Source organism: Onychomys torridus, chromosome X (genome assembly GCF_903995425.1).
Source record: "Onychomys torridus chromosome X, mOncTor1.1, whole genome shotgun sequence".
In the NCBI taxonomy this organism is placed as follows: Eukaryota; Metazoa; Chordata; class Mammalia; order Rodentia; family Cricetidae; genus Onychomys; species Onychomys torridus.
Genome location: NC_050466.1, coordinates 130,189,939 through 130,415,290, shown reverse-complemented (window position 1 = coordinate 130,415,290; position 225,352 = coordinate 130,189,939). Strand labels below are relative to the sequence as shown.

The following is a 225,352-nucleotide window of genomic DNA, read 5'->3' as shown; positions in this document are numbered from 1 at the left end:
CAGCTAACAGCTGTCTATAACTCCAAGATCTGACACCCTCACATAGACATACATGCACGCAAAGCACCAATGCAAAAAAAAAAAAAAAGAATATATACTTAGCAGACAGTGAGCATCCACAAATCCAAAAGCTAAGAATGTCATCAGATAGTTTCTGAAACCTATGCAGAATTTCCTTCACCTCACTACGTATGGTCCCTATCAAAGGATTTAGTAAACGCTTTGACTTATGACTTTTTTTTTTTTTTGGAGCTGAGGATCGAACCCAGGCAAGCACTCTACCACTGAGCTAAATCCCCAACCCAACTTATGACTTTCTTTGTTCTGTAACTACTAAAATGTCATTTAAACACCTCCACAAAAGAAAATATCTTTCTGGGCAACGCAACCTGAATCCTGGCCGTGGTAACTCATATTTGACACAAGAGTGAACTGTCTCTTGTTGCCTCTGACACACACACACACACACACACACACACACACACACACACACACACACACACACACACACAGGAAAAATATGTTTGTGTGTGTGTTCTGTAGTGGGTAGCCATTCCAGCCTTGGCCTGGAAGTTCCAACCCCCATTGAGGCTTCAGTAATGGTCACGCCCACAAGGCGGGGCTGAGGGAGGAAGCTGAAGACCCAGGATCAAGAGGAGAGGGATCTCTTGGTGCCTGGACCCTGGACGCTGGAAGTAGACGGAGCAGAGTTCTCCAGAGAACACCGCCGGACTGCGCCATACCTTTGCCAGACCCTACAACCTACCTATCCCTTCATTTGTAACCTCCCTTTTAACTACGTGGAGTGGCCTTGATAATTTCACCAATAGTGTTCTGCTGTTAAAATGTGCATTCTAGTTCTCTGACTGGGAGCACCTTTTACCTCAACCCCTCACCTCTGAAAACATGCCTGCTCCAAGTTCATTCCCACCAGCTCCTTGGTGAGGAACACCTTCTTAGCTACTGTACTTATTGCTACCTCCTTCAGTGGCACTGAACTGACCAGAGACGGTGATAAGTGAGAACCTTGGCAGCTTGACCATCCCACATCCCTTGACCTCATTTCTCTGGATCCAACGCTTCCAGAGTGGAGCCATTTCAAAGGACATCCACTCAGCAGCCAAGTCCATTGTGGGCTGGGACATCGGCAGCTGAGTGGCTGGCTCTGGGGCTGGAATTGGATCTGTATTTGAGAATCTGTATCATTGGTTTATGCTGGGAACCCTTTTCTGAAACAACAGCTGTTGTGTTACCATCTGGGGTTTCGATTGGGTTTGTTTTCTCTATCACTTAAAGAAGTAAAAAGTAGGAAACATCTCAAGCTCGACGGGTAACCTCTAGGAAATTCTCAAATACAGCAGGCCAAAGCCTGGTGAAGAGCTTTGATTAGGGGTGAGGAAGCACACATTTACAGCCAGCACACAGAGCCAGGCAGATGAGCTTTTTTTTTTTTTTTTTTTTTTTTTTTTTTTTTTTTTTTTGGTGTTGGTGTTGTTCACATATTTGAAGGGATCTTTCTCCCCTAATTTAGGGTTGGTCACCCCATCTTACAGGGAAGCAGCCCCGACTGGAAAAAAAAGCTTGTTTTAATTAATCGCTTGCTTTTTTTTTTAAGATTTATATATTACGTATACAGCATGTATGACTGCAGGCCAGAAGAGGGAAGCAGATCTCATTACAGATGGTTGTGAGCCACCATGTGGTTGCTGGGAATTGAACTCAGGACCTCTGGAAGAGCAGTCAGTGCTCCTAACCTCTGAGCATCTCTCCAGCCCTAATCACTTGCTTTAATTAATTTGGCCATGATTTGGGTCAGTGGTCTTTCTCCTCCTATCTTTAGTATAAACAATTCTGTTTCCTGTACTTCCCAGGAAGTCTGGGGAAAGTAGTTGTTTCAGAGAAGACAATACAAAACAAATGTGTTTTGCTGCTGTTGGCAGCAATGTTCTATATAGGTGATATGATGCTATTTGAAATGTAGCATTAAATTTTAAAAATTACATTTGTTGTGGGGCTGGAGAGATGGCTCAGCAGTTAAGAGCACTGGCTGTTCTTCCAGAGGACCCAGGTTCAATTCCCAGCACCCACATGGCAGTTCACAACTGTCTGTAACTCCAGGTCCAGGGGATCCGACACCCTCACACAGACATGCATGCAGGCAAAATACCAATGCACATAAAATTAAGATAAAAAAGAGAAGAGAACATCCTCCAAAAAAGTTACATTTATTTATTGTATTGAGCTTGTGTACTTGTTCATGCAATAAAGGATGTGGAGGGGAATGGGGAAACTGCAGGAGTCTGTTCTCTAATTCCATCATGTGGGGCTTAGGGCTCTAACTCAGGTCATCAGGCATGGCAGCAATTGCCCTTATTCATTGAGCCTCTTACAGGCCCTCAACTTGTAGGTTCTCTCTCTCCCTCCCTCCTCCTCCCCCTCCCTTCCCCTCTCCCGATTTCTTCCTCCCTCTTTCTTTTGGCTACCCTTCCTAAGTCCTCAGCTCCAGGTTCAACTTTTTTTTTTTTTTTTTTTTTTTTTTTTTGGATCTGAGGCTTGAACCCAGGGCCTTGCGCTTGCTAGGCAAGCTCTCTACCATTGAGCTAAATCCCCAACACTGAAAATCTTAAAGTTGAACCCTGGGGATTGGGACTTTAGCTCAGTGGTAGAGCCCTGGGTTCGGTCCTCAGCTCTGGGGGGAAAAAAAAAAACAAGATTTACTGTGCTAAGTGGCATCATCTACCACTGATACAATTTTCAACTGTTCTGGTCTTGCTGCCAGGTCAGCAGAAAACGAATCTGCGTTCTGAGAATCGGCTTTTGGCTCATTTTGCCTGGTGAGATCTGCCGCGCGATTGGGCTTCCTGAGAGCCACGTGATCTAAACGGATGATGGCGGGCGCTGGAGAAGACGTGCGAGTGCTCTTCGGAGCTGCTGTCCGCGCGGCCCTGGATGCTTGGCCAGCTTTGCAGGTGAGTGAGGCCACGGCGGGGGTCACAATTAGGGCTGGGGCAAAATAGGAGCTGGCCAGGCAAGGCGTCAGAGCCTCGGCTGGGCGGTGTAGGCGGCAGACTCCCAGGCCAGGGCTGGCCACGCCACGCCACTTCACTCCGGTTTCCATGCTGTCATGGTTGGCTTGGGCCTGTGTTCACAGATCGCTGTGGAGAATGGCTTCGGGGGCGTGCACAGCCAGGAGAAGGCCGAATGGCTGGGGGGTGCAGTGGAGGATTACTTCATCGCCAATGGTGAGTGAGTGTGAGACGTTGCTGTCTGTCGGTCGGGTTTGGGGAGCGGCGGAGCCTCATCCTAGAGAGCCCCCGCTTTCTCTCTCTTCTTTAAAAAAAAAATATTTTTTTTTTTTATTTTTTCGAGACAGGGTTTCTCTGTGTAACAGCCCAGGCTGCCCTGAAACTCGCTGTATAGACTAGGCTGGCCTCGAACTCAGACTTCAGCCTGCCTCTCGAGTGCTGGGATTAAAGGCATGCGCCACCACCGCCTCCGCGCTTCTCTTGGAATTAGAATAGTGCGTTTCGGGTGCTTTGCAGGCAGTAACACTATAGTGCTATGATCTTGGACAACACATTTTACCTTCCAGAGAGTCTCTTAGTTCCTAAAATGGTTATGAAAAGATCTGACTAATAGAACTGCGCGAGCCATATCCTAAAATTGCTGGGTCGGGGAGGAAAAGATGGCTCCGTGGGCAAAGGCCAACAAACAATGATCCGAATCTGATAGATGAGACCACATGGAAAGAGAGAACTGAGTCACTTAAGATGTCCTCTGACTCCCCTACTCAAGTAAACATAATTTTAAGATTGTTGGGTGAGACGTGTAGCCCAGTGGTAGAGCACTTTCCTAGCATGCTCATGTTTCTGAGTTCCACCTCTAGTACCACCAAAACTAAAAGCAGTGCCCCTAATAAAAGGCACCCAGGCCCTGTGGTATAGTCCTATAATCTGTTACTCCTGAGGCAAAAGGACCTCAAGTTCAAGACTAGCCTGAACAACATTACCATGACCTTGTCTCATAATAAAAAATAAAGAGTTGGGAATGTAGCTCTATGGAAGTGCTTACCTACTACATGTGAGACTCTAGGTTCAATCCCCCACTACCATGAATAAATGAATGAAAGAAGCAAATACAATAGTATTAAATTCACATCCAAAGCCTAGCATATGGGCCATGTTTGTAATTCTAGCACTAAGGAGACTGAGGTAGGAGAACTCCTCTGAGTTGGAAGCCAGCCTTGGCTACATAGTCAGAACATGTCCTTAAAAGGAAGGGGCTGTAGAGATGCTGGGCTTCCTGCTCTTGCAGAGGACAGTTAGGTTCCCTGTCTGGTAGCTCTTACAACCACCTGTAACTCCAGCTCCAGATGCAGTCTTCTTCATTTGCACACATGTACACATAACTAACAAGTAAAACACAGCTGAAAAGATGGCTCAGCATTTAAGAGTATTTGTTTTTACAGATGACTTGAGTGAGTCTACATGGTAACTCATAACTGTCTGTAATTCCAGTTCCAGGTGATCTGACACCATCTTCTGTCCTCTGTGGGCACCAGGCATGTACATAGAGAGTGCAGACATACATGCAAGCAAAACACCATATACATAAAATAAATAAGCAAAAATCCTCTTCCAAAGTATTTCAGTGTGTCATAAGAATTAAGCATTTTATACACTTTTAGAAGTAAATTTTTACAATCTGGAGTTTTAAATGTCTTAATGGGCATTTCTTGATTGAGACCAGCACCATTTCAAGTGCTTGTGCTTGGTAACCACATATGGCTACTTCTGCAGCAAAGATGTACGCCCTTCGTTTTGTCTTTGTGAGGATAAGAGAACACGAAGACCCAGTAGGAGTATTACATTCGGTAGTTTCAAGGGTGTATCTCGTGACTTCAGATAAGAAAGTGGATAGTTAAAATACTGGATGGTAAGTGTCATGATAAAGAGGTGCTTAGAGTTCTTGAGTTATCTGAGCCCGAGGAGAAGCCCTTTTTTGGTTTTTCAAGACAGGATTTCTTTGTGTGGCCCTGGCTGTCCTAGAAAGAACTGGCTCTGTAGAACAGGCTGGCAGCCCCCCCCCCCTTTTTCAGCCTTTAGTAATTGGGGTGGGTCTTAATGAAAAGGGGTGAAGTAGGTAGAAACATAAAGCACACTCAGAGGAGTTAAGTGTTGTAATTTGAAAGCCCCCCCCATGTAGTAAGGGGATGGAAGAGTGGTAGAGTATGTGTGTGTGTGCATGTACAAAGACAACCCTTACCCTAAAGGGTAAGAGATGGGAGGACTTATGTGCCTTTGATTATATTCTTTAGGCCATTGTTTGTAAAATCCAAGCTATAGAAGACTTGTCCAGTTAGATGTTCAATGCAGAAAAAGTTTCTCCAGTCAAATTACATAAGCTTTTCCTCCCAGCTGATACTGTATTAATATTGGTGGTGGTGGTGGTGGTGGTGGTGGTGGTGGTGGTGGTGGTGGTGGTAATTGGGAATAGTATCTCCTTTTATAGTCCAGCTGTTGTGGAATTTACGTTCCTCCTGCTTTATTTTCCTGGGAGTACAGGGATCATTAGTGTGTGTTATCAATACTGGCTTTGTTTTCCATTAGCTTTCTATGGAAATCCTTGTTAAAACTCAGCAAATTGGGGTTGGGGATTTAGCTCAGTGGTAGAGCGCTTGCCTAGCAAGCGCAACGCCCTGGGTTTGATCCTCAGCTCCACATACAAACAAAAAAACAAAACAAAAAACAACTCAGCAAATTGGGCTGGGGATTATAGCTCAATTGGTAGAGTACTTGCATGACATATAAGAGCCACATTAATCAGGCATGGTGATTCATGCTTGTAATCTTAGCACTGAGCAGGTGAAGGCAGGGGATCACCAATTATCAGGAGTTCTAGGCTAGCCTTGTACTACACAGTTTGATGCTAGCCTGGGCTACATGATACCTGTAACAAAAACAAAACAACTCCTTAAACTCAGAATATTTCTCAAAGACAAACTTCACAATAGGTAATAAAATTCATGAGCAGGTTCTAAAATAAATAATAGGATGGTGTTTGCTAGAAAATCAGAAAGTAGTTAGTGTAGATTACGAGAAAGAAACATTCATGAGAAGGCCATTTGGGTCTAGAACATAAGCTCTAAAATAGGGCAGTGGCAATGGTCAAGAAAAAGAGAATACTTGTCCATAGAGGGGTTTGAGGAAAGAGACAAATTTGTGGTAAGTGGCAGGGTAGATTAGGAAACTTCCTTTGGATAGAGGGACCTTGGAGGATGAGATACTGGTTTGGAAGGCAGGATAATGTAGCTTTGGAAATGGGGACTTGAGGCACCTGTTTAACATCTGGATACATAATTAGCCTGAGTGGAAGAGAAATTTGGAGGCTATTAGATTTCAATGGCTTGTAAAAGCACAAGCGTGGAAGAGTTATGTCTCAGAAAAGAAGGCATGTTGGGAAGAGAAAGCTCATCTTTCATTCAGAAAGGACAGAGCATGGACCAACCCGTAAGATAACTGGGGTCTGGTGAACAGGGCTTAGCCAGAGTCACAAAGTTTGAAGGTGGTGGTTAAGGTTATGATTTCATTTTTAAAAGTAGTGCATCCAGCTGAGGGTGTAGTTCATTGGTTGAGTGTTTTGCCCAGCATGTGCCAGACCCTGGGGTTGATTCCCCAGCACCAAAAAACCAATGAGTACCATATCCATTTCTTCTTACCCACTACCCCTGAGTCTCTGGACTCCTGTATTAGTGGAGCCACAGCTGTGAAGAGTGCCTGTACTTCAATATTTCTGCTCTGAAATGATGCAAATTAATATTAGAGATCTCATCTCCCTTGTGCCAAACATTGTGTTTGTTGGATGAGTCCTCCTAACAGACCCTCCAGGGGGCCCTATTACCCTCTCTTTAGAAATGAGAAATTGGAGGCTCTGAGGCTATTTGAAGGTCACCTTAAGCTGAGGTCATTTAGAATAGGTGTTTTGGTGAATAAAGGCTCACTGCACCTTTACCTCTCTGGCAGATATAGCAGATGTGTATTGAAGAATGGTGGGCAGGGCTGATGAAGCTGATCTTTGTCTAAGGGTCCTGTCCTTCCCTGTTTAGCTGACTTGGAGCTGGAAGAGGTGGAAGGTTTCCTTGGCGAGCTGATGACCAATGAGTTTGATACAGTTGTGGAAGATGGGAGCCTGCCCCAGGTGAGCACATGGGAACGGCTGTCAGCCCCGCCCACTCGCTCTTCTCCCTGCTGTTTGGGACATGACTCTTGTTGTAACCATTCTTTTCTTGAGGCATAGACAAGATTCCCTATTGCATTTTCAAGTATTACCTTTATTTCTCTTGAGATCATTCTCAACCAACGATTTTCCCCACATGCCACAAGCTGGGCCAGATCAAGTTCCATTCCTGTTCTGCTGAACACTGATTACCCTGGTGAGATTATTTTTCATTTGCATCTTCTCTCCCTTTTTCTTTTTTTGAGACAGTTTTTTTTTTCTCTCCAGCCTAGGCAGCCTGAAATACTATGTAACCCAGGCCAACCTCAAATTCATAGCAGTCATCCTGCCTCGGCCTCCCAAAAGGACTGGGTTTATAGGTGTGCGATTCTAATACCTTCTCTCCCAGGAAACCCTCACTCAAGGCTTCACACCCTCACCCAAGCTCTCGATTTGCGGTTGCTCCACTGGACTTTGTTGTTGCTTTATTTTTTGAGACAGGGTCTCACTATGTTGCCCTGGCTTGCCTAGAACTCACTCTGTAGCCCAGGCTGGCCTTGACCTCACAGAGATCCGTCTGGCTCTGCCTCCCGAGTGCTGGGATTAAAGGCGTGCAGCACCATTCTCAGCTGTTATTTTATTTTGACAATGTCTACCTCAAACTCACAATCCTGCCTCAGGGGCCTCCCAGTTATATGCATCCACCACTGTTCCCAGCTGCTTGGATGAACTTCTTAGGGAGAAAAGAGCCCCATTTTTTTCTGGAAAATTCCAATCCCCTCTAATCTGCTGTAGACAGAGGCTGGTTTTATGATAGATTGTCTGAAAACTCCAAGCTGTTTGGATGTTTCCTTGGTAGGTGAGTCAGCAGCTACAGACCATGTTCCACCACTTCCAGAAGGGTGATGGGGCTGCTCTGCAGGAGATGACCGCTCAGATCAACCAAAAAAAGTGCAAGGTCACGGCTACTCCACTTAAGACAGCCGAAAAAACTGATGTGGCTGAAGATGATGTGGACAGTGTGGAAGAAATGGAGGTGAAAGAGGTGCCTGTGTGTGGTGTGCAGGGTAGGGGTGGGGTGTTGCAAATGTTAAGTTTTTAGAAGAGTAGCTAGGTTCCCAGGGAAGTGAATGATGGTTGTAGGTGGTGGTGGTGTTATCAAAAAAGATAGTTCATATAGTCATGGGAAAGTTGAGAGCAGAGCATGGGTAATGACTTAGTGCTCTGTTCTCTCTTATATTTTCCCTCTAGGTGACAGCTACAAATGATGGGGCCACAACAGATGTGGTCTGCCCCCAGCCTCAGCCTTCTGATCCAGACCCCCAGACTATCAAGGAAGAGGATATAGTAGAAGACGGATGGACCATTGTCCGGAGAAAGAAATGAGTAGGGCAGGAATGACTTGGGCCCTTGTTAAGTGTTATGAGAGTTATAGGGGCGGTTTTAGAGGGCTATACACCTCTGACCTGATAACCATATTCCTACCTTGTTCCCCTGTCCTTCCCTCCAGGGGAAGAAAAGCCCTAGGATCCTTGGTTGTGTTTATGGGACCTATTCCAGCCCCTTGAACCTTAGGTACCATATGAGAGAGAAGACCAGGTTTCCCAGCATAGTGCCTCCTAGGTGCGGTGAATGTGACCATGGACGATGAGTCTGGCTGTGTTGGAGTAGAAGCCAGACTTGTGGACAGCAGGCAGGTAAATTTGTGGAAAGGATGAGAATTCCACAGTGGTGGGAGCCTGGCTGGATTGGGAATAGTGAGATAAACATGCAGTTGGAGAGAGTAGATGTAAGTGTGGTACCTCCCCGATGTCCCTACCCCAGCCTCCCACAGAGCAACTCTTGCCCTGCCCAGAACTTGCATCCTCCTGCTCCCACCCTGAATACTCTTGAGAGTTGGAAGGACTTGACTAAGTGGTGAACTTGGGAAAGTTGGGCTGTTTTAAGTCCAGGGATGAGGCTTAAGACCTTAATAACATAACACCTTCTTGTTTAATCCATGATCTAACCTTGGAATCAGCCTTCTGAGAGCTGAGCTTCAGAGTTCAGTGAAAGTAGTTTCTGCACCCCACCCACCCACCCCCAGTAGCCTTGGACTTTGGACAAACGGACGGACCATATCAGTGTTCTGAAAGTTACTGTAAGCCTGAAATAAACTGTATTTTTCTTTAAAAAACAGTATCCATTGTCCTTCCCCACCCCCACCCCCCATTCCCGTCCTGCCCAGTGGCCCTGCCATGGGTCTGGACGATAAAATCCTGGATTGCTTTGGGGCTAGGTAGAAGCTATAAGCCATGGGAAAGGCAAGAAGGGTCTAGTCACCGCCCCATGTAAAGTCATACATGTGAAGACACTGGCTGAGGAGGCAAGGGTGGGTGGGGTTCCAGGGTCAGTAACAGAGCTGGCACTTGAATCCAGGTCTCCTGCCTCTGGTGCTTTTGTGGGGAACTGGGTGGAAGTAGGATCTGTGGGGTAATGGGAGGAAACAGCCTAATTCAAGTGAGTCTAGCAATTAGCTCCTGCCCTCCCTGGGGACAGGGATTTAAAAAATTAACATCAATGTAGGAATAGTTTTTAAAAAGCCCACATTTTGTGAAAAGATGAATTAAAAAACCCAAGACCCAGCATTCGGGATTGAAAGTGCCCGTGATGGGAATTCAAGTATTGACTGCATTGGGAGTGGGCTGGAGCCCCCAATTGAACATGGGCAGCTGGAGTGTGGGGCAGGAGTTTCTAGTTCCCCCCAAACCCTCTAGGACTTGTCTCGGGTCTGGGAGGCTTCATGAGGTTCAGCAGTGGCTCCTGTGGCTGCCACTGGTGTCTCCTCCATCTCCCTGTCCTCAGACAGTGTGGGCCCTGGGCAGAATGTGTCCCCACGGCCCGCCCTGCCGAGCACAGCCATCCAGCGCCGCTGGAGTTCTTCCGTCTCTGGGCTGAAGTACCAGCTTAGGTGGCTCTGTGTGATCTTGAAGACGTGCCTCCTGTCAGGCCGCTCCCCTGCCTCTGGAGGCCCCACCTCAAAGCCAATGAGGGGCAGGCTGCGCTGGGCTTTCACATCCTGGGGAGGAGGGACAGAGCTAGCGTCATCTAGGGGCTGGACCGTGCCCTCTGCCCAGTGAAACAACTTCACTTCATTTCCTCTGCTGAAGACCCTTGCCTTCACTGTAATAATAGGAAGATGTCTGAACTAGGACTAGAAGGCAGGCTGGTCTGCCAAATGCCCAAACCAACTGCTAGTCTTTACTATTACAGATTCAGTTCTCTTGATGGTTTCTTCTGTGTGCACATTCTTAAAGTCAGACCTAGAAGTACCTGTCTCCACTTCTGTTTTCTCCGCAAAGCTAGACTTCCCACATTACCCTCATTTCCCCTCCATACCTCGGCCTCCAAACACTCGTCTCTACATACTCTGTCACAAAAGGATGGGTGTTTAGATTTTTCCCTTTGCTAGGCTCACCCTGTCCCCAAAGGACAAGGCATACAAGGGAAGGACAGCCTGGCTTTGTGAGATGGTTGGAAAAACCTGAAGGAATGGGATGCACACCTGAGGGGCTCCATAGATGTACAGCACCAAGGGTTCATTCTCAGGAACCACAAACCATGCCTTGTGCCATCCTTTCCCACCCTTCTCCATGTAGTGCAGGAAGCTGCAGATGACGCTGTTCTCAGCAGCCACCGAGGCCTGTTTCTGTGATCAGAGACACAGGGTACATCAGTGATGACAGAACGCTTCTTCTCTTGGCTTAAACGGGCCGTAGTGTATGTATGGATCATGTCTTAGACAAAGGTAGTAGAGCTAGGTTTGGCTGCCGTCTCTAACAGCTAGTGGAAGAGGTGTGCAGACCTCAGTGGGAACACTGAAATGTTGGTCAGGCACTCTCGTCTAAGTGACACTCACAGCTCACCTTTTTTCATCTTTCATTATACACTCATTGCCTGCTCTCAGAAAGTCCTCCTTCTAACATTGTGATTAAAGGAATGAGTGGGTGGTTAGCACCATCTGTCCCACAATCCTAACAATAGATGAAAATGCAGGACTGGTGAGAAGAGCACAGAGGGTGTTTATGAGATTTGGATTAGCACAAACAAGGCATTTAAAATAGTCCTGGTGCAGAGTATGCTCCCTTACATTTGGGATACCTTGATTTCTTTAAGAAACAATCACCCCAAATTGTACTAGAAAGATAGGAAGCATCAGTATTAACAGTGGCAGCTTCTGGGTAAAGGGATATGTCTTTTTTATGTTGTATTACTTATCCTATTTCATAATTTTAAAAAAAGGCAATTGGTTCTTTAAAAAAATGCTGGGGCTGGAGAGATGGCTCAGAGGTTAAGAGCACTGGCTGTTCTTCCAGAGGTCCTGAGTTCAATTCCCAGCACCCACATGGTGGTCCACAACCATCCATGAGATCTGGCGCCCTCTTCTGGCCTGCAAGCATGCATGTAGGCAGAATGCTGTATCCATAACAAACAAACAAACAAACAAATAAATCTTTAAAAAAATCTTATAGGCTGAAGCAGGAGAATAGGAAATTCAAAGCCAGCCTGGACTATGCAGTAAGACTTTGTCTCCGATAAAACAAAACCTAGCAGTTTTTCTGCCTTGCAACCTAGCCAAATACCCTCTCCAGGTTTTACTTTTTCCTCATATGTAAATTAAACATTGGAGTATGGGTTGATTAGTTACTGTCAGGGTGAAATGTGTGAAGTACTTTAATAAAAATGACTCTTTCAACCCTTATACTCATTTTCCTTGTCTCAAGCCTGGATCACCTGATTAGTGAGTACACACAGCACCCTATTATCTAAGAGATGTTCAGACCTCAACCACACCTGCTCAGTAACTGGGGCACACTTTGGGGATTGTGGTTAGGAACTCTTACCTCTAGGATGGACCTCCTGCGCTGGGGTGTATGCTGGCTACAGGCTGGACTGCTCCCAGGTGCTCCATGCAAGGCCACATAGCAATCAGTGCACACACGGTTGGAACGGTTGTTATCATAGATGAGGCGGGCCCGGAACTCAGAGCATTTTCCACAAACCACCTGGGGCAGCAAGTGGGCAAGAACAGCCTAATTGCCTTGGGCCTTTCCATTCAGTGTATCTTATCAACTACCACAGCCAACTTGCAGCCTCCTCCTACTCGGAGGGTACCCAATCAGAAGTGGGCTTTTAGGCTGTCAGCCTGCCCCCACTTTAGCTCTGCCCTGCCTCCCAACACTCACATGCCCACAGGCCTTGCAGTGATGCCTGCGCTTGGTGATGGAATTGAAGGGCTCCTGGCAGCGCATGCACATGGTGACTTCCTTTTCCCGGATAGGCGTAGGTGCCCTCTTCCCAAGGTCCACGTTCTGGGGGAGGGGGAGGTCTTGGTCACAGACAGCTCCTCAGCCCAGCCCTCCTTGCCTCTTCTCCAAGGCTTGAATCACGGGGTTGGGGAGCACACATACAGAAGGTCTGGCTCTGCCCCTACCACACTGTTATTGGAGGGAAGTCATTTTTACTTTCTGGGGTACAATCTGCAGCCCTACCAACAGAAGACTACTTCTAGGGGCCTGCACTGCTCTCTAGTCCCTATTTTCTGAGAAAAAGATCACCTCAAGGGGAGGTGGGAACATGCAGCCTCAAAGGGATCCCAGTACTGGGAGCAGGGGAGAGTAGATCTCTTACTGGAGAGTTAGGGGGAGTATCCTCATCATCCCTGTTTGTAGAATTCAACAGTTTGAAAGTCTCCAGGGTCTGTTCATGCTTCAGGAGGGTGGAGTTGATGGCCTGGTGAAGAGGTGTGAGAAATGAGAGGTCAGATCACAGCACAAGACACCTATCTCCACCCTTACACCCTCATGTGTCTTAGCCTAGAGTTCTAGACCCAGCTCTGCCCTTGACACACTCAAGACTGAGAAAATCCCTCTCTAAATCCAGGTCTCCATCTGGTAATTATAAAATGTGGAAAGGGGAGTGGTGGCTGGCAAAGCTCAGACTGCCTTCCTGACGGCTGGTTAGGTGCAAGCGTTTAGAAAGCCTGATTCAGAGGAGCTGGCTTTTTAAAAGAATGCTTCTAGCTGACCTCAGGACTTCAGCTTGCTTCTCTGTAAGAGGGCAACAATAGCATCTGCTGGAAGGCTGGTGTCCAAGCCCATTCTGTTTAGTTTTAAGGGAAGGTATATCAGCCCCTAACAGACCAGTTAATACCCTTCCAGACCCCTACCACAAAACCATGGGTGTTACCTGGACCCAGTCTTTCTTCTCCTCCTCAGTCCTTGTAGGGGAGAAAAGAAAGGTGTTGGGTTAGGCAGGTCAACAAATCAATTGGAATGGTGTTTTAGAATTACAGGACCTAGGTTTCACTCCACTTCTTCACTTAAGATTATGTAACCACTCATGAACTTTAGACCAATAGCTGTGGAGCCTCCATGGGACTGGACTAGACCCTCTGCATAAGCGAGACCATTGTATAGCTTGATCTGCTTAAGGGGCCCCCTGGCAATAGGATCAGGATCCATCCCTGGTGCATGAGCTGGCTTTCTGGAGCCCATTACCTTGGTGAGACACTTTGCACAGTCTTGATGCAGGGGGAAGGGCTTGGACCTGCCTCAACTGAATGTCAGGCTCTGCTGACTCCCCATGGGAGGCCTTACCTTGGAGGAGGAGGGAATGGAGGGGAAGTCTGGGGAGTGGGCAGGAGGGGGGAAGAGGGGGACCTGTGGTTGGTATGTAAAATGAATAAAAAAATAAAAATTACAAAAAAAAAAATTTAAAAATAAAAAAAAATTGTGTAACCTTGGACAAGTCACATAACATTATAACATTTTTTTAAAATTCAACAATGTCTTCCAAATCCCAGTACTAGGAACTTGGGCCTCAGAGAAGTCCCTACCCTCAAGGAGCTCCTGGTGTACTAGAGGAGTCACATAGGGACCACACAGGGGGATCTGTGCTGAGACTAGATGAAACAAAGACTGAGGAGTCCAGAGAAGGGGACCTGCCTCAGCCCGAGTTTCAGTGGGGTTCCAAAGGGAGGTGCTAGGCCTCAGACAAAGGGTAATGGTGAAGCATATGTGAGAGAATGGAACACACACAAAACTGTATCAATGACTGCTAGCATGTACACTTTGCAAAGGGCAGCGTTTTCTTTCCTTCCATGAAGACAGTGCTTCTTACTCTGTTCTGAGCATCACTAACATGGTAGGTAAAGTGCCCAGCATGACGTCTGCTACAAGACATGCTTGGACTTCCTCTGCTCTTCTTCCCTGGTTCTTCCTCGGCCTTGTGTTCTCCAAGGCCTCTGCCCTGGTGCAACCTTATCAACCACCCAATAGGAATAGGACCCTTCACTCTCTGCTCTCTCTCATCTGGACTCTTTCTTTCCTTCCACATCTTTATTGAGAAGCTTTAAATGTATTCTAATATGAAAATCTGACTGCATCATCAAGACCACTGTATAAAAAAGGACGTGAAAAAGTTAGGATGTGAGTCAGTATTGAGGGATGTGGGGATGTAAGTTAGTGGCTGAATGCTTACCGAACATGTGAGGTCCTACCTCCAGCCCATGGGCGCGCGCACGCACATGCGCGCGCGCGCGCACACACACACACACACACACACACACACACACACACCCTAATGAATGCTCATTGCAATCAAATGTTTGTCAAAACTCATCTGTGGTACACTTAAGACCTGTGCATTTCACTATAAAGAATCTGCCAAGAAAAGGGGGTGGTGGTGGTACTGAAACACATACTAAACTAGTTCATGTACATGCCAAACTCTTGAGGAGGGTGATATATGGTAAAGCCTGCAACTTATTTTGAAATGTATTAAAAAGTCATTGAGCCAGGCAGTCGTGGTGCACACCTTTAATCCCAGCACTAGGGAGGCAGAGGCAGGCCGATCTCTGTGAGTTTGAGGCCAGCCTGGGCTACAGAGCGAGTTCCAGGACCGGCTCCAAAGCTACACAGAGAAACCCTGTCTCAAAAATAAACAAACAAACAAGCAAAAACAAAAACAAAACCCAAAAAGTCATTAAAAGGGCTCAGTGGTTCAGGGCATGTAATTTTGCAGAGTTCAGTTTCTAGAAGCTACCCTGAGTACTTCCTACTTCATGTAACGCCAATGCCAAGGTGATCCAGTGCCTCTGATCTCTATGGGCAATTGCACTAACATGCACAAACCCATACACAGATACACACTCATACAGAGATAAAAATAATGTTTTAAAGTCATTGGATATTCAGTTTTCTCAGCACCATCTGTTGAAGAAGCTGTCTGTTCTACAACGTATGTTTTTGGCATCTTTGTCAACAATCAAGTGGCTAAGTAAAGCATGATGGCATGTCTGTTAACCCAGCACTTAGAGAAGGGTCAGGAGTTCAAGGCTGTCTTATGCTATATAAGACCCTGTCTCAAAAAAACAAAAAGTAAGCAAATTAGTTGGCTATGGCTGTGTGTGTTTATTTCTAGGTCCTATATTCTATTCCATTAATCTACATGTCTGTTTTTGTGTTAGCACCGTGTTACTAATTATGGCTCTGTAGTATAAGTTGAAATTGGGTATGGTGATATTTCAGATATTGACCCAGCTCCCAGGTATATACTACATATATGCCCATCTATGTTTATTATAGCACTATTCACAACAGCCATTATGAAATCTGCTCTGAGTTGTGTCAACTGACAAATAGATAAGAAAATGTGTACACGTGAATGAGTGTGTGTGGGGGGGGCAAGGGGTATTATGGGTGGAAGGATGGGAAGAAGCAAAGGGAGGGTCTGAATGGAAAGTATGGTCAGAGTACAGGATATTCATACTTGTATGAAAAATGTCTTGCCAGGCGGTGGTGGTGCACGCCTTTAATCCCCAGCACTGGGGAGGCTGAGTCAGGCGGATCTCTGTGAGTTCAAGGCCAGCCTGGGCTACAGAGTGAGTTCCAGGACAGCCAGGGTTACACAGAGAAACCCTGTCTCGAAAAACAAAAGGGTCTTTATGAAACTTATCACTATGCACAATTGACATATACCAATAAAATGATAGCTATGTGAGGAGCTAAATACAGTACCATCTTAACCCTTGTCAACTAAATGGTGGGTTTATTAGTGTTCCCTGTGATTCTCTGAACTTTCCTGTATTTTGGAAAATGTTCATGATAAAATGGCTCAGTGGGTAAAGTGTTTGCTGTGCAAGCATCAAGACCCAAGTTCGGATCCCCAGCACCAACACAAAAGCTAGAAATTGTGCTAAATATCTGTGACTCCAGCACAGAGAGGTTTATTTTGACTATATTCATATAAAGATTCCGGTTTTTTTATAGTTTCAACTTGTAATTTCTTGAGAGTGAACACATTTTGCTTTTGGTTTTTAAGAATTATGGTGGAATTTGCGGCCATACATAAAGTATATAAGGATGAGGTTCGTACTTGTTAGACCCATTTGGCCGACTAAGGCAGAAGGACCATTTGAACTCAGGAGTTCCAAGGACGGCCCCGGGGGAAAAAGTACCAAACCAAACCAAAAAGGATCTATCTGTATGTGAAAGGGGAGAGATTCTGGGGATGGAACCCAGGTCCTTATGCATGCTAAGTAAGTTCTCTGTTCCCATCCCTAGTTATGGGCTCTTAAATCAGTGGTTCTAAGTCATGGTACACACATCAAATCACCTGAGGAGCTTTGTTCAGAACACACGCCGACCAATTAAATCAGAATCTTTGGGGATGGAACCCAGGCATCAGCATTTTTAAAGCTCTCAGCTGATACCAAGATGAGAACCAGCTAAGCTATGTCTTAAGAATATGGTGCTTATTTACTATTCTTTGTATATTTGAAATCAATCCCCAGCCTCAATTTTCAGACAAGGTCTCACATTGTAGCCCAGTCTGGCCTTGAACGTCTGGCAATCTCCCTGCCTCAGCCTCTCAAGTGGTGGGATTATAGGCAGAAGCCACCACACCGGACTGAAATTTTTCATTTAATAAAATTATAAGTGGCTGGAGAGATGGCTCAGCAGTTACGAGCACTTGCTATTCTTCTAGAGGACCCAATTCCCTGCACCTACTTCACAACCATATGTAACTCCAGTTCCAGGGTATCTGACACCATCTTCTGGACTCCTCACACACCAGGCATGCACATATTGCCAGACATACATACAGGCAAAGCACGCATAAACATTTAAAATTTTTAATAAATACAACAATCAACTAACTTAAATAATTAATGGAACCAAGTGTGGTAGTGCACACTTTTAATCTCAGCACTCTGGAGGCAGAGGCAAGTGGATCTCTCTGAGTTTGAGGCCAGCCTGGTCTACATAAGCAAGCCTGCCAGCCTACACATAGTAAAACCCTATCTCAAGAAAAAAAATTAGTTGGCTGGAGATGGCTCAGTGTGTACTGCTCTTGCAGAGAACCCATGTTCAGGTCTCAGCACCCATGTCCTGAGTTTACAACTGTCAGTTCCAGTGGACCTGATGCTTCTTGAAGACTTCAGAGTCACCTGCATTCACATGCACATACCCCTGCAGACACATGCGCAACGTCTTACAATAATTAAAGTAAACCCTTCAAAAGTTTGAAGAGCCAGCTAGTGGCAGCGCACGCCTTTAATCCCAGTACTCAGGAGGCAGAGGCAGGTGGATCTTTGTGAATTCGAAGCCAGCCTGATCTACAAAGCAAGTTCCAGAACAGCCAAGGCTACAGAGAAATCCTGTCACGAAAAAAATAAAACAAAACAACAAAAAGTTTTAAGAAACTTGGTATGTGGCTCACACCAGTAATCTGAGCACTGCAGAGACTAAGCCAGGAGGATTGAGTTCAAGGCCAACCTGGGCTAATTACAGATAGTAAATATGACTATATGTAACCTCTCCACGTCATCCTATTGAGACTAGGAGGAAAAGAAACACTGCTTGGTAGGACCCTCTGTACCCAGCATTATTGTGATGCCCCTAATTCTAGGCAGATACCATGTCTCTGTGGTGTGTCTCTTTCTAGATGGTCCTGTTTTGTGTCTTGGGGAGGGTGTTGCTCCTTCCTGCTTCCCCCACTGCAGGCCTCAGGGAGGTTCAAGGAACTTCAAGGCCCAACTACTATGTTTCTTTACCCTTCTCCCTTCTTCCTCCATGCAATCATCAGTCACCTCTCACTTCCACGTAGCCTATCAGAGAAGGACCATGTACTGATGTGCATTCACCTTCCAGCCCCGATCACAACCTTGTTACACACTTTCACCTGTCCGAAAGCAGTATGGACAGTGGTTAGGAGCCCTTGTGACAAGCTGAGGTGGCCTAAGCTCCAATTTCAGCTCCGATCCTTGCTAGCTACTTAGCTAGAGCAAGGTACCTCAATTTCTTCAGCTTTAAAATGGGCTGATAGTAGCCGGGTGTAGTGATAGCCATTTGCAATTCTTTTATTCATGATAGGGTTAAGTAACCCACTCTACACTGCTTGTTCATTCACCAAAATGCTTTCTTGACAGAAGTACCACCTTTTCCCATACCATGCGTCTAAGTGTGTAGTCTTCAGGATCCCACACACACATAGCTGAAGAACAAGTAAGTCCACATCTTTGGAGAAAGGTGTTCTCTCTTTCTCGGGAAAGATCTCTAGGCTGGGAATATGTCAGCCTATCTGAAGTAAAGAGTGAGGTACCTGGCCTGGAGTTCCAGAGAACGCTGCTTTCCTGACACCAGGAAGGTCCGAGGCATGTTGAGGTTGGAGCTTTCCTTTAGCTGAATGGAAGAGGGAAGGATCATGGTGAAGCTTACAGAACTCCCAGGGCCCTGCACATATGCACACACAGACTGGGGTCAAAGTAGACAAGTTCTTCCCAATGCCAACGCCCAACCCACATTTCCACTTCTCACTTCATGGTGCTCACCTCCATGCCATCTACATCAATGCGTGCCCGCACGCTAAACTTCTGGCCAAGGAGCCGCAGCCTGGGCACGCAGTAGAGGAGGCGGTCGTTGAACTAGGAAGGAAAAGATTTGGGATGCATGTGTAGGGGCTTAGTGTGGATGGTGAGTCCCCCCCCACACACACACTTGTACAACTGCTAAGGATCTAAGGCAACAAAAAGAGGAAAGATTTCAAATTGGATACAGCAATAATGAAGAAAGAAAAAGGAAGTTACGAGGAAATGTCATGGGAGTCACTTCCTAGTGGGTTATCTTGACCAAGTCACATCTAAATTGCAGTTCCATAATCCAAAAACAAACAAACAAAAATTCTAGCTCACATAGTGAGAATACAATGGAAGAAAGGACAGCTGGCTAGAGGTCTATTCTTGAATGACTACTGGGTCATCTGTGTATTAAGGGAGGACATGGCCACCCACGAGCCCATGCCTGGCACTTACTAATATGAGGTATCGATCTTGAGTGCTCCCGTTCTTTGCTGACAGCTTGAGGATGTGGCCTTCTTTTATGAGCTCTTTGGTGGGGCTGACAATGTCCTCCTCACCCCCTAGCAGCTCATAGACCTTCAGCAGCTTGTGCATTCGTTCCTGGCAGTGAGCGAAAAGTAAAGCCTGGGGTGTCATCAAGTCACAAGCTCCAACACACCCCCACCCCAGGGCAGAGTACCACAGAGGATGGCCAAGGAAGGGCAGGGCTAGAAGAGCCACTTACCATTTTTCGGATGGCAGCATTAGAGTGTTCTGCTGCTGTGGCTATCAGCTCCAAAGACTCTATGGCACAGAGAAATGTGGTCAGATGGGAGTTGGGCAGAGAGGAAGCTCTGGGGGACTTCTCTCCTCCATGAATATCTCGCCCCTTCCCAGCAAATGCCAGTCTCAAAAGATGTTCATGGTCACATCATTTCAAATCAGAAACTGTCCAGACTAACATCACAGTAGCAGAAATGTGGGATAGCTGGCAGCCAATAAGATGTAAGCTTGGTAAAATGATTATGATCCTTAACTGGCAGGAAACCTGGTTGTGTTTAGACAGTTGTTTCTGGCTATTGGGACTATGGATAGTTCTTGTTTGTTTTGTTTGCTTGGTGTTTTTGACTTTGATATTGTTTTGAGACAGAATCTTGCCATATTCCCCTGGGTGATCTCAAACCAAACCAAAACAACCACAGCAACAAAAGATTAAAAATCAAGAGGGCCGGGGTGCAGCTCAGTTGGTGGAGTGTCTGCCTAGCATGTGCAAGGCCCTGGGGTCCATCCCTAGCATCACCTAAACTGGATGTGATTGATGGTGTATTCCTATAATCCTAGCACTCAGGAGGGAGAGGTAGTAGGATCAGAAATTCAAGGTCATCCTTAGGTACAGAGCAAGTTTGAGGTAAGCCTACGATACATAAAACCCTATCTCAAACACGGCATGCGTGTGTGCGTGCGCACGTGCAAACACACACACACACACACACACACACACACACACATACACACGAAGACAATGATGATGATAAAGATAAGAAGGCGGCAGCGACAGCAGCAGCAGCAGCAGAAGAACAAAGGAGTTAGGAATGTGCCTTGGTGTAGAGCACGTGCCTTGATGTAGAGCACGTGCCTTGTATGTTAGTGGCCCTGCATTCAATTCTAGTGCACCAGTAAGGGAAGAAGGAAAAGATTCTATGGTTTGTCTTCCTGATTCTGATGACAGGCACACGTTCTATGCACAAATACACTTTCACTGCAGTGGTGTTTTAACAATACCTAAATGTCCAACTATAGGCACTCAATTACATAATTTACAACACACTCATATAATAGAATATCAGCCTTTCTCAGTAATACTTATGTAGGGTTTTTATTAATATGTGAAATGCTTAAAAAATTCTTTAAATGTTTTAAGAAAAGGACACAAACTTGAATATTACAAAATGATCTAATTCTTGAAAATACATACATGTAAAAAAATGTATGCCTAAACATTCATCATGGGGCTAAGGTCATGGGTGGCTTCTTAGCCCCCTATTTCTGTCTTCTTTTCTGTAATTTCCCTATTTCCCACCATGACCAGGTGTTATGAAAAAAATGAAATTAATCTCCATAAGCCTCCACATATTAAACAAACCCTGCCTCTGCTTACAGTCTGGCTGCAGCTTCACGGCCCCCACTCTACACAGTGGATTCCTTACTCAGAATGTATGCCTGGACTGAAGAAGCACATGTCCACATGGATGGCAGGCCAAAACCTGTTTCCTAAGATGAGCGCATTCTGGTACTCCAGCAGATCTGTGGCCACTGCTCCAGCTCAGGTCTCCATATGCCTTTCAGGTGCTGGGCCTTCCTCCAACTCTTCCTTAATTCTGGTGGCCAGAAGGAGCTTCCCTGCACACAGTTTACTGTTTCCCCTCTGTTTAAATCTGCCAATGTTTCACTCTGTGCCAGCACAGCAAAGACCCGGCCCTTTTGTCTAGCATTCAAAGCCCTTGGTTACTGGCTTCTATTGACCGCCAAGGCTTCCTCCACATGCACCTCCCTAAACATGTCCTGTCTTGCTTCATCTGGCCAACTGCCAGTCTTCTGGGTTCAGCTCACTGTGTCTAGCAGCCTTCTCTAAGTTCCAAGGATGAGTTAGGACACTGTCCTTGACCCTCTGTCTCACTAGTCATCCCGTGCTCATCACTCACTGTATCTGAATTCCCCAGTACACAAGAAGCTTCCTAGGACAGGGCCGAGTTCCCACTGGCTTCCTCAGGGATTCCAAACAGATGCTTGGTATAAATTAGCTCCTCCAATAGAAAGAACCTCAGAAGACAGGTGGTACTATGCCCCATTTAGCTGAGGACAAAACCAAGACTCAGAGAGGTGGTTATCTAACTGGAAGGTGGCAGGTGCCATGAGACCTACTTTGTCTCCTACATATGCTGCATCTTTCATACCCCAGTAGAACCCAAAGGGACAATAAGAGTGGCAAGTTAGGGGCACGTAAACTTAGGCCTGCTACATGGCTGGGCTCAGACTGGAGGCTGTGTTTGCTGTCAGGACCTGTCTGGTGGTGTACCATGCAGGAAACAGATCAACCTAACCAGGAATCCATGTGTACAGTCTCTGTTGTACATGTGTACAGTTTGTTATGAGGATGTTAGTCTGAAGTTAAAAGCTTTAGTGGGGCCTAGGCTGGGCTTGGAAGCCTGGGGTCTCAGTCTACAAGTTCAGTCTTGGGCTTAGTGTAAGTAGGTAGTTGAGGGCAGCAGTCCCAAGCAGGCAGTTTGGGAATTGGGTCCAGGTTCTCAAGTTTAGTCTGGGACACAAAAGTAGGGGAGTCAATCAGCAGAACCAGAAAGACAATTCAGTGGGGCTCAGCTTATGGATTTTACTTTGAAACATAAAATATAGGGAGCTGGGGAGCACAGTGGACAGATCTTAGCTGGCTCAGTCAGAGGTCCTCACTTAAAACAGCTCCAAAAACCATCATACGAAGCTTGTGTGTGTGTGTGTGTGTGTGTGTACGCGCGCGCACATGTGCGCGCACGGGGAGGGCTCACATTTGCAGTCAATATAGGGAACACTGAGATCTGTTCTAGAGACTCAGATAGGGTTGAGGCTGCACAGAACAGGAAACTGAAGTCAATAAATTCAACCTGGTGGCTAATGCAGTATGGATGACATTAGCTATCAAAAATGGCTACTGTTTATTGAGTCTCTGCCATGTGCCGGGTACTGTGCCCCAAATTTTAACTTGATCGTCTCGTTTAGCACTTCAAATCAATTCTGTGAGGTAGGCAACAATATTGTGAGAAAATGTAAGTGAAGCTTGCTGGAAAACACACAGGGTTTGATGTTGTATTATTTGGTTTGGTTTGGGTGTTTGTTTTTGTTTTCAAGACAGGTTTCTCAGTGTAGTCCTGGCTATCTTGGAATTCACTCTGTAGCCCAAGCTGGCCTCGAACCTGCCTACCTCTGCCTCCAAGTGCTGGGACTAAAACTGTGTGCTGCCCTATCCAGCTGGGTTTAGGTTTTTTTTTTTTTTTGGAAGTACTGGAGGTTTAACCTGAGGCCTCACACATGCTAGGCTAGTGCTCCCCGGCTAAGTACATCCTGCCCCTACTTTTTTCCTTACTGAGTCTAAGCTCTCCAGGTTGGCTTTGGATTTACCTTGTAGCCCAGGTAGTCAATCCTCCTGCCTTGGCTTCCACAGTAGCTAAGATTACAAACATTTGCCAACACAGTACCTGGCCTAGAAGGCACTTTTTGTTTGTTTGTTTTGTTTTGTTTTTGTTCTTTTGCTTTTTGAGACAGGATTTCTCTGTGTAACAGCTCTGGCTGTCTTGGAACTCATTTTGTAGACCAAGCTGGTCTTGAACTCACAACACCTGCCTCCTGAGTGCTGGGATTAAAGGCGTAAACCATCACTGCCCAGCTGGAAAACACTTTCTTGAGGATCAGGATTTTTTTTTTTAAATAATTTATTTATTTTTATTTTATGTGCACTGGTGTTTTGTCTGCATGTATGTCTGTGTGAGGGTGTCAGATCTTGGAGTTACAAACTATTATGAACTGCCATGTAGGTGCTGGGAATTGAACCCAGGCCCTCTGGAAGAGCAGTAGGTGCTCTTAACCACTAAGCCATATTTCTAGCCCTGAAGTTTAGGATTTATGGCTTACTATGGCACCTCAGTGGTACTCTTATTTGGGAGAAGAATATGGCACTTAGTATGCAGCTGTCTGTTTGCAAAGCTTAGTTACCAAACTTTCTAGAGATCTAGCTATATTCAGAGGTCCAGGCTGGGTAGCAAAGTGCCCTCAGTAAAGGGTTCAGAAAGTGTGCATAGCACAGGACCCAACTGCTCCCCATCCCTGTGCATGCACACTTTCTGTTTTCCTGCTCCCTTCCAGCTGCTTCTTCATCTCCTTTGCTGATCCCACCTTCCTGAGCTTTGAAGCTTGGCCTCCCATTTCCCCTCAATTTATATTTCACTCCCTTTGCCAAGTCCCACTTGTACCATGGCTCTGAATACTAGCTGTGGACTGATGACATTCAAACCCTTCCCTGGAATTCTAGACTCATCTGTCTAACCCGACAGCTCACTGAGCAGCCTAAGTTCTCAAGAACTACCATTCAGACAGCTCTCATGACGCAGCCTAAGTTGGCCTCAAACTCACGAGCCTCCTGCCTCTGCCACCCAGCTGCATCAGCACCCCCAGCAAGAACCATTCTTGTTTTAAATGATTCATTTTTTCATTGTGTGTGCATGTGTGTAGGGAAGTGCCCATGGAGTCCAGAAGAGGGCATCTGAGCCCACTGGCACTAGAGTTACCGGTGCTTGTCAGCTGCTTGGGTGTGGGCGCTGGAAACTAAACTTGGGTATATAAGGCAGTGCATGCTCTTAACTGCAGAGCTCTCTCTCTCTCCATGGTATCCTAGACTTCTCAGCCACTTCCAAATAGACTCCACACCGACTGGAACCACTTCTCATTACTTCAGCTGCTACTGCCTTCATCCAAACCAGCTTCTGCCACTCGAGACTATTGCAAAGCCCTTTTACTAGATTTCCTGGCTCCCTCTTCTACTCTTCAGTTAGTCCTAACCATGACCTTCCCATGACTATCCATTACACTCGGAAGAAATCAATCACCTCATCTCAGCCTCCAAAGCTTTGCTCCACCAACCTCTCTTCTATCATTCTGCCCTCCCTTGTCATGCTCAGGTCACGATGGCCTCCTTGTTGCCATAGAGATACACCTACCTCTACCAGCTTGCCCATCTCCCTCTGCTTTGGGAACCATTGGGAACTCTACATTTGCTACTACAGCTGCCTAGAACATTCTCCTCCCTTTGGCCCGTGGCAACTTTCTCGTTATTCAGGTTTTGGTTCCGCCATCTTCCCTGCATAGAAGTGACCCATTTAAAGTAGACTGCCTAGGTGCTGTTACATCACTCTCTTCTCCAAGTCACACTTAGCACTGGGCAGATATCTTCCTGTGTACCTGTCATATTTATTTACTGGGTCTCCCTGAGTCAAGGGCCTCATTTATTTGGCTCAGTTCCCTGTGCCTAGAACAGTGCACAAACACTTAGCTGTTATGTTAACGATGAAGAAATGGAAGTATGGGCTTAAGGAAGAACAAATGGGTTGGACTCCAGAGTTCTAACTGGGCTCTGGCTCTGTACATGGCATGAATATGGAAGGAATCTAAACCGAATGCTTTTCTAGTGGTTCAGTGAATGGAGACCTAGAGATCCAAACCTGAGAGACACAAAACATGGGGACACGAAGTCTGGAACAATCAGTACTAGAAAGGCAATTATCAGGCTTCTGGCCAGGCTTGAAATTCTTTAGGGAGGCTCATTCTTGGGACTGGCCAGTGGGCCTCGAGTGGAGCTCTAACTCTGGAGGATGGAAAATCAGAAGTCTGACTATATGGGGTTTTTACTCAGGAGCTCACCCATGGAGAATTAGTGAAACGGGCCTAGCCCTGAAGATTTAAGCTCTCTTTCATTTTACACTCCAATATAACTTTATCCAGAGTTGACTACTGAGTTCAGCCTAAGAAATGCATGGCCTCCTGAGAGGATCATACTGGGCATGCCCCTTAGACTGTATAGTTCCAGCCAGAAGTTCCTAACTGGGTTCTTTCTAGGAAATAGGGCAGGGTAATGAACTTGGAGGTTCATCCTGAAATCTCACCACAGAGCCTCAATGTAGGCCCTTCAGTTTAGAGAGCCTATTCTGGGATTTTAATTACACAACGTTGGAAAACCAACCCTGTGAATGAAATGTGGAGTCCTGCCTCGGATGGCTGGCCTAGAGCTACCAGTATGGGGAAAGCAGAGAAGGCCCAGGGGCACACACTCACTCTGGGCATCCTTGCTGTCCGGGGAGCCATGAGGCAGCTTTAACAGATAGTCCTTGAGAAGAAGCTCATAGCGGGGGATCCGCTGCACAGGCTCCAGCATGTGGTGCTGCAAGGTCAGGTTGCCACAGGCTTCCTCCTTCTACAACAGAACCAGAAAAGCTCAGGTCTGCTAAAAGACCTCCCCCAGGTCCCTGGAGACCTTTCCTCCTGTAGCAGGTTTCATCCAGTGTCAACTCTTACCTGCACTTCATGGATTATGACTTTAAACTGGGTAGAGCGCTCTGTCCACGTGTTGACCAGCTCTACAGCCCGGTCGAAGTTTTTCACGTACTCGCCATACATCTTGAGAAAAGGTGCCAACTTCTGAAGGATGTCACCAATGCGTGGATAGCGGTCCCTAGAGTAGAAGCAGGGGCTGACATGGTCCTGCTGATCCTCCCACAAGTCTCCAGCCTCAGGAAAAAGCCATTTTCCAACTGGCTTACTTCTTTGGAAATGCTGCTTATATGGTAGGCCAAGGAGGCTGAGAGACTCAGCTTGATTCTTGGCCGCAGCCTGGGAAACACCTGGCCCAACTGTCCTGCTGAAGCACCAGAAACTATACCACCCCAGAACACCCACTCTTGCCATTCTGTAAGGGCCATTCACACACTGATCGTTGATTGATTCGTGCCCAGTCTTGAGCTGTGTCGTGCCAGGGACACAGTGCTGAGCCATACCCAGTCAAGCCCTGAGAACTTTACTGTCTTGGAAGGTAGGAAAAGTAACTAGGTTTTGCTGAACTCTTGTTGGCCACAGTGTGATGTGAGAGACCAAGTGGATTTCAGGTCACAGGATGGTAAGGGAGATATGGGAACTAGGTTTTATGCTAGCCCTCTGCAGCCACAGCTTTGTAAGAGAGGCACACCTTATCCTGTGAGTGTAGGGAACATGGAGGCAATTTTAAGCAGGTAGTTTGGTTGTTGTTTGGAAAGACCATTCCAGCAGGTGGTGGAGACACTATAGTCTAGATAGGGTCCCTGACCCTGCCCCTCTCCTGGTCACTTGCTTCTCCTGGAATCACTCTCTTACTATTAGGTCGGCTTCGGCCATCTGCCTACATCCCCAGTCTCCCATTCTCACCTTTACCATGGCACCGATAAGAACACCAGCTCAGGCCAGACGTGGTGGTGCACGCCTTTGATACTAGCACTTGGGAGACAGAGGCAGGCAGATCTTTGTGAGATCTAGGCCAGCCTGATCTACAGAGTGAGACCCTGTCTCAAAACAGAACAAAAGAACAGCAGCTCATCATCTTCAAACATTTACATGCCAGAAATTTTTATAATCTCTGAACATGTATTAACACATTTAATTCTTAAAATAAACCTACAAGGTAGGCCATTATTATCATCCCCATTTTAAAGACAAGGAAGGCTTAAGTATAGCTCACTTGCCTAGCACGTGCAAGGCAGTGGTGGTGCACACCTTTAATCCCAGCACTGGGGAGGCAGGGGCAGGCAGATCTCTGTGAGTTCGAGGCCAGCCTGGGCTACAATGTGAGTTCCAAGAAAGGTGCAAAGCTACACAGAGAAACCCTGTCTCTGTGAAAAACAAAACAAAAACAAAAACAAAAAATGAATAAAGACAGAGAAGCCGAGGTACAGCACCTTAAGAAACTTGCTTAAATTTAGCAAGCAGCAGAAGCAGAAGTTGAACCTAACCATTTTAGCTCTTTTTATTTATTTGTTTATTTGTTTCAATACAGGGTTTCTCTGTGTAGCCCCAGCTGTCCTGGAGCTCACTATGTAGACCAGGCTGGCCTTGAACTTAGAGATCCACCTGCCCCTATCTTCCCAAGTGCTGGGACTTAAGGGCTTACGCCTTCATGCATAGCTCATTTTAGCTCTTAAACTCACTTTTTGCTGCTGTTGTTGTTTTGTTTTGTTTTTGAGTTGTAGTCTCACTGTGTAGCCTAGGCTGGCCTCAAATTCATTGATCTGCCACAGACTCTATAGAGCTGGGATTACAGGCAAACAATACCATAACAGCTAAATCTCAACACTCTTTTTTTGTCTTAAATTTGATGATGATGATGATGAGTGGGTATGTGGTGTGTGTGTGTGTGTGTGTGTGTGTGTGTGTGTGACAGAAAGAGGGGGAATGTGGGCACACTCAGCATATGTGGGTGTCAAAGGACAACTTTCTGGAGTCATTTCTTTCCCTCCATCTTTCTGTGGGTTCAAGGGATTGGCCTGAGCTGCCAGCAGCAGCACCTCTACCAATGGAGGCATCTCCTGAGTCTTCTTGTACTCTCAAGGACTCTGCTATTCCGCTGGAGCATTCTAGGTCCTGCTCTATGCTCCACATTAGATTGTGAGGACCTAGAAGGCAGACATGGGGCCTTTTTTTTTTTTTTTGGCAGAAAAGAAGGCAGATAAGAACGAACTTATTTTCAACAGGTGGCGGTGGCACATGCCTTTAATCCTAGCAATTGGGAGGCAGAGACAGGTGGATCTCTGAGTTTGAGGCCAGCCTGTCTACACAGTGAGTTCCAGGACAGTCAGGATTACACACAGAGAAACCCTGTATAGAAACACACCCCCACACCACCAAAAAATAAAAAATTTTTTTAAAAAAGGATGAACTTATTTTCATGATACCAGGGATGGACTCCAGGGCCTTTCATATTCTATGCAAGAATTCTGCTACTAAGCTACATCCCCAGCCCAGGACTGAAATCCCATGTATACATCTGGACTTAGCATACAAGTTGATGCAGAATAAGCAGACTGGCTCTGGAGCCCCTCACCATTCCTCCATGCGCTTCTCTAGCTCAGGCAGCAGGAACTGCTGGTGGAAGCAGTAGATGGAGCAGATGTTAGAGAAGATGCCATGGACAACATCAGCAGGGAAGGAACTGCGGTTCCGAGCTTCTTCCAGCAGCCGGGCACAGAACACCTGGGGAGCAAGGCAGGCGAGCTCAGCCCAACTGAGACCAGAGGTCAGCGGGGAAAAGGCAGCTTGCAGGTAAGGGCGGTATTTGTGGGCAGCTCTGTGCATTTCTGAGATCAGTACTGGTCTAGAGACTGAGAAGAATGGGAATGGAGAGAACTGTATGCCACCAAGACTAGGACCTGGAGCAAGGTCAGAGGCCGATCCCGGTTCAGAGAGAAAGCTGGAATTAGACCCCTTTATTTTAACAAATATTTATGAGTGTCTACTGTGTAAAAGCACTGTCCTGAAGGCTAGGGTGGACCAGAGGGAAAAAAGATCCCTACCCTCAGGGATTCTAGTGGATACAGGGTCAAGAAGAGATCAAGAGTCAGAATGAGGTCCATGAGGAGGGGTAAATTGTAGATGTGAGGAAGAGTGAGCAGTGTCAGAGTCCTGGGGCTGGTACACATCTGTTAAGAGTCAGGAGTGAGAATTAAACTTGTAAACATAATCAGAACTGGCTGCAAGGTCAGCCGGAGACCTTACCACTCTGGATTCTGGTCCTAATGGTAGAACTAGGCTCAGGTCCTATCATTTCTTCTGTGGAACCTACCTACCACATCCTAGGGCCCTGGGACCCCAGAGGGGCCATTTACCTGATCCAGGAGATGGAGCCTGGAAACATAGGCCTTCTCGGTTTGTAGGAGCTCGTTGGCAATATGGAATACCTTCTGTTGCACAGTCAGCTGGAAAGGAGAAGTGACCCTTGAAACATCATCTCCACCCCAACCCTGGCTCCTTCTATCCATTTTTCTCCCCTCCACTCACTTATCAGGTATTGTTGTGTATCTCAGGGTACCCTCAAACTCTTGGACTGAAGTGACCCTCCTACATCAGTTTCCCCAGTAGCTGGACTACAGGCAATGTCATCATGCCTGGCTCCCCAGAGAGGGCACATGATGCTCAGACCTTAGTGCCACCCTGAGATAACCCCAATCTGATTCATAAAGCTTCCTGGAGCTTCATCCTTCACTCCCAGTCAGTCATAAAGCTTGCCCCTCAATTCCAAAGACATGAATTCCCTCATGCAGACACTCATATACCCACTCATCTGCTTTCTCTACTCATTGAGCACAGTATGGTGGTTAAACATGAGAACTAGGAAGTCCAACGTCCTGGGTTCAAATCCTAGTCTACCATTCACTTGCATGCATGAGTTGTCTAATTTCTGTATTTAAGAGTCCCATTATAAAGACAGATAGTAATAGAGCCTATGTCTGTTTGTGATGGAGACAATTTCATTTATTTTAATTTAATTACTGCAATTAATTGGGGATTAAACTTGGGACCTCATGCATGCTAGGCAAATGCTCTACACTAAGCCGCACTCCCAATCCCAAAAGATTTCCTATAAATAAAAACAGAACAGACTGCAGATTACAGTCTCTAAATATCAGCTATTTATTCCCTCATTGAGTTCTCTGTCAGCAAAGGCTTGCTGAGTATGTGGGGTGTGAGAAAGACACAGAAATATAAAAATGGCTAAGACTATGCCTGTCAGCTCACTCTGTTTGCAGGCTCTTCACTTGCTGAGTGTCGTTTCATCTCAGCACTTCCTGACCCCACACGAGCTTGGTTCTGGCCAAGCAGGTATTCTGGCTGAGACCTTGCTTGAGTGCAAGGATACCTTGTGAAGAAACATTAGGTAGACAGGGCATGGGAAGAATTCCTAACCCCCAAGGGCTCCAGGCCCCACTGGGGCTCTGGCTCTCTGCCCCTTCTCCAGTTGCTGAGAAGTCTCTCCAGCATGAGAGAGAGTTTCTGTCATACAAACAAGGAAATTGAGGCTTGTAGTGAGGAGTGGAAAGAGACATGCCCAGTGTCACACAGCTACGGGGTCACAAAAACCCTGAGGCCCATTAGTGCTTCTCTGATGAAAGTGAAACCACCTTCCTAACAGGCATTTAGGATGAGGCCTGGCCACTTTGGTGGTCACAGTCATCTGGGAGAGGAGCAGGGTTTTTCTACTGGTGTTCCATACTGGGAAACCAGGAGTGCTAGCTAAGTAGACTAAATGGAAGCAATGCCCTGTTTTGAGAAATGCCAGCCTGGGGGAAGGGCCAAGCACAAATGCCAGGCTCTTTCTTGCTTTCTCTGCATGGTCCTCCCTCTTGGGCAACATAGGTCAGTACCTCCACAGACTCCTGTCTCTCCAGTGGGGGCACTGGAATTTCTCTTTCCTTCTCTTCCTCCTCTTCCTCCTCCTCGTCTTCCTCTTCCAGGTCACTGTCAACCTCTTGGGAGCCAGGCCGGTGGGGGTCGGCCAAAGCAACTGGCATACTAGCCAGGGCAGGAGGCCCAGGACAGAGGCTGTGGCTGGGGGGCCCGTCATCACTGACGAAGCAGGTCTCTTCACTGTTGGATGGCGAGCTGATGCTGTCAATGCCGCTGTCCCGGTTAGGTACCTTCTCACCATCCCGGGGCCCAGGAGCCAGCAGGAACAGGCAGCGAGAAGCCTCACCCTCAGGGAGCTGGGACACTGTTGGCTGCGGGGGTGGCTGTGGCAACATGGCTGGCTCTGGGGGAACTGGGCAGGGGCCAGGGGCTGGCCTATCCGAGGCGACAATCACAGGCTCTCTGAGGTGGGTGATGGACACACATGGAGGCAGGGTATGAGCTTGACCGAGAGCCCTCTCCTACAACTCTCCCTTCCTGCCCCAGATCCACCCTTCCCTCACAGGGTCCTCTAGGGATCAGACTCACCTTTCAAACTTCTCAATCAATGACGACACTGCTGCAGAACTGGTGCTGGCCTCAGCTCGGGGGGCAAGACCCTTAGCCACTCTAGGGTCTGCAGGCAGAGGGCGCGATGGTGGCGGAGGAATGGGCTCAGGTGGAGGAAGCATCCGGGACATCTGCAAGTAGCTGGGCTTTGGGGGAACTGGAATGGTGGATGGGGAAGAAAGGGAGCTATCACTGAACTGGTTGTAGAGGTGGTTATCATAGCCAGGCTATACCTAATTTCACAGACCCCAGAATTTTCTCTTCTGTGCTAGAGATCAAACCCATGACCTTGTGCATGCCAGGTAAACACTCTTCCATCGAGCTACATCCCTCTTTTGAGACAGTCCTGTTATACAGCCCGGCTTGCCTGGTACTAATGGCACTAATAACATAGCCCTGACTGACCTTAAACTCACAACGATCCTGTCTCAACCTCCTGAGTGCTGGGAGTAGTGGCAGGTGCTGCCACCATGGCTTTTTTTTTTTTAACCTGAGGTAGGCACAGAGCAGGACTGAGGTGAAATCCCAATAGGATATGTAAGTCACAGGCAACACCTTTCTGGCCATTAGATTTGTATCACTCGCCGCCCCTTGAGATAAGGGCACTTCCCTATTCTTCTGCCACCATTAATTTCTCCTTTCCTTTTATACACCTCTCGGGTACATTTCTCTGCTCTTAATGGAAGCACTTACCCTGTGGCTTTGGGCCTGGTGCCCGCTTCAGTGGTGAAGGACGCGGGCCGGGGGTTTCAGTGGGAGGGCCTGGATCTGAACGGAGTCGTTGGGGGCCTTCTGGATGAGGCTCAAGACTCTGGCCAGGATCAAGGGACAAACTTTTAACCAGGATCCGGTTTCCCTGGTGCAGTCCTGTAGAAAGAAAGAAACTGGTTGTGATGTGATTGATTTTACCCTAAGGGGAGATAGGAAGTAGCATATCTTAGCAGGTATCTAGGGCTAGGCGCCTCTGAGCCCCTTACTGGCCACAGTTTTTCTCCCAGGCCTTGGACAGAGAACCAGGCCCAAGGTGGAGACTGGCTGTTTTCATCAAGAAATAATTGTTCCCTGTGATTAGCATATTGACTCCATGCATGTCCGTCGATAATTAAGGACTCAACCAGACTCAGGAGTTGAACTGGGTTAGGAGCACAAGTAAATACCCCAAAGTGTGTGTGCGCCTATAGCTCTTGTTTATATAGCCAGTCTTCATTCTATTCATTACTTTATTAGTTTTGGGTTTTTGGTTCTGTTTTTCTTTTGTTTGTTTGTTTTTTGGTTTTCGAGACAGGGTTTCTCTGTGTAGTTTTGTGCCTTTCCTGGAACTCGCTTTGTAGACCAGGCTGGCCTTGAACTCACAGAGATCCGCCTGCCTCTGCCTCCCGAGTGCTGGGATTCAAGGCATGCGCCACCACCGCCTGGCTATTTTGTTTGTTTTTGAGACAGGGTCTCACTGTGTAGCCCAGGCTGGACTCACACTCACGACAACCTTGCTTTGACTTCCCAAGTGCCAGAATCATAGGCATAAACTACCATTCTAGTCTTCTTCATCCCATTTCTTTTTTTTTTTAAGAGTTATTTATTTATTTATTTATTACGTATACAGGAGAGGGCACCAGATCTCATTATAGATGGCTGTGAGCCACCATGTGGTTGCTGGGAATTGAACTCGGGACCTCTGGAAGAGCAGTCAGTGCTCTTAACCTCTGAGCCATCTCTCCAGCCCTCATCCCATTTCTTAAAGCCCTGAGAATATCTGAACTTTCTTGTCTACAGTTTTGTAGAACCAAGTGTCTTTAAAATGATGAAATTGGGAACTAAGGAAATTGCTCAGTGATGGAACACTTGCTTAGCATTTACAAGGCCTGGGTTCCAATCCCAGGTTCACACATACACACTGGTAAAACTATATTTCATAAGCAAACGTTTTGCTTCTTAAAATCTCAGGGTCTTACCAATTTTTTTACCTTCCTCTACTTCCCCATCCACCTCCCCTCCCCCCACACCCCCCACCAGTATCCAGAATGCAGGTACAAGAATGGCTTTAAAGGAGCAAGTAGCTCCTTTTCTGACTTTCTCCTTCCTTAGCATAAGGACCTCTAAAAACCCTAGTTTGGGGCCCTAGAGGATATGATGATCACACTTACAGGAAAGATTTAGGCTTGGGGAACAGTGATGGACCCCCCCCCACACACACACACAATCCACATGTCCCAAGTGAAAGAGTACAGGATTTGTGTGGTTGTGGCTGGGTAGGAGGCTGTGGGAGTTGTCTCTGAGCAAACAGAGAAGTCAGGTAGGGCTAGAGATGAATGGGAAAGTCTTGGATGCCAGGACGAAGAGCTGCTCATCTGTTCTGTAGTGAAGGGGGTCAAAAAGCCCCATGTAAGGAGAGATGCATGCAATTAGGGGTGAGGACAAGGGAGTGAGTAGTACTAGTCAAGAGCTCCTGGAGCACCGGGCACAGTAGTACATGCCTATGAGCTCAGCACTTGGGAAGCTGAAGCAGAAGGATGGTGAGTTCCTGGGCTACATACTGAAAACCCAACTGAAACCAAGCAAACCAAGAAGAGGTTCCACAGCTCGAACTAGCACACAGGGTGAGATACATTGTGCCATGATTTACAGTGTCACAGCCACATGGCGTCTCATCTCCAGGATTTTCCCCTATGTCACAGTCCAGTCTCATAAGTGGGTCCACTAAGTCACAAAAGCACATGGAATTTACAGTACTTTATGTAACTGGCAGGTCACACAAATTCAAACACCCAAACACATGTCCTCACCCTCCTGAATGCCTGGGCATACATATACAAATTTCATAGACTAGCAGCTACAATTCCATATATGATCACACAGCCTTATGGAATCATCAATAATAAGGTCAAGCACAGTCACAAAGACATATAATGAAGATACAATGGCAGTCCTATCATCTTACACCAAATCTCTTAACCACATGCAGTCATATAACTTTATATATTACTCAAGCACAGTTTCACCAAGTTACAAAGGTATATTACATTACAGGATCATGGAGTTTCAAATATATCATTAACATGTCTTTGAACACCTACATAGTTACAAACAAATATCATAACCACATAGGATCCATTATACCAGGTCAGAAAAAAGCTACACACAACAGCAAAACAGAATAAGGTCATAAGCCACTACATACCCAGAAACATGGACACAAAGCAGATACATTTCATAATTTACTAGGTCACATTCTTTGTTGTTGTTGTTGTTGTTGTTGTTGTTTTGACAGGGTTTCTCTGTGTAGCTTTGGAGCCTGTCCTGGATCTCGCTCTGTAGACCAGGCTGGCCTCGAACTCACAGAGATCTCCTGGCTCGCCTCTGGAGTGCTGGGATTAAAGGTGTGTGCCACCACCTGGGGACATAAGGGCAGAAGCCCCACAAGAGCCCTGCTGCCCACCTGCTGGCCTGGCGGGGAGGGCTTGCCCAGGGCAGCTCACCTGCTTAGAGGTGTTAAGATCTGGGAAGCAGATGGAGAGCTCTTGGGACCCTGGGCTAGGTCACATTCTTGCAACAAACATGTCCATGGTATCTGAGGGTCTTAGCTCAGGCATATACACAAATATAGTCACAAAACACAGGACACTTGTCTCTTTCTGCTCTAAACAAACTGTCACATGCTGTCTTCACACACTGAACCATCCATACCCTCCCTTATAAGGTCACACAGGCAGACAGAGTCACAGGGGATTTTAGGTCTCTTAGTGTTGGAGGGAACCAAGGGATTCTATAGCAGCTTGCCGGAGCTCCTGACCTTATCCCAGCTACAGTCTGGCCAGGTAGTCATGGAACCTTCCCAGTCTGAGGGAACACGTGCTCTAGATCCTGGTCCCAGTGGGTTTCTTCTACCTTGTACCTGGCTTTGGGTGAAGTTTCCTCCTGTGCCTTCCCACCTGAGCAGGCAGGGCCCAGCCTGTGCCTTTAGAAGGGTGTTCTTCTCCTCACCTCTGGCCCAGTAGAGCGGCTTATCCTGCCCAGCTCAGCACATCTTGCTTGGCCCTGCCCTGTCCTCTCTCTGGGCACAGGGTTGAGGAGGATGAATCACCTGGAGGGTGGCACAAGTGTAGAGACAGTTGCCAAGACACATGGCCAGAGAAAGTGATGATGGTGGCCAGAGAGCTACTGAACAAAGCCAAACTCACTGCCATGTTGTGGGATATAAGATCACACTGTGTGAAAGGCGCCTTCTGATTGGGTTAATAAAGAGCTGAATGGCCAATAGCTAGGCAGAAGAAAATAGGCAGGATTTCAGGGGAGAGAGAGGAAGGGGAGATGAATCTAGGCGCACAGGAGATACCAGCCAAACTCTGAAGAAGTCAGATGTGCCATCTGGAGGAAAGGTAAAGAGCCACATGGCAGAATGTAGATTTAAAACAGGGGTTAATTAAGTTCTAAGAGCTAGTTGGAAAGAGCCTAAGCTAAAGGCCAAGCTTTCATAATTAATAAGAAGTCTCCGTGTTGTTATTTGTGAGCTGACAGCCCAAAGAAAAGTCCAACAACAATGCCACAAAGACCTCCACAGATAGACACAGGTGCCAGGGTCCCAAGGGCTCTCCATCTGCTTCCCAGATCTTAACACCTCTAAGCAGGTGAGTTGCCCTGGGCAAGCCCTCCCCGCCAGGCCAGCAGGTGGGCAGCAGGGCTCTTGTGGGGCTTCTGCCCTTATGTCCCCTGCTGCTTCTCAGAGTGGGGTGGCCTATCATCCTCCATGGCTCTGCCCTGGCCCATTCTCTCCTCTCATTACCCACCTGACCCTCACATGGGAGCTACTCAGGCTGCCTCTCCAGTTTTGCCTCCTTGTAAGCAGTCCTATAGAATAGACAGCTGGATGAAATTCAGACTCAGGGATACCCTGGAGTCCCAGATGAGGGAGGCAGAGATTTTCTGTCCAATTTCTTGTGCAGAGATGAAGACAAAGAAAGACATGGTGACCAGCCCAAGGTCACACAACAAGTAATAGATGACTTTCAGGAAGACTGCTTCTGGGCTGGGTTCTTTTCCTAACCATGCTCTCTAAAGCCATAGGGGACATGAAGAGGACCCTAGTACTATAGAAAAGCAGTGTGGCTACTGAAAGGGATATCCCTAACCCTGTCCACAGGACAGCAGGGTTTCAGTTCGGAATCTGGGTATGACCAAGGTGAGGTCCCACGGAAGGCAAAAAGATTCAAGATCCCTGTCTCCCCCTTCTTCTCAGTTTCTCCCATTTTCCCTCAGTGAGCTTTGTCCCAGGCATGCTCTTCCTTGGTGGCATCTTCTTCACAACCTACTGGCAGAATATTCCGTAACTCCCTTCTACCCATCTTCACTAGATCTCTGTGGCCCTTTATGGCCCTGTTGAACTCTCTGGCTTCCCTCAGTTTGGTTAAGTAAGCTAACTGTATTTCACAGCTGCTAGACTCTGTGCCGAGACTTGAGAAAAATCTCATTCCTGCCCTCAGGGGAGCTGCTAGAGTAGGACCACTTCCTCCTTTCTAAAAACCACAGTGTTTCCTACTTCCCCATCCATCCCACCCACCTAGATCCTAAATCGGTTTTCTCCAGACTATTTTTCTTTCGGTTGGTAATAGACACCATTTGCTAACACACATATACCCACATCCACACCCCCATTAAGGCTCTCTATCAGCGCTGCTCCTTCCACCTCTGGTTCTACCAGAGTCCCCGCTTTTTCTCACTCACACATAAAGTCATCATAAATCTTACAACACCTCATATACCATCTGCCAACTATGTACAGCCATCGAAGGCCCAGAGAGAGCCACAGAGCCACCCCATGTATCCTATCGGTGTGCAGTGTGCTCAGCACAACATGCATTACACAACCACTGCTGTACTCCCACATGTCTTAGCAATGACAGGAAGCACATACCCTGAGCATCCTAGGAGTTGCCCACATACTCCCAAGTTCAGCTGTGAAAGTGGGGTATACACTCTTACTTTACGTCTTACAGCCTCTAGACCCTCAACTGGCTATAAGGGCAATGATTTTTGGTTTTGTTTTTTTTTTGTGTGCGTGCACATACATACGTACATACGTACGTACGTACGTACGTGTGTGTGTGTGTGTGTGTGTGTGTGTGTGTGTGTTATAACCTAGCACACACTAGCAAAGAGCTTTACCATTGATATCCAGCTCAAGAAATAGCAATATTGACCCTTACCCTTCAAGTTATACAACAAAAGTATAATAATAACAACAGGATGGTACTGGCATTGAGAACTCACATAAAAGCCCACGCTCCTACAGATACCTGAACTTTTGACAAAGAGGCCAACAATACACACTGGAGAAAAGACAGAAGAGTCAACCTGGATAGATGCATGGAGAAGAATGAAACTGGGTCCTTATCTGCTGGCAGGAGTGTGGGGAAAGGGGAATGCTTATTCACTGATGGTGGGAGAGCAAACTGGTGAGGCCATTATGGAAATCCTTGTGGAGGTTCCTCAAAAACCTAGAAACAGATCAACCATATGATACAGCTATATCACTCTCAGATATATACCCAAAGGATTCGATATTTTACTGTAGAGATACTTGCTCATCCATGCTCATTGCTGCTCTATTCACAACAGCCAGGAAATGAAAGCTGCCTAGATGTCCATCAACTGATGAGTGGATAAAGAAAATGTAGTACATTTACACAATGGAATGTTGTTAAAAAAAGTGAAGATCATGGGTAAATGAATGGAGCTAGAAATAAACATTCTGAATAAGATAACCCAGAACCCAAAAGACAAACACCGAATGCTTTCTCTTACTTCTGAGTGTTAGCTTTGAATATTCAGATATGTGTGTTTCTCTTGGAATATCTGTGGTGGTCAGGAAATTAGTAAGAGGCCATGGCAGGGGGCTTTCAATGGGAGACAGAACTCAGTGATAAAAAGGGCTAAAGGGAGTAATGGAAGATGAAGGGTTAAATTAGGATTGGGGATGGAATTGTAGGGCATAGGAGGGAATAATTGGACATGATATTAAACTGATTCCTAAATCCTTGTCAATGTACCCACAGATTACTGTACTTATCAACCCTCATCAGAGAAGTATATATATTTGAGACAGGGTTACTCTGCGTTACAGCCCCGGCTGTCCTGGACCTGCTCTGTAAACCAGACTGGCCTTGAACTCAGAGAGATCCACCTGGCTCTGCCTCCCAGTGTTGGGATTAAAGGCGTGAGTCACCACCACCCTGTCAAAGCTTCTGTTTTTAATAGATGGTGATTAACACAGAGACCCACAACTTGTCAAGGTGCAGAGAATAAGACAGGAATGAGATGGATGGATAGATAGATAGATGGATGGGTTGTGATATATCTCCTAAGGCTCAGGGACCATTGTAAAAGAGGGGGCAAAAATATTTTAAGAGCCAGAGATGAGCTGGTTGGTGATGAGGTGGATAGCTGCTAGGAAAGGGAGAGACTGATTTCTTTTAGAGTATAGTCACTGGTAGATCAACCATATTCCAGTGGAAGGCCACATAGCCAAGAATATATGGGCAGCACAAATTGGACTTGATGGGGTTAATCAAAAAGGACAGAAAGCTGGGTGGATAGGGAAGGGGTTGGCTCTGGGAGGAGTCAGGGGAGAGGGGTGAGTATGATCAAAACACATTGCATGAAATCTGCAAAGAACAGAAAAAATAACAAAATATTCAAAATGCTGCTTTTGATTTGGGCATGTGCCTGTTTGGCAGGTGCTCTTAGGACATGTTTCTGCGTTTATATGGCAGAGCAGGTCTACCTTCTAGCTGAATTTGAAGACAAAGACTCCTCCTCTGGCCCATTCTCACTGGAACCTGACCCTGCTTCTCCTGCATCTCTTTCTGGAAAGTTCAGCTGCCAACTCTCCCTCCTTCTCTGGCCAGCAGCATCCTGTCTCCCTCTCCCAGCTGTAGCATTGGCTTAATCTCAAGACAACCATTAGAGCTGCAGGCTGGGCCTTGGCTGTTAACTCTCTGATAACCTGGGACAAATAACTCCACAGCTCGGGACTCATTTTCCCATATGCAAACTGGGGACACTAGGTGTGTGCTGGTCCTTGTGAGAAACTGGTGAGAACTAGGGAGAGCAATAAGTCCCAGCACTTGGGGCTCCTCAGGGATGATGCAAACTCCTCTTAGTAGCTCCCCAAATTTTGTCTTTCCCAGCTAAGAGGTGCTGCCCCGGGGACAGCTGGGATTTCTGAGGTCGGAGCTGGGTAGAGAAAGAGAACAGAGGAAGTGGAGAAGACAGAGCAGTGACGAAAAGGAAAGCACTCTTCGGGCGAGCAGGTCTGCAGGAGAAGGAAGAGTCCCAGCTGGCGGGGGGGGGGGGGGGGGGGGGGGGGGCTGAAGCCATAGCTGCCCCAACCCTTCCCAGCCGCCTCCTGAACATGAATGGGCTCCAGCTCCCCTGTCAGCCCACCTTCAGGGTAGCACTGCATCCAGCCGGTGCTTGACCTAGCAGATGTTCCCTCAGAAAAATGCAAGCACACGGCTCTGTGAAATATGTTCTTTACAGCAACAACCCCAAGGGGAGTCCAGCAGTTCCTTCTCAGAAGTCTACTCGTCTCCTGACTATAAGGGTACTGTATAAAATGGGGTAATTTCGACAGTGCAAAGATACTTTTAGAAAGTGGGAGCTGTCTGCCAAGCAAGGAACTTCCCAAGGACTGCACCCTCCTGCAAAACAGGTTTCTGTAAAAGGTCTCTTTGATTTTTAGTTTTGATTTGTTTTTATGAGACAGGGTCCCAGGCTGGTTTAGAACTCATCTGGGCTGGGCGGTGGTGGTACACACCTTTAGTCCCAGCACTTGGGAGGCAGAGCCAGATAGATCTCTGTGAGTTCGAGGCCAGCCTGGTCTACAGAGTGAGATCAGGACAGGCACCAAAACTACACAGAGAAACCCTGTCTCGAAAAATCAAAAAACAAAAATTAGAACTCATTTGGTACCCTAGACTGACCTCAAACTCATGATAATTCCCCTGCCTCAGCCTCCCAAACACTGTGTTTACAGTTGTATATTGCTGTCCTCCTTCAACTTTTTTATTTGTTTTTGGAACAGGGTCTCGTGTAGCCCCCAGGCTGGCCTGAAACTTAAACAAGAACAAAGCTGAACTCATGGTCACCCTGCTTCTACCGCCTTGTTTTTAAGGTTCCTCTGTAAAAAGGAAGAATTTTGGTAAAATCGAAGCGATTTCTTCTAAGTGAGGGATATTGTGTAAGTGAGGAGAGTTCTACAGAAACTTGTTATAAAGCAGATGGCCTGTCAGTAAGTGAAAAACTGACAAGGGATAAAGCTTTTTTTCTTGTAAAGGGTTTTCTATAAAGGGTGCACCCTTGTGTGAAGTAAGGAGCTTTCTGTAGAAGAAGACAGGATAAAGTAATAGAGAACAGTGAGAACTAGGTAAACTATAGGGCACAGGCCTCACAATGCAACAGACACCGTCCATCCTCTCCATCTTCACAGGAACAGTGCCCTGTGTTTCAGAGCTTCCAATATTTCAAGAGTTTTTTATGGAATCCCCTCGTGAGCAGGCTGCCAGGTGGTGGTGGCACACCCCTTTAATCCCAGCACTCAGGAGGCAGCAGCAGGCGGATCTCTGTGAGTTCAAGACCAGCCTGGTCCATAGAGTGAGTTCCAGGACAGCCAGGCCTACACAGAGAAACCCTGTCTCGACAAACCAAAAAAAAGTGAGCAGGCCAATTGAAACAAAAATATTGAAAAAGGGCAACTTGTGGATTCTCATGTCAAGTAGTTATTTTGGTCTCTTATACCTGTGGTGTTTACCTTTTAAAATTTGTTAATCTATTGTTGCTGTTGTTGTTGTTATTATTATTATTATCATTATTGAGGGGTCAGAGGACAACTTTGTGAATTTAGTTCTCTCCTTCCCCCTTTACATGGGTTCTGGGGTGAACTCAGGTCAACAGGCTTTCAAGGCAAGTGTCTTTACCCACTAAAACACCTTGCCAGTCCTGCTGTTGACCCTTGGGCAGCAGCCTTAGAGGCTCCTTGTCACAACACTTGAAAGGGCCTAGCCTCTTCTGGACCTAGAATGTCAAGGAAGCTATTTCATATAATATTTGTCAGGCAGTCCCTGAATTGAAATCTGCTTTTGAGGACTGAAGAATATATAGAATTCTCTAGAACTTAAGCTGTCATTTTTTAAAAAGATAGGGTCTCTAGTCTAGACTGACCTCAAAAATCCCTATGTAGTCCAGAATGACCTTCAACTTAGGATCTCTGTCTCCATCTACAGAGTACATGTCTGACGTTGCAGCAGGGACCTCTTCTTCCTCAGCCTCCTCAGCCTCTTCCTCCTTTTCTTGTTCTTCTTCTGGCAAGGACTCACTTTGTAGCTGAGGCTAGCCTGGAACTCACTACGTAGTCCAGGCTGGCCTTGGACTCCTAGGGATCCTCTTGTCTCCACCTCCAGAGTGCTGGGATTACAGATACACAGCAGTGCATGGCGTTCATGCGGTGCTGGGGGGACCCGACACAGGGCTTTGTGCATGCTAATCAAGTACACTGAGCAAGCACACTACCAACGGAGCTACACTAAGCTGCTATCTAATACATGCTATGAGGTATGGAAATTCAAATGCTTAGTGAGCATTTATTCTAGGTCGGGCATCATGTTGACATTTTCCTGTGCCATGCTCCTAATAACTATGAGCTATTAATTCCATTGTATACAAAAAGAGGCAGATACAGCCAGGTGTGGTGGTGACACACGCCTTTAATCCCAGCACTCAGAGAGGCAGGCGGATCTCTCAGTTCAAGGCCAGCCTGATCTATATAATGAGTCCCAGGACAGCCAGGGCTACACAGTGAGAATGTGTCGTAATTTAAAAATAAATGACAGGAAAGGAAAAGGAAGGAAGAAAGGAAGGAGTGAGTGAGGGAGGACAGGAAGGAAGGAAATGAAAGGGAGGCATAAAGCAGCAAAGAAACTGACTTGAAGCTCCACAGCTGGAGTAACTAAGCTGCAGCTGGATCTTCGGTGTGTCTGTGTGTAGTCACAGAGCACGGTTCGTGGGGCTTTGCTGAGCTGGGGAAGAAATCATACTTGGAAGGAGGAAGGAGACAACTTTATAAAGGAGGTGGTTTTAAGATGAGCTGCCCCCAACAGGGTGGGGTTTTGTTGTATCCACAGATGGACTCAGGATGGTCCTTCAGACAAGAGAAAAGTGAACAAAAGTGTCGATGCCTGGAAAGGTGTACTGATGAGGAAAGCAGATGAGTAAAGGATAGAGTGTGCTGGGTGTGCAAGAAGGTTCCAGAATAGGAAGGACTGGCAGGAAATGCCAAAAGATGCAGGCAGGCACCCCTATCTGCTACCCCAGCCATAACTCTTAGAACACTGACTCAGGGGAGCACAGTGGCAGATACACAAACAGCTAAAACAGGCAGAGCCATACGGAGAAGCAGCTAGAAACTTCCAGGGCTAAGACTGAGCCAAATGACATAATCTACAGCACACAGCACACAGTGCTGCAAAGACACACGTGCACATATACAGATGTACACACAAACTTGGACACACGCATCCAGAAAGAACAGTAAGACAGAAAACAACCCGGGGAGACAAAGACTGTCAAGAGGACAGGCACACAAGCATGCGCGCGACAGACAGACACAGACACAGACCACACACACACACACACACACACACACACACACACACACACACACACACACACGGGGGGGGGGGGGGGGCGGACTGACCACTGCCACCAAAGAGCACATGTGGCCCATCCCTTTTCTATCTGCTTGATTGCTATTAAGGCCTGGCCACCTCCTCTGCTCTCCTCTGGACAGCGGGGCTAGCTCCACCCCTGGGAGGAGCTGGGGACTTCAGAGGACAGGAAGGGAAGGGAGTGGAGCTGCAGCTGGGAGCACTGGGGACAGTAATTACCCAGTGCTGGGGCTGCCACGCTGGCTGGAATTACCCTCCCAATGAGGACAAAGCCACTAGAGGGATGATCCCTCTGACCTCTGTCTTGACCCCAGGGTTGTCCCCCTAAAACCAATGCATCCACCCTCCAACCCACTAGAAGCCTGGTCCAATCTGAGAACTGCATACACAGAGAAATTAGGAGAGGAAAAGCTATAAAAAGAAAACTGGGCATGGTGGTACATGGCAGTAATCCTAGCACTTGGGAGACAAGAGTCAGAAGGACCAAGGGTTCAAGGCCAGCCTAACTACATAGTAAGTTTAAGGCCAGCCTGGATTACGCGAAACCCTGTCTCAAAAACCAAACAAACAAACCTCAATAAAGAAAGATTCTGGGACAAAGACAAGGAAGCAGGAGGCAGGAAACCTTCAGAAACCCAGATAGATATAAGAGGAAAGACAGAAAATGGGACATGTCAGAAGGGAGATGGACACAAGGTGGTCTGCATGGGGCATGGAAGTCACGGAGGGATGCAGGCAAAATGGCAGGCCAGAGCCATCTGTTGAACATGGCTACAATGGGCCTCTGGGCTTTGCCGGTGGCATTTAATCCATACGATAGCCCTAAGAGGAGGGAATTACAAGGCATTTTATAGTTAAGAAAACTGAGGCACGGAGAAGCAGGACCACAGAAAACTTTCCAAGGCAGCAGATGTGGGTCTGGGACGGGGCCTCTCCCCATCACTGGAAGAGACAAGCATGGCTCAAAGATCCCGGAAGGAATTCTCCAGAGAGAGAAAGTCCCCAAGACTGGGAAACTCACCCTAAAAGACGCACAGTGAGAGAGAGCAAGAGCTAGAGAGAGCTAGAGAGAGCTAGAGAGAGAGAGAGAGAGAGAGAGAGAGAGAGAGAGAGAGAGAGAGAGAGCGAGAGAGAGAGAGAGAGAGAGAGAGAGCTAGAGAGAGAGAGAGACTTCCACCTTCCCTAACTCCCTCCCTTGCTGCCCTGCAGTGTGAGAGGGGTTGTACCTACACCTGGAATATATTAGGTAGGGAGGCCCGGGCTGGGGGAGCCAGGAAGAAGCTGGAGGGGGGCAGAGAAGGTGAAGGCAAAGCAAAGGAGGCAGCGTGGGCGGGCGGCTGCGGCGGCGCTGGCAGCACTGGCCTTACGGGCTAGCGGGCTAGCGGAAGGGTTTCTATACCAGCAGCTGCAGCTCCCAGGGGCCAGCCCTGCCAGTCCCGCCTTCCCCACTTTTCCAGAGCAGACTTTTGCTCAGCGACTTAAGCCTTTCCCTTTCAGGGCCACTGGGAAGCATAAGGCAGGAAGTGGGGCAGACAGCCTGAAAGGGAGAAGGCAGCAGGATAGTGCGCTTCTGGCAGCTCAAGTCACACACCTGTGACTTACATCCTGTCCTTACTTGGGGGCCCAGGAAGATCCATCTGGTGCCTATTGCACACTGTTCTAGATGAAGTCTTCCCGTCGGGGCTCCTAAGAACCAGGGTATCCTAAGAACAATAAACATCCCTACCCCGGCCAACAGTTAGCTCCTCCTCTTGCCTTTCCCATTCCAGGAACAGCAAGCACCCCCATTCACCCAAGCGGTCCAAGTCGCAGACTGACCTTTCCCCACCACTCCTTAACTCACACAAGCAGCCATCTCCCAAGCCCTGCAGACAGGGCCCTTCAGGAGCTCTACAATCCATACACTGTCCGCTTCCAGTCCGTTTCCCTCCGTCCTCAGGGCCTCACTCTCCATAGTCCAGCCAGGCTTCTTCTAGCCTCAGGGTGAACTCTGAACTCCAGAAAATGGGAACAAGAAAGGCCTAAGCTCATGAACACTGCCCCACACCCATCCTTGAGCCACAATGGTCCCTTGTCTATTCCTCGAAAGTGCTTTCTTCCGCCTGGGGCTTTGGCACATGCCCTTCTGCAGCCTGAACTCTTTTCCCAGGTCTTCTCTTCTCACCTCTGGACATGGAATTATCCTTCAGGTCTGAACATTAATGTGTCACCTGCCTCCTCTCCGTGTGTCCCTGAAACACCTGTGCTGGGAATAACTTGCAGCATTATCTTTCCTGCTAGATGTGAGCTCCGTGAGGACGGGGACACATCTCAGCACATATCAAAGCTGAGCACACTGTAGGCAGTCAACGGACATATTAAGGAAACAGCCTCCTTTCCTCACCTTTCTCTCTTAAAGGTTCACCAAGTATTTATGGTTGTCATATGATGCCCTGGGCAAATGGGATAAGCAATATTAGAGATGGGGAAGCTAAAGCTGTGAGATGGGAAGTGAGGCCGGGGAGCATAAGGGACCAATGGCAGATCCAGGATTGCTGAGGTTCCTGTCGGTGGATGCCCTAGAACCTTGACTCCAGGTATTCTGGAGGTATAATACCTTCCAGGTTGAAGGAACTGGATACCAGAGCCCTGGAGGGCTAGATTTGTGGCTCCAGGGGGGTCTGTTCTCTCTGCATTAAGGAACTTAAATCCAAGAGGCTAGCCAATGACAGGCTATGCTTCCTGCCCTCATTCCAGACAGGTCCGAGCCCCACCCAGCCAGCGTCTGGCCAGCACCACATCTGCCTAAGGCATTTAGCTAACTGGCTGCAGAAAGCCACTGCTTATGTCTGTGTAGGGTACTGTTAGCTGTCACTCACTCTGCAGGGAGGAGGGAGCCCTCACTGGGCCCTCCTTGGACAGGACATCTGAAAGGAAGGAGTGGGGTGCCATGCAGCTACACTGGAAACTTTCAATTCCTTGAATCTGAGGAAGCCCTTCTGCCCACCTACCCAGTCTTGATATTTTGTTGTTTAATTGAAAAGCTCAAGCTGACTGGGAACAGAATCTAAGATGTTTCCCAAACCTAGGCTCTCCAAAAATCCTGCAAACCTCACCACCTAGCTCACCACTGTTCCTAGCCTGAGACCCCTGTTTTCCTACAAGAAACCGAACCAAACCAAACCTCCTGAGGCCTCTCAGAAGCCCTCACCATGGAAAACAAGGAAGGAGCCACGCAAACACTTTGCTGGTAACATTTGAGCTGCCTTTCAGGAGTTCTTTGCAAAAGCCAGCTATTCTCAATGTGTGTGCAATAGGCCTCAGCTCCACGCAAATTGCATTTTTTTTTCTTTTTAAATCCTGATGTGATCAGACACCAGCCAGCCTGGGAATTGAACCCGGGTCCTCTGGAACATCAGTCAGTGTTCTTAACTGCTGAGCCATGTCTCTTCCCCCATGCAAATGTTTCTAAAGCTGCCACACACAAAGAGACGTATTAGAATGTGGCTTTCCTGACCTCAGCATCTGTCTTCAAGGATGCAACAGAACCTCAGACTCACACCCTGCCTAAGAGCCACCTTGTGGTCTACGGTACATGTTGGTGGTGAACACTCCCAAACATCTCTCACATAGAAATCTTTCTGGAGATTTATAACCCTAAATCCAAATGTCTGCTGACCATCACTACCTAGCTATCCTCAAACTTGGCAAGTCTCAAACACAACCCATCACTTTCCCCTAAACTGGCTCCTTCTCTTGTGTAGCTGGCTCCACTATCATCCACTAGGTCACTATAGCTGGTTTCAGAAAACTACCCAAAACCATCCTGGATTTTTCCTCCTTCCTTGACCTCTACAGCCATTACCAAGGATTGTCCATGTTGGAACTTAAATGTTCTTCTAATCCACCTGCTATAACTTTAACCTACGCTACCATCACCTTTCACAAAATACATGATACTCACAAGTTTGTCCCCTCCACAAGCTTCCACTTTTTCTTTTTTTGAGACAGGGTTTCTTTAGGTGGCTTTGGCTGTCCTGGAATTGGCTCTGTAGACCAGACTGGCCTAGAACTCACAGTCCCAGAGTACGCCACCACCGCCTGGCTCAATGCTTCCTAAATTGGTCTATTATCCTTGCACAGGGCCATGTTATTCTTTTCTGTATCATTCCAATTTTAGCATACATGCTGAAGCAAGCACACACTTCTATTCTTAATCCCTTCCATCCATTTTCCATGTGCACTTAATGAAACTTTGAAACACCAGCCCCTAAGCACATCACTTCCCCATGAATAAGCCCTTGACCAGCCTGCTTACCCTCAGGACAAAGTCCCTTTGCTAGCCTTATTCCTCCACTCTTCCCCAGTACCAGGCCTCCAATCAGTGCCTCATGTTTGCACATCTTTGCTGACACCAGACCTTCTAGCTGAACTGACCTCCATGTTTTCTAGGTCTATGAGCCTTAGTAGACATACTTCTAAGTCCCTCCCCTTGGAATAGGATGGAGCCTTGCACGGGGCACTGCTGATGCCAAATTTCCTATGCCCAAAGTTCCAGAACCTCAACTGTCTTCCAACTTAAAACAGTCAAATGTCAGCCATCACAAAAGCAGGAGAGAAAGGTAAACTGAGTCACCCAGTGTCTGTGTACATGGAGACAAGGGAGTAACTCACTTTCTTAAAACCCATGTGAGTTGAAGGGCATTCATATATGACTCTAGGAAGAAGACTTCAGAGACAATGCTCACTCGCTATAGGACCATGGCTGAATCACCGCCTCTCTGAGTCTCCATTGACTCAATCGGAAAAATAAGCCTGGCTTCTTTCTACCCCTAGGCTATACACCAAAATCATCTGGGAATCTTTTGTTGCTGTTGTTGAGACAGGGTCTCACTATGTAGTCCTGGCTGGCCTGGAACCCAGAGATCCTTCTGCCTCTGCCTGGGATTAAAGGTGTGCACCATTACACTTGTCCCTTGTTTGGGAATCTTTTTTGAAACCAGATTCCTGGATTCTAACTGCAAGACTCTGGAGCCCTGAGAATGACATTTATTCTTCAAGGTCAACAAAGAATTCTACTGCTTACTGAGTAAAACAAAACAGCTGATCCCAGCATAGGGGAGGCAGAGGCAGACAGATCTCTGTGAGTTCGAGGCCAGCCTGGTCTACAGAGCGAGTTCCAAAGCAGACAAGGCTGTTACACCGTGTCTCGAAAAACCAAAAACCAAACCAAACCAAACCAACCAACAAACAAAATGGCCCTAACATCAAGTCCAACTCCCTTGATTGAGCTAGGGTCAGGCCCCAAGCTCTCTCCAACCCCCAGCACTAGGAAGATACTGTAGGCCTCAGTTTTGAGGCTTCAGTAGGATCCTTCCAGATCCCTCTGCATAACCCTACCCTGGGAAGCCCTTCCCTAACCCTCTCCCCAACCTCTCCGGTACCTCACTGGGTTATCCCAGTGACCCAAGGAAGCCTTGGGCTTTATTAGCCTAGAAAATGAGCATAACACTCTCCACCAGAAACTAGACAGAACAAAAAGAGAGGACCCAGAGGTAATTCAGAGCTCTTCAAATGGATAAGACATAATTATTATTTTCACACCACCCACCCCCTGCTGCTCTGGGATGTGCCAATGGGCCCAAAGGCTGGTGATTCTATAATAAAAGCCTCAGGAGCACGAAGGAGGATGTCAGCAGGCACATGAATAGCTTAACATGGGACTAAAATGTCTCCAGCCCTTTCACTGAAGTTCAGGTCTCTGTCTCTCTCTGTGTATCTCTGTGTGTCTCTCTCTCCCTCCTTCCTGCTCTCCCTCTTATACACACCCCCTCCAACCACCAATCCTGCCCATTTGGGGCCAATTACAGGCAAGTCCTGTGGAGAGAGAAGCAAGTCACTTGTGCCTACCCCTGGGCTGGCTGTGCAGAGGGGGAGGCGGGCCTCTCACAACCCATGCTACTGTGAATCATATGGCTCAGTGCCTGCCTTGTCAGGACTTGAGAAATTCCTCGGCCTCTTCTTCAGAAGGCTTTTCTCTCTTCATACTTTATTCTTTTTTTTTTTTTTTTAATGTGGAGCTGAGGATCGAACCCAGTGCTAGGCAAGTGTTCTACCACTGAGCTAAATCCCCAACCCCCATACTTTATTCTTAAGTCCTCAGTGGCGGAGGGCTTTGCAAACCAGAATCTTACAGATTCCTATATACCATTCTCTAGATGAGGGGAACAGAGGCACCGAGAACTAAAACCATTCATCCAGGGTCATACAGGAAGTTAGGAATGGCTAGATGGGAGAGCAAGTCTTTCCCTGACACCGTTTTTAGCCCCAATCTTTACCTTTTATTAAAATAAAAGACACCTAGCTGGGCGGTGGTGGTGCACGCCTTTAATCCCAGCACTTGGGAGGCAGAGCCAGGCGGATCTCTGTGAGTTCAAGGCCAGCCTGGGCTACAAAGCAGTTCCAGGACAGCCAGGGCTGTTACACAGAGAAACCTCTTTGTCCTAAAAATTTACATATATATATATATGACACCTGCCGGGCAGTGGTAGTGCATACCTTTAGTCCCAGCACTTGGGAGGCAGAGGCAGGCAGATCTCTGTGAGTTCAAGGCCAGCCTGGGCTACAGAATGAGTTCCAGGACAGCCAGGGCTACAGAGAAGCCCTGTTTCAAAAATCCAAGTTAAAAAAAAGCTAAAAAATAAAAGATGCTCATTATGCTATTATAGAGGCAAGGACTTAACTGGGGAAAAGGATCCTGAAAACACTGTGTTGATTTGGGGAGAAGAGGAGAATAGTTTTGGAAGGGTGCTCTGCTTTGGAATTTGGAAGAACTGGTAGAGTAGAAAAGCTAGCTCAGTATCAACTTCATGTTGACTAGAGAGGGCAGAGGCCAAGGGTCAAGACCTTCCTAGCTACTGACTCCCAGACCAAGAGTATTTGCTGAGTGGGAACTCAGTGTCCTCTTAGGCAATAGTTACAGAGGGTCCACTGTGTGTTTCCTTACCATCTATTCAGACGTTTGTTGAAGAAGTATTTATTGAGTCCCTGCCATGTACTAGGTACTACACTAGTCCCTTAGGTATACAGTACAGAACAGAACAGACACAAACCCCTTGCCCTCAATGAGCTCCCCTTCTGGTGGCATAAGAACAGCAATAACCAAGTAGACACATATAAGAGGGTACTTTCAGCCGGTATTAAATGTAAGGGTAGACACACACTGGCAGCTGTGACGGAGAGTCAGAAGAGGGGCCCTACTTAAAAGTGGTCAGGGAAGGTCTCTCAGAGGGGACATTTGAGCTGAGCCCAGAAAGATGAGGAGCAAGCCAGGTGGAGGGCTGAGGGAAGGGCTAGCAGGCACAAGGCAGAGCAAATGCAAAAGCTCTGCAGTGGGTGAGTTGTGGGTGTTCAGGGTGTTGAAGGGAGGAGCTAAAATAAAGTCAGTATGCATGAGTAGCCCCCTCTCTGCAGCATGTGTCCAGGGCAGTTTGGAAAGCCAGCAGAAGCAACAAGCAGAGCATTAAAAGGGTTGTCAGCTGGCTATCTGCAGCTCACAATGCGGGGGGCCAGGGGGAGTGTTGAAATCTCCCAGAGGTCCTATAACTCTCCAAACAACAGACAGCAGTGAGGGGCACATCCTGCCCATGTTTTATGCTTCACTAATTGTTACCTGGTACTGAGCCACAGTCCTAGGGACCTGTGGAAGCTGAGATAGGAGCTCTGGAAACAGCTAGCCACTCAGCACCTCCTTCAGTCGCAGTGAAGATAGGGCAGATATGCACTGCTCTTCCTTCAAGGCTCCTAGACTCAGGCCCACGTGAGAATATCCTAGAGGCTCTCTGTTAGGCTGCTCAGATACTCAGGGCTATGAAACGGCCCATCCAGGTCTGTGGCCCCAGCCTGACCTAGAGTTGTTCCACCACTGCAAACCCAAGCAACCATCCTGATTATCTTTCCAAACAATCTGCTCGCCCTGCAGCTCTCCCTTCTGACCTTTCTGTTCTTGTCCTACCTACCTGCCCTTCAGTCCTTTCTTCCATCTCCACCTTTCTCTCTCATCAATCAGTACCTCCTGTTTCTTCCTCCCCTTGTACTCTGGCCACACACCTAGCAAGAGCACAATCTAGGGTCAGTCCACCATCTCCCTCTCTCTTTTCCTCATACTTCAGGGCTAGTAGAGAGGGAAATCACTTAAGTAGAAAGCTTGCCATTACTCTCCAGCTTCAGTTTGGGGAAGCAGAAAAGACCACGGATTCCATAATGACAGTGTGACCTTGGACAAGTTACTTCTCAGAGCCTCTATCTGCACCCCTAAAAATGTGGTTGATGATATCCATTTCAGATGGCTCCTGAAGCTGAAACAAGGATCCTCGTAAAAGTACCCAGTTCAGTGCCATGCACAAATGTAGGCACTTAGCTACTGGGAGACTTTTCTCCTATTCCCCCAACCACATCCCCATTGCTGCCTTGAAATCCTGCCCCCTTTCCTTGGGAGAGCTTCCTCTCCTGTTAGCCTCAGCATTTGGAAGAGAAAGGAGTCTTATGGATTGAGGGCGCAAGGGACAGACAAGAGCAAGGAGCAAAAGGCTGAAAGAACAGGACTGAAGGCTGCCGGAGGGGGAGGAATAGCGTTTGAGGGGACCCAAGGGGCTAGGGTGAGCATGTCGGCCCCAAGCCCTGGAACAAGACCCCGTTCCCAGTACCAGGCCCGTGGCCCAGGTTCCCATGCTGTCTGGATCACTCACCAGGCCGAGGCTGCGAGCCCTCCAGGTGGTAGGAGAAGCGCAGGGCCCGATGGTGCTGTGGACTAGGGCCGCAGGGCAAGACCCGGGAGCTTGGGGGAGCTCCCAGGCTGGCATCTGAGGGTCCGACAAACTGCGGATCCAAAGGGCCTCCAAGAGCCGAGCCAGAGCCCCTGCGCACCGGCAGTCCGGGTTCCAAGGCTCCAGGGTCCGAGTCGGCACAGGCCAGTGGAGCGGCGCCAGGGGTATTCGCCGCCGCCAAGCGTTCGGGATCCGAAGGCCCAGGGCCCCCCGGGACTCGGTGGCCATGCATGGTCCGGGCCTGGGCGCGGGGCCCGGGCTCCCCGCTTGGCTCCAGTTCCTGGGGCGGAGGCGCGGGCGGAGAAGGCCCGGCGCCCGGCGGAGCAGCGGCCTCAGGCTCGGGGGGCGGGGCTGCGGGCTCAGCCCCACTGCGGAGACTGGAGCCCCCGACCCGGGCTCCGGCCAGCAGCCGTGGCGGCAGCAGCAGCAGCCGCGGCCACTGCTGTTGCCGCGCCAGGCATCGCCGGCCCTGGCCCCAAGCGGGGAGTGGGCTCGGCGGGGCCGGGGGCCCGCGGGGGAGCGCTGTCTATGCGGCTGGGCGAGGGTCGGGGGCTGCGCTAGGCGCGGGCTCTGCTGATGGACCGCCAGTCACTTCCGTGGCCGGGGGCGAGCGGCCAGCTGGATCCCAGCGCGGGGGTCTCTCCTTTCGCCCGGAATGAGAATCGACCCGGGTTCTCTGGGCTGGTCGGGAAGGGTTCTTCCTCCCGCCGCAGCGGAGGCTGGGGGCGGAGGAGAGGGGAGGGGAGAGAGGAGAGGAAGGAGGGAAGAGAGGACGGCCGTGGCCGGGAGGCGCGCGTGTGCGCCGCGCTCTCCGACTATGAGGCTTGCCTTCGGGCAGTCCTCCAGAACGATGCTCCAGCAGTGCGGGCAGAGGAACGGGCCGGACCGGGCTCCCCCGCCTTCGGCCTGGGTCTCCACCGCGGCAGGCGGGAAGAGCCCTGGGAACCGGGGGGGATGGGGAGGCGCGAGCCGTTGCTGAGACAGCCGCAGCCACCGCGGCGCTGGGACCCAGTTACTAGAGTCCCGCCCCCTCGTCGGGATTTGAGCTTGGCCACGCCCCCTCGCTAGGGCCAGTTTCACCTCTAGCAGGAGCTTAAGGCCCTCCTTCTGCTGGCCCTGAACTTCCCTTCAGCTTTCTTTCCCATCCTTCCCTGGTCCCACAGAGGCAAATCTCCCGGCTCAATTTCCAAAATCTACCCTTCCGTCGCATCTCATGTCTTCTTCCGCTCTCCCATCACTCTCTTTCCCAGAAGCCTTTCCACGTATTTCAGAGTTAAGCTAGGCTTGGCTCATAGTGATCCTTCGCTACTCTTCTTTTCCTCAGGCCAGATCTCTAGGTCCTTTACTTTCCCAGTCTTTTGGCCTTAGTTCCTTGTTTTGTCCGTTATTCGACTGGCAGCAACCCAATCCTGAATCGGTCCAACTGTTTGCCTTTCCCCCTCCCCCCATACTTGTGCCCAGGCAGCTGAACACTACTCGATAATACTACAATTTTCTAATTTGTGTCAGGATAAACCCTCAGTTTCCAGCTTCTACAAGTCCCTCCGAACTGACCTGTCGCTCCATTAGTAGTCAACTTTTTCTTCCAATTTCCCCACCATTCCCTAGTTAACTCTCACCAACAGTGGCCATTTCAAGTCTAGTCTCCCCAACATCTTGATTTGTCCCCCAGTACTTAGCCCCTTTTGAGCCAATTATAGGCAAGTCCTGTGGAGAGAGAAGCAAGTCACTTGTGCCTTACCTCTTACTATATGGAATAAACAGAAGACACCAGAGAAGAGGTCTTGAATTCTTACCGCTGAACCTCTGGATTTGTCCCATGTTCCTTCTCAACGACTTTAAATACACTCAGGTATCTTTCATCTAAAAAAACAATCACCAAAAATGTTCTTTCTACATATGACTCAAGACTTGCTCACACTCAAGTGCCTCATTTCCTACCTCCCACTTACCTTTAACCTTGCTCCAATTCACCTTGACTCCTTCCCCCAAACTGCTTTCTTTATCAAGGTCTGCCATAGCTTATGTCACGAAATCCAAAAGAATCTTTTCAGAGGTCATCCTACTTGGCTTTGGGGTAGCATTTGGGTAGTGACCACTCCTTCCCCCTGAAATTACTTCCCAATGACACAACACGATGTTTATTTTTCTCCTTTCTTCCTTTTCAAGTTCTTCCTTGTCTCTTGGGCTCTCTGGTCTTTTCCCTTAATATTTCATTTGCTCCCCTGGTTTGGGTTATCAGTTCTTTGCTGATGACTCTAAAATACTTCACATCCAGACAAAGTAGAAACCCTAACTATACCCTGGCTCTTCTCTCTCTCTCTCTCTTCAACACTCCTCCCCCCCCAGCCCCCCATGCAAAAGTGCTGTCACTTACAGGACTATCTCCAAAGTCTATTTATACCGTCTCTTGATTTCCATTGCCACTGCCCCCGGTTTAGGCCAGCAGAGTTTCTAATGTGCACTACCCTTCACGGTTTCCCTGTTTCACTCTTTTCTTTTCATCTCTGGGCAGCAAACCCAGGGTCTCGTGCAAGCTAGGCAAAATGCACTCACTTGTAAGGCAAGTGGGTCCTGGAATCGATTCGCTATACTGTATGCAGAGAATGTATTGAAAGGGAAAGTGGGGAGAGAGAGAGCCAGGCCTGGGGGACGGAGCAGAGAGGGAACAGAGAGAGGAAACACAGGAAGAGAGTGCAAAGAGGAGACACAGAAAGACAGCAGTCTGTATTTTTTTTAAAGATTTATTTATTCATGTATTTTATGTATATGACTGCTCTATTTGCATGTATGCCTGCATGACAGGAAGAGGGGGTCATCAGAGAGAAGAGGGCCCCAGATCTCATTACAGATGGTTGGGAGCCACCATGTGGGTGCTGGGAATTGAACTCAGGACCTCTGGAAGAGCAGCCAGTGCTCTTAACCACTGAGCCATCTCTCCAGCCCTCACCCCCTTTTTGAGACAAGGTCTCATTATGTGTCCCAGGCAAGCCTTGAACTTGTGATCCTTCTGCGGCCTGAAAGCTGAGATTAAAGGCCTGTGCCACCACACCTGGCCAGTCTCTATCTTTTGAAATTAAATCACATCATTCACATATTTGGAGTCTTTCAAGCCCCCATGGGTTCAAAAGAACGTTAACTTTCCTAAACATGGGAGGTTCAGTGGAGCTCTTTGTGAGCTGGCTTTCCACCAGCCTTTCTAAACCCACTGCTTGAGTCAAAGTTGAAACAATTCTAAGACTGTTGCTGGGCCTATTGAGCCTCGGGAGGTTTGGGGTTCTGTTTTGTTTTGTTTTTCCTTTTAAAAATATTCTCTGCTGATTTCCTACGTGCACATAGGCTCTGAAGGCTCTGGGTTGCTATGTTTTGCTGGTCTGGTTTTTGGAGACAGCCTCACCCTGCAGTCCAGGCTGACCTGGAGCTTGCATCAATCTTCTTGCTCCAGGCTCCTGGGTGTTAGATCATAGCTGAGGTTTTGCACGTTATGTTGCTTTTGCACGGAACTCTCTTCACCTTTCCCTAATTCCACTTCATTTACCTAAGTTTCAGCTGACTCCAAGAATGTCTTCTGAGCATGTAGTCTGGGCTCCATGTGAGGCTCTAGCTATGCAGCAGTCCGAATCACAAACCAGACAGTGTTGAACAAACCCCACCCTCACAATGAACAGTCCAGTACTGGCGATGATAGGATATAAATGAACACAAGGTTACAGCACATAAACACGGACAATTGTAAACCGCAAAAGGCTATGAATGAACAGAACAGAGAGGCAGGAAAAGAAGATGGGGATTGCTGGTGTTTAGCTTTAGGGGTCTGGTCAAGCTTGAAACTGAAGGTAAGACTGAAAGAATGGAAATCAGCGAATGAAGGAAGGAGGTGATAATGTCCCAGTAAGTAGAAAGTTCAGTAAGTAGAAAGACCCTTGGGAGAACTGGCATTCACTGATTCAACCAACCTCAAGTCAAACAGGCTTGGGAAAAGGCTCGGTGTGGTGGCACATGACTATAATCCTAGTCCTTGGGAGGCAGAGGTAGGCAGATCTGTGAGTTTAAGTCCAGCCTGGTCTACAGAGCAAGTTCCAGGACAGCCAGGGCTACACAGAGAAAGTCTGTATTAAAAAAAAAAGAAGCACCACCAGCCAGTGATGGCGCACGCCTTTGATTCCAGCACTCGGGAGGCAGGGGCAGGCGGATCTTGTGAGTTCGAGGCCAGCCTGGTCAACAGAGTAAGATCCAGGACAGGCTCCAGAACTACACAGAGAAACCATAAAGTGACCCTCCCAAAGCATATAGGATGATATGTATAATTTAGTTACAAATGCTATGACAGTTTTGCTTTTTGAGGATGGATCCATGCTATGTTGCACAAAGTGCCATTTTACTATAAGGGACTTGAATATCTTCAGTTTGCTATTCGTTGGGTGGGTGTCCTCTAATCAATTTCCCAAGGATGTCAATGGAGAGCTTTAGTTAGGAGCCATAGGAAGGCTGGAGTGTAGTGAGTCAAAGGTCAAAGTAGACAGGAGTGAATTATGAGGGCTTCTTAGACCATGGTAAGGACAATGAATCCCATTCTAAAAACAATGCAAATGTATGAAAGTAGTAATTTTATTTTTAATTAATTTTTTGGGTTTTTTTTTTTCCGAGACAGGGTTTCTCTGTGTAGTTTTGGTGCCTGTCCTGGATCTATCTCACTCTGTAGACCAGGCTGGCCTCAAACTCACAGAGATCTGCCTGGCTCTGACTGCCTAGTGCTGGGACTAAAGGCGTGTGCCACCACCGCCCAGCATTTTTAATTAATTTTTAAAACTGTTTCTTAATTATTTTTATTTTATGTGCATTGGTGTTTTGCCTGCATGTATGTCTGATGAGAATGTCGGATTCCCTAGAAGGGAGTTACAGACAGTTGTGAGCTGCCATGTGGATGCTGGGACTTAAACCTGGGTCCTATACAAGAGCAGCCAGTGCTCTTAACCACTGAGCCATCTCCTTAGGCTCTAATTAATTGTAATAGTAGTAGTAGTAGTGCTGTGTGTGGTGGGGCATACTCTATAGTACGTATATGCAGGTCAGAGGACAGCTTGTGAGAGTCGCTCTCCTACCTTTATTGTGAGTTCTAGGGATCAAACTGAGTTCATCATCAGGCTTATGTAAAGCATGTACTTTTACCAACTGAGCCATCCCTGGTCCATGAAGTCATCATTTTAGTTGTGGATCAAACTCGGGAGAATACTAAAGCCAATTTGAGAAATGAGTAGAAAATATAATGCAGCCAGCCAGGCATGGTGGCACAGGCCTGTAATCTCGACTTTTGGGGAAGCCGAGTTAGAGTGATCACAAGTTCAATGCCTGCCTGGGTTATGTTCAGTTCAAGGCCAACTTGTACCATTTAGTGAAATCTTGTCTCAAAATAAAAAAAGTAAAAATAGGGGTTGGGGATTTAGCTCAGTGGTAGAGCATTTGCCTAGCAAGCACAAGGCCCTGGGTTCGATCCTCAGCTCAAAAAAAGTAAAAATAGATGGTAGTTGATGCCTAGTATGTACAAGGCCTGTTCAATCCCCAGTACCAAGAAACAAACAAAAGCCCAAAGACAATGAAGTAGTATATCATAGTTTTTTATTGAAAAAATAATTTTTACTATTTACCTTCATTTATTACTTTGTTTTGTTGACACAGGGTCTTACTCTGTAGCCCTGGCTGGCCTAGAATTCACTATGTAGACCAGGCTGGAATTAAACTCAAATAGATCTAACTTGCCTCTGCCTCCCTTGTGCTGGGATTAAACCCATGTGCCACCATACTCAGCTGGGTTTTATTATTATTATTACCATTATTATTATTATTTGGAATTTGAAATAAAACAGAAAGAGGAACAGGTTTTCGAGGGGAGATCAGTAGTTTAGCTGTGGTAGGGGCAGGCAGATCTCTCAGTTTGAGGCCGGCCTCAAACTCGTCTACAGAGTGAGTTCGGGAGAGCTAGAGTTGGCACAAGAGAAACCCTACCTCAAAAAAAAAATCTAAAAAAAGGCAAAAACTTTTTACAAAAAAAAAAAAAATGTAAACCAGGAGCCTGGAGAGATGGCTCAGCAGTTATGAGTGCTTACTGCTCTTTCAGGGGATCTGAGTTCAGTTCCCAGCTCTCAATTCAATTCTCTTGGACAGCTCACAGCTGCCTGTAATTCTGGTTCTAGAAGATCCAATACCTCCAGCCTCCATGAGCACCTTCACTCATGTGGCACACACAATGACACACTCACACAACACTTCTCTGCTATCCAGAGACAGGTAGATCAGTTGAGCTGGAGAGTTCCAGGCCAGCTTGGACAGCAGAGTAAAGCCCTATCTCAAAAATGGGAAGTGAACCTAGGCACCAAGAGTTTGAGAACTGTCCCCTAGAGTATTCCTTGCACATACATACTGAGAGTACATAATAAGGTTCACAAAAGCCTATTTGTAACAGCAAGAAACTGGAAAGGCAAGTACAAAATGAATACAGTGAGACACTTTTATATATTAGAATACAGAAAGGAAATAAAAAAAAAATGAAGTGTAGCTACATGTACCAACATTGGCAAGATTGGAAATCTAATGCTGATTTTAAAAGTTACCGGAAATATATTTAAAGAAATACATGCAAATTAAACCATTCATGAATGCAGCAATATGTTCTAAATGCATACAGAAGAGGAAGGAAAAAGGAAAATTCCAGGACAGTAGTTACCTTTCAAGTAGGAGAGAGACATGCAATCGGGGAAGGTTCCAAAGGGGGTTTTGTCATTAGTAAACAATCTGGTTTTGAAGTTTGGTGGGAAGGATAATTGCTTTATTGTGTATTCAAACTGTACATGTAATAGTATTCTAAACTTATAACGTATATCATGAAAAACAAATGTAGCTTCAGCTGGCCTGGAATTCACTTCACTATGTACAAAATCAGGCTGGCCTTGAATTTATAGAGATCTGTCTGCTTTTGCCTTAAAAGTGCTGGGATTAAAGGTGTGTGCTACCACACCCAGTTTAATATGCATTATATTTTACAAACAGGACTGATGGACTACAGTGTTTGTTGGTGAGAAGTTTGACACAGAACTCTCACTGGGGTCAAAGAAACAGAACCCCTTCCCTCCTTTTCACTGAGAAACTAGGCTGTGAAAGAAAACAGAGTCAAGAAACAGGGTCATATTAGGAGATGGGTAAATAATTTTTCTTCTGTGTCTGACAGGGTCTCACCATGTAGATCAGGATAGCCTTGATTTCATAATCCCCCAACCTCAGCCTCCTGAATGTTCCAACACGTCCAACCCAAGAATGATCTATCTATCTCTATCTATCTCTATCTATCTATCTATCTATCTATCTATCTATCTATCTATCTATCTATCTATATTTGGGACAGGGTCTCACTATGTAACCTTGGCTATCCAGGAACTCAATGTAGACAAGGCTAGCCTTGAACTTGCTTCTGCCTGCTCTGCCTGCTTCTGCCTCCTGAGTGTTAGGATTAAAAGCATGAGCCATCATGCAGAGCCAGAGTGATGTTTTTCTAAGACAAGGAGATGCCAGGTTGTTTTGTGCTGGGAATGATCCAGTAGAAAGAAAGAAATGGGACTAGGGATGTAGCTCACGTGGGAGAGTATTTGCCTAGTATGCACAATGCCCTGGGTTCAAACCCCAGCACTGCATAAACTGGGTGTGTGGCACATGCCTGTAATCTGCACTAAGGAGGCAGAGACAGTTCAGGGTTGTGCTCGGCTACATAGGGAGATTGAGGCCAGCCCAGACTGACTACATGACACCCAGTAGGGGGGGGTGTGTGGGAGAAAGGGTTGAGGCTGGGATCTGAGGCACTGGGCTTGACATGGGAGGTGGGGAGAGCTGAGTGAGATTTGGGGCACTGGGCCTAAGAAAGGAGAACCCACCCTCTGTCTTTCTTGCCCTACTTGACAGTCCCTGAAAAGGATAAACATGTAAATTGATGGAGTTAGCAGGTGCCTGTAAGCTGGCCTGCTTTCTGAGTTCTAACTCAGCCTTGAGGCAGATACTAAGATCCTAACTCTCCTTGTAGGACACTGCATTCTCTCTCTCTCTCTCTCTCTCTCTCTCTCTCTCTCTCTCTCTCTCTCTCTCTGTCTCTCTCTCTCTCTCTCTGTCTCTCTGTCTCTCTCTCTGTCTCTCCACCCCAACTTTGCAGCGACTCTCAGACTTTTACTGCTGAGCCTGACTGCTTTCCTGGCTTCTAGCTTCAAAAGCATAACTGTGTCTCTTTATCTTTTTTTTCATCTCCCTCCTCCTGGGCAGCTGTAGATATCTTCAGCTTCAGGAAGAAAATCAAGATCTTTTCCTCTTCCACCTGTTGCCATGTTAAGACTTGTTTATCTTCTCCAGAGAGAATTCAGTGTTGAGGGGGCCAGCTTGCAAGCTGAGAGCAGACCCTTACCCACCAACCAAGGGGTCTGATTTTATCCTGGACTCCTATCCTCCCAGAACGGAATGCTGAAGCCTATGGCGCCTAGCTTCTGCCACATACCCATGGGGTTTCCAGCCCTGTCTCAAAGGAGCTGGAGAACAGTTTGTGGAGAGGGGGCACTGGAGTCAAGGCCATACAAAATAATTCAAGACATGGTGGGAGGTAGCATGTGGTTAACGGTGCAAGTTCAAGTCATCTTCTTCACCCCCAAATTCCAAGAGCACTTTATCCCTTGGGGCAGCTGTCCCTCTTCTCAGATGGGACTCTTGTTTTGCTCTTTTCTCCCAAACAAAAGAGCCCTTGAGGGCAACTCCATATCTGATTCTTCTCTGAGGTCCCCATGGAGCCTAGACCAGATGGACAATGGGACAAGAAAATCCTTGTTACTAGAATCCAGAGAGGACCCCAGAGAATAAGTTTCAGATGTGGAGAGGATGAGATGAGTGTTTCTATGAATATTATCACTTTGGGCAAAAAGATTTAAAGCAAGCAATAAATGTGAGGAGATAGTTAAAAAAAAACAATCAAATAGGAGATGGAGATGGTGGGTAGATGAAGGTCCTGTAGCATTTTTTTTTTTTTTCTGTTTGGTTTTTTGAGACAGGGTTTCTCTGTAGCTTTTGGAGCCTGTCCTGGAACTCACTTTGTAGCCCAGGCTGGCCTCGAACTCACAGAGATCCACCTGCCTCTGCCTCTCGAGTGCTGGGATTAAAGGCGTGTGCCGCCGCCAACGCTGCCGCCGCCGCCACCACCACCACCGCCTGGCAGCTTTTTTTTTTTTTTTTTTTTTTTTTGGAGATAGTCTTTCTATGTAGCACTGGCTGTCCCAGAACTCCCTATGTAGACCAGGCTGGCCTTGAACTCACAATGATCTGCATGCCTCTGCCTTCGAAATGCTGGGATTAAAGCTCTGTAACAATTCTTAGGATCTGATTGATGGTTTCTGTTTTGCCACTGAAGCATGAGATGATAATGGCATTTTCCACAGAGAGACTAAAAATAGTATTCAATCCTGAATACTGTAGTTGACAGAAAGTTGTTTTTAATTGTTTTTAAACTTTATCTGGGGGGGTGGGGGGGAGGGGGATATGAGTGGAGGTCAGGGAACAAATTGCATAAGTCAGTTTTTTTCTTCCACCATATGGGGCCCCGGGATCTAACTCAGTTCCTTGGACTTGGTGGCTGGTGGGTTACCTGCTGAACTCCCTCACTGGCTCCAGAAATTTTATTTTTCTAATATTGGTAGTTTAAAAAGTTTCAGTTTTAGCACCGGGCAGTGGTGGCGCACGCCTTTAATCCCAGCAGTAGGGAAGCAGAGGCAGGCGGATCTCTGAGTTGGAGGCCAGCCAGGGCTGTTACACATAGAAACCCTGTCACAAATAACCAAACCAAACCAAACCAAACCAAGTTGTTTTACAATAGCAATACATTTTAGAACTGGTGTCAAATTTGATAGAACTTGTTTTGTTTCTTTTGCATATGAAGTGTAAGATTTTAGGGCATTTTAATCTATTTTTGAGACAGGGTCTTGCTTGTATGTACCTATGGCTGGGCTTGAACTTGTGGAGACCCTTCTTTTTCAGCCTCCCAGGTGCTGGGATTACAGGTATAAGCTCCCATGACCAGGTGAGATTTCACTTTTCTTTGTTTTTAAATTACTTTCTTATCTTTTGTGTGAGCATATGTGCCCCACATTCATACAGGATCCTGTGGAGCAGAAGAGGATATCAGATCCCTTGGAACAGGAGCCATGGACAATTGTGAGCCCCCATGTAGATGCTGGGAATTGAACCTGGGTCCTCTGGGTCTTCTGGAAGAGCAGACAATGCTCTTAAGCAATGAGCTACCTCTCCAGCCTGGAGACTTCACTTTTCTTCCTTTCTTTCTTCTTCTTCTTCTTCTTCTTTTTTTTTTTAGCTGAGGATCGAACCCAGGGCCTTGCCCTTGCTAGGCGAGTGCTCTACCACTGAGCTAAATCCCCAACCCCCGACTTCACTTTTCTTGATAGATAAGCTAGTACTCTAGATTTTTCACTGTTCATTAATCAAAGCCCTGAAGAGATCCATGGAAACAAGAGGTCACTAACTTTCATGTAAATCTGCCCCTCAACTATCCTACTTAAGGAAGCTTTCTTTGCTTTCTCTAGGCCAACTTTATCTCACAAAGAGTTATTTCTGCAATTCATAGAACTTTCCCTCTCTGATATAATGAAGTCTGTCTTTTCCAGTTGATATTGGAGGCTCCAGAAGACCAAGACCACTTGTCTTAGAGGCTCTAAAGTGTCCAACAAGCCTTCACTGAAACAGAATGCCCTGGCCAAACATGTAGGCCTTAGAAGCAGGCTGACTGGAACCTTGCTTTTTATACCTTGTGACCTTTGGCTCTTATTCATCATTTGGAGCGTCAGTTTCTGCATCTGGAGATGATAATAATACCTTCTATACTAGTTAGGAGGATTTGATGACTGTGGTGGTTTGAAAGGAAATGGCCCCATAGGCCCGTAGGGAGTGGCACTATAGGAAGTGTGGGCTTGATAGAATAGGTATGGCTTTGTTGGAGGAAGTGTGTCACTAGGGGTGGGCTCTGAGGTTATAGATGCTCAAGCCAGGCCCAGTCTCTCTCTCTCTCTCTCTTCCAGTTACCTGTGGATCCAGATGTAGAACTCTCAGCTCCTCTCCAGCACCATTTCTGCCTGTACGCCACTACGCTCCCTGCCATGATGATAATGGACTAATCCTCTGAAATTGTAAGATAGCCCAAGTTAAATGTTTTCTTTATAAGAGTTGCTGTAGTCATGGTGTCTCTTCACAACAATAGAGACCCTAACTAAGACAGTGGCATAATAAAAATCAATGGATGCACACTCCCCAATTCTAAGAGTTGAGAGCTTTCCCCATAGCTGCTATAAGATGGCCCTCCCACTCTTAACCTCAGAGCCATCTCTACAGCCCCTCTGCTCTTTATCCAACATTCTTTCCCCAGCTTGTTCTTTCTCTCTTACTTCCTCTAGCTATGTTTTGGGCTACTTGCCTGTGTCCTGTCCCTAATACATGGTCTTCATCTAGGTCTGTCTCTCTGTCCTTATACACAGACTCCATTGCTCTCCCTCATCTGCATTCCAGAATGCCTGTCTTGTTTCCTCTCTCGTTTTCCATTGGTTCCTTGGCTTCTCTCACATACTGTCCCTACACTTTATTCTCAGTTCTCTCCTCTCTGGTAATCTCCAACTCATCTGCCTGATGTGTTGCCGCATCCATCCATTTATTTTCCCCCATCTTTCTCTATTCTAACTTTTTTGTTCCAGTTTCCATACCTGTCTTCACCTCTGCCCTCCTCCATTCAGATTCTTCGTCCCTGTCATCATGTTCATGTCATCGTGACAGAGCAGTTAAATGCATGTTCCCTGTGCTAGAGAGTTTGCATTCAGTCTTAGCACTGCCACTGCCTTGCTGTGGTCTCCTTATCTGTCAAAAACAAACAAACAAACAAACAAAAAAAGACTAATGATAGCAGTACTTACGCTTCTTCTCTTTTGTTTCTTTCCTTTGAAATGACTTACTTTTAGTTTGTGCATATGAATGTTTTGCCTGCATGTATGCATGAGCACCACATGCATGCAGTACACAGAAGGCCCAGAAGAGGACACCAGATCTCCTGGAACTAGAGTTACAGATGCGTATAAGCTGCTGTGTAGATGTTGGGAACCAAACCTGGGTCCCCTGCAAGAGCAGCAAGTGTTTTTTCATCACTGGGCCATCTCTCCAGCCTTCTTTTATTTCTCTTTTAAATAAGGTCTGACACTGCAGCCCGGGCTATACTGCAATCCACTATGTAGTCCAGGTTGACCTCAAACTCATGATAATCATCCTGCCTCAGCCTCTTGAATGTTGAGATTATAGGGAAAAGACACCATGTCCAGCTTTTTTTGTTTCTGTTTTTGTTTTGTGTTTTTGTTTTTGTTTTTGTTTTGTTTTGTTTTGAGCTGAGGATCGAACCCAGGACCTTGTGCTTGCTAGGCAAGCACTTTACCACTGAGCTAAATCCCCAACCCTTTTTTTTTTTTTTTTTAAGATGGGGTCTCACTGTGTAGCCCAGGCTGCCGACAAAACTCCCAGTCCTTCTGCTTCAGCTTTCTGAGTTCTAAGATTACAGATGTGCACCACTTATGCCTGGCCGCTACCCTCATTTCGCAAAAAGCTACACAGAGAAACTCTGTCTTGAAAAGAAGAAGGGGGAGGAGGAGGAGGAGGAGGAGGAGGAGGAGGAGGAGGAGGAGGAGGAGGAGACAGGGTTTCTTTGTGTAGCTTTGTGCCTTTCCTGGAACTCACTCTGTAGCCCAGGCTAGCCTCGAACTCACAGAGATCTGCCTGGCTCTGCCTCCTGAGGGCTGGGACTAAAGGCAGCTCTCATTGCTCTTCTGTCTGCACTCTCCGTGTTCGTCCCTCTGAGTGTGTCTCTTCTTTTAGTCTCACCTAGGCTAGGTCCTCTTTCACACAAGCTTAACTTTATCTCTCTCTGTGGATCTTTCTCCACCTGTCTATTGTTTTGCGCTCCATTTCTGACTGTCTGCTCCAATCTTTCAAAGCCGATTTCTTGGTCTCTGTTTCCTATCATCTGTCTCTTATCCCCGTCTTCCTATATGGATTTACTAGAAACAGAAACCTGGCTCTGTGCTTTTGTCCCATCTTCCTGTGTTCATCTGGCCACTCTGAACAGTTTACACTGGAATTAGTCTGCTAGATAATGTGAAGCTATAAAAGGCTTCATGAGGAAGAAGTAGGCCTGGCAAGAGGCAAGTGGCAGGGTGTGGAATTTCATGGTTCTGCCAAAACCTCCTGAAAGGCATGGCCTCTGAGGTCAAGGTTAGCATAAAACCCCTCAACTCAGCCTCTTGAAGAAAGACTGAGAATGCTGCATTTATTGAGAGGTCTGGGAAGGGGTAGTTTTCAGAGTGAAATTCCATCCGGAAGCTGGAATCTAGAGTATTTCCTGTTGTAATGTTTCTTCCAGACATGGAGAGTCTAAACTTGCCACGTAGCACGTGCACTCCATATATATATGTGTGTGTGTATATATATATATATATATATATATATATATATATATATTTACATATATATGTGTGTATATATATATATATATATATATATATATATATATATATACAATGAAATTCAGAGTTGCATTCAGAACCCACCATTATTAGCAACCCACACCCTAGCAGAGACCCCGACAATACTCAAAATCACTGATTTTCAAAGATGCAGATGCTCAGAGGCATGGAAAAGCACACAGGATTAATCATTTGCTGGCAGAGATGCAAGAATACACAGGGACATTGAAAATCCATGGAATTGTCCCTTCCAGCTCAGAGACCTGTGCAAACTGATACAGAAGAATAGCTACACAGAGGCATCCCACTGACTTCCCTTTGAAAACTCTTTTAGTCTTATATTGTTGCATACTCAGAAGGACAGCAGAGCATCGTGTATAAACACATGCATCCACAGACGAGTATATGCAATCATGAAATCACAAATATTCAAAGTCATGGAATTACACATAGCCAGTTTTTAGAAGTGCAAGGGAGCCAAACTCCCTCCAGCCCCCAAATGACAGGCAGACTGTCTCCCTGATGCCCCCACCCTGCTTTTGTGAAGACACTCGCAAGCATTCCAGCCAGAAATCCTGACTTTTAGGAAACCAGACAGAAATAATCTGAAAATTTGAATATGATAGAGAAACATAAAATAATAAAAATGGTATAAAAAGAACTTGAGCTGATCACTAAGAATTAACAAAATTGAAATGTAGTTCATGAGCTGAGGACATAACTCAGTTGGTAGAGTGCTTGCCCAGCATGTACAAAGCTTTGGGTTTGTGGTTCTTGCCTATGATTTTAGCCTTTGGGAGGTGGAGGCGGGAGAATCAGGAGTTCAAGGACATCCTTGACTACATAGGGAGTTCAAGGTCAGCCTAAGCTATGTGAGAGACTATCTCAAAAAAATCAAATCTAAAATGGTAGTCAGAAACCTCCCTTCTCCGTCCACCCAGGCTCAGATGCTTTTACAGGTGCTCTGCAGAAGACTTACAAGAAACACTTTATTATCTTCTTTTTTTATGGGGCTAGCCACTGAGGGCCTCATACACAGGGCCTCATACGCATTAGATTACTAGGCAATAATGTTCTCACTGTGTTACACTCTTGGCTAATCATCTTATGTTCAGGGGAGTGTATCGTGTATATTTGTACTGTGTATATGTGAGCCGCTGAATTCATGTAGACAGCACTTAGAAGCCAGAGGCAGGTAGATCTCTATGAATTTGAAGTCATTCTGGGCTAGATAGTGAGTTCTAGGCTAGCCAGTGCTACATAATGAAACCTTGTCTCAAAACAAAATAAAACAAACCAAAAACCAACCTGAGCAAATGGAGTTTGGGCTCCAGTTGTGGAAATGGCCCAAAGCTCAATTTACAACTGTAGACCAACAATTGCTGGCTGCGGATGAGAACTGCAACAGGTGGGATGCCGCACTGGCTCCACTTTGTAACAACTAAAATGGCTCATCCAACTAAAGGCTGGGTCGGAGGCCATTTAGTCAAGCGTCTTTCTGGGGGTGGTTCTATGTCAACCTGACAAGAGCTAGAGCCAGCAGAGCCAAAGGAGCCTCAATTGAAAAAATGCCTCCGTAAGATCCGGCTGTAGCCAAGCCTGGAGTAGCCAAGCCTGGAGTAGCCAAGCCTGGAGTAGCCAAGCCTGGAGTAGCCAAGCCTGGAGTAGCCAAGCCTGGAGTAGCCAAGCCTGGAGTAGCCAAGCCTGGAGTAGCCAAGCCTGGAGTAGCCAAGCCTGGAGTAGCCAAGCCTATAGGACACCTGTAGGACATTTTCTCAATTAGTGATTGATGTGCGAGGGCCCAGCTCATCGTGAGTGGTGCCATCCCTGAGCTGGTGGTCTTGGTTTCCATAAGAAAGCAGGTGAACAAGCCGGTAAGTAACACTCCTCCATGACCTCTGCACCAGCCGCTGCCTCCAGGTTCCCTTCCTGCATGAGTTCCCACCCTCACTGCTTTTGATGGTGAACTGTGAGTGAAATAAACTTTCCTTTCCTCCCCAAGTTGGGTTTGGTGTTTCATCATAGCACCCTAAGACAGGTGACAGCTAACTAGACTCTGCAAAGGTGGAATGCATATTTCTCTTTTTGTTTTTTGTTTTTTTTTCCAGAGCTGAGGCTTGAACCCAGGGCCTTGCGCTTGCTAGGCAAGTGCTCTACCACTGAGCTAAATCCCCAACCCCAGCTGGGTGTTGGTGGCACACGCCTTTAATCCCAGCACTTGGGAGGCAGAGGCAGGTGGATCTCTGTGAGTTCAAGGCCAGCCTGGTCTACAGAGTGAGTTCCAGGACCAGCTCCAAAACTACACAGAGAAACCCTGTCTCGGGAAAAAAAAAATCCCCAACCCCGGCATGCATATTTATAGCAACTTAAATGTGGAATCTGCACGCCCTGTCACCAATGTCATGCAGACTGTGCTGAGACCAGAGTCATTTCAAGGCACCAAGCCCTCTCCAATAACTGAAGCAACTGATCAAATTTTGGAAGGGACATCACACATTACTGTCTTGTACATAGATGGTATAAGTAGGGGCACTAACAGGGCTGGATTGCTGTGCTGGTTTGAATGAGAAATAGTCCAAATACGCTCAATATTTAAATACTTGCTCACCAGTTAGTGGTGTTGTTTGAGGAGACTTTGGAACCTTTGGGAAGTTAAGCCTTGCTAGAGGAAGGAAGTACACATGTCACTGGGGGCAGGCTTTGAGAGTTGGAGCCTCAACCAACTCCCTACCCCCATCTCCTGTGGGCCTGCTATGATAGATTCCAAATATACAATATATCCTGAATATAGCCTTGACAGATGGAGGCCCTGATGGGGCAAGCACATAAGTCAACCTGTCCTGTGCAGGTGGACATCATAGGACCTATGCCTGCCAGTGAGGGATGGGAATATGCCCTCTTGGTGTGGCAGCGGCCTTTGAGGCACCCACATTCCTGTAGGGACCCTTGCTTGATAAACCCACTGGCTCACTAAGCTAGACTGGGGTGGAACTGTTTCTTTGGCTTCTTGTTGGTGCCCTATCTGGTATACAATAGATACTGTTCATGTCTCTCCAGGAAAAGTCACATGACAGCAACAATACCAAAAACCGAAACCACAAATCAATACTAACCCATAAGAACATCTCAGTGAGTTCTGAAAAGCAACACTAAGATAAACGACTTTCTTTGCTCACAACTGGATAAAGCAAGCAATCAATACTAAATGTATCTTCCATTTGAATACGAAAAAACCCTCAATTTTTGGGTTAAAGGAGAAATTCAACTAGAACGCTGAATTTCTAGACAATGATAGGGAAACACCACTGTGGTGATTTGAATGGGAAGTGCCCTCCCATAGGTGCCAGTATTTGAACACTTGGTCCCCAGTTGGTGGCACAGTTGGGGAGGGTTAGAAAGTATGGCTGCTTTGCTGGAGGAAGTATGTCACCAGGGGTAGGATTGGAGAGCTCTATTTTCAATAGGGGATGTGAATTCTCAGCTATACACTGTGGTGATATTGTGTTCCCCAAAATATTGTGCACCCTAATAAATTTTCTGGGGTCAGAAAACAGAAAAGCCACAATATTAAGTATAGAGGTTAGGCAGTGGCACTCACACCTTTAATCCTAGCATTCCAGAGACAGAAATCCCTCTGGATCTCTGTGAGTTCCAGACCACATTGGAAACAACCAGGCAGGGTGACTCATTCCTTTAATCCCAGGAAATGACGGCAGAAAGTAGAAAGATATATAAGGCGTGAAGACCAGAAACTAGAAGCTTTTGGCTTGGTTAAGCTTTTAGGCTTTGGAGCAGCACAGTTCAGCTGAGACCCATTCTGGATGAGGACTCAGAAGCTTCCAGTCTGAAGAAACAGGATCAGCTGAGGAACTGGTAAGGTGAGGTGACTGTGGCTTGTTCTGTCTTTCTGATCTTCCAGCATTCACCCCAATACCTGGCTCTGAGTTTGATCTTATTAATAAGACTCCTTAAGATTCGTGCTACAATACACACTTAAATTAAAGACCAGGAAAGCCAGGCCTGTGACAGACCTATACTCCCAGAACCTGGAAGGCTGAGGCATGAGAAAGATTCCAAGTTCAAGGCCAGTCTGGGCAACTTAGTGAGACCTTGTTTTAAAACAAGAGATATAACTCAATACTAATGTACCAAATAAAAAGGAAAAAAATCACAGTGAACAAATATTAGACTCAAAAAATTACAGGAGCTGGACAGTGGTGGCACAGGCCTTTATATTCTTTTTTTTTTGAGCTAAGGATTGAACCCAGGGCCTTGAGCTTGCTATGCAAGCACTGTACCACTGAGCTAAATCCCCAACCCTGGCACAGGCCTTTAATCCCAGCACTCAGGAGGCAGAGCCAGGAGGGTCTCTGTGAATTCGAGGCCAGCCTGGGCTACAGAGCAAGATCCAGGACAGGAACCAAAACTACACAGAATAGGCAAAAACAAAAAAGAAAAAAAAAAGCAGTTACAGGAAAAAAATTAAAGGGAAACAAAGAATTAACAAAGGTAAAATTTTATTTAATTCTTTCTTCACTTTTTTTTCCAAGACAGGGTTTCTCTATGTAACAGCTCTGGCTGGCCACCATCACCTGGCTTCTGTTTCTTTGTTTCCTTTCTTTTTTTAAAGGCAGGCTCTCATATAGTATAGGGTGACTTCCAACTTGCTATGTAGTCCAGGCTGGCCTTCAATTTCTGATTCTCTTGCCTCTATTTCCCAAGTCCTGGGATTCAGGACAGGTACCACCACATTGGACAACAAAGGTAAGAGGATAAAGAAAGCTTTAGACAGCAATGGTACTAATAAACAAGTAAATCAATGAGCTGATTCTGTTTTTTAAAAGCTATTAAATAAAATAGTTCATATATTCAAGAAGAGGAAAAAGCATACATAAAGTAAGAAATGAAAAGGTTGCTTTTGTTGTTTTTTGAGGCAGGGTTTCTCTGTGTAGCTTTGGTGCCTGTCCTGGAACTCTCTCTGTAGACCAGGCTGGCCTCTGAACTCACAGAGATCTCCTGGCTCTGCCTCCCCAGTGCTAGGATCAAAGGTGTGCACAACCACTGCCAGGCAAAATGAAAAGTTTGGATATGGCTATAGTAAGAAGATGTTTTTAAACATCGTAAAGGCGTTTTTTTGTTTGTTGGTTGGTTTTTTTTTGAGAGTCTTCCTATGGCTGGTCTCAGACTTGCTATGTTGTCTAAGATGGTTTGAACAAGCTGAGACTTTCCAGCCTCAGACTCCTGAGTTCTGAGATTACAAAAATGTAGCACTTTGCCCACCCATAAAAAGCTTTTACATAACTCTGTGCAAAAGGTTTTAAAGGCCAGGAAGAAATGGATAATGTCACAGGAAAATGTCACTTACCAAAACTGGCCCCAAAGAGATAAAAATTTCATATGGAACAATGTCCTTGGAAGACACAGAGATGTTGTAAGGAGCTGTCTGCCCCCTGGAAGTACTAGTCTGAGATCTTTTCACAGCAGGGGGGAATTAACACCAAAAGCAGATACACCCAATGCTAATTTGATTTCTCTAAGCCTAAAGAAGGAATGGGTTTTGTTCTATGTGGCTCAGGGGGTGGGGGGTGGGATCAAGCCCAGGGCCTCATTCATGTTGGGAAAACACTTTGCCACTATGCCACACTCCAAGCCTAAGGAACAGTTTTAAATCTTTGTTTGTGTCTGTTTCCCCCCCCTCCCCATAGGATCTTACTGTCCTGGAACTCAATCTGTAGACCAGGCTGGCCTTGAACTCACAGAGATCTACCTGCCTCTGCCTTTCAGAGTGCTGGGATTAAAGGCCTGAGACACCACCACCTACAATTTTTAAATCATTTTATGGAGTAAATATAACAAGATCTGACAAAGATGCCATGAGTAAAGGTAATCATGTAGACCTAGCCTCACTTAGGATTACTGGTGCAGAATTCTAAATAACAGAATCCATGACTGTGGGATTTATTCCAGGAATGTAAGAATCATTTCAATACTAGGAAATCTACTAATAGAATCTAACATATTATTTAATTCAAATAGAATAATTATATTACCACTTCCAGAGTATACAGAGTCATTTGAAAACAAAAACCAAAAAAGATGTAATCTCTCCACTTGGGAATCAGAGTGTGTGGAGGGAGTTCAAGAAAGGAGTGGGCTACATAATAAAACCTTGTCTTGTAGGGCGGTGGTGGAGCACACCTTTAATCCCAGCACTCGGGAGGCAGAGTCAGGTGGATCTCTGTGAGTTCCAGGCCAGCCTGGGCTACCAAGTGAGTTCCAGGAAAGGCACAAAGCTACACAGAGAAACCCTGTCTTGAAAAAACAAAACAAAACAAAACAAAACAAACCCAAAACAACAACAAAAAAACCTTGTCTCAAAAAAAAAAAAATCCAATACAAAATTCAATAAAAGGAGTTAGAGAGGTGATGATGGTTAAGAGCTCTTGCTGCTCTCAAAGAGGAGCTGGGTTCAGTTCCCAGTACCCACATGGTGGCTCACAACCATCTGTAACTCCAGTTCCAAAGGATCTGATAACCTCTACTGGCCTCAATGGACACCAGACATGCATATGGCACACATACATACATGCAGACATAATACCCATATACATAAAACAAAAATAAATAGTCTTTAAACATTCAATGAAAGAGGAATCTATGGTTTCTACCTTTTAAAACTTCACTATTTATGCCAGGCGGTGGTGGCGCACGCCTTTAATCCCAGCACTCGGGGAGGCAGAGCCAGGTGGATCTCTGTGAGTTCGAGGCCAGCCTGGTCTACAAAGGGAGTTCCAGGAAAGGTGCAAAACTACACAGAGAAACCCTGTCTCAAAAAAAACAAAAAACAAACAAACAAAAAAACCAAACCATTATTTAAAAAACTTGCAAATAAAACACTGAACAATCAGACCCAAAGTCTATACACCTCAATGAATTTATATACAGCTAGAATATGCATTAGGAAGGGGCTGGAGAGATAGATCAGCAGTTAAGAGCACTGGTTGCTCTTCCAAAGGACCCAGGTTCAATTCCCAGCACCCATATGGCAGCTTACAATCATCTGTATCTCTGCCAGTTCTAGGGCTTCTGACACCCTAAAACAGACATACATGCAGGCAAAACACCAATGCACATAAAATAAAAAGGAATAACAGAAACTATGAAAATATTATTAAAAAGAATAGGCATTTGGAATAGAAGCTGTGGAACTTCACATTAAAATTTATACTTCCAGTATCAACTGTATTTTACACACTAATCTACTACTAAAATGACAAAAAAAATCACAACAGAATTAGAGCTAGAAAAACAGCCAGGCAGTAGTACCACACACCTTTAATGCCAGCACTTGGGAGGCAGGGGCAGGTGGATCTCTGAGGTGGAAGTTCGAGTCCAGCCTGGTCTAGAGAGCTCCTGGGCAGCCAGGGCTACATAGTGAAACCCTGTCTCAAAAAAACCAAAACCAAAACAACAACAAACCAGAGAAACAGTTTTATAGTATCTTTCATAATACTGTCTGTTACCTGCATTCAGGCCTTCCTCATACCCTAATTAGCTATTCTTGTTCTCTTTTATGTTATACTGTACCCACATATACATTTGCTTACACAGGGACACATAACACACTATTGGCTAAATTCCACATATAAGAGAGAACATGTAGTTTTTTTCTTTCTGAATGTGTAACCTCACTTAAAATTATACATTTTAAGTCCATCCATTTTCCTGCAATTAAAAATTTTCTGAGACAGGGTTTCTCTGTGCAGCCCTGGCTGTCCTGGAACTTACTCTGTTGATCAGAGTGGCCTCGAACTCAAAGATCCACGTGCCTCTGCTTTCTGAGTGCTGGAATTAAAGGCGTGCACCACTGCTGCCTGGCTTTTCCTACAAATTTTTAAATTTTATTTTCTTTTAGATCTGAGCAGTCATAGTCCATCTTATACATATGCCAAGTTCTCATTATCCATTCATTTGTTGGTGGACAAGTAGGTTGGTTTCAATTCTTTGCTAAGTGAATAAAGCAGCACTAATATGAGGGTGCAAATATCTCTATGGTAGGGTATGGAGTTCTCTGAGTATGTGTCTCCAGTGAAATAGCTGTGGACTATGTTACAGTCTGTATTGGTTACTCTGATCTTGAATTTCAGGATTCAAGCAATCCTGTCTTGGCCTCCAGATTAGCTGGGACTACATATACGTATCACAACTCTCTTCATCTCTCTCTCTCTCTCTCTCTCTCTATATATATATATATATATATATATCTTATTATTTATTATTTAATCAGGAAATACCAAACAACACTGTGTTATTGCAAACAACTTTTGCCAGTGGTGGCACATGACTTTAATCCCAGGCAGAGGCAGGTAGATCTCTGTGAGTTTGAGGCCAGCCTGGTCTAAAAAGTGAGTTCTAGGACAGCCAGGACAGTTACACAGAGAAACCCTGTCTTGAAAAAAAAATCACAAACAAGGTAAAGTGATCTACTTTCTCCATTTGACTGAAGATAGCAATCACTGCAATTAAAAAAAGAGACATCAGAAGACAAGCATGGTGACTTACACCCAGTACATGGGGGTCTGGGACAGACCATGAGTTCAAGGCTAACATGGACTACACAGCTTCAGGTTAGTCTGTATGGCAGATTGAGACCATGCCTCAAAAACACAAACAAAAATGTATGTGGTGTGTGACTCAAATTTGTAATCCCAGAGCTGATGGGAGGCTGATGCAGGAAAATAGCCAGGAGTTTGGAGCGAGTCCTGCCTACATGGTAAGTTCCAAGATAGCCTGGGCTATAAAATAAGACTGTATCTTAAGAAACAAAAGTAGGGACTGCTCTATCAGAGGACCCGGGTTCAATTCCCAGCACCTACATGGCAGTGCACAACTGTAACTCCAGTTCCAGGGGATCTGACACCCTTATGCCAATGCACATAAAATAAAATTAAATAAATGATAAAAAAGAAACAAAAGTAGGGCTGAAGAGATGAGTCAGTGGCTAAGAGCACTTGTTGCTCCTACAGAGTACCCGGGTTTGATTCCGTGAAGTGATGTCAGCTTGCTCACTACCATCTGTAATTCCAGCTTCAGGGAATTCATGCCTCTGGCATCTACAGGACCTGAAACCATGTGCATGTATTAAAAAAAAAAACAAGAACATACCTAAACATAATAAAGGCAATTTACAGCAATCCAACAGCCAACATCAAATTAAATGGAGAGAAACTCAAAGCGATTCCACTAAAATCAGGAACAAGACAAGGCTGTCCACTCTCCCCATACTTATTCAATTTGAATAAGACAACAAAAGGAGATCAAGGGGATATAAATTGGAAAGGAAGAAGTCAAACTTTCACTATTTGCAGATGATATGATAGTATACATAAGTGACCCCAAAAATTCTACCAGGGAACTCCTACAGCTGATAAACTCCTTCAGTAAAGTGGCAGGATACAAGATCAACTCAAAAAAGTCGGTAGCTCTCCTATACACAAATGATAAAAGGGCTGAGAAAGAAGTCAGAGAAACATCACCCTTTACAATAGCCACAAATAATATAAAATGCCTTGGGGTAACACTAACTAAACAAGTGAAGGACCTGTTTGATAAGAACTTTAAATCACTAAAGAAAGATAGAGAAATAGAAGAAGATATCAGAAAATGGAAGGATCTCCCATGCTCATGGATAGGCAGGATTAACATAGTAAAAATGACAATCTTACCAAAAGCCATCTACAGATTCATGCAATCTCCATCAAAATCCCAACACAATTCTTCACAGACCTGGAAAGAACAATACTCAACTTCATATGGAAAAACAAAAAACCCAGGATAGCTAAAAGAATCCTGTACAATAAAACAGCCTCTGGAGGCATCACCATCCCTGACCTCAAGCTCTACTATAGAGTTATAGTAATAAAAAACAGTCTGGTATTGGCATAAAAACCAACATACGGAAAATGGAATCGAATTGAAGACTCTGACATTAATCCACACACATATGAACACCTGATTTTTGACAAAGAAGACAAAAGTATACAATGGAAAAAAGGAAGCATCTTCAACAAATGGTGCTGGCATAACTGGATGTCAACATGTAGAAGGCTGCAAATAGATCCATATCTGTCACCGTGCACAAAATTTAAGTCCAAGTGGATCAAAGACCTCAACATAAATCCAGTTACAACATAAAATTGGAATACAGGAAGTAAGGCTATCACTATTTATAGATGATAAGATTATATGGGCAGAAGATATGACCAATCAATAGACTATTAAAATCAGAGAACTCAGTAAGGTATTATAATAAAAAAATTTATGTAAATCAGTGAGGAGATATATAGAAGAGAAGGCTCCATTTATTATGACACTAGAAAGATAAAATACCTAGAAACAACTTTGAAAAGAAATATCCCAAACCTTTATGAGAAATATTCATTTAACACCTCAAAGAAACAAACAGAAAGGTGTCCTGTGGTCGTAGATATGAAGACTCACAATTATACAAACGCCAAGTAAATTTTTCTTTTCTTTTTTTTTTTTCGTTTTGGTTTTTCAAGACAGGGTTTCTCTGTGTAGCTTTGCGCCTTTCCTGGATCTCGTTCTGTAGCCCAGGCTGGCCTTGAACTCACAGAGATCCACCTGGCCCTGCCTCCCAAGTGCTGGGATTAAAGGCGTGCACAACCACCTCCCGGCTTTCTTTTTGTTATTACAATTACATCATTTCTCTCCTTCAAACCTCCCCTTCAAGGAGTTGGTGTCTGTGCATGTGTGATCAAAATAGTTAGTGTGAAAATAAACTTTCAATTAAAAGAATGTAAACAACTCATCTTTGTCCTTGAATTAACTGTCTTCTCCCCCCTTTTCTGTTGGGGCCATTGGCTTTTCTTTTCTTTCTAGAATCTTGTTAACTACCTAGAAAGAAAACACTCGTCAGTGATGACAGTTGTCAGTTTTGTTTTGTTTTTTGAGGCAGAGTTTTGTGCACTCAGGCTGGCCTGGAACTTGCTATGTAGCTAAGGATGACTTTGAACTCCTGATGCTCCTGCCTCCACCTCCCAGATGCTGTGTTTACTGGTGCCCATATTTTTTGATAGTCTTTTTTTTTTTTTACTTTGCTAATGGCTGTTTGCAATCAAATTTCTTAAGATTTTTTTAAAAAGATTTATTTATGTATGTATATGAGTTCTTTGTTTATTATGTATACAGAAGAGGGTGCCAGATCTCATTATAGATGGTTATGAGCCACCATGTGGTTGCTGGGAATTGAACTCAGGACCTCTAGAAGAGCAGCCAATGTTATTAACTGCTGAGCCATCTCTCCAGCCCAAGATTTGTTTTTTAATTTTCCTTTATAAGTATTACTGTTATTGTATGTGTACTATGTGCGTACCTGGTGCACAGGAGGTTAGAAGAAGACATAGGATCCCCTGTAACTGGTGATATGGATGGTTGTGAGCCACCATGTGGGTGCTGGGAATTGAACCCTGGTCCGCTGCAAGAGCAACATATGCTCTAAACTGTGAGCCATCTCTCTAGTCCCAGATTTATTTGTATTTTCAAGTGTGTGTGTGTGTGTGTGTGTGTGTGTGTATTTGTGTGTGTTCCCCTAAGTGCAGGTGTCTTAGGAGGGCAAAGGTACCAGATCCTCCCTTGAATTGGAGTTACAAGCAGTTGTGACCTCCCAAAATCTGGTCCTCTGCAAAATCAATAGACATGCTTAAGCACTGAGCAATCTCTCCAGCTTCTCCAATCAGCTTTTTGTATCTATTGAAGTGATTTATTTTATTCTTCCTTAGATGTTTTTCTTTTCTATTTCTACTTATTTTATTCAGTTAGTTTAATAGGAATCTTACTATGTAGCCTAAAAGTAGTTTTGAGCTCCTTGGATCAAGGATCCTCCTGCCTCAGCCTCTTGAATATCTCAGATTACAACTGTGTGCCATAGTAGGTTTTCTTTTATGGGCTCTAGATTTTGCTTCATATACTTTATAATATATTGTATTTTATGATATATTGTATATTTGTATTTTTAATTATGTGTATATGTGCACATGAGTGCAGGTGTGCCATGTTTTTTAAATTCTTTCTTTCTTTCTTTCTTTCTCTCTCTCTCTCTCTCTCTCTCTCTCTCTCTCTGACAGGTTTCTCTGTGTACCAGCCCTGGCTATCCTGGAACTCACTCTATAGACCAGGCTGGCTTCGAACTCACAGAGATCCACTTGCCTCTGCCTCCCAAGTGCTGGGATTAAAGACGTATGCCATCACTGCTTGAGTATTAATTTTTTTTAAATTAGCATACATAGTAATGGGTTGCATTATGGCATTTTCATACATTGTTTTTATTGATTCTCCCTCCCCCTCCACTACACCCTCCCCAATCTCCTTGCCCACTTCTGTTTACTTTTTGTTTGTCGAGACAGGGTTTCTCTGTGTAGTCCTGGCTGTCCTGGGACTTGCTCTGTAGACCAGGCCAGCCTTGAACTCACAGAGATCCTCCTGCCTCTGCCTCGTTAAAGTCGTGTGGCACCACCACCTGGCTCTTTGCCCACCTCTTGCCATCCCTTTCCTTTCTCCAGTAGCCCCTTATTGTGGTGGTTTGAATGAGAAATTCCCACATAGGCCCATATATCTGAACACTTGTTTGTCAGTTAGAAGTCGTTAGGGATTACGAGTATGATATTGTTGGAAGAGATGAGTCCCTGGCAGTGGGATTTGAGGTTTTCAAAAGGCCACACCATTTCCAGTTAGCTCGTTATGTCTTATGTTTGTGGATCACACATAAGCTCTCAACTATTGCTCTAGGGTCATGCCTGCTTGCCTGCTGGCCTGCTCTCCACCATGATGGTCATGGACTCACTTTCTGAAACTGTTAGCCCCTAATAAATGCTTTCTTTTATAAGTTGCTTTGGTCATGGTGTTTTGTCAAGCAACTGAAAAGTAACTAAGACACCCCCTCTTCTGCTTTCATAAATGACCCCCATTTTTCATCTACCTATGTATTTACAATGCTTGGTAAAATCTTCCCACACTGACTGAGTTTAGCCATGTGATTTGCTATACCAATGGAATAGTAGTAGCAAACTTGATATAAAAAGAAATTTCACAAAGCTTTTGGATATTTTCCTTTCTCTTTTGGACATCAGCCAAAGCTGTGAGAATATACCCAGGCTAGCCCACTAGGGAGTTGTAGAACTAAGTGTAGACATCCCAGTTTGTTTTCTACAAGATCCAACCTCTAGCACACCCAATGGAGTGCAGACATGAGTTAGCCCAGTTGAGATGAACAAGAGCCTGATCCAAATCATAGAAACTTCCCACTGACACACAGATTCTAACTTTTGGTACATAAACATTCACTTCAGCATTTATTATTTATTTATTTTTGAGACTGAGTTTTTTTCTGTGTAGCCTGGCTATCCTGAAACTCCCTCTATAGACCAGGCTGGTCTTGAATTCAGAGATTCACCTGCTTCTACCTCCCAAGTGCTGGGATTAAAGATATGTCCCACTACTGCATGGCTCTTCCTTTCATTTTGTTGTTGTTTGTTTTCGAGACAAGGTTTCTCTGTGGTGTTTTGATGCCTGTCCTGGAACTCACACTGTAGACCAGGCTGGCCTTGAACTCACAGAGATCCACCTGCCTCTGCCTCCCAGTGCTGGGATTAAAGGTGTATGCCACCGCCACCTGGCTTCCTTTCATTTTTTTAAGGTTTACTTTTAATTATGTGTATTTGTGTGGGTCTGTGTTTGGGGGTATGTGCACATGAGTGTTGGGACCTGCAGAGGCCAGAGGCATTAGATCCCCTGGGGTTAGAGTTACAGGCAGTTGTTGAAACAACTCATATGGGTGCTGGAAATTAAAGTCTGGTCTTCTGCAATAACCGCATGCACTCTTAACTGATAAGCCACTTCTGCCCTTATTTCAGATTTTTACAAAGCATTGTACTGACAAGAATTGCTTTTCATTCTTTCTTTACTTTTTTTGTTTTTCGAGACAGGGTTTCTCTGTGTAGATTTGTGCCTTTCCTGGAACTCGCTTTGTAGACCAGGCTGGCCTTGAACTCACAGAGATCCGCCTGCCTCTGCCTCCCGAGTGCTGGGATTAAAGGTGTGCTCCACCACCACCCTGCCTGCACTTGCTGGTTTTCAATATGAACTTAGGGTTAGCTTGTCTGCTTTCAGAAAAAGAGGGATTGGTATCTCTCTCTTTTTAGAGGTAGATTATTACATTTTTACTCATTATTTGTGTGTGTGTGTGTGTGTGTGTGTGAGAGAGAGAGAGAGAGAGAGAGAGAGAGAGAGAGAGAGAGAGAGAGAATGCAGGCATGTACATGCCATGGCACATGTGTGGAGTTAGAGAACTATTTTGTGGAGTCACTTCCTCTCTTTCTGATTTTATGTGGGCTCTGGGGACCCCAGTCAATTTGCCAGGCTTTCAAGGTCTTTGCCTAAGAGGCTCTCTCACCAGTCCCAAATTGGTATTTCTAACAGACTTACACTAAACTTATAAATTCATACAAAAGCCAAGTTCAGCAGCACATATCTGTAGTCCTAGCTAATCTGGAGGCTGAGGTGGCAGCGCTAGAGTCCTGGAGTTTAAGAACAGAGTGGTCAACATAATTAAATTTAAAAAATGAATTTTTATTACCAACATGACTGCCTAAGCATGAGCTGGACAAGGACATGCCAAAGTGGACGGGAAAAGCCCACAAGATCTCAAGCCTACACAAAGAACTAAGGCAACCAGGGAATGCTGAGGGTGGGAGACAGTCTTCCCCAGGGAGGAGCACACCGACTGGTTGTCTAATATCAAATGGTCAGCCCTGACAACACTACATAGACTAAGCAGGTTGTATTTAGGGTATGTATGTATGTATGTATGTATGTATGTGTATATATATATATATATGCATGAAATAACAATTAAATGTGTATTATACAGCTATCCCTGCACATCCATGTTCAGTTTAGTGCAGCAATAATCACAGCCAGCTTGGACTACAGACTAAACCCTGTCTCAAAAAAAAAAAGAACTGTTGTACAATGATTTATAATTGTATTAGAGTTTTCATCATTGTTGTATTTTGTTTTTATGTATAATACACATTTTTAAAAAATTAAAGCTATTTTAAAATTATACTTTGGGGCGAATCACTGTGTGTTCAAGGCTACCCTGGGCTACATAGTGAGAATCAGGCCAGCCAGGACTACACAGTGAGATCCTGCCTCATTAGAAACACTGGATGAAAATGAAATAAATTATGCTCTTTTTCACATGATCTCTTTAAAAATATTGATATTTCATGCCAGGAGGTGGTGGCACACACCTTTAATCCCAGCACTTAAGAGGCAGAGGCAGGTGGATCTCTGTGAGTTCGAGGCCAGCCTGGTCTACAAAGGTAGTCCAGGACATGCTCTAAAGCTACAGAGAAACCCTGTCTCGAAAAACCAAATTTAAAAAAAAAAAAAAAAAGAGGCAGAGGCAGGCGGATCTTTGTGAGTTCCAGGCCAGCCTGGTCTACAGGGCTAGTTCCAGGACAGCCAAAGATAGACAAGCTGTCTCAACAAAACAAAACAAAACAACAAAACAAAAAGGTGTGCACCATCATGCCCAGCTCCATAGTGATTTTCATGTAAATTACTGGCTGGACTAATTTATAAAGAGGAAAATGTGGGGCTGGCGAGATGGCTCAGAGGTTAAGAGCCTCTGTTCTTCCAGAGGTCCTGAGTTCAATTCCCAGCAACCACATGGTGGCTCACAACCATCTGTAATGAGATCTGGTACCCTCTTCTGGCTTGAAGGAATACATGCAAACAGAATACTGTAAACATAACAAATAAATAAATCTTAAAAAAAAAAAAAACCCACAACTTTCCTTAAAAAAAAAAAGAGAAAAATGTTAAAGTCTAATAAAGAACAGAGTTAGGTAAATGTGTATTGAACAGTCCATAATCATTGTTCTTTGGAGTGAGTTGTTACAATGATGCCAACAATTTTGGTGCGTGTGTGCGTGCGTGCGTGCGTGCGTGCGTGCGTGTGTGCGTGTGTGTGTGTGTGTGTGTGTGTGTGTGTGTGTGTGTGTATATATACTAGAGGTCAACATCAGGAGACTTCCTCTATTCCTCCCCACCTTATTTTCTGAGACAGGGGGGCTACAGACACACCGAGCTTTAACATGGGTGCTACGGATCCAGATTCTGGTCTTTATACTTACACAGGAACCAACTGAGTCATGTCTCCAGCCTTCAGTCCTCTTAAAATTATTCATAAATGCAACAAAACTCCCCTAAAATCCCAAGTGGATTTTTTAAATTTATGTGGTAATATATAAAATCATCTTAAAAGAAGACTAAAGGGAGGGAACTGCCCCATCAGACACTGTTATATTACAAAACATTAAAATCAAAGTGACATTAATGCAGCAACATAGACCTCTATATGTATGTCATAGTATATATATGTATACATAGCCTCACACATATACATGTACACATATACACACATATGTATATATGAATGATAAAAATGGCATAGGAAGTTAATGAGAAAAAAAGAGAAACTGTTTTGTCTTTGATGGCAGGAAATCTGGCTCATTACATGAAAATAAAGAAAACTGCATCCTTCCCCATTACTACTCATAAGAGTGGATTCTAACATACCAGGCATGGTGGCACAGGCTTTTAATCCCACATTTGGGAGGCAGAAGCAGGCAGATCTCTGTGAGTTCCAGGCCACTCTGGTCTACATAATGAGTTCCAGGATAGACAGACAGAGAGCTACACAGTGAGATCTTGTCTCAAAACAAAAATATGGATCCCACATAGACAGAAATATAAATTTAACCATTAAAACTGTGTTAACAGAAAAAAGAGAGAATACCTTTGCAGCCTATAAGTGGACTACTTTAAAAATAAAATTTACAAACTAAATCTGCAAAGAAAATGCAGTGAAGGCTTATTGTAGTTGCCAACAACAGTTAGATACAAAGAATATTCCCTATATTCTCCTATGTACTATCTTGCTGAAAATATTTAATCTTAATATAATCTCATAGAACAAGAAGATGAATCTAGAATTTGGGACATTCTATAAAACAAGTAGCCTGGACTCTTCAAAACTATCAATATATTCAAAACAACAACTGGGCATGGTACACACATCTGTAATTCCAATAGTTAGGGGGTAGGGGCAAAAGAATCAGGAGTTCATACTGGGCAGTGGTGGTGCACACCTTTAGTCCTAGCACTCTGGAGGCAGATGCATGCAGGTGAATCTCTATGTGTTCAAGGCCAGACTGGTCTACAGAATGAGCTCCAGGACAGCCAGGGCTACACAGAAAAATTGTCTCAAAAATCAAAACAAACAAACGAACAACAAAAAACCCCAACAACAACAAAAATTGCACAAACAAATAAACAAACCAGGTTAAACAAATTTAAGCAAACCAGGTTACATGTAATACATACATCTTGATGAGAGACTGGGATCAAAAAATGAAGTAGTTTTAAAAATATTTTGAGGTTAATTGGGTAATTTGAGAATGTGACATGCATATATTTGTATACTGAAGATTTATTAGTGCATTAGATATATACGTTAATCTGCATTAGCCTTTTTTGGGGGGGCCACATTGGGAATGGAATCCAGGGCCTTGTGCATGCTGGGCAAATATTCTGCCACTGAGCTACAACCCCAGCCCTGGGCCATATTTAACTGCATTATTAAATTACTGGGGTTATCTGTAGTATGAGGGATTGAACTCTAGGCCTTACACATGATAGACAAGCGCTCTCTCACGGAGCTATATCATCAGCCTGCTTTTTGACTTTTTAAAAATTGAGACAGGGTCTCATTCAGTTGCCCAGGCTAGTCTTGAACTCACTCTGTAGCTCACACTACAGGACCAGGGGTGAGGTTAGCTCAGTGGTAGGATGCTTGTTTTTCTTTCTTTCTTTATTCTATGTGTTTTTCACATCATGTATCTTGATCCTATTCATTCCCTGTCCCTTTAGATCTGCCCTCCGCCCCTGCAACCCCTCCACCAATAAAACAAAATTCAAGAAAAAAGGAAGAAAATAATATGAGAAAAAATTTAAAAAGGAAGGAATTAAAAATCGTGTCATGGAAGATGCAGTGAGCCCCAAGTCACACCATATACCTCTTTGTCCATATCTCTACTTGGAAGTGTTCATTGCAAAAAGTCATTGGTCTGTTTCGAGGCCCCTGGTCTCCACTACACTATTGATGCTGGCCCTACTAGGACTCTGCCTGAACATCCCACTGGTGCCCTGTGTTGTGGACATCCTGCAGCTTTGGGTCTGTGGGTCGGGTCCCTTCACTTGCTCCAGCAGATCATAGATGGGGTGGATGTTGGGGCAGGCCAAGTTATAACTCTGGCTCTGGCTCTGGGCCTGGGCAGCTGTAGGGTTGGTCTGCCAGATGGGAAATGGGGCCATCTCTTCCATGCTCACAATTTCAGGGCTGACTTGCCCATACCTGCGCTAACAGTTGTGGCTCTATTGTGTTGCCCTGGTCAGGTGTAGTAGGGCTTGCTCCGTTGAATGTTGCAGCTGGCGGGGCTCAGGGATAGCTCTCCTGTTCTTATGACCACAGGGCAAGCTCTCCTATCTGCTCCAAGTGTTGATGGGGTGGGGGGATGTAGAATGCTTGTAAACATGCATTAGTCTAAATTCAAACCAGGTACTAAAAAATAGTACAAGGGGCTGGAGATTTAGCTCACCAGTTAAGAATACTGGTAACTTTTTAGAGGACTGGGTTTGAATTTCTAGCAGTCACAAGGTGGCTTACAAGTGAATAACTCCAGTTCCAGGAGATCTGACCCCCTCTTCTGGCCTCTCTGGGCACCAGGCACACACATAGTGCACAGACATCTATTAAGGCAAAACTCCTTTTGAAAAAAGAAAAGCAGCCAGGTGTGGTGGTGCACAAATATAATTTTTGCACTCAGAAGGCAGAGGCAGGTGGATCTTTGTAAGTTTGAGGCCAGCCTGGCTACACAGTAATTTGCAGGACGGTCAGGGCTGCACAGAAAAACCCTGTCTTGGAAAAAAGAAAGAGAGAGAGAGAGAGACAGAGAGAGAGAGAGACAGAGAGAGACAGAGAGAGAGGAGGGAGGGAGAGGCGCAAAACACCCATATACATAAAATAAATAAAATTAAAAATACTGGCAATTAAAGTGGCTTATAGGTGTTGCAGCTGGGTAGAGCTGCTTAATTGCTTCCCTTCCTTGGCAGCTTGTATAGTATTTTCTAGAAGCATGGAAGCTAGACCATAGGAAGAGGCTTTCAGGTTAGACCCATCTCAAATTATCTGAGTGTGTCCTAAGTATATAGTGCCTTCAGCAATAGGGGCTCACCCTCAAGCTCTGATAGGCAACCAAGAGCTACATCAACAATCTGTATTGTTTTCAGAGTCACTTGGACTACCCTGGCCAATCATTTGAAAGGAGGGTTCCAGTGCCTGGTACTGAGGTTTCGTTAGTCTACGGTTTTTGTAGGGAGCATTGTCACCTTTAGTGGCTTACCTTCCTTTAGGATATAACAAATACCATCATATATACAGTATATCATTTTAGGTAAATATAAACGAATGACTCCCAGATGCTGTATCAAATAACCTTGGTGTTGTCCATGGTCCTTCCTCTCCTGCATTGACTGTCCTTTTCCCTTCCCAGCTGCAGTCGGTTCCCCTTCTTCCTTTCCTCCCTTTGTACCACCTGCTTCCTGCTAGTCCCCTCCCAAGCCCCACCTCCACCCCCACCTGCGGTCCTTTCATACCTTCTTGGTTTCTGTGCTTACTCCATGTTGTAAACATCTGAGGCTTTCGAGCTAGGAAGCACAGATGAGAGGAAAAACAGGGCATCTGTCCATTTCATGCAATGCAATCTTTTCTACACCTGTCCATTTACCTGAAAAGAAGTTCATTCTTCTTTACAGCTGAATAGCATTACATTGCATGCATGTATCACACTTACCAGCATGGCAAGACATGCATAAAGGGAACTCAAATGTTGTTGGCACTCAACAGGAGGAAAATCATGCCTGGTATTGGAAACATACCTAGCCTCTCCCAGGATAGTGAGGTCACGGAATGCAGAAAAGAATCTACTACTGCTACCTTGCTAGACCACCATAATTCCTTACTATATCCTACATTTTATCCCCATTCTCACAGCCAAGTGTTGCTATCACCCCTCATCACAAAAGCCTCCCCACCTCTCTTTTGTTTTGTTTTTTTGAGACAGGGTTTCTCTGTGTAGCTTTGGAGGCTGTCCTGGAACTCGCTTTGTAGATCAGGCTGGCCTCGAACTCACAGAGATCCACCTGGCCCCGCCTCCTGAGTGCTGGGATTAAAGGTGTGCCCCACCACTGCCCGGCAAAGGAGCCTCTCTTTACAGCAAATGGAGACCATCACAGCAAACTACAACTGGACACAATGCAGAGATCAATGGATTGTGGGGAACTTAGACCCAATGGGTACACAACATCTATGGTTCAAGGAACATGACAGAAGAGGGGCAGAAAGTTTGAGAGCCAGAGGACCAAGAAGTCTGCTGTGAGACAGTCTCTCCTAGAAAGGGCTGCATAAACAAGGCCAGAACAATGGGAATATCAGTGGACATGTTAGCATGGAAGGGGAGAAGTTTCACAGGGTTCACCCCTAGACAAAGAACTACAGACAACTAATAATTGTTGGGAGAAGAATTAGTCTCTCCCAGGGATGAGCCCTCTCACCGGCTGTCAACTGAAACCACATGCACACAACCAATAAAAATGGACTCAGCTAGCTACATTTATATATACATACACACAAATATGTTTGAAACAATAGTTATCAAAGAAAAGGAGGCTCTCAACTTGAAAGTGGGGGACAGTTTTGAGGTAAGGTAGCCAAGAGGAGCTGGAGGGAGGAAGGGAGGGGGAAACGGGGTATAATTCTATTTCAATAAAAACATTAAAATAAGCTGGGCAGTGGTGGCACACGCCTTTGATTCTGGCACTTTGATCCCAGCAGAGGAAGAAGCAGGTGGATCTCTGTGAGTTTGAGACCAGCCTGGTCTACAAAGTGAGTTCTAGGACAGCCAGGGTTGCTACATAGAGAAACCCTGTCCTGAAACTCCCCCCCAAAAAACATTAAAATAAAATAATAAAATTAGCCTGGCAGTGGTGGCACACGCCTTTAATCCCAGCAATTGGGAGGCAGAGGCAGGCAGATCTCTATGAGTTTGAGGCCAGCCTGGTCTACAGAGCGAGATCCAGGATATTCACCAAAACTACACAGAGAAACCCTGTCTCGAAAAACCAAAAAATAAACAAGTCAACAAACAAGCAAATAAATAAAAAAATAGTACAAGTTATAAAAGGATATGTGAAATATGAGAACTTTTTCGTGTGTGTTTTTTGAGGCAGGGTTTCTCTGTGTAGCTTTGGGGCCTGTCCTGGAACTCGATTTGTAGCCCAGGCTGGCCTTCAAGTCACAGAGATCCACCTGGTTCTGCCTCCCAAGTGCTGGGATTAAAGGCTTGTGCCACCACTGCCCGGCGAGACCATTTTTTGAGACAAGGTCTCACTGCAGCACAGGCTGGTCTGGAACTCACTATATAGCAAGCCTTAATCTCATGGCAATCTTAATGACTCACTGTATAATTCAAAAATCTAGAAAACATTACAACATGATATATATATACATATATATATAACATATATAAGCAATATACACACATACATACATACACACATGGAGATCTATAAGCAGTATCTTTAAAGGAGAACCACCAACCTGGCATAGTACCATCTAGCTGCAATCCCAGCACTCAAAAGGCTGAGGCAGGGGTGATCAAAGCAAGAGGCCAGCCTGGGCAACGTAAAGTGTGCTGGCTAGTTAATATCAACTTGACATAAGCGGAAGTCAGCTATCTATGAGGAGGGAACCTCAATTAAGAAAATGTCTCAAAAAAATGTCTCGGGGTGGAGAGATAGCTCAGGAGTTAAGGGCATTGACTGCTCTGTCAGAGGTCCTGGGTTGGATTGCCAGTACCTGCAAGGCAGCTCACACCTGTCTGTAACTCCAGTTCCAGAGGATCTGACACTCATGGCAAAACACCAATGTACATAAAATAGAAATAATTAAAAAGAAAGGAAAATGCCTCAAGTCAGGTGTGGTGGCATATGTCTTTAACCCTAACACCCTTTAACCCCAGCACTTGTTGAGGCCAGCCTGGTCTACAAGAGAGAATTCCAGGACAGAAAGGACTACTAAATCCTGTCTCGAAAAACTAAAACCCAAAACAAAACAAAACAAAAAAGGGAAAAGAAAGGAAAAAGAAAAAGCCTCCTAAGGTCAGGCTGGAGGCAAGCCTCTAGGGTATTTTCTCAATTGGTGATTGATGGGGAGGGCCCAGCCCATGGTGGTGGGGCCATCCCTGGGCTGCTGGTCCTGGGTTCTATGAGAAAGCAGGCTGAGCAAGCCATGGGGAGCAAGCCAGTAAGCAGCACTCCTCCACGGCCTCTGCATCAATCAGCTCCTGCCTCCAGGTTCCTGCCCTGTCCTAATTCTATCCTGACTTTCCTCAGTCTTGTGATATGGAAGTGTAAGCCAAATAAACCCTTTCCTCCCCTAACTTGCTTTTGGTCATGGTGTTTCCTTTTTTGTTGGTTTTTAGTTTTTGTTTTTTTTTTTTCTAGACAGGGTTTCTCTGTAGCTTTGGGGCCTGTCCTGGAACTCACTCTGTAGACCAGGCTGGCCTCGAACTCACAGAGATTCGCCTGCCTCTGCCTCCCAAGTGCTGGGATTACAGGTGTGCGCCATCACTACCACCACCCGGAGGTCATGGTGTTTCATCACAGCAATAGGAACCCTAACCAAGACATAGTGAGACCCTGTTTCAAAAAAAAAAAAAATCAGGTCCGGTGGTGGTGGCACACGTTTTTAATCCCAGCACTCAGGAAGCAGAGAGGCAGGAGGACCTCTATGAGTTTGAAGACAGCCTGGTCTACAAAGCTAGATCCAGGACAGCCAGGGCTACACACAGAAACCCTGTCTTGAAACAAACAAACAAACAAAAAATCAGGAGAGAACAAACAAATAGAGGATGTTGACTACCTCTAGAAATACATAGGAGGCTTAATTTTTTGTCTAATATTTTATCTTCTAAACTGGATTGTAAATATGTGGGTTTTTGCCATACATTTTCAATGGTTTGTGGGCCTGAAACAAATAATTAATATTTATAATTTTAAAGTCAAAGATATACAACAAAATATTAATAACAGTTAAATTTATAGCAGCAGTGGTTTATTAGTGGTTTTTTTTTTTGTTTTTTTTTTTTTGTTTTTTTTGCGGGGGCAGGGGAAGCTTTCAAGACAGAGAAGTTTCTCTGTGTAGACTTGGCTGTTCTGGAACTCACTCTGTAGACCAGGCTGGCCTGGAACTCATACTGATTCACCTAATCACCTGCCTCTGAGTGCTGGGATTAAGGGCATGTTTCACCAACTGCTTGGTTAGTTAGGCTTTGCTGTGATAAAACACCATGACCAAAACTGACGTGTTATCTGAAAGGGTTTATTTCAGCTTACACCGAGGGAAGTCAGGGCAGGAACTCAAATAGGGTAGGAACCTGGAGGCAGCTGCTGAAACAGAGACCATGGAGGAGCGAGTGCTGCTTACTGGCTTGTTTACCTTGGCTTGCTTGCTCAGCATGCTTCCTTATTATCCCCACCCCAGGAACCCTTACACCACCGGTCCAGGGGGGACAGCACGCACAATGGGCTGGGCTCTCCCACACCAATCACTAATTAAGAAATTTGCCCCCCTCCACACACCTACAGGCCAATCTTGTGGAGGTATTTCCTCAACTATGTTTCCCTCTTCTCAGATTAATCCAGCTTGGGTTAGGTTGACAAAACCCCAAACCAACCAACCAACCAACCAACCAACCAACCAACCTCCCAGAAAAAATAAAACTACCAGCCTAGACAAATAACTTTCAAATTCTGACCAGCAACAGAGTCATTGGGCTGGCTTATTAAAATATTAATTATGGTGCCCCATGGCCAGAATTTTAGTTGAGAAAACTAGGTTTGGGTTGGGGATTTAGCTCAGTGGTAGAGCCCTGGGTTAGGTCCTCAGCTCCAGAAGAAAAAAAAAAAAAAAAAAGAAAACTAGGTTTGACTCACGAATTTGCATTTCCAACAAATTCCAGAATGGTCAGGTCCTCTGGTAGTCCAAGTACCACATTTTGAGAACTAGTAATGGAGAAAATAAGATTATTTTCGAATTTTAATCCTCCTTACACTTCTGTGTTTTTCATGTGCCTGAGAAGCATGTATTACATTACAGGTTTTGTTGTATCATAAACTCACTTTCATCTAGACTCCGCACTTTCATGTCCTTCCTGGAGACAACCATTTAAGATCCGCGACTGAACTGGAGATGTGAACTGGAGATGTAGTTCAGATGCTAGAGTGCTTGCCTAGCATGCAAGAGGCATTGGGTTGGATCCACTGCAGGGCACAAATTTAAATTGGCTGTGGTAGTACATAGTTATAATCTTATTACTCCAGAAGTGCATGGAGAAGGAGTTCAAGGCCATCTTTGCTGCACAGAAATTCTGAGGCCATACTATGCTACAAGATATTCTGTCTCAAAACCAAGAATTTCATTTTTAAGACATTCTGCCTGTGCAGAGCATGCTCTTCTTCAATTCCTGACCCTCCTGCCTTAGACTCTGTAGTCCTGAGGATTACAGGTATGCACTAACATACCTGGCACTTATTTCTCTCTTTATCCTGACCCATTTTTTCCCCCAATTCTATCTACTAAATTGTTCAATCCCCATTTATTTGCAGTGCAGGTCTTAATCTCACTTAACAAAGTTGTTTGAAGCCAGTGTTATACTGGGTCTCCTTGAGAGTTCAAAGACAAATTGTCCCCGCTCTGAGGAGTCCTCTCTCCTGTGGTAATGAAGCCACATTAAGTATAGTATAGGGACTGGAGAGATGGCTCAGCGGTTAGGGGGTGCTTCTTGCTTTTGCTGAGGACCTGGATTTGATTGCAAGCATTCATATGGTGGCTCACAACCATTGGCAACTCCAGCTTCAAGGGATCCAATGCTTTCTTATCTCTTCAGGCATCAGGCACATATGTGGTGCACATACATACATAAAGGCAAACACTTGCACACATAAAATAAATCTATTAAAAACTTTAATAAAAAATTACTATAGTGTAGTATTGTGCTAAATCCCAGACAGGTAAAGGCAAGGACTGCTATGATCCTTACTCAACTGGGAGCCAGGGAAAATGTCATAAAAACAATTGCATAGAAACTTCATATAAGTGACAGGAGTTAGGATTTAGAGAAATAGATCCTGCAAATGTGACTACTTTGGGGGTTCAGAGGAATCTAGTGTCTAGGGTGAAAGATAGCAGTGAATCCTATACCGTAAGAGGAGGGAGGGTAAAAGGGGTTCTTTTCAGCAGGGGTGGGTTGAAAGGGAAGAAACACTTCTTCAGGGTGTTGCCTTACCTAGCCCAACTCCACCCCTAACGTTTAGGCTTGAGGAGGGAGAAAGGACTGGAATTAAATGATCAGGAAAGATTTAAATTAATAGTTATGTTTTTTTTTTTTTTTTGAGGGACATCTCACTCCCCAGTCAAGTCAGGAGTCTCTTGAAATGCTTTTTAAAGATATCCTTACCCATCCTCGCTTTACAGATAAGTTTAGTTTCTGCAGACACAGGAATCATACACGAGGGAGATGAGAGGGTAAACCGGTGAATGAAAATTCCAATAGTTTAAGTTCCTGCTCAGGGTGAGCTTTGCTATGTTTCCGGGTCCTGTGAGACTAGAAGGCTGCTGAGAACAGCTTACTAACTCACTTCAGGTGGGAAATACTCGTCCAGACAGACACGTGATCCCGGCGGCCATTTTCTCGCACCCGGCCTGTCACCATCGCCATCTTCCAGAAGGACAAACGACGGCCCCCTTACCCTTTTCTATTGCCGCCAGTGATTTCTTTGACTACGTATCTTTTTTTTTTGTTCCCCGAGACTATGTATCTTTAACTCTAGCCAGGAGGTAGCACAAAAGAGTTCGTTTTACAAATAGCTTTTGTGGCCACAACACACACATATACACACACACACACACCCACACATACACCCACACCCCGCCCTCACCATCGCCTGGCTGCGGCCCCTCCTTTGCTATTTCTTTACCCGCGGGCAGCCAGGAGGCGGGGCCAGCGTGGGAGCCGGGGCGGGACTGCGTGGAAGCAGCAATTATCTCGAAACTCCGCCCCCACGCAGTACGCAAAATAGGCGGAGCCACTAGCTGGGCTGGGATCCGGAAGTCCGGGCGGAGCCTAGTTGCGCGGTTCTGGTCAGGCGACGTTGTGCTTCTAGCAGCTCTCGGAGGTCCCTGCCGGAAGTGCAGGTAAGAGACTACTCTCTTCTTTTTTCCCTCGTTAGCGCTCACCTAGCCAGCAGGGCAGTGAGGATCGTTTTTTTAAGGTGAAACCAGAGATGTTCGCCATCCTGGAATAGAGAGGTGAACAGCTGGCTCGCTTCTGAGGTAGAAGGGCCCGGAAGAGGGATAGGGATAGCTCCACGTGTGGAGATGCGCTGAACTGCATCCTGGCGGCCCCAGAGACAGGCTACAAAGATGCACTCTGGGCCATATGCGTGATACAAAATGTCGGTTGCCTTCTGCCTTTCAGGATATTTGGCGTCATTTCGCTTTGCCGCCATTACTCTCTTGTAGACAGACGCCCCCTTCCCTGTAGGAGCAGATCTATTAACGTTTATATTGCATTACCTAATTTGTAGACAGGTGTCAGGCCATCAAAATGGTGGCGGTGACATCGTCCCTGCCGTATAAACAAATAATTTCCAGTACAAAGCTGAAAAGTATAGACTTCTGGATGATTAAGTCACAGATCTTCATCGAGACATCTCCTTGTCCACCTCTATACTGGTATAGAGGAGCTCAGAAATATGTAATATCTAGAGGAAGAGAATTCCTGATATAGAGACTTCCCTTCCCAAGTATACACTTCTCTTGTAGAGTAACTAATCGACACCGTCATCCGGAATATCAAAATGATTAGAGACACATGCCTATGGGCAACCACACAGACTTACCCGCCCTCCCCCCATCAGTGGAGACTCCTCACCGTGGAAAATTAGACCCCATACTTACCCCATAATGAATGGCTGTTTTACTGACTTTGTAAAGGCCCACCCCCAAACTGGCTCACAGTACATAGGAATAGACTTTAGTCCATTGAGAGGAAGTTATGTCTGTCAAGGAGACATTAGGGTGAGCGACTCAGATTTATTCTCCCTCCTTTTGAGGTAGACAGACTCCACCCTCCAAGTAATTAATAATCACCAAATTGACCAAGAGAGGCATCTATGTGGTGGAGATGCAGATCGTTTCTCCTCATTTAGCCTTGACAGCTAGTGATATCACTGATTACCCGACAATAGAGGGCATTTGAACTCTCTCCTTTTTTTTCCCCCCACAGCTGAGGACCGAACCCAGGGCCTTGTGTCTACCACTGAGCTAAATCCCCAATCCCTAACTTTCTCCTTATCTAAAGTATAGGAGCTTAGATTTCTTCTCACCTAGGGTAAAATGAGAGATGCATGCTTCCCAAGGTAGGAGCAGATTCATTGAGTTTATAATGGCATGGCCTTATGCCTTCCATTTCTTAGCCATATAGAGAACTGGAGGTCCTATTCCCTTCAGTACTAATATATACTGCTGACTTTAATCCACATGAAATGTACACACATCATTCCAGTCCACCACCCATGGAAGGATTCAGAATAGCCTCCATCAGGCAAAGGTGTGTGGACCCTCCTCATTCAAAGCTGCACGATTTCCTTCATGCTACCTCTTCATAGAAATAAGCATAGCAGCCTTGCTCCTTATTGACAGATGAGTAAAGAGAACTAGGCTCTTCCTTTTCCAACATTAAGAAGTGCCCGGATCAGTGCTCTCTCATGTAACAGAGACACACAAAGCCACTGTGTTGATTTCTTCAGTCAGTGACCCAAGAATAGAGGGACAAATGACTAATTCTTTCTATTGCCACATATGCAGGTGAGATTTGCCCCTCCCCTGCAAGCCCCAAGATTTGGCATTGACTTCAACCTATGCAGACATAAGTAAGAATTCTAAGAACCTATTTCTCTAGGGTAGAATCCTGGGATTTGTTCCCTTCCACCTCTCTAAGGGTAGGTGACTCACAGAAGCCCCCTTTGAAAAAGCACACTATCAGTCCACTTTATGAAATAACAAGTCATTTGCTCTTCTCCCCAGTGTGGAGGAGTTTAGCACTAGTCTTTTTTTTTAAGATTTATTTATTATGTATACAGAAGAGGGCGCCAGATCTTGTTACAGATGGTTGTGAGCCACCATGTGGGTGCTGGGAATCGAACTCAGGACCTCTGGAAGAGCAGTCGGTGCTCTTAACCTCTGAGCCATCTCTCCAGCCCCTAGCACTAGTCTTTTACCTAGGATTTGACACTCCAAGTATTCATTCAATGTATTGGAGGCATGGACTCCATCCAGGAAGAGAGATTCTGATCTACATCTTTGAGTGATACAATACTCCTTTCCTTGCATGTACTCAGCCATATCAGGCCCTCAGTCCAATTGGTAGGTCTTCCTGATCACGTTCTGTGATGTGTTATTTTGCCTTTAAGAGGCTTAAAAGGGAATTGTGTGTCCTAGGTCTGTCTTAAAGTTACTGCCTTTATTCCAACAGGAAGAAAGTGGCAGATTTGAACATTTCTCTTTGCAAGCTTATCTGATCATCATGATGAAGCTTAGACACAGTGAGTTTCCTCTACCACCCTCTCCCAGTCCTATACATTCAGTATTCATGTTATTTCACAACTTTGCTGTTTTTCTTTTTTATTTGTTTTGAAGTTGGCCTTGAATTTGCTGTGTAGCTGAGGCTAGTCTTGAACTCTTGATCCTCCTGCCTGAACCTCCTAAGTTCTGGAATTACAGGAATGCTCCACCACATGTGGTTTTTTTTTTTTTTAATACTAGCCTTATGTTCTTTAAGTAGTCCATTGTGGCCTTAAACTCCCCTTTTAGCCTGCATCAGTTTCTCAAGTATTGAGGTTGTAGGAGTGTGTTGTAAGGCTTAGCTCACAACTTAAAAATTACTCAGTATGTCCCTGCTCTCTCAGTCTGGGTCTTTTACATATGGTACCTTTGGTATTCTCATAATTTCTTGTAAGGTAGCTAGTTCTTCCTTTCTCCCCATTCTCATTTTATAGATGAGAAAATGGAGGCTCAGCAAGGGTAAGTGGCTGAATCTGAGGTAAACAGCAGTAAATATTATATGATGCTGCATAATAGCCCCAGTGTCTTTATAACTTACATCTTTCAGTTGATACTGTAAGTTGTACTGGTTTTATGCTGGAGCCACATTGAGTTTCAATCTCACCTCTGTTTTTTTAAATTAGCTGTGTAGCCTTCGCCAAGTCACTTAATTCCACTTTCCTTATTTACAACACACAGGTCATTAATTATAATGTCTCCCTATTTGTATTGTTTGGAGGATTTTATTTGTCTTGACATAGGGTCTTTCCAGGTAGCCTATGCTGGCTTTGTCATCTTTCTGCCTGACTCCATCCCTGAATTGCTGGCATTACTGTCATGAAGTACCATACCTGTCAAGAGGAATTTCTTTTTGAGTCAGTGCTCATGTAGACCAACCTGGCCTCAAATTCACTATGTAGTTGAGGATGACCTTGAACTTTTTTTTTTTCTAGACAGGATTTTTCTGTGTAACAGCCCTAGCTGTCCTGGAACTTGATTTGTAGACCAGGCTGGCCTCCAACTCACAAAGATCCACCTGCCTCTGCCTTCTGAGTGCTGGAATGAAAATTGTGCCACCACCTGGCAACCTTGAATTTCTAATGTTCCTGTTTCCATTTCCTTAGTCCTAGGGTTCCAGGCTTATGAAACCACGTGTGTGCACTTGTGTGGCATGGCGCGTGTGTGGAGGTCAGAGTCAACTTGTGGGAATCACTTCTCTCCCTCTGCTATGTGAGCCAACAGGATTGAGTTTAGGTTGTCAGGCTTGCTGACAAGCATCCTTTTACCCACCGAACCATCGTGCTGGTCCTAGGGTAGTTTTTTGAGATTGTGTCTCAGTATTTCTCAGAATGTCCTCAAATGCTGGGCACAAGGCATCCTCTCATCCTAGTCTCCTGAGTATCTGGAATTATGAAGAATTAATGACTTTAAAGAGATGAAATAGTTAGAACAGTGCCTGGTACTTTGTGAGCACTTTCTGTAAGTACAATCATTTCTCTCTTTCCATAGGAGACTATTTTCAAGATCTTTGGCAGATAAAAAAATCAGTGAATGTTCAAGGCCCTCTGTAAAACAGCATGGCATTTGCATCTAGTCTACACATATCTTCCCCTGTGTTTTGAAACTTTTCTAGGTTACTTGTAATGATCTAATACAATATAGATCATATGTAAATGGTTGTTAGACTTTTTTAGGAAATGATGACAAATAATATCCAGTACACGTACAGTTTTTTTTTAAATTACCTTAATCTAGTCTGTTCATGTGCATGCCACGGTACATGTATGAAGGTCAGAGGACATCTTTCAGGAGTGAGTTCCTTCCATTATGTGGGCCCCAGGGATCGAATTCAATTCATCAAGCTTAGTGGCAAGTTCCTTTACCCACTAAGCCATCTTGCTGGCCCCTAGATGCAGTTATTGTTTCACAGTTAATTGAGTCAGTGAATGTATCACCCATAGATATGCAGAGCCTTATAACTGTGTTATAAGTATTGGATTAAATATTTCAGCTAAGTATAGTGGTATACACCTTTAATCCCAGCAGAGACAGACAGATCTCTGAGTTCTAGACCAGCCTGGTCTACAGTTCCAGGACAGCCTGGAACTTGAAAATCCTTGTCTCAAAAAACAAAAACAAAAACAAAAACAAAAAAACCCGTGTATATATTCCCCAGTCTTATTGGTCATGGCCATGCATACGTATAATCCTAGCACTCAGGAGACATAAGTAGGAGAATTGTTGCAAGTTTAAGACCAGTCTTAACTGCATAGGGAATTCCAACCAGCATAGGTTATATAGCAAGACCTTGTTTCAAAACACTCTGCAAAAAATAAGGGGGGGTAGGGGTTTGGGGATTTAGCTCAGGGGTAGAGTCTAGCAAGCGCAAGGCCCTGGGTTCAGTCCTCAGCTCTGGGAAAAGACAAACAAACAAAAAAACACTCTGCCAACATTCAGGCTCTATTGATCCTTGGAATTTAGCATTGCCTGATTTCTGAATGTTAAATTTTGGTCTTTCAGCCTTTGGAACTTGCCTCACCCCCTTTTTAAACGAGACAGGTTTTTCTGTGTAGCCCTGGCTGCTGGGATTAAAGGCATGCACCACCACTGCCCAACTTCATTTCTTTATTCTCGATGCTTTCATTGAGGTAGGGTTTCACTCTGTAGCCCAGGCAGCCCCAACTCACAATATAAATAGCCTGGAACTTACAGCATCTCTCCTACCTCTGCCTCCCAAGGGCTGAGATTACAGGCAGAGTCACCATGCTCTGCTGTGGGAGTCTTACAGAGTATTTAGCTACGTTTTCTGTGGTGCTGGGTATTAAAACCCAGGACCTTGTGTGTACTAGATCTATACCTGAACTTTACCCCCAATGCAATTTTAGTTGATCAGTTTTGAATGGTCATTTAAAGGAGGTTGTGTTTTATAATTTAAAAAGTTTACTGTGACCAAGCATGGTGATTCTTACCTTTAATCTTAGCATGCTGGAGACAGAAGCAGGATTTCTGCAAGTTTTAGGCCAGTCTGAGTTGCATATTGAGATGCATCTCAAAAAAGAAAAAAAAATCTAGGCTGGGGAGATGGCTTATTGGATAAAGTGCCTTCCATGTAAGTATGAGGACTAGAGTTTGAATCCCCAGGACCCACATAAAAGCTGGCAGGCATGGCAGCCTCTTGTTATCCCTGTGCTCCAGAGGCAGAGATAGCAGTCCCCATGGGCAAGCCAGCTAGGTAAGGCTACCCAAATCAGTGAGCTCTAGGTTCAATTGAGAGACCCTGAGAGAGCAATTGAAGAAGACATGTGTTGTGAACTTTGGGCCTCAACAGCCACATGTACCTCTATATCTACATGTGCCCCACACATGCAAACACACATGTGCATCACGTGCATCACATCCATACCCACATGCAAAATAAAAAAGCAAACTGTTAGCTGGATGTGGAGATTAATATCTATAATCCCACCACTGGGGATGCTGAAACAGGAGAATTGCTGTGAGTCTGAGGCCAGCCTGGGATAAAAAGTGAGACCCTATCTCAGAAACTTAAAAAAGTCCCAAACCCAAAAGCTTATAATTGTAAGTGTAGGCGGCAGAGCAGCCTGCTTGCTGACCAGTTGATTAATAAGCACTAGTAAAGGTATCCTGGTGGCGCAACGGAGGGGAGAGGAGCTGGACAGGATGTGGCTGGATGAATAAGGACTGCATAAAAGGTTTGTGTATCTGGGAGACTGGACACATAAACATGAAGAGAAGACACATAAACAAGGAGAGTGGTGTCTGAGACTACTTTCAGAAGTCTGGTTCACTAGGTGGTGTCCCCTTCAATGTAGTCATATGAATGAATGGTTGGGTGGCTGAGATGGCGTGGAGATCCTTAGAGGTGAGGATATCAAGGAAGGGCTACCTGGTAACCTCCAAGTGGATGGTGACTGAACTTGTTTGGAAAAACGAAGCAATGCATTTCCATAAACGAGGAAAGGGGACTCTTCAGTGACAGACACAGCAGAATGATGGGGACCCCAGAAGAGCAGCAGGGATTTTATTGTATTTTTTCCCTTTCTAACAAGAGGGGTCATGTGGTTCCAGTCTGACAATGGTGAGTCTGAGGTACATCTGTATCTTCTGGTTTTAAGATTAATGTGCTAGAAAGAACATCCATCTTTTGAAAAATGTTCAAAGTAAAGGTTTCTGGTTGGGAGAGCCAAGACTGAGGGCAGGAGGTTGGCCAGTTGTTCCTGAGGAGAGGCTAAAGACATCTGAGAGTGCTGACCCCTTATGTACAGGAGTTCCAGAGGACATCAAGGTAGTTAGCTGCCAGGGAAGAGGAGGAAGGAGACAGATGAAGTCAGTGCAACTGTGCATATACCAGGGACATTTGGGTGGGGAGAGTATGGAAGACAGAAGTAATTTAAGGGGTGGATCTGTGCTGGATACTGATAGGAGAGTTGATGATTTTAGGCCTAGCTGTTAGTAGATGCAGGCAATGGTCCTTAGGAATTAATTTTTTTTTTAGCTGTGTAGCTCCAGCTACTGAGGAGACTGAGGCAGGTGAATTACTTGAGCCAGAGTTTCAAACCAGTCTGGATGAAATAGTATGACTCACCTTTCTAAAACAAAAACAGTTCTTCAAAATTGTATAGCTAGGTGGGTGTTGAGTCAGAATCAGAACTCTGACCTGCCAGCTACATAGTGGTAGGTGTTTCTCCTTAGGAACTGTAGTAAAGGCAATGACCAGAGGATCCTGAGTGTTGTGGTGCTGAGTAGTGACCGACTGTATCCCTTTCTCCCATTTCTGTTGCCACTCTTCCTTCTTCTCTTTGAAGTAGATGCTTTCCTTTAAGTGATGTCTTTTCCATGCTGACATCAGTGCTAGGGCCCCATCACCAGGGAAGTTAGGGAGATGGAAATTGTTGAGTAAAAATACCGAGACCTAGTTCATTCTAGCCGTCACATTCCTTTTGTTGCAGCTAAGTGTTTTGGAAGTAAAGCAGACTTGAGTTCTATTTTGTTTTCAGATAGGGAAATTGCCTGTATTCCCAGCACTTGGGAGGCTGAGGCAGGAAGATTGCTGCAAGTTCAAGACAAGCCTGGGCTACATTATGAGACTGTGTTGTCATCCTGCCCCCAGGGAAACTTGACACATTCACATTTGTTATGGCAACTATATTCTAGTCAAATTTCTACCATCTTATTATACATTTATTGTTTTCTCTTCCTTCCCACTTTTTGCTAAACTAATAGCATGATTAAAATTTGTCTTTCTCTACTGGGTTGCCAAAGTTAAATACTAGCTTTCTTGATCCTACCCATCCAGAGTGAGACTTGTAGCACATTTCATGCATTTGGTTTTCCAGTGTCCATCTCTTGATTCTTGGAGTTTGTTGAAATTGATGTCTTAGATCTGAGCTAGTTCCTTGGGTTATTCTTCTTGGTTTTAAGTTACAGTTCTCAGCCACATCACCAATTTTCTTAGATCTATTAATAAGTTTTAATCTAGTTCCTGTTTAACTGTATTTTGTTTTCTTTCTTTTTTCTTTTTTTCTTTTTTTTTTTTTTTTTTTTTTTTGAGCTGAGGATCAAACCCAGGGCCTTGCACTTGTTAGGCGAGCACTCTACCACTGAGCTAAATCCCCAAGCCCATAGTTTGTTTTCTTTACTTTGCATCCTTTATTCTGATTTAATTTTGGCTTTTATCTCCTCCTACTCTCCCATTTCCCTCTTCTTCCTACCCCACTCTCACTTGGGTCTTGAACATGTTGAATACATTGTCTACCATAGCCTGTAAGTTTTAGTTTTTGACAGTGGTTTGCCAGAAAGGAAATCCTTTTACATAAGAGTGATCAGATAGAGGATTTTGGCTTGGGACACAGTCAGTCCCTTTCCCCAGGACTTATTGAACATCCTAATCTAATGCTTTAACCTTGAAACTTCTTGCATGCCCACATGATATCTCAAGTAAAAAATTCTGTGCTGTGAAATTTTGTTACATGCACAGAATTATTGAAAATTAACTTTAGCTTTTGTGTTTAAGGTGTATGTGAAACATAAATTAATTCCATAGTTTAACTTGGCTCACTTCCCCCAAGAGTAGCCTAGACTGGTCTTGATCTCACTACATATCCAAGGAGTTACATTGAATTTCTAGTTCTCCTGTCTCTACCTCCCTAGCACTGATATTATAGATGTGTACCACCGTGCTGGTTTTTTTGGGTGTCAGATAAAGAACCCAAGGCTGTGTACAAGTACTGTATCAACTGAGCCACATCTCCAGCTCTTCCCTTATGATAGCTCATTGTTTATAATGTAAACATTCCAAACTCAAAAAATCAAAATCTGAGACACTTCTGATGAAAAGTGCTTTGGATGACAGGTACTCAACCCCTCAACTGGACTGGCTTCTCTGTCAAGTGTTCAGAGTCTGCTTTTTTTTGTTTGTTTGTTGGGAACCTTTATTTGGATACTTGTAAAACTTTTCTTTTTACTTTTTTTTTCTTTTGGGTTTTTTTTTGAGACAGGGTTTCTCAGTGTAGCCTTGACTGTCCTGGAACTTGCTATGTAGACCAAGCTGGCCCCAAACTCAGAGATCTGCCTGCCTCTGCCTTCTGAGTACTTAGATTAAAGGTGTGTGCCACCACTTTGCCCATCCTAAAACTTTTCTCTTTATCCACGGAGGTCACAAATTTTATCAGGATATGCTAGGATGAAAGTTTTTTGTTGTTTATCTTTTTCTTTTTTGGTACTACTGGGGCTAGAACCCAGATCTTTGTATGTTGAGCATTTAATTCACTACAGAACTAAATCCCCAGACTAAATCCAATGTCTTTGGTTTCTATTGCTGTGATAAAATGCCATTACCGAAAGCAACATGGGAAGGAAAAGGTTTATTTCAGCTTATGTGTTCCATTCACGAAGTCATCATTGAATAATAAATAAGTCAGGACAGGAACTCAAGCAGGGCAGGAATCTGGAGGCAGGAGCTGAAGCAGAGCCATGGATGGGTGCCGCCTACTGGCATGTTCCACATAGCTTGCTCAGCATGCTTTCTTGTAGAACCCAGGACCATGAGCGCAGGGATGGCACCATCCACTATGGACTGGGCCCTCCTTATCCCTAATTAAGAAAATGCCCTACAGCCAGATCTTAGGGAGACATTTTCTCAGTTGTAGTTTCCTTTTCTCCAGCTTGTCTCAATTTGACCAGAAAACCAACCAGGGCACCCATATTTTAATCTTGATGCCCCATGTACCTTTCCAATCTGAAACCTTAAGCCTATCTTTAAGGTAAAGAATTTTTGCTGGGCGGTGGTGGCGCACGCATTTGGGAGGATCTCTGTGAGTTCGAGGCCAGCCTGGTCTACAGAGCTAGTCCAGGACAGGCTCCAAAGCTACAGAGAAACCTTGTTTCAAAATACCAAAAAGAAAAAGAAGGCTCCCCCCCCCAGACAGGGTTTCCCTGTGTAGCTTTGCGACTTCCTGGATCTTTTTTTTTTTTAACCAAAAATATTTCTATTTCTTTAATTATGTGTATGTATGTGAGTTGAGTACACAATTACAGATGCATGTGAGAAGCATCCAGTTTTTTTTTTCTCTGAACCTCCATCCCACCTGGGGACGATGGTGGAGTTATTTATTTATTTTTTCCTGGAGCTAAGGACCAAACCCAGGGCCTGGCACTTGCTAGGCAAATGCTCTACTACTGAGCTAAATCTCCAACCCCTACTTTTTAAAAAATTATTGGATGTGCCTAATGCTGGCTTCTGTCTTTTTCCCCCTTTGATTCAGGCTGGGACTCTAGTCCATGGGATGATACTACCCACTGTAGCTAGAGTTTTTTTGCCTGGCCCATAGTCAGAACAAATCTCTCTTACCCGCCAGTCCCACAGCCGCTCAGACCCAGCTACGTAAACACACAGAGACTTATACTGTTTACAAACTGTATGGCATGGCAGGCTTCTTGTTATCTACTTTTTCTATCTTAAATTAACCTATTTCTATTAATCTATACTTTGCCATGTGGTTTGTGGCTTACCAGTACCTTACATCTCCCTTGTCATGGTGGCGGCTGGCAGTGTCTCTCTCCCTCAGCCTTCTGTTTTTCAGAATTCTCTTTTTTGTTTGTCCCCGCCTATACTTCCTGCCTGACTACTGGCCAATCAGTGTTTTATTTATTAACCAATCAGAGCAACACATTTGACATACAGAACATCCCACAGCAACCCATATTTCAGCCTCTCTGGAAACAACCCTAGAGACATGCCCAGAGGTGTGTTTCACAAGTGTCCTAAGCAGGACTTTGGGAGTGGTGAGGAGAGGTAGCTACAAATTTGGGTCGCTCAATAGAATTCCATTAGTAATTTATGAAGTTTGCACGGAAATAATTCTCCAAGTGTTATACCTAGTTACTTCCTCTTGGCACTGACTTTGCCATCTGTAGCTCACTGGATCTGGACAGACATGGCTTCCAAGGCCTCTAAATTTCCTAGTTAGTCTGGCATTCTGATTAAAGCTTAACAATCTCTCTCTCTCTTTTTTTTTTTTTTCCAGAAAACAAAAAACCAGGTAAAGGTTCCAAAGGCTGTAAGAAGGTAAGTGGGCCTTCCCTTCAGGTGATGTGTGTATTGTTGGAGCTCAGTTCAGTAGTTATCGGGTGACTCTGGACAAAGTACCTCATTGGGATGAACAGATCTGCCTTTTTCTGCCACTCATGCCCGCAGCAGTCACCTGCATATATGAAGTTCCTTCCAAAAGCTATAGACTGCTTTGTGCTTGGGTTACTTGTTAGGGATGATTGTCATCTCTGTGTATTTTGGTATCAAATTCAGGGCCTTGAGCATACCAGGTAAGTGCTCTACCAATGAGCCACACACACTCAGCCCCTAAATTTGTATTTTTGACAAGTGCTCAGGTCTTGGTGCTGTGGGTCCCATGACCTGTTTGTCAGGAAAACCATCCTGGCTGCCCTTGTCCTCACCACTTTCCTATCAGCCCTGCCTGGCTAGTGGAGAAGGGTCTTGTCCTAGCTAAACAAGCAGATTTCTGGGCAGAACCCACATCCAGGCTACATTCCCCTGTTCCTCTGACTCTAAAGTGTTTTCCATGGATTCGTGAACTATACTTATTTTTTCTTTTCTTACCACATTTGGTAATCAGCCTGCAAGGCAGAATGGGAAGAAAGTAACATCCAGACCATCATCTGCTCCCCAGTTTGTTCATGGCAATGATCATGCCAGTCGGGAGGCTGAGTTAAAGAAGAAAAGGGTGAGCTTTTTGTCTTTGGGGAGTGATGCCTGGTTTGAATATGTGATCTGCATAAGTGTTGGGTGGAAGGGCAGAGCTTCTTAATGCTCTTTGTGGTTGGGGGTTGGGGGAGTGAGGCAGGATACATTGATACTGGTTTTAAGTTTTCCATTTGCTCACCTTGTTCTACCCTCCCAGTTCATTGCTGTCTGGCTTTTGTTCCTAGTGTTCCACTCAAACCTCTGCTGCTGGCCTTTCCTCTACAACCCCTGTATCCCATTTGAGACCATGCTTTCCTTAAAGCTCTCTCATTTTGACTTTGTGTCTCCCATTCTTGGATGTCTCCTTCTTCTGTGACTAGCCCTTTGCAGTCTCTTGCTGCCTTTTCCCTGTTTTCTTGGTTGGCTGAGGCATGATCTTGCTTTGTTGCCCAGGCTGGCCTTGAATGCTTGGGCTCATAAAATTCTTCCCCCTCAAACCCTGAGTAGTAGTGTGTGCCAGTGTGGCAGCTCTCTTTGTGCTCGGTACATCCTGTGACCTTGTCCTTCTTTGGACTTGAGTGTTTTCCATTTAGAATGCTTCTCTCTCTGCTTCCCAGGTACTCTTTTATTTTTCGTTCTTTTAGTCTTTTCAACTCTTAGTAATTTTAATTGCTATCCTTTTTTCTTATTTGTGGTGGAGGTGGTGGTGGGAGGGAGCAAGTGCAGGCCCCCCTCACCCCCGGCCATCATGGTGGATATGTAGAGGTCAGAGGACAACTTTTGGAGTGAGTTCTCTCCTTCCACCATAGATTCCAGGGATTGAACTCACGTTGTCAGGCTTGCATGGCAAGACATTTTACCCCTGGAGCCACCTTGCTAGTCCTTTTTTGTTTTTGTTTGAGACTGGCTTGAATGATAGAGGGTCTTGCTATATAGCTCTGGCTGGCCTGGTGGCCCAGAGTCCAGTATGTGGTCCTGGCTGGCCCTGACCTAATGGCAGTTCTTCTGCCTTAGCCTCTCAAGTCGCTGGACTTGCAGCTGTATGCCACTACACCCAGCTCTTCTTGTAATTTGTCTCTGCCATTCCCCTTCCCCTAGTTTCTCTGTGTTTTTCTTCTCAAATACTCTGTTCTCCTATCTGTCCTTTTCCTGTGGACAGCAGATGGACTCAGTTCTAGTCACAGTGCATGTTTATTTATTAGGTTGAAGAGATGAGGGAGAAGCAGCAGGTTGCCCGGGAGCAAGAGAGACAAAGACACAGGACCATTGAGAGCTATTGCCAGGATGTCCAGAAACGTCAGGAGGAGTTTGAACACAAGGTAAGAGAGTACCTCTTGCTGCTGGCTGGGATTGGAGTGGGTTGCTGTTTTGCTGTAGAGGAAGAAATGGCTGTATAGTGAACCCCGTGTCAAGAAGAAAGAGAGGGAGAGAAAGTATAAGGTCAGCGGAGGAAAGGGATGAGTGCAGAGGAGGAAAGCAGTTGGGAGAGAGTGCTGAGATAAGAGGGGGAAAGGGGGCTGCTTTGCAGCATGCCTGTGACCACACATCTGTAGAGAAAGGGGGCTGCTTTGCAGCATGCCTGTGACCACACATCTGTAGAGAAAGGGGGCTGCTTTGCAGCATGCCTGTGACCACACATCTGTGGAGAAAGGGGGCTGCTTTGCAGCATGCCTGTGACCACACATCTGTAGAGAAAGGGGGCTGCTTTGCAGCATGCCTGTGACCACACATCTGTGGAGAAAGGGGGCTGCTTTGCAGCATGCCTGTGACCACACATCTGTAGAGAAAGGGGGCTGCTTTGCAGCATGCCTGTGACCACACATCTGTAGAGAAAGGGGGCTGCTTTGCAGCATGCCTGTGACCACACATCTGTGGAGAAAGGGGGCTGCTTTGCAGCATGCCTGTGACCACACATCTGTAGAGAAAGGGGGCTGCTTTGCAGCATGCCTGTGACCACACATCTGTGGAGAAAGGGGGCTGCTTTGCAGCATGCCTGTGACCACACATCTGTGGAGAAAGGGGGCTGCTTTGCAGCATGCCTGTGACCACACATCTGTGGAGAAAGGGGGCTGCTTTGCAGCATGCCTGTGACCACACATCTGTGGAGAAAGGGGGCTGCTTTGCAGCATGCCTGTGACCACACATCTGTGGAGAAAGGGGGCTGCTTTGCAGCATGCCTGTGACCACACATCTGTGGAGAAAGGGGGCTGCTTTGCAGCATGCCTGTGACCACACATCTGTGGAGAAAGGGGGCTGCTTTGCAGCATGCCTGTGACCACACATCTGTAGAGAAAGGGGGCTGCTTTGCAGCATGCCTGTGACCACACATCTGTGGAGAAAGGGGGCTGCTTTGCAGCATGCCTGTGACCACACATCTGTGGAGAAAGGGGGCTGCTTTGCAGCATGCCTGTGACCACACATCTGTGGAGAAAGGGGGCTGCTTTGCAGCATGCCTGTGACCACACATCTGTAGAGAAAGGGGGCTGCTTTGCAGCATGCCTGTGACCACACATCTGTGGAGAAAGGGGGCTGCTTTGCAGCATGCCTGTGACCACACATCTGTGGCGAAGGCCTCTCCCAAGCTTGAGCCTAAGGAGGGAGTGCCAGTGGGGCTAGCAACCAGGAGAGGTATGGCTGGGGGTGCTCTAGGAGGGAGCATATGAAGCGAAGCCTGAGACAGAGGAGCAGACGCAGACTATGTCCCTTGTGGGTACCCTTTTCCCCTTTCTGGAGTCTGTTGTCTCGCAAGCACAGTGTGCACTTGCAGCTCTGACGGCCCTCGATGACTCCAGTAAAAGTTTTGTTTCCTGGTCCCATGTGCCTCATAGGTTATTTTTTCACACCTTCCTCTTTTATCTTGCCTTTTCCACACTCTTGTGAACAAGCAGGCATTTGGCTGGTGTTCAAATGCACATGAACACATAGGAATACACACAGATCCCATGGATCTCTCTACTTTTCTAGTTTCCCAGCATTTTTGGTTGTTGGCAGTGCTACTTTAAAAAAAATAAAACTTATTTATTATTAGTGTGTGTGTGTGTGTGTGTGTGTGTGTGTGTGTGTGTGTGAGTGAGAGAGAGAGAGAGAGAGAGAGAGAGAGAGAGAGAGAGAGAGAGAGAATGCATGTGTATGGAGGTCACCGAATACCTCTCTGGAGTCAGTTGTGTCCTTCCACCATGGTTCCAGGAATTGAACTCAGATCAGCAGACTTCACAGTGAGCACTTTGAGTGGCTGAGCTGAGCCTTTGTGTTGGCCCACTCAGTGCTACTTTTAGGTGGTCTGGGACTCACATGTATCCTCCAGCTTCCTGTGCTCATCAAAAGCCTTGTTGGTTCTTGTGTATCTTCCCTCCTTCCTTCTCTTCCCCTCTTCTTTTCCCTCCCTTTTTGCATCTACTTGCCCTTTTCCTCATAGATTATTATGCTTTTGCCCCTCCTTTAGGAGGAAGTTTTGCAGGAATTAAATATGTTTCCTCAGTTGGATGATGAGGCTACACGGAAGGCCTATTACAAGGAGTTTCGTAAGGTAGGAGGATTCATTTTTTTCTTCTTTGTTTTGTTTTTAGATGGATCTTATTCTTTAGCCTAGGCTAACCTAGAATTCACTGTGTATTCCAAGCCTTGAACTCCTTACAGGCCCTTTGTCTCATCATCATAAATGTTGAGAGTATAGACTTAAGCTACATAACAAGTATCCATTTCTTAAACCCCTTTGGTGGGGACCTCAGTGCCTTTTCATGTCTTCATTTCTGTTTTTTCTCTTACTGAAATGGAGACTACTACCCAGTCCATCCTCAGCCTTCTTCCTTTGTATCTTCTGTCCTGCAGGTAGTAGAGTACTCTGATGTGATTCTGGAAGTCCTGGATGCCAGAGACCCATTGGGCTGCCGCTGTTTCCAGATGGAGGACACTGTCCTTCGAGCAGAAGGCAACAAGAAGCTGGTCTTGGTCTTGAATAAGATTGGTAGGTTTTGGAAGGATTGGGGAAGGCAGGGAAGGGTTAAGTTAAGGGTAGCTCAGATTAAATACTGAGACCCAGCAACTCAGTGGCTTTCAGAATAGCCATTCAGAGGAAATCTTGTTCAGATTTCCAAAGGCAGAAATATTGTCTGGTATCCACACAGACACATAGAGAATGTAGCACAGATTGGGGCTAGAATCTGAGCCTGTTTACCTTCCTGCCCCCTTTCCTTTCAATTTTGAGCAAGTTCTGTGGCTGGTCATGGAGCCCTGTCCCCACAAACTGGAACTCAAAGATTGGGACAAGAGAGCACACGGCTTGGGACTCACTGAGGTGTTAGTCTTACCCTATTTTTGCTGTTTTCTTCATGATAGCTGATAGCTCATGTCACTCGTGAGAACTTGGATTTCTCTGGTAGTAAACAGGACACGAGCACCTCAGTCTCACAGCTTTGTATCATCAGCACTTCACAGCTCAGCCATTCTTGACACTTATCCCATCCTGGAGTGATTGGGAAAGGGAATGGGAATAAGATATTTGGGCACTTTGCAATGCAAGGGGGATGTCTGGGACAAAACTGCTTCTTTACATATTGTCTTCAAGAGAGTCAGCCTTCTCAGGGAGGGCTGACTTGTCCTGCGGATCAAATTGTCATTTGTAGCTCCATCCTGGGGATTGGCAGGGACAGTTAGGGCAAGAGGAGAGGTCTGTTAGTAGGAGGTAGGCCTAGACATGGGTGTGTGGCTTGGGGGAAGCCATGGAAATAATGTTCTTACAAGTCCCATCTGTTTCTGTTTTTCCCAGACCTGGTTCCCAAGGAGATTGTGGAAAAATGGCTGGAGTACCTTCAGAATGAGCTGCCAACCGTGGCTTTCAAAGCCAGCACCCAGCATCAGGTCAAAAACTTGGTAAGCTTGGCCTCTTTCATTGTGGTATGGGGCCAAGATTGCAGGTGTTAGGATTTGGATTGGGCTGTCAACTTTGAAGTGTTTCCTCTAGTGGGTGACTTGTTAATTTTCATTTTACTTTACTTTTTCCTGTATTACTGCTCTTCAGAAAGCATGCTTTTTCCTGGCTGTGAGGAAACAGTAATGTATACTGTCTATAGGACATCTGGGAAATAGAGTTAACTACTTGTTAATGCTTCAAAAAACTATTCATTTCCCCCTCTTCAAAACAAGACGTAGGAGGCTGGAGAGATGATGGTGCAGAGGTTAAGAGCACTTGTTTCCAGAGGACCCAGGTTCAATACCCACCACTTACATGGCAGCTCACAACCATCTGTAACTCCAGTTCCAGGGGATTTGACACCCTCTTCTGACCTCTCAAGATAATAGGCATGCATGTGGTGCACAGACATACATACAGGCAAAACACTCATATACATAAAAATAAATAAAATTTTTTTGTTTTGTTTTCTTTTCAAGGCAGGGTTTTTCTGTGTAGCCCTGGCTGTTCTGGAACTCTCTGTATACCATGCTGGTCTCAAACTCAGAGATCCACCTGCCTTTGCATTCTGAGTGCTGAGATTGAAGGTGTGTGCCACTACCACGACTTTAGTAACTAAATACATTTTAAATAGATAAATCTTTTAAAAGAAACCCAAACACAGCAAAATAGCTCCCGTTGATATCAATGTAGAATACTTATAAAATACTGAAGTATTACAGTAATGTTGGTTTTTTGGGGGGAGGTAAAGTGGTTATTGGGGGACAAGTTTTTCAGTTTTGTACTTTTTTTGCAGTGCTAAGATTGGAGCACAGAGCCTCTTGCCTGTGTAGACAGATATTCTACCACTGAGCCCCTATTTTCCAGGTTTTTATTATTTAAGCAGTGTTTATGTTAATCTGTTTGCATGTATCTCCTTGGCATGTAGACAAGTGTTGGTGTAAGCTAAGTACTGGGCAATGGTATGGCTAGGTCATACATAGGCCTTATGCTTTTGATGTTTTCTTAAGACACTGACAAATGATCCTTTATAATAGCTATGCCAAGTAATCATCTTCCCACTTGGGTAGATGGATGTGTGAAGAGGGCTTCTTTCCCTACACTCCTGCCAACATAGTATGTCTAACATAATTTTGTGGCTCCACCCCTCCACACATCAAAAATAAAAGTAGGGACATTGGGATGGTCTTGTTCTGTGTGAGAGGTCAAGGGAAGATCAGCTTTGGACCAGGCACCCTCTCTGCACAGGCAGAGAGGCAGACTTTCCTTTTGTGTGTATGAGACACAAAGGTCCTGGGAAGGGAAATAGGCTTTTCCTCATAGTCCTGTGAATGAGAGAGCTAGAAATGAAATGAAACCTAGCTTGCCTCATTCTAGGATGTCTTCATGTTTCTGTAACATGCCTAGGAGGCAAAAGTCATGTATGTTGAGGCAGGAGAAGGAACAGAGGATATTGGAGAAATAAAGACACAACAACTTAGTCCCAGCACTTGGGAGGCAGAGGCAGATGAATCTCTCTGAGTCCAAGGCCAGCCTGATTTACAGAGCAAGTTCCAGGACAGCCAAGGCTACACAGAGAAACCCTGTCTCAATGAGATTTGTGATCCCAGGGTGGTTCTGAATATTCCTCTGCAGGTTGGCAATGTGAGCGTAGAGTCTATCTCCCACCTGATGCCCCATTTTGTAATATCCCTCATTTTCAGACTCGGTGTAAAGTGCCAGTGGACCAGGCTTCTGAGTCGCTGTTGAAAAGCAAAGCCTGTTTTGGAGCTGAAAACCTCATGAGGGTCCTGGGGAACTATTGCCGCCTTGGGGAAGTGCGTACCCACATTCGAGTGGGGGTTGTAGGTAAGGCTGCGCAAATTAGCATGGGCAAGGAAGGAGGGACAGGGTTTGGAATTTTGTGTTGTTTCTTTGGGGAAGAGAAGAGGGGTTTAGGAGTGGCTTTGCAATTTGCAGTTTGGCTAGTGGGCCTGGGAAGGCATATTCAGATTCACCACCGTTAGAACCAGATAAGATGCGAAAACACTACAGTCTGTCAGAGCTATGGGAGGAAGTGTGGTCCACCCACCTCTTACAGATGAGAACAGTGAGACCCACCAAAGGAAATAAGGCGGAGCAGAGGCTTAAATGTGGGTCTTTCTGAAATCCACAGTACTGTAGAAGGGGGTGAAAGGGGATTGGGGCAATTGAGAGGCAGACAAAGATCATCAGGGAAGGAAAGAGTCTCAGCTTGAGATACTGAAGAGAACTGGACAGAAAACTTGAATAGACAGCACACCAAAAGAACAGGGAGGCCAGATTACAAAGTGGATGGGGAATGAAAAGGACAAATTGAAGTGATAATCAAAAAGAGAGTGAAGGGGCGGTGGTGGCGCACAGCTTTAATCCCAGCACTCGGGAGGCAGAGGCAGGTGGATCTCTGTGAGTTCGAGACCAGCCTGGTCTACAGAGCTAGTCCAGGACAGGCTCCAAGGCTACAGAGAAACCCTATCTCCAAAAAAAAAAAAAAAGATTAGGGCTGGAGAGATGACTCAGAGGTTAAGAGCACTGACTGCTCTTCCAGAGGTCCTGAGTTCAATTCCCAGCAACCACATGGTGGCTCACAACCATCTGTAATGAGATCTGGCGTCCTCTTCTGGTGTGCAGACATACATACAAACAGAATACTGTGTACATAATAAATAAATAAATAAATCTTAAAGAGAGCGAGAGAGAAGGATGTATCACCTCAGAGAAAGGGACATTATAAACAATTATGTGGCCAGACTTGGTGACCCAGACCTGTAATGCTAGCTGCTTTGGAAGATGGAAAGTTTGAGTTCAAGGCCAGCTTTAAGTAACTTAGTGAGACCTTGATTCATAAAAAAGTAAAAGAAGCTGAGAGTGTTGCTCAGTGGTGGGAGGCTTCCCTAGTATGTGTGAGACCCAGGGTTCAATCCTCGGTGCTAAAAATAACAGGAAACAAAGTGTGTAGAGAGATCTGTAGAAGGCATGGTAAAGAAGAACAGGCATGGGGCTGGAGAGATGGCTCAGAGGTTAAGAACACTGACTGCTCTTCCAGAGGTCCTGAGTTCAATTCCCAGAAGCCACATGACAACTCACAACTGTCTGTAACTCCAGTTTTGGAGGATCCCACACCCTCACACAGATATATATATATATATATATATATATATATATATATATATATATATAAATTATTTAAAAAAAGAACAGACACTGGGCATATGTACTTGTGTAGATGCTCATATCAAGTAAACATTACAGGAATGATCTCAGTTGGAAAGAAAGAGATAGTTATAGACGCAAAGGAACATACAACATAGGCTTCCACACACATACAGATCCTCAAGAACATGTAAATCCCTATGCATGGAGTCATGTACAGGCCTGGAAGAGATACATCTATAGGCACAGACAGACTCAGGCAAAATATCCAGATCAAATTCTTCCACACTCACACTACTGTCTCTCTTTCCCCAGAGCAAATAAGCCACAGGGACACTACATGTGCCCAGATACACTGTAACTGTGTGATGCAAGCTAGAATCATGGAGAAACAGACATGTCTGTAATGAGACAGAGATGTTTGTATAGAGAGAATTAAAGACAGAAAAACAAGGCCATAATGAAACACAGATGGGCACATTTCTGTAGACAAACTCCAGCGAGAAGGAACATAGTAACCATGTGGTCAGATGGGGAATTGGTGGGGTGGAGAGAATCAGAAAACATGGTGTCCAGAATGAGAAAGAACTTTTTAGATGCATAGACACAGAGCTATGAGAGCAGTTCAGGGAGAGGTCCAATGAAGGGGAAAAGCAGCCGGGCGGTGGTGGCGAAAGCCTTTAATCCCAGCACTCGGGAGGCAGAGCCAGGCGGATCTCTGTGAGTTCGAGGCCAGCCTGGTCTACACAGTGAGCTCTAGGAAAGGCACAATGCTACACAGAGAAACCCTGTCTCGAAAAACAAAAAAAGGAAAAGGGAAAAGCAGTCACATTTGAAATGAAAATGACCAAGAGACACATAGAGGTATATAGACTTCCAGGCAAGTACCCAGATCTTCCCAGGCACACATGTGAGAGAGTAGTGTAGTTGGAGTTTTTCTACCTGGCCCAGTCAGGACAAATCTCTCTTACCTGCCAGTCCCACAGTCACTCAGACCCAACCAAGAAAGCACACAGAAACTTACATTGTTTAGAAACTGTATGGCCGTGGCAGGCTTCTTGTTATCTGTTTCTTCTATCTTAAATTAACCCATTTCTGTTAGACTATACTTTGCCACATGGCTTGTGGCTTACCAGTGTCTTTACATGTTGCTTTTCATGGCGGCAGCTGGCGGTGTCTCCCCAGCCTTCTACTTCCCAGAATTCTCTTCTCTCTTGTCCCGCCTATACTTCCTGCCTGGCCACTGGCCAATCAGAACTTTATTTACATAGAGCACTATCCACAGCAGAGTAGTACATACTGGTATACTTTAGTACACATAGAGGGCAGTAAGAATGACATCCAGGGAGAGAGAAACTCACAAAGACAGCCCTAGCCTGAGAGTGGTGCACAGGTGCTCAACTACATAGATTCCCCAGGCGAAGACAGCTGTGTAGAGAGGGGCTTCTGGAGAGTTGTCCCTTCTCCCAGGGGAATTACATGTCAGAACAGATGGTCTGTTTCAACACTTGATTCCACCTTCTGTTGGGTCATGTCTGTGAGGCCTTCCTTATATGGAGCACCTCTCCAGGCTGGTTGTGGTGGGAGGTAGACTGCACATCTAGAGAGAGGGCCCTGTAGGCCTAGAACGACAGCAAAAGGAGGAGCGAACTAGAAATACCCTGTAGAGACTTGGCCAGGGTCAGGGTGGGAAGACAGGAGGCCAGACTCTACTCTTGGCTTGTCCATGACCTGGTTACTGCCTCCGCCAGGCCCTTTCTTAAGCAGGCTGGCCTGAATTCCTGTGAGCACTTCCTGCCCTGAGTATTCTGTTCCTACTTTGCAGGCCTTCCCAATGTGGGAAAGAGCAGTCTGATCAATAGCCTGAAGCGCAGCCGTGCATGTAGTGTGGGAGCTGTTCCTGGCATCACAAAGTAAGATCTGTCCACTTCCCTGCTTCACAAATCCTTGACGTGACCATTCCATCATAGCTCACGTACCTTCAGCCCCTGCCCCTTTTCTAATTGCGGACCATCCTCTGATTCAGACTGTGGGTTTAGGAATCCTACTAATAGCCCTCATTTACCTAGCCCATCCCAGGTGTTGGCTGCTGGGTCTTTCATAACAACTGCAACTGAGACCCAGAGAGTCAGAAACTTGCCTGAGATCCTAAGTCCCCAGTGAAAGAGACTTGCTCTATAGCACCTCAGATCCCACTGGTCCTACATCTCTCCACTTCATCTAAATTATACCTTCCCTCTCTTTCCTTTACCTCTCTCCAACCTCTCCAGGCCCAACATTTGTGACTAGCCCTCAGGTACAGCTGGGCCTTATTTTTCTCTCTCCAGATTTATGCAGGAAGTCTACTTAGACAAGTTCATCAGGCTGCTGGATGCTCCAGGCATTGTCCCAGGACCCAATTCAGAGGTGGGCACCATCCTGCGTAATTGTGTCCATGTGCAGAAGCTGGCAGATCCTGTGACCCCGGTGGAGACCATCCTTCAGCGCTGCAACCTGGAGGAGGTATGGAGCAGGGTCCTCAGTGGAGCAAGGTCCCCTATCCCACTACTTCAAAGGTCCTTCACTTGTTCTCATGGCTTTTCTCCTTCAATTTTGCTAGATTTCCAACTATTATGGTGTCTCTGGATTCCAGACTACTGAGCACTTTTTGACTGCTGTGGCTCACCGCTTAGGAAAGAAGAAGAAGGGAGGTGTATATAGTCAAGAGCAGGCTGCCAAAGCTGTCTTGGCTGACTGGGTGAGGTGAGGAAGGGCTAGAGTAAGAGGTGGCGTTCACTGATCCCAGTGGGACAGCCTGACTTCCTGGGTCCCAAGGTAGGGGACAGCCGAAGAACTGGTCATGCCTTCTTTGTACTCTGTGCCTAGTGGTTATGGAGCAGCTCAACACATTGTTTGGAAAGCCATTGAGTGGATTTCTCATCCCACGTCCGCTTTTGATAGGGTATTTGTTCTCAGCGACATCACCACTGACCTCCTCTTCTCTCCCATCTAGTGGAAAGATCAGCTTCTATACCCCACCACCACCTACTCACACTCTGCCCACCCATCTCAGTGCCGAGATTGTTAAGGAGATGACTGAGGTCTTTGATATTGAAGATACTGAGCAGGCCAATGAAGACACCATGGAATGTAAGTGTGGATGGGTGGGGCAACTAGTTTTGTTCCACTAGAACCCAGACCTCTTGTCACATCACACATTCGATCTCTCCTTCCCTGGGGCCCCTTGGGGCTTGGTGTTAAATTTTATTCACTGTCCTGTAAGGTAGAAAATTCTAGTTTGGGCGGTAAAAATTTGGTAAATTTGGTGACCAACTAGTACTCCTTTAGGTTCTTTGGAAGTGAGACTCCATTTCTTTTCTTTCTTTCTTTCTTTCTTTTTTTTTTTTTTTTTTTTTTTTTTGGTTTTTCGAGACAGGGTTTCTCTGTGTAGTTTTGGTGCCTGGCCTGGAACTCACTCTGTAGCCCAGGCTGGCCTGGAACTCACAGAGATCCACCTGGTTCTGCCTTCCGAGTGCTGGGATTAAAGGCGTGCGCCACCACCGCCGGGCTCCATTTCTTTCTTTTAGGTTGAAATATCCCTTTAAGCCAGGCAGTGGTAGCACACATCTTTAATCCCAGCACTTGGGAGGCAGAGCCAGGTGGGTCTCTGTGAGTTCAAGGCCAGCCTGGTCTATAGAGCGAGATTCAGGACAGGAACCAAAACTACACAGAGAAACCCTCTCTCCAAAAAAAAAAAGAAAGAAAGAAAGAAAAAGAAAGAAAGAAAGAAAGGTCCCTTTAAAAAAGCCCTTTGTATGTGTGGAGGGGCATGTTTTTGAGACAGGTCTCACTATGTAGCCCTTGGCTGACTATAACTCATTATGTAGACCAGGCTGGCCATGAACTCAGTGATCTGACTACCTCTACCTCCTGAGTGCTGGATTATAAAGGCTCAAAAATTCCTTCTTTGGGGTGTATGTTTGCATGGGTCTGTAATCCCAGCCAAATCAAATCACCAAATGGTCCTTCTCCCTATTCTCCATCCTATTGCCTTAGGCTTAAAAAAAAGCGATGTTGAGGATTAAACCCAGGGCCTTGTGCAGGCTAGACAGGCACTCTACCACTGAGCTACACCTACAGGTGCTCTAGGCTTTTTTAGACAGGATTTTACTGTGTAGCGTTGATTGACCTGGTGCTCACTATATAGCCTAGTCTGGCTTTGAACTTTAGGGAATTCTGTCCCATCAGGTTCTTGAGTATTGGTATATGCCACCATACTTGGCTGCCCTTGGATCTTCTCAGCATCCTTAGATTTTCTTATCACCATTGGCTAGTGAGATATCTGAGTGAATCAAAGATTATAGTTACTAGGTGTGGTGGAACATGCCTTTAATCCCACTACCTGAGAGGCAGAAGCAGGTGATCTCTATGCGTTCCAAGCCAGCCAGAGCTCCATAGTGAGACCCTGTGTCAGAAAGAGTCACATTTGCTAAAGGGCATATAGCAGTAGTAGGCAGCACTGGCCGTGGCACCAGCTTTCCTCTTCTATTGCCTTAAGTCCCTCAGAGTAGAGAAGTGGTTATCAGTATGAGCTGCCTGCAATTAAATAAATCCAAGGGTTTTTGTTGTTGTTGTTTGAGCTGAGGATTGAACCCAGGGCCTTGCGCTTGCTAGGCAAGTACTCTACCACTGAGCTAAATCCCCAACCCCTAAATCCAAGTTTTGTTTCCCATTAGTTATGTGATACTGAACAAGTCTGTTCACTTCACCCTGTCTCAGTGATATCTTTTGTAAAGTAAGAACAGTAGCCCCACTCCATAAGGGTATCGTGTAGAATTATTTAATTTGTAAAAGAGGACCGGGATATAGGTCAGTGGTTCAGCTCATGCATAGCATTCACAAGGCCCTGGTTTGACTCTCAGCACCCCAAAAGGAGTAAAAGATATAGAGAAATAGATCCTGGCATATAGTAAATCTATGCTGTGTAGATGCTGTCTGAGTATATGGAGTTAGGACTTGCTAAAACTGGTGAGTAGGCTTCTGCCCTTAGATACTGTTTGTTGCCTTGGCTTGTGGTTCCTACTTCATTCTCTGCTCTGCCCAGGGCTCTCTGGTCATACATTTGGGAACAGCTGAGAAAGCTCTGCTTGGCTCAAAGTTTTATTTCTGTTTTTTTTTTTTTTTTTTTTGAAGGCCTCTCATGTTCTTCTCTGGGTCCTCTAAAGTCCTGGATTATAAAAGAGGACAAGAAGACTTGCCTGACTTCTAGTTTATTCCATGTGTGGCTTCAGGCAAGTCAGCCTTCTTGCTGAATTTAATTTCTGAATCTGTCAAGTGGGCAGTTGAGAGGGATTTGAACTCATGTTCTACTGGTGATACTTGACCCTGGCTGGATTTGTAAGGACAAGAGGAGTGTCATCACTATAGGTAGTTGAGATTTGGTGGATGGGAAAGAGGATAGGGGTCAAAAGCATTTGGAGGAGTTGGTCCTAGTGTTGGATCTTGAAGAGTGAATAGGAATTAGGACATTCAGAGAAGTGGGTGGGATAAAGTTGATAGATGTAAATATGAGGGTAATGTGGCACAAAGCAATGGGAGGGTTGCAGTGGAGGCCAGTTCTAGGCAAGGGGCAGGAGGGAGGAGGAGAAAGGCCTGGTCCTAGGAAGGGAACCCTCATGGCTCCCTTCATCACATTTGAGCCATAGTGCATTAGGTGCCCTCTGCTGGGTTTTACCTTAATCCTATGAATAAGAGTTGTGGAATTCCCTTTTCTCACATGAGCAAGCTGAAGCCTTAAGGCTAACTCCCAGCAGGCGATTGTCCTATAATATTCATGCTTTTGTTTTGTTTTTATTTTGAGACAGGGTCTCAACATACAGCCCAGGTTGGCCTTGAACTCATGATCCTCCTGTTTTACCCTCCCAAGTGCTGGGATTACAGGTATGCACCACCTGGATTAGTATTCATGGTTTTAAATCTTTGTTATGTATCCTCTCTGCAGAAACAGCCTCACCCCCACTCCCTCATGTCCTTTTTTGCCAAGGCCTGATCAGAGGGCTGGCAGCAAAGGGGGAGCCAGGATCCTAACAATGGTGTTTGTGTTTAAGGCCTGGCCGTGGGAGAATCCGATGAGCTTTTGGGTGACATGGACCCACAGGAAATGGAGGTCAAGTGGCTCCATTCTCCGCTGGTGAAAATAGCAGATGCCATTGAAAATAAAACCACCGTCTATAAGGTACTTCTCCACAGCCTCATGACAGTTGCACAGGGTTCTGGGAAGCAGTCACTTCCTTCTACATATCGCTCCTGGGGTAGTGAGGTCTGAGTTCCTATGGACTTGTGCATGCTTGACCTGGTGTGTTCTCTGCCAGACAATGACATACATGTCTAAGGAGCTCTTTCAAACAGCTTTCACAGCTCTGGTTCCAGTCCACAGAACAGGTGTCACCACCTTGGCCACCAGTTATTCAATTAGCAGATGATTCTCCTTCCTTGACTAGTATCCAGGTCTCATACGCTGTTAGTCACCAAATCCCATAGCTATTCCTTACCATATTTCTTGAGACATGGTCGAAATTTCTCATCTCTGTGATTCCTGTAATCCTAGAGTATGCTTCTAGTCCTCAACTTACCTGTATATATGCTTCATAATTTCTTTTGTTGCTATTTGAGACAAGGTCTCATGTAGCCAAGGCTGGCTTTGAACACCCGATCCTCCTGCCTTCCAGCTGCCCAGTGCCGAGATTACAGGCATGTGTCTTTATGCCTGGCTATTCTGTGGCTCCTCATAACCTAGTCTGACCCTGTCACTCCCTACTTCAACACTTCTCCATGGCTTGCTGTACAGGATCTTCATGGCATTGTATGACTGAATGTTTTTCCACTATCTTTTTTTCAGTCACCCTGTTCCTCCTGAGCTTTCGTTTCAGACACATAGGAGGAGTGATTAGGGGTGGGTGATAATAAGAGACCAGCCTGTGTCTAAGGGCCCTAAACTATACTACTAGTTAGGTGCTCGGGGAACCTTTAAGCTGTATCTTGAAGGCTGAGTTCTCTGGGCAACAGCATGAGTGCTGGGCAAGCCCTTCACCACTGAGCCACATCCAGCCTCAAGTAACTAGTTAAAATAGAAGATGCTTTTCCTATTGCTCTGGGCTTATCTCACTTAAAATTGGTTTAGAGATTGTATCACATGATTACTTCAAGAGCTGTCCTTTATTTTTCATGATGATAAAATTTCTGGAAAAATTTATTAACAAAAATGTCTTGTTGCCATGCTAATGAGAATAATCATTCAGAAAGAAATGGGCTCGGGTTGGCCAGGGAGGAAACTCACCTTTAGTCAATACATAGTAGAAGGTAGGGTCTGAACTTGTGCAGTGGCCGGAGTCACACTCTTCCCTTCTTCACATAGTTCTAGAAGTTTCCTGTTGCCTAAAGAAAAAAAGATCTATAAACTTGTCTGTTTAAGGCTACCTTTCTAAATGATACTTTCCACTGAGCCATAAGTTCCTGGACATAGTGTATTTCTTAGAAACTGACAGTAGTCCCCCATTTTTGTGCTTCAAATTCCAGACTCAATCCAGGGCCCTCAGCAGGCCACCTTGTTACACAACCCCCAAGAAATACTGTACAGGCATACTGTGTAGTGAATGCTATCTTTGTCACTAAGCTTAGTAGCTTGCTCAGACCACCCCACCTTACCTTTTCTCTACTATAGGGCAGTGGGTGGTTATACTCACAAGCTATAGAGCCAGGCTATTGGGGTCTTAATTTACTCTGCTGCTTACTTGCTAGCTCTGGGACTCAAGACAGGGTTTCTCTGTGTAGTTTTGGAGCCTGTTTTGGAGCTTGCTCTGTAGCCCAGGCTGGCCTCGGACTCAAAGAGATCTGTCTGCCTCTGCCTCTCGAGTGCTGGGATTAAAGGCGTACGCTGCCACTGCCCACCTGGCCTCAGGTGCATTCTTAACAGGAATGAGATTAGCAATACATACAAAAGGAGTTAATATAGTCACATAGTGCTGCTTAACAGCAAGGCTGTGTTCTAAGAAGTGCAGTGTTTTAGGATTTTTGAGACAGTCCTATGGAGCCTAGCAACCTTCAAAACTCAATGTCACTGAGATTGGTTTTGAACTCCTGCCTCTACCTCCTGAGTGCTGAGACTGTGAGTATGCCTACCTTGATAGGTCTTCATTGTGGAAATATCCTAGAGTGTACTTACATAAACTAAGATGTTTGTGGCAGGCCACCGCCATATATGTGGCCCATAGTTGCTTAACCCATGTTTATGTGAATGCATATTTCCTTAGGTATGTGTATATTTGTATGTTAGATTGGTAGGTGGTACATAGTAAATGCTTTGTTAATATTTGCTTTTACTGCTCACACGTACCTGCCCCACAGATACCCTTTGTAGTACCCCCGTAGGTAGACAACGTGCTCTGAGTTAGTTTTAGCCTGGTTACTTACTGAAGGTAGAACTAAATCTGACTGATTTCTTTGTTCCCAGGGTTGTCCCCCACAGCCGGGCATGAAGTGGGTGTGAAAAATACTAGCTGTAGCTGGGTCATGGGGATGCATACCTTTAACCTCAGCACTTGGGAGGCAGAAGCCAGGCCAGTCTGGTCTACAGAGCTGGTTCCAGGACAGCCAAGGCTGTTACACAAAGAAACTCTGTCTTGGAAAAGAATACTAGCTGAGTAAGGCCTTGGGTTATTTCAACAAAGGATCATCATACTATGACTTGTTACTAATGGAGTGACTCCTTTTTTGTTTTTTTGAGACAGTCTTACTCTGTAGCCCAAACTGACCTAGAACTAAACCATGTAGTCCAGATTGACCTTACGCTTATGGCAATCTTGCCTCAGCCTCTTGACTGCTAGATTACAGGTGTAAGCTATCACTGTTTCCTTTTCCTTTTCAAATTATTCTTGTAAAAAGCCCTGCAAGCTACCCAGTGTTCACTGATGTTTGACACATGAACAAATTGAGTCTCGTAGGCTAACTAAGCACCAGTTAGGATATGGTGGAGCCATCACCAGATTCTTTCTTACTCAAGCCTGTCCTTGGCTTCTCTGCAGGAGTGTTTGGAGATCAAGACCCCATCATTATTCTTTTCCTCCCCAGATTGGAAACCTCACTGGGTATTGTACCAAACCAAACCGTCAACAGATGGGATGGCCTAAACGCAATGTGGACCACCATTGCCCCCAAAACAATCGTGTAGTGGAAGCCAGTTCAGTGGACCGCCGCCCAATGTTGCAGAGGATCCTGGAGACAGACCCACTTCAACAAGGCCAGGCTCTGGCATCTGCCTTGAAGAATAAGAAAAAATTGCAGAAGCGTTCAGGTAGGGGTACCAGGCCATTCCTATCCTCTGAAAATGCATGATTGGGGGCAGAGTTCGGGTCTTCTTGAATAAGCATCTTAGAAAGCCTGGAGGGATGGGGTTAGGAATCTCATGGACTGGCAAGTGGTTCTCAGAATTCTAGCTTACATCAATGTCATTTGGTGTGATGGTATTTTATCTGTGCACCCCAATGAAGTTTATCTGAGGATAAGAGGGAAAAGCCAGCCACTATAGTAAACATAGAAGTCAGGCAATGGTAGCACAAGCCTTTAATCCTGTCACTCGGGAGTCAGAGATCCATCTGGATCTCTGTGAGTTCAAAGCCACACTGGGAACAGAGCCAGGTGTGGTGGCACACACCTTAAATTCCAACACTAGTTAACCATAAAGGTCTGGAGGTCTGTACAGATAGACAGGAAGTGGTGTAGCTGGGCGGAGAGAGGAAATGAGATGGCAGAACAGAAAGGCATATAGGCGTGGGTATACAGGAAGTAACCTCTCTTTGGAGACTGAGGTGTCAGTGAGGTGAGGTTGTCTGTGGCTTGTCCTATTTCTCTGATCTCTCAGTTTTTCAACCAATGTCTGACTCTGTTTTTGTTTTTTTTTTTTAATTAATAAGACCTTTGAAAATTCATGTTACAGTCTGGAGAGTTTATTAAAGCAGATTTCTAGGGCCCACACTCGTAGGACTACTGACATCACCTGTGTATCATGTCCCACATTTCTTGTGTGTTTTCTCTGTGTAAGGTAGAATATGTATTTTCTTTTTTGGGGGGCGCGGGTGTGTTGGTGGTGGTTTGTTTTTCGAGACAGGGTTTCTCTGTATAATAGCTCTGGCTGTAGCCCAGGCTGGCCTCGAACTCACAGAGATCCACTTGCCTCTGCCTCCTGAGTGCTGGGATTAAAGGCGTGCGCCACCACACCTGGCAGAATGTGTATTTTCATTTGTACTGTATCAGTAGGAAATGCATTTGGAATCCCAGAGGATACAAAGTAAAATCTCTTAAGGCTTCCCACCATAGGCAGCTGGTTAATTCTTGCCCCCCTCCTTTTTTTTCCTTGTGTAGCCCTGGCTGTCCTGGAACTCACTCTGTAGACCAAGCTGGCTTTGAACTCACAGAGATCCACCTCCCTCTACCTCCCGAGTGCTGGGATGAAAGGTGTACGCCACCACTGCCAAGCTAATTTCTTGCCTTTCTTAAGACAGATGTGACAGCCGGGCGGTGGTGGCGCACGCCTTTAATCCCAGCACTTGGGAGGCGGAGGCAGAGGCAGGCGTATCTCTGTGAGTTCAAGGCCAGCCTGGGCTACAGAGTGAGTTCCAGGACAAGCACCAAAACTACGTGGAGAAACCCTGTCTCGAAAAACCAAAAAAAAAGAAATCTCAATGTGCAGGAGGATATGTGTAGGTTAAGTGAAGAAACTACATTGCTTTTAGTAAAGCTGTGGTTTGTTATCCTCTGAGGATACTGAGGAGTGAGAAAACAGTTTTTTTAGTGAATTAATAAAGGTAAGTATGCTTACTCTTCAGTATCTGTGGTTATAAAATACAAATTTAGCCACGTCATGGTGGTGGTGCATGTTTTTAATCCCAGCACTCAGGAGGCAGAGGCAAGCAAGTTTCTGTGAGTTCGAGGCCATTCTGGTCTACAAAGCAAGTTCCAGGACAGCCAGGGCTGTTACACAAAGAAACCCAGTTTCAAAACAGAACAACAAAATACAAATGTTGGTAGGGTTAATTGACTGTGACATTTCCTCTTTTTAACTAGGCTATATTTTATAGCCATCTTCTTCTGGCTCTACAGAGTCCTGGGAATCCAGGGATGGATTGCCCTTAACTTCCAAGTCTTGGTAGGGAGGAGAGAGGAGACAAAACAGACACTGGCAGTGTCGAATCATCACCCTGAGGGCATATATAGCAAGCACTTCAAGGGAGCTTAACCCAGCTTGGAGATAGGGGGAGTCAGCAGAGGCTTCCTAGAGAAGTCTCAGGGAACCCTCAGGTACATGTATGTCTGGTGGATGAGAGCTGTGAGTGGTCAGCATTCAGGCTCAAAGCCAGTACTGCTGGCGCTCCTTTGCTATGAATGCTCATTTGGGGGTGGGTAGGGTAATGGAGGAGTACTAAGTTCACACAGTAGGAAGAAGTTACTCTTTTGGTACTTAGACACAAAAATACTTGAAATCCTATGAGTCTGAAACCCTGAGTTGAAGCTATGTTGGAGCGATCACTCCACAGTGAATGGGTCTACTTGTGAGGTTGAATGGCAATTTGAATGGCCCATCAGTTTTGCTGAATGATTAGATGGGTAACTGAGCCCATGGGAAGGTTGATAGAGGCCAAGCTAGTGATAAGCTGGCTCTGACAGGCTTTTGTTGGCCAAGCCAGACACCCAAATATTGCCTGTTTTCTCCATCTACAGATAAAATCGCCAGTAAGTTGTCTGATTCCATGATGTCTATCCTCGACCTCTCTGGCCACAGTGACGACACTGCTGGAGACTGATCAGCTGGTCTTCCCCTCATACTGCAAACACTGTTTCCTATGGGATGGGAGAATACAGATGTCGTTCGATTCTCCCTGATGTACCTACATAGTAGAAGAACACCTCCCACACCATGTATCTTCTGCCACAGTGCCCTCAATTCTCATCAGTTAAGAGTCTTAAAGGTCTGGAACTGCCAAACCCCAATACCCTCTATTTAATTCTTGCTGTCTTGGAAAATGACTTTTTGTTTGTTTTTGTGGTGCCAAGGATTGAGCCTCATAGGTCGTCACACATGTTAGACAAACATTCTGTTGCCAAGCTGTACTATTATTATTATCATTATCACCATCTGTTATTATCATTGGAGGAAGAGTCTTGCTTTGGATCCCACTTTGCTTACTCAGCCTCCCAAGTAGTGGGGTTACACGCTTTTGCCACCACTCCCACCTCCCACTGTGTTTTACAAGATAAAGTATAAACAGTCTTGGCATGGTAGCTACATACCTGAAATCCTGACACTTGGGAGGATTGCAGTTACAGGACAGCCTGGGCTACCTGGCAAGACCTTTCTCCATAAAACAAACAACCCACAACAAGTAGAGGCCGGGCGGTGGGGGCGCATGCCTTTAATCCCAGCACTTGGGAGGCAGAGGCAGTCGGATCTCTGAATTCGAGGCCAGCTTGGTCCAGGACTACAGAGAGAAACTCTGTCTTGAAAAACCAATAGTAAATAAATAAATAAAATTTTAATTATTAAAGATACAAATAAGCAAAGTCCAAGTGTTAGCAATGTCACCTGTACTCTCAATTCCTGTGTTCTACTCTGTGGGTTAGGCTGGTAAGGGTTGACCTCTTAGAGAAGATGAATCTTCTAAAGGATGGACTGCTGAGAAACCTGGTGGCGGTGGTGGTGGTGTCCCTGGATGGGTGATCCTGTCTGTTTTTATCACCCCACAAGATCGCAGTGCCTAGGCATCCCTAAGGCTCTTGGCTGTGCATTTTCCAAATCAATAGGTTGGTCCTCATCTGGGTAGCGTAGAAGTAGAGAAGCGCAGTGGTGAGTCTTCTATGTTTCTGGAAGTGTCTGGGGAGTGGGAAGAGGGATGAAGATTCTAGAAGGGGTATACCTATCATAGTGAGTTGGAAAGCCATTGGCTGCAGGATGTTCAGGGAAAGCAGACCATACCCGTGTTTTTCAGACAGAGTTAGATACTGGCTGAGCATAAACTACCAATCTGTGAGAATCAATTAGCTCCTTTAACTTTCAGTACATCATTACCAGGAAGGGATAATGCTTCGAAAGCTGACTGAATGTGCTCAAACCAACATTAAATGTCGGTGTGCTAGGTTTAAAAGGAATGTAATTAAAATCCTGTGCTAGCCTTTTCTTCTCTATTATATTGCCTTCTCAACACAGGCATCTACCCTGTGGTATTTTCTGTCATCACAACTGCTAAATGTATTTTCTCTACTCTGCTTTTTTTTTTTTTTTTAAGCTGAGGACTGAACCCAGGACCTTGTGCTTGCTAGGCAAGCGCTCTACCACTGAGCTAAATCCCCAACCCTCTACTCTGCTTTTAAACCCTGGTAACATTTTAGGAAAACTGCTTTCCAAGTCTCTTTTAATGGTGTCAACTTAGTTCACTGATTTCATTGAAGTTGTGGTAGATAATAATGTACTAGAAATAAAAGCATCTAGACCCTTGGGAACATAATCTATCCAAAATAAAATAGAACTAAAATAATCGTGCCAGGATAAGAATTTTGGACTCCAACCAGGTGGGTGGCTCACACCAGTAATCCCAGCACCGAGGATGCTGAGGCAGGAAGATGCTGTGAATCTGAGTCCAGCCTGGACTGCAGAGTAAGAGACTGTCTCTAAGCAAACCAAAATAACGATATTCTAACTCTATTGTATTTTACGGGAGTGTGTATGTGTGCACAGAAGGTCTCCCCCCATGTAACCCAGGGTGGTCTTGAACTGAAGAGCCTTCTGGTCAGCTTCCCAAGTGCTGGGTTTACAGGTGTAAGTTTGGATACCTGTTAATAGGGGTGGTCTGCCACCATTATCAAGATACAGAATTTTTAGCCAGGCAGTGCTGGTACACGTCTCTAATCCCAGCACTTGGGAGGCAGAGGCAGGTGGATCTCTGAGTTCAAGGCCAGCCTGGTCTACAAAGTGAGTTCCTGGACAGCCAGCACTGTTACATAGAGAATCCATGTCTTGGAAAACAAACAAACAAAAACCAACAATAACAGAACAAAAGTATATGTTGTGGCGTTCCCCCCAAACTTACCATGTCTCCTTGTAATATAGCCTGCCCCCATCCACAGATACTGTTCCTTAGTATGGATGTCATAAGTCACACAGGGGCTTACTTTATGCCATTAAGCTTTTAGCTTTGTACTTTGAAACTTTACATTCGAGTAAAATACAGTTGCATCAGCACTGATAACTGGATAAAGAGGAGTAACCGTGAACACAAGAACAGAAGGATTCTGTTAGCCTCCCCAACCATCTTGTGCTGTGATAGTCAAATCCAGTTCCTCTAGACCCAACCCATGGCAATCACTGACGTGTGCTTTCACTTTCTGCTTTGTCTCTTGAAAAGAGTTGTAAGTGGAATTTAACAGTATGTAACTTGTGAGTATAACTTGCTGTGAATTTTAGATTTGAGGTCCGTACCACTGGGTGTATCGATAGTTCTGATTTCTATTTCATACTCCATTGTGTGGATGTACTGCTGCTTATTCAATCCCAAGTTGGAAGACATTCTTTACAGTTGAGGAGGAAGTTATGAATAAAGCTGCTATAAGAACTTGTGTGAGACTGTGTTCATTCATTTCTTTGTCATTACTACCTAGACTTGGATTGCTGAAATCGATGGTAAGCATATGATTAACATTGTAAGAAACTGTTAAACTTGGTTCGTTTCATGTTCATTAAAAAAAAAACTATTATTATTTTGCCTGCACATATGTTCTGTGGCTTGGTGTCCACAGAGGCCAGAAAAGGGCGTCAGATCCCATGGAACTGAAATTATAGGCAGTTGGTTATGAACCACTGTGTGGGTTCTGGGAACTGAACTTGGGTCCTCTGCAAAAGCAGCAAGTGCTCTTAACTGCTGAGTAGTCTCTCCGCCTCTGATGTACGTATTAAGTTCACTTTTTAAATTCATTGGTTTTCATTCTCTCTCTCTCTCTCTCTCTCTCTCTCTCTCACTCTCTCTCTCTCTCTCACACACACACACACACACACACACACACACACACACACACACTATCCGTCTGTTGATAGACATCTAGGCTGGTTTCTTAACTTGGCTGTTAAAAACAGTATAGCAATAAACATGAGTATGCAGCTCCTCCCGTGCTATGCTGATTGGATTCCTTCAGGTATATCCAAGAGTTAAGATAGCTGTTTTGCACCATACTTGTACATTTTAAAGATTTAATTGGTATGCGAGAGTGAATGCCACGTGTGAGAGTGCCTGAGGAGGCCGGAACACATCAGATTCCTTGGAGCTGGAGCTCTAGGTCATGGCATAGGTGCCAGGAACCCAACTCTGGTCCTCTGGATCAGCAGCAAGTCTGTCTGTATGTCTGTCTGTCTCTCTCTGTTTTTTTGTTTTGTTTTGTTTTGTTTTTGTTTTTTTTTTTGAGACAGGGTTTCTCTGTGTAGCTTTGCGCCTTTCCTGGATTTTGTTCTGTAGATCAGGCTAGCCTCGAACTCACAGAGATCTGCCTGCCTCTGCCTCCCAAGTGCTGGGATTATAGGCGTGCACCTCTGTTGCCCAACTGGCAGCAAGTCTTTGTAATTACTGAGCTGCCCCTCCAGTCCCAATAGTTGAATTTTTAGCTGTTGAAGGAATCTTCATTCTGCTTTCCATAGTGGCTACAGCAGTTTCTGATCCCACCAGCAGTCTTTCCCTTTCCCTGCACCCTCACCAGCATTTATTGTCATTTGTTTTCCTGGTAATGGCCATTCTGACTGCGCTCAAGAAATTTAGGGGCCACTTTTATTTCTTTTAAAAATCTTTTACTATTCACCATCCTTAGCCATCAAGAGAAAGGCTCCTTAAATCCGCTTTGAGAATCTACCTTACTGCAGTCAGAATGGCCTTGAACACCGCCCAGCTTGAATTGATTTTTGTGCAGGGAAGAGATGATGGATCTTGTTTCATTCTTCTGCGGGCTACCATCAGCACCATATTTTGAAAAGGCTGGCTTTTCCCCAATGTATATTTTGACAGCTTTGTCAAAGATTAGGTGCGTGGGTTTATTTCTGGATCCTCTTCTATTCTGTTTTTGTGTCTTTGATGAACTGTTTCCAGTGTGACACTACCATTCACCTCAGGATGTGGAAGATTCAGTTTTGTGCCCACTGGTGGTGGCACATGCCTTTAATCCCAGCACTCGGGAGGCAGAGCCAGGCAGATCTCTGTGAGTTCGAGGTTAGCCTGGTCTATAGAGTGAGTTCTAGGACAGGCTCCAAAGCTACAGAGAAACCTTGCCTCAAAACAAAACAAAACAAAACAAAAACAAAACCAATACAAAACAAAATAAAAGATTCAGTTCTGAGGGTTGGGGATTTAGCTCAGTGGTAGAGCGCTTGCTAGGCAAGGCCCTGGATTCGGTCCTCAGCTCAAATAAGATTCAGTTCTGTATCCTCTAGTTGATTGCGCTACCCCACCCTGCAGCTAGGCAAATGCTTTACCACTTGAGCTGACTTCTATAGTTCTATTGTTGGTATTCTGATAGGTATTCAGTAGCATCTCATTGTGCTTTTGATTTGTATTTCCTAGTAACTAACGATTTGATCCTATTTCCATCTGTTTTCCATTCATACATTCTCTTTGTCAGAATGTTCAGATCTGTTGATTTATTTGCAGTGCCGAGTATCAAACCTAGGGTGTTCTTGCATGCCACACAAGTACTCTACCGTTAGCCATGCCCCAAATCTCCTTTGCACATCTTGTATTTGTTTTATTGTTTGGAAGATTTTATGCTGAATACAAATTATCAGATACATGCTTTGTAAAGAAACTTCCAGTTTGTGGCTTATCTTTGCTTTTTTTTTTTTTTTTTTTTATAAACAGTGTATTTATTTATTTATTGCCAGAGCTGAGGACCGAACCCAGGGCCTTGTGCTTGCTAGGCAAGCGCTCTACCACTGAGCTAAATCCCCAACCCCAACAGTCTATTTTTTTAAATAGAAACAAATATAATTAAACTCAGAGGAAAACCCTATTGGCAGATTTAGTTTAAAAGTTGTAGTAAGGCCAGGCAGTGGTGGCTCACGCCTTTAATCCCAACACTTGGGAGGCAGAGGCAGGGGGATCTTTGAGTTGACACCAGCCTGGTCTGCAGAGAAACTCTGGAAAAATAAAACAAAACACAACAAAAAATAAAATAAAACAAAAGAGGTCCTCTTGGGCTGGAAAATTGGTTCAGCAATTAAGAGGTCCTACTCTTCCAAAGGGCCTGAGTTTCATTCCCAGAACTTCCACTGGGAAGCAGCCACTCCTGCTCCAGGGGATCTGATGCCCTCTTCTGGCCTCCTCAGGCATCTGCAATCATGTGGACTCCCCCAACACAACACAATTTAAAAAATAGGAATAAATCTTAGTTTGAAAAAGAGCTCTTCTTTCTTTGTATCCTCTCTAAAGCTTGTCTTTTTACTTTGTTTTCAGTCTTGGTGTTGAGATAAGGTCTTATGTAGCCTAGGCTGGTCTCAAACCCTTAAGAATCCTTCTGTCTCTGCTCCGATTATATAGGTATGGCACTATGCCTGACTTCCCTTGCCATGTTTATAGTATACATCCTGATGTATGATGTGATGTGCCGATGTGATTTTTGACTTGGCGTGTCGTCATTGTAAATATTAATATACTTGGCCAATTTTTCTTCAGTGAAAGTTACTGAGCAGCGAGTATATCCCTAGCATAGAGTTAGGCATGTTATAGAAAGATGAAAAGACAAGTTTCCTTCCCTCAAGAAGCTCTTGGTCTACAGTGAAAATACCAATATGGTTGTTGCTACAACAGAGGTTTCTGCAGAGAGTCTTCGTTGCCTGGGATACAGAAGGCCTAATTTGGCAAGAAGAGGGTTCACGGAGAGGTGAGCTTTTGAGCCGAGACTTGAAGGGTGAGGGAAAGTCCTGCTAGGCAAATGGAGAGCAGATTCGAGTCAACAGCTCATTTCTTGAGTAAGAAATAGCATCTTTCAAAGAAAGGGTGTTTTCCTCCTTGTTTGTTCTTAACAATTTTGTTCAAAATGGATCTAGATGTGTGGATTTATGCCAGTACCAGACTGTTTTTTATTAGGCATGTAATAGAATTTGAAGTCTGATGCTTCCAGCTTTATCTATTAAGGACTTTTTTGAATTTTAAGATTTCTTTCTAGAATTTTGATAGTGATTACATTGAACTTGTAGATTACCTTGGGAAGTATGGACATTTTAACAAAGCTAATTTCCATGCTACCTGAACATGGGTGTCTTTCCGTTTATTTGTATCTTTAATTTTTTCTTTTCCCTTGTCTTTCTTTCCACTTTTCTCTTTCTTTACATTGATTTTATTATTGTTATGACCAGTTAAATGTTTTTTAAAGATTTTCAAAATTTTAGGTGTATGAGTGTTTTGCCCGCATGAATGTATGCAGACCGCATGTGTGTATGGTGCCTAGTGCTCACAGAGGTCAGAAGAGGGTGTTGGATCCCCTGGATCTGGAGTTATGAATGGTTGTAAGGCATCTTGTTTGTGCCGGGAACTGAACTCTGGTCCTCTGTGAGAGCAGCAAGTGGTCTTAATGGCTGAGCCATCTCCCCACCCCCATATTGTTTTTGTTAAATTTATTTTATATTATTTTATGCGTATGATTGTTTTGCCTGCATATTTGTTTGTTTACTACTTGTGTTCCTAGTGCCTGGGAAGACCAAAAGAGAGTGTCAGGTTCCCCTGGAACTGGAGTTACAGACACTTGTGAGTCACTGTGTGAGTGCTGGGAATCGAACTTGGGTTCTCTGGAAGGACAGCCAGTGCTCTTAACCTCCAGTCTCTTCAACAATATGTTTTTCAATTCAAATTTTTTTCTCTTTATTTCCAAGTTGCTATTACACTGTTCGATACTCAAAGGAAAAAAATGTTCAAATGAAACACTTCCAGGCAGCTGTTTAAATCCAGTAACAATAACAGCAAGTCCTTGGAACCATCAAGGGGAGCTGACCCTGTGTTCCTCTGGAGTGGAGATTCCTAGTACATTTAAAGTTGGTCTAAGTTCCTGGAGAGCATAGGGGTAGATTTCCTTATTAGGTCCTGCCTTGTCCTTAACAACTTCCAAGATATGAACCATGCTAGCAAAATCACTTAACGGTCTGAATACCTGCAAGCCTCACTAATGGTTTTGGGCTCAGGAACCAGATCATAGCCAACAAGGGTGTTCATCCCTTTATACCATTCCCAGCATCTATGTCTGGCTTTTTGAAGCATGCCACTCACTGAGGATCAGACTCCTTACCTGTCCCATGTGACCTGGTAGAATACCAGCAAGTGGACTGGATAGTGGCAGCAGGGCCCAGGGCTAAGGCAAGGCAGGGTGCAGGAGGCCTCGGCTGGGTTGTGGCTGTTGTGTAGCATTGAGGGGAGGCAGCAGTGAGCATGCAGGCTACCAAGGTCCCGGGTCCCCGAGGCTGAAGAGAAGCCACCATGAGCTCCTGGGCAGTCCAGAGCTCATGGGATCTGGGCTCATGCACCCTTTACAATATTTTCATTAATTCTTGGAGAATTTCATGCAATGTATATTGAACATTTTCATCTCCCCTCCCCCAGCTTTTCCCATGACCACATTCTTCATCCTCCTTTCCCTTCCCACCCAAGTTTGAAATTTCTTCTTTTCTTTTCTCTCTCCTTATTGAGTCCAGTTTGTGTTGGGAGCCTCCAGAGCAAGGCCTGCTCTGACAGGTGGTCAACCTACTAGAGGTCACACAGTTAAATGATGGACTTTCCCAGAAGCAATCAAATGCCAATAGCTTCTCAGCCAGTCTCTGCGTCTCCATTCTGGGATTTTATCAGGCTGAAGCTTGAGCAGGTCTTCTGCGTGCTGTTACAATCAGTATGAGGTCAAATGTGCAACTGCCATGTTGTGTCTGGAAAACACTGTTCCCTTTGAAGTTATCCAGCACCTCTGGCTCTTAGAATCTTTCTGCTTCCTCTTCCTCCAAGATTCCTGAGGCTTGTGGGGAGGGGCGTATCGTGATATGCATGTATGTCCTGTTTAAGGCTGATTACTCCAGTCCCAGTGTCTGCATATTGACTACTTGAGGGTCTCTGTGTTAATTGCCATCTACTGCAAGAAGAAACTTCTCTGATGAGGCTTGAGAGATGCTTTTGATGGTTTTCTTGACTGTCAATTTGACTACATCTGTAATTAACCCAAATCATCTGGGTACACCTGTGAGGGATTTTTTTTTTTCTTAAAACACTTGAAGTGGGAAGACCCACTTTTAATCCAGATCTTTTGAGGTGGGAGGATACACCCTTAATTCAGATTTTTTTGTCTTTTTGTTTTTTTGAGACAGTGTTTCTCTGTGTAACAGTCCTGGCTGTCTTGAAACTCACTGTATAGACCAGGCTGGTCTCAAACTCACAGAGCTCTACCTCTCTGCCTCCCCAGGGCTGGGATCACAGGTGTGTGCCAACTGCCAGCCAGCTAACCCAGATCTTTGAGGTGGGAAGATCCACCTTTAATGTGGACCACACGTTGTGCTGGCAGCCAATATGAAAGCCATGGAAGCAAGCTTGTTTTCTTTGTCTGTCTGCTCTCACTCATTATGAAGTTCATTCCTTCACTGGCATTGGAGCATTCTTCGTGATTCTAACATACACTGAAGAGCAGCTGAGACATCCAGCCTGTGAACGGAACAACTACTAAATTCTTAGACCTTCTGTAGGTAGACAGCCATTGTTGGACTAGCTGGCCACAGCCTAAGCCGTTCTAATCATCTTTATATATACATGTGTATCATTCTATACTCACTGGCCTCTGCCTCCCGAATTCTGGAACTATTTTTTTGGGGGAAGGGAGGGAGTCAAGACAGGGTTTCTCTGTGTAACAGCTCTGGCTGTCCTGGAACTTACTCTGTAGACGAGGCTGGCCTTGAACTCACAGAGCTCCGCCTGGTTCTGCCTCCCAAATGCTGGGATTAAAGGTGTGTACCATCACCACCTGGCTTTTGAACTAATTTTGTCATGTGTGGCCACTGAAGATTTTCATTGGTGAGCATAATGGTCAGCCAGTGGCTGCCCATAGGTCTTAAATGCCTGGAACCAGTGACTGCCATTTCCAAGCGCACCTGTCTTTTGTTGCGGCACAGCTCTGCCTCAGGTTGTGCTTCTTTGGTGTCAGCCATAGGGGATGGTTTATGGCGCCTTCATTGTTTTCATCAGTGTGCACATCCCTATGTGTGAACACAGCCCAGCATAGCTGGAAATCCGTTGCAGTTTTTCTACGATCCTATGGACCTCTCATTTATCAGCATTTCACATACATTTTGGAATCTGCTTACTTGCTTCCTTAAAACCTTATTAGGAATTTCGGTAGAAATAACACTAAACAAATGTAGTCGTTTTAGGTGGTTGCATTTTTTCAGACCCAAGATCAAAGCCACTTTCTCCACACTGCCACAGCCTCAGCTGTTTGTTTTGTATGTCGGTGCTTACAAAGCCTTCCTGTCCAGCAGTCTGTGAAGATGGAGGAATGTGACAACTGGTGAAGAACGCCTGGCTGAGCAGGCCACAGAGAACAGACGGATGGACGAGTCCTCACGTCCTTGCGCTTATTGCGTAAGACAATACTGATCTTTTGGCCTTTTATCTGGAATCTAGAGTCCTGCCTGTTTTGTACCCTTTCCCCACTCCACAGGAAAGTTAGTGGCTTGTATCCATAGCAACCCAGTGACACAGAGGACAATGGGCCTAAGGCCTGGTAGGAAATTTACAGACGACATTTGTCCAAGGTAAAGTCCAAATAAGCTGAGAAGCCAGATAGAATGGAACATTTCATCATCTACCAGATGAAAGCTGCTCCCCAACTACAATTTCATTTCCTTTTAGGGATGCAGTGGCCTCTAGGTGTGCCTTACTTGCCTGGTTTCTAGATGTCTTACAGAAGGTCTTAAGGGACCTTTACATTTTAAGCTTTCATCGATTTTATTTTGAGACAGGGTTTCACTAAGCAGCCCTGGCCTTGAATTTGTGATCCCTCTGCCTCAACCTCTTAAGTAATGGGGTTCTAGGCATGCACTATCATGTCTGCCATCATTTTGCTTTGTTTGTTTGTTTGTTTGTTTGTTTTTGGTTTTTCAAGACAGGGTTTCTCTGTGTAGTTTTGGAGCCTGTCCTAGAACTCACTCTGTAGACCAGGCTGGCCTCACACTCACAGAAATCCTCCTGCATCTGCCCCCCCAGTGCTGAGATTAAAGGTGTGTGCCACTACACCTGGCTCATTTTGTAGTTTAAAGCATACAAATCCTGTATATGTTTTGTTAAATTCATTTCTAAGTATTTAATTTCTTTGAGCTGAAATAAAGATTGTTTTAATTTTAGTTTCCACTTTTTCATTGCTTGCATAAAGAAATATAGTTAATTTATGTATATGTTTTTCTTGAGTCTTGATAAGGCCTGTTTTGTTAGCTGTTCCTTTAGTACTTGACGATAGTGCGCATTCTACACTTGTTGGATGGAGTAGCCAGTATTTATTCTTTCTTGTTGATTGATAGACTACTGGGTTCTTCTATATCACATATAGTATATAGAGAGAATACACATGGTCTAATTATGTTATCAACTGTTAAAAGAAGGGTTTTAGACTATTCAACTCTGGCTGGTGAGATGGTTTAGCAGGTAAAGGTGCCTGATGTCAAGATGGATGACTTGAGAATGCATAATGGAAGGAGAGAAGCAGCTCAGGCAAGTTGCCCTCTATATTCACGTCATGGTGTGTGTGTGTGTACATAATAAATGTAGAAAGAATGTTCAGGGGTTGGGGATTTAGCTCAGTGGTAGAGTGCTTGCCTAGCAAGTGTGCAAGGCCCTGGGTTCGATCCTCAGCTCCAAAAAAAAAAAAAAAAGAAGAAGAATGTTCAATTCTCACTGCAGATTTGTCTACTTTTCTTTTGAATTATGACAGTTTTTGCTTCATATATTTTACAATTCTGTTGTTTGGTGCATACATTTGTAGGATTGTTATATCTTTTTTTTTAAAGATTTATTTTATTTATTATGTATACAGAAGAGGTGTCAGATCTCATTGCAGATGGTTGTGAGCCACCATGTGGGTGCTGGGAATTGAACTCAGGACCTCTGGAAGAGCATTCAGTGCTCTTAACCTCTGAGCCATCTCTCCAACCCCCAATTGTTATATCTTTTTTTTTTTTTTTTAGCTGATCGAACCCAGGGCCTTGCACTTGTTAGGCAAGCGCTCTACCTCTGAGCTAAATCCCCAACCCTGTTATATCTTTTTATGAATTGGTTTTTGGGAGATTTAAAAATTTTATAGACATTTTATTTTATGTACGTGTGTGTGTGTGTGTGTGTGTATGTGTGTCAGTCACCTTGGTTATTGCTCAGGAATCACTCATCTTGTTTTTCCAGACGGGATCTCCCACTAGGACTTGGGGCTCACCAATTAGGTTAGGCTGGCCAGGGAGATCCAGCCCATAAGATACATGTTTTTATTTTATTTGTGAAAGCCTTTAGATGTATAGAAAAATTGCAAAAACATCAGTTCCCATGGACTGCATAGCCTGCTCTTGTGTAGGGTCCCGGCGTGAGTGAGAGCTAAGAAAGTGATGTGAGCAGCATCACTATGCTCCAGGCTCGCCTCAGCTTTCAGCCGTTGTCTCCACCAATGCCCTGTCCCCTCCAGAGTCTACCATCACACTGATGGCCTCTCACCTTGAAGGGCCAACCAGGTCTCCACAGCCCTAGTTTTGTGTTGTCTTGGTGTCCTTATAATTTGACAAGGGCTATGGGTTTCAAAGAGAAAGTCACAGAAGCACGGGCCTGCTTCTGTAGCCATTAAATTTGCCCTTAACATGCCACATGTGGTCTACCTCCAAAGCTTTTTCTGTGCTAACCCAAGCCTGAGTCTGTCCTTTTTTTGTGGGGGAGGGGGTTCCGAGACAGGGTTTCTCTGTGTAGGCCTGGTTGTTCTGGTATTCACTCTGTAGACAAGGCTGGCCTTGAAATCACAGAGATCCGCCTGTCTCTGCCTCCCAAGTGCTGGGATTAAAGGTGTGTGCCACCACTGCCCAGCTCTGTCTTTTTTCTACTCACTTTTTTTTCAAGACATGGTTTCTCTGTGTAACAGTCCTGGCTGTTCTGGAACTCACTCTGTAGACCAGACTGGCCCTGAACTCAGAGATCTGCCTGCCTCTGCCTCCTGAGTGCTGGGACTAAAGGTGTGTGACTGCCCAGCAGCAAACAACTTTATATGGACAGTAGAAACACTGAAGTTTATGATCTACAAGAGTCTTCAACCTGAGCCAGAGCATTTTAGGCCATGTTCATTGGTGTGTGCACAAGGGCTTGTGCAGTATGCAAAATTCACATGTTTGTGTTAAGTGCAGCATGAGTGAGCACATCCAGAAACATCTTGGATTCATTACACATCTGATTTTTAAAATGTATTTCTTTTATTTTTGAGATTATAATATAATGACATCATTTTCCCCTTACCCCACTCCCTCCAAACCCTTACGTATACCCCTCCTTGCTTTTTTTCCAAATTCATAGCCTCTTTTTCATGAATTGTTGTTACACACATATATGTATACATACATTCCTAAATACATACAACCTGCTCAGTCTGTAAACGGTACTTATATGTATGCTTTCGGGGCGACCTTTTAGTATTGCACAAGCAGCTGGCATGTTCTTTCTTGCCTGTAGCTCTTTGTGCAGGGCTGAGGCCTCTGGGGCTTTCTTTTCCCTGTCCATGTTAGTGTGTCTGTTGTTGTGGTCCTTGTTCATCTCTGGGGCTTTCTTTTCCCTGTCTGTGTTAGTGTGTCTGTTGCTGGGGTCCTTGTTCATTTCAAAGCCATAAGCCACAGTGTAAGAGAGCTTCTTAATGGAGACTCTATATATGGCTGGGTGTCTCTTTGGGAATAAATAAGGCTGGACCTTCCCAGTGTGGCCTTGAACACACAGAGATTCTGCCTGCTAAGTGATAGGATTAAGGGCGTGTGCTACCACTGCCTGACTTCTTTGTTTACTTAAAATGGCTGGTTATTTCCTGATCTCCAGGCACACTTTACTGTTAAAGCATGAGAAGAGAAGAATGGAAGACATCTAGAACGTCTCTAAGGGAAATTCCTTGTATGGAGGCTTCTTCATGCTATGCAAACTGCCGAGGCAGACAAGCAATCAATCATCTTACCCAGCCATTATGCCTATAACCATAACAATGATCAGCATGGCAAGATATCCTCAAGGGTACAAATTCTGGCACTTGTATCTTGGGGGTAATTAACAGTCATCAATTGGCTTTAAGACCCACTCAATAGGAGGGTCTTAATTCATGCCTGGTACTGTAAACCTAGTCAACTGCCTGTGGCTTGTGAATTCGTGGACCTAGAGCAGAACCAACTACTGCCACTTTCCTAAACCAGTACAAATCCCAACTGTATTCAGAATACTTACCCTTATACCCACAGATACCTATAGCTCTCCCTCCTCTTCAAAGAAGCTTCCTTTACAGCAGAGACCACTATAGAAATCAACAACTGGCCAAATTCAGAGAACTGGCCGTGAGGTACCCAACCCAGTTGATAAATCCAGAGCACAACCCTTGTGTGTGTGTGTGTGTGTGTGTGTGTGTGTGTGTGTGTGTACATATAAGGAATAACAATTAAAGATCATGAATTAGGGAGGAAGTGCGAGCATGTGAGGAGTTGATGTAGGCAAATTTCTAAATTACCTTATTAAATAAAAAACATGAGCCCGGTGGTTGTGGCTCACAGCTTTAATCCCAGCACTGGAGAGGCAGAGCCAAGCGGTTCTCTGTGAGTTCAAGGCCAGTCTGGGCTACAGAGTGAGTTCTAGGAAAGGCACAAAGTTACACAGAGAAACTCTGTCTCGAAAAACCAAAACAACAACAAAAACAAACAAAAAAAACAAAACAAGAACAACAAAAAAACATGGAGCCAAATATAGGGGTGAAAGCCTTAGAGATCAGGGAAATAGGGGAAAGCCACCAGCCAACCTCACCTACCAACTCTGCAGCTTCCAAATGCAAGTGACTTCCTGTCTACCCAGGCTTATATGCCTTGCTGTTCTGCCATCTGATTTGCTCTCTGTCCAGCTATATCACTTCCTCTTCCTGGCCAGCTCTGTTACTTCCTGTCTGTACAGGCCTCCAGAACTCTATAGTTGGTACCTGGCTCTGTCTCCAGTGTGGCCTTGAACACACAGAGATTCTGCCTGCTAAGTGACAGGATTAAGGGCGTGTGCTACCACCGCCTGACCTCTTAGTTTACTTAAAATGGCTGGCTATTTCCTCTGATCTCTAGGCACACTTTATTTGTTAAAGCACAAATAAAATATCACCACAAATGGGAGGGAGGAAAGGGGTAGAAATGATGTAAATGTCGCGCTCATGAAATCTCTTTGGCTTATTAGCTCATCTCTTGAGCTTCATGTGGAGCAGATAATTGTTGACTAGCTCTGCTAGCACAGGGGACTCATATGAAGATGCTACCACAAAGTCGTGAAGATTTGCTTCCTCTGTATTGAAAACGTTACAGGTTTATTATTGCTTAGCTCCCTGATTTGAAAAAGACCTATGGCGCACTTTTATTGAAATTATACTGCACCACAGTGAATGTTCTGCAAACTGTCTGAAAAACTTCTGAAGATTGTTCATTTGCTTTTTTGTTTTGTTTTGTTTTGTTTTTTGTTTTTTCGAGACAGGGTTTCTCTGTGTAGCTTTGCGTGTTCATTTGCTTTCCCCTTGTTTTATATATATTGCTCATTTCTTGTTGTCAGTTGAGAAAAACTTGTCCTAAACCGTTGGGTCTAGAAATGTGGTGTGGGCAAGAAAAAAAAAACCATAATCAGGCATAGTACAGCCTTATAAACTTAGCACTTAAGAAATGGGGACAGGTGGGTCAGGAATTCAAGGTCCTTTTTTTTTTTTTTTTTGGTTTTTTGGTTTTTTTTGAGACAGGGTTTCTCTGTGTAGCTTTGGTGCCTGTCCTGGATCTCACTCTGTAGACCAGACTGGCCTCGAACTCACAGAGATCTGCCTGCCTCTGCCTCCTGAGTGCTGGGATTAAAGGCGTGCACCACCACTGCCCGGCTCAGGAGTTCAAGGTCTTATGCTACATAGTGAATTTGAGTTTCAGGCCAGCCTGGGCTACGTAAGACTTTGTCTTAACTGCCATCCCTTCAAAAACATTGTAGGGAAATTCTCTGTGAACTTCCGTCTACAATACAGGTTTTATCATATGCACATTAGTTACACAATCTTCCCTGGGATAAGATGATTGGAATCTTGTAGGAAATTCTTGTCTGGTTTCTTTCTGAACAGTTTCTGTTGTGGGCGTACATATATATTTATGCTTCAAGCAGTGGGATTTTACTAAAGGAAACAAAATGAGGACTGGAGAGATGACTCAGTGGTTCAGATCACTTGTCGCTCTTGCAGAGGACCGGCTTTGATTCCCACTAGCCATGTGGCAGCTTGAAACTGTTCATCAACTCCAGTTCCAGGGGATCTGAAGTCCTCTTCTGTTTTCAAGGGCATCAAGCACGCACATGGTAGTACCATATGTATAAAGCAAGGGAAAAGCAAATGACCAATCTTCAGAAGTTTTTTCAGACAGTTTGCAGGCAAAATTCAGGCATGTGAAATAAAAGGAAAAAATAAGACAAAACAAAATGAGCGTTGGGATTGTAGCTCAGCGCCACCACCACTAATGCATACAAAAGTTTTTTGAGATAGTATCTCCTGCCCCCCACCCCCAGTCAAGAAAAATCTTTTGGTAGGCATGAGGAAACAAAAAAAGAAAAGACCCTTGGCAAAGCAGGGTGGGGGGCGGCCCTTGGGAAGCTAAAGTGAAGCATCTCCTTGGACTTTTTTTTTTTTTTTTAAGGTCTTGAAATGTCTTCTTCCCTGAATTTAGGGTTGGAGAGTTTGAAGAAAGACAGGATGGCTGATTGGCCCACAACTGTTGTATAAACATGTCCTGATTTGGTCTTGACTTTGTTGAGACAGTCCATCAGCAGGGGTCCTACCAGCAGGAGGAAAGCCCACAAACCTTTGCTTTAAGTGGCCAGGCTTTTTTGTCTCAGGTGAGGAGGGTGAGGAGTAAGCCCGCCATGTTGGAAGTTCACCATCCTTATTCCGTTGTCATGACCCCTCTCCTGTCTGCCTACCAGGGAGCCAGTCTAACTCCTGGTCCCTCATTCCCCACTCTTAGAGATCACCCTAACTGCTGTCAGACTCCTAACTGCTTCTAAGCTGGCAAAGCGGGCAATGTAGAAGAAGTTCAGATGCCTCAGAAAGGGGTCAGTGGTAAAATGTACCAGATAGCAAAGATGCAGAACAAAAGAAAGCTCTGTGTGACATGTGCACAAGACAGCATCTAAAACATACAAAAAGCGAGACTGTTAGTAGCACTCCAAGTCTAGAAAAACTGGTTGGGGCAGTTTTGTCCTTATTAGAGGAGGAGGACAGGCAATGGAACCATCCAAAGAAGCCTGGGCAGTTTTTGTCATAGGTGTTTGCAAGATTGGTGATTTTTTTGTTACTGCTCTGCACAAGATGTACAGCATGGAGTAGGCCATGGCTTTGGAATAAGAGCTCAAGATACTTTTTACTGGCTAGTGTAAATTCAGAGGTCAACCGTTGGGTCTCTTTGATTACAACCTCATGGGAAACACTGAGACAAAATTGATGAGGAAAATTCTTCGCCATTATTATCACCCTAACTCCCGATTAATAAGGTGAAGTATAATTGGACAGCAGAGCCCTGTAGAAGGATAAGGTCAGAGAAATGGTTTTCTCTTTCATCTAGATCAACATAAGTTGTTGTTGAACTGCACAGTCAGCTCTCTGTTACATCAGACTCCCACCTGAGGAGGGAATGCCTGGAAACTTGCTAAGTTAGTTAAAACAGCCGTTCCTTCTCAGCAAGATCCTCTGCCTGTGTACACATGTGATGTCCTCTCCTCTGCCTGTGTACACATGTGATGTCCTCTCCTCTGCCTGTGTACACATGTGATGTCCTCTCCTCTGCCTGTGTACACATGTGATGTCCTCTCCTCTGCCTGTGTACACATGTGATGTCCTCTCCTCTGCCTGTGTACACATGTGATGTCCTCTCCTCTGCCTGTGTACACATGTGATGTCCTCCAAGAGTGGACACTATTGACTGAACCTGAGTAAAATCCAGATTCCATTTGTTGAGGTTACAACCAGACATCAGCATCTAATTGTCAATCTAAAAGAAAATAAAAATATAATCTATCAGGTCTTTTTGTTTGTTTGTTTTTTCAAGACAGGGTTTCTCTGTGTAACACCCTGACTGTCCTGAAGCTCACTCTATAGACCAGGCTGGCCTTGAACTAGAGATCCTCCTGCCTCTGCCTCCCAAGTGCTGGTTGTCAGCTACCTCACTTACCTTAAGATTTTTCGTTCCAGCTTGCCCTCAGAATGCTTCCCTGTGTTAGGATGGGATGATTCTGGGTGGTGCTGGGTGTGGTGTTTCACGCCTGTAACCCACTAGGAGGTGGTGGCAGGAGGGTCATGAATTCCAGGTCAGCTTCAGCTGTATATCAAGTTTGAGGTTAGCCTGGGTTATATGAGACCCAGTCCCCCCAAAATAAAACAAAAGACCAAACAGAGTGACTCCCTGGCTTGTATTAATAACATGGTTGTGTTGTTTAATTACATGACAACTGGTCACTTAGACATTTAGGAATGTTAGAAATAATCTTGAGATCCTCATGTGATTTTCCAACTTTCCAAAGGCCATCTCTGGTCCTTCCTACATTTTAGATACTCTTCTGTACATTGAGGATAAAATGGTCAACCAGATAGATACAGATTAGGAAAACACAATTGTCCCTTGTTATCCATGGGGAACAGATTCCAGGGCTCTTCACAAATACCAAAATCTATACAGGCTCAAGGCTTTTATAAGAATGGATGATATATTCATATAGACTTGACATGTCCTACTGCATACTTTGTTATTATTTAGTTAGGATACAAAACAATGGATTTAATCGTGACATTGTCATATATGTATACAATCGTACTTTGCTCATATCTGCTCCCAATGCCCTGTTTTGTTCCCTCTTTCTGCCCCTCTGCTCATTCCCTTCCCTGTCCAAATAGTTTCCCTTTGGTTTTCACATCATATAAACCAAGATTTTACATAGAAAGCATGGCATGCATTGTTTTTATTGTATCTCCTTGTGCATGCTAGGCAAGTGCCTTCTTTTGACTTTCTATATTTTCCCAGGCTGAACTTGAACTCACTATAATCCAGGCAGGCTTTGAATTTGGGATCCTTCTGCAGCAACTTCCTAAATTGCTGAGATTACAGGTCTGAGTTACCAGGCATGATGAATTTAATTTTGAGACAAGGTCTTGTTATGTTGCCAAGGGTGGTCTCAAAGTCATACGCTCAAGGGATCTTCATGCCTCGCCCTCCTAGGTTGCTGGGACCACAGACCTGTGCTATCCTTCCTGGATCTTCTGTGTGCTTTAAATCATTTAAAAATTACTTATAACAGTTAACCCAATGTAAATACCATAAAATAGCTCTTGTACTGTTCTGTTTAGGGTGACATGAATGGTATCAAAGCATTTCTTCAAATGTTTTCAGTCTGTGGTTGGTTGAACTTGTGGATGCAGAAACTGCAGATATGGAGGACTGACTTGATAATATTGTGTAAGGCAGATAAATACTATGGGGAAAAAGAAAGAGGCAAGGTAAGGGGATAGAATATGCTATGGGTACTATTTTAACTGGGGTATTTGAAGCTGGAGTATGTTGAATGAATACAAGATCACCAAATCTTCACCTGCACATACTCTCACTAAATCTAGTTCATTTTGCCTATTTAAGAGCTTTCAAACTGTACCCCTTTTATTTATCCTCATATCCTAACCACCTTGGGATTTGTTCTTCATCTGTGACTTAGATAGCCAGCCTGCTCTTCATAGTAGCTGATGTGGGGTGGTTCTAACATTCTAGACATGACAGCATCCCTCCTATACGCAGAAGTCTGTAATTCCCTGTTGCCTCTAAGATAGATAGTAAGCTTCTCTGGCTGGAATTTGAAGTCTGTTTTGACCGGTATCTGTGACCTCCTGACTCATTTCTCACATCTTGTCTACCTCTGCCTTAACCTCAGGGGCATTCAGCTACGTGCTGCTTTACTTAAAACACTACAAAAACAATTATTATCATCTATCCCCACATTCTTAACTATTGTGTTGGCCAAAGCCCCATCTTTTTTCAGCTGAATTTCTGCAGTAGCCTTAGGGTCTTTGGTCTTCTACCACTCAATGTCTGCTCCTGATCAGAGTTCAAACTCTGTTAATACTGGAATCAAATACTGCCTTCCTTCTCAAATACTTGGGTGACTCCCAACTCATTCAATTAAAAAGTTTCAGCCCTCCCACAGACAACAAACTTCTGTGTGGTTTGGCTTCTACTGCCTCAATGACCTTTCTCCCTGCTCACCATCCCTCTGGAAACAGGCCAAATCCATTCCCACCTCCCTCCTTTGCTGCCTCTACCTACAGGGCTCTTTCCCTGTTTATGGTAGTTAGTTCAGATTGCTATGCTCAAAGCCCTCTTCCTTGAGATGATTTCCCTGAATGTGATCTGTAATAATACTATGTTGAAGGAATTGTAATAGATTATATGAATCTGGAGATCTCTTGGGATAAGGTTGGCATCTTAAGAATAGTAAGTTTGAGGCTGGAGAGATGGTTCAGTGGTTAAGAGCATGGGCTGCTCTTCCAGAGGACCTGGGTTCAATTCCCAGCATCCACGTGGCAGCTCAGAACTGTCTATAACTCCAATTTCAGGTGATCCAACACTCTCACACAGACATACATATAGGTGAAACACAAATGCACATAAAATAAAAATAAAAAGTAAATAAACTTGCTGGGGTGGTGGTGGCGCACATCTTTAATCCCAGCACTTGGGAGCCAGAGCCAGGTGGATCTCTGTGTTTGAGGCCAGCCTGGTCTACAGATCAAGTTCCAGGACAGCCAGGGCTGCACAGAGAAACCCTGTCTTGAAAAACAAAACAAAACAACAACAACAACAAAAAGAATAACAAGTTTCTTGGGTGTGGTGTCACATGCCTTCAATTCCAGGATTTGAGACGTTGGGGCAGAAGGATTGCTCTGAGTCCATGGTGAATACCATATCAACCATGGCTTCATAGCCCGACCTTGTCTCAAAACAAAGAGACCAACACCTGAAAGAACAGTAAGTCTTCCTCAACATAGGGTGTTATTTCATTTCTTTCAGTAATGCTTTGTAGTTTCTTTTACACAAGTTTTTCATATCCTTGATTAAACTCGTTCCTGAGTATTTTGTTCTTTTTATTTTATGAGTGTTTTGCTTTCATGTATAAGTGTGCACTGTATGAATGCCTGGTGCCTACAATGGCCAGAAGAGGAAGAGATGCCCTGGAACTGGAGTTACATGCAGATGGTTGTGAGCTGCCATGTGGGGGCTGGAAATCAAACCTGGGTCCTCTGGAAGAGCAGCCAGTACTTGTTAACTGCTGAGCCATCTCTCCAGCCCCAACTATTTTATTCTTTAGATGTGGTTGTGAATGAAATTGTTTTCTTAAATTTCATGCATTATAGGCTTGGAGAAACAGCACATGTGTATGCGTGTGTGTGTATTTGAACTTAGTCATTTTATTGAATTTGTTCACTCCAATAGGTTTCTTAAGACTTCTTTATAGAAAATAATGTCATTTATAAATAGAGATAATTTATTTCCTCCTTCCTGCTTTGCTTTCCCAAACTGCCACAGGACAGGGCTCTTGAAGAGCAGACATTGATTTTCTCACAGTTCAGGAGGCTGAGATCCAAGATCACGGTGCCAGAAGAGCTCATTCCATCTGAAGCTTCTGTCCTCCCAACATTTTCTTCCTCCATCTTCTATAGTCTTGCCTCCCTGGTGTATCTGGATTGTCTTTAGGATAAGGCTACCAGTCTATTAGATGGAAGCAACTCAAATTTTCTGAGATTTCAGTCCATCATGGGGGAGGTATGGTGGAGTTCATGTTGCCTAGAATGTACGGCCCATGGCTCCATGTGACACCCAGAAGGGGGCTCTGCTGGAAGAAGTACGTCACTGGTACAGGCCTTGAAGCTGATATCGGCCTCTGGTCCAGTCTGCATTTGCTGCTTCACTGTTCTGGATGCCATTCCTTTCTTGGAGCGATGCGCTGGGATTCCTGAAGTCATGAGTTAACACAAGCCCTTTCTCCCTTAAATGGCTTCTCTCAGGTCTTTTGTCATAGCAATGAGCAAAACACCTAAATATAGAGAAATTGGTCCTGAGGTCCTTTGCTGTGATTGAGCCTGACCACGAGATTCACAGGCCTTTGACATGTCAGTACGTGTCCTAATGCAGGAAGAATGTAGAAGAGTTTGGAGCTGGAGGCTAGAGAAGCCCTGGAGAGTATTAGCAGAGATGAACAGGCCATCTTGGTTGGGAGGACAAAAGACCAGAATGCTTAAACAAATGCTATGCTCCTGAGGATTCAGATGGGAATGAGAGCTCTGTCAGGAACTGGACCCGAGGCCATTTGCCATTCCAGCAAAGAATTTGGCTACATTCTGCCTATGCTCTCAAAACTGGTGTGAAGCTGAATTAACTGCATGCATATGCCACACAGACATACATGAGTGGAAACACTTATATACATAAAATTTAAAAAAAACCCAAATACAATATTAAAAAAGACAATTTCAAAAAGTAATGGACTGATATATTTAGGAGAGGGCATTTGACCATATCATACCGCTCAAGTAGGAGCATCACGTTTGCTTGCTGAACACACTCAGCTTCACAGTGAGAAAAGGCAGGGTTGATTTGGGCTCAAGCTTTCAGATGTTTCAGTCCATTTTAGCAAAAGAGGCATGGGACAGACACAGCAGGAAACAGAAGCACAGATCAGAACCAGAGCTGTATAGAAAGCAGATCAGAACCAGAGCTGTATAGAACCTTCAAGGCCTGTTCCAAGAGACCCACTTCTGGCAGGCTGAAACCCTAGCCCTAACCCCCCTAACTTTAACCCCTAACCTGGCCCCATGTCCCGAAGCCTCTCCAAAGAGACTACCAGCTGAGAACCACGTGTTCAAACGCATGAGTCTGTGGGGGGCATTTCATATTCAAACCATAACATTCCATCCTTGTGTGGCTAAGGAGTGCTTACAATTTGGTCAACATCTTTAGTTAGCCATCAGGGAAATGCAGATTAAAATTCCTTTGAGATTCCATCTCACAGAGTCAGAATGGCCATTGTCAGAAATACAAATGACAGTGAACACTGGCAGGGATGTGGGGGAAAGGAAAGCCTTATCCATTGTTTGTGAGAGTCAACGCTGGAGGAGCCACTTGGGATTGCCATGTGATCAGCTATCCCACTGTTGAACAACATCTACCCAAAGGACTGTCCATCCTACTACAGAGGAACTTGCACGTCCATGTTCATTGCTGCTCTATTCACAGTACCTAGGAAATGGACTCAATCTTCATGTCTATCATCAACTCATGAATGAATAAGGAAAAATAAACTCAATGGAATTTTATTCATCTCTAAAGAAAACTAAAATTATTAAGTTTTTAGGGAAATGGATGAAATAAAATAGTATATTGGATGAGGTAACCCAGACTTAGACAAATGCTACACGTTCTCTCATAGGTGTAAATACTAGTTTTGAATTGTTAGTTCTTTGTGTTTAACTCAAAGTACATATAAAAGCCAAAAAAACTAGAAAGAGGCCCATGGGAGGGGTGCATTAAGGTAAAATGAAAGAAGAGAAGGAATACTGGAGAAAGCAAGCTTTAAACAGCAAAGGGGTGAAGGGATTCGGAAACAAGAGAGTGGGAAGCAGGGAGGGTTAACCAAAATGAATGGTTTATGAAAAAGCCATTGGAAACCTGCTGTCTTACAACTCAATTAAAAATGTAGTTGGACGGGATAGCAGAACCCATGTTCTATGAAAGAAGATGGAAGACTACTTGGGGGGTTTAAGATTTAAATGAGAATGGGGAAGAGAGGATGAGAGAGGAGAAAGCAGGGGTGATTTAACCAAAATTAAGGATGTATGAAAAAGCATTATGGAGGGTCTGGAGAGATGGTTAAGAGCACACTGGCTGTTCTTCCAAAGGACCCAGGTTTCATTCCCAGGACATTGATGACTAACAACCACCTGTAACTCAAGTTCTAGGGGATCAGACATCCTCTTCTGGCCTCTGTGAGCACATGGTGCACAGATAGGCATTCATACAAAACACCTATGTTCATGAAATAGTAATTAAAAAATAAAAGAAGAAAAAGCCTTATGAAAATGCATCGATTTTCAAACTAATTTTAAAAATTAAATATAATTAAAGGAGTTAGTGAAGGGGCTGGAACAATGGATCAGTGGTTAAGAGCACTGACTACTCTTCCAGAGGACCCGGGTTCAATTCCCAGCACCCACATGGCAGCTTACAACTGTCTATAGCTCCCATTCCAGGGGACTCGACACCCATGGCCAAAAACACCAATGCACATAAAATAAAAATTAAAAAAAAGGTAGTGAGATTGTTCAGTGGGTAAAAGTGCCTGCTGTCAAGCGTGATCTATGACCACTGAGTTTGATGCCTGCAGCTCACACAGTGAAAGGGGAGAACTGACTCCAGCTGGTTGCCCCTGACTGCTCCACACATGCTATGGCATGTGCATGCCTACACACACATGCGAGCACACACACACACACACACACACACACACACACACACACATGCACACACGCATACATACACACACACACACACGCATAAATGTATACAAAACAAATCAAATGTCATTTAAATTATTAAAAATATCATTAAAAATAGTTTGTACAGAGGTACTGTGCAAGGATGGATGGTGATGCTCCCAGAACACATAGGCTATTAAATGAAAATCCCAGTGCCAGGCATTGTAGTGATGTATTGTGTCTCCCAATATACTGTGTCCCCCAGTAAAACTTGCCTGGAGATCAGAGGAAAAAGCCAGCCACTATATAGAAGTCAGGCAATGGTAGCACATGCCTTTAATCTTATCACTTGGCAGCCAGGGATCTGTCTGGATCTTTGTGAGTTCAAAACCACACTGGGAACAGAGCCAGGTGTGGTGGCACACCCCTTAAATTCCAACACTAGATAACCATGGAGGTCTGGAGGTCTGTACAGACAGACAGGCAGTGACAGAGCTGAGCAGGAAGAGGAAGTGACATCTTTCAGCTGGGCTGAGAGAGCCAATGAGAGAACAGAACAGAAAGGCATATAGGTGTGGGTAGACAGGAAGTAGATCACCTTTGAAAGCTGCGGAGTTGGTGAGTTGAGGTTAGCTGTGGCTTTTCGTATTCTTCTGATCTCTCTCAGGCTTTAACCTCAATTTCTGGCTCTGCGTTTTTTATTTAACAAGACCGCTTAGAAATTCGTCTACAAGGCATGTGATATCTCCCTATGAGTTCTTGTTCAGGGAGACCTCAGAGGCTACTCCCCAAACAACTTAGGCTATTGCCGTTGCTCTTGGCTGCCTACCATAGCAAGATGGTAAGACCCTATAGCTGAAGACACCAGACACTTTTTGTTTTAGGACATAGAGAACTCAATCTTGAACTGACCAGGTAACTTCTTCCCTGTTGGCTAGTTTTTATAGTGCCAGAAGGTACTATGCAGGCAGCCAGGGGAGAAAATCATATTAATATTCTTACCCAAAGCTGGACCCTGCATGCTACAATACCCATATTCCAGGCAAGATGTGGCCACTGGTGAAATTGTAACATGACTGTTGTACTGTTATGTGAAAGACTTTTTTGGGGGTGATGCAACACACACACACACACACACACACACACACACACACACACACACACACACACGAAAGGGATCCCACAACAGACCAAAATAACACTAATGTTCAATTTGGTGAACCAATGTGTTTTGTTTTGTTTTGTTTTTTAAATCAGGGTTACAAACAGGAGTATGAGTGAGGGGTTACATGCAAGGATCAGGGGTTAACTCAAAAGCAGCTGCATCACCAGAATGCCAACCCCAACATGGGTGAGTACCTTCCAAAACAGTAAGCCTGGGGCTTTCTGTGCAGTTTACAGGCAGCTCCATGTTTTTTTTTAAATATGATTTACTTATTTTTATTTGATATACATTGATCGATGTTTTGCCTGTATGTATGTCTGTGTGAGGGTGTCGAATTCCCTGGAACTTGAGTTACGGACAGCTGTGAATTGCGGACAGCTGTGAGTTGCCATGTGGGTGCTGGGAATTGAACCTGGGTCCTCTGGAAGAGCAGCCAATGCTCTTAACCACTGAGCCATCTCTCCAGCCCCAAGCGACATGGTTTTTTATTTGTTCTCCTGCGTGTGTGACCTTTTGTTTACCTCTCAAGTCTCCTTAGCCCCAACTTCCCCACTGCGCCACGTTTCAATTTGGAAAGAATGTTGAAGTTGGAGGATCAGGCCATACAACAGGTTGCTAGGGGGATAACCAAACACTTTCAGGTGGGATTTGAGACCTGCTCTCCAGGAGGGAATAAAGGGCTAGTACTGTAAACCTGGACAAAAACCCACGGCTGGGGGAGAACATAGGACCTACCATAGGACCTAGGGTGGAGCCTATTACTGTTACTTTGCTAAAAGGCTATGATGTCAAATTGCCTTCTAAATGCTTATATGTATATCCATAGATTTATGCTACTCTTGACCTTGGTCAGAGGAGCTGTTTTTGCAGTGGTCAGTGGTTAACTTAGAGAGCCAGAACTGGCTAAAATGCTGTTGATGTGTGACTGTGAGTGCTTAGCTCTCATTGGCTCTCTCTCTCTCTTTTGAGACAGATTCTCCTCATAGTCCTGGCTGTCCTGAAGCTCTCTATGTAGCCCAGGATGGCCTTGAACTCACAGAGATCCAGCTGCCTCTGCCTCTGAGTACTGTGATAAAAGGCGTGCACCACCACTGCCTGGCTTCTTTCTTTTGTTGTTTTTTTCCCTTTTGTTGTTTATTATTATTAATTATTATTATTAATTATTTTACATCCTGACTGCAGCTTCTCTTCCCTCCTCTCCTCCCAGTCCCCCCCCCAGCTTCTTTCTCTTTTTAAAGAAATGTATTTATTTTATGTATATGGCTGTTTTGCCTGCGTGTTTGACTGTGTATCATGTGTCCAAGGATGCTCGAAGAGGGTGTTGGATCCTCTGGGATTGGAGATACAGAAGGTTGTGAGGTGCATGTGGGTGCTGGCCACTGAGTCTGGGTCCTATGGAAAGACTCTCTAATGAGATCTGGTGCCCTCTTCTGGTGTGCAAGCATACATGCAAGCAGACCACTCTACATAATAAATAAATCTTTAAAAAAATAAGAATAAGACTTGAAGTAGTGTGGAGGATGTGTTTGGAGATCTTGGAGAAGTTGGAGGGGGGAGTAGAGTATGGATATGTATACATGTATGGCATACTCAAAGAATAAATTATTATTAAAATTATACTTCCCCCAGTAAACCTGAATATACAATAGGAATTACCATAGGTTACAAAGAGCTATGGAATGGAGTGTGGATAAAGGCAAGGCTGGATTGTAACAGGGCCCCAGACCTTAGCACACCTGACTCCATGATGGAAGTGTCCTTCAGGCTGTAAAACTCAGCACGCAGACAGCACCAGCTGCCAAAACTAAAAAGACTTGCAGGGGTAATCCAGCACGGGGGACAGGTTCCCAAAAGCCAGCTAAGCACCAGGGACAGGTCCTGACCTCCCGGCTAGGAGCCCCACAAACAGACCAAGCTACACAACTGTTGGTCCCATGCAGGCTCCCTAACTGTTGGTCCAGAGTCCAGTTGTGAGTTTCTGTGTTAGTCATCATCTACTGCTAATAGATGCTTAACATTTCTTTCTTTTGGGAATGATTTAAAAGGTATTCCTATTCTTTTTCCATATACTTATTCTCTCTCTCTCTCTCTCTCTCTCTCTCTCTCTCTCTCTCTCTCTCTGTGTGTGTGTGTGTGTGTGTGTGTGTGTGTATACATGCTTTGGTGTGGATGTGAAGGTTAAAGGACATTCAGATGGTGGCTCCCTCTTTCCATGTGGCCCCTTAGGTCTGCAGTCTTAACAGTAGGAGGTGCCTTCAGCCTCTCAGCCAAGTCACCAGTTCTCGTATGGATTCTTATTGGAAAGTTTGGTAGAATTTAGCTGTAAAATCACCTTGTCCTGGGCTTTTTGAGATGTGGGAGGTTTATAATTACTAATTAGTATTACAATCTGTATTATTGATCTGTTCTTGCTATTTCTTCCTGATCCAACCTTGGGAAGTTGACTTTTTCCCCAGAGATTTAATCAATGTCTTTTTGGGGGGGGGGGACGGTTCGAGACAGGGTTTCTCTGTGTAGTTTTGGAGCCTGTCCTGGATCTCACTCTGTAGACCAGGCTAGCTTTGAACTCACAGAGATCTGCCTGCCTCTGCCTCCCGAGTGCTGGGATTAAAGGCGTGCGCCACCACCGCCGGCCTAGGTTTATATTTCTGATCTAATCTTTATACTTACAGCTTTTGTTCAAATGTCTCTGATCATGTTTTCAGTTACTGTAGCTTTTGTAGCCAAGATTTCTTTTCAGTTTCTCTTCATATTTTCTCTTTTAAATTAATATTCACACACAGTTTAAAAATTCTTCCCTTTAGATTTTTGTTCATGTTTCCCTTTAGTTATCTGAGCATATTCAAGCCACCTGTTTTCAAGTGTTTGCTTGGTAAATCTTAGTGTTTGTACTCCCTAAGGAATGGTTCCTACTAATTTATTTGGCTCCTTTTTTTAAAGATTGAGTTTTATTTGTGTGTCTGTGTGTGTCTCTGTATGAGTATGCACACTTGTGTGTGGGTGCCCATGTAGTCCAGAAGAGGACATTTGATTAGTTGGAAGTGGAGTTACAGGCAGTTGTGAGGTGCTTGACATGGGTGTTGGGAACTGATCTCAGGGCCTCAGGAGAGCAGCAGTGATTGATGTTCACCACTCATTAGGCCATCTCTCCAGCTCCGCATTTTCTTCCTTTAACTGGGATATTCTCTCTCTCTCTCTTCCTTCCTTCCTTCCTTCCTTCCTTCCTTCCTTCCTTCCTTCCTTCCTCCCTCCCTCCCTCCCTCCCTCCCTCCCCCCCTCTTTCTTTTTGGTTTTTAAAGACAGGGTTTCTCTGAGTAGCTTTGCGCCTTTCCTGGAACTCTATATTTATATTTAGGGCTCTGTAGCCCAGGCTGGCCTCGAACTCACAGAGTTCTGCCTGCCTCTGCCTCCCAAGTGCTGGGATTAAAGGCGTGCACCGCCGCCGCCACCGCCGCCGCCACCACCACCACCCGGCTCTTTCATTCTTTTTGCATGCATTGTGATTTTTATTTTTTGTGGAAAACTTTACATTTAGATGGGCTTGGTGGCATATTCCCGGGATCCCAGCGCTTTGGAGATTGAGGCCAGCCTAAGCTTCATAGTAAGTTTAAAGAAGAATACATTTGAATGTCCTAAAATATTAATGCTGCAAATTAAAGTCCCTCTCCCCCAGACCCCCTGTTTTTCTGCTTGTTTTTGAAAGCCTTAAGAATGTGTCTGGATAGTGACTTTTCCAAACTAATTTTGTGAACACTCTATTCCATATGAGTACCCACTGAAGTCTCTGTTTCTTAGTTGGCATTTTAATAGAGATTTCCTATACATACATCCAAAACACACATCCACTCCCCCAAAAACCCTCCCTCAAACCAAAAACCAAATTTATAAAAAAAATGTCAAAAGTAAAAGAGAAAATTTATCTTCTTAGTTTTGCAATGACTGTTATATTTAGGGCACTGTTGGCCTAAGAGTCAGTTCATGGCGATAACTTAGGGTCTGATCAGTTCTTTTCTGAGCACATTTTCAGAATTCTACCATTAATGCTTTTTCTTTCGAATATTCTTTTTTTGTTGTTTTTTTTGAGACAGGGTTTCTCTCTGTATCCCTGACTGTCCTGGAACTCACTCTGTAGACCAGGCTGGCCTCGAACTCACAGAGATCTGGGTGCTGGGATCAAGGAGTATACTACCACTACCCAGCTTCTTTTGAATATTCCACTCTCCCAAAGAAACCTTCCTCAGCTTTGCTCTCAGGCTTTCAGTGGTCTAGTTTACATTTCAGCTCAGTCTTTTACCCCAGAAAAACTATACATTAATTTTCAGTAATCCATTTTTTTTTTCCGAGCAGAGGATCGAACCCAGGGCCTTGTGCTTGCTAGGCAAGCGCTCTACCACTGAGCTAAATCCCCAACCCCGAGTAATCCATTTTTTAAAATAAAAATTTTATTCATTCTTTGGAAATTTCATATATGTATATAATGGTGATAGGCTTTTTACTGTTCTTCTTTTGCAATACTTTATCCCTCATAATTAGAATATTTTATCAATTCTGATAATTTTATAAAAGCATACAATGTATTTTGATCAACTCTTCCCCTTAACTCCTACCCTCTCCCAATTTCATGTCCTTTTTTTTGAGCCTAATTTGTACTGTTCATACTTACAGATGTGGGCCGTCTAGTGGAGCAGCTCCCAGGTTTTTTATTTTTATTTTGTTTTTTTGAAATAGGGTCTCTTTATACAGTCTTAGCTGTCCTGGAACTCACTATATAGACCAGGCTGGCCCCAAACTCACAGAGATCTGCCTGCCTCTGCCTCCTGAGTGCTGGGGTCATAGGTATGCACCACAATTTTAAAACATGTTCTTTGGCCTGTAAAGTCTTCTGAGTCTGGAAGTGACATGTTCTGTCATTCACTCAGTTTGCTAGCAATGGCCTTTTCTTCATGTTCTGCCAATGCTTATTTGCCTTCCAGGTCTGGCTTCTGCCCAGCCTCTACTTTTGAATTTCTACAACCTTCTTTTGTATTTATTTGTTTAGGTTAAGAATATGTTTGTGGGGTCTGGAGAGATGGCTCAGAGGTTAAGAGCACTGGCTGCTCTTCCAGAGGTCCTGAGTTCAATTCCCAGCAACCACATGATGGCTCACAATCATCTGTAATGAGATCTGGTGCCCTCTTCTGGCCTGCAGGCATACATGGAGGCAGAATGTTGCATTCATAATAAATAAATAAATCTTAAAAAAATATGTTTGTGTATCCAGAAATGGCCTAAGACTTGATATGTAGATGAGTCTGGCCTCAAATTTGCTGGGATTATAGGCATGTACTATCTGGCCTTGCTTGCCTGAATTTTTGTTTGCTTCACCAAATTGGGAGTACTTCTGATTTAAGAAAAAAAAAAACAACTACATAAACCAGTCATAGTGGCGCATGGCTGTAATCCTATGCCTCAGGAGATGGAGGCAGGAGGGAGGTAGGAGTTAGGAGGATCACAAGCTCAAGGCCAGCCTGGGCTACATAGCAGCACCGACAAAATAACCAACAAAAACCCAAAGTGAGTAAAAGAATGAGTCAATAAAATAAAACGAAACAATTGAAGTCACAAGCACTTACTGACAAGATCCTGGGTGCCACATCCTGTTATGGATGGACTATATGGACTATAATATGGCTAGGTATGACCCATACTCCTCCTGAATGTTACCGGATAGAAGGACAGAGCAAAGCAAAGTGCTCTGCGCAATGCCTGACGCAGTGAAGTGTTCATTATCACTGAGTATCTTTCATATCTATCTGTAAGTGTGTAGCATATTTTAAATTCATAAACCAACGTTGTTTTACCCCCCAGTGATGTTTTCAGTTTCTTTCTTTCTTTCTTTCTTTCTTTCTTTTTCTTTCTTTCTTTTTCTTTCTTTCTTTTTCTTTCTTTCTTTTTTTTTCGAGACAGGGTTTCTCTGTAGCTTTGGAGCCTGTCCTGGACTAGCTCTGTAGACCAGGCTGGTCTCGAACTCACAGAGATCCACCTGCCTCTGCCTCCCGAGTGCTGGGATTACAGGCGTGTGCCACCACCGCCCAGCTTCAGTTTCTTATTAATGAAAGTTAGCAAGGTTTATACTTGTTCGTAGATTTTTATTTTTATTTTTTATTTTTGGACACAGCATCCACACTGGCCTCAAACCCGTGATCCTCCTGCCCAGATACCGCTTTTTTAAAAACCACTCGATTATTTTTTTTAAAACAAAAACAAAAACAACCCCTCTGCATCAGAGGTTTTTATAGTACAGTCCATGAACCAGGCCTTGGAACTGTTAGAAATGCAGTTTCTCAGGTCTCATTTTAATCTATGGACACAGAATCCCTGACAGTTCATGACTCCCAACAGTCTTTGTTTTGACAAACGCTCTAGGCGATGCTGATGCATTACCTAAGGTAGGCGTCTGGGGTTTGTATGCATCTATAGAAACGGGGCTACTGATGGGAGAGCTACTACTGCACGAGCCCGTTTCCTTCCCAGCATCCCTTTCACCACATGTTCCCCACTAGCTTCCAGATTGCATCAGCCTCGCCTTAGGCCCTCCCTGGAGTGCTCGCACTTGCCAGCTGCTTGGCCTGCTAGCTGTAAGGAAGGCGGGGCCTCATCTGGATGTCTGCAGGAGGGGGGCGGCGGGCTCAGCCAGGAGTGGGCATTCTGTGCTGCAGAGCTGCGGGTACCATGGCCAAACGAGCAGTTTTGGGGACTGTAGCTTTTCATGTATGTCACTGTCTTTTAGAACCGCGAGTTTGGAGGCACCACCTTCTTAGTACTAGGATTTCTCCATTTTTTCTTCCAATCACGGGAAAAATCAGAGGGGGACCCTTGAGGCCTGTGGCAGTGACGCTCCATCATTGGTCGATGGCGAGGGCGCATGCGAACCAGAGACAAAGACGTCATTGCAGCTGGAGGAGGCTTTGGGAAGGGGAGGTGTGAGAGCGCAACCTGGTGGGGAGTTTGGGCCAAGGCTGCAGAATGCTATAGGGGGGCCAGAAGGACAGAAAGGGAGGAGTCTTGGATACCAGGAAGAAGAGCTAGGGTTGGGCCCCGCAGAGGTGAACTGGTTGTCCAGGCGGCCATAGAGCCACTCGAGGGCCGCCAGGGGGTGACCGTGCCTGCAAAAGACTGCAAATGGGCTCCATGTCGTCTGCAACATATGTTTTGAAAGCGTTTATTTTTGTATCTGTTACCTTGCCTGCCTTGACATACCAGAGAAAATGGATACCGGGTGACTCGCCTTTGTCAGACAGAGCAGCACGTAGGGAAGAACTGACATATGATAAGACCCTTGGCTGAAAGATGAGACTGGCCGCATAAATCAACAGCTGGAGGAAAACTCACAAGTGACAACCTTTGGATCTTTGTCTTTTAACTTCACAGAGAAGACATTTTAAATGTCCTCTAGCTAATCCTAAGCCCCACCCCCCACTTTTTACATTGTTGCAATCATAGTATACACATAACCCTGTATCCTTAGTCACAGCATAATACATTTTCCCTGTTGCTATAGAATCTCCACAGCCTTCGTCCCTAGGTAATAGTTGTAGAATGTTCCACCAGACAGCTGTGCTTAACTCGTTTGCTTTAGTTGGATGTCAAGACGACTTCCCAGCACTTGATCAGGAAAAAAAGACACTGCAAGGGGTAATCTTGTGTTTAGAAGTTTTGCTTCATGGGAATGTACACAGATACATGGGCAATGATTTTGAAGCAGAATCTCTGGGAAAATACCATGAACATTTTTTAAGGCTTTTGTCAAGTCGCTTTCCCAAAAGGGATCATACTGGTTGATATCAGAGGTCAAGTCAGGAATCGACTCTGGTGACGCTGCTCTGGTCTGTCTCCAAGCTGGGTTTAATTTTCCTACCCTGCAGCCGCGCTCAACTTTATTATTAGTCTTGACCTTTGGGGCAAGGCAAACACACACCAAAGGTTCAGGGACAACTTTAGCAACTGTGACAGCTGACATGGTGAGCCACTGCAGCTCAGGTTTCAGGCTTGAGCAAGTGGCTAGGATGAATTTGCCCCGTTGAGAGGGAATCTGAGATGAGGAACAGGTTTGGGAGGGAGTAGATGAGATCAGTTTTAAATATGTTTAGTTCTAAGTGCCTTTGGGACATCTAAGGGGAGGTAGCTAGGAGACAGGCGTACATATGGATAAACAACAGCCTGCCCTTCTCCGAACTCCTGGGGCCCCTGTCTGGATCTCTGTGGCTTATGTTGCCTTTTACCTTGCAGTGAGTGTTCCTGGAGCTCCTTCAGGCCTGGTGTGTGTGTGTGTGTGTGTGTGTGTGTGTGTGTGTGTGTGTGTGTGTGTGTGTTCCCTTCTTAGGACTTAGCACAGTGTTTTCTATCTTGAATGCTTTGGATGACTCCTGTCTTTAGGGCTCTGACCTGAGGAGGAAAGTTTAGAAAGATTGATGGAATTCTGGGAAGGCTTCCTGTAAGAGGTGGCATAATGTTACTGTTAATAATCATGACCATATATTGCATAGTTACCATATACCAGTCACTCTGTTACCTACATACATCAGAGATGCCACTTCTTGCCCTGCCATTCTTACATCTCTTTGTGTGTGGAGTCTGGAAGTTCTACTTACAGACAGTTCTTGCTAAATGGTCCAGCAAGAAGTAACTATGTACTACATCTTCCACTTTAGGGCACAGCACCTGATCCAAGTCCAGTCCCAGCACTTGTGAGTGAATGGCCCAGCTTTAGTAGATGAGGTGGGCCAATCCGATCTGCTCTCCTTGGGAATGTGAAATAAGAGATGCAGAGTGATGTTGCCAGTTAGTTGTGGGGAGCTAAGCTGAGAGATCCAGTACACCAAGATGCTGGTTGGGTTGGGAGTGCTATGGACTAGGTCAAGTGCCTCTTGAGCAGCTAAATGTGGTTGGCTAAGCAAGGAGCATGGGGGCAGTCGTGCAGAGAGAAGCAAACATGTAACATGGATGAGTCATATTAACGACAAACCTCTAGAGCAGAGAGGTTCATGCTACGTCTAGACATTTCCCGAGGCTCCAGGCACAATGAGCTGTATTTATACTTGAATTCCTACCCTTGGATTTCTGCTTCCTGATCTTGCTTCATTTGGTGTCTGTTTCTTGCATCCAAAAGAGGCCCAACCCAAGCAACCCTTTACATAGATTCCATTTAATTTGTGCTTCATCCCCTCCGAGGTGAGTGTTCTTTTCCTCATTTTACAAATGAAGAAACTGAGGCTTAATGAGATTAACTTGACAAGTGATTTACCCAGTCTATGTGATTCTCTGAATTTATTTTTTTAAGCACCAATGTAGCATTGTTATTTAAAATTGCTACCAGTATTTTATTTATATATATAAAAAAACCCTGAAAGAAAATACAGGTTTAATCGCATCTGATCTTACCCAATCAGACTGTCAGTCAACAGCTACCCCACGCTCTCTTCATTGTCTACTTAGGCTGCTTTTCCTCTTGATTTTCTGGTGGTTGGCTCCTTCATGCCACTTAAGTCTCAAATTGTTTATCACCTCCTCAGAGAGGCCTTTGCTCAACCTCGCAACATGGAATCACCACCCAAATTGTCCCCACTGCTCTCTGTCATATTGTCTTTTCTTCTTTTCCACATAGATCTTTCACTGCCTGAAATTTTCTTGCTTTTTTGTATAATTTGCTTATGGTCTAGCTCCCCTTCAAAAATCACAACTGAAGCATCCCCTGTATCCTCAGGACCTAAAAGATCCTCCATAGAGCAACTTAAATTGGTATTTGGTGAACGAATAGATAAATAAACTAAAAAGGAAGTCCTAATCAACCCTTCTCTCTCAATGTCAATCCCCAGAGGCACTGTAAATAATTTCTTCCACATCTTCCAAGACATTTTCTATGACTCTACAATCATGCATATATCTCTATATAAAGATAAGTATGATTGTACACTTTTTTAAACCCATGGAAATTCTGCAACTTGGTTTTTTTCTTTTTATACACAATATATAACAGTTTATTGGTAACGTTTTTATGTATCATATAGTATGGCGGTATTTGCATATGCCAGAAATTATGTAACAAGATTTTTCTTAGGGGGTGTTATTTTCTCTTGTTATTGTAAGAAGTAATGTTGCATAAATATTCTTGTCAAATACATATTTTCCCAAATGTTTCCCATACCCATTTGTTGTCTTTGGACTTTTTCATATATGCAATGATCAACTTTATTTAAATTTATATATGGTCATGTTTGTTGGTCATTTATTTCTTTTATGGAATTTGGGTTTCGTTTTATGCCTTACAAAGATGTTACTAGTTTCAAGTAATAATATTAAAAATGATTTATTCAACCTTTCTGGTAGTACTTTCATGGTTTCAGTTTTACAGTTAATAACTTTTTATTAAGAGATTTTCTATTCATTTTACATATCAGCCACAGATTTCCCTGTCCTTCCTCCCACCCCCCAGCCTGGTGGAATTGATTTGGGGACAGAGTTGGAAGAGGGGCACAGTTTCTCTGTCCTGCTTTAGTGTTGTCTATCGAATAATGGCTTGGGCCAGAGAGTAGAGACATTGTTCTTACCACTGAGTTTTCACATGTGCTGTGTTTATTTCTGTGTCTTGGCTTCCACTCCATCACTGAGTGTCTTTGTCTGTACAAGTGGCATCTTGTTTTAATCAATGTAACTTTATAATATATTTTCATATTTTGTAGGGTAACAGTCCTTTGATTCCAGAATTTTTTTGTGTATTTCCACATATTTTTCATGTGAACTTTATCATTGAGATTATGATACCCATTGAGATTATGATAGAGATTATATTGAGTTTGTCTGTCAATTTGGAGAAGATTGTCATCTGGATAGTCTTCTATTGAGTCTAGACATCTGGATAGTGATCCATTGAGTCTTCTCAGTCCAAAGGAAGGGCTGGTTTTCTAATTATTCAGGTGCTTTCTGTTTCTTGGCCCCATTTTCAAGTCTTCTAGATCTTCTGAATATTTCCTAGTTTTGGTTGCTGGTGTGTAGGAATTCTCCCCCATTATCGTCTGTACTTGTTATGGAATGGTGATTGTTAGCACATTACTAAACTCTGTTATTGCTTCTAATATGTTTTCTTTATTTTGTGGAGCTGAGGATCGAACCCAGGGCCTTGTGCTTGCTAGGCGAGCGCTCTACCACTGAGCTAAATCCCTAACTCATTCTAATATGTTTTCTACAGATGCCATCATGCTTTCAAATTATATGGCCATGCCATTAACAAATAAGATTGTTGTCTATTCAGAATTTTGTGTCTCCTTCAATTCTTTTGTCTGTTGTATTATATAGTGTTTTCAGAATAGTTTTAGTGGTGATGATGCAGATTTATTCCCTTTCCTGGCTTCATTAGAAATTCTCACATTTCAGGAGGGATTCTATGAGCAAAAGATATAGAGACCATGACTGGAAAAAGTACAGAGATGACCAGTCAAACTAGTGGAAACACATGAACTGTGGACCAATAGCTGAGGAGCCCCCATGGTAATGGACTAGGCCCTCTGGATAAGCGAGACAGTTGTTTAGCTTGAACTGTTTAGGGGGTCCTAGGCAGTGGGACCAGGACCTGTCCTTAGTGCATGAGCTGGCTGTTTGGAACCAAGTGCCTATGGTGAGACACTTTGCAGCCTTGGTGTAGGGAGGAGGTGACTGGACCTGCCTCAACTGAATGTACCAGGCTCTGCTGACTCTCCAGGGAAGACCTTGCCTTGCAGGAGGTGGGAATGGGGGGTGGGTTGGGGGGGAAGGCTGGGGGATGGGAGGAAGGAGGACAGGGAAATCTGTGGCTGATATGTAAAATGAATAGAAAATCTCTTAATAAAAAGTTATTAAAAAAGAAATTCTCACTTTTCATTATTTATCATGATACTGGTGTTTGGTTAGAAATACATTCTTTAAAAATCAGGTTTTCATTTGGGAATATGTACTTTATCCAAGGCTCTTTGATGTTTTGAGAACCCACTTTTGAAATTATTGAATAGCATTTGTGCTAGAATCTGCTCATTAAAGGGAATTTTGATTTCTTTCAAGATTTAACACTTACGAGTAAAGCCTCTCTAAGTGTTTATGTGCAGACGACTTTTGCATAAATACAAGTTTCATCTCATTGGAGTAAGCACCAGGGGTGTAATTATGGGATCATAAGGTAAAGACATGCTTAGTTTTGTAAGAAATAGCTAAAGGTCTTCTGAGGGGACTGGGCCACTGTGTGTTCCTCCCAGCTGAGTGTTCTGTTGTTCTGGATTCACATCGCCACTTGGTGCTTTCGCAGCTTTGGATTTGGACAATTCTAACAGTGTAATGGCGTTTCATTATTGCTTGAACTTTTGGTGCTCTAACAAAATAAGCAGGCTAAGCTCGGCAAACTAGCATGGCATGTTGTCTCATATGTGGCAGCAAATCTGAATCTAGAGGGTTGTTAGGAACATAGAATAGTCAGAGACTGGGAGACAGGCAAGGGGGTAAAAGGAAGATGGATCCATGCACCAAAGGGGACAGAAATTTGCTACTTGAATATCTTCTTCTTTTGTAAAAAGAATTTATTTATTGATTTATTATGTATACAGTGTTCTGTCTGCATATGTCCCTGCAGGCCAGAAGAGGGCGCCAGATCTCATTACAGATGGTTGTGAGCCACCATGTGGTTGCTGGGAATTGAACTCAGGACCTCTGGAAGAATAGCCAGTGCTCTTAACCTCTGAGCCATCTCTCCAGCCTTGATATCTTCTTTGATAATGTGTTTTTCAGGCATTCTGCCAGTTACAATTTTACGTATTTAGTTAGTTTATGTGTTTGGAGGGTGTTCATGTTTATGCAGGTGCTCATAACTGCAAAGACAGGAAGAAGTCACTGGAAAGTTTCTATTATTCTCCCTCTATTCCTTTTAAGCATGGTCTCTCTTTGAACCTGTGGCTCATGCTTTTTCAGCAAGGTCGAAACTAGCAAAGGACTAGCAATCCTCCTGTCTCTGCCTTGCTGGAAGCTGGCATGCTTGGGACATCGAGGTTGTTATGTGAGTGTGAATCCAAACTCCAGTCCTCATGATTGTACAGCAACTACTCAACCACTGAGCCATCTCTCAAGCTCCATCTTTTACATTATTTATTTATTTATTTATTTATTCATTCATTCTTTTATTTATTTAGTGTGTGTGTGTGTGTGTGTGTGTGAGTGAAAGTAGGTGGATGTGTGTGTGTGGTCAAGCATGTAGAGGTCAGAGGACAATTTGCAGGAATCAGTTCTCTCTTTCCACTGTGTGAATTTTGGAGATCAAACTCAGCTTGTCAGGCTTGGAGGGAAGTACCTTTACACACTGAGCCATTTTGCCTGCCCAACATTTTGTCAGTTTTAAAAGACTCAATCATTATTATTGGGGATTTGGCTTGGTGAAGAGCATTTGCAAGTAATCACATTGTCCAAGAGAAAAAAAAGTATGTTTTCTCATAATTGTGTAAAATGAGATCTTTTCCCTTATTTTCAGTAGGTGTTCTTTATCAAATTTTGTGAATTTTTTTTTTCTCATCCTAGGACTTCTCTTTCATTCCTTTGACAATATCTTCCACAGAACAGAGCAGAGTGTATTGCTGTTGTTGTTTGTTTGTTTACTTGTTTCTGTTTTTTTGAGACAGGGATCTGCCCATGTAGCCTGACTTAGACTGTAGTCTATGATCCTCCTGCCTCAGTCCCCTGAGTGCTGGGATTACAGGCATGTGTTACATTCCTGCATTTCTGTGTACTTACACTCATATTTGTTATTTGAATATTTTAAAAAAGATTTATTTATTTTTATGTGCATTAATGTTTTGCCTGTGTGAGGGTGTCAGATCCTCTGGAACTTGTGTTACAGACAGTTGTGAGTTGTCATGTGGGTGCTGGGAATTGAACCCGGGTCCTCTGGAAGAACAGCCAGTGCTCTTAACCACTGAGCCATCTCTCCAGCCCCCTATTTGAAGATTTTTTTTAAAGCACACCATTTTTGATGCATCTATAATTAAAAAACTTTGTATGGTGGCACAGGCTTCTAATGCTAACACATGGGAGGCAGAGGCAGGAAAATTGGCACAAGGTCAATGCCAGCCTATTCTGCATAGCCAGAACTGTATAGTGAGACCTGTCTCAACCAAACCAAACCAAATCAAACAAGTTAAGAAGTTTTAGTTATGTAGGGGCTGAAGGGATGGCTCAGTGGTTAAGTGCACTTGTTACTTTTAACAGAGGACCTGGGTTTGGCTCTCAGCACCAACACAGTGGCTCACAACCTTGCATAACTCCAATTTCAGCAGATCCAATGCTTTCTTCTGGCCTCTATGGGCACTGGGCACACACAGTGCCCAGACAAGCATGCAGGCAAATCACCCAGGCACATAAGAAATAAAAACTGAAAAATTTGATTATACATAACAGTTGTATAACTCTATAGGATATAATATGATGTTTTCCTATTAAATCAGGGCAGTTAACATATTTCTTCCTTAACCACCATTTTTTTTTTTTTGTAGAAAGAGCACTCAAATTCCTTTCTTCTAGCTGTTTTGAAATATACAATTATTGTTGAACAATAGACAATCAATTGTGCAATATGGCACAAGAATTTGTTCTCTCTTTATTATTAATATTAATATTATTTGGTTTTTGAGACAGGGTTTCTCTGTGTAGCTTTGCGCCTTTCCTGGAACTCACTCTGTAGCCCAGGCTGACCTCAAACTCACAGAGATCCACCTGCCTCTGCCTCCTGAGTGCTGGGACTAAAGACGTGAGCCACAGTACACGGTTCCAGAACTTATTCTATCCAGCTGTGGCATTGTACCTGCTCCTTTACCACCTACTTCAACCTGTTAACCACTGTTCTAGAAAACCAGTCTTTAAGGTGTTCTCTGATGTGAATGTGGTATTTCCTCAGTGCCTGTTTTATTTCCCTTAGCCTGATGTCCTCTTCTTATTTGTGTGATTGCAAATGGTGGCATTTCATTATTTTTATGGGCAAATAGTACTCTGTTATGTATATACAGCATATTTTCTTTATGCATTCATCTGTTTATGAAAATTTAGACTAATTGTATATTTTGGTTATTATGAACAGTGTGACAATAGACTGGTAGGATTGTTGTATTATATATTAATTGTATTTTTAATTTTTCATGAACTGCCATACTCATCTCCACAGGACTATGCTAATTTATGTTCACATCAAAAATGTGAAAGCATTCCTCTTTCACCATATCCTTTCTAGCAATTACTAATTTTTGTTTATTATTATTATTATTATTATTATTATTATATTATTTTTCATACAATATATATTTTGATCATAGACTCTCCACCCCCTGAACTCCTCCCAGGTCTTCCTACCCAGCCAACTTCATCAAGTTTTCCCTTTCTCTGTCTATCTAAAAAAAAAAAAAAGACTCCCTAAACAGCAGCAAAAACAAAAAAAAACAAAAAAAAACCCCAAAATGCAAACAAACAAAAAGCCAATAAGACAAAAAAAAATTTACCCAAAACAAAAAAGCACAGGAAAATCACGGAGTGGAAGAGGAAGGCAGAAAGACCGTACGAGTCAGAGGTGGTGGATGATTCCAAGGAAACTCTACAGACGTAAGACTGGTACATAGATGAGCTCACAGAGACTGTGACAGCATGTGTGCCCAAGACCTGCCCGGGTTTAAACCAAACAAAATCCCAGCACTGGGAAGAAGTGGGCATAAAGAAACTCTTTTTGCCCTTCTGATAACAGCCATTGCAGCTGAGATGTGATGGTATTACACTATGGTTTTGACTTATATTTCTCTGGTGGTTAGCACTGAGCATTTTCTTATATGCTTGGCCATTTGTATGTCTTCGTTTCAGAAATGTTTGATCATGCCTTTCACCTATTCTCGAATTAGGTATCAATCCTTACATGAGTCATTTGTCCCATGTATGGTTTGAAAATATTTTTTCATGTTCTATTGACTGTGCCTTTAATGTTGAGGAAGGTCCTTTACTCTCCAGGAAAATTTTAGTTTGCAATACTCCACTTCATCTGTTTGTGCGTTTATTGATTGTACTTTTGGAGGTTTCTTTCAAAAACATCCTTGACCAGATCAATAACGTATAGCATTTCCTCTGTGTTTTCTTGTAGTTGTTTGAAGGGTTTAGGACTTCCATTCTGAGTTGATTTTCAGGCATGGTGAGCGACAATGCCTAATTTTACTCCTTTGTCTGTGGATATTCAGTTTCCCATTTGAAAATATGCTTCTCTGATGGTGTGTTATTGACACACATTTGTAAAACTCAGTTAGCTAGAAATGTGTAGGTTTGCTTCTGGGTGGTCTATACTGTTCTATAGTTCTGACTGTTTTCAAGGCTATTACCACACTAGTTTGCTAGTGTAGATATAAAGTTGTAAAGTCACTTTGAGCCAGGTGTGGGGGCACACACCTTTAATCTCAGCACCCTGGAGGCAGAAAGTAGATGGATCTCTGAGTTCAAGTCCAGCCTGTTCTAGAGAGAGAGTTCCAGGACAGCCAGAATTGCACAGAGAAATTCTGTCTCAAAAAGTAAAAAGTAAAATAAATAAATAAATAAAAGAATTTGTTGTGAAATGAACAACACGGACAGACACACAGACTGACTGTGGGTGTCAAAATACCTTATTCAAGATCTACTACTAAGTTTTAGTACCAAAGTAGCACAATCTTGGCATGGGACAGAAACAAAGCAAAGGAACAGAATAAAGAACAGGAAAAAATGAACAAGTTTACAACCAGGTGATTCTGGATGAACTTTGGTAAAAACAGACATTGCAGAAGGACATCCTCTTTCAGAAATGGGGCCGGTAAAACTGGAAACCACCATGCATACAACAGGCACATTGAGTTTTAATTCTCTAGATAAACTAGCCTCATGACGTATTCCAGGCTTTAATATAAGACCTGAAATTCTGAAACTATTAGAAGAAAGCCTAAACAAAAATACTTCAAGATATAGATACAGGCAACGTTTTTCCTAGACAGGACTATCTAGATATTTTCCTAGATAGTAGAAGCAAAACTCAATAAATAAGATTGCATCAGGCCAAAACATTTCTGCACAGCAAAGGAACAAGAGAGGGAGCAGACAATCTATAGAACAGAAGAGATTAAAAGGTATTTATTTATCTGTCTGTATTTATATCCTCAAAGAAATGAACAACAACAACAACAACAAAAACCCCAAGCAATTTAATGCAAAGATTGGCAAATAGTCTCAACAGTAACTTCTCAAATGAAGAAATATGAATGAGCAACTGACAAGTGTATGAAAAATTCCTTAATATCATTAGCTATCATGGAAACACAAATCAAACGCACAAAGCATTCTCCTTGTAACCACGGTTAGAATGGCTGTTATAAATAGCCCCATCACCATACAAACGCACGGGAGAGAACTGAAGACCGGTAGACTGCTTGTAGGAATGGAAATTAATACAGCCATCAAAGTAGGGACATGAAGACACCAGGCGCATGCTTTGACACGAGTAGTCACCCATTTAATTTATGCCCATGGGCATTTGGGGGGGGGGGCGTTCTCCAGAGTATATCTGAGAGACAGACAGAGAAGGCCCCAAATGTCAATGGGCATAAATTAAAGAGCTGCAGTGATTTAATCTCATTGTGAATGCCTGGTCAAAAAAAAGCCGGATGAATACCTGACAACCATTTTCAGTACCCCATTTTCTTTAATGGCCGAACAGTGTTCCATTGTATGATTCTGTCCACAGTTTTGCCATTAGAGGTATTTATGTATTTGTTTTACTACTTGTTCCTTTGTTATCTATGTAGGATTAGAATTTCTTGGTCATGCAGCTGTCTAAGTTTTCAGGCAACTGCCAACATTTTTCAAAGTGGCTGGCCTGTTTTACAATTGCAATTTCTGTACCTTCTCACCAGTATCAGTCACTGGCCATTCTTTGTAGTATAGCCATCCTAGTGAAGGAGAATTACTATCTCTTTGTGAGTTTTATTTCTTTTCTTGATGTTTTATGATGTTGAGTGCCTTTTCACATGCCTGGAGGCCTTTTGCATATCTTCCTGTATATTCCTTAGTGTGCTTTATATATTCTTTACATACATTTCTTTTTTTTTTCTTTTTTTCCAGAGCTGACTGAACCCAGGGCCTTGCGTTTGCTAGGCAAGCGCTCTACCACTGAGCAAATCCCCAACTCTGCATACATTTCTTATATAGGATTTACAAATATTTTTCTCATTGGGTGTACTGTCTTTTCAATTTCTTGTTAGTATTCTTTGAACCGCAAACTGTTTATTTGAAATGAGTCTTGTTATGCTGTCCAGGCTAGTTCTAAATCTGTAAATCTCCTGCCGCACCCTCTCAAGTACCGGGGATTATAGGTGCATATCACCATATCTTACTTGAATCAAAACCATGAATTTTTTTTTTTTTTCCGAGACAGGGTTTCTCTGTGTAGATTTGTGCCTTTCCTGGAATTCGCTTTGTAGACCAGGCTGGCCTTGAACTCACAGAGATCCACCTGCCTCTGCCTCCTGAGTGCTGGGATTAAAGGCGTACACCACCACCGCCTGGCAAAACCATGAATTTTTTGATATGATGTGCCAATCTGGAGAGCCATCTCTTCCAGACTGAAAAATTATATATATGTATGTATATGTATATGTATATATATTTAATTAAAAATTTTTTGGGGAGATTTTCCTTTGCTCTAGTTTCTTGGGTCTCTTTTTCTGGATGTTTGTTAGTTAACTGATGTACACAATTTTATCTCCTTACATTTCCCTTATTATTTTCCATTTAAGAGTTTTATACATTTGAGCTGGAGAGATGGCTCAGAGGTTAAGGGCACTTGCTACTTTGCAGAGGACATGGGTTCAGGTTCTAGTACCCACATAGGGACTCATGACCACTCATAACACCAGTTCCAGGGAACTGGATGCCCTCTTTTTTCCTCTGTGGGCACCAGACATGCACATGATGCCAAAGCATACATGCAGGGAAACACCCCTCCACGTAAAGAATATAAGTAAATAAGCCTTAGAAAGTAGTTTTCCTGGTTTCTGAAACGTTTTCTTCTGTTTTGATAACACTACTTCTATGCTTCTCTGGCTTGCTTATTATTTACGGATTCAACTGGATCTAGCTTTGGAGGCACAGTGTCTTTCCTCTATGTAATACTAAAGATTAGGAGAATTTTCTGCTGCCACTTTCTGAATTTATTCTGTCTCCTCTTGCCTTCATTTGTCTGCATTTGTCTCTCATTTTAGGAGAACCTTAACATGTCATTTCTGGAGGAAGATGTGTTGAAAAGTTGACTGAAAGTTCCACGTGGGTGACAAGGAATTGTCAAATATCTTTTTGACCCCTGGGCAATGTGATGTTGGCACGATAGCTTTGGCAGCAAGAGAACACTCAGATCTTTGTAACTGGAAGTCTTTTGTTTGATGATTTTTGTTTGTTCGTTTGTTTTCAAGACAAGGTTTCTGTATGTATCCCTGGCTATTTTGGAACGCATTCTGTAGACCAAGCTAGCCTCGAACTGACAGAGATCCTCCTGCCTCTGCCTCCTGTACACGTACACCAGTACACGTTTGTTGGTGTCTTTTATCTTACCAACTGAAAAATCTCTGGACTCTCTTATGTTGTTTCTCCTCTGTCTGAAGTCTCTCAGCTTCACTTTGTTCAGAGACTAACCCCAGGATTGTTGTGAAGTGGGGGAATAGTATGGTTAATTTGCCAGGTAGGTTTTGATCGTCCACTTGACAAGCTCTAGAATCACCCTAAGGGCGTGTCTGGGGAAAATTTCTAGACTGTGTTTACTGAGGGGGAAAGACCCAACTTAAATGTGGGCAGCACCATCCTGAGAGCTGGGATCCCAGACTAAATAGCCCGGTCTGGGTGAGCTTCTGTGATTTTCAATACCCTTGCATCTAAAATTCGTGTTCCTCGGAGGAACCTCTGGGCTTTGTGAAAATGAGCAGATTCTCTTTTATGTATTTATTTCTCGATTTATTTATTTATTTAATTTTGTCTTATTTATTTAATTCTCTAGTATTTATTTATTATCTAACTTGTAGGAATTGAATCACCATTCAGTGAGTAGATGTAGACTCCAGAAAGGAGACAGGGATCTGCTGTCATGTTAGTCCGCCTCATTTCTCACTTGCTTCTCACAACACTAGGGTAGTTACAATGTTTAAACACTGACATTTTCTTACACATTATGGTGCCTCACACTTACATAAATAGGCATCTTTCATGATAATGAGCTTATGTTTTTCTCCACGCTGATGTACTTTCTCTATAACTCATGGAAGGTAAATTTAACGCTGTGATGGTAGTGTTTTTCTCCTCCTCCTCCTCCTTCTTTTTTTTCTTCTTCTTCTTGCATTATACTCAATTTAGAACCCAGCTTCTGGAAAATGGATTTCATTTTATAGGGATGGTCATAAAGTAGAAATGTATACATATACATTTTAGTCTATGTTTAGAAAGTTGTTGCGTTGGAGTGATTATTGAGTTTTGTTTTTCTAGGGATAGGACTCTTGTTCACATCCTGTTTTGTTTCCTGCCTCTGCTAGTTGTAGAAATTTAGACAAAAGACAAGGGAGACAAATTGTCCTTTTAGGAAGGCGCTATTGTTTATGTCATCAAGAAGAGTGACGACATTCTTGGTGTGGGGGGGAGTGATTGGGCTTGTATTCCTTATTTTTCTGTAACAAATCCATCTAAAAATAAAAACTAAAAAGAAAAGAAACTAGATCTTCTGCAAAGGAAGATCAGAAGGATTGGACTATCCTCCATTTTCATTTCTTCCCCTTATTCCTTATCTTGTTTCTGGAGTTTCTATGATTTTGCTTTGCTTAATGGGCCCTATATCATCAACAGGTGCCAAAGATTTCTTTCACTTTGTCTGGAGGGTAGATCCTTTTGCAAAACACTGTGACGCTTCCCACTTAACTTTACCTCTTCATTTTGACTTCCTTGGATCTGAGTTCCCAAGGGGATCTTGAAAGACCCACCAAACATTCAAATGTTTCCAACTCTCAGATTACTTTTCAAGTGCAAGTTATTTGATGTGGTACATCTTTCCTCATTACCTGGGGCTAAAATCTAGGTGTGTGTTGGGCATGAGGAGGTGAGGGGACATGATGAGGAGGAAGTTTTCATTTAGTTTTGGATGGCTGAGAGTTTTTTTTCCCATAATTAAATGTTTGATTTATTCTAATCTGTTATGCACCAATTAATATGATGGTTATGTGGTTTGACTTATTTATAATACTAATGTTGTAGATTGCATTGATTACTTTGAGACTATTAAACCATCTTTGTGTTCCCAGAATAATCTCTGCTTGTGAGATGGTGCTATTGTTGTATATTACTGTGTGTGATTAGCTACTGTTTGTCAGGGAAGTGTTTGTCACATGGGCATGAGGACCTGACTTCAAGTCACCAGCACCCACATAAAAAGCCGGGCACAGCACACCTGTAATATCAGTGCTGAGGTGGAGAGGCAGGGGGATCCCCAGGACTTGCCTACCAGCCAGCATAGAGGCCAGAGGCCTGTGCTGGATGTCTTTCTGATTGCTCTCCACTGCAGTTTTTGGAAGAGGGTCTTTCACTGATTTACTGGACTGGCTGGCCAGTGGGCTCCAGTGACCCTCCTGTCTCTGCCTCCCCAGTACGAGGATAACAGGTATACACTCCTAACACGGGTAGGTGCTTCAGCTTGATTTCTCTATTCCTTGCATCCAAAATCCACAGTGTCTCCAGTAATAGGGTCTTACCATCTGTAGTAGTCAGGGTTCTCTAGAATAACAAAACTTATAGGATGAATCTCTCATACACACACACACACACACACACACACACACACACACACACACACACCTAACTCCTGGGCTCAAGTGGACTTTTGAATATATTTAAAGGACTAAAGCAGTGGTTCTCAAACTGTGGGTCACAATCGCTTTGGATGTCATCCTGCATATAAGATATTTAAATTACAATTCATAACTGTAGCAAAATTATAGTTATGAAGTAGCAACAAAAATAATTTCATAGTTGGATGTCACCACAACATGAGGAACTGGATTAAAGGGCAGCAGCATTAGGAAGGTTGAGAACCACTGGACTAAAGTAACACATATGTTTTAAAGCAAAGGAAAAAAGTGTCACAAAAATATCTTCTCAGGTGGTGTGGGTCATAGCTTCAGGTTTTCTTGAGACAGGGTCTCACAGTGTGGTTTGGCTGGCTTGGAACTCACTCTGACTTCCTGAGTAGCTGGCATATAAGTGTGTATCACTCCCCTTGTCTTCTTTACATCTGGAAGCCTTGCTTTCTAAGGTCATCCATGTAAAATACAGCTTGCAGGGAGCAATCCTTAATCAGAAGTTGTGCTTCAGCACATGTATCTATTAAGGCTTCTGTCTCCGGCCGGTGGTGGCGCACACCTTTACTCCCAGCACTCAGGAGGCAGAGGCAGGTGGATCTCTGTGAGTTCAAGGCCAGCCTGGTCTACAAAGCGAGTTCCAGGAAAGGCGCAAAGCTACACAGAGAAACCCTGTCTTGAAAAACTAAAAAAAAAAAAAAAAAAAAAAAAACCAAACAAACAAGCAAACAAAAACTAAAAAAAGGGTTCCGTCATTTACCATTGATTCGTGTACAGCTTTGGGAATTTGTTAAAAGTTCTTAGTTCTTCCTTAGGTAATTTAAACAGTACACACATTCACAAAAGATACTTTCATAAATAGAATGAACTGTTTTATTTTAATTCATCTGTTGTGACCTTGACTATACATCTTTGTAGTGTTTTTAGTGGTTATTTTATGAGTTACAAAATGTGTGCTTCCCTAAAACTTGACCAATGTACAAGTCTGTTTTTCCTGCTCTGTGCTATACATATTACATATTATGATGGTTAATCTTGGTGTGTCTCGACCGCCTTGACCAGCAAGGAAGACGCAACACCAGGCTCTTCTTTCAGCAGTTTATTCAGGAACTTTGAACAATCTTCTGACCCTGGGAAAACCCGCTCACAGCCTTAAGTAATCACTGGGTAGCCAACCCTGATGTACCACGTGGGCACTACCAATAGGTCCAGGTGCGGGTAAGCAAGCCAGAATCTTTGCCTTAGCCAAATATGGAGTTGTTTATCACAGAGAGCACTCACCGTCGGGAAGGCGGAGGGTGGAAGCCGGCGCCATCTTTGAGGCATGGCTGTACGCAGCTCTCTACAGTCTACATCCTGATTGGCAGGCAGCAAGAAAAGAGAGACATTGGGCTTAGCTGGAGGATTTGAAATTCCAAAGCCCACCACCCCTAGAGACACACTTCTTCCAACAAAGCCACACCTACTCCAACAAGGCCACACCTCCTAATCCCTGTCAAGTAGCACCACTCCCTAATGACCACACATCTAAATATATGAGCCTATGGGGGCCATTCTTATTCAAACCATCATATCTCTCATCAAGGAAACTTCTCTTTGCAGCAGAGAGAAATTATTCAGAAAACCACAACTGGTTAAAATGCAGAGAACAAGTGATTGTGTGGTACCCAGACACAATCGATACATCTAGAACACAACTCCTGCATCATGGCAGAAGAAGGGGCAGAAAGTGTGTGAGAGCTGGAGGACCAGGGAATCTGCTGTGAGATTGTGTCTCCTAGAAATTACAGGAAAGCTTTACCCATGATACTTCAACAATGTGACTTCCTAAACAAGACCTGAACAAAACACCACTATCAGACATGCTAACATGGAAGGGGAAATCTCATGGGGCCCCATCCCTAGACAAGGACCTACAGGCAACCAAGAACTGCTGACAGAGGGAGAGATGGTTTTCCCCAAGCAGGAGCCCCCAGATTGGTTATCCAACACCAAGTGACCAGCCCTGATATTCTATACACACAAGTGACAGTGACTGGATTGTGCAGGCTGGATTCATATGTTTAGATATTTATCTACATCTGCAAACAAGATGATTCAAGAAAGAGAGCAGGCTAGGAGGGAATATGGGAGGGATTGGAGGGAGGAAAGGGAAGAGGAAATGATGTGATATTTTAATTTAAAAATTAAAAATTAATTTAAAATTGCAACTTGGTTTTCTTTAACAGCTTCTATGTATTTGTTAAGACATTTAATCTTATCATTTGCTGCAAACTTAAAGAATATTTCAAAGTATGGGCACTTTCCCCCTAAAACATTTGCAATTAAATTGTCAACATGTTACTCTATAATTCTGAATACTTTTATTTTGTAGCATAGTTTCGTTTACAAGAGAGCCTAAAACAGGTAAATCAACTCTCATGCTAAAAATGAGATTAGCATTTATCTGGTCTGGAGGTAGAGCTCAGTGATGGAGCATTTGTCTAGCATTCACAAGGCCCTGGGTTCCATTCCCAGAACTAAAAAGTAAGGAAGAACAGTCATTGTCTTGGAGGGACAATGAATGCTATTCTGTGATACTCAAAGTGTTCTATATCTTATTTGTTTTAATTTTTAACGAATAAATAAAATTTTGTATGTTTATGGTATATTACATATTTTGAAATATGCACACATCATAGAATGACTAAATAGAATTATCATTTATTTATTATTTATTAGTTGTGTTGAGAACATAGAACACTATTCTCAACAATTTTAAGTATATTTTTAGTAACTATAGTCTTTATGTAAAATAAATGTCTTGAAATTATTCCTGCTAAAATCATGTGACATCTCTCCAACTCTGCATGAATACTTTAATATAGATTTTCTTCAATTAGGATAGTCTTCTATACAACCCAAATGAAACCACTGAAGAAAATAAATTACATTAATGTGTTATCACAATGTAATTCTCACTCATTAAGTTTCACACACTGCCACGATAATATTCTTCACATAGAGAGGACTTATTTAAAATTATGTATTACACAATTCGTTTTTTATTTATCTGGTGTTCATCAGTTGGGAATAATTCCATTGTCTTTCCTTGACTTTTATAGTCCCAACACTTTTGAACATATAGGCTAATTGTTTTGTAAAGTATGCCTTAGTTTTGGTTTGCTCATAATCAAGGTCTAGGGGTATCATAGGCATGCTGTACTTTTGTGATTGCACTTATCAGCTGGTGTACTGTTAAATACTTCCTATTACTGCTAGTGTTACTTAGATCATATATATGGAATATACCAGGATTTTCTATGGTAATGTTTGCAATCATTAAGAGTTTGGGGGCACAGCCGGGTGGTGGCACATGCCTTTAATCCCAATACTCAGGTGGAGGCAGGTGGATCTCTGTGAGTTCGAGGTCTGTGAGTTCGAGGCCAGCCTGGTCTACAGAGAGAGATCCAGGACAGCCAGAACTAGACAGAGAAACTGTCTCAAAAAACAAAAACAAGGGGGCTGGAGAGATGGCTCAGAGGATAAGAGCACTGCTTGCTCTTCCAAAGGTCCTGAGTTCAATTCCCAGCAACCACATGGTGGCTTACAACCATCTGTAATGAGATCTGGTGCCCTCTTCTGTCCTGCAGGGATACGTGGTACAGACAGACACTGTATACATAATAAATAAATCTTTAAAAAAAAAAGCAAAAAAAGAGTTTGGGGGTAGGTGAGATGGCTCAGTGAGGAAAAGTATTTGCCTCAAAGCCTTGAGTTTGATCCCCAGGACCCATATGCTAGAAGGAGAGGACCAAATTGCACAATGTCCCCTGATCTCAACACTTGTGCCATGGCATGTGCATACCCACTACCCTCCCCCGACACAAAATAAATAAATGGAAGCATTTTCTTGGAGGATAATTTGAAACTATGGTTTCATAAAACACTTGTGTTTATGTATACTGATTTGTGGTTTATTGTTTTCTTAAATATGATATGATTGGATTCTATCACCATATATTTTGATGCTTTGATTTTCCAGACCTGGTAAACGCTTCAAGTTAGTTAATGTGGTCCTTTCACATGCTTCCATTATTCTCTGAGTACTTCCTGCAACTCCCATTTTGTCTACCATAAAATGGTGTTTATTGGCACTAGTACTCCAGGTATGGTGGCACTTTCTTGTTAGCCGAGCAGTTGGGAGGCGGAGGCAGGAAGATCAGGAGTTCAAGGCTAGTCATGACCAATAGCAAATTCCAGGCCAGCCTGAACTAATTGAGACCCCGTCTCAAAAACAAAGCAAAATACAAAACCCCACAACATACCTAGTACTAGGTATGTTGTGGGGTGCCATTGCTTCAAGCTCTCTTCAGGGAATAAAGAGAATCCACGTGCATGTGTCTCTGTGTTCACATCTTCATCTCTGTTTCTGTCATTTTCTCCACTGGGTTACACCAGTAACTCCAATTCTGAACCAATCTTCTATTGCAATATATACACAGTGAATCCCTCCTTTGATTATGAGAAACTTGCTTCTACTAGAACAATTATGCTGCTTACTGAAATGTAATTCGGTTACAAATAACTACACATCTTTCAAGTGTACCATTTGTGGTTTTAACATTTGTATATATTCATAAAAATACATCATCACAATCAAGATCATGAAAATATCCTTCACTTCCAAAAGCATCTTTCTAGAATAACATCTAATCAGGTTTCTGGGCATCCTTTGTTCCCATCAAAGTTGGTATGCACAACTGACTGTCAAAAATTATTAGTTATAAATGTCTTAAATTTCTGGTTTAACAATACCAACATCCTTGCCATATTTGAGTCTGTTTCTTAAGTTTCCTGTCTCTTCAATGTGTGCTGCTCTTTTTGTTTCTGTGTGCCTTGTAAAACTGGATATAACTTCTGTAAACAGTCCTTCAGGGTTGTGGTGGTCAAGTGTGGAGCAGGGAGGATACACGTAGTCAATTCCTATGATTAGATTTCAGGCTTTTTGTGAGCCTGTCTTTAAACTTTGAAGATTGACATTTCCTTCCTCACAAAGGGAACAGGAGTTTGGCATTGTCCTTCCTTCAGGTTGCTGGACCCTCGTGAAACATGAATAGCTTGGGCTCTGGTAAAACAGTTTGACTTTCTGGAAATCACCGTTAAGAACAGAATGCTCTGGCACATTCCAAAATGTCTTCTCTTCTGTTCTCCTTGGCAGAAACACAGGGGGATTCACCCCTGATAATCACTGTGAGAATCATCCTTTGCTCCTACGGGTAAAACACAAGTCTGGAACTCCTGCTGTATAATTCGGTTTACATTGGCGAATTTGTACTTGAAATTCTTATTGTCCCACCAAAAGACAAATCATATTATTTTATAGAAGAATGACATATTCTATGGAAAATTCATATTCCAAATAACTAACCTACAAACTAGAGGAAAGTCAAGCTGGTGTGCAGGGTCAAAGACACACTTTTACCAAATGCAATTAGCATACAGAAAAACTACATATCTGTTAGAAAAAGTCTATGGATGAGTGAGTAAAATATGATAATATTGCACTGACACTCTGAGGAACAGAAAATACAGTTCCTTCAAGACAACTTAGGAGATTGCAGGCATGAAGAATCCCTGTTGAATAATTGGAAGTTGAATTCACGTGTACTTGTATCTTCTTCCTTATGTCTAGAATATATTATACAGCAAGCCATCTATCATGTAAATGACATAACCACATGAAGATACTTCATGCTGCTTCCCATCTCAAGCTAAACGTAACAAGGCCTGAGCTATAGAAAAACAATAACAACATCCCCATCCTGAGAAACCACTAGCATCAATGACAGGAGCTTTAGACATCTTTCTTGGTCTTTTTCAGACAGGGTCTCATGTAGTCCAGGTTGGCCTCAAACTTCCTATGTAGCTCTGCTTGGCCTGGAACTCCTGACATTGTTACTTTTATCTCTCTAGTCATCTTTATTCAAAACTTGACTGAACCTAACACTCTTCTCATTTCCTTGAGAAACAAGCTATGAAAAAAATAAGGGCAGCTGTTACAATTATTTAATTTAAGGCAAAACAATTTTATTTTATGTAAATATGTTAAAAAGATACTATTAACAAAATACTGTTAAATAAGCCCAAACAAAATTAATGTTCAGAATTGTTTCCTAAAAAGATACTTTTTAGGTGCTTTTTTGATAATTGTGAGTCATAGATGATCATAAGAATTCAATCACACCTGGTTATTGGGAATTTTTGGGTCAGCTTTGTCTCTGAAGCTGGATTTTGCTCAGCTAATAGCTTTTAAACAATAGTGGATCTCTCATGATGGAATGAAAACTCAAATAATTTAGGGACATCCATGAAACTTTTTTTTTTTTTTAGTCAGGGTTTCTCTGTAGCTTTGGAGCCTGTCCTGGACTAGCTCTGTAGACCAGGCTGGCCTCGAACTCACAGAAATCCACGTGCCTCTGCCTCCTGAGTGCTGGGATTACAAGCATGTGCCACCACTACCTGGCCATCCATGAAACTTACCTCAAATATTGAAAAATTACATATGGTGCAACCTTAGGACAGAAACTGTCTTTTTTGTGAAAAAGTCTTTATTTTAAGAAAAAAATTAGTTAACAAAAAATTTAACAAGTTTCACTTAGCAAAATACACCCCCCAAAAAATCACAGTACAAAGAAAGCTTTAAGTCAAGGCCTCACCAATTCCTACAGTATTAGTATTGTGTCTCAATTCTCAAAACTAACTTTTCAAAAGCTTAAACTAAACCTAAAGATTTAAATGAAAAATAAACTAGAATGAACATGAGAAATGCTTCTCTTTGCATCAGGGATTTAGCACCTTTGAGTTCTCCAGAAAAGTACATATCCCCAGTGTGTTCAAGATCAAGTTTAAGACCCACTCAATCGGGCTGGAGAGATGGCTCAGAGGTTAAGAGCACAGGTTGCCTTTCCAGAGGTCCTGAGTTCAATTCCCAGCACCCACATGGTGGCTCACAACCAGATCTGGTGCCCTCTTCTGGCCTGCAGGCACACAGGCAGGCAGAACACTGTATGCATAATAAATAAATAAATCTTTTAAAAAAAAAAAGATACCTCAACTACTTAGAACTACTCAACTCAGATACCATCACTCCTTAAGTATACTACCAAAAATGTTAATTGGGAAAAGCAAAAGAAAATAGTTTTAGTTTACTCAATATTACATGCTAGAAGAAAAGTTTGTATGAGAAACACTGAAGAGGTAATTTTTTTTTGTTTGTTTTTGTTTTTTGTTTTTCAAGACAGGGTTTCTCTGTGTGGCTTTGCGCCTTTCCTGGAACTCACTTTGGAGACCAGGCTGGCCTCGAACTCACAGAGATCTGTCTGCCTCTGACTCCCGAGTACTGGGATTAAAGGAGTGCGCCACCACCGCCTGGTGAGGTAATTTTTTAATCCAGATTTCATGAACTCATGGTACAATGTGGGTCCCCCAGCTTCCTCTAGAGTTATAAACTTCTCTTGACTGCTTATTGGCTGCCTGTGAAATTTTGATTGAAATAACTCAAATGCCTACAATACTAGTCATATCCACCCATGCTGTTCTGACCGCTGTAGCCGGCCCATAACAGCCACTCACTGACTGGCTCTCCAGGCCTCTGTAAGTCGCCTGGGCAGCTGACACTTCCATGCCCTGCATCACCTGGCTGCTATAAGCCCCATTGCTAGCCCCTGTTGTTGAATTCAGGAAGAGTTCTATATATCTGTGCTGCATGTTGGCCCTGTCCTTCGACATAGCTGCCACTGCTTCTTCATGGGTGGCAAACTCAACATCAGCTTCTCCCGTCATTCTGCCATAAGGACTGATCTCAATATGAACTCTCATGGGGTTGAGTGGAGAGAAGAAGTTGTAAATGTTATTCTCCGTTGCTTTGTAGGGCAGCCCTCTCACGTGGACGTAGTGGCTGGTGGTGCTCTGCACTGTGAACTCACTGTCTCCGTATCTGTGGTCATACATTCCTGAGAGATAGTAGCTGAGGTCTCTTCCAAACAGGTCAGTGGTGAAGCCATAGCATCACTGAGGCCATTGTATTCTTCATAGCCCCCATAGCCTGCACTACAGGCACCAGACCTCATCCTATCCAAGCCAGGACAGAAACTATCTTATCCTGGTCTAAATATTGAATTGTTTCTTGTGTGGGTTGTTTTTTGAGAGAAGTTGTAGTTGAGGATGACTTTGAAATCCTAATCTACCTGCCTCTGCCTCCCACATGGGGCAGAGCGGGGGGGGGATTGTAGCTATGCACCACCACACCCAACACTGCTCTTTGGGAAGTTCACCAGCCTTCTCATACTGAAGGGGAAGAACTGTTCACTGAGATGACCACGCAGGAAACTGCCAACACCATGATCAACTACACATTGGTGGTGTGCTGTAGCCAACTCCGTCTAGTTCTTCAACTACAAGGTGCTCAAGAACAATAGTTCCCCAAACAATGTACATGCCCAGGTGGCCCTGCAGGTGGTGAACTTGGTATATTTGGGAAACTTGGCCTTCATGACCTCTACTAGGCCACGGACACCAAGATGGTGGTGGCTGACCAGAGCCTCATACTCAGAATCATCATGGGAAAATCTATGCTAGCCAGTGACCCCGGATGCTCTGCACCAGATCTTCAAGTTTGGCATTGTCCACAAGATCATCATCTTCGCTAAGAACAACCAGTTCCAGATGCTGCTGGACTCTGCCCTCCACATGAGCATCCAGCATGTTAAGTGTCTCTGGACAGCCAGAACATCTACAATGCCTGCTTCATACCACACATCAACTTTTCCAAGCTCATTGTGCTGGTTGTTAGCTTGACAACACACCTAGATATATATCTGGGAAGAGGGACTCTTAGTTGAGAAACTACCTCCCTAAGTTTGGCCTGTAGGTAAATATGTGTGTGGGGGTATTGTCTTGATTAATGGCTGATATGGAAGGACCCAACCCACTGTAAGGCGGTACCACTTGTGTGCAGGTGGTCCTGTGCTCTATAAGAAAGCAGGCTGAGGAAGCCATGAAAACAGGCCAGTAAGCAGCCTTTCCCCATAGCCTTTGCTTCAGTTTCTGTCTCTGTGATCCTGCCCTGACTTCCCTTAGTGACAGAGATGTCTAAGCCTTCCCTCTCTGCATTGCCTTTGGTCATGCTGTTTTATCACAACATCAGAATCATAACTAAGACACCATCTGCAACATTAAGTACAAGAGGCACCACTACACTCTCCAAGGCCTGTCTTGGGGAGCGGGGAGACAGACAAGCCTTGTGAACCAGGCCACGGCTTTTTTACCCTAATGTCTACTGATTACTTCCCCTTCAACCCCCACCAGGTATGCTGTTGGCAGTAGTTGCAGCTATGTAGCAGGCTGCATTGCTATTTCAAGTCTGACAGGTGCCAGGGGTTCAGTCTTGCTGGTCAACAGTCTGAACACTGAGAGTCACACACCCAAACCTCTTTATTCTCTTTGGTATCTATGGTTACGTGAAGCAGGTGAAGACCTTGCTCAACAAGGAGGAGAACATGCTGGTGCAGAGGGAAGACAGCAGCCGGGCCCAGCTGGCCATGAGCCATCTTGAAGAAGCACAAGCTGAATGGGAAGCCAGTGTGCATTGCAACATCAATGCGCCAAATTATGTTGCTGCCTCATGAAGGCCAGGAAGACCAGAGCTTCATCAAGGATTCTGATGCTCACCACTGCACTGCTTGAAGAAGCTGGCCTCCAAATACTAAAAGCACTTCTCTCTGCTCTCTTCTGTACCTCTCCAACATCCCTCCCTGAGTGTCAGAAGGAAGTCCTCAAGAACCTCTTCTCAAGCAACAGGGACATGAGCAAGGGCTTAAAAATCTTTCAATGATCACAGTCCCTGATCCTTGCTCTCTACCTCATCCACTACATCCTGAACTCTCTGACCCATCACCTCCACCAGATGGACCACTAGATGGCTCTGATCCAGATGAGTTTCTTAGAGGAGGCAGTGCAGGAACCAACCAAGCGGTACATCCACAGCCTGGACAAGAACCACTGCCCACAAGCATCCCTCAAGGCCACCATCTGGTTGCTAGTGGGTATACAACAGCTTCTGTCATTCCAAGTCACTTTAAAAAGCATCTGAATTTTCAGATGATGACATTGTACATAAGAGATCCCCAAATTCCACCAGAAAACTTCTAGAGACCACCAACAATTTTAGCAAAGTGGCAGGGTATAATATCAACTTACAAAAACCAATAGTAGCCTTTCTATATATCAAAAACAAATACACCGAGAATAAGATCATGAACACACCCCCATTTACAACAGCATCAAAGAAATAAAATACCTTGGGATAAACCTAGCCAAGTATGTGAAAGATCTCTATAACAAAACTTCAAACGTCCGAAGAACGAGATTGAGAAAGACACTAAGAAGTGGAAAGATTCACTGTGTTTATGGATTGGTAAAATTAACATTGCAAAAACAGCAATCCTACCAAAAGCAATTTACAGATTCAGTGAACTCCCAGTCAAAATCCCCACAACATTCTTCACATAAATAGACAAAAAATTCTAAAATTCATATGGAACCAGGAAAGACCCTGGATAACCAAAGCAATCCTGAACAAAAAGAACAACTGCTCTTCCGGAAGTCAAGATATATTAGAGATGTATAGTAACAAAAACAATATGGTACTGCCATGAAGACAGATGTGTTTGCTAATGGAACCAAATAGAAGAGCCAAACTTGAGTATTGATAACTACAGCCATCTGATATTTGATAAAGAGGGAAAAAACCACCCTGGAGAAAGGACAGCATCTTCAACAAGTGGTGCTTGAAAGAAAACAGTCTGACCACATGAAGATGAGTGGAAGTAGACTCATATCTATCACCCTGCACAAAAATTAGATCCAAGTTCACTAACAACTTCAATTTGAAACCTGAAACATCGAAATTGTTAGAAGTAAACATATGTAGTGCTCTACAAAGGACTTTCTGAACAGGACTGCATGTGCTTGGGGATCAAGGTCAGCAGCTAACAACAGGGACCTTATAAAACTAAAAAGCTTCTGTTCAGCTAAGGAAACAATAAAGTGAACAGGAAGCCCACAGAATAACAGAGAATCTTTGCCAGATACACATCTGACAGAGGATCAATATCTAGAATATAGGAGGAACTCAAAGAACAAAGAGTTAAGGAAACAAACAACCCAATTAAAAAGTGGGCTGGGGATGAAGATAGAGAGTTTCAACAGAAGAAATAAAAATAGCTGAATACCTCAACACATGTGCATTGTCCTTAGCAATTAGGGAAATACGAATTAAAACAACTTTGACATTTCATCTCACCCCAGTCAGAATGGGTAAGGTTAACCAAACCATCTACAACAAATGCTGCTGAGGATGTGGAGAAAGAGGAACCCCCATTTACTGTTGGTGGGAGTGCAAACTGGTAGCACTCTGGAAGTCAGTGTGTAGAATCCCCCAAAAGCTAAAACTAAATCTACCAAATAGCCCAGCTATACCACCCCTTAGGCATATGCCCGAGGGGCATCCTACTCTACAGATCCTTGCTCAGCCATGGTCACTGTTTCTCTATAGTTAAGAAATGGAAACAAACTAAATGTCCTTTAACTGACAAATTAATAGTGAAGATGTGGTCCAAAATGATTCAAGAATCCGGTAGTCGCTCAGTCCACAAGGCCGATGTCTCAGCTGGTCTTCAGTATAACCTAGGCTCCTGAAGAAGTAGGCTCTAGTCCAGTGATGAAATGGACTTGCCAGTGAGAGTGAGAGCAAACAGGCAAAGAGAGGAAGCTTCCTTCTTCCGTGTCCTTCAGGTAGGCTGCTAGCAGAAGGTGTGGCCCAGATTAGAGGTGGATCTTCCCATCTCAAAAGATCTGGATTAGAACTCAGCCTTCTCATTTCAAATGATTTAATTAAGAAAAAAATTCCTGCCTGGCAGTGATGGCACACACCTTTAATCCCAGAATTTAGGAGGAGGAAGCAGGCAGATTTCTGAGTTCAAGGCCAGCCTATTCTTCAGAGTGAGTTTCAGGACAGCTAAAGATACACAGAAACCCTGTCTCGAAAAACCAAACCAAATCAAACAAATAAACAGACAAACAAACAGAAAAAAATTCCTCACGGATATGCTCAGTCCCTTGGGTTTTAGTTAACTCCAGATGCAATCAAACTGACAAGTCTAGACACCACAGACACCTGAGGTGGAGTGGGTAGGTGGGGTGCGTGCTTGTGATCCGACACTGTGGAAGAGTAGACAGGTGGATCCCTGGGCTTACTGGCCAGTCAGTCTAGTGGTGAGCCCAAGGTTCTAGGGAAAGAGCTTTTCTGGGGAAAACAAGGTGGGCAGCTCCTGAGGAATGACACCCGAGGTTGACCTCTGGCCCCACATGCACCCTCACATCCACATCCACAGCCATACACACATACATACATATCCACATCCACATCCACATTCACAGCCATACACACATACATCCACATCCACATTCACATTCACATATATACACACATACATACACATACACACATACACACACACATCCACATCCACATTCACATACATACACACATACATACACATACACACACACACACACATCCACATCCACATCCACATTCACATACATACACATACACACATACAAACACACATACACATACACATACACATACATACACACTCATTCTCTCTCACAAAACTGTGTCCATTCCCACCCACATGTAAACACACAGACAAGGAAAAGAATTCTACATACAGAGATTGTTAGTCTATGCTGTCACATCTCTAAGGGACTCATCTCCATGTCAGTAAACCTTTTAAACTGGATTATTATTGATGACATCTTTTGTATTCAGCCAAAAGCCATAAAAGCACCAATATTTTTAGTGTAAAAGTTCAAATCTTCACCCACTTTGGTAAATCCATACCAGAATATGGACCAGTACTCTTCAGGTTAAGATCGACCCAACAAGCTCCCATTTGTATTAAAACCTCTTACTCTGGGCCTCTCCTAATATTCCCTAAAATCTTCAGCTGTCCCCACATTATAACCTTTAAACTCTCAAAACTCTCAAGCAACCCCTAGACTATAAAAAGGCTAGAAGACCACAGTCAGGGACAGCTACCTTTACAAACACAACAATTTAATCCATTTGAGTTGTGAACAATATAGAAACATATTGTTCCACAACTCAAAGTCTGATGGGTTTTTATGATAGTAACTTCTTTTTCCAACCAAACAATACAGCCTCCTAATGGTAAGAAATAGTGTGGAGGAGAAGCTAACTCATGCTTGGGACTAGATGTCACCAGAGGATTTTTTTCCTTCCTCTTTCTACCCAGACTCTTAAATCTAACATAGCATCCTCCAGTGTCCCTCCACTGGAGCTACAGCCATAGGAGGACTTGATTTCCTATTCCAAAGCCCTTTCCATCACCCTCTGCCCATGCAGGGTACTGCTAATCTCTACTTGGCTTGATTTACCCCCTTGAGTCTACTTTCTCTGGAACTGAGGCATTTTGTGTCTCTCTACCACTTGCCAGGGACTCTGCACACTGCTTTATCTGATACCTGCCCCACCCAACTGCCCCTTCACAAACCCTTGAAGAAAAATCAATCCCTGATGGTCTCTGGAAGCAAACGAGTTAGGTCTCAGTACTCTTCTCAGAGGCGCTGTCTGGCTTGGGTCTCGGCATTCAGTCCAAACAAAACTTTCCCTGTCTACAAGCCAACACGCATGAAAGCTCACTTTCTCAGCACAAGGAATACAAAGACAGCTGAATACTAAGTCTGCTAGGGATGGTACTTCAAAACAAACTGGCCCTAGATTTGCTAACAGCCAACAAAGGTCCGTGCTGTGCTACAAGATGTTGTTTTTATGTCAGTGAAACTGGGCGGGAACTGCAGAGCCTTGATGCCATCATTTAAAAGGCCAATAATCTAGAAAACTACAAAAATTGGGGTTCACACTGGTTCAAGTGGAAGTCAAATATTTGGTCTTGGTTTTCTTGGTTAACTCCCTTCCCAGGTCCTATTCCTGTCTTGATCTTTATCCTGCCTTTTACCCTTTTGGCTTTCATAAGGAAAAATTCAAAGTCTCTTAGGGGTCTATAGCATTGAGGGTTAAACTTCAGCACCACAGTCCAGTATTAACCATTCTCTCCAAAATTTCCCCTATGTGCATTGGGAGGATAGCTCTACGTCCCTGGTCATCAGAAAGCAGCCAGAGAAGGTTAATCTTTGGACTCACACCCCAATTAAGGTGAATTTCCAAATCCAAGAGGAGGATTGAAAGGACCAAACAATATCTTTGTTATGTTTGTTAACTAAAAATGCCTTCTTCTTGCCTTGACCCTGTCTTTGGGTCTTGGCTAAGTGGAAAAGTACTGTGTTCCAAAGAACATTTGCAAGTGAATTTGTTTGATACACCACAGCTCCCACGGCCATTGAGATGAATGAAAAGGCGATGGAGAGGTGGGAAAGACAGAGGAGCCAAGTGGGTTTTTTTGTTGTTTATTTTTGGTTTTTTTTTTTTTTTTTTGGTTTTTCGAGACAGGGTTTCTCTGTAGCTTTGGAGCTTGTCCTGGACTAGCTCTGTAGACCAGGCTGGCCTCGAACTCACAGAAATCCATCTGCCTCTGCCTCCCAAGTGCTGGGATTACAGGCATGCACCACCACCACCTGGCTTTTTTTTAAAAATTAATATTCTTATTTTTATTTCTTGTTTGTATTTTATTTTTACTACTTCTTTTTAAGTTTTCCTTTGTGTGGGGAGACTACAAAGGTGAGGGACAGATACAGATGGACTGGGAAGTGATTGGTATTGAGATGCATGATATGAAATTCCTAAAGAATCACTAAAATTACATTAAAATAAAAAAGTGCTGTGTCCATCCTGTGGCATGTGTCTGCTGAGCCAGATAAGGGACAAACAAGGACAATTCAATTGTTCAGTGCACTATTCCTTGGGTAGCCTTGTAACTGCTCTATAGATAACTCCTTGGAGCCAGCCCATAATTACCTTACAATTCTTGCAATCAGCCTCATAACTACCCTATAGATACGTTCTTGTAAGTAGCACCCCCAACTACCCTATGGCTCACCCCATAGAAGCAGTCCTGTAACCGTCCTGTGGGCAACTTCTAGAAAGCAGTTCCTCACTTCGCCCAGTCCTGGTAAGACGCCTGCTCGCCTTACTGTTTGGTCTCAGCCTATGGAGAGTGAGTAAATCCCTTTGCTTATGTGATCATGGTGTAAATCTTGGCTCCCTCAAACTCCAGGCTCAGTTCCCACCTAGTAATGTGCATTCAATAAAAATGAGATGGTAATAATCCCCAAAGACTTCTGTATCACTTAGCAGTACAGTCTCATCTCTTGTGTACACAGATGGCTTTGTTTGTTTGTTTGTTTATTGTTTTTTTTTCCAAGACAGGGTTTCTCTGTGGAACTACCCTGACTATCCTGGAACTTGCTTTGTAGACCAGGCTGGTTTCGAACTCACAGAGATCCCCCTGCCTCTGCCTCCTGAGTGCTGGGATCCAAGGCATGTGCCACCACTGTTTAGCGACAATAGTTCTTTTAACATTGACTGCCAGCTGAAGTTGTCACTGCTTTGGCAGATGGAGTGGGAGCCTAGAGTGGTTGCGAAGATGACCATTTCCTGTGAGAACAAACGTGCAAGCTTCCCAGTACTTTGTCAAAATCAATAGGGAGTCCAGAAGCGGAGACAATAATGCCTGCCACCCACTGACTGCATATCTGTGCAGTGTGAAATAGATAAAAGGGTGTTTTTAAAAAGCTAGTTGTGGTGACATATGCCTGTAATACATGTATGTGTATATGTATATGCACACATGCTGCTGTAATGAATTGGAAAATGGCTGATTCATGAATGAGGAAGGCCTAAGCATGTAGTCTCTGATTGGAGATTCAGAGTTAGGCTGTGATTAAAACGGTCTCCTGTGGGTTACCCTCAACTCTACCACTTGCTTACAAGAAGGAACCATGTCTGAATCATCTGTGCCCCTTATACTTCCCAAATGCTGCCTAAAACTAAACTGATGTTAGTGAGTGTATATGAAGGAATGGTGAGTCATCTCAGCCCTTCATCTGAAAATCAAGGATTTGACTTGGTGATACTTTGCAACTTTGACATCCTGTATCTCTATGGCAACCCATACATACTGATTTCTGAAAAAAAATTTCCAACACAGCATTTTCCTTAAGCTGGGCGGAGTGGTACATGTCTGTAATCCAGCACATGGGAAGCTGAGGCAGGAGTCACCACAAATTCAATACCTGTTGGACTACATAGAGAAACACATCTCAGAAAACAAATCTTCCTCCTGGAATCTTGACCCCTGAGCAAGCCCACACTAACTCAAATCTCATTCTGAAGTGCTGCCTACATGTAGCAACCAGACCACCGCATACTCATCTCAAGAACCCTTTACTCTTCTGTTATGCTCATTTGGGGGACTGTTCAAGTCACACCCAGAGACACACACTTTTGTTCTGGCCTGGCCCATTACAAGTCCATTACTCTACCCAGTACATATGAGGATATCTCTCAATCCGATTCTGCTTGGTCCAACCAGGCTTTGACAACTCAACTTGCTACTCTGAGCCTATCTGATCAGGAACTCCAGTCCATAACCCAGTCTTTCCCTTGTTCATTTCAAACTTGCAGTCATCCTTACTTTGGCTCAAGTTCCCTATTGCTCCACAGGCAGAATAGAAGCAAATCTCGTTATCTTGGTCCACACTAGGATCCTTGAAAGCCAGCCAGGCTTGGACAAGGACCTTTCTCAAATGAACACAGTTATACAGTAACAGTCGGAGCGTCAGAGATGGGGTCAGTGAGGCAGTTATGTATTTGGTATTGCCTATACCACTGCTCACTACAATACCTTTGCTGCCAGTTCTTTATAACAGATTGACCTCTCTTCTCTAGTTCCAGATCTACATACCCAATGGCCTTCTGCATCTGTCTCTCTGAGTGACCTGCATGCATTTTTAATTTGATAGAAGAAAGAGGTCTTCCTCATTCAAAACCCGCTTCTCTTGGCTTTTGTTCCTTATCCGTCCTTGCTCTGCATGGAGCCAGTGACTTTCTCAGCCCTCCCCAAACTAGTCTTGCTTACCCCAGAGTTTTCCCATCATTTCATTCAAGCATGCTTCCACAGAGCTGTTTCTTTTCAATTAAAGCAAAGCCTTCAGTTCCTTAGAGTCGAGCCCACTACGTTTGTGAATTCCAAGAGGGCAAAGAAAGGAATTTCTCAAAGCTACATTTATACCAAACTTCTTCGAGTGTGTGCTCTCTGTTGTGACTACTAGATTGGGACACATTCTCATTATGAATGGGATTATTGAATTTATTGAATAAAAATACAAGTTATTCTCTTAAATTATGCATATCTGTATTGACAGAAAAGAAAAATGCCTGCATGGGATGCACTTATGCGAAAAATTATTTGTTGATCATCTAAGTTAATTACATACATCTAAAATGTGTAATTCTTTAACTATTTTTCTGCAATGGCTTGTTTTTAATAGTTTTAGTTTTGAAGAATGTGCTTGTAAAATGCCTTGCAGTTATAGCCTGTGTTCCATTCACCTTGTGAAATAACTGCTACCTTGGTCATATCTAATTAATTTTGTCATTTTATTCAATTGACATTCCTAAGCAAGAAAACATGCTAGATTTTAGTAGCGTCATGAATTATTATACTGGATACGAATTTCCATAAGGCTAACAATTCTGACAATTCTTCATAAAATTTGCTTTAGCGAAGTGCACAGTAATATCCTTTGTTTTCCATTTATCAGGATTGCATCATTTCCCCCCTCCCTCCCTCTTTTCCTCCCTCCCTCCCTTCCTTCTCTCTTTCCTTTCCCCCCTCCTTCTCTTTGAGACAGGCTTTCATGTAGCCCATTGGCTTGGAACTTGCTGTGTAGCCAAGGATGACTTTGACTTTCTCACCCTCCTGTCTCCAACCCTAGGATTGCAGGCACGTGCATCACTCTAGTTTTATGCAGTACTGGGGATCAACTGCAAGGCTTTATGTGTGCTGGTCAAGCGCTCTATGAACTGAACTGTATCTCCAGCCCCTGTTTGCTTGAGACAGAATCTCATGTAGCCAGGCTTGCTTGTTTTAAATTCCCAATTCTCCTGCTTCCATCTGCTGAGTTCGGAGATTATAGGAATATACCATCATGCCTGACTTTTACAACGCATTTTCTTTCTTTCTTTCTTTCATTAATTAATTAATTAATTATTTTTCAAGACAGGATTACTCTGTATAGTTTTGGTGCCTGTCCTGGATCTCGCTCTGTAGACCAGGCTGGCCTCGAACTCACAGAGATCCCCCTGGCTCTGTCTCCCGAGTGCTAAGATTAAAGGCGTGTGCCACCACCGCCCCGCTTACATTGCATTTCTTGATCAATGTTGTTTATTTTTTATATGTTGACCATTCATGAAACAGCACCATGATCTAATTATGCCTTTCCTCATCACTGCACATGATGATGCCACTTGCTCAGGAATATTTAGTAATATCCATGTGGAAGTATCAAATTCTTCAAGACATGAAATCTCCCTTAAAAGATAGTCATGTCAAGTGCCAAAACACTTACCCACTTCCAGTCACATTTTTTCCCCCGTTTGTAAGAAGTGTTTCTTCCAAGTATAGCTTTGACACATAAATGAATAAATTTTTCATTGTTTTTTTAAAAATGTGATCAAGCCCTTCTGGCAAGAATTACTTAAATGACATGTCTTCTTCAATTTGCAATTCTATTGTTGAAGAGATATTGACAAGAACATGAAATAAGTAGGCTTTGCTTGATGGATTTTTTAAAATTGTCCAGAATTTTGGAGTCCTCGGTTTCAGAATTGAAGTATTAAGCTGTTTCAGATAAACTAAGGATTTTCTCAACTCCATTTGTTAAAATAAAGCCAGCAGATTTTTGAATGTATGAGAAATGAATAATACCAGATGCCAACAAAAAATTTTAAAATCCTTTAATTGCTCAATTTAACTGGCATAAATGCCAAAGTAAGAGAACAGTTGCGTGACGAATTACGTCAATGTTAACAGAAGGAACATCGGATGCTCTTTGAGGGTTATTGTGAAGAATACAGAGAAGACCTCGTCCTGAGACATCTGTGTGCTTTGCTCCACCTTTGGTTATCATCTGCATCTTCCAACAAACATCCCCAAAGTTTGTAGTTACACGATCTATGCTAAAATTAGAACATTTGTCTCTGCAACAATTCATTCTTGTTTCCGAAGTCTGAGGTGGAAGAGGTTTTCCTTACAGGGCTTTTATCCCAAGAAAAGCGTTGTACAAGTGAAGGCAAAACCCCATCCGGGTCACGGGACTGCTTCAGGGGTTTGCTGTCAAGGACCTGTGATGTTTAGAGCTTTGGCAGTCTTTATAGTATCAAATGGAGCGGTTACATTGTAGATCAGTGATTCTCAACAGGGATTGCACATCTGATATCCTGCACATCGGATATTTATGTTATGGCTCATAACAGTGGCGAAATTAGACTGACGAAGTAACAATGAAAACTAATTTTTGGTTGAGGTCACCACAACACGAGGAACTGTATTAAAGGGTTTCAAGCGTTAGGAAAGTTGAAAAGCACTGCTGTAGATGATGGAGGTAGATTTCATCCTGCCACTTGGGAAACTGCTTTCAATTTTGGAATCAGAAAAGAATTCTGCTAGTGATATTTTCAAATTGTCATTTGAGACTGAAGCCTGATGTGACAAACAGGGTCAAAGGCCACTATACTGCCTGCTGTGATGAATTATTGTCATTGGAATGTATATCAATCAAATATTTGGTATTTTATCATTTTCTTTGGTTCTAGTTTGGGGAATTGGATCTCCCACTGAGCTGTTAGACATTGCTCTTTGTCTATTTCACTATTGTTTTCATATTAATTCAACAATTGCATATTGTACTAAGATCCTGAAAAGAAGCTTTCCATATGTAAGAAATGTGGACTGTTGAGAACATTTATCACGACATTTAAACTTGTGTTTTGACATTTTAAGATTCAAATACATGAAAATAAAAAACAACAACCATCACATAAAATGAAAAGCAAACTGCTAAGACAGTAGACTCCGTCTTCTTACCAGCACAATGGGGTGCCATATGTGAGAGGTAGCCCCTCTTAACCATTCATGATGTGCACATATTTCTTCATTAAATTCTTCATTGTGAAGTCTATATAGGACATGCATTGACAGTAAGAGCCATATTGCGAAGTAAATTAGTATATCTATTCCCTAACACAATTAATCTCTCTTTGTGTGTGTGTGTGTGTGTGTGTGTGTGTGTGTGTGTGTGTAGACTGCAGGAGACTTCTCATTTATCATGAAAAAAATCCTAACTTTTACTTAACTGTAGATAAAGACTCTTGAAAGGTCTGTGAACTGGTAAATAGATCTTGATACCTGACACAAACAAGTTGAACATGCTATTTGTCTGCAAGGAAAGCTGTACTTATAATGCACAGCCTTCTAGAACAACACAGGAGCTCTAGGAAGATTTGAGAAGGGATTGATAGACATTGACGAGTAAAAGCACTGAGGGACTGACTTTTTTGTTGTTGTTTGTGTTGGTTGAGACAAGGTCTCACTATGTAGCTCTGGTTGTCCTGGAACTTACTATGTAGACCAGGGTGGCTTCGAACTCAGAGATGCACCTGACTCTGCCTCTCTAGTGCTGGGATTAAAGGCATGCACCACGACATTTGGGTTGAGGGAGGACTGACTCTTAACATGTTCTGGTGCTGGCCAAAAGGCAAATTAGAGTCGCCCTACAATCTCTGACCCTGAAAACAGAGAACTGGATTATTGGCTGAAATGTTTTCTTTTTTTTTTTTTTTTTTCCTGGAACTCACTTGGTTGCCCAGGCTGGCCTCAAACTCACAGAGATCCGCCTGGCTCTGCCTCCCGAGTGCTGGGATTACAGGCGTGCGCCGCCACCATTTTCAACCTACCACCCTTTTCTGTTTGGTCACAGGGTTTTAGTTACCACTGACTATCAGTCTTACCACCCAGGAATACTTCTCTTAATCGTGGCAAGAAATGCAGGAAAGAACATTCTGGAAGATCAAGTGTATTTTTGATGTCGGTTTATTGGTCATCTGGGAATTACACTAAGTATATTGAGAACATAGCCATTTATATATGATATAAAATGTCTGATAGTGTTTACAAGATGTGGCAGTTGTTTTGAAATGTTTATGTATGTGTATATATATATATATCTCCGTATAGTTCATGAGAATATGGGATTTATTTTAAAGAAACCAATTTCTGTGTTTTCAAACTTCTGTGTTTATTATTTCCTAAACCTGTTCTCCTTCATCACCACACATTTTACAATCTGTTTTCTTTTTATAAAATAAAAGCAAACCTTACAGCAATCCAAAATTTGATATGAGTTCATTGCCCTGTTGTGTCAAAAAACTCCAGCCTGACAGTTGACAGTGAGGAAATGCAGAGACTGGGTTCAATGTTGAGAAAGTGAGTGATTGTATTCCTAGGAAAGAAACCCTTTTGTGAGACACATACTTTCCAAATCTTTGTTTTTGACAAAATGGAAGAAAGGAGTCCAAGTGTATTTGTCAGCTGTTAAGTCATGAGAAATTCTGATGATAGACAAGCACGTGCATTTTAGGATGTTTTGAAGGTGATCATATAACCAAGCGACATTGTGATAACAAAATGCTCTTCACTCTCATGTACTCACTTATTTCCCAGTGCTGAAATCTATATGAATGGAAACAAAATCAGCGCTGCTTAATTGTTGTCTTACTATACTAGAAGATCACAGTGCTCCATGGACACATTAACTATTCTTTCAAAACAGCTGTTTATCTCATTAAGGATTGCATTTCCAATAACAGTTTTATACTACATTCTGTAAATTATTAATCCATGTTGTTTTGATCAATTTCACACAATAATTATCATAGTAATTACTTAACCTTGAAGACAACCTTGCTACTTGGAGCCTCTTAGTATATCTATTTCTGTTGCAGAGACAAGAAATGATATCACACATAAAGAAATCCACGAAGATAGAATTCTTTGGGGAAAGTGTAATGTAAATCAAGTTCAAGAAGAAATCGTATAAAATGTCTGATGGTGTTTACAAGATGTGGCAGTTGTTTTGAAATGTTTACCATGGGCTGCAACTAATTAAACGTCAAGAAAAATTTGAGATGTCAGTTAAAACACACACAAGATTACACACAGTTTTCCAAAATCCTTTTAGATGATATGTAAGTGAAAAGTTCCAGAACATCATGTCTGCTTGGGGCTTATGGGTCTCTTAAATGTCAGAGTCAGGCGCACAATAAGCTCTCCTCAGGAGACTGGGTTTCTTAACTCTTGGAGACTGTCCCACGCCTCTTCAAACAGAAAAACGCCTCCATGGTTCCCATTAAATGTAAGCCTCCCACACCACATTTTTGAAAAGACTGCTGGCTATACTTTCCTTTCTGAAATAACATGTTTACGATTTCCTGGCTCTTGTGAGTACAGCAGCAGTGAACATAGCCCAGCAAGCATCTGTGCAATAGGGCCTTAAGCCCTTTGCGTATGTCAGGGGTGCTATAGCTTGGTCATGTTTAGTTTCTGCAGTTTGAGAATTATCCACACTGATTTCCATAGTGGCTGCACCAATTTGCCATCCCACCAACAGTTGAACGAGGCTTCCCTTTTCCTGACATCCCCTCTAGCATTTGTTAATTGTTTTCTTAACCTTAGCCACTGGCTGGGGTAAATTTATACCTCTAATTGCTAAGTATGTTAAATACTTTTAAAGATATTTCTTAACCATTTTTATTCCTTCTTTTGATAACTCTTTGCTCACATCTGTAGCCCATTCTTTTAAAACATTTCACTTTGATGAAGTTGACATAGCCATATATGATGAGTAGATGCTGAATTGGGCAGTAAAGCTCTGAATAAAAAAGAAAAGTGAGTTGTCTAGTGCCAGGTAAAGGTTTAGCCTCACGAGCAACTTAATTGCAATAAGCAAGTACTCCAACTGCAAAGTATCTGGTTTGTGGGAGGATTGTGTCCCACATTTCAATTTCCAGGCCTTCTGCTTAGAGTGTTGGGATTAGAGGGCTCCCTGAAGACAGAGGTCTGGCTTACTTCTTCCCACACCAGCACAGTGCTCTTGGGGCACCGAGGTCAGCAGCGCTGAGTGTGTAGAGAGGAGCAGGCTCCCAGGGCTGCCCTTTCCCAGCTGTGCCAGCAAAGACTGGGAAGCCTCAGCCTCACGGCTGGTGATGGGGTGATGGGATATGAGGACCATGCAGCGTTCTCCAGGCTGTGCTTAGGAGAGTGTGGAGTGCATGGTGAGGATTCCAGCCATTGTACATGTACTGCAGTGCCTAAGCATGGCTTCCACAAGTGGTTCCAGTGGGAATTTGTCAAATGAAAGCAAGTTCCTCTGATTCTGCTCAATGCAAGCAACCTCCTTTTATTCTGTGGGTCTTAGTTTGTCCACGTGTGATTCAGGACAGGACTGAATCAGCCCTGGTACAGACCCATGTAGCTTCCCTGATTGCCACTTCTGTCTCTGTGAGGCACCTCTGAGCCCTGCTTAGTTGATTGTGGGGGCCATGTTCTCCTGGTGTCTTCCTGGAGTCCATTTTTAAAGTTAATCATTTTTAAATTCTTTGCTGTCTGAGTTCTTTGTGTATTTTGGATATTAATTCCCTACCCGATGCATAGCTGGCAAAGTTTCTCTCCCATTTGGTGGGCTTACTGTTCACTCAGTTGATTGTTCCCTTTGCTGTATTGAAGCTTTTAGTTTTACGAGTGTCCATTTGTCAATTTTTGACCTTAATTCCCAAGTACATGGTGTCCTAGTTGGAAAATCCTTTCTTGCATCTGTATCTTATAGGGTATAGCCTAGACTTTTAGCATTTTTTAAAAGCATTTTCAGCATTTCGGACTTTAAATTGAGGTCTCCCTCCATCTGGACCTGGTTTTTGTGCATGATTACAGATATGGGTCTAATTTCATCCTTTTACATGTGGACATTCATTTTCCCCAGCACCATTGGTTGAAGACACAGTCTTTTCTCCAGTGTGTAAATTTGGAACTTTTGTCAAATATCAGATGGCTACAGTTTTGTCCACTCATGTTTGAGTTTTTTTCCATTGATCTACACGTGTATTTTTGTGTTTGTACCACATTGTTTTTAATATTACAGTTATATAATACAGTTTGAAATCTGGTATGACAATCCCTCCAGAACTTTTTTCTTATTTTCCTTTTTGTTTTTTGCTCAGGATTGCTTTGGCTATCCAGAGTCTTTTGTGCTTCAGTTTGAACTTTAGGATTCTTGTCTATTCATGTAAAGAGTGTCATAGGATTTTGATAGGCATTACATGGAATCTGTAAATTGCTTTTGGTAGGGTAGCCATTTTCACAGTGTTAATTCAGCGTGGGACAGTGTTCCATTTTCTATGTGCCTTTCTCAATCTCTTTCTTTAGCAATTTAAAGGTTTCCTTGTAGATGTCTTTGACCTCTTTGGTTATATTTATTTCTATGTTTTTAACGGTATTGTGATTGGGAGTGTTTTCATGATCTCTTTCTCTTGGTGACTGACTTTTGTAAATTGATTTTATGTCCTTCCACTTGGCCAAAAGTGTTGGACATTTCTGAGGTTTTATGATGGAATTTTTTGGATCTCTTACGTTTAATACCCCGTCATCTGTAAACAGGGGTAACTTGACTTCTTTTCCTATTTTTATCCCTTTAAAATCCTTCTCTTGTATAATGGTACTGTCTAGTTCTTCAAACAATATATTGAAAGGGAGTGGGGTCAGTAGGTAGCTCTGTCTTGTTCCTGTGTTTAATGGGATTGCTTCAAGTTATATGTGTTGGCTTCTATAGCCTTTATCATGTTGAGATATGTTCCCTCCAGTCTTACCATCTCTAGGATTTTTTTTTAATCAAGAAGGCATGTTAGATTTTGTTAAATCCTTTTCTCAATTTATTGAGATGATTATATAATTTCCATCTTTAAGTCTATATGATTTATTGGCTTACATATGTTGAATCATGCCTGCATCACTGTGATAAAGCCAATTTCTTAATGAATGATATTTTTATATGCCTGTATTTGAAATGACTTATTGATATAACTCAAAAATTCAGAAAAACAAGAACAAACCAAATCCAAATTTGGCAGACAGGATGAAATAATAAAAGTTAGAGCAGAAATTAATGAAATATAAACTAAGAACCAATGAATCTAATAGCTGGTTCTTTGCAAAGATAAACAAATTGACTTCCTTTAGCATAGTTAGCCAAAAAATGGAGAAGAAGAGACCAAAACTAATTAAATTAATTCACAGAATCAGAGATGAACAGGGAAACATTACAACAGATGCCAGAAATTCAGAATACTCTGAGAATACTTGAAAAACCTATACTCTATTAAATTAGAAAATCTTAAAGAAATGGATGAATTGCTAGATCCATCTAAACCTCCAAAGTCACAAGAAGAGATCAACAACTTAAATAGACCCATGATAAATAAGAAGATTGAAATAGCAATAACAGCTTTCAGGCTAAAACAAAACTAGGCCCAGATAGATTTACAGAAGGATTATATTAGACTTTCAAAGAAGAACTACAACCAATACTTCTTAAATTATTAAAGAAAATAAAAAACAGAAGGAACATTTCCAAACTCCTTCAATAAAGTAAGTATAAATCTAATACCAAAACCAAGTAAAGACACAAGTAACAAAAATTACTGGCCAATATCCCTAATTATAATAGATTAAAAAAATTATCAGTAGATATAGTTTCTTAAGCTAGCCAATTTAGGCCATTTGTGGCTATGAGGAAATCAAGGACATCTGGGGCAACTGAGCCAGGAGGGACAGGGACAGAGACAGGTAGTCTGTCAGAGTGTGTGAATTTGAGCCTCCACATTTCTAATTCAGGATTTCTAAGTGCCTCCTGTTCAGGTAGGTTGTATAGGTAATTTGGGAAACATTAGCAAGAAGACTGAGCTGAATGGGACTGGGCTATTTGGATAACTTTGACATGTGTGAGTTACTTAAAACCCTCCTGACTTTGCTTTTGTTTCATTTGAGGATCTCTCTCCTAAATTCAGCAGGTGCTGTCTGAGAACGAGATGGAACACACTGTGGCTGCAGCCCAGGAGTAGAACTGTACAGCAATGACAAAAGAGGCTGAAATCATGGCCCATTTCCTTCCGGGGGTCGTTGCTCTAGAGATGATTATTGTAGCTAGAGTCCTCCACTTCAGTGCGAAACTCCAAGAAGGGGAAACTTGTAGCCAGAGATAGGAGAAGTCTGTGAACACTGCCTCCATGTCCTTCTTTGGGTCTGGTAGCCCATCTAAGTCAAACGAAAGGAAATAGAATGCCAGTTTGCAAAAGAAGTGGTGTACAGGAAAAAAAACCCCATCTTTATTTGACAGGACTATATACAGAAAATTAAAGGTTTCTTTTTGTTTTTCTGAGATTTTATAAGCTTGGTGCATTTTAAATATGTTTTAGCTGGAGACTTTTGGATAAGAATGGTTGGTCAAAAGCACCATTGATTTGACTTGGTGAAAGAAAACAAGTTGGAATAATACACACTGTTATTTTTTTCTGCAAGAGATAATAGGTGCAAATACATTTATTAAGTCATGTGATATCTCCATGGAGAAGTGCATAGGAACAGATATGAAATAGTGCCCATGTACCAAGCAGTGGGTTGAGATCGATGGAAACTACAGGGGAAGTGATGCCCAACACACATTGCCATTGAAGAAACAATTCGCTGATGGCCAAGGATTGGACACACTGATGATTATACTTCAGAACTGAAGATGCTGAAGCAGCAGTTCAGGCCCAGCATGTAGGGTTCCCCCTGAAGTCAATGGCAACAGCAAGACAATGGCTTGTATCCTCTCCTCTGCGGTCTTAGTTAGAGTTTCTATTACTGTGACAAAACACCATGACCAAAATGCAAGTTGTTCATCACCGAAGGAAGTCAGGACAGGAACTAAACAGGGCAGGAACCTGGAGGCAGGAGCTGATGCAGAGGCCATGGAGGGGTGCTGCTTACTGGCTTGCTTGCCCTGGCTTGCTCAGTCTGCTTTCTTATAGAACTCAGGACCACCAGCCAAAAGATGGCATCACCCACCATGGTCTGGGCCCTCCCCCATTGATCACTAATTGAGAAAATGCCTTACTGCTGGATCTCAAGGAGGCATTTCTTCAACCAAGGCTCCTTCCTCTCTGATGATTCTAGCTTGGGTCAAGATGACACACAAAACCAGCCAGTACATCCTCCGACACTTCTATGGCAGCCAGAGAGGAATGTTGCTGCAGAGCCTGGGAGAAACCAACAACCCAATACATATCCATGGTCAGAGAACCTGGCGTTCAGTCTTGGTGCGGACCTGGGGCTGAAGTGTGATATGCAGTCTCCCAGCAAAAACTCTTGCTGAGGTCAGCAGGAGCCTCAACAAGGTTCTCCTTCCTTCCTAATACCAGTGCTGCTGCCAACCCATGGAGAACATCAATGACGGAATGAAGAACTCCATTACTCAGCTCAGCACAGTTGTATTAGAAACCAAATCTAAAGAGCAATGTGTGTAAACATCACCTCGGCAACACACTCTCTGAACCTGGTTTTATAGGCTTGAACTGGGATTGCAAATTTCACCCTCCTCATCTACACTCTGCTTTATCAGCCGTCACAGATGGAGACTGCTGTGATGTTCAAATCTGCTGTTCTTTTAGTAAACTTGGTCTTTCGGATATTGTTGAAATTTTTGTTATTTTCTTACTTAAATTTTGTTTTGTTTTTCGAGACAGGGTTTCTCTGTGTAGCTTTGCGCCTTTCCTGGAACTTGCTTTGTAGACCAGGCTGGCCTCGAACTCACAAAGATCCGCCTGTCTCTGCTTCCTGAGTGCTGGGATTAAAGGTGTGCACCACTACCGCCCGTCCTTACTTAAAATTTTAACTCTTCACTTTTGTATAAATATCTCATAATAATCTTGTTTTAGTCCATATATTGTCCAGCTGTTTTGGATTGTTCTGTATGCTTCTGTACCCATTCGGGTGTTTACTTGCTACTATTCTTCCTACATGGGACCCATACGGTTTCCCTCTCATTTGTACTTCACTAACTCTCTCCATCTCCCCTGTCTTCTCTTTTTACTTCTTCGTTGTAATTTCCATATCTTTAATAATCTTTAAACTCTGTAGACCAACTTCTCCCCCAGCTGTTTCTTTCCTTAGTGTTTTGTCAGTCAATTTAATGCTAACCCTACCTCACTCAACCTACTTGAAACATGTACTACAAGCCTTCCACTACTTAGCACTATTTGAAAACTACTTTCAACTGAAAAAAGGCAGATGGTAAAAAATTCTAGTCAGTGAAATGACTCAAATGCCAAAATATAAGATACACAAAAAGAGTCAAGGCTGTATAGCTACCCCTAAAAATACCAATTTCACAGTAATGGATACTAATGGGAATGAATTCGACAAAGAATTCAAAAGAATGATTACAAGGATATTTGATAAAGTCAAATAGGACACAATTAAACTTCTAAATAAATTAAAATAGAGTATAAACACATAGACAAGTAAATTAATACAGGAGATGAAACAGTAATTCAACCAAAATATCAAATTGACATTTTAAAAATGAAAAACTTAGTACTTCAAGTACAAAACTCAGTAGGAAACCTCACTTACAGAATGGGTCAAGTGGAAGATGTAATATCATTAAGGTCAGACAAGGTTGAACACTCAAACATCAACAAAGATAAATGATAAGAAAATATGAACACAGTTGAAGAGATCTATGTGGCACCATTAAAAACCAGAAATATAAGAATCATAAGACTAAAAGAAGGTGAAGAACTTCAGGTTAAAGGCTTAAACAATATATTAAGCAAAACAATAGCTGAAAAATTCCTAAATCTAGAGGATGACACAACAATCCAGATTGAGGAGAAATTTAGAATAACAAACACACAAGATCAGGAAAGAACCTCCCCATATCATATTGTGACTAAAACACCAAGCATAGAGAACAAAGAAAAACATTGAAGGTTACAAGAAAGAAGCACCAAGTCACATATGAAGACAAACCCATTAAAATCACAGTACATTTCTCAGCAGAAACCCCGAAGCCAATAGAACATGGAAAGATGCATGTCAAGTATTGAAAGAGAATAGTTGCCAACTCAGGTTACTATACTGGGCAAAACTATCTATAATAATTGAAGGACAAAGTTTTTTTTTATCAGTAAAACAAACTAAAGCAATTCATGGTCACAAAACCAGCAGTAGAGGAGATACTTGGAGGAATACTTTAGATTGAAGACAAAGATAATTACATCCAGAAGACACCAGGATAGAATAAAGCACATTACAAGAATTGAACAGATGAGGAATCAGAAGACACCAAACACTACAAAACCAACACAGTGACAGAAATTAATATATACATTAATAATAACTTTCAATATTGATTAACTAAATTATCCCACTCAAAAGACACAGACTAGCAGATTGATTAAAAAACAGAATCCATCTACTGGTTGCTCCAAGGAAAATATTCTATTAACAAAGGCAAATGTAACCAAAGGGCGAAAAGATGGAAAAAGGCATTCCAAGCAAATGGAAATAGAAAGCAAGCCAGGGTTCCTGCTCTAATATTTGACAAAATAGACTTTGAACCAAAATTACCTGTAAGAAGTAATGAGGGTTATTTCATACTGATTAAAGGAACAACGTATGTTATAATTCTAAAAATATATGCATTGTTGTACCAAATTTCATAAGGCAAACAGCACTATGTTTTTTTTTTTTTAAAGATTAACCCCAACACAATAATAGCAAGCAACTTCAGTACCTTTATTTCATCAATGGAAAGATCTTCATGACAAAAAAAAAATAGAGAAAAACCCAAGTTAAATGTCATAATAGATCAAATGGACCTAATACATATCTACAGAGCATTCTATCCATCTCAGCAGCCATGGAAACTTCTCTAAAATAGATCATATAATAAGACACAAAATAAGTCTTAGCACATACAGGAAAATGAAATAACATACAACATTCTATCAAATGGGGAAAAATTGAGGTATTTCAATTGAAATAAAAAATAAGACGAAGAGACATACTTTCTGTACCCTTTTTTCCCCCTTGAGATAGGGTTTCTCTGTGTAACAGTCCTAGCTGTCCTGGAACTCATTCTGTAGACCAGGCTGGCCTTGAAATGAGAGAGATCTACCTGCTTCTACCTCCTGAGTGCTGGGATTAAAGGGAGGTGCCACCACCTCCCAGCCACTTTCTGTACTCTTATTCAACAGAGCTTGAAGTCTTAGCTAAAGTAATAAGATAGGAGAGAGAAATAAAAGGGATATAAATAAGAAAGAGAGGGCCGGGGATTTAGCTCAGTGGTAGAGCGCTTGCCTAGCAAGTTCAAGGCCCTGGGTTAAAAAAAAAAAGGGAAAAAAAAGGAAAAAAAAAAAGAAAAAAAAGAAAGGGAGTTGTCAAATTATCTCCAATTGCAGATGAGATGAGTCTATACATAAGAGAGCTTAAGAATTCCACCAGAAAACTCTTAGATCTAATGAACACTCTGTACAGTGACAAATACACAATTAACACACAAAAGTCAGTAGCCTTCTTATATACTGTGGTGGTTTTAGTAGGAATGGCTCATAGATTTGAATGATTGGTCATGAGGGAGTGGCGCTATTAGGAGGTGTGGCCTTGTTGGAGGAAGTGTGTCACTAGGAGAATGCTTTGAGGTTTCAGAAGTTTAAGCCAGGCCTAGAAGCTCATTCTTTCTTCCTGCTGCTTGTGGATCCAGATGTAGAACTCTTAGCTACTTCTCCAATACCATGTCTGCCTTTATGTCTCCATGCTTCCCACCATGATGATGATGGACTAGACCTCTTAACTGTAAGACAGCCCCAATTAAATGCTTTCTTTATAAGAGTTGCCATGGTCATGGTGTATCTTCATAGCAATGGAACATTGACTAAGACATATACTAATAAGAAATACACTGAGAAATAAATTAGAAAAAAACAGTTTCAGAATTACCTCGAAATTTACCTTGGAATAAGCTTCAGCATGGAAGTGAAAGGCCTCTGCAATGAAAAATTTAAAACACCGAAGAAAGAAATGGAAGAAGATACTAGAAGATGAAAAGACTTCCTATGCATATGAATTGGAAGATATAATACTGTGGAAATGGATATTTTGCCATAAACATTCTACAGTTATAGTGCAATTCCTTTAAAATTTCAGTCTCATTCTTCAGAGAAATGGGAGGGCATATCTTAAAATTCATATGCAAGCATAAAAGACCTGGGATAGCCAAAGCAATCTTAAGCAAAAAGTACAAAGGACAATTTTGTGGTATCACCATAACTGATTTCAAGTTACACTGCAGAGCTACAGTCATAAAAACAGCATGGCACTGGCACAAAACCAGCTCGATGGAATAGAAAGAATAGATGATCTAGATATAAACCCTTGCAGATACAGCCACCTGATTTTTATAAAGTTGCAAAATATACATTAAAAGACAGGCTTTTCAACAAATAATGCTGAGAAAACCATGTCCCTATGTGGAAGAATGAAACCTGATTCCTTTTTCTTACCTTATACAAAACTCAGTTCCAAATGGATCAAAGACCTTACTGAATACCTGAAACTCTGGAGCTGTTATAGGCAAAAGTAAGACAAACAATTCAAGATATAGGCATAGAGGGTCAGAGAGATGGCTCTGTGAGTAAAATGCTTGCCATGCAAGCTTGAGTTGAATTCTATCCCTGGAGCCCATGGTAGAAGGAGAGATTGATTTCTGAAGGTCGTTTTCTGAACTCATAAATATTCTATGGCACTTATATACCCATACATATATAATATACCATAATAGTAAATGATTTAAATATATATTGGTTGGTGAAATTGTTCAGTGGGTAAGGGCACTTGCTACCAAGCCTGGAAAACCTGAGTTTGAGCCCTAAGACCCATGTAGCGGAAGGAGAGAACTGATTCTCAAGAATTGTTCTGACCTTCACATACATGCTATGGCACAGGTATGTGCATATTCACTTACGGTAAATAAACAATGTGATGTAAATAAAAAAGATATAGGTACTGGGCAATAGTGGCACACACCTTTAATCCTAGCACTTGGGAGAAAGAGGCAGGCGGATCTCTGTGAGTTCAAGGCCATCCTGGTCTACAAAGCCAGTTCCAGGACAGCCAGAACTATTTCACAGAGAAATCATGTCTCAATAAGCAAAGCAAAGCAAAACAACCAATAGATATAAGCGGTTTGGAGAGATGGCTCAGTGGTTAAGAGCATTTGTTGTTCTTGCAGAGGACCCGGGATCAATTCCCAGCACCTACATGGTGACTCATAACTGTCTATAATTCTAGTTCCAGAGAATCCAATACCCTCTTCTGACCTCCACAGGCACCTGGCATTCATGTGGTGCACATGAAAAAAAATATATATATACATGCAAGCAAAACACACAAATAAATTAAATTAAAATAAAATAAAATTTAAAAAGATACAGGCATAGACATAGACTCCTTGAATAGGACTCCAGTTGCTTAAGAAATAATGCCGACAAGTCGTGAATGGGATTTCATGAAATTAAAAAGCTTTCACACAGCAATGAAATGGTTAATCAAGTGAAAAGACAGCCAAGAGAACAGGAGAAAACCTTTGCTAACTATACATTGAAAGAGTATTAATATCTAGAATATGTATAGAATCCATAAACTATGAAACAAGAAACAGAACAATCCAATCAATAAATGGGTTAATGAATAGATAATTCTCTAAAGAAGAAGGTGCAAATGGCTAATAAACATGTGTAAACATGCTCAACCACAGGAGCCATTAGAAAAATTAAAATTAAAATTACATTGAGAACTGGACATGATGGCACACAACTTTAATTCCAGAACTTGCAAGGGAGGCAGAGGCTGAGACGATAGAGGTGGAGGCAGATAGATCTCTGTGGTTTTGAGGCTAGCCTGGTCTACATAGAGTTCCAGGCCAGTCAGATTTACATGATAAGACTTTATTTCAAAATAAAACCAACAACAAAGTCCATTGAAATTCTATCTCACCCCATTCCAAAGGGCAGTCATTAAGAAAACAACAAATGAGGATGAGGATGCAGCAAAGGGAACCCCTGTGGGGATGTAAACCAGTACATCCACTACGGAAATTAGTGTGGAGTTTCCACACAAAACCAAACATAGAGGCTGAAGAGATGGCTCAGCAGGTACAAGTACTTACTGCTTTTGCAGAAGACTGGGATTCGATCCTCAGCACCTGAATGGCAACTCACAATTATCTGTAGCTCCAGTTCTGGGCAAACTGATGCCCTTTTATGACCTCCATGGGCTCTTACGTGAATGTGATATGCACACACATAGACAGACACAAGCGTGCAGGTGTGCCCACTTGTATACACACAAAAAAAATAAGTTAAAAATATGTTTTATAAAGAAAACAACCTAAAAAATGATTCTAAAAGTAGACCATCATATGACCCAGCTAGACCACTCCCAGGTATTTACGAAAAGGACTCCAAGTCAACACATCACAGAGATACTTGCACATCAGTGTTGATCTCAGCAGTATTTATAATAGCCAAATCATGGAACCAACACAGGTGTCTGTTAACAGAGACATGAATAAAGAAAATGTGAGACTGTATTGTAATTTTTCAGTCATGAAGACTATGATTATATTATTTGCAGGAAGATGGGTACAACTGGAACCAATTGTGTTAAGCAAATTGTGTTGGTCTCAGAAAGACAAATATTGAAGGTTTTCCTGTCATTTGTGACTTGGAATTTATACAGATAGACAAAAACTTCAAATGTGCATAAAACATGAAATCAGAAGAGAAAACATCTTGGGAACAAAGAGAAGCAGCTAGAGTGATGAGTGGCGAGAAAGTTGAGGGTAGTGCCGTAGAGGGGGTGATAGACTCAAAACACATTTCACGTTTGCACAGAAGTTACCTTATTTCACCCAGTACCATTAACAATGACTACTGGAGCAGAGCAATAGAAATAAAAAAAGAAACAAAAGAAAGGGTAGAAGGGAAGAAAGAAAGAAAGGAGGGAAGGAAAGAAGGATGGAAGGAAGGAAGGAGGGAAGGAGAGAAGGAAGGAAGGAGGGAAGGAGAGAAGGAAGGAAGGAGGGAAGGAGGGAAGGAAGGAGGGAAGGAGGGAAGGAAGGAAGGAGGGAAGGAGAGAAGGAAGGAAGGAAGGAGGGAAGGAGGGAAGGAAGGAAGGAAAGAAGGGAGGAAGGGAGGGAGGAAGGAAGGAAGGAAGATGTTTGATTTGCTCAATTTGTCTCTTGGGACATGCCTAATGATATAATTTTTCCTTGTGAAAGTGTGATGTGCTAATATTTTGTTAAGACACAAAACTGGAAGGTGTTGGACCAAGATTTTGTTCTTCCTTAGCTGGGTTCCAGTGCGCAGCTGTAGAGGAGTAAGCACTCTGTGGTAGCTGCTGTGGATGCAAGCTGAACACTAAATGGAAACGGACTAACTAGTCTCCCCCTAGGTAGGCGGAGGTTGCCTACTTTGTGTACAGTCTGACACATTTCAAGACATTTTACCTCTACTTAGGTCCCAAGTTCCTTACATGATTGCAATAGATGAATACCTAACTGTTTACAATAGTCATTATTTGAAAATTGGAGACTTCAAAAGACCAATGTATTAGTTACTTTGCTGTACTAAAACACCATGACTAAGACAATTTATAGAAGAGAAATTCATTATGGCTTGCAGTTGTGGTGGTTTGAAAGAGAATGGCCCCTGTAGGCTCATAGATTTTAATTCTTGGTCACCAGGAACTGGCACTATTTGAAAGGTTTAGGAGGTGTGGCCTCTGCTTACTGGCTTGCTTCCCCTGGCTTGCACAGCCTGCTTTCTTATAGAACCCAGGACCAGCAGCCCAGGGATGGCACCACCCACAATGGACTGGGCTCTCCTCTCATGGATCACTAATTGAGAAAATGCTTACAGCTGGATGTCATGGAGGCATTTCCTCAGCTGAGGCTCCTTCCTCTCCGATGACTCTAGCTAGTGTCAAATTGACACACAAAACCAGCCAGTACACTGGAGGTAGGGTTTGAGGTTTCCAAAGCCCATGCCACGCCCAGAGTCTCTCTCTTTGCCTATGGATCAGGATGTAGCTCAGTACTGCTCCAGTGCCTGTCTGCATGCCTCTGTGCTCCCTGCCTTGACAGTAAGGGACTAACCTTCTGGAACTATAAGCAAGCCCCAATTAATGCTTTCTTTTCATAAGAGTTGCTGTGATCAAGATGTCTCTTCATATCAAAAAAAAAAAAAAAACCAAAAAACAAAAAACAAAAAACAAAACCCAACCACTGACGAAGACACGGTTCCAGAAAGCTACAGTCCATCATGGTGGGGAAGCAGCCAGCAAGCATGACTGCTGGAGCAGGAAGCTGAGAGCTCACATCTTGAAGGACAAACAGAAGCAGAGAGAGTAAACTGAAGTGGCAGGAGGCTTTTTGTTCTGAGAGTCGGCCCAAGCTACCTACTTCACCCAGCAAGGCCGCACTTTCTAAACCTCCCCCCAAAGCACCACCAACCCCCCAAAGTACCACCAACTTGGGTCCAGGTATTCAAATACAGGAGCCTATGGTAGACATTCTCATTCAAATGTCAATTTGAGGGTCATTATGGAGCTGGTTTTGTTATGTAGTATACAAGTCCCCCCCCCCCCCCCCCCCCCCCGTCCTGTCCCTCCATGTCATCATTTGTAATGTTTGAGAGAATCATTGGGATTAAAGTTCTGGTTATGAATGATTTAACTTGAAAGCCTCGTGTTCTTTGCAAACTCAAATCTGCCAGCTTGGTACCAAGACCAGGAATCACATTCCCATTGGAATCCATACTTACATTTTCTCACAAAGTGCTTTTGAATTAATGAAGTACTAGCACCATTGCATAATTACCAGCTGAACGTGTTGTTGCCGTGGTTCCTACCCTACAGCAATGCAAACTGAGGGGCACAGGGATTGCTCTTTTTGAGGGAAGCACAATTTGGTTGTCACCTAAGTGATCGTTACTTGTAACTCTTTTGTTTAGGAGATGAAGCCACTTCACAGTCTGCGATACCCAGTGACTTAACAGTTTAAAATAAGCAGAAACTTGACATAACTCGAAGGAAGTTGCATATAGGCTTTTTTAGCTTTAGCATAAAAAAATTTGGAAAGTTTTAAATGTCGCTTCCATTTCTGTATGGCATAGGGGATGCCTAGATTTTCATCATGATGTAAAGCCCATAGTGTGGTTCCAACTGGATATCGAGGCACACATAGCCTGCCCCTGGGAAATCTGGAGGAGTTATGACTTCAGGTGGTTTTGTTGTTGTTGAATTAGATTAAGTCATAACTTGGCCCTTTGCCCTGCAGATCCCTTTGTGGATACATTCAGCATTAGAAAAATCACACGGCGGATCTCTGTGAGTTCGAGACCAGCCTGACCTACAGAGTAAGATCCAGGAAAGGTGCAAAGCTACACAGAGAAACCCTGTCTCAAAAAACAAAAACAAAACAAACAAACAGACAAAAAAACCTTAAAAAAATCTTGTTTAGCCAGGCAGTAGTGGCACACACCTTTAATCCCAGCACTCAGGAGGCAGAGGCAGGCAGATCTCTGTGAGTTCAAGGCCAGCTTGGTCTACAGAGTGAGTTCCAGGAAAGGCACAAAGTTACACAGAGAAACCCTGTCTCGAAGAACCAAAAAAAAAAAAAAAAATCAGACAAAACCTTTCTGTATGAATTAGTGAGCAGATGACAGAAAGGGGAGAAAAAGCAGCAGCGGCAGCATGTCAGGCTTGATCCTGCAGTCCCAAGAGAACTTCCCATGCACCTAAGCATTCCCACTCACAGTGGCCATATCCTAATGATGTTCTGTATCACATTGATCAATTGGCTCAAGTAGGAGAGAATACATAAGATAAGGGAGTTGAATGCTACAACTGTGGAACATCAAAGATACAGAAGTACAAATTCAAGATGGAAACTTAGAGTTAAAGCAATCAACGGTCCAGAGATAACAATGTTCAAACTTGTCTTGATAATAGTATATGCACTGCTCTACCAAGAATACAATTGTATGATAGTAGCTTCCAACACCATAGAGCTTTGGAGATGATCCAAGATCTAGTCTCTATAATGATGTTGACATGCTGTTTGAGTGATGTGAAACGATATAGAATGTTAGTCTAAAAATATACATGTTTATTTTCGATTTTATTATTTGATTCATGTTCATTTTTACAGATTAATGGCCTCTACTATGTCATTTTCACACATGTGTGTGTCACACATCAAATGTCCACCCTTCATTCTATGCTATCATTGAATCCCTTGCTACCTCTTGAATCCCCCCCCCCATCCCCACTAGTCTCTCCTCTTGTCTCAGGTCATTTTTGACCTGGGGCTGGAGTTACAGATAATTGTGAACCATCATATAGGTGCTGGGTATTGAACATGGGTTCTCTGCAGGAGCAGCAAATGCTCAACCACTGAACTATCTCATCATACTCTAACCATTTATTTATTTATTTTCATTTATTCTTTGTGTCTTTCACATCATGCCTCCCTGTCCCACTCATCTCCCTCCCCACCCCAAAATAAAACAAAATAAAATTTAAGAGGAAAAGGGGGGAAAAAGAAAGAAAAAGGAAGAAGGGAAAATCTGGTTATGGAAGCTGTGGTGTGACACAGTGAGTCACGCAGTAAACTCTTTATCCATATATTTTTACATGCAGGCATTTATCAAAAAGAATCATTGGTCTGGTTCGAGGCTCTTGGTCTCTGCTACACCATCGATGCTGGGTCCTCACTAAGATTCTTCTTGAACATCCCATTGCTGCCCTGTGTCTCGGAGATCCTGCAGCCCTGGGTCCACAGGACTGATTCCCCCAGCCCCACCATGCTCCAGCAGGTCACAGATGGAGTAAATGAATCCTCCAGCAATTTTAAGGACAAATATAAGTTGCTTGTTTGATTAAAAGCATGTAAACATATGTGGGAGATAAAGATGTTTAACTAGGGGCATGTGGTATGCCACTGTGGAAGAAGCACAGAGTTTCCAATATACAGCTTTGTGTCACTATAAGACAATTACCAAAAGAAAGTAGTGTTAAACAGGCCTGTGACTAAAGGGATATGAATTAGAGAGGAGTACAATCAAAACATTTGTGCGTTGCTTTCTGAATGAGCATGAAACACGAGTGTGAATATAAATTATTAGTGATGCAAGAGTGATCTGGGAAGGAGCATCCTCTGGAGTCTCTTTCATGTAGCTGTTATTAAGTGTCCTGGTTGATGCTGGCCCACAAGGGGCCAGTAGGAAGCAAAAGGGCTCCCCCGCCAGGGGTTAAGCTCAAAGCCACATGAATCAAGTGCGTGTGGGAGCAGGTGCCAGCCTAGGAATGAAGAGTGACCAACCAACTGGCTTGAGAAAATGAAAATTTTCTGGGAAGTACAGTAGAAGGAGAAATGCTGAATTTTTAAGATGAAACATCAAAGACGAGCAGAATGTCTTTTTCTTCTCATTCATGCTTTTGTCTTGTTCAATTAAATATTCACAAAACAGGGAATAGTTACTGCACCCACTCCTGCCCTCAGACTCACCAAGTTTACTTCTTTTTGGTTTTTCAAGACAGGGTTTCTCTGTGCAGCCCTGGCTATGCTGGATCTCAGTCTGTAGACCAGGCTGGCCTTGAACTCACAGAGATCTGTCTGCTTCTGCCTGCTGAGTGCTGGGATTAAAGGTGTGCTACCACTGCAAGGCTTTTGCCAAATGTTCCTAATTCTTTTCTTTCACGCGTGTGAAATTCAGTACCCTGAACTTGTTCTTTTCTTAGAAGTTTTACATTTTCATTGCACATTAATGAATCCATAAGTAACACTGTGTATTGTTCTCCAATTAAGTACAAATAGTATCATGTAATTTTATCATTCTATAACTTGATTGTTTTTCACTCAAGATTGTACTTTCATCTGTAATAGTGTCTGTCCTTTTCATTCATTACTACCACAGAACAAATAATAAATACTTTATTAATAGTCATTGCTCTGCTTTCTTATTTTTCCCAGTGAGCATTCCTTTGCATTTCTCCCTATAGACACATGAGCAAGAAATTCTTTCAGAAATGCACTTCAGAGTGTAAGTACAAGAAGGAACTTTTTGATGAGCATGGTTGACATAAGAATGTGTCACTAATTTATTTAAGCCATTTATTGAGCACCTGATAGGCACTTGAAATATGATGGTTAATGAGATTTAGTCCTGATGTTAGTGCTTTCTACTGCTAATGTGCAGATGAATCACCTAGGAGTCTTGTTGAAATGCAGATTTTAGTTCATCATAGCTGAGTGGGACATGAGATTCTGCATTTTTTCAGTCTCCCAAGTAATTTTAATGCTGCTGGTATAGAGACCATATACTTTGAAAAGCCAGATATCTGAGGATGCCTCCATGCATAATGTACCAAGGAATATGGGTAGTATGTGCAGTATGTATAACAGCATTGTCTGAGGACTGTGTGGCCTCCCAGTAAGTATGAATGTGTGACATTTAGGTGATCAGAGCTGACAGCTGGATAAGGGAGACATGAAACTTGATGACTAAATCTGAATGGATGTGTGTTACATTTCAATAAGCGTGGGTAGCATGTGTGTGTGTGTGTGTGTGTGTGTGTGTGTGTGTGTGTGTGTGTGTGTGAAAGAGAGAGAAAGAGAGAGAGAGCGAGAGAGAGAGCGCTGAAGGAATGTGTATGACACCTTGAGTGTATGAGTCCTGAGGGACTGTATGACAGTGGACTAATGGACGATTCTGTGAATATTATAAGTAGGTTATTGTAGTGAGCAGTAATGTAGATAGGTCCAGTAAATTATGCATCTCCTATACAAAATCTCATCTATAGCTGAGACTCACCTCCAATATTTAGCATACAGCTGTATTATGTAACTATCTAATCTTTAAGTGACCCTAAACATAAATAGCCTACCATTTCTTAGGCTAAAGTTGATTCCATGTCTTGACTGGAAAAGATGACAATATTTAGCTACTTTTGGGGGTGTTTTCAGGTGGCAGTTAAGGCAGGCTCCAGGTAGATCAGTCCTCCATCCCTAACCCTAACCCTTCCCAGTTCTGGTGCTCCAGTGGTGCATCATAGCAGCCTTTCTGTGCATCCAATCACCATAGAGTTACATTCCTCACTTTCTCCAGTCTCTGCTCAAGGCAGATGAGCAACATCAGAAGCTAGAATGGTGTTGTAAGATGATTAGGAGGCCTAGGTAGGGTATTGCCCAGGGAGAATAACAAGCCTGAGTCAGCTGCTTTAGGTTCATAGATGCCATCAAGATAAAGAGTAGAAATTCCAATGATTTTTGGAGGTAGCCAGGAGGGAAGACTCATTACTATCATCCTTAATCTAGTATGTCAGGACTGGAAAAGATATTAGAATTCATCTGAAATCAACTGTTCATTCCAAGAAACATCACTTCCCACTCTCTGTCAAAATGCTTGTCAAGGAATATTCCATCTTTGTATAGCTCTGTATTTGGAGAACTCATTCTAATTTAGTGAGTTGACAACCAAACCCCCAACCTAAAATAAAGCTTTCTCTTACTGTCCTTTTTCCTGGTGTCTAAAATACCACCATTGGTGAGAGGCATTTCTCTGGTTAAAAGACTAATCTCCCAGGGACACAGCACTCGTCAGCCTTCTTGTGAGCTGAGTTTCTCAAATGATCCTTTTCCAGGAAAATGGAAAGAGAGGGCATCAGGTCGAGTTCTGGAAAGAAGGTAAAGGCACCCATTGAACTTCAGCTTGGTAGGTTTCCTCCATCTGGAGAGTGTCTCTCAAGATCCATCATTCTAGGGCACAAAGCCCCAGGTGACAGGGACTCAGTTTCAGAATCCAAACTGAATTGAGAGCTCCTTCCCATAGACCTTCAGAGGTGATTCCTGCTCTCCAAGCCTTAACTTCCTCCTTCCTGTCCTCTATAGTACTACTTGATTTCCTGAAACCCCACTCTGACACCATAGCCTGCCTCTTCTCAGAAATGTTCAGCAATGATTCGTTGCCAACAGTGCAAGCCTGGTAATCAGGAAAGTGTTAGCAAAGAGAGGATGTAGATCTATGGACACAAATTTATGGCCGAAATCTCCAGTGACACTCTATTGGAGAAAACTTGAGATTTCCTTTCCCAGCAGGTATCAACTGCAAATACCTTCTTGGTTAGGGGTGGCACTTTTTTGAGGGGGCCTATTGCTTACAACACATAGGACGATATCTGACCCTTATAAAGCAATCAATACTTACTTTTGCATGACATTCATATGTGTTGCTTCTAGAATGCTTGAAGTTATTTTATTTCATCCATGAACTCCAAGGGTCACTTGTAATCACGTACTCTTCCAGGTAGCCTATTAACAGTCTTAGTTACAACTGGCGTAGAGTCTATTGTGCTGTTTTGAAGCTGTTGTTTATCTTTAAAAATCTTTGGATTCATTTCTTCCTCAACACCAGAAGGAAGGAAGGAAGGAAGGAAGGAAGGAAGGAAGGAAGGAAGGAAGGAAGGAAAGAAAGAAAGAAAGAAAGAGAAAGAAAGAAAGAAAGAAAGAAAGAAAGAAAGATCTAGGCTTCATTATGTTGCAGCATTCTTTCCTTCCTTCCTTCCTTCCTTCCTCCCTCCCTCCCTCCCTCCCTCCCTTCCTTCCTTCCTTCTTTTCTTTTGTTTCTTTTCCGAGACAGGGTTTCTCTGTGGAACAGCCTGGCTGTCCTGGAGCTCGCTCTGTAGACCCGTTGGCCCTGACAGTGTTGACTAAGCACTGACTCTCATAACGTCAAACTTGCCATACTCCAATATGCTTCCAGCTTAGAGCTATGCTTTAGTCTTTCTCTCTTGCCGAGAACATTCTTACTCCAGATATGCCATTTTGTCGAAAATATTTTTTCATACAATATATCCTTCTGATCATGATTTCCCCTCCCTCATCTCCTCCCAGTACTCGCTACTTCCCCACCCATTCAGCTCAATGCCTTTTATCTCTCTCTCTTTAGAAAACAGACAAATAAAAAAATAATAGAATAAAATAAAAATAACAAAGAAAATATATGCACAGACAGACAGGTGTGCACACCCACGCACACACACAGCACAACATACCCATGCATGCACACATACATACACACATACACATAAAACCAAAACCCATAAAAAATCATAATGTATAAGCAAAAGACCAGTAATGTAAAAAAAAAAAAGACCAATCAAAGCAATATGAGACAAAAAAGAAATCTATGAAAATACCATTTCATTTGTTTTGTGTTGACCATCTACTGTTGGGTGTGGGGCCTGCCCTTAAGTGTGATTTATATACCCAGTGAGACTCCACTGGAGAAAACTTATCTTTTCCTTTGCAAGCAGGTATCATCAATTGGAGGTAGCTTCTCGGGCAGAGATGAGAGTTCGTGTCCACTTCCTCCTCTCAATGCTGGGGCTTGTCTGGCTTGAAACTGTGCAGGCCCTGTACGTGCTGTCTCAGACTCCATGAGTTCATACATGCGTCAATCCTGGTGTGTCTGGAAGACACTGTTTATCTGGTGTCATCCATCCCCTCTGGCTCTTACAGCCTTTCCACCTCATCGTCTGCATAGCTCCCTGAGCCCTGAAGGGCAGGATTTGATGGAGACATCTGCTTTAGTCTCTCATTCTCTGTACATTGTCCAGCTGTGGACTTCTGTATTAATTCTCATCTACCACAGGCAGAAGCCTCTCTGATGATGGTTGCGCGAGACATTGATCTATGTGAATGGAAGAACATCATTAAGAGTCATTTTATTGCTATGTTCTTTTAGCAAAGCTCTCAACCTTCCTAATGCTATGACCCTTTAATATAGTTTCTCATGTTGTGGTGACCACTAACCATAAAATTATTTTTGTTGCTACTTCAGAACTACAGTTTTGCCACTGTTTTGAATCATAATGCAAGTATCTTTGTTTTATGATGGTCTTAGATGACCCCTGTGAAAGGGGCATTTGACTCTCAAGGGGTCACTACCCACAAGTTGAGAACATCTGCTTTAGCAGAACAAAGTATTTGGTTTTCCTCTAGGCCCATGACATATCTAGTCTCAGGTTCATGGCCACTCAAGCATCTAATACTTTCTTAAATATTTTTTTGAGATAAGGTCTCATATAATCCAGGCTGTTCTTAAACCCTGATCATCCTGCTCCCACCTCCCAATTTCTGGGGTTACTGATTTATGAATTCACACATGTTAGACAATAACTGTACCCAACTGGCCTACACCTTCAGTTCTTGTTTTGCTGCTTTAGAAATTTGTATCTTTACTGGCTGAAGAGATTGCTCAGTGGTTAAAGGTACAATGGCTCTCGTAGAGGACCTGAGTCCAGTTCCCAGGACACAACTGCCTGTAACTCTGGCTCCAGGTGGATCCCATGGATCTGGCTTCTTCAGGCACCTACATTCATGTGCATATACCTGTCCCACAAGTACACATAATTAAAAATCATAAAAATCAATATTTAAAAAGTGATATTTAAAAAAATTTAAGAAGTGATGTTTATGTTGTATATTCTCTCTGTGTCTCTGTCTCTCTGTCTCTCTCCCTTACTGGTTTCTCTGTGTAGCCATGGCTCTCCTGGAACTCACTTTGTAGACCAGGCTGGCCTCGAACTCACAAAGCTCCTTCTGTCTCTGTCTCCCAAGCACTGGGATCAAAGGTGTGCGCCATCATGTCCCACTTCATTGTCTCTTTAAAGCATGTTTTTAAGAAAAGATGGCTTCCTAGCAGCTTTGCTTGTTTCTGCACACCTGTTGATGAGTCAATGTCTTTCTTTTTCTGCTAATAGACCTGTGTATGTGTTCAGAAGTGAATTCAAAGTTTAGATTGTTGTAAAGACTGCTGCAGGTTTTTATTTGTTCCAGGTACTGCATACAACCTAAGGACCGGACAAGAAGCTTATGCCCTTTCAAGCTCCACCTAGAACTATGCTTGTCACAATTATGGCTGTAACCTCAGAATAGTAGAGTCTGGCCTAGTATGTCTCATTCACTTGGCCAATGTTAAACAGCTACTTCCAGTGACAGTGCAACTGGTTATGGGCAACCCCTACTGCTGCACATCAGGTGAGCTCCCTCTGACAGTGGCAGAGAACCTGCTCGTGCTCATGACTGCACAGAACTTCATTTGTCTGAGTGGTGAGTAATCAACCTAAGGTCAGCATGCCATCCATTTCTTCTGTTCGAACTCCAGCTCACTAGTTTTTCTTTTTTTTTTTTTTTTTAAAGAAACATGTCCAAAATAGTTGATGACTTTAGGCTTTGAAAAACCTCATTTTTAAAAAAAAAAAAACAGCTTTATAGTGACTTGGTGGGAAGATTTGGCGATCTTTTCATTCAGTTGTAGCTGGAAACTTCTCAAGAATATTGTTAGACTTTACATAAGATCAAGAATCTAATTATTCATACCAAAAAACAAGATTTGCATTCAACTCAGGTGGGGTAGGTAGAGGGGTTTATGGAGTTTGTACTGGGGAGGTTAATACTCTTCTAAAGCTGCCTTAATCACCTTCTTTGCTTGGCACATACATATATTTCTGCTTTGAATATTTTTAACGTTCTTTTTATTTATTCATTGTGTCTTTCATATCATGTCTCTTGATCTCATCCATCTTGACTCCCCCCAAATAAAACAAAATACAAATAACAGAAGAAAGTGGGGAAGGAAGAATGGGAGAGTCTCATCAACAGAAGCTGCAATGTGACACAGTGAGTCATGCAGTAAACTCCTTTATCCATAGACTTTTATAGGCAGGCGTCCATCCCAAAGAATCATTTGTCAGTTGGAGGCCCCTGGTCTCTACTACACCATTGACACTGGGCCCTCACTGGAACTCTTTCTGGACATCCTGCTGCTGCCCTGTGTCAAGGAGATCTTGCTGCTCTGGGTCCTCAGGACTGATCCCCCCTCCCGTGCTCCAGGAGACCACAGATGGGGTGGATGTTGGGGTGGGACAACACATAACCCTGGTTCTGGGCCTGGTTGGTTGCAGGGTTGGTCAGCCCACCTCTGCTTTGAGATTTTAGTTGTGTTTATATGGGTCAGGTTGAAGTGTTCTCTGGTTTCCAAATTTGTCCAGCAGCAGCATGGCACAGAGAAGTTTTTATGTGTGTATGTGTGTGTAGTGGGTTGTTTTGTTTTGTTGAGACAGGGCCTTTCTGCAAATCCTTGGTGTCCTGGAACTCACTGTGTAGACCAGGCTGGCCTCCAACTCACAGAGATCTGCCCATCTCTGGGATTAAAGGCATGCACCACTACACCTGGCACAGAGAAGTTTCTGTTAAGTGTAATGACTCTAACAACTACAGAAGATTGGTCAATACACATTGGACCCATTGACTTTCCTCTCGGTGTGAATTGCCCCTGACATGAATAGACAAAATGAAAAGCAGTTTTGGAGAAGGACTTATCAGTAATGGGTTCTAGTACTTTCTCCACCATTAACTTTCTTTGAGATATCAAGGAAAAATTTCCCCCTTTCTGGGTCTAACAACTGTATCTGAATTGTTAGAGTCAATAGTATAAGGTCTTCCTAGCTCTGATTTTCTGCAAAGAACAATAATATCAAATTCATGTATATACTAAACCTTAATGTAGGCACCACAAATATATGTATTTCACCATATTGTAAACTTGCAAAATAGGATAGATTTTCTACATTTTACAGAGTAGAGAGTAAAACTCAAAGGAAGGAAATGACTGATCTGAGGTTCCACAGAAAAGAAAATGGGGGTCTGGAGAGATGGCTCAAAGGACCTAGGTTTGATCCCCAGCACCCACACGGTGCCTCACAATTACCTGTAACCTCAATTCCAGGAAATATGATGCCGTCTTCTGGCTTCTGTGGGCAGCAGGGAAAACAGGTGATACATAGACACACATTCAGGCAAAACACCTGTACACATAAAATAAACTTAAAAGAATAACAATAAAGATTTAAATAAGAATAAAAGGACACGTGTGTCCACCTGCTAAAGTGAGTGATAGTGGGAAGAGACCATGGCTGGTGTGATGCTGCTTTGTATCAATAGCCCTTAAGAACCATGAGTTTGTTTGCTGTTGGTCCCAGAGTAGCTCCTGGTATCTAGTCCTGGAACCCTGTCGATACTAGTTTAACGAGGCTCTAGGTATCCCAAGAGTTTTATGGCTCCAACAAGAATCTATTCTCAGAGAGCCAGTGACCAGGTATGGACCGTGTTAGGAAGAGAAGACTTAAGGACAGTATTCTACTTCGCTTGATGTTGCTGTGATAAAACACTCTGACTAAAAGCAAGTCAGTGAGGAATGGGTTTATTTGGTTGATGTTTCTGGGTTACAATCCATCATTGATGAAAGTCAAGACAGAAACTCAAGCAGGAACCTGGATGCAAAAATTGGGAGGAACACTGCTTGCCAGTTCATAAACTGACTGGCTCACCTCGATTTCTTAAATATTCCGAGACTAGCTGCCTAGAGATGGTGCTGACCATAGTGGGATGAACCCTTCTGTATCAATCAGTGATTAAGATAGCCACCCCTAGACATGCCCACAAGACCATCTAGTGTAGATAATTCTTCAGTTAAGGCTCTCCTCTCAGATGACTGACTGTAGGATATATGTCAAGTTGACAATCAATGCTAACAAGGATAGCAAACCTGCTTCACAAGATGAAACCCAAGATGGATCCATAATTGGGGCCAAGAGACTGTGGTTAGACAGGTCATAGACCCTAGGGAAGAACTATCATTTTTATTTTTCTGCTAAACAGACATAGTATTAAATCAATTCCTAATGACTTATTGTTACACCCACAGATTAGTGCATTCTCAATCCTTATCAGAAAGTTTCTTCTTGCAGCAGATGGTGAGTAACACAGAGACCCACAACTAGTCAAAGTGCAGAGAATAAGAATGTTCAGCCCCAAATGGGACACCTATAGCCCAACCTCTCCTCCCAAGGCTCAAGGATCATTGTGAAAGATGGGATAGAGGGGTGGGGGATGTAGCTCAGTGGTAGAGCGCTTGCCTAGCAAGAGCAAAGCCCTGGGTTCGGTCCTCAGCTCTGGAAAGAAAAAAAAAAAAGAAAGATGGGATAGAAAGATTGTAAGAGCCAGAGGTAGTGCATGGCTACAAGCTAACAGTCTTTTCCAGACACAGTTGTGACAGCATGACTTGAACAAGCTCAAGTCAGAAGCCCTGCATGGGAATAGCCCTCCACCTCTGGCTGAGGAGCTGTTGGCATCTGGTAGTTGGAAGAAGAGGGAGAGACCATTTTCCTTAGGTCAGTAGGTCCACCATGCTTCAGCACTTGGGCATGTATCCGAGAGTATATAGGCAGCACAAATTGGCCATGATGCTTTTTGTTTGTTCATTTAAAAAGCAAAGGCACAAAGTTGAGTGATAGGGAATAGGGATGGAGCTAGGAGGAGTTAGGGGAGGGGTGGATATGATCAAAATACAACAATGTATGGTGATATTTTATTTGTGCTGATATGTGATTTTATTTGTATGTTAATAAAGTTGCCTGGAGATCAGAAGTCACAGTGAGCCATAAGTGGGAGTCAGGCAGTGGTAGCACACGCCCTTAATCCGATCACATGGCAGGCAGAGTCTTTGTGGTCAAGGACACATCCAAAGGTGACCTGAATTTTTAATCCCAGTACCAACCATAGAGTCCTGGAGGTCTGTATAGACAGACAGTGATGAGGAAGTCATGTGGGTGGGCTTAGAGCCAATGAGAAGGCAGAACAGAAAGTCAATAAAAAGACAGGACACAGGAAGAAGGTCTCTCTCAGGGGAAGGACAGCTGTGGTAAGAGAAGGTGGTCTTAGATCTTGGCTACTGCTCTGATATCTGGGCTTTTAACTCTTTATTTGGCTCCGTGTTTCTTATTTAATAAGACCGTTTAGAATTTCGTCTACAGGGGTGGGGGTATTTAAGAACCTGAGAACCAGGACCAGGACATCTGCAGCAATACAGTGTCTTCTAGCAGCAATAAAAAGAGGACACAAGTGGGGGAGAGGTTGGATCCGGGAGGGGGTGGGAGGAGAATAGAGAGCTCTGTGCAAGGCAGAAAGGAGGGAGAGAGGACAGGAAGAAGCTGCGTCTGTGGTGACACTAAGCAAATAAACTGGCTCAGCATTCATTGAGGATCCCTATACTTTTGGGTTCCTTTCCAGTTATAGAACCGATAAATTCCCTTTATTAACACAATTTGAATAGGATTTTCTGCTGTTTGCAACTATAATAATTCTATCAAAGAGAGCTATGAAATCTCAGATGATTTGGGGGAAGAGGTGAGTAGCCCCCAGATACTATAATGTGCTCCCTTCATTAAGGTCTACATCTCCTGTGGAAATCTCAGGAAATGGCCCCAACATTGCCTAAGCTACCAATAACCATGGCAATCCCACTGGACTCTTTTCTTCCTGACCACCAATCAAATCTCCCACCATGATAGCTCTAGCTTACTATCTCTGCAGTTCCCCCTCTTTTCTCAAGCCCATAGCCTCTGCCCTACTCCAAGTACCATGAGCCACAAGAGCATCCCAACTTGACTCCATCTCCTCTTCCATCGGCTCATCCCCCCCCACCCTTGCTTTCTCTATTCCTGTCACAATGAACTGTTATCCATTAAGAAATTGGCAGCTTCATCTATTCTCTTGCAGACAGTAAACTCCATAAGCACATGGACACACACAGTGCTTTACTTCCAAATTCTCAGTATGTAGCTCACACCCACTACTATTAGTAAAATGAATGCCTGACGAAAAGAATGGATCTTTCATCCTATTCTCTAGACAACTCTGTATTGAATGTTCCTTTGCCATGTTCCCTGACTAATTCTTCTTTACCCCTTTAGACTAGACTTTGATCTTGTTTCTGGAAAGACTGCCCTACTGGTTATACTGTATCACTATTATCTGTTTCAGTGTCCATATCCTCAAGAATGGTCAGCATTACTGGGACAAGAGGCCCACGTTACATCACTGTTTTATTCCTAAGGCCCAGCACAGAGTCAGACACAGAGAAACCCTGTGATGAGTGTTTGCTGAATGAATGAATGCAAGGTATGCATGTGAGCCAAAGATGGAGTCTTTGTGTTATTTATTGCCATATGCTGACACCTCAGAAGGACCTACTCTTTTCTGCCCTCCCCACTCCTTTCTGTCATCTGGTCTCAGAGAGGCTGCAGTGATTGTCTTGGCTTTAGGAGAAAGCTCACACTTCCCAGCCGCATCTATTCCTCCCTTTCCCCTGCTGTGACATTAGTCATGTCTTCACACACAGAGCCATCATGAGGCCCCTTCCTCTCTAATTCACTCATTTCTTCCTCAGGTTCTTCAGTGTGTAGAATCAGGAATAGGTCACTTTCTCTGTGTTCCATTGTCTTCACACCTTCCTACTTGCATGTCCGTTGTTTGTGTTTGTCTCATTGACTCGAGTGTTAATAGTGTTTGTATTGGTGAAATTATTAAGGCCACTCCACATAGTTAAAAGGGAGGTTTATTTTGTGGGGTAACTTACAAATGAAGGGATAGGTTGTAGGGTCTGGCAAAGGTATAGCGCAGTCTGGCGGTGTTCTCTGGAGAACTCTGCTCAGTCTACCTCCTGCGTCCAGTGTCCCAGAACCAAGAGAGAGCCCTCCTCCAGATCCTCGGTCTTCCGCTTCCTCCTCCGCCCTGCCTTGTGGGCGTGACCATTACCGAAGCCTCAATGGGGGTTGGAACTTCCAGGCCAATGCTGGGATGGCTATCCACTACATGTTTGCGTGTATCCCAGTGACTGTGTATCTAAGGATGATATGTTTCAGTCTCTGAGAGTCTTGCTGTCTTTACATCCCAGTGGCTTTGTATTTATTTCAGTGTCCCAGTATTCCAGTGATTATATGCCCTGTTGGCCTCTATATCCAAGTGTCTGGGAATCTTCCAGTCTGTGTTTGCACATCCTGGCATCTGTCATTTCTGGCACTGGTATTTACTTCTTTGTGTAGGTACCATCTTCTCTATATCCCAGTGTCTGTGCCTGGCTTACTAATATATTGGGCAGTATCTTAATGGTATAGATCATGGTGTCTTTGATTTTCCTTTCTCAAATTGTGGTTATGCTTCTCAGTGTCTGTTTTCTAGAGTTTGTATGTCACATGGTCTGCATAAACTCCAATATTTATTTACATCAATCTGTGTGTTCCAGTGTTGTGTGTTGTGGGTATCTCTATGTGTCTATTCACTACAAATGCTTGAATTTGTATCTCAGTCAATGTGTCCCATTGTCTATACAGTCCAATGCCTGTTTCTCAGTGTCTTTCATGTCATTGCATGTTCTATCTGTCCCAGAGCTGTGTATTTCCCAATGTCTCTGTGTTTTGAGGTCTTTATGGATGCAAGTGTGTGTTTACATGTGTGTGTTTCAGTTTTAGTGCTTGGTGACAGTATAATCCGTTGCTTATTTACCATAGTGTCTGTGTGTCCTACAAATCTATGTTTAATAGTCTATTGATGCATGTGTGAATGTAATAAGTATATTTATGACCCACGATGTGTGTGTGTGTGTGTGTGTGTGTGTGTGTGTGTGTGTGTGTGTGTGTGTTAATGAATGCATATCCCTGTGCCTATATTTCTTGGTGTATTTATGCCTAGGTGTCTGTCTTCCTCAGATTCTATTGGCTCTGAACCACACTGAGTATTTTTTATTGACCATTCATGCCTGGGTCAAACACAAAATTTGTGTTTTTCTGGATTTCTTTGTGTCAGATGTCTGTGGTTTTCATTACCAGCATGATCCTGTGTTGACATATTGCTTTGTACTTTACAGCTTCAGTTTCTATATACCTCCATCCCTCTATCCTGAGAACCTATTAGCTATGTGTCTCAGTACCTAACATGCCTCAGATATGTATCTCTCAATATTGATTTGACTCTGTATCTTTAAGTATCATTGTCTATTCCCAGTGCTTCTGTCACAGTGTCTTCAAATGTGTCATGTTGATAATGTTCACTGTCTGTGTGCCCTAATATCTCTTTCCCCCTTGGCTTTTCGAGATATAGTTTCTCTGTGTAGTCCTGGCTGTCATGGAACTCACTACGTAGATCACTCAGCTTTGAACTCAGAGATCCACTTGCCTCTGCCTCCCAAGTGCTGGGATTAGACCTAGTATCTTTATATACTGGTGTCTATGTACCCCAGTGTCCATGTTTAAGATTGTCTTTCTTATGTCTCGGGGTCTGTGTATCTTTGAATCTGTGTATGTTTCCATGGTTTTCAGTGTCAGTGTGTTCCACTGTCTGTTTCGGCAGAATGGTGCACTGTGTCTTTAGTTGGAGTAGTTTCCTGTTCCCTTGCCTACATCTCTGTGTCTCTACACGTATCTGTGTGGTATGCATATATGAATAAGCGTCCAAATGCCTGTGGCCCCAGTATCTACTTACACAATTTTTAAGCTACTATCTGCACGTCTCAGTGTGTGGAACCCCAGATGTGTTTATCTTCCTATCTCTGTGTCTAAGTGTCTGTTCCTCAGATTCTGCACATCCCTTTCCTATTTACTCTTGTGTCTATACACCCCAGTGTTTGTGTGTCTCAGAATTAACTTTGAGTTTTACAGCGAGCCTTGGTTTATTTGTGCTTGTTTCTGCACGTCCTAATTTCTACAGGTTCCCATGTTTGTGTGTTTCAAGGACTATATATTCCAGTGTCTGTATGTTATGTTTCAGTTTCTGAGCACTCTGTTTGAGTGTTCCTGTATCTGAGTGCCATAATGTCTGTATCTCATTATTTATATCTTAGTACCTGTGTGTCCCAGCATTTGTTGGTCATGTGAGTACTGGGCACCAAGTACTCACACCAATAAGCCTATGTGGGCCATTCTCGTTCAAACCACCATTTTGCTCTTAAGAACCTGAATTCTATTCCTAGCTTGTATGTCAGGTGGCTCACAACCATCTGTAACTCTAGCTCCAGGGGATCTGACACCCTATTCTGCCCTTCAAGGGCACTTGCACTCATTCACTAACACACACAGAGGCACCTCATTAAAAAGAGAATAAGTATTTTAAAAAGATGCTGGGAGGGTTGAAAGCTGTGTCCCATGAGTTTTATTTAATATTAAGAAATAATTAATGAAATGCCCTCTATCACTTACATAATTAACACAGAAAATAGCTTGATATTTATACCTTGTACAGGTGGCATATATGTTTCTTTTATTGCATTTTTATTATTTAAAATAATTTTTAAATGTAAATATATTTTGATCATATTATTGCCCTCCCCAAGTCCTTCCAGGTCCTCTCCCCTATCTACCCACCCAACTTTAAGTTCTTTCTTAGAAAACATAAAAAAAAGCCCAACACGACATCAAAAATCTCCCCCAAACAAAATAAAACCACACCCCTTCAAAACCCAAACAAAATAAAACACCAAACTGTAACCAAATGAACACACACACACACACACACACACACACACACACACACACAAACTGTGGAGTCCATTACATGTTGGTTAACTACTCCTGAGCACGAGGCCTGCCCTGAAGTGTTTGACATACCTATTCTCTGGTTCTTGGTCACCCAAGCAGTGTTGGGTATGGGTTCCATTTCATGGAGTGGGCCTTAAGTCCAATAGCCCTCTATTGGATGTGCAGTTGGTAAAAATCTTTTCCCATTCTATAGGCTGTCACTTTTTCTGAATGATGGTGTCCTTTGCCAGGCAGAATCTTGTTTCATGAGGTCCTATGTATTAATTGTTGATCTTAGTGCTGTGCTAACGGTGTTCTGCTCAGAAAGTCTTCTCCTGGGCCAATGAGTTCAAGACTATTCCCCATTTTCTCTTCTATCAGGTTCAGTGTATCTGGTTTTACATTGAGGTCTTTGATCCACTTGGACTTGAGTTTTGTGCAGAGTGATAAGTATGGATCTATCTGGATTCTTCTACACATAGCCACCTAGTTTGACCAGCACCATTTGTTGAAGAGACTGCCTTTTATCCAGTGTGTATTTCTGGCCTATTTATCAAAACTTGGGTTTCTGGATCTTCAATTTGATTCCATTGATTAACATATCTGCTTTTGTGCCAATACCATGATGTTTTTATTAGTATAGCTTTGTAGTACATCTTGAAATCAGGGATGGTGAGGCCTCCAGCAGTTCTTTTATTATTCAGGATTGTTTTTAGCGATCCTGGGTCCTTTGTGTTTAAATATGAAGCCAAAAATTGTCCTTTCAAGATATGTGAAGTATTGTATTGGAATTTTGATGGGGATTTCATTGAGCCTGTAGATTGTTTTTGGTAGGATGGTTGGATGGCCATCTTTACAGTATTAATCCAACTGATCCATGTGAATGGGAGAGCTTTCCATCTTCTAATATCTTCTTCAATGTCTTAAAGTTTTTTTGTTTTGTTTTTTTTTTTTTACCATGTAAGTCTTTCATTTGCTTAGTTAGGTTATCCCAATATATTTTATATTATTCAAGGTTGTTGTGAAAGGTGATGTTTCCCTGATTTCTTTCTCAGCCCATTTGTATAAAGGAGGGATACTGACTTTTGTGAGTTAATTTTGTATACAGCTATTTTGCTGAAAGTGTTTAACAGCTGTATGAGTTCCCTGACAAGATTCTTAGGGTCACTTATGTATACTGTCATTTCATCTACAAGTAAGGATACTTTGACTTCTTCCTTTCCAGTTTGTATCTCCTTGATCTCCTTCAGGTGTCTTATTGCTCTGGCTAAAACATTGAGTACTATATTGAATAGGTATGGAGAGAGTGGACAGCCTTGTTTTACTCCTGATTTTAGTGGAATTGCTTTGAGTTTCTCTCCCTTTAAGTTGGTGTTGGCTATGGGCTTGCTGTAAAATGCCTTTATTATGTTTAGGTATGTCCTTTGTATTACTAGTCTCCCCAGGACTTTTATCATGAAGGGGCATTGGATTTTGTCAATGGACTTTTCTGTATCTAATGAGATGATCATGTGGATATTGTTTTTCAGTTTGTTTATATGGGACATTACATTGATCAATTTACATACATTGAATCATCCCTGCATCTCTGGGATGAAGTTTATTTGATCATGGTGGACAATCTTTTCATGTGTTCTTGCATTCTGTTTGCAAGTATTTTATTGAATATTTTTGCATCTGTGTTCATAAGGGAAATTGTTCTGTAATTTTCTTTCTTTGTTGGGTCTTTATGTGGTTTAGGTATCAGGATAACTGTGGCCTCATAAAATGAACT

At 43.6% G+C, this 225,352-nt stretch overlaps 3 protein-coding genes and 3 pseudogenes across 11 annotated transcripts; 3 read left to right on the top strand and 3 right to left on the bottom strand.

Moving 5' to 3' along the window:
• The first annotated feature begins 2,865 nt into the window (after positions 1–2,865).
• Positions 2,866–9,393, top strand: Tsr2 (TSR2 ribosome maturation factor). Of its 2 annotated transcripts, none has more exons than XM_036175299.1 (5): positions 2,866–2,969; positions 3,152–3,242; positions 7,106–7,197; positions 8,075–8,251; positions 8,467–9,393. In XM_036175299.1, exons 1-5 carry the CDS (start codon positions 2,886–2,888, stop codon positions 8,599–8,601), a joined length of 579 nt encoding a protein of 192 aa, XP_036031192.1. In that variant the 5' UTR covers positions 2,866–2,885; the 3' UTR covers positions 8,602–9,393. The 2 variants fall into 2 exon arrangements, with proteins under 2 accessions (XP_036031192.1, XP_036031191.1); XM_036175298.1 differs by having other exon boundaries at positions 8,075–8,260.
• Positions 9,342–92,084, bottom strand: Fgd1 (FYVE, RhoGEF and PH domain containing 1). Of its 8 annotated transcripts, none has more exons than XM_036175294.1 (23): positions 91,973–92,084; positions 91,673–91,860; positions 89,969–90,037; positions 85,571–85,701; positions 53,984–54,050; positions 52,110–53,894; positions 32,363–32,536; positions 31,649–31,826; positions 31,078–31,522; positions 29,542–29,631; positions 28,761–28,909; positions 26,210–26,366; positions 25,970–26,108; positions 19,842–19,900; positions 19,571–19,717; positions 19,091–19,183; positions 18,862–18,941; positions 13,444–13,474; positions 12,886–12,987; positions 12,441–12,566; positions 12,099–12,260; positions 10,760–10,903; positions 9,342–10,273 (listed from the first exon to the last, which is right to left on the bottom strand). In XM_036175294.1, exons 6-23 carry the CDS (start codon positions 52,417–52,419, stop codon positions 9,968–9,970), a joined length of 2,892 nt encoding a protein of 963 aa, XP_036031187.1. In that variant the 5' UTR covers positions 52,420–53,894; positions 53,984–54,050; positions 85,571–85,701; positions 89,969–90,037; positions 91,673–91,860; positions 91,973–92,084; the 3' UTR covers positions 9,342–9,967. The 8 variants fall into 8 exon arrangements, with proteins under 8 accessions (XP_036031187.1, XP_036031183.1, XP_036031182.1 ...); XM_036175290.1 differs by lacking the exon at positions 91,673–91,860 and adding an exon at positions 90,155–90,295; XM_036175289.1 differs by lacking the exon at positions 91,673–91,860.
• LOC118574884 lies at positions 47,471–47,563 on the bottom strand (annotated as a pseudogene).
• Positions 92,085–92,107: 23 nt separating the features above from the next.
• Gnl3l (G protein nucleolar 3 like) lies at positions 92,108–124,120 on the top strand. Its single transcript, XM_036175297.1, has 16 exons — positions 92,108–92,228; positions 94,570–94,639; positions 103,184–103,224; positions 103,790–103,897; positions 105,060–105,176; positions 107,300–107,383; positions 107,686–107,821; positions 108,623–108,726; positions 110,470–110,614; positions 113,763–113,850; positions 114,265–114,439; positions 114,537–114,679; positions 114,930–115,066; positions 118,024–118,151; positions 121,043–121,265; positions 123,689–124,120. Exons 2-16 carry the CDS (start codon positions 94,621–94,623, stop codon positions 123,769–123,771), a joined length of 1,731 nt encoding a protein of 576 aa, XP_036031190.1. The 5' UTR covers positions 92,108–92,228; positions 94,570–94,620; the 3' UTR covers positions 123,772–124,120.
• Positions 124,121–178,418: 54,298 nt separating this feature from the next.
• Positions 178,419–179,110, bottom strand: LOC118574811 (annotated as a pseudogene).
• Positions 179,111–179,149: 39 nt separating this feature from the next.
• On the top strand, positions 179,150–180,995 carry LOC118574810 (annotated as a pseudogene).
• The last annotated feature ends 44,357 nt before the right edge of the window (positions 180,996–225,352 follow it).

Excerpts from the sequence above, each read along its gene's own strand:
- Gnl3l (XM_036175297.1), top strand. Across the intron at positions 114,680-114,929 it reads GTCTTGGCTGACTGGGTGAG|TGGAAAGATCAGCTTCTATA; the intron begins GTGAGGAAGGGC and ends TCTCCCATCTAG. Across the intron at positions 121,266-123,688 it reads AAAATTGCAGAAGCGTTCAG|ATAAAATCGCCAGTAAGTTG; the intron begins GTAGGGGTACCA and ends CTCCATCTACAG.
- Tsr2 (XM_036175298.1), top strand. The coding sequence starts at position 2,886 with ATGATGGCGGGCGCTGGAGAAGACGTGCGAGTGCTCTTCGGAGCTGCT. Across the intron at positions 2,970-3,151 it reads ATGCTTGGCCAGCTTTGCAG|ATCGCTGTGGAGAATGGCTT; the intron begins GTGAGTGAGGCC and ends CTGTGTTCACAG. Across the intron at positions 7,198-8,074 it reads AAGATGGGAGCCTGCCCCAG|GTGAGTCAGCAGCTACAGAC; the intron begins GTGAGCACATGG and ends TTTCCTTGGTAG.
- Fgd1 (XM_036175294.1), bottom strand. The coding sequence starts at position 52,419 with ATGCATGGCCACCGAGTCCCGGGGGGCCCTGGGCCTTCGGATCCCGAA. Across the intron at positions 19,718-19,841 it reads ATGCTGCCATCCGAAAAATG|GAACGAATGCACAAGCTGCT; the intron begins GTAAGTGGCTCT and ends GCTCACTGCCAG. Across the intron at positions 12,567-12,885 it reads ATACTCCCCCTAACTCTCCA|AACGTGGACCTTGGGAAGAG; the intron begins GTAAGAGATCTA and ends CCCCTCCCCCAG.